The sequence below is a fragment of the Dromaius novaehollandiae genome, chromosome 6, assembly GCF_036370855.1.
Source record: "Dromaius novaehollandiae isolate bDroNov1 chromosome 6, bDroNov1.hap1, whole genome shotgun sequence".
NCBI lineage: Eukaryota > Metazoa > Chordata > Aves > Casuariiformes > Dromaiidae > Dromaius > Dromaius novaehollandiae.
The window spans coordinates 27,680,661-27,968,514 of record NC_088103.1 but is presented as its reverse complement, the minus strand read 5'-3'; the positions used below and the strand labels follow the sequence as shown (position 1 = coordinate 27,968,514).

The 287,854-nt window shown below is 42.4% G+C and overlaps 4 protein-coding genes across 5 annotated transcripts; 3 read left to right on the top strand and 1 right to left on the bottom strand.

Moving 5' to 3' along the window:
- Positions 1 to 30,133: 30,133 nt before the first annotated feature.
- On the top strand, positions 30,134 to 51,975 carry TMEM273 (transmembrane protein 273). Its single transcript, XM_026109969.2, has 6 exons — positions 30,134 to 30,259; positions 34,559 to 34,609; positions 35,466 to 35,576; positions 37,473 to 37,497; positions 48,466 to 48,492; positions 49,695 to 51,975. The coding sequence occupies exons 1-6, from the start codon at positions 30,205 to 30,207 to the stop codon at positions 49,738 to 49,740; spliced, it is 315 nt and encodes a 104-aa protein (XP_025965754.1). The 5' UTR covers positions 30,134 to 30,204; the 3' UTR covers positions 49,741 to 51,975.
- A 19,896-nt stretch (positions 51,976 to 71,871) lies between these two features.
- On the top strand, positions 71,872 to 119,627 carry VSTM4 (V-set and transmembrane domain containing 4). 2 transcript variants are annotated; one of them, XM_064513998.1, is made up of 8 exons: positions 71,872 to 72,224; positions 77,743 to 78,141; positions 85,355 to 85,423; positions 86,839 to 86,946; positions 91,761 to 91,794; positions 97,432 to 97,544; positions 98,406 to 98,467; positions 115,250 to 117,125. In XM_064513998.1, exons 1-8 carry the CDS (start codon positions 72,053 to 72,055, stop codon positions 115,352 to 115,354), a joined length of 1,062 nt encoding a protein of 353 aa, XP_064370068.1. In that variant the 5' UTR covers positions 71,872 to 72,052; the 3' UTR covers positions 115,355 to 117,125. The 2 variants fall into 2 exon arrangements, with proteins under 2 accessions (XP_064370068.1, XP_064370067.1); XM_064513997.1 differs by lacking the exon at positions 115,250 to 117,125 and adding an exon at positions 117,151 to 119,627 and having other exon boundaries at positions 72,014 to 72,224.
- Positions 119,628 to 130,784: 11,157 nt separating this feature from the next.
- Positions 130,785 to 282,889, bottom strand: WDFY4 (WDFY family member 4). Its single transcript, XM_026110249.2, has 63 exons — positions 282,757 to 282,889; positions 279,263 to 279,427; positions 273,914 to 274,186; positions 267,301 to 267,415; positions 266,575 to 266,678; positions 264,978 to 265,124; positions 264,161 to 264,350; positions 262,886 to 263,075; positions 260,567 to 260,727; positions 259,796 to 260,248; positions 258,010 to 258,114; positions 256,953 to 257,143; positions 253,710 to 254,320; positions 249,113 to 249,206; positions 241,149 to 241,363; positions 240,236 to 240,345; positions 239,024 to 239,231; positions 238,630 to 238,706; positions 237,699 to 237,917; positions 236,480 to 236,664; positions 233,253 to 233,484; positions 231,087 to 231,238; positions 230,421 to 230,532; positions 230,115 to 230,305; positions 228,295 to 228,447; positions 227,248 to 227,321; positions 226,449 to 226,610; positions 224,553 to 224,644; positions 223,435 to 223,534; positions 222,447 to 222,652; positions 221,659 to 221,828; positions 220,960 to 221,085; positions 220,311 to 220,472; positions 219,997 to 220,194; positions 218,658 to 218,775; positions 217,957 to 218,114; positions 217,272 to 217,510; positions 214,937 to 215,046; positions 213,775 to 213,966; positions 213,045 to 213,184; positions 194,949 to 195,026; positions 193,842 to 194,045; positions 192,959 to 193,010; positions 191,396 to 191,562; positions 180,683 to 180,831; positions 179,678 to 179,798; positions 177,633 to 177,718; positions 176,701 to 176,763; positions 163,927 to 163,969; positions 162,990 to 163,109; positions 162,289 to 162,406; positions 161,506 to 161,615; positions 156,329 to 156,482; positions 154,736 to 154,827; positions 148,073 to 148,285; positions 147,362 to 147,509; positions 146,307 to 146,464; positions 144,550 to 144,708; positions 140,389 to 140,568; positions 135,424 to 135,606; positions 134,483 to 134,570; positions 132,264 to 132,375; positions 130,785 to 131,197 (listed from the first exon to the last, which is right to left on the bottom strand). The coding sequence occupies exons 3-63, from the start codon at positions 274,172 to 274,174 to the stop codon at positions 131,131 to 131,133; spliced, it is 9,588 nt and encodes a 3,195-aa protein (XP_025966034.2). The 5' UTR covers positions 274,175 to 274,186; positions 279,263 to 279,427; positions 282,757 to 282,889; the 3' UTR covers positions 130,785 to 131,130.
- Positions 173,665 to 174,481, top strand: LRRC18 (leucine rich repeat containing 18). The gene has a single exon (XM_026110253.2). The coding sequence runs from the start codon at positions 173,665 to 173,667 to the stop codon at positions 174,433 to 174,435; it is 771 nt and encodes a 256-aa protein (XP_025966038.2). The 3' UTR covers positions 174,436 to 174,481.
- Positions 282,890 to 287,854: the final 4,965 nt, after the last annotated feature.

The following is a 287,854-nucleotide window of genomic DNA, read 5'->3' as shown; positions in this document are numbered from 1 at the left end:
CAGTGTGGGACAAGGAGTCACAGCACAAACTAGGCACTGCCCCCCCACCTGCCCGGGAGAGCCCAAGCCCCCAGGCTTGTTTCCTAGCAAGGGGGCTTCACCTCCGTGTGTCTAGATGGGGAGATGGAAGTGCCAGTCCCATCCCATTCCTGCAGCACGGCAGCAGCCTGGACCGAAATCCCTTCCACACTCAAGCTGATCTGAACATGCATTACACCTGATGATGGAAATGCTCCCAGTTTCCGGGGAAGGGGTGCTGCACTTACTCCTCCTGTTGCAGTCACTGCATTTCAAACCTTGCCAGAGGAAAGAGAATGCCTGAAAATGAGTTTCTGTCTTAAGTTTGGCGGTCTCCTCTAGGAGGCAGTGGATGAGCGTGAGCCTCTGCATGTTTTCTACTAAGTATGAAAATATCACCACTTCCTCCTGCAGCTGGACTTTGTGCAGAAGTTCTGGTCAGACCTACCCACCCCCCCAACTCCAGGAGACAGCAGAGGCCTGAGGGAGGAAGACGCCTCACTATTGCATTAGGTATTTTCTCACCCAAAGAAGAACAATATCAAAGATGCGCATTCTGCGGAGCACCTTCTGTGAGCCAGCACAGGCCATGCCACACTTGCTCTGGGGGGAGAGACAAGTAGATTGCTGCCTTATTCCTCTCTGCCCGTATCCTCTTTTGCATCCAGCCTTGAATGAGTGATAGAAAGCCATCCACATCCAGGTTCAAACCAACTTACGTCCTGACAGACCAAGCAGAGCAGATGCAGGCGATGATGGAAGGAACCCCACTTCCTTTGGGGCCATTTCTCTGCCTTCCTGGACGGGCTGCTCATCCACATCCTCTCTGCAGACACTGGGCAACTAGACAAGTTCAGGACTAACCCCATGGCCTCACTCCAGGGCTACTGCTCCGGGTCCCCTCCTTGCCAGTAGCTAAGGTTTACTGGTCCCAGGTCTAGGGACTCCCAGAGCTCCGATGAGAGAAATTCTAATTTATGAAGCCCTTGGAGGTTTCTCTGTTTGTCTTTATTCTCACCTGGAATGAAGCCTGGCAAAGCGAACATTCTCCACAGAAGGAAGCTCTGGAAAAAACTGCAGCATGGATTTCATGCAGCTGAATTTTTTTTTTGCATAGCTGTTTCACTACTGAACACTACCAAGAGCAGGAGGCACACGTGGCAGAAAAGAAACTTACTACAGGAAATGTTTATACACCAAGAAGATGGCTAACTTATTTGCAACTAAGGGTTCGATCCTGCAAAGTGCTAAACCTCCTGGGCCAAGTTTTTGAAGGGTTTACACTATATAAAATAGCAGAAAACCACATTAGGTACCTATTTTCCAGTTTACCTTGGAAATCTAGCCCTTCGAAGCCATCTGGAATCATCAGTGAAATCAGCAGGAACTGACAGCACTTTGCATTTCGCAGAAGAGGTTCAGCCTATTCCAGGATTAGGAGCTGAAGCAGCCTTTCAATCAAAGATTAGGAAATGAGCACACTTGTGACAGATCAGATGAGGGGAAAACGCCTGTGAATAGCTTGAGTGATCTAAAAAACAGTCCTCTTTAAAAATGGTATTTAGGAGCCAGTGACATTTACAGATGTTAAAAAAAAGCATTAGGCATTTTATAAACATAACTCTAATCCATCTGAGTTAAGAAAAGAGTCTGGAGGAATGCAGAGTTACTGGCCTAGCGTAAATATTTCCTATTTACAAATCACAAAGCAAAAGAGGAGACCACAGGCTAATTAAAATAGCTGGACAGCAATGATGGGAAACATAAGGCACTATTTTTAGGGAATCATATGAGAGCCTCACCAGCTAGAAGTCTAGTCAACTTGGAGGTGTCACATGGCTGCTCTCAGAGTCCTCTGCGTGGTATCACTCCAACGAGACAAGGTGAAATAGCTAATAGGCTTTTTGTTCCAGTCCTCCATGTCCCCCACCCAGATTTCATGCAGTACTTTGCATTTTACGCAACACGGTGATGAATTTCCACGGAAGTTTCCACAAGACCATTGCCGGGTCCTGTGCCCAGATTCCTGTGCAACTGAGAGGCAGGTTTGGGGCAGTGCTTGTAGAGCCGACTGTCCCCAGCCTCTGGGGAATGCCAATGCTTTATGATAGGAAATTGCATTATGCTGCAGTACAACTGGTACTGCAGAGGTGTTTGCAGTTCAAATGCAAGGCTTACCTCCAGGTGGGGAGGAATAAAGAGGAAAACGATAAAATAGGAGAACTTGTTATAGGCTAATGGGTTTGCCTGAAGCACATGGTTTTCATTTTGTGGTTTGCAGAACACACTTGCTGTGGGCCAGGAACAGGAAATGGTGAAGCGCAGCAGAACTAAAGATTAGAGTTTTGCTCCCCAGCACATACTGCAGCTCCAGAGCATCTCGTCCTTCTCCCCAAAGCTCATAGCATTGCAGGATGCTTGCAGAAAATGCGAGGGTGCAAAATGTCTGTCTGCGTGGATTTGTGCTGGAGCACTGGCAAAGAGTAAGGGAAAGGCCAGTCTGGCTTAGGAGAGATTTCAGTTTGCACTTCCTCCTTTCCAAACCAACTCTTCCTCTACCTCAAAACCCTTCCCAGGAAAGGACTACTGTAAACAGTCAGTTTTTGAAAATTATTTCAGCTTTACATATCTTGGTGACATTTCATTGCATGAAAAATACTCCAAGCTACCTTACTGCAGGATTTCAGTCCACCGAACATGAACACACACCGAAAAAAAAACCCCAATGTCACCAGCACTCACAGCTCTGCTAATACCCAGTGGGCCTGAGAAAAGACTGTGTGTCTTGCCCTCCCTGGAGCCTGCCTCGCTATGCCTGGGACTTCTGCCACATTCACTGCCAGGACGGGATGCTGTAGGGCCAGGAAAATGGGCACTGCTAGTATGCAAGCCACAGCGAAGGGAATTGCCTGTTTCCAATCCACCAGCAGAATGGTACACACCAGGTAAAGAGTGACAACTGGGAAAAGCAACATAGCTTTTTGCCTTTTTCCCATTCCACTAATATGAGGAATTATAATACTGTATTTCTAAAACGATACGACTTTAAATCCTGTTAAAGAAGAGTAAGTAATCTAAATTTGGCATTCAGTAAAACAGGAAACACCAGTGAGACAACTAGAACTTTATGCCCAGCCCTTTAAAAAAGCCGATGTGTAATTGTTCAGGTTTCGCTGAATGTCATGAATGGAAGATTAACAGGCAAACACATGGCGACACAGTGAGATTATCACTGTTAAAGGGAGGAATTCAGGCAAACATAGAAAAGCCAACAACAGCTAAAAACCTGGTCCGAAAGATAGCAAATGTTCTTCTCTGCAGAACAGTGCTAAATAATGACTGAGAAGAAAGGAGCCAAATGAGGAAGAGAGAGAGGCTGCCGCAGAAAACCGAGAAAACAGAAGTGCTTTTCACTGCACAAGGCGGTCACAGCCCCTCCGGCTGCTGCACACCTGGGTTGCTTGACACAGTCCCGGACTTGGCTTAAGGCCCTTGGGACAGTCTGCCTAGGCAATCGGGTGGACTGGAAGACTAGGGAGGGATCATCGCCCTTTCTCTGCAGCTGAATCTGGAGAGCAGAGTCAGTGTGGGTATGCAGGCAGACTCCGCCAGAGAACGTCCTAATTCCCACGCCTAAATATTTTGTCACAGCCCCTTAATGGCGATGGCCCAGAAGGGTCCCAGGCAAGCAGAGACTACTCTTAGCAGTAAAGTGATTCCTGAGACTGAAACTTACTGTACCCAGTGTGCTAAAATGGCTAGAGTTAATAAACTGACAAAGGCAAAGAAAAGAATTTTTCTTTAATGTCATTACATTAGGAAAAGAGCATGCGATTTGAATTATGATGATATAAACCACTCACTTCAAGCACTCAATTGTGGATTTTTGAAGGGCTGTAGTCCGCAAAATTCATTAGAAAATTTGTGTTGTCAAATCTTTGAATAAAAATATTCTAGGAATAAAGAAATAAATGTTGACAGGGTTTTTTTGGGTCACAATTGGTTTCCTTTAAATTTTACAAAGGCTTTTTAAGCCAAAAAGATAAACATAAACACATAATAGAATGATTACTGGTGAAAGCTCCAACTGTGCAAACACGCACGTGATTAATTATCTTCCCACAGAGCTCAATGGCCCTTCTCTTAGAAACAAAACTAGGCATGTTTGCAGGATCAGGGCCATAAGCAAATCCGTAATGTCACTCATACAGATATTGATTTCAGTAGAAGTGTTTACACACTTAATGTAAAGCACAGACTGAAGCATTTAAGCACTGCAAGCTCAAAGTGCATTTTTATTGCAAGCTTTTTTGTTAGTGGCATAAAGCATTCCTGTTTCAAAATACAGCAGTAATTCTCAAATCCAAGGTGCATCTCCACCCCATTAACAAAATATCTGGGTACGCAGACAGGCCAAAAGGAGGGGGTAAAGTTTGATGTTTCCACCGATGACATTTTTAACAATGTCATGTCATTTGGGAGCACAAGTCCCATTGACTACAGTATTCCAGCCCTGCTGAAGGACAGCAGTCCCTCAGACATTTCAGCTTCCTTGATGTGTGGAAGCTGAATATTTTGGGAACTGATGCTGACCGCAAGAACAGCCTGGCAGATATGGCCGAGCCAGCTCCAGTCACCAGAGACCCTTCCAGAGACAAGAGCAGGGGCTAGAACATGCTCTGTTTGCTTATTGCTTTAGAGGTGGAGTCTGTGCTGTTCTCACAGAAAGGATATTAATGAGACCTTGGGCTTGTCTTTTTCCAGCCTAGTTAAGCATGACAAGTACGAAACATCTCAGTAGAAAAAAACAATCTCTGTAAGTCTAAAACTCTACCAACTTTTAAGAAAACAATTCAAGAAACAACTTCTAAGTTATTAATTCGAGACCAGAAAATAGGAAGAAAGCAAGAAACTGGTGGCATAAATAGAAAAGAGTAAAAATAAACCACATTATTTAAACATTAGATGCTTTGCCGTATGGTTAATTCCAGTGTCCAGATTCACGTTTAACTTTGTACCTTCCATGGCTCAACTACTGATGTTGACATCAATGTCAAAAGTGATACTCATGAAATTCTCTTAGTCTCCTTCAAAAATCATCTGCAAATTCACTGCTTCCACAAAATACTTCAGCTATAAACACACAGTCCATACGTTCACTGTTTGAGTTATATTAACTTGCAAAGTCTCTTATCTATCCACTAGATTTTAGTAATAGCCATTATGTATCTCAGGGGTTTCCATAGCGGCAAATACCAGACTGAGGAAGCACCTAAACTAGCACTCAGAATAGATGATCTTTAAATCCAGGCTCCCTGTACACCCTGTCCTTAGCTTAAGGCAAAAAGAAACAATGGTCAGCGTGAATTAAGTCATTCTGCAAAACACAGAGATTTACACAAGGCAGTTCTATCAAAATGATTTACAAATCTCACCTTCAGTTAAACAGATAAAATATTTGTGTGTAGATATGTTGATAAAGTTAGAGCAACTAAACTATATGCTTAAGGTCACACAGAAAATCTATGGAAAAGCCAGGGAAAAAATCCAGCACTCTCCTCTTCCAGCATTATGGACTATTCATCAGATTATGCTGAGTCTTAGATGGGAAAATCTCCAAGGGAGAATTTTCATTAGCACGTTCTGCCTTCTCCAAATTACTGTGGTATGATCGTAATGCTTTTGCGCTTTTGTCTACCTACTGGTAGTATTTAGAAAGTACCTATTGCTCTGAGTTTAGAGCTGCATAAACAATAATAATTAATAACTTTTGCAATTATCTTCTGCCAACTGAAATCTCATCTTTAGTTTCAACTGGATACATTCATCTGTTTTAAGTTGTCTAGGGTTGCTGTGCGCTCTCTAACAGTTGGTATGTTCCATCCCAAAGGTGGCTCTTTGGGAAACTTTGACACTCTATAAATAGAAGATAATATTATTATTATTATTATTGGGAGGGGGCAGGACTGCAACAACTCACCCTCAGGGAGAGAGACACTCCAGAACTCTCGTTTCAGCATTTGAGTACAGGGGTGATTTGAAATCGGTGACGTGAGGGAGAGAAAAGCTCTAACAGAAAAAAAATCTTTGTAAGAGCAAGAGGATGAGATTCAGTGGATGGAATTAATCACACCCGGCACTGGCTGTTTACAAGTTTAAACTGATCATCTGAGGTCCCTTTATCCTCCGTAGAGGGTAGTACTCCTCTGGGAATGAGTCAGTTCTCTGCTTTAAACGCCTCTCCTCAAACAGGAGGAATCGCAGTCTCAGGGTGCCGGGCTTTCTCCGCGGGTGGGAGAAGCAGCCTTCCTGACCAGCCCAGCCGGGCACCGGGACAGCTGCAGACTGGTGGCAGGACTCTGGCCCCGTGAAGGAGGACGAAAACCCAGCGGTGGCTGAGATCCCTGGCAGGAGGAAATAGAAGTGAGGTACGCACAAGAGGACAGAGGGAAATAAGGGGGGGATATCGGGGATCTCCTGCAAAAATAAAGAACAAAGGGAAAACTAAGAGCAACAAAACCCTCCCAAAATTGCCCTTCTGGCTGCTGAGCTTTGTGCGTCTGATCCTATCTCCGTTCATTCCCTGGGAAGTCTCTGGCAGAAAATATGAACTGCTTAAGATTTTATACGATCAGATCAAAGGCACCTAAGTGAATTAAGCATTCTCCTCTACGTTCCTTCATTTCAGACTTCCAAAGTCTGACTCGAGTGACTTCCTACGCAAAACACCCCAAGCTTTCGGTTTACCTGAGCGGCCCTGCGAGCTCTCACCGGCTGCGCTGCCAGCGCGGGACAAGCGTGGCACCACCGGGCTGCTTTGCCTAAGCTCCTGCTTTCATGCGGAAGTGTCATTCTTGACCACTCCAACTAAACAGGATTTTAGAGCAAAGCTACAAAAAAAGCAAGAGAGGATGGGGTGATTGAAACCACTGGTAGGTTTGAACTGGACGGGGTCTGACTGATTAGCAACAAGTTTACATAAACCAAGTGTGTTACATCTCCCTTCCAACACAGGCAGGAAATGCCGTCTCACCCAGAAAGATGAACTGAGGAGATACGCGCCCAGCCCTCCTCACAGAGGAAACCTGCCCACGCTGATGAGGGCTGTGGGAAACGCTGCGCCGCGGCCCGGCGCCCCGCGTCGCGAGGGGTGCCGGGCCGCGCTCGCGAGCGATATCCCTGAGCACTGACACTTAACCCGCCTTCCCTCGCCCCACGGCCTGCCAGCACTTGGCTGTGGGTGTTGGTGCGCAGGAACACAGCTCCCCCTCCTACATAATCAGGTGCCTAAAGAGCCTTTCAGGCAGAGCCCATGCTGCTGACAAGAGTGACAAGCAAACACTGCTTTCTCTTAAAAGACAGGTGCTGTTTTCCAGTTAACTGAGCCTTTAAGTCTGTTTCCTTTCACTGTCCATTTGACAGCCCTGGAAAGAGCACACGTCCTTGGATCTCACTGCTGAGCACAAGGGCTGGGGGACGGAGCAGAGGGTGGCAGTGGCTTCGCCCCACTTTGGTCGCTCCCTATGTCTGGAAGCAGCGAGCGAACGCGGTAGTTCTGGCACAACCCCTCTGGATGCCCTATCTATGGGCAGATCTTTACCACTGAATGACTGCAACAGGCATAAAATATTAACGTCTTCCCAGGGAGCTGGCAATCAACCTCAGCTGAAGGTTGCTGCCTGCACAGCAGCAGTGGCAGGGCAGACCAAGCGCTCTGCCACGCTGCCAGCAGCTCAGGCTACTGGTGATGGTGGGGTTCATGCTGACCTGCTTGGGGAGGGCTCTTCTGCCTTGTTCCCCTGTCTCTGATGCAGAGGCAGTACCTGAAGAAGGCAGACAAACATTTCTCGAGACTGCTCGGGCGAGAGCTTGAGAGCGTAGCTGACCATGTACTTGCATTTCACCACAGCAGCTAGGGCATCTGGACTTTGCCCCCTCCTTCCCCATTTCACTTCCCAAACACGCTTCCGTAAACACATCATGTGGCAACTTCTCAGCATCAGCTGCAGAGCCTTACCATGCCTGAGGTATTCCCCAGTGGCTGATTCTGACCCCCCCAAACCAACATAAGCAATTTGGCTTAACTATACCTTATTCTTCTTCAGGAGAAATCCAGCAAATCCAGCAATGCAACCTGCCTCTGCCCAGCCATCAGCAACAAGAACACCAGCAGCCTCCGCTCCTGCTTGTGCCAAGCGCCGGAGAGCTCAGCTGTCAGAAAAACGCTCACGCGGTCAGCACTAGGGCTAAAAGTCTGACCAGCAAGGCCTGAATAGAGGAAGAAAAATTAATAGCTTTAAGAAGTGTCCATTAGCAATTTGGCTTCTAAGCAATGCTAGTCGTTAGAAAATCTTTGGTTAATACTGCTAAAGACAAGAATCCCATCCCACCTATATTTGGACATCCGCTGCTGAGTGGAAATGGCAGGATGGAAACTACTTACACAGCTTTGACCCCAGAGTCAGATTTTTGGCAGCCCTCTGTAGAGGCTGCACTGTGCACACCATGGGGACAGGCCACCAAATCCAGGTGGATGCTGGTCCACTGGTTCAGCCCCATCTTTCTTATAGCAGTCTGGCATCTGTCAGAATGTGTCTCAGCAAGTTAGCCAAAGATAAAAATGCAAGAAGGTCTGTTGTGCGCTGATACAAGCTGTCTTCGCGTCCGGGGCCCACAGTAAACCCCAAGCCTCTCCCTCGTATAAACCCTATTACTCAGTGTCTCTTAAGAACATCATAAAAATGGACTAGACTGCATCAAATATCCTGTCTCTGACTGTGACCAGAATTATCTTTCCTCTGGTATTCATTGCATGGCTTGCAGTTCCTGGGTTGTGAGAACTAATAAAAAATCATTCCCTATCAGTTGCCTCTCTTCTAGGCTGAAGAGTCCTCTTTATTTAATCTCTCCTCCTGGAAAAAGATATTCTGTACTCCTCTGCACTTCTGTTGCCCTCCCTCTGTACCTTCTCCAGTCTACTATTACGTCCTTTTTGAGATGAAGGTGATCACCACCATATAGCATTCAGCATGGATTTGCACAGGGACACAATAATACTCTTGATGTGTTTCCCAGTCTTCTGTTTGCCTTTTTGACCGCTGAGGGCTAAGCAGACATTTTAGAGGGATGACTCTAGCCCCACCAGCACAGGGAGGCAGACATCAAAGCTAACACAGCAATACGGTTCAGAAAACTGTATTTGAAAACCTGACTCCTCCAAGTTCTCTGCCAAGACAGTCTCTCCAGGGTACTTGGTGAGCGCATTGCATCCACAGCAGAGTCGAGGCCTCAGCAACCTCGATGCCTTGCGTGGAACATATCTCCCAGCTTAGCATGTCCACGATCTCCTTAACTGCACACATTCCCAGAGCCTAATACTAACCCTGGCACTAATCCAAGCACTAATTAAAAACCTTTTTCTTTTTCCCATGTATTTGCCATTCATTGCCAAGGCCCCACAGATAGGGAGGAATTAACTTGTGCCCAGTAAACTGCACTCGGTGGAAACTGCCACGACTGTGGGACCAGTCCTACAAATACTTAAGCACAGGGATAAAGGAATAAGTCAGATGAGGGAAGTTATTTCGGAAGTACCTGCAACCTAGCCTGGCACTACTGATTTAAGGGCTTGATCCTACAAACACTTCAGGGTGCAGCCCTCAGTATACTGAGTCAGCCTGTGATGACTCACCTCATAAGTACAACATGAAACAGAGGCTTAGGTGTTTCTAGGCCCACATCTTAGTCCTGGAACCATTCGCAGAATCAGAATATTTGGTCTAAATTGCACTGAACTGAATCCAATCCTGCTGAATGCTTTTCAGCTACCTGCTGTTGGGTTCTGGATCTCCCAGCTAAGATAGGTAACATCCAGGTCATTTAAGAGCTGAGGTGCCACTTTACCAAGTGACTTCTGCCGATGTACTTTGCACTGGTGGATGTGCTGCAGGGACCTTAGCCTGGTACCTCGCTCCAGGACAGGAAGGCATCCAGGTGCACTGGTAGCAGTGTTGGTCTCTAGAGCGAATCAGCTGTGCCAAGTGTCCGCGTCTTGGGGCCTGAACCAGCTCAGCTGGTGGTGTCCGCAGGTCTGTGCACCATGCACTGCACAGTGGAGACATGCTGCTGAGAGCTGGAGGCCCACAGGCTCACGAGACCCAAGGCCACACATCATGGTAAGACACCTGGGAAAACCTTTGCCTAAAAGTGCTTGCGTAGCTGTCATGCTGCTAATCATTTTAACCAAAGCATGATCTGTTTGCCTTGAACTCTGAAATGCCTTCCATTTGTGGACTTAATTCACAGTCTTAACAACACTAGAAGGCAGGTTTTTGTGGTCAAATATATTGCCACATTAATAACTTCAGAACATTACATGAAGCACAAAAAGAAAAGAAAAGAATAAATTAACAGAAGAAGCCTGCATGGCACACTGGAGAATTAAAGTGCCATTTTATTACACACACCTCAGAGTTTAAGTTTTAATTTTCTTTTAAAAGATAGCAATATATCATTTTCATCCTCCACGTTCAAAAAATACTTAGGGAGGATGATTTGTTCTTTGCTGTAATCTATGGGAAAAACAAAACGGCAGTCAAGTGACATTGACCAAATCCCTACAATTTCACAGTGATAATGGAATTATTATTATTGATCTTATTCATTACTGCTGTAATAAAGGACTTTCCTCCAAGGATCCTGGCGTATTTTAAATACAAATAAATGAGCTGTTACATAGCCCCATTTTACAAAGGGTTTACAAAGGGGAAAAGTGAGGCACAGAGGGGTTACTGGTCTTATTTTCCCAGGAACGGACTTTGAAACAGTTCCTAGTTAGCAGTTTGACTCAGGCCAAAGCTCCAGCCAGAGGCAGCTCCAGGAATAGTTCCCAGCCCCGGCTTGGGGCGTGCGTCCCTGTCTAGATGTATGGCCACATATATCCATACAGTACAAGTACAGTGAAGGCTGTCACTTGTGGGTTTCACTCCCTCCGCTGAGCCGGCACTGGGGAGCTCTTAAAAGAGGAAAGGCATTCAGAGGCATCTTTTTCTTTGACAAGCCACAGACATTTGCCTCCTAGGAAAGAAGGTCACCATCCAGGCAAAGAGATCTTGGTGGCTATCACCCCAGCGCAGCCTCCAAAAGGCTCCTCGGTCCAGCAGCTCTCCCCACTGCCTTATATTGCAGGCCAGCAGGGCTATATTTGGAGACAGGCTGGGGGATACGTTCCCAAGAGCCTCGCGTGGAGTAAGTTCAGAGCGTGTTGTCGTGATGGACACGCACACATGTGCCCTAGCCGAGCAGAGGTCAGCCATCATTCATGAATACGCAGAGGCCACTTACAGTCTCGTTACAGCATATACTAGTGACACGCGCTCCCCACCCACGCTGCTCTCTCCCAGTAAGCTGCTACATTTTTAATGCCTGCATTAGCTCTCGCAAGAATTGACAGCTCCAAGTCTTTCCCTGCAAAGAGCTTCAATGTGGAAATGCCACGCCATGCAGCTTTCAATCAAATGCCAAATGGCTAAAGATTTTGAGGCAATATTTCAATTCCAGAAGAGGAAGCCTGCCCAGTCAACCCTACACCTTTAATATAGTTATTAATTATTTATAGACAACTATAAATGCACCCGGCTCCTGCAGTGCCATTCATCTTTGGAAAATGCACTTGGTGAAACTGCAGGTCTCTGGGTTTTTCTCTTTCAGTACATCTACCTCTAAGGCAAGGTTGCCAGCCAGAATGCTTCTGAGAGTCAAAAAATTCAGTGTTTAATGCAGAAACGCCACCCATGCTAATTTTTACATTTCTTCTAGCACAATAAATGACACTGTTATTTAAGGAGATGACAGTGCAGTTTAGTGGTTTCTACACAAAGCAGTCAGATCCCGCTCCCAAAAAAGCCACATAAGTTGCTGGCATTCACAATTACAGAAGGAAAACCTTGAGCTGGCTGTGTTGCAAAGGTTCAAAACACCAAGAAAAATAGAAAAAAATACGCTTTTCCTAAAATTCCATGTTTTTAAAGAGACACTGCTGATGTGCAGCATTTGGGACTGGCAATGAAGGATGTGCTCTGTTATGAGATAAAATAGTGTTTCTTTAAGTGGCACATGATTTAGTCTGGGAGCAGAAAGTCTCCCAAGGCTCTTAACTGAAACATCACTGACAATTATGGTTTTGTTATCAAAAGTTGACTCAGTTTAGTGAAAATGCCCAGATATGGAGAGACTGGAGGCTGGCTCCTCTCAGGCGGTTCAGCTCTGCAGAGCTAACAGGAATCAGAAGAGGTACAGTCATACCTCTGCCACTGAAGGAAGCCGTGCACACAGTTTGAACACCAATTTAAATCAATTTAGAAAACAATTTTGTTAAATCAGATCCCTCCCTTGGTATATTTACTTTGATTTTAGCTTGACAGCACTATTTTGGCTAAGGGGCTGACTGCAGGAAGAGCAAAGCAGGTCACTCTGAAGCTGCAATTACACATGCTGTGCTGCTCGCTGCCGAGCCAGTCGGGAAGATAGAGCCCAACAGTTTTCTGGTTTAATCTTACTGCCCCGTCTTCCCCCTCTGGATATTACCAGCCCCTTTGGATTCCCCAGTCTGATTCTGCAAAAAACAGTGTAGATTGAGAGACCTCCTCATAAGAATTTAAATTTTATCTTTCCGAGAGAAATAGGTTAGGGAGAGATCACAACTCCCTGGTAAATAAGTAGTGATATGTGGCAACTCATAAGCTATAGCAACTCAGACCACGATCTGAGTCCTAAGTTATTCTGCTTAAACCTTTGTGTGTTGCTCACGTTAGTTCAGTCTCCTGCCACAAGCCTCTGTATGTCACACTAAACCTGCAGTCAGATGTGCTCTCCTGGCAAACTGGGTTACGAGTTTATCACCACCACCATCACCACATATCAGTTAAACCACACCAGCTAACCCGCTCATTCGTAGCTTGCAGCGAACATGAGGTAAAATGTGTTAGCTTAAATTCCAGTGAAATGAGTGACGTTAAACTCATTTAAGTTAAGCCAAGCTGACCTTGAGGATAGACATATTTGCGTTAGTTTAAACCTTGCTGGCATGGTCAACCGCAAGCACGTGTGGGAGCTAGGATGCGACGGGTTCAGCTGCAGCTAGCAGGCACCCCCGTGCACTTGCTGGTTTTGGTGAACTGCTAACGTGAGCTCTCGGGAGGCACCAGTGGGCTCCCAGAGGTGGGGAGAGATGTTTCTGATATGGAAAGGAAGCACAGTAAGAGGTGCGCGGTGAGCTGTGGCTGGCTGGATGTGATTCGAGAGCTTAACAAAAAGAATTTTAGTCTTAAACAACAGTTGCATTTGGAATAAGAAATGCGTCTAAACTGGTCATTTCCACGCTGTGGCTCTGTCAAGCCTAGCAAGACACTACAGGGAATACTCGTTACACAAAGCCTCGGGAGCTCACCTCCCTTCTGCTAATGCGCTCCTTTCCTGACGCGGCCTGGCAGCGAGGCACGTTTCCAGGCTGGGGGACAGGACCTCCACCACGCCGCATACCTGCGGGCGCAGGCTACATGGCTGCACTCCTGCTTGCATGGGCTGCTCAGCCTGGAGCGATGTCACCCAGGGTATTGGGTGTCCAGGCTACAGGCAAGGGAGACAACACATCTACTAAGAGGGACTGGATTTGTCTGGGTAATTTACAAGCTCTGAGGCAAGTTTTATTGTGCTTCGGGACAAAAAAGAGTTGCTTTTTGCTAGCTAATACCATACTGCTGTAAACACCTGTCCTACAGCCCTGCAGGAAGAGTGCATGGGCTCTAAACCTGCCACGCTGGCAGGATACAGCCCTGGTACTGCTTGCAGCTCATCGAAGGCTTTTCTCCACCTTTTTCAAAGGAGCAAAGAGATAGTGCCCTTTCTTTCCCTGTCTCCATCTCTTCCCCTTCCATGCTCACAGAATCGCTGAAGGGGTAACAAGTGCTCTTGTTCTTTTCCACTTGGGAGCAAATAAATTGGTTATCTACAACTGCCCAGCAGGAGCACTTTGAACAAATATATTTCAAGATGTGGGCTGTCTGCTTTGGCGTGTTACCATTTACTGTTATACTCCAGCACAATTGAATGACAAACTGTCAGAAAGGAAATCAGTAAGAAAAACAGCATGAGAGCGTTTCCCAAACCAGTTCACAGATATGAGCCTTGAAGAAACTTCTGCTGTAAGGAAATGTTCTGGCAACAACCCCCCCCCCTCCACCCCAGACTGAAGTCTTTCCCCTGAGAGATCACAAAAGCTAAGAAAACGGATCATGAATCCCATCAGCTGAGATACGGACCCCTTCTCTATTCAGTCAGCTGGGAAGATGGAAAGACCCTATGGCATTTAAATACAGACGGATGGAGGAAGGATGTTTTACCTTTACAATCCCACACAGTCGGAGAGAGCCTCGGGACCACCAGGCAAAGTTCGACCCTCGGTACCCAATCTCTTCCCTGGGTAATTCTCCCAACTCCAAGAGTACCTGGGGGGTTAGACAGTGATCACACAACTCCTTGCCTGCACACACCTAATCATTCTAATTTTCAAGTAAGTCTCTGGTATAACAGTATGGAAGCAGGCAGATGTTTAGCACACAGCTGGCTGGATAACATTATAAGGGAAGATGTGCTGTGAGAACACTCCTCTTCAAGGCGGGGTGAGTTGGGGATAGTGCACAGGGAAGGATTGTCTGTGTCAGTTTGCCAAAGCAGAAGCCCTGAATAAGGCACTTCCAGCTCCTCACTGCCTGGGTCATACAGCTCGCGCTCTGCAATCCAGTCACTCATTGCTCTCTTGAACTTATACCCTGCAGGCAGCGACAACACAAGCAATCAGACCTCAGCCCTTAATCTTAATGCACACACTCCAAAGTCCTATTTTCAAAAATGATGCAAGCACTTAAAGTAAGCCTCAATGAAAATGAACCTTTGAAAGTGGCACTAAATCTTTTTGGCATTTTCAACATTGTACCTTGACCTCTGTTTGTGTAATAGGCCAGGTAGATCCTTTCATGCAGCTGCTGACAGCCTGTGCTGAGCACAGCTCCTTGGGCTCCTAGAAGAGGTTTATTTCTGAGCTAGACAAAACCATAACTGACCTGGTCTAGTGTTGGAGATAGCCTGGCTCCGAGCAGAAGGTTGGGCAAGAGACTTGTGGTGGTTCCTCACTACCGATTTTCCTATGATTTCTATGGCTTAGGAAGAAAGCACTGGCAATGACTCCATCTCAGTCCTTCAGCACAGGAGAGCAGTCTTCTCTAGCATCCTTCAGCATGAAGGTCCACAGACTATCTACAACCTACTTTATTTCAGTCTCCACAAATCATGACTAGTCCAGGAGCTAAAATGCACCAGAAGGTGACAAAAAGACTGTGCTCTCCAAGTCTTCCCTGTCAGGGATTTCAGAAGGAACTGGGGGATGCACCTAAGTCCACTGTGGGAGGACAAGACTTTAAGATGTGTAGTCTCAAGACCTATGCTGGAAAGGGCAGGGCATAGCCTTCTCATGGAGAAAAAAAAAAGGAGAGAGAGGTTTTATCATTAATGACAAACAGCTTAGACATTTCTGTTGTATTACCAAGGAGTTCAAGAGATATTATACATGTGCTCAGAGGAATAAGCAAATCTTTGTAAATGCTGATACACTGTAAATAAATAAATGAAGTATTAATCATCACTGTCATCAAACTCTGAGAGAATCTATCTTTGTATTATTTGGATGAGGCTCTGATTAGTTCAACCCTGCCATTTTTAGAAATTACTACAGTTTTATAGCAGGTCTGAAACTCTATGCCAGTGAGACTGTGATTTTAATGCATATTAATGGGACAAAGGGGGGAGGGGAAAGGAAGTTGGTGCGATTCCCTTATAGAGCAGAATGCTAAATAAGAGGATTCCAGCTGTGCAACAGGAAAGTTACAATGGTTTGTTTGGATCATTAATATTGCAATGAAAACTAATTAAACCTAGAACTACAAGGAGGAGCTCATTAGAGATTTGAACAGACGCAGCACAGCACTCAGCAGCCTCCACTTTTAGCAGTTTCTTTTATCACACCAAGTGGGATAGCAAGAGTTCGTTGAACAGAGGTAGGGATAGTCTGAAGAGTCACTGGGACGTGGATGCCCAGTCCCAAGAATACAGCAGCAAGCAGGTACCCGACTGCTGCAGGCCTCCTTTGGAAAACCCTGCACGAGTTTTGTAGCTCTCTAGACTGAGCTGAGCCCTTTCACTGGGTCTCCGCTCAGGTGAAAACCAGTGTGCTCTCTGCTTTCACCTTCAACTCCAGTCTTGCCTCCTGCAGTGTTACATCTTTGTCCCCTTGTCTGACCTGACACTCAAAACTTGTGACTTTGTCTAAAACTTCCTTAGCCAAAGAGCCCCAAAGGCTGCATCACAAGAAACATCTACTACATCGCATCGACTACTAGCATATCCCTGCTCCTGCTGTGCACCCCTTTGCCAGGGGACTTCACAGTCTGTATTTTCAGTGTTACCCTCAGCTTCATGTTTTCTTTCTTATACCACATCATGCTGCTTTTTGCTATAGGCACAGAGGGTGTTCCCATCTCTGCTCTGTGAACACCAGCATCCTCCTACAGCTATTTAATTCCTCTCACCTCCAATACTGCCTTTCCCTCCCCCCTTGGCCTCCCAACACCCCAGGCCACCCCAAACCCTTCTCACTGCTCCCCACGGAAGCCCAGCGGCACAGGACTATACCAGCTTATTCCTTAGACACTTGCCTTGGGAGTGAACAGTGATTAGATTGGGCCTCCCTAAATCTGCCTTGCACTGTCAAAGGATTACTGCAGCCCCAGCAAGACTGTTGCTTATCCTGGCTAACTATTGGTAACAGTGGTTGTGTTTCAGCCCAATAAAGGCTACGAGGGTGAAAGGATGGCCTCTTAATGCCATTCAGAATGGACTTTGCGGTGAGGTTCCTCACAAATGAAAGATATAATTGTAGTAGTGTTGCCTAAATACTGGGTTGGGCTTTTGCTGGTGCCCTGGAAAAATTTTTAAATACTGAAGTCATAGAGGAAAAAATAAGACACTAAACCAGTGACACAGTAAACTGTACACATGTAACTTAGACTATAATTTTCCTTGGAGAGTTAGGTAACCAAATGCCAATGAAACATGATACAATATGAACCCTCACCTCCCTTAATCTCACTGTCTGACCATTCGAACAAGGGGATAACTGAAAACCCTGCCATTTTCAAGTCAGAACTCTCTCGCCACTATAGGAGGTGCTGACTCAGGGTTTTTATTAATTTTCTCCATCTTTGGGTTTCAGTGGAGTAAATTTTGAACAAAATCTTCTGCTAGAAGTACAGTACAGAAGACAGTACATCCAAAGGGGCTGGCAAGAAAAAAGCTCAGAGAAGGAGAAAATGGGCAATTAATAGTGAAGAGCCCAAGAGATTAAAATGGACCCAAGTAAGTCTGCAAGAGACCAGTTCCAGACCAGCCTGCATTTCCAGGTAGGTGTTCAGCAAGGTATGGACTTCCCTAGATAATCAAGCAGTAGAAAAATACAGAAAAAAATGCTGTAGAAGGGAAAAAAAATCACTGGAGATGCAAAATTTGCTTTCAAATAGGACATCTAGGCATCAGTCTAATCCAGCTCTACCAGTGAAGACCCGCAGAAATGCCTCTGCAGCAGCATTTCACTGTGCGAGGCACACACAGGCTGTCGGACACGGAAGGATATTCCACACCTTGCAGAGTCAAATCCATTACACATTCCCAGTCTGTGCTGGCAGCCATGGGGAAAAGAGACTTCCATGGAGGCACTGAAGAGATGACAGATGTCGCCTGTACGTTTAGCACTGTGTAATGAAACAAGTTGAAATGCTTTGCAGAAAGGCTGCCAGGCAGAGCCCAGAGCTGTATGCTTGGGCGGAAAATAGCCCCAGGGCTGGAGGACTGGCGCCTCCGTGAAGACCTTTACCCCCGGCATCCCAGGAGTGGATGGTGGCATTTTATGATACTCATCACCAAAGGAGGATAATTCTGATTTTCTGTGGCCATTGCTTACATAAGCAGAGGTGATCTCTTCCTCAGCCCTGCAGTCTCTTTGCTTTGCCCAAGCCATTGAGAGGCTTGCTGTCCATAGGCAGGCTCAGGTTACAGCAAGCCCACAGACGGACTAAGAGCCCACATGAGGCAAGAGTATATTTCAGATTGCCCTTGGACACAGGAGCCCCAAACTAAATTTAGATGTCTGGATTTACACTGTACCAGGTTTATACGAACCCTGCAAAATTCACTCCAAGAGACCCAAGATAATGTTATCTCTACTGTTTCCACTTCATCCTTGGGTGAGAAATAGGTTAGTTTGGGATGGTGGCTTCTCTCCCTCTTAATAGATTGGGATCCTGAGGACCTACATTCCACTTTCCATTTTCCCCCCTCTCTGCTGCTCTTCGTCAACCAAAATCCTCAACAGCATAGTTTTGGGATGACAAATATCTGCCCAAGCATGAGTGACTGCAGTAGCCTCACATTCCCTTTTCTGCAGTAGCTTGCATAGTACGAATTCACATAGTTCAAAGTCAGCCCTTGAATGTTTCACATACTGGTTCTGCTCCTTCCTCCCCAGACATCAACACGTTTAAACGACCCCATGTTGCCTTGGAACTGGTGTGTCTGAGGTAGGCTTGACTGAAAGGAACAGTGACAAACAAGGGGAAGGAAACAAGAAATGTGTTATGGCCATGCGCTTGTTTCCTGCAGAGCAATGAAGAACAGAGTACACATTATCTTCACATAAAGGGTCAACTTGTGTCATATGAGACATTTATTGCGCATCACATATGGGCATTTAAGGACAATTTCTTCAAATTAATTTATTTCACAAGGTGCTCTGTATAAGGGGAAGAGGGGGAGTTGGGGACCCTCTGCAGGCTAGATATGGATGGGCAAGGCAGGGAAATGGTATCCACCCGAATTTGTGGGGATTCAAGGATTTCACAGGGAAAAAAAAAAGGCAAATTCTCAGACCCCTCACAAAATTAATTTATGTTGCCACGCAGGCAGAAGTTAGTAATGTAGTCAAAGCTGAATACCTTGGCTGTCATTTGGTCATGCATAGTGATGATTTTACTAGCAAACTGACTATGCACTGAGATGCTGCTTCTGCTAATTGCCCATCATTAACACTGCCTCCTTTGGAAAGACCTCAGGTCCAATCATTCAGAAACAAACAGCACTGGTCAGACTTTGAAATGTAGTTTCTAAACCCTAATACAGGTGCTTAAAATTCATGCTGAAGAAACTAAAATATATGTTTACCTACATAAACCAACATGAGCGCTGAATGAAAGCAGAGAGGTCAGTAGAAGCATGTTTGTGTCTCTCACGTTGGTCACCCAAATTTGGATTTTGGTGCCCTCCTTTCTCATCTGTCCACGAACATTCCCCCGCTCACCCTGCCCGGCACGGCTGGGCGAGGCAGGCATGGCACCATCCGGCAAAGAGGCGCAGATTTGTGAGGAGCCTCTGCCAGGGGCTGAAAGCCTTCAGCATTCCCCAGCACCGTGGCCATGAGCAAAATGTCTGTCTCCGCAGGCAGAGTATTTGGGGAACCTGCATGGAAATGAATGATAAATGATTGTTTTATTTTAACTTGGTGTTTATGAAGATTGCCTAATGACTTCTAGTTCTTTTCAGTGTTTGTTAAATATGAAAGGAGAAAAATCACATAATTCTAATCCCAAAGCAGGGCAATTGGCTTGTTTATGCCTATTAAATGCCATTAAAGATGCAATATCTGCTTCGTCTCAAGAGAAGCCCCAGCTTATTTATGCCTAGTGTTAGGGCAAATATTAGTTAGCATCAAAACAGGATGCAGTTAAGTCTAATGTGATGTCACCAGCATGGCTCAAATTATAAACAAAATAAGTGGCAATTACTTTGAGGCAGAACTGCATTGTTTGTTCAAGTGGCTCTGCTATATGTGCATTCAAAAATTCCCCTTTAACAGGATTTTAAGAGGAAAGTGCAAAGTATTCGTACTTTTCAGGAACAATATAAGCGTGCTGGTTGGTTTGTAGGAACTAGTTTCTCTGCTATCTGATAAGAAGGGCTGCCCTTGACCAGCAGTTTGACATCAAATAATTTCCTTATTCTTTGATACATAACCAAAGCTGGTCAAGATTTTATTATTTTATCATAAAAAAGGGGGAAAAATTCCCAGCTGAACATTTCTACTCAGAAACTTCCCATGCTTCCTTGTGGAAGTTCCATCAGATGTTTCATGTCCCCCTCTCTAAACCACTAGTTAGAAAAACATATCCCAGGATGCATCAAAATTTTGTTGTGCCAGTGCAATGCATCATACTATCCTCTCGTTACAGTGTATCATGAGAATGCAATTCAGCTGGTGAACCAGTCAAGAGATGATAACAGGGACATGAACTACCTGAATTACAACTACTATGAGGCACTGCATCTACATTCCCAAAGAGGAACAGCTGGTGTTTTTCAGGCATTCATTTCTGATAAAACCTCAGCCTTTCCATGTTTTGGACATGTTTTGTAGAAAGGTTTATTATATTGAAAACCCTGTTTTTTGTCAAAGAGCAGTAGAGACAGAAAAGTTTCATTCAGACCAATATCCACATTGCCTGGTGGGTCACTTGGAAGAAGCGAACTGTAGATCTTTGGACATAAAGAGATTGACTTCTGTCCAGACCAAAAGCAACAGTAGACTCAAATATCCATGCATTGCCTAGCCACTAAAGCTACAAAGTGAGTTTGGAAGAGCATCATATACCTATAGTGCTACCTACATGTAGCAGCAGGTACTAGCTATGAGCAGTGTGCTGTGATCTCATTTCCTGAAAGAACATATTACTGAATGCATTTGTCACTTTTATATTTAGTTATGGCCCTGAATTTCCTAGTCCATCACTGGTTATAGGTTGCCAAGTGGTCATGTCAGCCATGATGACTTACACTTATTCTTACCTTAGTGAAGGTCTGGGTTGAAGGTGAGGTAGTCAGACAAACAACAGGCAGCTTTCTTCCTAGTAAGCTAGGGAGGTATATGGGCAGCTTTGCTCTCTTACAGGTACATCAGGATTAAGGGGAACTGCTGTAAGCACAATTCTTATGAGAGAAATCAATAATCTCTCATTGAAAGGCATATTCACTTACAGAACCCTCTGCCTTCAGAGCCAGATACCAGATAAATCTTCTGATGCCATGCCTTTGCCACCATTATGCTTGAAATAGTAATTAACCATTTAATCACCACACCATAAACAGTTGCTTCCCCCACGTTCAACGACCAGCCCAGCAGACGACCTTTCTGCCGCCCACAGAGGCCGGTGAATGCAGATTCCCTCGGACCAAGGTGGGGAGAAGCCAAAGAGGAAATCCCCACGTCCTGCCCTGCCCTCCAAACAACGAGGCCGTTCATCCCAGTGCCTCCCTAGGCAGCAGCTGCTGCAGGGGAAAAAATGGTGTCTCCGGCTGTATCTTGATTAGCAAAAGTGGTTAAACTAAGGCTGGGTTTATCACCACAGAACCTGCACTCAGATTTTGTCCTGATTTAAAAATGCTGTAACAAAGGCAGCTTTCTGTCACTACCATTACACAAGTCACTTCATTATGAAAACAGCTCTATCAGTGTAAAAGTGCTTGATACCCATAAAGCCTCTTTCTTCTGCTTCAAAGGTATAAGATATATGTTTATAAGCACATTTATCCTGTATCAATAGGACAACTGCAGATTTTCCAGGGTAAGAGGGGGATATGAGGGCTACAGCCAGCCCAGGAGCTTCTGTTTCTTGCCTCCCCACACTGTCACTGGCAACGCTTATGTGCCTGTCTTCTCTCCGACTCTTTGATCTGCCAGTCATCAACACTAAAAGGCCTGCCACATGATCAAACACAGCACTCACTGCATACGACGCGACTTCGACCATGAGCTGTGCACACCCTCTCCTGCATCCCACTTCTCCTGCCGTCTCCAAAACTGCACCCTGTCCTACGCAGGACTCAAAGGACCTACTTCGTTTTCACACCAGCATCATTTAAATAGGACAACGCTTCTGTGCAGGCAAGAGCAAAGCATCAAATTGCTTCTGCTATGGCAATCAATAGCAAGAGCAAATCAGTCAACTCTGCCCCCTTCTGCTCCCATTCACCTCCCCGGATTCCTCTCTTCAATGCCCAATTCATATATTAAAAGTAATCATTATTTTAGGCAGGCAATTTATTTTTCTTATCCTCTTATTGTTCACTCTTAAGAAAAAGAATGCCCTAAAGGATCCTCTAAAAACTGTAACTATCCCCAAAACATTAAGAAATTTCACAATTAAAAGTCAACCGCATCAAGAAAAGGCAAAGCTTTTTTCCACAGTTCATAGAAACTCCGTCTACATTGGGTGACCTATCTTACTCACTTCATATCCTACTTTAAATAAGGTAAGTGCTAATGGACTAAAATACAAGTGGTTTAGACAAACAGTAACAGAACAACTCTGTTTTGGTACTGTCCCACAGCACCATTACTTTCATATTACTTGACTTTCTCATTTCTTTCCTGGGCACTCTTAGCTTTACCATTAACACAGCTATTTGTGTTTATATTGTTGCAATTGTTAGCTAAAGATCGTGCTCCATATCTTGAGTTACACAGAATACAGGTGGACAGGAGACACAAGAATACCAGATGGGAACTGGTCATACTTTATGTCCTCCCGCTCTGAATTTTCCTAAGCAGTGCATTTTGCCCCACCACCACACATGCCACCTGCAAAGAGTGAACACCCAGCCATTTTTGGAGGCTGCTTAGGAAGTTACCATCGTATACTTCAAAGGTATTTTAAGACACAGCTGGGTGTATCAGAATGTGCAACAATGACAAAGCCAGGCTGCCTGGGATGTTTTGTTCGTGTCATATGAAAATCTGCATAGGAAAAATTCCAGTAATGCTGCCTCAGTAAAGGAACTTATCAACACAGAGCCCTCCAGAGATGGAAAGACACTTGATAATCAGGGAGCAGACAACACTGCTCAGTGAGTACTGCAGCCTCTGTTTAGGGTCACCCAACCCTAAACTCACTGCTCAGAGCAAACAGCTGAGCTCTCCCCCAATGACAACTTTCATTCAGAGGGACTGTGCAGCTCTGGGTGAGTGTTGCTCCTTCCTGCATCCTCCCAGCTCCTGTAGCTCCATTTCCAAATGCTACAGCATCTCTACTGTGAGTTGCAGTGCTTCAAAGAATATATAGCACACAGAGCAACCTCCTCCACCAGACAGCTCTGAGCAATGAGACAAATGCAGTATAGAGAGGTTTTCCTACAGGATGCTGGATGTATGGAAACCCATGTGGTCCCTGAAGAGGGTCCCTTCTCCCCTGAGTACTGACTCTTAACTCTAGCCTGGAGCTGCCTTGTACGGGGAGGAGCTGTCAGCCAAAGCTCACCAGTGAAAACATACAGACATCCCCCACTTCCATGACCAAACCTAGTTTTCTGATGGAGCTGGACCATGTGAAAGGCGCAACGACGCAGAAGGGCCGCTCCAGTCCTGCTCCCTGCTGTGGGCACAGCCGCAGAGGGTGCTACCTGTGCTCGCTGGTCCTCGTCTGCCAAAGCACCTGCCTATGCAAGGTGAAGCAGGGGTCAGATGATAAATAAGGCACAGGCTCCGTACGGAATGATGGGGATAAAGGAGTATGTTGAAGAACTGCCTCCTTTCTCTGCTCCATTTGTCACACGTATCAGAGGAGGTGAGGATTTGCTGCGGAAGACAGGCAGGAATGGGACAGGGAAGAGGGGATACAGAGGACTGTACACCATGAGACCACCTTACTAAGGTCTGTGCTGTCATGGATATACACACGAGGTTGAACTAAGATATCTTATATCTGAAATTTCACATGATAGCACAAAATACCATTTACAGAAAGCTTATCTTTGCAATACAGAGTTCTTCTAATTTTATTTTTGTTAGAGTTTCCCAGGTTATTTTTGGTTTTGGTTTTTAGTAAAGGCAAAAAAATCTAGATCTCATTCTTTGCCCTTGTAACAGCATTTATTTTGGTATCAACAGCACTGGACTATTCAATTTTCCATACTGTAATTGATATTTTCTACTCAACACAAGAAATCTCTCCAGACAGTAGAGAAGGACAGATAGTGAGGAAAAATCTAGTAAGTTATCAATATGGGAGTAGACATATTCTTCAGAATAACCAAGCCAAAATTACTGCATGATATTTCCAAGAGGCAGTGCGGATGACTGGCAGGGACAGAGGTTCTTTATAGCTTATTTCCCTACAGTGACGAGGCTCAGATGATTGTGGTGTTTCTGTGTATGCATCCATTTCTCAGTCCTTCCCAAAGTACCTGAACTCACTGAACAATTTCAAGTAAATTTGAGAGAGGGATAAGATTTTTTCCAGTTGGTATAGTTTTGTATTAGCCCTCATTACTTTTCCATTTATTTGTGACTGATTTTTTATAAGAAATTTCCCATCCCCTGGCCCTCTGAAAGGTATTAAATATAAGAATAATAATTCTTTCAGCAGGAAAAGCAAGTCAAATCAGATGGTCCCAGGCTGCTGCTAAAACATGACCTGATTCTACTGAAAACGAAACAAGATCAAGCTATAAAAACAGATCAGAAAAGAACAGGCAAGACACTGCAGCCTCAGTCCCATTGACTATTATTCTCAACCTTGCTGTTGGAAAAATGTAAGTCTAATTCCTCATCTTATCTGTTCCTCCAACTTGGTAAATTTGTGCTCTGTATGTTCCCACACTAATCCTTCCCAGTGACTCATGGACCCTACATCTAAGGCAGGATCCTGACCCCTTTCCTTTCTCCTTAGCTAACCAAAATACTTCCCAGTCATCTCAAGCATGAACGCATCCTCCTACTTCTAGGCTTTCGCAGCTAACCAACAAGCCAGCTGGTGGCTTTATGAGAAGCCTGGAAGATGCAATACTCTTAATCTTTTAAGCTAAATAAACTACTTGATACTAGACAATTTGTCTCCAGCTTTTATAAACTTTTTATACAAGAGGCTACAGATAGGACTACTGCTGTCTAGAGATAGGTAAGAGTACAAGTTTCTGTAAAACCATTCCTTTGAGCTGCGGGCTACAAATACTTAGGAGGCTATAATACTTTTGAGACTATATTTAAGGGTCAGCAAAGGAAATCCTAAGAACATGCCTATAGGTTTAAGTGTACTATCCACAGGTTGATACCTTCCCTAGAAAATTATTTAGTTCTTCAGAACTAAATCCTCCGCTCTAAAGCAGAAGCTGGACAGTGGGAGATGGGAAAAGTCACTGCCATCAGTGGTGTTCGCTGTATGCCAGCTGGCATCCCAGCCCTGCAGGAAATGACAACGAGACACCAGGGCGGTGAGGCAAGAAAAATGCCAGGGCCCCTTGCTGCAATGGCTGTTCACCACAAGGTCCAGATGGGAGAGAGGTTTTCAACTGCTTGTAACACAGCTGACCCCAAACAGATCTTTTTCTTCACACAGGAACAAAGGGAAGGAGGAAAAAAAAAAAAAAAAAAAAAAAGCAGCAAGCTACTTCCCTGAGCACCAGATCCTCTCACTGAAAGCCCTGCTACATTATGGGTAGATGCCAACGCTCTTTAGCAAATCTTTCTCATCCAGGTGAGAGGCATCATAGCATGGGAAAGCACAAGGGAGAAGAGGCACCATGAGCACTCCCGTCGTCTGCAGCTCAGGACTGCGTGCAGAACTGCATCTGCAGGCAACAACACCAGCAGGTCCCCAGCATCTCAAAGCATGCCTATGGCACAGCAGCAGGAGTCTGAAACACAGCCTGCAGTGAATTTTCACTTTCAACCAGAAACATTAGCCATGTGGTTTCCCAGAAAAAAGCTCCATTTTTCATATCAAATTTGCATACCTACCTGTGCCTCATACCAGCACATAATGTGCTAGTTGCTATGTGATAACCTCAAAGACATACAGCTTCCTAAACGATGGGCAGACACCTTCCTTCACCATGGAATAAATTGCTTTCTGTTATTATTCCTTTTTTCCTGATGCAACATAACACAGAATCAGTCTGGTTTAGAAATGCAAAAAAGCTCTCTCTTCACTGGGGAACAAGGAATAACGGCACACTGATGTAAACCAGCTGAATGAATAACCCAGATCCACCTGGTATGGAAGAAATTAAGCAAGAGATGTACCAAATCTCAGTAAGTTATAACTTCTGTGAAGGACCCCCACAAAATTTGATAAACCTTGTGAGACCACAGAAAGATCTGGGGCGGGATCTCTGCCAATAGAAAAGACTGCTCAGCTGAGACATGCACTGCTTTGGCATTTTCTTTCCTGATGTTGCATGAAAGGGACTTTAATATCTGTGTCCCAAGGCTTTTTTCTTCGTCTCCTTGCACCTCTCTGGTTTGGTGATAGCAGTGACCTATTGTGTCCCTCAAGTAAAATCAAGAAAATGTTTTTTTTTTTTTTTAAAGGAACAAACATCTCTGTAACATAGCATGTTCCTTCATATTGAAAAGAAAACAGAGATGGAGAAAAAAAATGAGTAAGACTAAGATGTTGAATGGTTTCCCATAGTATTCTCAATGTGAAGGGAAGAAAGCACTAAATAGCTGGGGTGGGCGTGTTTCCCTTTGTCAACACACCCGACATCTGTGGTTCTGTTGCCCTGCTAAAACATAGACTCTCTCCCAGTTGTCCCAGCAGCTCAGAGCCCTGACAGAGGAGGAGACTGAGAAAATAGCAAAGGAAGAGCAGCTGCTGTGAGTTTTCAAACATAGTTGCAATTTGTTCCGGATGCCCATAGCAAAAGAACCTTGATTTTTGGCAGTAACCAGCCTGAACATGTTTTCTTCAATTTGTTCTGTGATGTGACGTGACAGGTTAATGGAAGGCAGCACATCCACACACACCAAATCACCCTGAGATTGCCTAAGATGCATTAACACCCATCAAACTGAGTGCACAAGTATTTCATCTTTTTCTTCCCACAGTGACTCCAAGCCTCACTTGGCCACACTCTGACGGCAGGTTTCCAGCCCGAGGCCCAGATCGGTGAGATGCTGAGCGCTCGCTGACAGCTCCTAATGGACGCAGGAAATGGCCCTTTGCATCGGATCAATGAACCATCTCACCTCATTTTCTGCCTGCAGTGGCCAACGCAAGCCTCTCCAGAGGATGCTGTCAATGGTTACCTGGGGCAGTCAATCACAGGATACTCTGACCAGCCTGGAAGTTTCTTTTTGACTTTTCACTTTGGGACTGACACACATCCCATTGCATGGGACTTTCCTCTGGTGTTCTCTTCGATTGGGTTGGACTTCCATTATTTAAAGAGCATTTTTTTGGCTGGTTTGTCTTACTGAAATTTTGCATTTCACAGCACTTGCTACCTCTCCCCTTTCAGTCTAGACATATTCTCTCTTTTATTCATGTTGTCTATGGCTCTGCTATGGTTCCTTATATTGCCTCCATGCTGAAAGAGAAAATTTGAATTTCCTCTCTTCTAACTCCTCAGTTTACTACTATCCCATGGCCTAAGTCCATGCTAGTAATTTTGCTCTTTAAAGGACCCAGTCTCACAAAATCAAGGAGATATCCTCCAAAGCTTTACCTGTATAGCAGTGCCTGTTTTCTCACTGGGATTAGTTGCTTGAATGAAGGCTATGTTCCTAAAGGCACAATACCTTTTAGAGTTAAGCAGTATAAATCAGGCCATCTCCACAGACATGAACCATGTTACACCAATTAAAACAAAAGGGGAAGAAGCATTTGTACATCCAGTCTTTCAAATCTTTTAAGAAGATCCCACTTCTGAACCCTCTCCAACTACCCCAGAACCTCACACAAATATAAGCTGCTGCACCAGCCTTTACTTTGTCCCAATCTGTGCAGATTGATTCAATTTTTTGCATCTACGGACAAATTCCACAGAGAAACAAAGTTTGCCAGAAGGACAGATTTCTTCTGAACCTCAGATGGACAGGAAGAAGTGGTGCTTTAGTGTGCCTCTAATTACAGCCACCATGACAGTTCATATGTGCAGCGATAAAAACAACCATAAACCTACCTAATCATTACAGTAAGGCAAACAACTCCTCTCTGTATCATCATACACAGGTACTGGAGTTGCTAATAAACCAGGAAGAGCACTGAGGCACCGGAGGAGCATCTTCCCTATCTCCACAGTTTCTTAAACAACTTTAGAGGCATATTTTTATTAAGTATATGCAAGGCAGATGATCTTAAACCTCAAAAAGAGTCTGTATAATAATTGTGTGTTCTTCTAATGCTCTCCAAAGACCTATTCAGAGTCCATTCTGAAAGACAATAATATATCAAGAACTTCTGCAAACTTCCTCCTAATGAACATATGCCAATTTGAGACCAAGAATTCTGGTCTCAGAGGACAAAATAACCACTGCTCTTAGTCTCTGGGTGTTTTGCTACTTTATTTCAGAGTGATTCAAAATCTAATTAAATTTCTAAACTCTAATGAAATTACAGAAGAAAAATCATTTAGGATTATATTATATACAATTACTCACAGCTGAAAATTACAGTTAGCCCCTTTCACCAGGATATGGTCTCCAGAGAAATCCTTGTTATTCATATAACATATAAATCTGACACTACTCCCACTATTTACAGGTCGAAGGTAAAAGCAGAATTAATTAAACATATATATCCTGCCCAGTGGCCAGACGGTGGGGAGTGGGTAATGGAGGGAAGGCTGATAATGATGACTGTGCTTGAAACTACATTTCCCAGTTTGGTCAAGAACCAGAATAAAACCTACTACAAAGTAGGAGTTTATGAAGCCTGGCTTATTCTCACCAGTGCTCTTCCTCATTGATGGTATGCTGTGAATGAAGATAGTGAAGCATCCATAGTCAACAGTGCACAGTCAGCCAGTTGAGCCTCCTCAAGCATTTGGGGAAGAAATAGTAACATAATAAACCAAGCAGCTTTAGAGAGTTCAGCCAAATACTCAGATATTTAAATGCTTAGTTGCTTCTCTGAAGCACAAGAACCCCCTGAGACCACAGAGCTGGGACAGGAAAAACAAGAGTTGACATTTATGTTATTGCTTCCAACAGAGGTTCTCAGGAACCTTGGAGCATGGGTTCATTTGCCTATGAACCACATATGATATGAAAGCACTAGAGTTTCTTACAGGAAGCCTAATATCTTTTCCCCCAGCTGGTCCAGAGCTTTGGGGTTTTTTTTGGTATTTTCAGTTCTGACATTGGAACAGTGAAAGAGCAGCAACAAATTATACATATTATATATATATATTTATATATATATAATGGGTCAAAGCATTAACAAATACTTGGTCACATCTATCATACTCCATCAGTTCTAGCTGTGCTCCATATAGCAAAATGACCCTGGAATTAAGGTCATCTTGGAGGGTTGATGGGTCTTTATTTGTATTTTAGTGCTCCAAGAGCCTTACTTGCAGGATAACACCCTATTTTGCTTATTCAAAAAAAAAAAAAAAAAAAAAAAAGACATAAAAATGTTTTCACTCACAGCTTGTCAGAGCAAAAAATTTGTTTTTTGCTGTGGTCCAGACAATAAGCCTGCCTATTATGAGAAGCATCATTTGCCAGTAAGGTCCTGCTTTTTAAAAAAGCTCCTACTAAATCTGGATATTCCTCTTCCAGGGACGGCTTGCAGTGGTTTTGCAGTCTGTGGCAAATTTCTTCCAATGTCCTCCTGAAAGGACTAGTTGCGATAAGGAAGTGGTCAGCCAAGTACTCCTTGTAATTCAGAAGTGTCACTCACTTCTCTAGATACAGGAGACTTCAGCAGAGACCAATTCACTACAGTAGGACTTTTTCAACTTTGTAAAAATAAACGCTGGCATTTAAAGTTACCTTAAAAAAGCTAAGTAGCTGACTGTTGGTTGTCCATCTCCACAGAACACTTTCAAGCAGGGAGTTTATTTCTACATTGAATTTAACTTAAACCCAAAAAAGGGAACTTCTGTTTGCAAAGCAACTACTCAGGATGTGACTGTTGTTTCCTAATATAGCCATGTGACCTGGCTTTTTTTTTTTTTTTTTTAAAGACACTGCAAAAGAGCTAAATCCAGAGAATTTCGGTGAAACCACTCCATTGCCAAAACCTCAGAATGATCTTACTAACAAGCTGGATATCAGTCCTAACAACATTTCTTCTTTCCTTACGTAAGTGATCTATTTTATTGCTTTTCCATCCATTTAGAGACTTACTTTTTGATCTCCTCAGGTTGGTGAAATTATTTATTTCTCAGTCAGATTGCATGTACGTTGTTTTAAACTTTATTTTGAACACTGTTCCTTGGAGAAGGAACATTTGTTGAGACAGAGGGTATTCTGCTGAGCTTTCTAGCCAGTATTTCTTAGCATTAGTGCTAAAAGATCAGCTCTGTGCAGTCCAAAAGACACCATGAAGTTAAATATCTGCATCTTCACTAGTGAGATGGCAAAGGCTGCTGAGCATCCCCTTTGACACTGTGTAGGAAATATTACTTTGGTGCAGTATAAGGAAAATGTTGGTGCATGCTGTCTGCAAGTCACTTTTGGTCTCCGTGACTCTCACCTAGATGCTCTTGACTCAGGCTGCTTCTAGTGCTTCCTGCCAGCCCAAAGCAGGGCTTTCTCATCTGCACAACTTGCCTCTTACTTCATGGTTACTCACCTCCAGTTCAGGCAGGGAATGAGTGGGGCACACAGACAGCAAGGGCCAGCAGCAGTCATATCAACACGGGGACTGAGGGAGAGAACAGACGTAGCAGCAGATACAAACACACGGGTTTACGTCCATTACTGTGGTCTCTGAGAGGTTAGGTAATGGAGGCAGGCACCCTCTGGTGGCAAGAGCTTAATTTTTACCAAATGGACAACTCCCACACTACCCTACTTCATGCAAAAATTCATAGAAAATCCTTGTCTATTTTGGGGGAATTGCACAAGGGCAGTTTGCCCTACCTGAGACAGGAAGACCAGCTGTTCCAGCTTGCATCTACTGGATATTTGCTCCTGTCTTGGCTTCTGGAAGCTAAGCTCTCTGTAGGTCTACAGCAGTGCTCTATCCTCTTTGTCCTTCTCAAAGACGGCAGGGTAAAAGGACCCTAACAGGTCCTTGTCTTCCCTCTCACAGAGTATACATGGGAATTTATTTGTCCCTCTCTCTCTCCCACCTTCCGTTGGTACGTCAAGACCTCTGCACCTTTCCATAGGCACTTCCAACAGTCCAGAGGACGGGAGACTGCTCCCCACAGAGGACAAGGGCATGGGTAACCAGCTTCAGTTATTACAGATATGAGGAGAAAGTCAGCAACAATTGCACCCTAGGTCCTGATTCTCATCTGCTGTAATGAGAGGGCAGAGAGAAAAATCTGAGAAAATGAAGAAGGGGAAAAAAAATAGTTTTTATACATACATACACATATTTTATATGCATATATGTACCAGATAGAAGTAGAAGGCAGAAGAAGAAAAGGGACTAAGGTAAGTGCTGAGCACTGAGAAACAAGGCACACGTGTCACTGTTTATCTCTGCAGGTCAGGGCTAGACATTGTTCACAATACTTATTAAATAAGATGGAGAAAATGAGCTATTCCTGCTCCCTGCAGAGCTGAGCCTACACCCAAAACATACTCCACACCACATTTCTCCTTGTCTTGACCCAAGGACAGGACCCTGCATTAACACACTTACACAGCACAAGGCACAAGCAGAGCAGGACACTCCTCAGCTCAGAAGCTATTTTCTGCATAACCCTTCTCTGTACACAGAGGGCCTGAGGAAGACCAGGGCTGCTTAGGGATTCACAAAAACTACAGAGCAAGGACTCTCAATCTAGTCACAGCCTAATGTATTTATGTACCTGTTGATCACCCACTCAGCTGCTCCTGCTTTGGGGGAGGTAGCCACACTGGCAGAGGACTGCAGTGGGCCGAGAGGAGCAAACCCTTCCTCAGCTGCACACCTGGATCCAATACACCTGACAAAGCCTGATTCCTCAGGCATGCTGTCATGGAAAAGTTACATTTACTGTTTCCTTGTTCTCTTGCTGGCTCTAATGCGAGACCTGGCAGCTCATCTCTCTGCCAGTGACACACATGCAAAACATTTCCCAGGCCAGGCGGAGGCACACCCTGGCACTGATACCCCTTAACGGCCCTGACTGGCCTCACCTGGGGTCTCCCCACCTGGGGAAGGGACTGACGGCCCCAGGATGGCCTGAGATGGGGCCTGGGGCTGGGAAGGATGGGGCCAGGGCCACGAAGTCCTGTTAGTGCCTTTGGGCGCTGGCAAATTCACAGAAAAACTCGCCCCATGGGTGGAGGGCCCGAAGCCCCGTAACGCTAGCTGGATGTGCCGGGGTGCCATGGCCGCTCTCGGCCCCATATTCACCAGGCAGCTCGATACACCAGATACACGCCAAGGCCCCTTGTTAAGCCGCAGTACACATAGTAAGGACAACACCATCTGTTTGTGCTACTGTGCAAACTGTGTGTTACACACAAGTTGGGCATACGGGAGAGGTGAGAAAGCACCATCAGTTGCCTCAGGACTGTTCAAAAATGATCCACAAGTCACTCAAATACCAATATCGAATTCATCTGCAAAATTCTTTGACCCAAAAGCAAATATTCTCCAAGTTCAGAGAGTTTATTTCGGAGGTAGGATTTAGTCTAAATCCAGTATACAGAGAAAAGAGCCCATCAGAAAGCTGGAACGGGGAGGAGTGCTACAGAACATCTGCCATCATTTCTAATGGCTCTGTTCTGTGATGTTTGTATAGCTCCCCAAGAGATCTGAAATGAAGATGTGGTGTAGATTAAACAGTGACACATGTATCCTGTCTCTGGCCATGTCCATCCAGTTCTTTCCACCCAAGCAGAAACCAAAACAAACAGAAGCTGGCTATTCAACACTCCTCAGAAACAACTGGTATTTAAGCAGCATCCAGTAAATGGTATTAAACCTTAATTAAAACCATATTGAAACTATGAATTGAAAACATTCTCTCTACTCCTGTGGGCTTCCAGAGATTTTCCTCCCTTCCTTTTTAAAAAGAAACTAATAATTAAATCCCAATATATTAAACTGACCTACATAAAATATTCCATGTAAAATATTATTTCTGCCATAAAACACATAATCTGTCACTGGTTTAATTCCATTAGAAAGCATACATTAAGGTCTATGTATTATGATCATTAGGATAATAAAAGTAATACAATATCACTTTTATTATGTTTGAATTTAAAACATTCTTCATACCAGCACAAAGAATAATTAAGGGGATGGAAGAAAGAGTATTTTTTAAAATTTATAATGAAATAAATTCATAGCCGATAGCTAAGAAAACGTTTTTTTAATCTGGAAAATCAGGAGCTATGCTTCCACACCCACTGTGTAGTCTTAGACTTTTTTATTATTTCCTTTCCTTGTAACTTTGATTTTGATCATGTAGAGTAGTCAGCTCTTGGGATCATATCTGTGATTGGATTCCCTTCCCTCATACTCCACATTCCCATCTCTGAGTGTCATGTGATGGAGTATATTCCTGCTTGTATAAAATACGGTTCCAGGCATTTTGATTGTGAAGAAAGTTTAGGGAAAAAAAAAAAAGACTTTTAGCTCAGAATTATAGCTCCCAAAAAACATTTGGTTTAAAACTCTTTTTTTTTAAACTAGTCTCCAGATTTTTGGAGCTTGGCTCATAATCTATGAAAATTTGGGATTAGAAATGTGGCTAAGGCCAGGAAATAAAAAGAAATCTGTTCTGAGCCACTCAACATGTCAAATTTTTCTGACGTAATGGCAGAAGGCTTAGAGCCCACACTCAGTTTAAGAGAGATTTTCAGCAATCTGAAAATCAGACAGATGAAACAGATCAGATGGATCAGACCGATTTCTAAAAGGGTACCCAAAAAAGGCTATTTTGTAGCTTTTAGGATTGAAACAGTTATGCTTTAGATGTAAAAACAATCATGTTTCTAGCATTCATATTAATGGAAAAATAAGCCCCAGAAGCCCTAAGAATTACTTCTCAACAAGAAGTGGAGGAGAGAGAGAAGAAGGGAGCTAAGAGGGACGAAACTTGACTTATGATGTCCGAGAGCTTAGCATTGGGAAAAATGGATGCATTTAAGGCCTTAAAATCCCACCTGAGTTTTAAACAGATAATACTCTTTCATGGTTCCCCACCAGAGACTAAAATTCTTATTTTAGAATGAAAACACTGCTATCACAACATAAAATCATGTTTTCACAATTGTCCAAAAATTGGCATGCAGTGCACTCTTCCACATTCCTAGGATTTCCTCATTAACTGTACTGATAATATTCACTACTCTAGGGAGCCACAGATCTTTTTTAAGCTTTACCAGGATCAGCCATTCACCTTGGAATAGCCTGATACAGCACGCTCAGGTAAAAACAGGGCATTCTGTGTGATATCCTAACTGGCTGCAACATTTCCATTTCAGATTTCTGGAGAGCAAAGGTCTATGCCTCTGGAAATTCAGAGGAGGAAATAGGTGAGTTCCTGGTGAGATATTTGCTTCTAGACAGGAAGAGACACTAGGTGCAAAGAAAATATAACAAAAATGAATGTACTTAGAATGTACTTGTATGTATAGAAGATCATTTGCCCATTGTGTGCTTGTACTTTGCCTAGCACATCAGAGTCCTGCCCTGTAAGTAGGGCCTTTAAATGACTTTTGAGCAAACAGAATGAGCACAGGGGTGGCAGAGGCTGGAACCCCGCAGATCTTGAACAGAGGCACCCTTCAGTCCGACAGCTGAAAGCTGACCCTGGGTTGCACACAGTGATGCAGAAACACAGCATGGTTTATAAGCTACACTTAAAAATTCTCCTGCTCTCTCCTAGCAAAGACTTAAGGGCAGACTAGTCAGGCAGAGCAGGATGCTGAGGACTGGGCTATGAAGATTGTGCATGTGTGGGTCTGGGAAGCAGGAAACACAGCTGGGGAGGATAGAGAGTGAGTGGCAAGGGAGTGGGGCTCATGCAATCCACTTTGGGGAATATGTAGAGCCCTCGCTCTGAAACTCAACTGAGGCCAGTATACACCAAGGGCTAAACCTACTTAATCAACTTCAAACTGCATTGAGCCCCACAGCCACAGGTTCACGTGACAGTTTCACAGTGTGCAGGGGGCTGAGAGACTGGGGTGGTATGTGAGTCTTCTCAGTTACCCAGTCTGGCTCTGCATTAACAGCCCCTTCTGAAGAGTAGGTATGACCTTTCTTTTAAAAAAAGGAGGAGGGATCCATTTGAACTTTGGAATCTTGGTCTTATCACACCTGGAATACAAACAGCTGTACTTACTATTTAATGGTGTATATTCACTAGTTTGTTTTCAATTTTTTCAGATTTCACATATGTTATCATAGGAGTTACTCTGGGAACCTTTCTATCAGTTGCTTTTGTAGCAGTAATAATCTGTATGATCAGAAAAAATATGCTTGACAATGCCTTTGGAGGTAAGAAAAACATTCTCCTGATTTCTGGTCCAGAGATCTAGACATTCTTGTGTTCTGATACAGCAGATCTGAGCTTTGCTGCTAGGAAATTCATATGTATGAGCTGCAGCTCCAGTTTTCATATAGAGAACTGTTTTAAAAGCATCTGAGGTGCTGGAGTCCCTAGAACTGCAGATTCAAATATTAATATAGTCAGCTCAGCTCTTCAGCCTTACAAGAGAAATAGAATTCACTTCAGCTTACTGCCTGGGTATCCTTTCGAATAGTTCTCTTTTAAAACAAAATTCTATTTATTTAACATAAGTTAAAGATCCTATTGTACTTGCAGGATGGGTAAGGGGTTTGCTCACACTTCCTGGCCAAAATTACTATTTCTTTCACTGATTTTGGTCCTTCCCTTCTAATGTGACTGTCTGATATCAGGATGTGGTACTTAATGAATTTTCCATCAGAGTACACAGTGAAACTCCCTGTAACTTGTTAGTTGTGATTAGGTTCTCAGGTTGCCAGAGGAAAGCATGTTTTTTATTTAAAACAGATGAAAGCTCTTTAACCTAACATCATAACTGGTGGGAGTAACACCTCCATTTGCCTCTGGACCACAGGTTTACAACCGACAGTTCTAGATTCAACCCCCAGATTTAGAAGTGAAACTGAAAAACGTCCTTCATTTCAGTACACAGGAGTTAGTGAGAGGCAGAGTTTTTCCCAGGGATCTCCCCAGAGGCAGTGGTATTCAGTGCTCCTACATCCTCTGCACAGAGCTCCTCTTTGCTTTTTGAGAGAGATTTGTACTTTTGGTAACACATGAAAATTTGGATCAGAAGGAAATAATAGAACAAAATGGAGCAGCAAGGCAGTGTAATGAAATATGAGGAGAAATTATCCCCACTGAAAGAAAAGGGACTATAATAGAGGAGAAAGTTAGGGGACCAAAAGCATTACTCTCTGTATGGCATTTCCATGGTGAATTTGAAAAAGCTGCTTTTCACCTCTAGTCACATGCAAAGTGCCAATTCTACGCAATCTGCCTTTAGAAAACAAAGGAATTCTCATTAATGTAGCCAGTTTCTACCACAAAAAATGTGACAGAAATTAAACAAGGAACATGCAGGGAAGGAACCATGCAGACAGGATGTGACAGCATAGGATTAGGAACTGTCTGGCTATCCACTGTATCCGGACACATTTGCTTCTGTGACTAGATCTGCATTAATCCTCCTGTGACAAACGACAGGTGATTTCCCAGCATGCCAGAACCGTCTGACCCTACTAAGTCGGCAAAGCACCGTGACACACGGCTTCAACAGCAGGCACAGACTTCTGCTCAGTAAAAAGGAGAGTAGAGTAGTCTTAACCATTAAGCTTGGTATGAACTAAACTGTCTGAGCTCACCTGGTCCAGTACTGGAATGCAGGTCTTTCGAAGGATAATTCTGCAACCTGAACTCCCCAAGTACTCCATGAGGACACCAATGACAATGAAATGCTGCTTTCTGTAGGACAAGTGGCTGATGCTTTCTTTATTGGCACTGCACTGCAGTGCTAACGGGAGACTGCTTCCTCTTAATTCTCATTAAGCATCTGTCCTCATAGTTTTTCCTCATGACACTCTGGGAACGTACCACACTCAAAATAGCCAAAATATTAACAAAGTTACAGTCTTGAAAAAACTGATATCAGATATTCCAGCTGGAAGAATTAAGAAGGGCTTAGGAAGGTTGCATGGCACCACTAATATCAAAGAGTTTGGCCTCAAAAAGGATGGCTGGATCTTTACCCACTTTACCTACATTAACTAAGTTCTTCTGGTTTCGTACTCACAACTTCTGAACAGGCTTATCACCAGTCTGTTCCTGGTGTCTTAACTAACCATATTTTCCTATTCTCTCTTTAGAATCAGATGGCAAAATGGATAGAAGGTAAGACTCCTTGCTCCTGGTGTTTTCCAAGGTCTAGTGGAACATACAAACTGTAATGTTTAATTACTCTCTCTCTTTATGCATAATGCTTACCCACAACTGTGATTTCCACAATATATAACATATATGCAAGCCTCTGGAGAATCATGACACCTATCATGATATCTACTGGAGCTGCATGGAAAAAGGATGTTCCATATAACAGAGGATTTTGACATTTCAGAATTAGGAAAGAAATCTCAGCAGACCGAGATTCTTTCTAAAAAAAAAATCCCTTGAACACTTTTGATGTTGATGTTTTAGTTTGTGCTACATATTATAATAGCAAGCTCACAAAAAAGAAAGCATTTTTGAGGGCTGCAAGCCAAAGACCTTGTTTCAAAGGTGCTGAAGTTGGACGTTCTTTGGTATTGCTAGAACTTTTCAACATTTTATCTGAAACAAAGTTTGACTATATTGACATATTTGACTATATTGACACTTTAGATTTAAACAAAAATGTGTAATTCAGGTCAAATGGCTTCATCAAAATTTTCCCAAACACTGTGACTAGATCTCGATTCTGGGAACTGCCTTCAACAGACCTTACAGAGCAAGGCCACGCAGTGGTCATTCCTGCTGCAAGGGATGCATTTTTGCCCTTCACCTTCCTCCCTCCTACCAGGCATGGTGAGAGCCTCCTCCACAGGCACAAGAGGCAGTGCTAGACTGCCTAGACAATCGCCGCTCCTCATCTCCTCTGAGGAGTGGGCAGTAGCGTGGAGATGTACACAGGGGTCTGCAAGTTGTCCTTTGGATCATGGTAACCCACATGTATAGATATGTTTTGCTTCCCTGTAAGATTTTATAAATGAGTAAAAAAATGCATGAATTAATCAGCATTCTCATGAACTGAAGGCAGCAGCTGTACTCAATGACCTGAAAAAAAGGCTCTTGGCCTCTCTGGGGGAGGTGGATAGAAGCACTAATGGGCTTGTCCCCATCAGGGTCATTCTTCATAGAGGCTAAACAACATATGTAAACACTCAGCTGAAGATCAAAACAAGAGCTCTCTTTACAGAAAGTACTCCAGTGTTTTGCCTAACGGAGCAGGGCCCCAGTCATGCAGCATCTGTCATTATCCCGGGGAGACTGTTCCACAGCCTAACACAGCTAACTCTCACAAAATGTTTTCTTTTTAGTAACACGTTGTGCTCAGTCTGTTCTCTTACAAAACACTCAAATTTTCTGTATATCAGCCTAAAATAAATTAGGACTTTCATGTGGCCAGGAGAGAGAAAAGATGTGTTTATACAATGCCCAGTAAGCTATTTCTGATGTATTAAGGGGAATATAGACACAGAAAGGAACAACAAAAAAAGACTAAAACAGAAAACTCAGGAGATTAAAGTCTAGAGGGAAAAGGTCATAAAGGGAATAGAGGGACAAAGACAAGAAGAGACATAGAAGAAAGTGGATTTACCATCTGTATTTCTTCCAGGCTTACTGCTATGATCTATGAAACTGGCCCAGATTGCACTTTGCTTTTCTACCCTCCATGCTGTTTATTATGTGTGATATTTTCCTTCAAAGACATTTTGAGCATCTATCATATCATCTTCTTTCTAGAGGAAGTGACTGACTTTGTCATGGTAGCAAAATTTAACATTTTTAATGACGTGCTTACATTGACCTTTTTGATGATTCTGTGTTCTAATCTCCAAGCATTAGGTAGAGATAAGGTAGAGAGAAATCCCTTGTTTCATGTTAAAATTCTGGTCTGAAGGCTGGAAACATGACACAATGCACACAAACTCTCTCACTCAGAACCACCACCACAGACAAAGGAGAGAAACTGCAATCCCACAATGTTTTGCAGCAAAACTATGCATGCTAATTTTTTTTTCTAAGCAGAAGACAATTTGAAATCCAACATCTCTTCTTTAATCAGTTGTACTTTTCAATTCTACTGTGACAGTGAGTAGTTTACTGACAAATCTTTGGTCTTGTTTACCTCAAGACATCTATGTATTATTACCCCTTGGTGAATCATTAAGGGATTCTGTAGTACAGATGCTAATCTGAGGAAAAAATATAGCCTTCTACTGATTTTGAGGAAAACTGACACTGACAGTAGAAATATTACTAGGGCCATAGAAAATGAATTTAAAAAATGCGGCTATATCTTAATCCATAGCACGTTGGTTTGTAGTAAAAAAAAAAAGAAGTGAATGTGTGATTTAATCTTCAGTAACCAAAAAATACACAGCCAATTCTTGTTTATCTGCTACAATGATGGAGTGGTTTAACCCTGATAAAGCAACACCACAGATGACGCATCTAAGAACTTACAAAGCGGGTATAATCGGGAAGGTTAATGATAATACTGATGTGAAGTGCAGATATCCTTGAGATAGCATCAATTTTAGCACAAAAGTACATATGATGTAGTGTTTTATAAACAAAGCAATACCGTTCCACATCTCAGACAGCTGATGCAGAATTAGCTTCATTGTTTTTGCATCATCATTCGTCTGTTCTGCAACCCAAGCAGTCTACTCACAGAAAATGAAGGGGAGATAAAGCATGCAGGACTCCGTGTAGTATTTCATCTTTTCTCCTAGCCTTCCTCAGAGCAGGACCTTTCCGTAAGGTAAAATTTGTGTTGCCATTATACTGGCCTATTCCGGATTGGAATATTTTAAAGGTGGGGAATGGACCTTTATAGTACAGGTAGTAACTGGAGTATGTGATAACTTTCCACGGGACTCTCAACAATGTCGGCATCTCCTCTTTGTAGGACCAAATTTGACACAAAGATATGGTCATATATGCTGTATTTTGGATACCAACAGTCTTAATCTAACTTGTTGAGGATGTTTGTACATCTCTCAAAGGAGAGATAGGAAGTAGCTGTTCTTCTTAAAGTAACAAACAAACAAAAAAATCCCCAAACCAAAACCACTGATTCCCTGAAAACAGCATTGAGGTATTAATTGTATTGAGCTTTACAAGTGCTGCAGTATTACAAGTACTGAAGAGTTTCTTCAAGAACATCCAAGCTGTGTGTTCATTTTTGTCTGATTTATTCTTCCCCATAGGCCAAGGGAATAGTTTCCCATTTATTGAGGTCACTGGAGAGACAAGTGATAATTAGGTCTAAACCAATTTTAAATACTTGCTTCAATTCCATGGAGATTCTAATTCACAGCATTTTTAGGCCGGTGGCTAGTCCTGGAAAACCCTTTGATGAAGCAAAGTCCACCATCTGAAATTACCTGGTCTTAGACTTATGCCAGGCAATCATACAGGCAAATGAATACATGAAGCCTTCACTGATATCTAGTAATCGACATATGACCCCTTTAGGACTGAAGAGGAGAACTGGCATATCATCTGCAGACAATTTTCTGCTCAACAAGTGATAGTTATTAGTGTTTGTTCAGAAGAAAAGTTTCAGATGACTGATAAAGCACTCACTGAACTCACGTTCAGCCAAATTTTCCTTTAAATTCCATCCCGTAATTCCCACAAGTGCCTCAAGCCTCCCAATAACTTCTCTCCCTAGCTGGGACACATGCTGAGTGGGTGTCACCCAGCACAGCGTCATCGTCATCGTCATCGCAGTCAGTGGAGTCGCACAGACTCCTAGCAATGGGAGGCCTCGGGGCAGACAATCTTCCTGTATGGCAGAACTCTGATTAGCTGATATTGAACCTAACCAGGATATGGTAAGATCATGTTTACACTTAAATCAGGAAGCATTGTGATCAGTCTCCACCTTGGTGGGTTCCAAAATATTTAAAAGACAAGTGTTTCTAGCCCCACATGACATTGGCAGCTCATTGTGAAGTAATTAACAGCATTTATCACTTTATTTACTCAGGTCTATAACATTATGATTCAAACAATCAATTCATAATGGGATGCCCTTAAACTCAATGGGGTATTTACTAATACTTGAGAAGAGTAAGAGGTTTGAGGCAGGCTGCTGTCAGCTAACAAAACAGTAATTTAGATGTCAACTGACAATTATTTAATGTCCTTTCTTTTAATTAATAGCTCATGTCAGTCTCAAATGCCATCTTGGTGTAAGCTTGGTAAATTATAATTCCTAAATTTCATGCAAGTTTAATGTATTAATAAAAATGTCTGGGCACATTTAATGTTAGCAATATTTTGAGTTAACTACAGTGCATGGCAGCCAGATTTATTTTGACAGAAGGAGACAAAGAAAGAGGCATAGAGAGACAAGGAGAAGGATGGAGAGACAGGGATATAGAAGTTTACTAAAGGGGAAAAGGTACATATTTTAAACCTGCTGCAATAGCAAAAAGGAACATGTTGCCTGAAAGCATCCTGAGCAACAACAAATACCAAAACTGCCCATGCAGCTCACTGGGTTCCACAGTCACCCCTGTAAATCACTCGGCATGAGCTCAGGTTTTAAATGCAATGCACAAGTCATTTTGATATTTGAGAGAGGAGAGAAGGAGCTTGGGCACTGCACAGCCCAGGTGCCAAGCATATCAATGATTTTCTTTTGCTACCCAGAGTAGCATCTAGATATTCTCTTGTGTTTTCCCACTAGACTTCTTCCAAGGGACTAATTTCTCTTTCTTTTGCTAGACTATGCTGGTGAAATACAGTGTACTCCTGAGAATTACAGCCTCTTTAGACAAACAGAGTTGGGCTTGGGACTAAGCTAAGTGCATCTTTTTTGCTGTTTTCTGCATGGAATCACAACTGCTCAGCTGCATGTCACAGTCCTTGCACTGTTCTCAGCTAACGGAGAACTTCCCTTAGGCTGGGGCAGGCTGTGCCTTTTGACAGGAAAAGCCCTCTTTTTTCTTCTGAGCACAGATTATCTATGCATTCCAGGCATGAGCAATGCACTGATCTTGTAATACCAAATTTCTGTAACCAAGGGTAATGCCAGTGGGTAAGTTCTAGCCTATAACTTACTTCTTAAATTACTGTAATTGAAAGCAGCTTCCATGGAAGGCAAGTCTCCTTTCTCCTTACGCCCCCATGGACCAGACATAAGGGATCATTCACTAGCAACAGATGATATAATGCTGCACACAGTGACACTGTGAATTCCCATGTGCGTGAGGGTTCACCACAGCTCCCAAGAACATGCAGTGAGTTCTGGTGTGCTGCCCACGACCACTTGCATCTCCAGCACAGAGATATTTCCCTGGGAGATCAGGTCCAGAACGGCACCCTTCATTTTAGCCAGCTCAGCTCAGCGGATGGCGCATTTTAGCCTGGCCACTTCAGCGGGTGGTACGTGCAACGATGGGCTTGCCGTTCTCTCCCACTGAGCCTCCCTGTTTAACAAAAGTGAATGACAGTTGCAGAGTGCAACAACCATTCTGTACAAATTGAGTGGGACTCTCAGGCTGCCGGCAAACTGCAAAGGGCCTTCAGCTGAACTAAGTCTGCAAACCCATGTTAAATGATAACCTTTGAGGCTGAGACAGAGTTCAAAGTCATGGCTCATTTCTTCCACTTAACCTCCCCCTCAGAAGCCAAGGAGAAACAGTCATCCCATCCTGAAAGCCTCCAGTCTGCACGTTGTCTAACTCTAAAAATAGCACTATGGATTAAATAGGAGGTGAAATCATCCACTTGGAAAATATAAACATCAGAGATGGATGACACTGCAAAGACTAGGTTTGGACAAACAAGCACACGTTTAGATGTTGAGCTGCACTTTCTTCCAAGTAGCAGAGCTGTCTCAGCCTATGTATGTGAGCCAAGAACCTTTTTCCTAGCATTTGGCCATGCCTGGGTCTATACTCAGCTGCACCAACAAGTAGTGGTAATGAACGTAACAGGATCTGATCTAACAGCCTCAGAGCCTCCAAGCAAGTTTAGAGTGAGACAGAAAGAATATCCTCCTATTTTGGAGAGGAAAACAGTTCTTAGTTTTGTTTTGATCTACATAACCCAAACTGGTCTATAATACTGTGGATCGCAGAAGGCACCAGCTGCCAAACAGGAAGCCAATCAAGTAAACATAAGTCATATCACTGATATTATTAGCTGCAAATGAGAGGTATAGTTTTTCTAATCACTGGAGTTTGAACTCACAAATAAATTTAAGTGAAGACCTAGTTTTGATATTAGGGTACCTGAGAGAGTCACAAGTGGGAGTCCTTTGGAAACCAGGGCCATTCATTGGAATTCATGAATTCAAATCCATAAGTAAATATTCATTTAAATAAAAGAGACCTTGCCCTTAGCTGAATGTATCTCAGGAAGAGCAGTGCACAAGGAAAAAGGATCAGGATTTACAATGCAGTCTGTGAGGGATGCAGGGCTTTGAAATGCATCACATTGACTCAGATACTGCGTAAACTATTCACATTCAACATTATATGTTACTTCTCCACCTAGTAAGGGATACTGTCTTGGCCACTCTGCTCTCCATTGAAATCATATCTGCTTAAGATGCAAACACATACCACCGCTGTACTATAGACAAGTTCACAGGTAAAAGTACTTGAAATACCAGGATGCCAAAAATACATCTGCAAAAGAAATTGCTTTTTATCAATTTCTAATCAGAGTAGCTAAGATTTCTTCTCCAAAGGAGATTTTCTCTGGAAAGAAAAGAGTACAAAAAGAGTAGGAAACGGTGACCTTTATTGGTTGTTCTAACCCATGCTCTTCTGGACTCATGGAGCAAGCCAAACTGAGTTTCAGTGCTGCAGTTCCTCTCGGCGGGAGCTGTGACCAGTCCAAAGTAGCCTTCTCACACCTTCTTAAAGCATCTGATAACAACAGAAGTGAAGCATCAAAAGGAAGAGGATTAGCAGTAACCTACATGCATACCTGTCCTCTCTGAAGCTTTAGCAATCCACACCAATCCAGGCAGGCCTAACTTCCTCAGGGCCACTGAGTGAATCTGTCTTTGCTTTTCTAAAACAAACCTTTCTTTTTCTCCTCTCCCAGGAATACTCTTTTTAAAAAACTATGATGGTCAGCGACTTTTTCTGGGATCTGGAGAAAATCAGTCATTAGATTCACCAGAATCTTTGACATATCTGGAGTCAAAGATTTTAATGTTTTCCCTTAACATCCCTCAGCTATCTCTTGAATGATTTATCATGAGCTTTTCTTTTACTTGCCACTCATTTTTCTCTCAGCAACCTTTCACAAGGTCTTTCATTCTCCAACTCATATGTTACACAAACACCCCAATCAAAGGATCAGCATACACTTTTCCTAACTTATTATGCGTTTACAAGAAAGGGAAAGCAAAGACAGCAAAGACACTTAGCCTCTACACTCTAAATAAGCACCACAGAGAAGGCTTCTGCTTTGCCAAACCAATCAAAAATGGTTTCTCTGTGGCTGGCTTTGACCGCAAAACTCCCTCTCCTTGTCACCATCACCAAACATCAGCAATGAACAGTTACAGGGAGAGTGGAAGTGCAAGATAACTTGGAGAGCTGCAGAACACTTAGGCAGAAGCACCAGAGTTTGCACTTCACTAAGCAGCAGGTACTGCCTGCGTGTGATGACTCCAGCCCTGCTGATGCACTGGAGCAGGCCTGATTCCTCGCTGAACACTGTAGGCATTGGTGGGTGGCTGACAGACCACAGGCTCTATTCACTGCAGCCATGATTTGCTAGTACAGGTTTTCTCAGGATCCATCCTGGGAACTGAGTTCAGTGAAAAATCTTTAAAAGCTACCCAAATGCCATGCTAATGCATGGCATTGCAAGTAAACATACATATGAACAGTCAGCGATGGCCTAAAGGACTCCACATGCATTAGTGTAAATGTAAAGAAACAAGAAAATGCCCTCAGAAATGGCTGTCTCAACTCCTTGCACAGACACATTTGCAAAAACAAAGTGTAAATATCCATTCTATGTTGAGGCAACAACCACCCACGGACAGAGCGGTAAACTGGCTCCTGGTTCTGGAACTGGTTCTGGAACTACCTGGTTCTGTCACCATCCTGTCTAGCAGAACTTGTTCTTCTGACCAACCTTCAACGTGCTACTTTGTCTCAAGTTACCCTTTTTGTCAAATGAAATTAATCTTTATATCACATACTCAGAAACAAAGACACTAGGCTTTGCACCGCTCTAGGAACACAGGGCTTTAAAAAGCAGCACAAAGACAATCTGTGGGCACCTCCGGGCCCTGGTTTCTCTTAACACCATTCCTGCTTGGAGGGAAAACTTCACACACAAACACACACACACACACACACACACACACACACACACACAGAGGCAGTTTTATATACATACATATATATTGGCCAGACTGCCAGAGTGAAAGTAATTCATTATACCCTTTCCAAGATACAGCATACTTCACTCATGCTAGCTACCAGCCTGAAGGGCAGAGCCACACTTCTAGCTATTTTTGCTCCTGCCTGGCCACTCTCCACATGCTCTGGGAAAGCATCTGGCCCAGGATTCCTCTGCTCTCTGGAGAGCTGGGGCTGCCTTTGCGGTTGACCTTTTCACAGCTGCCAAATGGAGAGGAATCCTTATTCCTTCCTACTCCTCTGCACAACTGTTTGAGGCTAGTCTTGAATAGCTCTAAATCATTTGATTGTGAGAGTTGGTCCCAAACTGCTGAGTCAAGAGAATGCATTCGTGGCAATATCCAGACACCTGTTGGAGGCAATTTCTTCCAGAGCCATCCCGGTCTCTGCTGGCCAACATGCTGGTGCCACTGATTCCAGCAATAGCTGAGTAACTCTACCTTTCCCTGGAGCTACTGCAAAACAGAAATGCTTCTGAAAGACTACCTACCTTCTTGAGTCCTGCCAAGAGACACGCAGGGTAACACCGATACTAGATGCCACTGAGCAGGTAGCCTCCCGCCCCCAAGGAGTGCCCGTCTGCCATTCAGACCAAGCAGCTTCATGCTGACTTGGGCTGGTCAGGAGGAAAGAGAGGTGACAACATGGGTTTAGCTAGGAATGAAAGCGCTATCATCTCTAAAAGATAAATAACTTCAGAAATAAAACAAAACAAGGCCTCCCGAAGCAAAAGACTCAGAATGCCACAGGTCTTGACTAGAAGAAAGCGCCATCAAATCAGAGCTCCTGCATAGTCCAGCTCACAGAATTTCCTGCATCCCAGTTGAGTTACTGGGTAAGTTCACACTGAACAAATGAAAAGGAATCTTTAACTTTGCATTCATTATGAAGCTTTTTCCAGTGACTTCTCAGAAAGGATTATTTATAAACCCTCTTTTAAGCTCAGGTATATAGTCTGTCAGATCATTTTCTTTCAATTCTATGGCCTCTTACTTTCCAAGATTTATGCTCTGAAGGACCTGTGCTAGGTATCAGCAAAACTAATTTACTAGAACAAATGGCAAGCTGAAAGAAATGAGCAAGTATCACAGAAAGTGATGCTGACTTTTACCCTGTGGGATGCAAAAGTTTGGGGACCCCTGAACTATTTCTAAGGGTTTATAGAAGTTAATAAGCTTAAAAGCTCTCAATATGGGTGTAAATTGAGTTTAAAGACACTTCATAGAGCCCCACAGTTTAAATGAAAAGGACTTGTAAATAGAAAAAGACTGAAAATCACTGGCTGAAAAGTAGTAAGGGTGTTTGGGGTTTTTTTTTGTCCTTAAAGAAAAACCCTGACACACTGCCAGATCTGATTTACTGCAGTCACAGAAATGCTTGTGCTGGCACAGGAAAGGAGGAGGAGGGGGGTGGGAGCTGGAGACAAGAGGAGGAGTATTACTACCTCTTTAGGTGGCAATGTTGCTTTTAAAGTGTCTGTAAACTAGCACCTTTGGGTGAGCTTCCACCCCTACTTGCAGGAGAGTTGAGTGTGAACGTTCCCAAGGACGGTGCCACCCCCAAAGCCAGTCCTGCTCTGCCCTGACCCACCTGGAGCTTTCCCCTCCCTCCCAGCCCAGCTGCAGGTTCTCATCAGGCAGCCACACAGCTCCATGGCCATGAGAAATGGCCCTGCTGAAAATCTACATGACATAAAGTAAAGATGATTTTTAGAGAAATCAGGCTATTTGAGAGCAGCCAGCACAAGGGAAGTGATGACATTTTACAGCCGAGGTGGCAGAGGAGGCTGAACCATCCTTTTCTGCAGCGACTGCCATTGTAAATGGTGTAACGGCAGCCTGACTATATGAGCAAGAAAGCCATTGTCTTTAAGTGACTTACGTGATTACATTGGGTTGCATGAAAGAGAGCATCAGCCTCCAAACTAGTCTATTTTTATTCTCTTGTATGCACAGAATTAGAATTACTTAAGATGAGGCCAGAGACACACAGGTGCTTGGAAGGGCAGCAACACTGAGAGACAGCAGATCTCTGCCACTTTCTCCTGCCCCAGCACAAGCAGGGGAAGGTGTCAAGTGGGCATCCTTGAACCTGCTTCACTGTGATTCACTCCAGCTAAGCTCAAATCAGCTTGCACTGGCCGCCTTCTTTCTTCCAAACTCATTCAGCAGTGGACTGCATGTCCAGTTTAAACTACAAAGGTGAGAATCAGGTCTTAACTGCATCTTAAGGACATTAATGGTTAGTGCAGTGAATTTCGCATTAACAGAAAATTTCAGAATAAAAAAACACGTGACAAAGTTTCTCTCAGAGAAGGAAATAAGATTGAGGCAAATTACAAGAAACATGTCCCTGCTTGCCAAATCTCCTAAGTCTTCTCTTTTTAGCAAAGTCATCAGAAAACGCTTCAGTAGTATTGAAGGAAAGGGACTACGATGAATACAAATTCCCAGTTGAGTCATGAGATCTAAAGATGTAAACAAGTTGAAGGCTGTGAGGCACAGAAAGGTCTTACTTCCAGGCACTGACACTAGATGGAGTAAAACTGAATAAAAGATTCAAGCGCAGTGAAGAAAGGAAGAAAAGTTCCTGTATTTTGCCAGCTTCTAACCTGATGATGTTCTGAACGTTCATTTGTGATTACTGCTCCTAAAGTCGTAATTAATGTCTCACTCTCTATACTTTGCAGGTCAAATATGGGATCAAGTCAGAACAGGTATGTTCCAGAGAAAGGGTGAGTCTGATGGAGCAGGAAGGGTGGAGTGACAGTGCTAGGGAGACACAGTGTCAGAGAGTATTTGCAAAGCCACATTGACCAGAGTAACGTACAGAGACAAACAGAGGAAATTCAGCCAGCAATAAAGGCTGTGGGGTTATCCGAGGTCCCACAGGCACCCAGAGCACCTTGATCTGCCTGTCTGTACCACAGACACTCCACATGGCCCGAGGCAAGTCATTTAGCGGCCTTGTCCTCCAGCTGTAAACCTGGAATACTGTAACATAAGGCCAAGACATATCGCAAGGCTCTCTGCTTTACGGCACGGCTGTGCTGCAGTGCTGCTACCCCACATTAGCAGCTGCTCCAAGGAGCAACCTCTCGCAGAGACGCAGCCACACGATGGATCCAGGAGCTGCTGAGCTGCTCCCTCCCTGCGTGACAGGGCAATACCAGGGGAGCCGGGGAAATGGCGATGCATCCTGAGCCTGTAACACTGCTGTAGGCTACAAGGACCCCTCTAGAGGTGTTTCTCTCCGCTGATTACTGAGGAGTCCTGGATGAAATCTAGGCACCTACATTTTAGACAGCTGAAGTTCAGTGAGGCAAATCCTTTCATATTTCCAGAGCATTGTACAAATGTTAACTAACCTTCACAATCTTCAGAGGAAAGTAGGTCAGCTAGTAGTCACCTGCCGGCTGCTGGAGAGATGGAAGCCCAGAAGTGAAACCACACAGCAAAGCCACACATCAAGGCAGCTTCAAAGAGGCGGTCAGGCCACATGACTTCCCACTTTCTACCTCCGCAGTACGAGCAGTCCCCCAAGCAGGATGCTGCCGTAACACGCATTGCTCACTGCAGGCGGACTCCTGTGGGATAGCGAGGAGGGCAGCTGGAAGTCACCACCATAGCCAGAATTATACTTCTGTTGTGTTAGCTCACTTAAGAAAAACAAATACTCCAAAGATACAAAGAAACACTTAGGAAAAAAGTTAAGTGGAAGGAACTTCATGAATGTAACTACAGTGGCTCCAATAGCAATTTTGTAGATTTCCTGTGATTTTTATCTCTCTGTGTCCCAATTCTATTTTTACAGTGGTGCTATAGATCATTCCAGGCAAAAAAAAAAAAAAAAAAAAAAAAAAAAAAAGCCAGAAATTACAGAAGTAACTGTTAACTTGCAATGTCTTCTTCTTTTCAGAGAAGATGCCAACATATCAGGGCAAAAAAGTACAAATGATCAATAATCCTTTTGCAATCAACAGTTACCTAGTCTGAGGATCAATGGAAGTCTCTTGGCCACAGGCAGGAATCTCACCAACAGCAATTCCTTTGCTTGTTCTGTAATTGAAAGACTGACTGATTGATTACAGGAAGAGTTTACAGTGTATACTAACTTCAGTCATCTGCGCACAAAAAGCCTGCAATCCCCAATACTACGGATATGAACAAAATGTATGAGGAAAATAGAAAAGATGACATCTGCTCATTAATAGGCCCTGTTTAGCCTGGGATAAGTATATGATTGATTTCTAAAATCAATTAAATCCAGAGTATTCAAAAAGCTAGCAATACATTTCAACAGAATTCATAGCCACACTCATACTTCCAGTAAGGCAAATCATGAATGAAGTGACTCAGAAAATCAGTCATCTGAGGTCAAGCAAAGCAAGATTTCTCAAGTTTTTCAGGAAAAAAGTTTTGCGTTGATCTAAAAATATTTCATTCACGCTAAAGTGATATCTCTTTTTAGCTTTAGGATTGGCTTATTTTGTTTAACTTTAGGCCATGATGCTAATTTCAGTCACTTCAAATGAACTGGGGTCATTTAAAATGAAAAATATCACTTTGAAGTTTTAACATTTTGATTTTAGAACCTTGAAATCAAAACAGTTTTTTATACCCCAGATAAAAAGTTTCTGGACATCTGAAATGAAACATTTCATCTCAACATTCTACAAACGAGCTAAGCGGACATTTCCAAAGTCACCCTATCCTTATTTTTAATATAAAATAATTCACTCAGATAAATAAATTCAATCAGAACTAAATCCAGCCTCCCACCCCTCCATTCTTGTTTTAGCTTCGTATATTCTGTTGAGTCTGTATTCATCAAAACTGCTTTGCCCAGCTCCAATTACAAGCCCTTTACAGGACGAGTGACAAGAAGAAAAATGAGAGCTTTGTCTCAGAACATTTTAAATAGTTTAAATAATTTTAAATTGATTAAACCCACACTATTTTGTAAACACACCCCAACTTTTACAAAAAGGCTATGGTCTTCATCTCAGTTAAGAAAATAACTCTATAGATGCAGATTCTTCCTATTCCGTTGGTTGTAAGCCACTTCTTTCAAAAGTTCAGCAATTCACCTAAATGCTTCATCATAACAGATATTATCATCACAAGGTTCAAGAAAAGCAGCAAGTTTTTTGTGTTTCAAACCAGGATTTACTTTCAGCTCCTAAAGACAGGGCAGCACGTGTCCGCTGCGGGTGCCCTGGGAGCAGAGCTGGCACAACGTGCATGCCGAGCGGCCTCTGCTGTTCTCACCACTCTCAGAAAACCCAGCAGGAGCCAGAGGCTTGAAAGACTCAGGTAGATGGCTTGCACAAAATTAGATAATGTCACAATATTGCACATAGCTGCAATACATTCTGCATTGCAGGATGACTCCAAAGGGGACATGCTATTTTACTGAATCTCTAGCCAGATCTGAAGACCACAAACTGTAAATAAATCTAAGCTTTTAGCTCAAGTTGCTATCTGTGGGCATGTGGATTTTTTAATCTGTCATCTAGCATCCGTTCCTAAGGTTAACTTGTGAGTCAGTTTCTCCTCGCAGTTACACTAATCTCAAATCAAAATAAATTAATTTTTTTCCAGTTCTTTGCCACCATAATATAGCAAAAGTCATTCAATTTAGGAAAAAAGTGATTGTTAAACTGAAGTCCAACCTGGAAGCTGTGTGTCTTATCAAGAAATATGACTTGAAAAAAATGTGGAAACCCGGGCCCCCATCCAATAATCAACTTTCAGACTGTGAACAGCCGCAGTTAGCCCCACAGGCTAGAGGCAGAGCTGATGTGCTGAGCCAGGGGCTTAGGGTCAGCGCACTGCCAGATCATAAGAACAGATATCTCAAGATTTTGTTTCTATGAAGAATAAACTACCAACTTGTTATTGTAACTGAAAAGATTTTTTTTTCTGAGTTTAGCAAACCAGGTAATTTTCCAAATGTGAAAAGGAAGGTATGTTATATTTTCCCCCATATTTTAGATAACAAGATGTAAAGTTTATTTCACAGAAAAGTGATATATTGGAATGATTTGCCTGTATTCCCTAGGTGTCTGTTACCCAATTCAGTAACACTGCAGTTCATTAGCAGCATTTGCTAACAGATAAACTAAAGCTGTAATGTGATACTTGTAAGTAATTGTGTATGCGTACATGTGTAAGTGAATAAACCATCTTGTAAGGTATCTGTTAATTGATTTGCTTCCTTTAGTACCATTTTAATTAAGACTTGGAACAGAGGAGAGCATGTGGTCAGGGAGGGAAGCTATTACCTTCACTTATTTGTGTGAACAAATGTCTTTCACATCATTTCAGTACACTACAGGAAATAAAGATGGAAATAAATAAAAAATGGTAAGTTACAAGCAGTGGAGGGACCAGACCTGGAGAATTAAAGTTAATAATATTGATCAGGCAAATACAGTAGGCTGGGGAAGAGATTATGAGTTCCCAAAACGTTTTTCTGTGTGCCATGGCTCCATGGGTATGGGAAAAGGACGAGCAGACATGAGACACAGAGCTGGGGGCAGGGGGCCTGGAGCATCCGCGCTGCTGCTTTTGCAGCCGCTGAGCGATTTGGGCATGCTTGGCAATTGCCACTGCTGCAAGCGGCTGCCGTGCCAGCAACAGTTAGTGCCCCACAAAGCCTAACCCACAACTGCACAACTGTAGCAGCCAGCCTGGCTCCGCACAGACAAAACTTACCTCAGCCATCCTGCCGCCCCACAGAAGGGCCAGTGTTGCTGCCCCTACAACTGGCTTTATTAGCACCACTTGCAGCATCAGCAGCTCTTGGCTTTGGGTGAAGCCCCACAGCACCATTTGGAAATAATCGGTGAAGGAAAACTAGATAAAAGGGGAGCATTTTGGAGGCATTCAGTCAAAAGACAAAAGACATTGTTGGAGGGCTCCACTAATTCTTTATGGAGAATATAGCCTAGGCACTCCACAGCCAGCGCCACAGTGAGCATCCAGGACAGCTCCGTGCTCTGCTGCCTGCCTGTCCAACGCGGGCTACCTCTGCCCGGCTTCCCTCAGCAAATCATGACTAACTGCTGGAATCACACAGCTTTGTTCAGCGCTCGCTCATATGGGGATAAATTGGCAAAAATCCCACTGACCTCCATGGTAGTGCATGAGTAGAAAAGCAGTGTCTGTGGGGGGAAAAGCATGTCCTGCAAATCAGACCTCACTAACATAAATCTGCTCAGAGAGAGGTGCGAGTGACACAAGAGTCTGGTTTGGCTCCTCCCAAACAAAGAATGGCAAATTTCGTAATAGTGAAAACATTCTCAGCCTGAATCTTTCTTGGCTTCTCTCTTGTCCATAAGTGAAGAATCAGATCAGTTTAATCAAGAGTATTATTCTTCATTTTCTTACAACTACACTTAATCAAATGCAAGAGAAAAAGACCATAAAATGCTTTCACTCATCAATCAAAGATGGGAAAACAGAAGCAAAGGAGAATATGCACCTAACAAACCTGGTAACAAAGGGATATTTATACTCACCTACAAAGAGAAATATAAATGGAGTCTGAAATAAACAATGGACAAATAAGTATAACGCTGTATGATGGTGTAGCACCGGGCTGGAAATACAGAGTGCCAGTAATTGCAAAAGGAACAAACAGGACCTACGGAAGTGCCAGACTTTTGAAAATTGCATTTGTTACACACACACACACACACACAGAGTGGAGACAGAACAGCCAAGCTAGGACAGACTAAACGTCTATCTGCTCCAGGAGCCATTTTGCAACAGCAGTTAATAGCAAATGTCTTGAGGAAACCCAGGAACATTGCAAGCACATGCTGATATGGACCCAGAAGACCCTACTGGCCTCCAGCAGATTTCTGCCTAGCACCACTAACCTTGCTGGCACTGTGAATTTGCATGGTCCCTACTGCGACAGCATGAGAGCAATTCACACACTTCTTCTCTACTGCCACAGTAGGAGAATCAGTCACATACTCCTGAGTGGTAGAAAAGGTTCGTCCACAATTTATAGAGAGGGGAAATGAGATATGGAGCAGCCAAAGGGCTGTGCCAAAGGCCATACAGGAAATCTTCGACAGACCACAGAATACAGACAGTGTTTTCCAATTCCATTGTGGATGTCTTTATTATTATTATTAGACCATCATTCTTCTTTAATGCTACTCCAAAAGAAAAATGCTGCTTTTGAAATGGTTAGGTGTTCCATATTTCACCCTATTGAATATATGTGCTCTTTATTCTAGTATTTCAGCTTTTAAACTCTGAACGAACGCTCACAACTAGATCAAACAGGAGTCCCAGCAAAGTCCTCAGCATTACACTGGGGTTGACCACTCTGTGGAATGATAACACTCCCAAACGCTTCACAGGCAAGTGGGCACTGTGCACAGATTCTGTCCTCTGCATTCAATTAAAAAATACATTCCTTCCTACAAGCCGCACAGCACTCATAGGAGGCTGCTGATGTTTCATTTGTATCCCTCTCGCCACAGCTGCCTGGGGTCTGTCCTAACTCAGGAAATCCACAAGGCCTTTCGCTTTACAGATTAGATTCCGCTCATTGCTATCAGAAATCGTCCTGAGTCAATGGGCAATTAAAATAATTATCTTTAACCATATTCTTCAATTACTCCACAATACTGAGAGAAGACTCACAGGACTGGGACCAGATGCGAACATACTCTGTTGTGATTAAAACTGGATCAGATGTGCCAATGAATATAAAACATTGAGCGTTCACCTCATTTGGAAACAACCCTGGTATTTTTTAAGTTGCTCAGTTTTTAAACTCATTAGAGTATTGCAAGGGAACAAATGAAAACCTGTGCAGAACGTACAAGGGCTCATAGGGAGACACCCTCAAAACAACTGCCTCCTTGAAACAGATATAAAACACAAACTCGCTGCTTCAAGGACAGGCTGCTGCACGCTGGCAGGGCGAGAGGCACCAACAGCAACCAGCCAAACTGGTGGCCCACAACTGGGCAGGCTGCTTGGCCAACCTGGCCCTCCCTCACACCACGCACCTCTGACAGCTCGCCACCGCTGGGACCTTGCTACCTGCCCAAGGCTTGCTTCGGGAGGTAACTGGCATCTACTGCAGGAGAGCCCCAGACCCCAGGTCTCTAAGGCTACAGGTTTCCAGCAGCTTCCCCGGGGACTGTCCCTGCAGGAGGTCACTGCCCCGCTCCTGCCAGCGGGCCCAAAGTGCAGCTGGAGCGACTCTGGGGCCTTACGGGGCCCTGGAACAAGGAGCGGATTTTGCCTGTTTGGTACGGTGCTCGGCGTAGTGGCAGGTATGCAGAGGGCACAAGGCACTTGGCTTGGGGATGCTGGGGGAACTGCATTTTCAAACAAGCAAACTGATGATATAAAGCAGAACTAAATATACAAAAGAACTGACTGATGCTGGGAAGGGGAAAAAGGTGACTGCACGGGAAAAGACTGGATATGTGAGCTTACAGTCTCCTCAGATCAGTGCTTTAGCTGAGCCTGGAAAAATAGAGAAAGCAGAGTGCTGCCAACAATCATTATCTACTCTGAAGTTTTGTACTAATTGATACTTTACTTGAGACACCAGGTCGTCAAATCACGTAGCTGTGGAACCCTCACTGTAATTTAAAATACTGCTTGTCCTTGAGACTATAGAGAATAGCTAGAAGCTCTGTCTCTGCCACATCATAAAGGCTCAGAAACCAGGAAGTCAGTAACAATAACTGAAAAAGAAACACTTTTAAAATGTCAGGATTATGTCAGGCCCGCTTAAGGATTTTGAATGCCAGTATTACAAGCACAAGCTCAGCAAACAATAGGACCATATCTGCTTACTCCTGGAGGGGCAGTGCCTTTGCCATGACTGATGCCAAGCCCAAGCAGCTACCATCTCTCACAGGGCACAGATCTAGCCCTGCATCTCCTCTCAAAATCACTCCAAGATGCAGGTCAAGAAAAACCCACTGCCAGCACTGTTATATATTGCTGGGGATTCATGCACAAATGATCTCCATTAGAGACTGGCAGAGGTGAGTTAGGGGTGTACGGTAAATGAAAAGTATACACTGACTTCTAAATGCAAATGTCAGGTATATATCCAAATATGAGGTGGTGCCAATAGTAATGAGTTTGTCCATCCCCTTTCCCTTATCCCCGCCTATATTCTGAGACCTGTCTTAAACTTACTTGTTGCCTCAGTCCTGCATCCTCTTACATAAATGATTTCTATGTTGGGTTTCCTTGAGTACTATCACTGTCATCCAACTACCAAAACAGCATAAGAATAAACAATTTAGATCAAATTCAAAACATTTTCCAAATACTGTTAATGGGACAATAACTGAAATCGAATTGCTGTTAACACAGAATCCTGTATGATCTATACATATAAGGGAATGCAAATGGAAAAATTTTCTCAAGCCCAAATAATATAACACTGACAAAGCCAATAAATTAGCGTGTTTTAATTCATTTTGACCACTCACCAGGCTTTTGAAGCAAGATGATGAAAGCAGGTAACATTACACACAGAGTTCAAACATTAAGACTACAATTTTCAACCTGGGCCCTATGCTTGTCATGAATCAGACTGAAAGATAGTCAGCTCAGATACAGACTTTTGGGAAAGGCTTTAAATCCAGATCTAAATGAGGAATATAACATTTTGCACTAAAAGGCCCCCCTCCCCCTTATAAGACCTTATAAATAATCAAGTTTCCCAACTGGGATGAGCAGCTCCTTGCTCCTACTGTAAAAACGCCTGCGAAGAACCCATGCCCTCCGTATCTAAACATGCATTTGTCTGCCACAAACTAAGACACAAGGCCTGCAGCCTCTAAGTCCCTTTAGGGACCAGCACCCAAGCAGCAGCTGGTGGAGATGGCCATACATCGAAGGCTGTGTCCACACTGGCCACAGTTCAGAGGAGGCGAGAGGGGTTTGCGCCTATTCCTCAGGCGCACATCGCCCTCCAGCTCAGGGTCCTCCACAAGAGAGGAGCGACAGTCCCCAGCGGCCCCTCAGCTACGCTGCGTTGCAGGGTCAGACACACTTCACACTCAGAGCCAGGCAGGGTTACAACTGATTTTAATTTTTCCATTGAGTTTAATAGAAAACAAGCTCAAGCCATGACTGGGCCTTCTGTGTGAGCCATAAATGCCTCCCCATGACTAAGGAAAAACCAAAAATTAATCTCATGTCCTTGATTACTCAGTAACTGAAAAACAGTCATTGGCCTAGAGGCATGTGGCCTTTTCAGGCATCTTTCCTGGAGAGGTGATGCTCTTGCTCTGAAACAGATGGAGGCTCAGGGAGTACAGGGGAAAGGAGCTAATGGTGGGTTGCTGCTGCTGGATGTCTTAGCCACAACAGGATCAGGGGAACCACACATGGGTTAGGGTGAGTCCAGAAGCAGTACCAGGCCTCAGAGCAAACAGCTGCTAGATCTCTACTCCCTGGCCTTCCTACTGACTTATTTATTATCTCCTCCTGCATAATTTGTCATAATCTCTGACTCGTCAGGCCAATTAATCATGCTTCAGAAAAAATGAGATTTCTCACAAGGAGATTATCTGTCTCTGACAAACAAGGGATAATTCAATTATCCTCCTTTTCTAAACATTTATTAACTGGTTTTGGTAAATTAGTCCATTTTGTAATTTAGCTATAATTTAGGAAGATTTAATATGTCATTAGGCACACCAAATTCTGTGTTAATATAACATTATGGCTGTGATCTTAATTGCCCCACAGTCAGGAACTGTACACATAAATGGCCTGATTCGCACATGGAAGCGGCTGATAGAAGTACATGGGACTCTAGAGAAACTCTCCTTAAAATCCCTTCTTTCTTGAGTTAAGCACATGCTTAAGGACTCTGCAAAGTAGGATACTTTTTCTGACTTGGGTGAGAACTTAAAGAATTCAGTTGGAAATAGAAATATGTACATATTTGTTTCCAGAATTTCTACATCCTACCAAATTGCATTGTATAGATGGGTTTATCTCTTCTCAGAGTTCTCAGCCTTCCTATTTTCCATACTGTAATTCCTGGGGAAAATCCTAGTACCTTACAGTAATACCTGATTGTAACCTATCAGCTGAGACTCCCTTCTCTGCTTCATCCTGGAGGAAAACCTAAAAAAGGATTATGCCTTTTAGTCCTTTAGGACACTGCCAATTGATACTAATGTAATGGCATTAATGAAATCAATGCAACTTTACACTGAGGGTAAAAATTAGCTTCTTTTATGCTGACAAAAATCAAGAGCACATTAAGCCAACTGAGTTGTGTGGATGTTAAAAGGCATAAGAGGAGAAACAGACCCTGTTTTAAAACCATATTAATTACTTTATTATAGCAGAGTAATACAGACTTTGTCTACACTGAAAGTGAACGGTAGACTTGAGCAGAATAATCCCTATGACTTCATGTGCTTTCTATACATGTTGCTGGCTGTAGCCCTACTGTAGCTTGGATTCAGAGCATCTTTGTTGTTCTTTGGAACAGCTCAACTCAGGATATTTCCTGGTACACCAGGCAGTAATCTGCCTATGGCAGATCCTTCCACACTTTCTGAATGAAAGCACAGAGCCACCATAAAGTGTTGGGGCTTTTTGGAATTTCTTCTTACAGGCAATTTTGGAGGTCAGGCCAAGGCAGCCTCCTCCCAGCAACTTTCAAATAGATTGGCCAGTTTCAATTGGGAATTGACAGAAGGGCAGAAGCCTCCAAGACAGTTATGCTCCACTAAGTTTCATGAAGACAGGCAGCTAGAAAAAGACCATATTAGTGCCATCACTGGTTGAAAGAATGTTGTAAGCGTCATCATATTAGACAACAGTGAATCCAAACAGGAGAACCTAAAAAACTTGCAGGAAGCACTTCGGCCAGGTGCTGCCCCCTATTAGACAGCGGGGAGCCCACCTCTCAGCTGGACCACCCTATAGCGTGGATCCTGGTATCTAAGAAAGACATGAAATTCCATTTGAGGCTCTTCCCAAGGCTGGGGCATTCTCCCAGCCTCTCTCATTTATAGATTATCTGATACCTAGCTGTAGCCTTACGTAGCTAAAAAGTCAGTCAAGCACACGACGCAAATCGGTTGGGACCAGCAGTTCTGCTGCTCGTAAGACATTTTTGTTTACACTTAAAACACACATTTCCTGGCGTACGTAGTAGTAAAGCAGCCACAATTTAAGACAAGCCAGTACAGCCCATCAGACTGGCGCAGCCAATACATGCCAGTTCTGTGGTAGACCACATTTAAGAAAATGGAAAGAAAATGGAAAGAAAATGGAAAGATTTTTATCACATGCAGCTGCCTTTCTGAACCCCCAGCTGGAATGACTGGTATCCATTTATGGCTGGGTTGACCAAGAAAAGCCTAGAAGAAGCAAGATCTGATTCTCTGCCTAGGTTGAAAACACTCATCAAGGGAACTCACACCTCTGGTGAAAAGCCAAGTGTTGTAACCACTCTGCCATCACATCCTCATTTAGGGAAAAAAAAGTTTCCTTAATTTTATTTTATGGTTCAGATACTCCAGGAGTCATTAGATGTCATGCTGTTCACTAGTTAAAGCCATAAATTTCTATTTGAAATAAATTGTATAAAATGGAGACTTTTTCATGAGTTATTTCAAGTAGTAACAGAAGGGATGATTCTGCATTCAGCTATACCGGCAAAGACTAGGAGAAACCTGGTGGAATTACTGCAGGAAAACACAGTGCAATACAGCCTATTTATTTTTTAATTTAAAATATTCCTATATTTAACTAGAAACACAAACTCAATAATTATTACCATTAAGGGATCTATTAGGCAAGGATTGCCCTGGAGAAAGCCCAGCTGACCTCAGTGGGATTTCTGCCTGAATAAACTTCCTATTGAAGTAAGCAAAACTACTCATATGCTTGCACTCACGAACATTAGCAGAGCCAAGACCCATCTCTAAAAACTCTTTCTTTAACTCTCCAGGGTATTATTAGATATAGAAGTGAAGCTTTAAAAAGTATTGAGACAGATTCCCTCTGTCCCTTCATGGTCTGTACAGTGTCCATTAACACTCTGCAGGCACCTGGGAGGAATATGTACCCTTGGGCTATGGGACAGAGTAAGCTGTCCATGTTTTTCTCCTCATCAATCCCAATGTGGAGCATAGGAAAGGGGGATGGAAAGGTAAATGTCCTGGCCAAAAAGGAATGCTCACGGCAGGTGTGGAGCTGGGCCTTTAAAAGTCCTGGTACAAGGCATGTAGAACGAAACGTTCAGTTCACCAGAGGCTCCATGCGGAGCAAAGCTGGCGAGTTCGGATGTCGCAAGTAGAGAGACTGTCAGACCCCCAGACTTGGCGTGACCTGAGAACAAAACATAGTATCGGGAGGGAATCAAACCAGAAAATTATTCTGAAAGAATGAAGAATGGAGTGGGTCAACTCCCCACTAGTGAAAAAACTCTCAGAGAGATCTACACAGTGCTTCACTCTACAGCTACAAATAATGCGTCCTATCAGAAGGATATTAGGCAGAAAGTCAATTCATTCCTGATAAAGGTTGGATCTGAAACACTTGAAGTTTTTAATAGTTTTCAATTAACCCAGCCAAGAGCCTAACTATGAAAACGGATTGCAGAAACCCAAGGAGTACTGTGTTCCATGCAAAAAGGGAATGTACAAACAAGATTTTTTAATGCAGAGGGAATAAGAAGATTAAAATACTAAAGAATTTGCAACTGATTTAAGACTTGAAAGTAAGACATTTCTTTTTGGAGGGAGCAGAAAGGGAGTTGGGAAGGATGGGAGTTGACTAACCAAGCCACTGATAAAAGAACAGTTCTCCCCTGGCATCTAAGACACACACACACACACACACACACACACACACACACACATGTGCGTACGCACACACACATGTCAGAGACAGACTAATGGAAAACTCAGAAATAAACTCTGGCAAAACATCTGGAATCTGCCAAGCAAAGGAAGTCATGCAGACTAGGCTGAAGCTTACAGAGTGCAGACTGCTCTGATACTGTGGCCACGATAAGAAATAAAAAATACTGCAAGTGAAGAAATCAGGACACAGCCTGCCTGTGCTGTTCAGAGTCCAAAACGTCAGTACGTGACTCAGCACACAAGCCAAAACCATGCCCAGAGTTTAAAAAGATGTGAGAGCCATAATTCTTCACAAGTTTGCAATCAAGGCCTGGCAAGTTCAATGATGGTAACAGCAACACTACAACTTCTGCGGAAGTCTGGACAGCATGGCTACAAAACATGATTTGGCTGCCAGCTGTGGGATGCTTACTAATTTTGTCTCTGATACACAAGTCAATGTAATGCCAGAAACAGTTATATTAGCACTACACTGAGGATAAAATAGGCCAAAGGCAAGGCCCATTAAAGAACTGTATGAATTAGATGTATGGACAGTTAACAAACTGGAAACAACACAATTTTCTAAGACTTGGGGAAGAAGGAAAAATTTATTGCTGGTCTTAATATGGCAAGTCTGCTGAAGACAGAGCACCCATCAGAGAAGGATTTACCAAAAAACGTGAGGAAGCTTTGAGGGCACCTTTTAGGAAATAAGAAAGCTCTCAACAGTACTCAACAGAGCTGAAAGTACACAATTATTCCAAGATACAGGCCCTCAGGAAAGCCATCCTTGCTCTAAAGGAGAGGCTAGCTTAGGCCAATTTCTATGGAAATAGAGAGCAAGTGGAAGGACCAGTCCAGCTGGTGAATACCCATTCTGGTTGCTGTATGGGGGGAAAAGAGACAAAACTTATGGAAAGTCCCTGACAGTGCACACTGATATATGTGAAATCATAACATGGCTCAGGGTATTATCACTTTTAAGTACCTTCACACATTTTATTAATCCACAGAATGTGCAGCATTTAAAAATGGAAATAGCATAGCTGGAAAGAACTACAGATGTTAGTAATTAGTGGCACATTACTCACATTTTATCATAAAACAGATGTGTGTATTATTTTAATTATAATGACTAATAGAACATATGCCTTAGACATATATAAAAGCATCATGTTTTCTGTGAGTCAGTGCTTTAAGTATGGTTTTGATTTTATTTACTTTCCTAAGTTTAATATTGGAGAAGGAAAGTATAGTTGTTACATGTGGATAGATCAAAAGAAACAGAGAAAGTCTCCATGTATTATCAGAAACATGTGTTTTGACAGTAGGCATTTGCAGCTGGCAAGTGGAATGTTATGATCTCCATCTTTACTCAAATTGCTCCTTCTGAATGATAATATTTCCTTATCCTTGGGCTATACCACATATAATTATGGAATATTTTGGAGCCTGCACTGTGTGCTATTACTTTTAAAAGATAGTATCTTGCTCTCTCTTTTTTCTCTACAAACTTTCTTCTTTAGAGCACTGTTCAGATACACTTCTTGAAAATGACTTGAATATGCCACACCTTGTATTACGGTTATTTAGTAGTGGTCATTTTACAGTATGGTTTGCTTTCCTTTTCAGTCAAATTGTTGACTGCCTTCGCACTGACAGTCAGAGAGGAGTTTGTATAAAAAACCATAAAGCTACAAGAGCTGAATCACTGGCAGACATTGAAAAAGCCACTGAAAAACCTAATGTGACATTTAGGCAGAATTAAGATGCTTTCCTCCACCTAATCTGCTTCATGTTTGAGGTTCCCTAGGCTCATACAGTTTCAGCTACAGACTTTCCTAAAAGATCAGCACAATGTGTGTTGCAAATCTAGAGAAGGAGCTGAGTTCCCCCCCTTTCCATTTGTGCGTCTGCACACGCACAGAGACACACAAGCCTCCGAGCCCCTCCATTAGGTGAAGTCCAAGCCCGAAGCGGGACACCTAGCTCACACCCTGCAGCAACAACCCTCTCGGCTGGAAGGCCTTCGCTCAGCACCTACTCTGGATGCACACATTTTGATATAATCACTACTTCGAGTAACAGAGTTGCGTTTCTAAACACAATCTCACAGACCCATAAAGCACAACAGAGAGGTAAATTGCCTACAGGGTGATTCTTCCCCTCACCAAAGGAGGCTTATTTCAGAGAGCATGAAATGCTTCACCTAAAAGCACTGTAATGAACTGACGATTTCAAGTTTTACCCTCTGACATCCCCCCTTTCCCTTTTCTCCTGCCATATTCCCAAAGTAAAAAGTCGATGAAAGACCTCCATGGACCATCTTCTCAAGGCTGCAGCAAATCACTGCAGTGGTAAATCGGAATGTGACAACTTTCTTTCTCAACTGCTGCCCAACAAATTGCAACGCAGCAGGAGAAACCCCTGTCCTGATGCAACGACCAAGTCAGCAGAGACATGAAGCCAGGGATAACTGGCCCAACGGTATAAGCTGGCTAGTGTCAGCAGTGCTGCTGCTCTCAGCATTGCTGTTGTAAGCTTTGCTCCCAATCTCCCCAAAGTTCTTCAAAAATAACCTTTTTTAGAGTCATGCTCCATTGCCACATCGCCTCTGCCATTGCGCTCAGCCATTGCCTAACCATTCCCCATCATAACCTTTCACTCCTATTATTAATTATCTTTTACAGACTTTAACCACAGGAGTAAAAATTTTCTAAGCATGGGCTCTCCACCAGGAGTTTCTTATTTTTTTAAAGGCTGAGCAAATATTAGTCAGCTATTTGAAAAACAGGGAGTTTTGCCAGTAAAAGACTTAAAATCAAAACAATAAACTTTTAGTGTCTTCATAGGCAGGAGAGATCACTTGCCATGTTTCCAGGAAGTTCAAAGTTGTCTTATGCAGTCTTAGAGAATCATTCATACAGGTTTTCTGTCGTTTAGAAAATACAGAGAAAAAAAAAAAACCACTATTTGTACTTGCAGAGAGGAATTTCAGGGATGCTTATTTGTAATTCTGCCCACATCCTGACTGCCTGCACATACTGTTGTTCCACGTAGTCATGGAGCCAGCAAATTAGACAGGACACAGGCAAAATGGATCATGCTGTTACTTTACATCAAAGTCACTACATTTAATGGGTCAGGATCTCCCCTCTTCCACCAAACTGTGTAAACAATTCTGCACGCTTCCAAGGCCTCCTGTCAAAGCAGTCACGCTCTCCCTGCTCTACGAGATACGCAAGCAACTTTGTCTATTGCCTGGTCATATGAGCAGTGGAATGCAGGAAAGAAAGATCAGACTGGCTAGTTTTTTAAATATGTAGTGTGAATTTCAGAGTTTATACAAGGTTACTTTTGAGACAGAAGAAATACAGCCTAGTTTTGTGATATGGAAACCCTATGTCTCATCTATGTGGCCAAAAAAACACTGCTAAGAAAACTGTCTATATTTGGTTACAGGCTGTATCCAAGCATACGGTATGTACAGTATGCAAAATGTGGCTTCTCATACTCTCTGCAAAGAATCATTTAACAAATAGCACCTGAACTTCTGTACTTTAAAAAAATTAAACAAATAAAATGTTTCTTTTGCTCCTTATTTTTACCTTTAAAGGTATGAAAAAACACACACAACAATCTGTACCCAACAGCTGTCTTAAGGAGATGCCTTTAACTTGCTACAGTATCAGCCTATTTTTCTCTTAAAGGAAGGTACTTATACATCCTCATCTACAACATGCTACAGAATAAACCCTAAAATATTTATGAATTATGAATGACATGAACGTCAAACATTTTGTTTATTCAAAGCTGTGCCAGAAACTCCTCAGAGAGATTATCTTAAAAAAAGATGAGAGGTAACTTTTTAAGGAGGTCAGGGACTGGCATATCTGCTGCTGCTGCTGCTTCTTCCAGGCCCATCCAGACCCCGGGGTCCTGCACTACGGCACCAAGCCTGCCTGGGTTCCCCTGTTCTACAAAATGCAGATTTGAGGGTTTACCATGTAGGTGGTGGGTGGATTTAATCTTAACAGCAGACTCAGATTCACATTTAACTGACAGTATAGCCATATGAAGAAGGACTGAGCAAGAAGGAAGAATAAAGAAGAGAGGGGATTTTCTTAGATTAATAAGAAGATTGTAACCTCAAGTGATAAACTAAATTGAACAAAAATTAGGTTCCCTTCCATTCCCTTCCAAATACCCTTAAATTACTTTTGAAGTTAGGACTTAACCAACACTAGTAACAGTTGAATTGAGCAAAGTCTAAGTACCTTGTTTGAGATCTCCTAGCCAACCAAAGACCCATGACAGCATTACTGTAGAAGCTGTTGTAGAAGAGAGCAGCATCAGTGAGGAATCCAGAAGCATGAGTAGTGCAGACCATTTAAACCATGTGCTAACAATCACAAGGAGCTAATAGCCTCCATGCTTGACAACTCTGCAGTCTTCAGCTGAAAAGGTCAGAACATTGTACTCATCCAAAGTATGACCCACAACAAATGAATGTACACTGTGAAAATTCATATAGCATGCACAACATACATCTGAAATAGAAAATTCCTCAGTACCTGGGCCATTTATTTTTAATTAACCAATAAAAATGGTTTCACTCCACTGCTGCAGACCTCAAAATATTTTCTTAGCACTAACCAATTGGCTTTCACAACAAACCAGCCTAGGAGGTAGGTAAAGGACAAGCAGGGATTTTATCACCTACTGCCAAGCTGCAGCCAGCTGGGTAGAGCAACATGCTATACATTGGCTGCATTACTAAGCAGTCTTTTGTGCACTGTTACCTAAGGACACCTTTGCAAAATAGGTTTCAGAAGCTGTAAAAAGAATATAATTATCTCAGTAGTATGCTGCTAAAGACCTTGGTCTTAAAGAAATGAACATATAAGTTTTTCTGATCATAGTCAAAATTTAAAATCTGATACAAAAACAGGGCACATCTGCTAACACTGTGTATGATATTAGTTCATTACTTCACTCTTCAACAGGAAACATAACCACTTGTCTCATCCATAACTCTTCCTGAAGCTCAGAGGTCCAACTTCTACTCCTTCTGAATGCTATACAGAGTGCAAAATGTGACTGGAGCTTGCTGATTAAGCTATCTCTAGTAAAGATCTTTACTGTAAGAATTTTTTAAGAGCCAGCAGGTTTTTATTTCTGTTTTAGAGTTTAAAGGATCTGTTTTAAAGTTAATGGCTGCCAAAGTGTAGCAGTACCATTCGTTGCCGACAACAGAGCAAAAGGCTCTTCCAGGGACATTCCTGAGGTTAGGGAAGGATTCCCTGCTTTTCTGACAACAAATTCTGTGCCGTGCACTGTGTGGGTACTTGGTTTCCAGTCTGGAATGTTTTAAAAAATGCAAAACACAGAGATGCAGGATTTATTATCCAAACTTAAGAACAGCAGGAACAGCAGAAGGTCTTGGGGGAGATGGTAGAAAATGGAGATAGGGGAGCAAGATATTATCTATGTCTGAATGGGACAAAGTAGGTCAGAGAAAAAATGTTAATCCTTGGGATGTGAAGAGCTTAAATGTCTTTTCTATGATGTGTTCAAGGATTTAGTAATTCTACTAAGGGAGACAGCATAGCGATAGCATAAAATATCACAGAAAATAAGGCTAGAAGCGCTCTCCAGATTTCAGAAGGATGTTGGACTAAATGAGAAGTTGATCAACTATACTTAAATCCATTCCTAACAGATGCTTGTCCTACCCATTCTTAAAAACCTCCCACAATGAGGGCCCCTGACCTCCCTATTCCGGTCCTTAACTACCCTCATGGTTTGAAAACATTTCCTAATATCTAAATCTTGCTTCCTGCAATTTAGATCCACAGCTTCTCATTCTACCATCAATGGACATGGCTAGTTGTTTATTCCCTCTTTTTGCAAGAGTCTTACAATACTCGAAGATTTATTTTGCCTCCCTATCTTGACTGAGAAATCCCAGCTTTCCTCATAGACTATGTTTTCTAGAGCTCTGATCATCCTTGCTGGGCTCTCCTCTGCCTTTCTTCAGCTGGTCCATGTGTTTTTTTCAAGTTTTGAGATGCTCAAAACTCTGCTCTGCTGGCTGTCAATTATAATCCCAACTGTGTGGAGTGGAGCAAAATATCACTTCACTCATCTTACAGAGATGCTGCCAGTTCTATATCCCAGTATGATGTGTGGGTTTTTTTCCAGTATGGCTAGCACATGTGTACCAACTGTGAAGTTAAGCTCTTCCAAAGGTGAATTAGCAATTTCCAAAGCCCAAATAGGAATTTGGGCCCACTTGTTAGGCAACAGAATTAGTATGAGTATTCACAGTCAATTTTCCAGACAGACTTTCTTGAAAAGGCAGAGCCTAAATGTATCATAGCTCTGTAGCTAGGAGGAATGATAACTAATGCATAGGAGGAAGTACATGATACCAGTTAGAAGCAAGACTTGAGCAGTTTTGGATCATATCTTGTCCACCTTTTTACCTTAATCTTCATTCAAAACCTGAATTCCACAACCATTCATTTTCCTGCTCAGACACTAGCTCCATCTTTCTGCGCAATCTGTGTGGCTGAGTAAGGTCAGATTAGAAATACAGGGGGCAGGAAGGAAGACTGAAGATCTGGAGGCAAACTAATGAACTCCAAATTTCAAATATGCTGCCAGCACAGGGCTTGCAGAAAGCACAGGCTGAATGCCACAAGGCAGGAGACTTCACAGCTAAACCATGTCTCTGCAGACTTCAAGAGAGAAGGTTTTCCCTTCCCCAGATTTCGCTGCAACACAGCCACAATGTAGCATCAGGGCAGCTCGCACTGACCATGTGATCCCAGAGGCTTATAGTGGAGCAGCTCAGAGCAAAGTACTGTCAGTAATATTTCAACTGGGAAGTGCGCCTAACGAGAATGCATAGCCAGGACATAATGCACTGAACAGGCTTTGAAATCCATCTTAGTGTGACATTTGCTCACCTACTGCCAGACATGAGGACAGCTAAAAGCCACATTTTAGTATCTTCAGAGAGCAGAACTGGAACTGCAATGGATTTTCTAATGGGCCTCAAATGACATTGCTATGTACCATTACAGGAAACTAAGACTATGTCCTTGTGCATGACAATGCCACATACAGTAAGACTTCATCAGGTTTCAACATCCTGCACACATCAAAGTATGTAGAAAGTACAGAGGATGTATCACATGACTGAGGTTCTAAACACTCTTGCGAAACATCCTAAAATCTCCTTTTTCAGGATTAACAGTGTCCTACAAACTGCAACCACCAAACTTGAAGCAAGAGCTAAGAAAAACAAAATCAATTCCCTGTTCTTTTATGCAGTCCCCGATATAATCATAAAAGTAGTAACAAAAGCAAGTTCCCTGGACTAAAAATGTGCTCTCATTTGAAAAAAGAAAAAATGGAAAAATACATGTTACAGCATCAATTTTAAGGATTTCACCTCTCCAGGGAATACAGCTGTGCCATACAAAACTCCAGATCTTACCTGGATACATCAATATCATTCATAACTCTGAAAGGAAAAGGGGGGGGAGAAAGGAGGAAGGACACTTAACACTGGGAGAAAGGAAAACCTCAGTGACAACATCAGACTGTCTAGCAACTTGCCAATCAGTCAGAAATAAATGATAAGTAAATCAGCATCAAAGCCCCAAACAGTGAAAAGCCTTGTAGAAACCTTCAGAGACCTGAAGAGCATGATGCTGGCACTTTGGAAGCTCTTGTACAGCCTGTTTTGTTGATGCCAGGCTGGATTAACAAAACAGTATTTCCCGCACACCAGTCCAAAAGTGTCCAGGGAAAAAAAAACAGCTAAGTTTTTATTCCAAGCCATATTATTCAGAAGTTCTAGACCGTTATAGTTCAATGTTAATTTGGCCCTTTCAAGGTATAGGAAAATTTGGCTACAGTTCCAAACTCCTTCCATGCTTGGCAACACTGTATCAGCTGGGATTTTAGCCATCTCTAATCACTAAACATTGGTTTATAATTGGGATTCTCTTGGCCATGGGAGCTATCAGCTGCTGGATTCTTAGGAAAAATCTGGCCACACTTGTCTCTATGACAAGGTTCAGGTAGGCAAGTGGCATCTCTGCACTCTGCCCCCAGTGAGGTGTGGGGACAAGTTGTAGCTGCCCTGGTCCGTCCAGGTGAAGAACAGAAGTTCAGAGAAAGACAGCTTATTGCTGCAGATGGTTAGCAGTCTTTCACTCATCACTGTGAACAAGCACACCTCTCCATAGCAATGCACCACACATTAAAAAAAAGAGCAATCAGCTCTCTTACCCCGTCTCATACTCAGTGAGAACTGCAGCCTCACAGAGCCATTTCTCTGAGTGCTACAATGCAGCCAAAACACCCCATGTGAGCTGTAGCAGGAGCTAGTCTGTCCTCACACTGTACTGCAATGTTGTTATAAGGACAATTCTGCTCACGTCAATCCTTCAGAAGTTTTTGGAGACATATTTGGGGGTGTTAGTAAGACCTCCCAGCAGAAGACTGGTTAAGCCAGGGAGGGAGAATGTAACCGCCAAGGGGCTGTGGTTATCTCTCTTCACAGATGTGACTTTGCAAGGAGGCAAAAGGGATCTGCCCATGGGGCCTCCCCTGGAGGGCCTGAGGCATCGCAGTAACAGGGAGTGAGGGGCTCCAAACTCCGTGCAAAAAGGCTGTCTGAGCGGCGTCAGCCGTGCTGGGGAGTGCTGAGCAGGCACTTTCCGTGCCGGAGCAGACCTGTTCTGACAGGAAACGAGGCCACGGAGGTGCTGCCAAAGCTGCGAAAGCCGTATCCTGTGGGTCAGGCACTCAGCTTGTGTGCATCAGCTAAGGGAGCTGCACCGCCTTACGGAGCCATAGCACTGGCCTGTGGGGGAAAGAGGAAAAGAAACTGTACTGCACACCCATTTGGGCCTCTGAGATTTTTGATGCATGGACAAACTGTGACCATCTCAGGTAAGAGGTGCAGACAAAGTGGGATAAACATTTTAAAAGAGCAGAAAAGCCTCCAATGCTACAAATGAAGGAGGGAACAATTGCAACAATGAAATAATGCAAAACATATAATTGCAACCTTTCATCCAGGTTGCTGAAGTATTTCCAGTCCCATCAGCAAAGCCTGCCAATCCAGGCACAAAGGAAGTTTATGGATCACCCAGCTGCAGCACAGAGCTTGGAACCGATTTGCATAAAACCATCCAACAACTCAGCAGCAAATCTGGGAGGTCAGCAGTACGTGTTTCTCCACAGCTCACTAGCCTGATTAGTGCTGTCTGGTCCATGAGTATTTCCCAAAACATTGGCAAAATACAGAATTATTCAGATCCTTTAGGTGCTGTGCTGCACAGTGAATGCAGCTGGCAGTGGAGGTCAGTGGTGAGGGTCATGGGGTCTGCTCCTAGCTGTGCACAGAAAAAAATCTGAAAGGGCAGTGTCACCTGAGCATTTTTATTTAGTGACAAAACTAAAACAATTTCAGCCTAAAGCACTTTTAAAACCACTTCCTGAAATTTAAAAGAAATGTCCCTTTAAAAATTAGGAGCGCTATTTGCATTCTGTTAATGAAGATCTTCTCATCTGGGTAGAAACCAACTAAATAATTTTATAGAAAACGGAGCCCACAACACACAGGAAACTGTCAAAGGTGCAGAGACACAAGCTGCAAAACAGGAAGAATACTTTCGCGGTAAATTGTTAGGCGCACACAACTGGAGGCGTCTGCCTGGGCCACTGACTGTAGTCTTCTATCACAGACAAAAACATCGTATTAAGCCTCCCCATCAGTTGATCAAGGTGTCCCCAAACCCATTGGGATTGCCAATGCAATTAAAGGAATTCTTAATGTCACTGGTAACTACAGTGGCTGCAAAGACACAAATACTAATCCTGTTTCTCACAGTGCACCTTTAAGCTCTACAGGGCCCAGGCACTCATTGATATCTTTACATCAGTATTTTGTGCACACCATTAAAAGATTAGCAGATTCAAGGAATTCATAAGAAAGACATGAGGTGAGGCATGATTGGACCTAACAGAATTATGTAAGAAGGCTAAAAAGTCCATCCAGCCTAATATCTTTTCTCCAGCAGTGGCCTGCAGCAAATGCTTTGGAAAAGAGCATTGCAGCAACAGTCATCCTTGGTTTACCTCTCAGGCAGCACAAGGATTTCCTGACCTAGAGCTTCCACCAGGCACGTCCTATGCACAATACAGGCCCGTAACTCTCTTACGAGGAATGTTTCTTTGCTCTACTTGCACAAAAGTCTGTGCCTGAAGTGAAAGAATAGCACAATGGCCCAAACGAACCGTGCAGCCGTAAGGTCCTGTTCTGAGCACCTCTGTTCCCGTCCATGTCCATCAAGGGCAGTGCTCAGTTTCATAAGGATCAGACTAAGGATGTGCTAAATTTTCTGTGACATATAAAAGCAGACATGTATTATCCTGCCTCAGGGATTACTGGGAGAGGCGTGGAGCAGCTAGATCAGTACTAATTGCCCTATCCAGGGAAGCAGGAATGCCAAAGAGTTTGTATCATCCACACTTCAGGCAAGATGAATACTAAAATCAAGCATAATCCCACATAACTGTTAGTAAAAGCATTAAGACCATGTCTCTGGAGATTGGTGGCTTTCAAATGATAAACTCCAGCCGGAGCAAAGGGGAAGGGCAGCAGTAGGCTCCCAGGTATGATGATTCCCCTTCCCCAAGAGAAATCTTAGCTGAACCCCTCATGCTGTGGAGAGGCAGTGTCCAGAAACCCCACGGGATGATGGTTCTGGATTAGGAGGGTTAGTGAAGTGATGATTATGGTGAGGGTGACTGTTGGTGGCCAGTAGTTGTGAAGCCACAGTACAGAGGGCAAAATCCTCCCAACACCCGAGCACTGCATGTAACATCCCAGCACAGGAGCCTGAACAGGCTGCAGCACCAACCCTACAGCCACCGAGGGGTCCCTCTTGCCTCCTTGTCCCCAGGCTGCCTCCGGAAGAGCCCACGGAAACAGAGGTGGCCACTAACAAGAACTGCATGGAAATGGTGATCCTGCTGCAGGTAAGGAGCGGGACGAGGGGCACAGGCACGAGCACATGAAGAATTTCAAACATCTCCAGGAAAGGGGAGGGAAGCATGACACAGCCTTCCCACCCCACCACCCTGACCAGCCAGCCCTGGCTGCAGCTGGGTTTACCCCCCCCCGCCCGGCGCCACCCCGGGCCCTCTCCGGGGAAGGGGCCACAGGCCGGAGCACGGCAGGGAGAAAAGAAAGGGGAAGAAGGCGAGAAAAAGAGGAGGAGAGTGGAAGAGGGGGCAGGACGGTGGGAAGAGCAGGGAGGGAAGGAAGAAAGCGGAAAAAAAAAAGGAGGAGAAAGGGGAGGAGATGAAAGGCGAGGGGAGAAGGGAGGATGGGGCGGGAGGAGGAGAGAGGCCGGAGGAGGAGAGGACGGTGGCAGCTCGGCAGAGGGACGGGACGGGACGGGACGGGACCCCCCGGGCCATGCGCCTCCTGGCCGCGGCGCTGGCCGCCCTCCTGGCCACGGCCCCGGCCCCAGGTAAGCGGCGCTGCGGGCAGCCCCGTCCCGGCCGCGGGGCGGCCCCCCTTCCCCTTCCCCTTCCCCTTCCCTTTCCCCTTCCCTTTCCCCTTCCCCTTCCTCTTCTCCCGCGCATCGCAGCGCGCCGCCTTGGCTGGCGGCTCCCGGGACCCCCGGTGCGCGGAGCCGGGCTCCCCCCGCTCAGCGCCTGGCCTCGGCGCAGCGTCGGGGCTGCTCGCCCCCTTCGCTCCGCGGCCGCGCAGGGCGGGCGGGGGACGCGCGGCCCGGCTCCGGCTCCGGCTCCGCAGGGCTCCGCGCTGGCGGCGGGCCGGGGCTCCGGGGCTCCGGGGCTCCGGGGCTCCGCCGCCCCGCGCCCGCGCAGCGAGCAGCCGCCCCGGCCCCGCCGGCCCCCGCGCCGCGGCAGCAGCTTCCAGACGCACCTTTCCCTCCAGGGGTCTGTGGAAACGCTTCCTCCACGTCCCTCCTTTACCCGGCGGGGCGACGCTTGGCTGCTCCGGGCAACTGCTGGCAAAGTTGAGGCAAGGGCGGATTGGGCATAATTTCTCCACGGGTGCCCAGGTCCCATAGGCATCCCGCGGAAACCGAGCCCCTAGGTCACCTGCAAAAACCCCCTTCACTAAGACCTTTATGCTTCCACAATATCACAGGTCCATTGGCCGGTGTCTTGTTCTGCAGCTGCAAAACAGACACAAGAGAGTCCATATGTGAACGTCGAGGCGCAGTGAGGGCTGGGGGGTGGTGGTGCCTGTTCATTCAAGGTTAACAGAAGAGTTGGATCTGGCTCTGTTCCTCAAAGGGGCAGGAGGTGGTGGAGGCAGAGGTCTGGTTCAAGCCCTTCTTCAGTGAACGCAGAAGTTTTCCCAGAGAAGGAGCCAATGACTGGTGAAAGTTGCAGACACATCCGTTCAGCTGAAAACAGCTGGCTGCTTTTGGTGATCTTTCTAGCCAGCTCTTAATTATTTTCATTTAAACAAAGCTTTGCTTCTTCCTGGCTCATCTGCTCTTCTAACTTTTCAACTGCTGGAAAGTCATAATACAGCAGGCCTTGACAGTAACATTGTTTCACAGAACAAACTACACACAGATAAAAGCCACCCATATGCTTCTGGTCACGCAAATCCAAGATTAGAAGATAACTATGCTGATGGCATGCCTCTCCCATCCCTTAGCGATCTCAGCAGGGACTGAGAAAAAAAGTCCTCTCTTTCTGCAACCTGAAAGCTGGGCTGAAGACCCTGCCTGGCAGTCTCCACGGAGGAAGGAAGAGGGCCCTATAATCGTAAACCCAGACTGCAAGCAGTAGTGCACAAGAGCAACTCTCCTCATGTGTGTATCCCCACTGAAATAGCTGGGGTTCATGCACATGAACACGACGACCCCGAAACTTCCAGCCAAACCTGAGGACCCAGCAATAACTGTTGGTAACTGCTGCTGTTCCAGCACAGACAGTGGGGACAGCCCTGGTGCAGACAGCTTTCTGGCTGCTGAAAGTATAAGGCTTTAATTCCTGACAGTTGCAGTGAAACTGTTTTGCAATGCAATATGGCAGACAACAAGGTCCAGACCTAGCTAATATATGGAATTGAACCAGTATAAGCAGAAGTAGACTATTTTCACAATAGGATTTTTCAAAATGGGGTTTAGTTTTAGCACTTCCGCTGATATCCTTCCCTAACTCCCAACAACATGGCAGGTACCAAAGAAACAAACAACTACAACCCGGGGATGGAGGTAATTAAATGACTTGGTTGCAACTATGAGAGAGGCGCATGTTTGATGATTAAGCACACTGCAAAGGAATCCTCAAGTCTTTGACTCACTCTCCTCCCCTTTTCTATAAATAGCTTCCCTTTTCAAGCAGAAGCAAGACTAAACTCTTGTGGTGAGCTCCACCTGAAGTGCAACGTCACCCATGCTATCCTGGGAAGGCAGGGGAATAAAAACAGTGATTCCTTGCTTGAGGCAGCAGTCTGCAGTGTAGAAATTCAGTGCTGTGCTGGCACATAAGCCTGTTCTCAAGTTGTGGAGGAGTCTCCTGTCTTGGCAAGAAGCCCATTACATGATTAAACCTCATGTTGGGGCTGAGCCAAAGGCAGCTAAAGACAGGAGAAACATTTCCACTGGTGTCCGGGAACCCTCACTGAGGCTCTTCCTTTCCACATAAGAGGTAGGAGACCTGTTCCTCCACCACTGTTACTGATCCAGTGGCAGTAGTGGGAGGATAGAGTCAAATGGACACCATTTTTGTTTTATATAAAGCATCACTCAACCCTGCTCAACATAAGATGAGATGAGATTGTGGTAAAATCATCAGGAAATATCCAAAGCTGCACTTGTACAGCTGCACCGATGGGAGCCACAAAAGGGAGATAAGCACATGGCATTTCTCCTGATGAGACAGACCTTCAAGCAACTGGCCCTCTGGAATAAATGGGCTTCCCTACATGAAGGATGTAGAATTTGGTATTTCCTTACAAAAAGGCACATCCCTGGAAGAAAAGCAGAAGTCCTGGGTATAAGATACCAATGTTTATATGAGTGTAAACAACCCAAAAGAGATCAGATACTCCACAAACCATGCTCCTCTATCGTCTTGCAGAGGCTTCCATCATCAGTGTGTCTGAACTCTCCTGTACATTCTCTTGGGTACTTTTTGGCACTATGTTCTGCCTAGATTTGAACTAAGAATGGTGCTTTTGCCTTTTATTTTGGGATACTATTGCACTATCAGTCCTCGCCAGCTTTTTCAAACAAGAAGTTTGCATGTCAGGAAAATGACATAATTGTTTTTCTTGAAAGTTTTCATGACATGTTCAGAATTTCAGTAGAAAAAACTTGTTTTGCATTTACCCAAACCACATTTTTATAAAAGATTTATTAAACATTTATAACAAAAAAATCATGAGAATCTCAAAAGTTTTAAAATCCTTAATGAAACTTATTTCTTATTTTCTGACCAGTACAGCTTCAAAATTCAATCTTATTTTGATGGCAGAGACAGCCACCTTATCTTCACATCTGCCTGTAAAGCATCAAGGTCATGTAACTCCAGCAAGTAATAACTGAAGTCTCAGGGCTGGAAAGCTTTTGGTGATATTCAGCCTTAACTTTTAATTTCGACATCCTGTTCTACTTGTGTGCTTTCTACAATCCAAAATAATCTCCTGCTCTGGGATTCACATGAGTTGTACACACAGACACACGCCATGCACAGATAATTACATCAATAATCTAGACCATTCCTACAGGTGTTTTCTTAAAGAAATTTTAAAAAGAAAACCATTCCTCATACAACACATTTCATTTTCTCCTTCATAAAGAAAAAATAGTGTCTACTTGGAAAAAGTACACCAATAAGTAGAGTTTTCTATTGAAGTAACTCAAAATAATTATTACACTATTAATTTTTAGAGGGTTCTTCTCTCAAAAAAATGCAATGTAACTTCTTTAATTTAGTGGACTTACTTTAAGTAAATCGATGCAATTTATCACTCCATTTCTCAGCTTCACTGGAGCCATAAAACGAGCACCTCTGCCTCCAATACTCCTTCAGAAATGCATGAAAATACTTTACTTGCTTATTTTGAAGATAAGTATATGTTTGTGTTTCAGGAGCTGATGTCAGACAAGAGTTTCTGCCAAAAGGCTCATCCCCTTTGTTAACGTGTTCCTAGCTGATGTACTGGAAAAGCGTCCAGAAATGAAAAATCTGTTCTCCCACATTTGTAATTCTCATTAGTATTTGAGCACAGTATATTCATGTAACAGGAAGCTTAATATTCACATTTTAGAGGGCATTTCATGCTTTGCAGAGTGTATTGTGGGGACTGCTTGGTCACTGTTGAAATATGGTTCTCTCTAGCGCATGCCAGCAGGCTGTAGATTACACATTACAAGTAATTTAGGGAACACATTGCCACAATATACCATTGGTCAAAAATAGATCAGTCTTTGATATGACTAATAAGAACACTCTTAATGTACATTAGGTAGGAAATAAAAGAGTGTTGATACTCCTACCTCAGATAATCAGTCAAGCATAAATCAACTATGTCAGGAAAGAAAAATCTTTCTGTAACACACACATACAGACTTCTTTCAACCTTCATCTATACAGGCTATTGTAGCTTCATGGTGCAGAACAGAAAAATAAGTCAGAAATGAATGGAAAAACAGGATAACCGTTTAGCTCTATATAATCTCGTCATATTTTGTCAGGCACATAATATCAGATTAAATTGAATTTGTGGTCAGAAGGACTGATCTGACAGATTTAATCCAGACTTCAGATAATCCTTTGATTATAACAAGAAGAATATTACTTGAAACAGATGATACAGGGACCTGTAAAGTAAGGAGTTCATTTGGGAGAGATAGGGAGGTTGGTAGGGAAAATCATCCTTCAGGGATCCATCTGAGGAACAGCATCATTTAAGGTTTGCACTAATGAAAAGAAATAAATGTGAACATGCACACTGAAGGTAGGTGACTTTATCAGGTCACCCTAAGATTGGAATAGCATGTAGGAAAAACTGAGGACTAAGTAACAAAAGTAGAATGGCACTTAGTAAGGCTAAGTCATGCACTTGAGGGGTTAGCAGGAATTTCTTTGATAAACCAAGAACTGAACCACAAATGACAAAGGAGGAAAAACACTCAAGTATATTATTTAATTATAAACTGACATACAATACCATATGAAAAAATCATGAAAAGGACAACCTAATTCTGGGATATATCAAGCAAGGTATTTCTAGTCAAATCTAGGAAGTATCATGTCCATTGCACAGGACATTGAGAAGCTCATTTCTGTCTGTAATTCCTGCCAGCCACATTAAAATAAATAAATAAACAAAAAAACCTCAAACTGGAACCAATGCAGAAAAGGCCTATGAAGAAGAGTGGGGAAGCAGAGAGCCTAATTTACTACAGGAGACTAACAGAGCTTGGCTTCTTTAACTCTGCAAAATGAAGGCTGAGAGACCGGATGATTTTTTTCTATATGGAGTCAGGAAGCAAGTGCCAAAGAGAAAAACACTATTTAAATTTAAAGGATAAAGTTGGCACAGCAACAAATGGGCATAAACTGGCTATTAAAACAATTTAGACCGGAAATTATTAGAAGGATTCAAGTCACTAGCAGAGTCAGGTCATGGGAGAACCTTCCAAAAACCATTCTGGGCTCTGTTACTCCAAGCTAGCTTTAGATGAAGCTTGTTCAGACTGAGGAAAGACTACATGATGTTGGGCCTATGACAGCAGGGGCATGTCCATTTCAGTCCTATCTTATTAATTAGAGAGAGAAAGCAGAGTAGAGCAGACTCCCTGAAGAAGGGCCTTACCCAATCCTTACCATTCACAGAGGGGCAAAAGGTGTCAGGTTCTGACAGCTCATTAAATTGTCACACAACACCTGACGTGGCCGGTTTATCTGCCGCGGACTTACATGCTGGGACAGGTTACGGTGCTTTTGTGCTGGCATGGAGGAGTCTCATGATCCCCGTTCTTTCCTTTGCAGATATTTGTGAGGCTTTAAATGTGACAGTCTCTCCAGGACCAACAGTGCGATACGCTGAGGGCGATAATGCTACCCTTTACTGTCACATTTCTCAGAAGAGGAAGACAGACAATTTGCTGGCTGTGCGATGGGTCTTCGCTGTATCACCTACCCAGGAGTACCTGATGATCAAAATGACTAAGTTTGGGTCTGTCCAGTATTATGGAAATTACACTCACCATTTTCACAAGCAAAGACTTCGTCTTCTTAAAGAGAAACATGGAACTATGTACAAATTTCTTATTCTAAGCCTTCAGCAAACAGATCAAGGACATTACATATGCAAAGTCCAGGAAATTGGCAGGCACAGGAATAAGTGGACAGCATGGTCAAATGGCACAGCAGCTACCGAAATAAAAGGTGAGAAATCACTGATTTCAATTCCATAATTTTTCTTTTCCCATGATCTCTTTTTTTCCTCTGTGTCAAGTTCATCCATAAGACATTTGAAATTAAGTTATTTTTAATTGTTATCTGTGAATCTGAGAAGAAAATCTAATACTCAGCTTCTTTATACACATTACAATTTAAACATTATTCAGTCCCTATAAGAAGTAAAGAAGTGACAAGACTAGTAGATTTCTTGAAGAAAGCCTATTTCTCTTGCTGTTCACCAGAAAGGCAGTAATTAGTACTCTCTTGCATTCAGCTACAGGTCTCCAGAACTATGCTAGTGGGAATAAACAAATGCTATTATTATTTAAATACAAAGAGAGAGAAGCAGAGAGAAATTCACTTATTTTCCAAAGAATATGCAGTGGGTCATCCAGAAACAGAAGCTTTATATTTTAGATCTCTGTTTTGCCTCTCGGTATGTTTGTTACTTTTACTTCTAGTCTATAAGTAAGCCGTGAGTAACATTCCTAATATCACTTCTGTACTTTTGTTTGTATCACTGTAGTCAGAAAGCAGAGCTGGAAAAGCAGTGACCAGCCCATTTGTTTTGAACTTTAGGTAAACAAATGACCAGAGAGGAATGAGGGTTTCTAAACCATAAATCTCAACTTGGAAATGGGCCTTCTCTATGAGATGGGTCAGCTCAAATCTAATGCTACCACATCCACACTTTCAGAGATAGTTAAAACTGGATTTTAGAGAACAGACTCCTTTGAAGAAATAGCTGTGCTCAGCATCTGTACTATTAGCACTAGCCGGCAAACAAGCCCTCTGCTTGTGATTTTATAAATAGAAGAGTTGATTTCCCACAGGGAAACTACTCTACTAGATAATGCCTACTCTAAAGATAATGCAAGAAAGCAAGTGTGACCACTTGGTCTGTGGGTCTGGAAATTCACTCAAACTGAAATTCAAACATTCAGAGGTTCATCCAGCAATCACAGAAAAACTTGTGAGAGGAAACTGTACTTCACTTCATGAAGTTTCCTCCATTAGTTTTGATGCTAAATTTCTTGCTGAGTTTAGAACACAAAGGTTATTCCAATTGTGGGGAAATCCTAATCTTGCTTATCTAACTTACGTTTCGGGGAAAATCACCCTAGCTCCACTGACTACAGGCCTTTTTGAGATGGATTCAGACACATATTTATGCAGTCTAAAATCAAAGCACATTCCCTCAAGTGCAAACTTCACTGGTGTCATTAGGGTTTTTGTATCCCTTTTGGATTATACACACATCAGGGAGACACAGGTGACTGTAACAGATGATCTTTGCGAATGTTTGATCTGCTCTGGACAGCTCTCAGATGTCACAAGCTTTTGCTTTGATCTATCAGAGATGCAGAAGTATGTGAAAAACACAATATAACAGAAGATAAATAGCAGCTTCGTTGTGACCAGCAATGTTTAAAACTGCCTTGATAAATCATGGCATTAACATAATGTAATTAGCTGTTTATTAGTAGCGATGATGAAAGATACTAATAATAGCTGAAATTCAGTTTGGATTAGTAGTGAAGAGCATGGATCAGCTGTAAACAACAACAAAAAATCCTAGTCTAAACTATTTGATCTTACTGGGTCTGTAAAACTTGTCTGGGAAGCCTCCGAGACATTCAAACAGGATTTCCTTTGCTTCCTGTTTGCAGACAGCCAGAAATTATGCAATAAAGCTCTGTCGCCGCTGAGTGACAGAGCAAGACTGAGGTCTAAAGTGGGATCTCGATTCCCCTGCCTGCCTACCCCAGGAAAGAGGCCACCCCTCTGGCACCCAGACTACAGCTCTGTATCAGCTACACTTTGCACAGAAGACCAGGGAAGTGGGACTTTACTGAAAACTTTATCAAATTTTGTTAGACTCCTAAATACAAATCACCAGAGCAATCGGTACCATGGATCAGAAAGGTAATCCTGTGGGCAGAGTTAAGTGCTTGGTGCACTGAAGCTTGCAGGCCTACTAGCAGGACTAGAAGGCCACCATGCAACCTCAAAGCCTCCTCAAGGGTAGACTACACATTCACCTCCATCCCAGGCTAACTATCACCTCAGAGAGCACCTTGCTCCAAGCACTGACCTCCTCTCTTCTCCCAAGACCCAGTGCTTCTACTTCCCATGTTGAAGCACACGCAACACTTGCTTCTGTCCCCTCCAGAGGATGCAGTCCTAGCTTCTGTCCTCCCTTCACACACTGCTGGCTCTAGGCAACTGCCTGTTTTACCTGAAGCAACAGAATTCCCACTGGAAAGCCAGGCTCATCACTGCAACTACCACACAAAAGAGAAGGCTGGATGCTGCTGTAAGATGTCAGGAGAAAAGACAAAGAGCACCGAGAAGAGAGATTTAAGTACCAGTTTTGGGAAAGAAATTCTGAAGAGAACTTGAGGAAAGGGAGCCAAGAGAGGGCCAGATCTGGTGCTAGGAGACAGAGAGAAGCAGCAGAGAAGGAAAGGACTGCTTCATCTGGGAGCTTACACTGTACTAACATTTCTCTTCAGATCCTCTGCAGCAAACCAGGTAGCCATCTCCAAAAGTAGTACACCAAAAGACAGAGTGGATAACTAGTGCATTTCTTGCATGAAGGATCTACAAAATAGACTGATAGATATACTGAAGGAGTGCAGAACAAGTAGCAGGCTCCAGGGGGAAAAAGTAAAAAAGAGAGCAAATCAGATGCAGGGTCACATTTTATTCTTCATTCAGCCAATTCTGTGTTTTATTTTTTTTCCTGCTCATTTCATAAGCCAGGTCAGCAATTCAAAGAGTTTTTTCATACACTGAAGAACAGAATTTCCTAAAGGCCTGTAGTGAAACATATGGATTTATCTAGAGTGCTTGGAAAAGGAATGACATGTTCCAGGTAAGTGGCAGCAGAATAAAAGGCAATCTAAAATTCTTCTCCTCCTTCCCTCCCTTGCAAAAAGTCACTCATCATTCATAGCTGCACAGGTTGATAGCTATAACGCAGAAATCTCTCATTGCTCTTCCTAGTAAAGTCTGGGGTTCAGATCAATGTAGTTACTGCAAAAAAGAAAAATGGCAACCCTACAGTTCATCCCTTAAATAATTGTTTTCCTGATTTTTAGTGCTATTCATGAATACAGAATCAGGGTGGGGACTTGAGACTCCTAAATTCATCTTTCTGAAAGTGTCTGGACAGCTGCCTTGCTTCCCTCTGTTTCAAACGTAACTCAAAGCAGAGCAGGAAACTTGAGATAAGAGAGGAAGACAGGACCACCTGTAGACTAAACATACTGACACAACACCCTGTGGGGATCCGAGGCAGACCTTTGTAAGAAGGGTTATTTCACCTGGATTTAGAATTAGAAGAAAGATGCTAGAAGGCATCTGAAAAGTTACATATATTTAAAGGCCAAAGCAACATTTTTACTGCTAAAAGGCACTCTATTGGAAACAAAGAACTGCATTCGCTAGCTTTAAGTTAATGCACTGTAAGTATAAAGGACTTACTATACATGGGAGGGAAAGTAAGTCTTTTCACTGTAGTGGTAAAGTCAACAGTTTTCCCAATGGTAACACTTGGGCTTTTCAAGGAAAGTTTCCTCCACATTCTGTATTTTACATTATGATTAGTTGCACTTCTTATTGCAGAGGAATTTAGTTACATTACAGTTAGAGCCAGGATTTAAAAAAAGGTGTAATATGACTTGCCTGAAGCATGTGGATACTTAAATTATATAATTCTGCTTTATCAAATAAGGTAACAGTGTTCAAACACATCACAGATGCTGTCTTATCTAGCATTTTGTTTCAATTAATATGTCTGAAGTTACGTCCAAAACCAAGATGGTATCTTTATGCAAAAGCACAAAATGAATTTCTTACAAGCTTGCACATCAAGTGGATGCAGAAGTAGCATTTAGGTCCCTTTTTTGGTTCACACAGGAGGAGGAGGAGGAGGAGGTCACTGTGTAAGTTAGAAAATTCCAGAGGGAATGGAGAAGGAAGGATCATTCTGCCCCTTCAAAATCTGAGTACTTGCATGGGAAACAGAAAAAAACTGGGGCAGGTCAGTATGTAGCCTTTGCCAACCACAAAGCATAGCACTCTTCCAAGCAAAAGAACTTGCTAAACTATGGCTGGGTTTCTGCTATTACTGCTATTAACTTATATCCAGCTTTTGTTATTTGCTAGCAAGTTTGCTGGTGTGAATTTGTGAGAGCCATAAAGAAGTTGCAAATGCATTTTTTGCAACACGTGTAATTTTTTTCCACAACTCCTATATGTCTATCTATAATCCTGGGTTACAGGATATAGTTCATTCTTATTTAATGATGATAGTTAAAAGATTAGCTACATATCTGACCCCTCTTTTAGGGGCTGAATACACCTCTTCAGAAAAGAAGCCTCACTTAATGGAGTCCTTACAGTCTTCTATTCATAGACTAATGTACTACAGTTCACTAGTAGTGTTTTCAGAAGGCCCAGCTGAATTTGAACTGCTATAGTTTGCCGTTTTAAGAGTAGTGAATACAACACATCGAACAGCATCTATAAGAAGTGTACTATTAAATCTTTATAGTAGAAACAACAGAAATCCATGCCCAGCCTTGCAACATCTGCACTCTAAGCTAAGTTGGACCTCTTCCCCAAACACCATCATCCACTCAAAGACTTTTCCTGGGCTTATTGGGTCAATATTAACCTAAAACCAAGTTAGTGATCTTCGTTATAGTCCAGAACACAATAAAGAAAAGTTAATCTGAGGAAAAAGATATCAGAAAGATAGCTCCTCCACTGCCTTCCCATCAGAAAGCTCAAAACAATGCCTACTCTGCTCAGAACAACTCACAGCACCTCCAAAGCATCACTCACACTTGGGTGATTCCTCAAAGCCCATTATGCCAGGTACTGTGCATGTCTTAGGAAGAGCACTACCTGTTCCAAAGGATTTACAATCCAAGAGAAGAGACTACATGTAGGAGGACAAACAGAAGATTAATCAGCCAAACAAAAATCGTACTAGCATGTACAAAACCAAATAAGTAGAGATGATTGCAGCAATCTGTTTTATTGGGAAGTTTAAGCATCAAAAGTTTTCCCGTAGAACAAATTCTGAATTCCATGAAATATTAGTAGCATGTGACAATATCCAATGGTAAAAACGTTGCAAGATACAAGAATGCAAGTTTTTTTCAAAATGAACAAATGCCTTTTCTTTGAGGGAAGGCATTCCAAAATGCTTGGACAAAAATCTTCATGTGTGATGTTTTTATGTAACAAACAAGTAGATTTGTTAAAATATTCAGGGTGAACTTCCCTTCACTACTAAATAGCTGATTTCACTATTCGTGAAAGTAGTTCCATATCCACTGTGTTAAGCCCATACATCACATCCCTTCAGGACCCTCCTTAATTATTTCCCTTTCCAGTAAGACACTGGTTCTTTGGTGGTTTGCCACGTGAACATCTCTTGGAGGGTCAGACCTCATTGGCAAGCCGGAGAACATCACCAGACTCCTATTCCATTGCAATGATTGCTAGCAAAAAAAGAGAAAAAGTCAGTGGGTAAACATAAGTCTAATCTGTTGTCATCAAACAATGTCAGCATGCATAAACAATCTGACTGAGAAAAGCAGAGAGGGTTCTCAACGGTGATCTGGCAGTCGCAGCATTTGGATCCCAATTCTAGGTTGCACAGCTGTTATGGCATTGACATTCACCATTTGTCTATAGCTCTGTCCTTTGCTCCACTATGTAAAGCAGAGAGGGTGACTCTGTGCAAAAAACTGCAGCTATTTTCTGTCTTTGAATGCAAATGCAGTCATTCAGTCAGCCATTTTTCTCAGCTATAAGGTTGAGCTGGTAGTACTTGAGGTCATGCAGTCTTTCTTCTAATACATCAGGAAAAAAAAGTCACAGCAAGTGGAATTACTCCAGCTGAGAACTGAAGCTATATTGCACACAACAGTCAATGGCCATTGATGCAGGAGTGACAGAGCAGTTGACATTGTCAAGATGTTCAGCCTGGCCTGTTCAGATCCTAGGTCTTAACCAAGGACACTTGAGCTTAAGTAGATGTGTTCTGTTTCCCAGCTTGAATATGCACTTCCTGAAGCATTTTTGACAATCCATGTTTTTCTTGCAGATAGGCAGGTATCCTATCCACACATCTATAAAAGTAGTGACATGAAAGGGCAGAACATATAAGCCAACTTCTGAGGGAAGAAACAATAACAATGAACTCAGGAGCAGTACTCTCACTTCAATGTATTGTATGGATACTACTGTGGGAGCTACAGTGCAGTTCAACCTGCCAAGGGCCATCCGCAAGAGCTTTGGAAGGAAGACAAGCTGGACAAAATCAGGGGCCTACAGAACCAGTCCTGAAGTTGGGGAAACGCTATCATGATTGCAGGGACTACTTCAGTGCCAAGCATAGCTAGAATGACTTCACTTTTTAAAAAAGCTGTGCCTAATGTGGTTGGCTCCAAGTCAATACTCAGGAAGCCTTCAGCTGGGTTACTGCTCTTCCAGTTTTTTTTCTTAACCCCTAGGAGCTTCAGAGAAATAGACGACAGTGCTAAAAAGCCTCTTTAATATATGTAATTGCAGGGGAAAATAAATTCCCATTCTCTTGAGCAAGAGCTGTTCAGCCATTCTCTCAAAAGTAGCCCATTTTGTGATAGAGATATGAATTACGGCCCCAGATATGGAAGTTCTGGGTAACTGAGAACAGAGAGTCAGAATAAAAACAGCAACATACAGCATTAATGGCAGCTTCTTCTCTGTGATGCTCAGACCTTCCCCACGAAGCTGTTATAGACCTTAAAATCACACAGACACCCTACTCTAAAGCCTGTACTCTTCTAAAGTGTGTTTCTATCCTCTTTTTGCATTTCACTGCATTTAAGTTGCCAAGACTGAAGAGCCACACATTGCATCTTCCCTGAATAAGATGCCAACACAGATGCAGTCTTGCGAGCTATATGGCACTCCTTGGGGATGCCAAACCAGATGAGATTTGCTGGCAGACACTTTTATAATTACATTTTATAATCAAAGCGTTTTGCCAAAAGGTAATTACCTATGAGATAAAGTAAGATCTTGGTGCACTGAAGTCCAAAGCAGAGCTACCATTTACTTCAAGAGGTCCCAACATTTTATGCCACATATTTGCAGTTGTCATCATGTCCTCTTTTTTTTTTTTTCCCCCCAGTGATTTCACTAAGAGCTTCAGATGATCCTACTTTCAAGAAAAACCATGAAGCTTGGAAGTTTTTTGAAGGTAAAGATGCATCTAGCATTACTGGTTGCGCACAAGACAAACGTTAGTTCAGTCCAACACTACCGTACAACTAAAGTGCCCCAGTCAGGCCCAGTTTTGCTAGTTCCTGTGCAAACTCAGACCTTGCCTCAGAAAGCATTCGACAAAGTACAAAGAGTGTCAGAGAAAAGAAAATACAAGGCTTCCACTGCAGTTTCTCACACATGCATTATGGTCAGTGGGGAAATAACCCTTGTCCAGCTAATAGCGCAATGCAAACCCTTGTCCACGAAGGTGCTGAGCATGTTTGAAGCACTCCGTGCTCCCAGTAGCCTTAGAAACTGCTCACTGAACACAATCAGCACTGCAAGAGCATCTTTAAGCTTCCTTGAGTTCCAAGGCAAGCAGTATTTTCTGTGTAGATTAGTGAACATCTGTTACAGGAGACTGAAATGCAGAACTTGCCCTCAGATGGGATTCCCTCCTCCTCCCACCCCAATCTGAAGCACCAGCAAAGTGCAAGCGCGGCTGGTTGCAGCCACCCCACTGCCCTGCCTGCCAGGTGGGAGAGTTCACTTGTAGGCTTGTCTTGACTCTGTGGGAAGCCTTGCTGTTTAGACCACAATTCACAAACTATATTGTTTTACTGTTATAAAGAGAGAGAGGTTGTAAACAAAACACAGAACTGTAGGCCAGGGGTCTACTTCCAGCATTACTGTTTTCTACAACACCGCTTGACCTTTGAGGCTTAGTTTCTTCCTCATAAAGCAGGGAAGAAACCAATATACCTCCCTAAGGACATTTCAAGACATTAATGGGTAGAACATCCTTAAACAGAATACTCTGTTTAGAGTTCTAGAAAAGGCAGAAATAAGTCATTAAAGATTTCTTCTTCTGAACAAAATACTCTCTCTTGATCTGCAGTGGTAGAACTGCTGTCAGCTTCAGGGGTAATGTGTTAGGCACCTGACTGAAAGCCATAAAGGGAGGGTAATGAGGCTGTAGGTTGAAAAAGGGAGGAAAAAGAAAGGAAAAGGGAAAAAAAATCAAGAGAGTGCTGCTGCCAAAAGAAGCAGTCACAGCCTTCCTCTCTCCTTCCCCAAGCACTCAGCACTTCCAGATCTCCCCACCCCCACCTCCTTTTTAATTATTTATAAAACGGCACAGCTGTTTGAACTGGGGAAATGATCCAGCCTCCTCTGCCCACCAAGCTCCCCTGGAACTACACCTATTAGCATTTTTGAAGACTTTACCCAAATTTTAAACTGAGCAGGACAGCATAGGAAAGTTTAAAGAAGGTTAAATGACTTCTGAAATGTTACCCTAAATCTTTTGGGCAGAGGTGTATTTAGGTCTTGTACACAAAACTTTTTCCTGTCCTGTAAGCATGAAGCATACAGCCTCAATACTGAGTCTAATCTGTGCTTGGCTTTCAGATCTGTATATGTATGCAGTGTTTGTGTGCTCAATAGGAATCATCAGCGTCCTCCTTTTTACACTTGTCATTCTCTGTCAATCACTCCTAAACAAGAGGAGATCCACAGGTAAGTGAAATGTCATTTTTGCTGACTGTGGGACCCTTGCCAGAGAGGGAGAAGGGGAAAAGGAGAATGCAGCAAATGCAGGAAAGAGAAATATCTCCTTGCCTTGATTTTAAATAAAAGCAACAAAATTATTGGTAGGAAAGATCATTTAATTTCTGCCAGGAAAATGGATTTCTTTCCTCCACAGAATAATTAAACAAAGCACTTTTCTTCTTTTGAATAGCTATTTCACTTTGCAATTGCATTCGACTTTTCAAAACCTTTCAGCTTTTCATAAATGTAAATCCAAGATTGTTGGAACATTTTTCAAAGACCAGGTGATGTATCATTAAATTGCATTCTGACCAGATACAGTTAACATTTTGCATGAGTGTCATATATTCTGCAGACATGTTTAGAGGGGCTTCAAAGAGGTTTGTTTCTATTATGTTTTCTTGCCCCTTCCTGAATAGCTGTCAATATTCTGGGGGAAGTTGTGGGGGAGGGAGGGAGCTATTACCTCTCCTGTTTATAGCATTCTTTGGGCCTAAAGTATCATCTCATGATTCAGATGTGTATTTTCATAATAATATTTCAAGATCAGGAATTACCATTTCAATCTTCTCTTCCTCAGAGGAGGTTTTTCAAAGAGGCTCAAACTGCATGGAAGCAGACCTGTTCTAATCAAAAGCGTTATTTTAAACCCATGAAGTAACCAGCACAAACCCTACTTTCATTTCAGTTTAAGAGTGGTTCATGTGAAGACATCATATGTAATTAAAAGCTGTGAGGATAAGATATCAGCATGCATAGCGGTCAGCATGTTTCGAGATGGTTCTTACAGTGACGGTTCTTACATTTTCTCCTAATAGAAGGTTTGAAAAAGAGTTTGCTTAGTGATCTGTCATATTAATGACAGGAGAGAATCACGGCTTTGTTACCTCTTCTGCACGAACACATGTGCCATGAAGGAATGTGTGACTCAGATACACAAGGGAGAAGACATGTAAGATAAAACAGATTTATACAGAAGTTTGTTCCTGACCACAACCATAATTCAGGCTCCATTTTCCTGGTAGCACACTCAGTAGAGTAGCTCTCCTTCTAATTTAACCAAACAACTCTGCTTGCCAAAAGGAAGAAACAAAATCAGTGTTACTCTTCCTACCCTGTTAAGTGATGACAAAGGTTTTGTGCCAGGCGAGTACCCACATTTAAGTATGTTGGTCATGGTGAGTCACCCTGAAGCCACAAGCACTAGACATGCTGATTTATTCTAGTTGTTCTTTAGCAGACATTGGGCTAGATTTTGCATCTGGTTACGTTCACTGATGTAAGTGAATGAGCAGCTTGGAGAAAAACTCTCTTTAGTCTGAACTAACACAAGTTGAATATAGAAATAATACAGAATACAATATGGAATATGCATATACAATATAGAAAAAGTATTTTCTTCTGAGTTGCTAAATCCTTTCTTCACAGCCCTAATATCTGATTAATCGCAGGCTAAACCACATTTTTATTTAGATTTTGAACATCATCCAGTAAACACTGGCAACACAAAGCTTACAAATTCAATGGAAAAATAACAGAGAAAAGCTTAGCCAAGAATCACTCCACATGCAACTGATTAGATTTTAGGGCAAGACTTTCAGCTAGGACCACCTAATCAAAGTATCTTCCTGAGCCCACATTAATTGGTGCAGCATTCAGTTAAGCACTAGGGAATTAAATATTCCTGGAGCAGTCCAGGAAGCAGCCTCAGTGATCGGTGCAGTCTCCACCAGCCCTCTGCTGCTGGTTGTCCCCACAGCTGCTGGGCCAAGGCAGAAGGCTCAGCCCTGAAGCTCTGCCTTAGGCAGCAGAAGTGCCTGGAAGCTACTGTCCCCACTCAGTGATACAGGCTGAGAGCACAATGTGTCCCCTCACTCCCCAGCATCTCTCTAACCTCCTCCAGAAACACCATCCAAGGATCAGAGTCTTGAGATACCTGGCCTGCCAGCCAACAGCAGCACTCTCTCATTGATATTGTTAGATTAAGGCATTGCTCCCCAAAACAGTACGTTCATGCAAGTGTTATCTTACCTCCTCTCTGTCCTTGGCACTCTGTATCTCTATCCTGGGCTGCAACAGGCAGATCCTAGTACTTCATATGAAAAGAGTCTCCAGTGAAATCACAAAGCCCATCCTTCCTTGAGGAGGGGAGCAAAGGAAAAGCACAGCAAAGCAATCATCCCTCGGCCTCACCTGGGCCTTCAGCCAGACTCCAGGTCCAGTCTTCTTCCACTTTCAGATCAGGCAGTTATCATACCATCTTCCTCAGAGGGCCTCCAAGAGAAGCCTGGCATGGCTGGAGAGCAGGTCAGGGAGCAAGGGCAACCAGAAATATCTCCTTGCTGGACAAATTTCTATCAAAGCTTCTTCCTCAACCTCTCCTGCCACACAATCCCTGTCACAGGAACACATCTACAACAAAGCACAGCTTCCTCTACTCTCTGCCCCCACCACCTCAGCACCCACCAGCTTTAAACAACCCCCTCTCAAGCTTCTTCTTGCCCTCTGCTCAGCCTCATCAGCCCTCAGCTTCCTCCCCCATTCCTCAACCCTACCACCACAAGGAGGATCACCTGCAATAATGCCACCTTACACATAGGGAAGAGAGGCAAGCACCCAAATAAGCACGGGGGAAGAGGGAGGGAGATCTCTGCCCATCCACCTACAAGGGTAGCCCAACCTGGGAGAAAACACAACTCGTACATGAAACTAAAGGTTGGGATTTGCAGCAGATAAGCTGGAGATGATCCCTCTGGATGTATGTGTGTAAAACCTGACCAAACCTGGCTAAGTCACGGCTCTACTGTGAAAAGGGTGAAATGGTCCTCACTGATGAAACTCCCTCTGTTTGAGTGGAACTGCAGTGCAGCTGGAGATGGCCCATAGCATAGGGCGGCTACAGGACACCAGAAAGCAACAACGGCTGCAGCTAGTAAACCCTCTGCAGTTTGAATAGAAGCTCATGCCCATGCTTTTGTTACAGGAGAGGCTGCTCTTCACAATCCCTGGTTCAAAGGCTGGAGGAATCCCCTCTAGGGCAGGGCAACCTGATACATACCTAGAGATAGTCAAAAGTATTCTAACATTGTTCATGAGCAGTTCCTTTGCATGAAAAATGTCAGTCTTTTTGCTGAAAAACTAAAAGCCTGAAAACTGAAGTTCAATGTAAGATTGAAGTCTTTTGGATTAAAATCAAAATGGGAGCCAAAGCACCAGTGCCTTAAGTCTCCATTGTCAGTGGGACAGGATATTGCAGCTGGTTGTATTCCCCCAGAAAGTACCCCGGGCTACTACCAGAAGAAAGCAGTATGTTGTGGAGAGTATATCTAGACAAAAAGCCTGGCTCAAAGAGAAGAAAGAAGGATGGAGCAATGGAATGACTACTCCTAAGTGGTACTGTGGTGCCACTTTGAACAAAGGCAATTATGATTTTGGCTGAAATATTTCAACTCCTAATATTCTGCCATTAAAAGCAATGAGAACTTTCTGCCCAGAGAGCTTTGATTACATGATATAAGATATAAACGACAACTTATGATAATTATTCACTTAGGCTTGAGATTTCTGTAATTTGCAGTTTCCTGGGAATATCTTCTCATCCAGATTTTTTCTTGCCGAACTTGAGGACATTGCCCATTTCTCCAGCATTTTAAGATGTTACCCACTTCAGTTGGAGTAGCCTCCACTTGCCATAAACTCCAAGCCAACAGTCAGTACATGTGTAAAGAAACCACCCAGACAGAGAGATGGAAATCCTGCCTTGGCTATCTTAGATATGGAGGCCTGACCATGGTATATTAGCCTTAGTTCTTAGTGCTTTCTACTCCCTTTTTCATTTAGGACTAAAATCCAGCCTTTGAGGAGCCTTAGAATTTCCTTAGAATGGGAGAACTTATGTAAGACCAGATGAGAACATTTTCCTGTACAGATGGGCACAATTATGCAAGTGCAGTGTTGTCTGTTTTTCGTGGTCTTTTAAGGAACAGAGAAAATTAAGAGAGAGGGTCTATGTTGCACTAGACTTTACATCATAGCCCAGGGATGCAGCCAGTTTTCATTTGGAGAAATAAGTTGGCAGTAGGTTGGTGAGAAGAATCAGAGCCTCTTCTTCCCTGCATTTCTCCACACTCACCAGGCAGCAGGGCTTGGGCTGAACACAGAAGACACTAAGCCACAAAAAGAGTATCATAATAACCCCGGCTCCTAAAAGGCTGCAGGGGGGGAAGCTGCCCTTGCTCAGGGCTATTGATTCAAAGCAGCGCAAAGGATTTATACAGCTCACACACACACTGAGAGACAGGACACTGGCCTGAGTGGACCTCTGATCTGATCCCAGGAGGCAATTCCTATATGCCTGAGGTCACAGCCTAGCCTACATGAGGAACAGCAGTGGCTCCTGTGGATGAATGGTTTATTTCAGGCTTCTGGAGATAAACAGAGGCACTACAAGGGAAACAAAAGTCTTTAAATTACTAGCCTGCTGTGCTTTTCCTTAGCAAGCTGTCTTCTGGCTGGGCTGACCACTGGAATGTGAGTTGCCCAGCACTTCCACAGCAGATTTTTGGTGTTGTTTGGTACATCCACCATTCCCAAGCCTAACTATCTCTCTGAGTCAGACTTTAATTCACAATATAATATACAGTTAGGATTAGAAGCTTTCCTACTGTAACAAGCTGGCATCTCCACAGTCTCAGGAGCACAGGTTTATCTGCACTGTCCATTTGTAATTCATAAACTGTCGATGTAAAGCCACATCTTCTGTTTTTGTTTTTCTTTAACAGTGAAGCATTACCTGGTGAAATGCCCCCAGAACAGGTAGGAGATTACACTTCTCTCTACTTTACCAAGGCATCAGTTCTGTTTTGGTTTTGCTATGTACAATGAAAAAGATGAGTGAAGTTTTCCAAAATGCCTATGTGAAGACAGAGTCCCAGGTTCATTACTCATGCCTGAAAGCCAATACCTTAGCCAACACCTTCTGCGTGTGATAAGGGGGATCCACCCAGACTATCTAGCTGTTGGCCCTGCAGATGCGTCAGTGGCAAACCTTGCCTTGAGGCTCTGAATTGCTTTTTGGAGAAGCCTTCTTTCATCCTATGTGACTTCCTAGGGTTTTCCAACACTTCACCAGATGATAATGAGTGACCTAAACCATCCTCCTACATAGAATAAACCACATTGTTACTGAGTAATTCCTGTACCCAGGAACTGGGAGTGGGGCTAGAAAGCAGATTTTTTCTAAGTCTATTCCCAGCTGCAGACAAGTGATGGGAAAGATACTACTTCTGTTGCAGTCATTAATCATTATCCCTGTTATAACCACTGACTGCCAAAAGGTTTGATCTGTGTGGTGGTATATAACTGGTTTCCAACTTACGAGCTTCTTGAGATACAAACTGTGCTGGAACTGCAATAAAAGAAAGATGACAGAGTATTTTACAAGCAAAAATGACTAAAGAGGGATGCCTCATAATACTGCAAAAGAACAGCTGTTTTCCAGTTTGCAGTAACATAAAACATGTTTCTAGTCTTGTAGTTTAAATCCAGTATCACTAGGTATCACAGATACTATTTCTCATAGTATCTTTTTGGCACAGATTCTAAGCCAAGTATAGCATGTCCTGGATCCTGAACTAGTGTAATTTTTAGTGCATTCTCATGGGAAAATCACTGTATTCATTCTAACCGACACTAAGGAGTAAGTGAAGTCACAATAAAGCAACACAGAGTTCAGGAGAGGCCAGTACAGCCTGAAACTTTGATGTTATTCATTGGAAGATCTTTGTTCTGTGACCCTGATCAGCCATTGCACAACACCACAAATTTACAGAGACAGCTCAGCAATTTTCATTTTCCCCTGAATGTTGTTTTTTTCTCCTTCTTTATTAGCTCCTGGGACAAAGCTGATATTAGAAAACAAAAAAGGAAGGGGCAGGGGGAAGGAAATCAAAGTAGATTGATAGAGAACACAAGAAGAGAAAAATGAAACCAACCGAAAAGATGACTGTCAAAATGGTGAAAAAGTAGAGCACGTCAGTCAGATACAAAGACTCATTATATTACAGAATTTGCCTCTCTGGGAATACATGTTGTGGTAGCAATACTGCTGCAAACACTAAACACAGTAGGCTGAACAGAAGAGGGAAAACAACCCAGCATGGTTTCTTCCCTGTAAAGTGGAATCTCAGGAAGCAAAAGTAATGTATGACCCTACATGGAAAAAAATATTATTTAATGTATTTCAGTGTGGCAAAATGTGCTAATGAAAGCCCTGATCCTACAAATGCATGTCTGAAGTGCATTGGTTTCAGGGCTTTAAAATTAAATACCTCTCAATGTATTAGCAGTATCAAGATTTTTAGTTATGTTTCACATTCAGTACTTTTTATTTTCCATCCTCTGCTCAAAACATGAACCATTAAGTCCTTTGAACTTTTTGGGATTGTTCCCACACTTAAAGTTAAGCACATGCCTAAGTACCTTGCTGATGCCCTGATGCAGTGTAAGCACATTTGATCTTAGACATATATTATGGTCTATATTATGATCCACAGTTGAAGCAAAACATTTTTTTCTATTCATTCCTAGCCAAGGATGTGCTTCAAGGCATCATGAAACCAGACCCTGAATGCCAAGTAAATCATATATTCTGGCTCAACTAGAAGTGTGACTGCTATGGGTAATCCCACTGAAGGGAAGGAGATGCAGTTGTGTGAGGTGCTGCCACTTGTATGGGTGCAGGATATAGCCTGTGTGAATTTGCTCTTCACTGCAGCCATAACACTGCACAGGACCGTGGTGTCAGTCCCAGCTGAATGTCAGCAGTGCCTCAGCAGTGCCACAGTCAGGCAATGACAACATTTAGAAGTTCAGTGACAGTCTGAAGCATCAGAGGATATGAGAGGCATAAGATGCGTTCATCTACCTGCACAGTAAAACATGAAAAGTCCTATCAGTGTCCCCTGATCGACCCAGCATCTCAGAAAGTTTCATCAGATCTCATTTATGCACTTGGCCAAATGGGGGATGCATTTCAAGCTAGCTTCTCTTCACCTGCCTGTTCTTACAAAAATATTTGTTAGTTTGTCATAGACTTTCAGCACATTCAGACGCAAAAGCCAGTGTCTGCAGGTCCATTAGGTCAAACTGACGAACTAGTTTGTAGGACGTTCCTGCAACTCAGAATGACTATGCTGTGCAAAACTCAACCTTGATTAGAGAGGCTCAGCTCCAACTCCCTTAGTGGTATTTCAAACTCAGAGCAGAATCCAGTTTCAAAATTACATTAATAGCCCAGCGTCTAAGAAATGTCTGTGCTCCCACTGCAGTAATACCTAGGCATCTTAAAATATTTCATGCCTTGACACTATAATGGTGTTTTTACTTAATTGGAATCTAAGGCACAAAGTGCTAAATGATTTGCCCCAGGTCTCACAACATGGCCTCAGTAGAAAAGAAAATTAAATCCAGATTTCTTCTTGTAGAACAAAGCAAATGGTTGAGTTTTGATTTGCTACTTGACCAATAACAAATTAAAGGGAAAAATAAGTCAGCCAAAGCTCATTTCTTTCCCACATTTTAAAAATAAATACCTAAATAAAAAATACAGTTATTTCGGGTTTTCCAAACCATTTGATTCTATTTCATGGGTTTTTTTTTTCCTTAAATATCATCCTTGTTATAATCTCCCTTGTTATTAGATCATTTTGTCAGTTTTCAGAACCAAAAATCCCCAGGAGGTGTAGCTTTGAAAATGGGATTTTTTTTCTGTCTTTTATTTATTTGTTTTGGCCTGAACTCTTTGGTCATTCAGCAGCTGCTTTTCTGGAGACAAATAATTTGAGGTGAAAAAAACCATTGCCCTCCGAAAGCTGTCCCTCTTGATGCCTCGTTTCCACCGTAGGGATCTAACAGCATATAAGCAGACTCTGCCAGACCGAGCCAGACGCAAGTGCCCAGCCCTCCCTTGGCCCCTTTACACAGCTCCCCCTTCGGAAGATATCAGTGCAGTTCTCATAACCTGGGTGAATTTTCTGTTATCCCCCTACAGGCTCTTGAGGAAAGGGAATAGCTGACCTAGCCAACCACAGGAAAAGTGCTGCATCCTTGACCCCAGTAAGGATATTAAAGCCCCAAATTACAGTAGTTTGACAGCTCTTGGGACACATTCCAGACACCAGTCGCTACCTCCAGGGAACCTGCTGTTAGCCACCTTCCACAGGTGGTTTTTCCCCCAAACTCCTGCCTTTTTCTTTCTCTCTAAAAATACATTGTATACTTCAAGAAATGCACAATGTGACACTGTTCAAATACAAGCCAGGAGGCTGGAGGAGGAGCTTGAGATAAAAAAGTGACTTTCCTTTTAACCATAGAACAAGACAAGCTCACAAAGACACAGTGTGTCAGAGCCAAGGAGTCTTTTCTGAGCCTCCTTGTTTGGATAGAGGAACTCACTTCTGAGACTGCAAGTACAGTTATTGTATCTCCCAGTGTTGGTTAACCCTATATAGCTCTGGTATTTATAAGAGAAGTGTAAGGCACAAATACATTTCTCTGTAGCTTCTCTTTCTCAGTGACAAAGCAGGAATAATAACTAAAGCAGTGAATTGACACTAAGCCCTTTCATATACTGTACTTAAAGAAGCTATGTCAGAATAATAACATCTTTAAGCCACACATCTGCCTTAATGACTTTGGATTATTAAAACTAAAAATATTAAAAAATCATTCCCATCCCCTTTTTGGTATTTTTTGTTCTTTGCAGTCTGCTGTGTTTGGGCAATGGAACTAGGCAGGACAGTTTCACTTCCTGCTGGTTTTAAACAATTTCACTTTCTGTTTTTTTATAGCAACAAATGGTTGTTGTGGGATAGGTTCACAACAGTTCAGGCAGACTTTGAAATTATTTTTGTGCAACATAACACAGTTTACATAATTAACATTATTTATTTATAAATCATGAAAACATTTTACCTTTTAAACACTTAAAAAAGTTTGGCAGCAAACTTATGTTTTGGACTGAATACATGGAACAGAACTCAGCAAATCAGCAAAGTGCAGTCTTCCCTAATCTACACAAGTGTAAATCCAGAGTGATTTCACCAACGGCAGTGACATTCATTTTGACTTAAAGCTATGTAAAATGCTAATGGCTGTTATTTTGTTATTCTTGTGTGGGCAATAGCTGACACATCTTAACTTTCATTAAGACTTTGGCCCACTTTGAATATTTTCTTCTACTAACGTAAAAAGAGTGTTTCACTATTTCAAAGAACCTGGAGGAAAACATCATCTTGGGACAAATTATCTAAAATTCACAGAATTCAGTTGTCAGTATTATTACGATGGAGACCCTGGTGGGATCCCGTTGTGTGATCTAACTCACCAGCACAGAACAGAAGGGTCTCCAAGCCCATATTGCATCCATCTTTCTTGGGAGGAGCCCACAGTCAGATGCATCTCTTCTCCCACCTCAGCTGTAAGTTAAGATTTCTTTCATTACCAGTTAAGCCAATACAATTTTACCTCACATTAGTTGCAAGCTAAGAGCACCTACACAATCAGTTACCACAGCTCAGCTGACACACAGTAACCAAATCAAATCACTGCAACTTGACTGCATACCCAAGCCCTTAAATACTCAAAGCAGGATATGCTACCTTAGACCTTGGGAGGTGCGAAGGATAAGAAAACTATTATACTTAGAGGACAATTAACTCTAATAATCCAAACACAGAAGCCCTCTTGGATAGGAGTGGGTTTCTAATGTAACTGCTGTACTCTTCTCTCATACCTATTAGTGCTTTTTAGCACAGATGTCCTGGAGAAAGTGAAGTACTACAGTTAAGAGATTGGGACACTTTCTCCATTTTATATGCATTGAACACACTGGCCTCTTTTTAAAAGGTTAGCTTTTTCAACTACAGATTTGCAAGCTATCTGAAGGACTGCATCTCACTCAAGGCATGCTGCACACTCTCCTGTCCTGCTGACCATTTGGTCAGCCTGAGCCCAGAAACTGCGTTGAAGATTTTGCTTTGCCATATGCTTCCTGGGTGAGCTTATGCAAGTCACTTACTTAAACTGTGTGTGCCTCTGGCCCTCATGAAAAGAAGGGTACAACATCATCCTGCATGCAGCAGTAAGATCATACATGTTTCTAAGGAGTAGGTGCTCTGAAATGAGTCTTGTTTAAACCTACACAGACACTTTGCCTTTTCTGTGCCAGGACAGATGAGACTTTTGAGTTTCTCAGCCATGCTGTATGGTTGAAAAAATGCAAGGCCTAGAACATTTCCAAGCCCCTGTAAGAAACTTTTCAGTATATCTCAGGGTCAAAAACCCAGTCACTGGCCAGGGACTCTCACAAGGGGAGGGTGACATGTCTGTGTGAACTCACAGGGACAAACTCTCTTTCCTACCATTGCCTTCACTTTTCGCTCTGCTTTCCAGTTCAGGGGAGACAGTTACCAGCGTGACAAGCATGTCCCCTCTACAGCCCAAGAAAGTAAAGAAAAAGAAAGAGAAAGAAAAAGTGGAGCAGCCACCAGCCATCCCAGCAAAAGGTATGAAAACAAGGGTGCAGAAGTATTTCAAATCCAGAGCACCGCCGTGCAGGGACAGCAAAGCGTGGGTTGTCAGGACTCCTGCACTGTCACTGACTCTGCCCGTGGAGCACCCCGCAGTCACTCTTGTGGGGGAAGAAATGGCCAGTGCCTACTGCTGGGACCAGGCTCTCCCCTCCCATTAACTTCAGGTATATAAAGGCTAGTCACCTCGTCCAAGCAAGAGGTCTCAGCTCCCACTATAATCAGTGGAGAGAGGGGAACCTCTGGGACAATACTGACCCCACCCAAAGAGAAGATTAAAATTAGGCAATATGAAATCTCATGTTGGGGATAGATTGGTGAAGGAGGTCGGCACACTGCATTCTTAAAAAGTGCAGGTGCACTTGCAGGGGTTGTGCAAGCTGAGCAGATAAAGATCAAACTTTCAAGGACCTCATTTTCAAAGAGGATTTGCAATTGCTTTCAGGAGCAGACACACAAACTCTTGAGCATGCTTTCTGAGCGCTACTGCCAGGGCTGCCCAGTGGGAGAGGGGAAGGAAAGGAACTAAAGGTTTACTGCGCATTAGATCACAAGTGATCAGTTCTTGACAGGTGTATTTGCACTGGCTTCTGCACACAAACAGCCACATTTTGCAGATCAGATTCCTTAGTCTTATGACTTCTAATTCATAAGCCCTATAGGTCACTGTAAAAAAAAATGTTATCTGGAATACAGTTAAAACTCTGGCATAAATACATGTATTTATTTGCTCCTAATCTGCTATTAATCTGTAATTTATAAATTGGTAATGCATACACTAAAAGTAAGAGTGAATTATGATAATATGAAATGATCCCTTAATATTTATTTTCATAGCTCCAATAGCCAATAATTTTCCCAAGCCCAAGCTGTTGAAACCTCAGAGAAAATTGATCCTGGTAAGTAGTTTTCTATGACATTATTTTCTCCATATTTTCTCTCAATATAACTGTTGTAATGTTGCCAGAATTCTAGGTTCAGAAACTATAAGTTGGCTTAAAAATCACACAAGTCTTCTTTTTAAGTAATTTCTTTTAAAGTGATGGATTGTCTTGGCCCTTTTCATTTTGAGCATTAGGTTACACTGGATTATGTTTTCCAGCTTTCTTGCAGTCACTGTGTCTATGAATTTAGTCTTTTCTTAAACGAAACCTGCCACTGATTCTCACATGCTCTGGGATCTGGTGCTTTGGGAAAAGTATCAGTTACTGACAGAACCACAAGTGTATTGGTCGTGCATCTTTTGAGATTTTTCAAGCCAGAAATATGGGACCTGATTCTGCCCTACAGTGGTGTAAGTCAGCAGTAACCAAAGCTGCAGGCATAATAAGCATGTGTATAGCTCATATAAGGAAAAGAACTGGTAGGGCAGTTTCTGTTGGATATGAGTTTCTGTTTGAAGAAATCTTGGGATTTTTGCCAGACAAATCAAATAAATGGACAGACCTTTTTATGCCTTAGTAACAAATCAGTACCTGGCCAAGACATCCAGGGGGAACAGAGACAGTTTCATACCAAGTAACTTTAGCTACCTACATAAAGAGGCTGGTCTGCTAAGCTCCCTATATAGTCAATAGGGAGAGAGGTGAGTCAGAGCAGGAGCCAGAGCAGAAGCTCTAAATTGCCTTTTGGGGACCCCTTTTCCCCTCACTGGCACAGAGAGAGCCCAGGCTGACTAACTTCCTAACTTAGGCACCTGAGTGAAGGTGGGCGCCTAAAGTTAGGCTGTGTGAATACCCCACGCGCCTCTGTGATGGCTTCACTGCAGACAAGGATTAGAATTGGGAACCTGCCCACCAATAGTCAGGAAATATTCTCTGCCCTTTTAAGTATGGTCAGGCTATAAACCAGGGTACACAGGCACAATGCCAGGTGACTTGGGAACAGCTCAGTTAAAATCTTATGCAATACAGCTGCATGGGTACAGAGCTCACCTCTCCTCCTCCGGCCATGCAGGGATTGCGCCTTGGCCAGTCTCTCCTCACATAGGTCAGGTCTCACCAGAGAAAGAGGGAAAGTTTTAAAAGTCCATGCAAAGAAACTATATCCACATAGGTAACTGTGTCAGACAACAGCTATGCTGAGATTAGAGCACTCACAGTCAGGAGGTGACAGTCACCCTTTGCTGCGTGTACACAGCATTAAGTGCTGTGCCCAGGCATGCTGCTACACTAGGAATCATTTTGTCTTCAGACCTCTCCTCAGTTAAAGCATTCAGACTCTGCTCATAGGTTAGTAAAGCACATCAACACATGCTGAACTTGAAGCAAATTTGTTTCCAGATGCTTTTTTCTCTCCGGAGTAAATCCAGGGATGTGGGCCACAAATAGCTATATGCTCTTCCCTTCGTGCTATGTAACCCCAGACAGGGTTCAAACTCTTTGGAGGGGAGCAGGAAAAAAGCCTTTTCAAACAATGAAATCTGCTTTGTTTCCCTAATGCAACTGATAATCCCCATGTTGTGTGCAGGCAACAGACTCTGTTTTAATGCCTTGCTGTTGGACTCGAGTTTGGCAGTTGTTTCCCTATCTCACTCTTTTCCCTTCCATATTTCACCTCAGAGTACACCTGAAGAGACATCACAGCCTGAAGAAAACACATTATCTACAGATGCGTGTTAGTTTTTAGTCAGAAAATCACCCATCAAATATGATCCAAAGGATTTTCAAGCTCCAAACTCACCTAGCGGTACTTAAAAAGACAAAGTAAACTGAACCGAAGGCAGTCAGTAAGGCACATTCAGGAGCTGGGCAGGACAATCCCCAGAGCTGTTTGTCATCTGTGTTCCTCTTGCCATTCTCAGAAAAAAACCCCACTTCTCTGCTTTTAAATGACCTTTCAGTGAGAAACCTAAACTAGCTGAAAAGATGTTTCAGTAATGATACAAAATGGTAACAACTACAGAAAAAAAAGACATATCAAATTCATCCAAATGAAACATTCAGTTGATTTTAAGCAAACTTGCCTCCCAATTTTTTAACTGTCAAAAATTTCTCAGGTTTTAAGTTTTCAGTCTGTTTGGGGGAAATATATGTACCATCATCCTGGCAAATTTCTGCAGGATAAAAGGAACTTATTTCTTCCAACTGTAATTATTACACAGCTAGTCTCTTCTCATGGGTGGTGCATAGTTACTAGCTAATAGTCACCGGAGAGACAGACTTGGATTGCTGAGTTTCTGAATGCATTCTGCAACCCAACAGCAACCCAAGGATGGTACCACACCATGGCACAAAGAGAATATTCTAGAAAACCTAAGCAAACAAACTAGAGTTTAAGGGAACATTACAAAATAATTCCAGTGTTTGGGGAAAATTTTTGTAATAACCTAAATACCAGCAAAATTATTTCCAGAGGACATGTGCTTCTGGTTTCTTGAAAGATGTTTATAATAAGCTAGAGAATTTCTTTTGTTGTTAACGTGCTGGAGTGGGTTGCAGTATAATTTTACAAGAATACAATAACCTGGATAAAATATGGACATAATCTCAATGAAAATTAAAAAAAAAAAAGAAAAAGAAAAAGCCTAATATCATGTTCAAATCCACAGATTTGAGTAAAGCCTTTTAAAAACTCTGCTCAAGTCATATTGCTTTTGCTTTAGCCAGAATAACAATTCTATGCTCCCCTTGTTGCAAAACTATTCCCCATCTGTGTCATTCTCTATTAGCATCAAGGAGAAATGTGTACAGATCAAAGGAAATAGAGATGCTGAAATGCAAAAAGGGATGGTTTTTTATGGCATACAAGAAGCACAAGGAGTCATTAGGAAGACAAAAATTCTAGGGGCCCACAAATTCTGCTCTCTAAGGGCTGTTCAGCTATAGCCATAAGTGCTTAGTCTAGTTGGTAGAAACAAAACTTATACTTCCTCAACCAAATTCTCTGGTAAGCCTTTCATTGCCTCCTAGAGATTAGCTGGGGTGGCCCAGGAGTTTCAGCCTTAGAATATCTTCTAAATAAAAAGGTTTCGGTGTGTTTTCAAGGCTTCTCTTGTTACCCATTGCAGAATACTTACTAGCCCTGTGTGATTTCTGAAGCAGCGTGGTTTCAGTGACCATAGCTGGTCTGTTTATGAGGAACATCCCACTCCCTACAGCTCACACAGCATAGACAGCAGTGTTCATCTCTGTGTGGATCACTGGGCCTGGAGCCACATGGTTCCAGAGATTTTCCTTTGATGATGCTAATGATATAAAAGCTGCATGAGAAGGAGGAAGGGCTTATGGCTATCCAAGACTGAGGCAAATTTTTGGAAGCCATTTTGGTAAGTTTGAGTGAGTGCATGATCTTTCAGGCTCATTCTGCCTGCATGCCTCTTTCAGACCCCACTTATATATTCTAGGCTGAGATTTGCAAAGCTGGCTCAGAGATCTGGATTCCTAGTCCTCACAGATGTAACGGAAATGGGAAGAGCCCAAACTTCTTTTGCAGCTTTGAAAATCCCATCCTTAATTATCATTATGGAGTAAGTGCTGACAATGTGCTGAGTGCCAGACAGTGCCTGTCAAAACAGTCCCTGCGCTGAAAGTGCGTATTCTGTAATCAGTAACGTGTCTGAAAGTCTGCAGTTTGCAACCATTCATTCAAAGGACAGCCTACCTGCTCCTGCCATGTTTGCAAGGCAGAAGTGTGTTGCTTTGAGCAAGAATCTAACACAGGTTTGACACCTGTGAAAGTATCTGAGAAGGTCACATTATTTTCTACATGTATTTCAGCAAAATTAAGCTTTAAGCACTACACATTTAGGTCAATGTTCTACATCAGCAGAATAGTCCTGAATTCATACTCCTGAATGACGTAATGAAGGCAGAAGCTCCTAAATCTTCCCAAGAGCTTAGATTTCCCTCACTTCAAAAATTCTTTCAACTTTTAGCTTTCAGGAGTGCATTTCCCATCATTCAGTAAGCCAACCAGATCCACTGCATGACAGAACCAGTGACCTTGGAGTCCTTTTGGGAAGAGAGTTTAGAAGTGTGAGTGAATTATCTGCAGTCTGATTACTGCTTCAGAGAGTTGTGAAATGCAAAGGAGCTGCTGTTGATTTTTGTTTGCTGGGGAATTTGTGCATTCTAAGCTATGGTCTTGCCTGCTGTCCAGTATGTTCAGCCTCACATAAACATGGAAGCAAATTTACCCATTGCGAGATCATACTTCTGAGTTGATTTTTTTCCTGTCCTCTTTTTTTGTCTTATAATTCAGCACTACATCATTCAAGACAGTCTTACATCATACTCATCACTAACCTAGCTAGGAAAGGTAGGCCAGTCAGTTTTATGCATGATTAGTAGAATTTCTGATTATTCTGAACATGGAGGTGACACTAGCCCTTTTCTTAAAAAAGAAAAAGAAAGCAAAATACATCCATCTAGTAATTTGTGGGTCCTGGATCCAGGAACACTCAGGTCTCCCTTCCTCATGGATGATACTAAAATAAAAGTTATACCAGTCTCTGTTAGAAGATCTGTTTTGTCCACAATATGCAACAATCTGTGATTTAATTTCCCAGTTTCTGAAGGCATTATTGTTCTCCACAGACTTCAAGTAACATTGCATGTGTGATACACAAATAAGAACTGAACATTTTTTCTTGGACTCCCTGTGATTTCTGACTATTTCCATACAGACCACATAATTTATCTCTCTGCCCAGACAAATAATCCTTTTTTGCAGTCTCTTCTTCAGATGTGAGATGTCCATAGGAGCACTTCTTTATGAATATCATTTCCACATTCAGGTTTAAACTTAGAACACAACACATTAAAAACTGCTGAATTATGTCTGCTTTCACATTCGGATCATAGATCACAATCTTTACCCCCAAGGAGGAACAGTTTGTGTAAACACAGAAAGTCTCTTGCTGGAATTGTGCTGAGAGTTGTGTATTTACAAAAATCCATAGAAGATGATTTGTGTGTGATGTCACGTTTGGAGTAACAGAAGTGTCACCAGAAAACTAAAAAGCTTTGTTTGCCTCCTTGGGCTTTTTTTGAAGGATAACAAAAAATCAGCCTGATTTCCAGCAATTTTGGTTTAGTTCAGAATCTAGAAATAACTCTTCAACTGTAGGAGGAATAAACCAGTAGAAAAGGTGAGGATATTTTCCCCCAAAAGCTGTTAAAGCAGGCTGGACAAACATCTGCCAGGTATATTTAATTCTGTTAATGAAGAAAGATGTATTAGATCACTCCTTATAGTCACTACCAGCCCTATTATTTCTGGGATTGTTTCCTTCTTTAAAAAAAAATTGATTGAATACAACTCAGTGAATCATCTTTGTCCCTGACTTTGTTGTCATAACTTCCATGGGATTCCATAGCAAAATTTAGCCTGAGAGAGGCTTCATAAATCATTATAGACATTGGTCCCAGTGATGAAGGCTTTCCTATAGAGTAAAAAATAGACATCTTAGTGGAAAGAAACTGCCCTTCTCTTCTTTTTTATTGATAGTGCCACTAACAGTCACACTTCCTACTCCAAGAATTTTCCAGTGTCCTATTTCTCAGCCTTGGCAGACAGAACACAATGGCTCCCTTGATATTTCAGAGCTCTCATTGGCCAGCAGTTGTATTTTGCTCTTCATTTGTAAGGGCTAATTCATCTTGCAGATCTAGCTTCATTTTTTCATGAAGGTCTGCAGAAGTCATTTTTGAAGTCCCTCTCTTCCAGGGGAATCTCTGACTTTCTGCCTCGTTAGCTGTCCTTCCACATCGCAAGTTGTTCTGTGGCTTGCACAGGTGAGGAGGAAATGGTACAGTCTCCTCCAGTCTTCAATCTTACAGACCCCTCCCTGCCCATCATGCTTTTGGGCAACATCTCTGACATGTCACCAGTGACCTCTATTAGCAAAGAAAGCAAATCCTTTGATCCTACTTGGCAAACCTAGAGATCAACAAACAGACTTTCTAGTACTCATGTTAGACTCCCTAGGGCTGATTTAGGCCTATATAATTATCTAAAATGAGTTCCAGAGACAAGGCAGGAACCATGGATGGAGAAAAGTGCTTTTGTTTTGTCATCCAGGTTTCTGCGTTGGGCCCAGGTGTTTGGGAGCCAGGTGGGCACAAAGCAGCACCAGACATTTCTCACTGTCCCAGGCACCATCCAAATGTTCTGTGCTCCCCAATGCTTCCCACCTGCTACACAAAGCTTCAGGGCAGGGCAAAAGTCAGCCAGGCATTTCCCTCCAGGGTGGCTATGCTCAGGACAGGGCTGTTCAAGAGCTGAGATCTCATTAAATAATGCTCCTGCTCCTTCCTAGGAAGGACATCCAGCAGGAGACCAAGAGTGGCTGCACCACTTCCCTCCAGCCATCCCATCCTGAGGAACTCAGTGCAGCTCCTTATTTCCCACTACTGGTACAGGCCTGTCAAGCATCCTTTCCCTATTGCCATCCTTTCAAAGACAGAGGTGCTCCTGAAATTGCAGTGCCACAGGTGAGCAGGAGCTGAGGCACGAGCTAACAGCACTGGCCTCCTGGATACATGTCCTTTCTCCAGGCCTTGCTGGCAGGGAGGTGAATCCATTGCAGCCCATGCACCAAATATACTGAGGCTTCATTTCAATACACTCTTGCCTTCATCTCTGTAGCTAACCCGCCCTGCGTTGCCAAGCTGAAAGCCATACTGTATACCTCTGACTGTCTCCTCCCACAGCTTCCGAAAAATGGTGCTTGTGAAAAGAGATATGCAGAGGAAAAGATGGGATAGCGCCTTTCCCTTGAACTGCACACACCATATAGTTTCATCCCATCTGTCCATTCATGCATGGTGAAACACTGCTCTATCCCTTTGACGAAATCCAATCCAGTTGGCGTAGAGAGTCCTGTATACACAATTTTTACATCTGTGAGTGCTCAGGTGGTGACAAAGGATGGTCATGAGCCATGCCATCTAGACAGTATAAGCACATTTCCAGTGGCTCTGGTTCAGGCCCCGGCTGACATTAGGGTTAGGGCTAGGATTAGGGTTGTGGTTAGAAGAGAGAGAAAGCACAGAGCCCCATGTGGAGTGGGGCTGCAAAGGGCATGCCAAAGGAAATGTTGGGCTGCCCCAAGGCTCCCCCCAGGGCAACATTTTTGTTAATGACACAGACGGGGCTGCTGGGCTCTGCTTGAGGCCCCGGCTGATGTCAGGTCTAGGGTTAGGGTTAAGGCTAGGGTTAGGGTTAGGAGAGGGAGAAAGCATAGAGCACCAGGTGGAGTGGGGCTGCAAAGCGCAGGCTAAAGGAAATGTGGGGCTGCCCCAAGATTGCTGCCAGGGCATCTTTTTTGCTAGGGCCAGCAGTGGGGCTGCTGGGCTCTGGTTCAGGCCCCGGCTCATGTCAGGTTTAAGGTTAGGGTTAGGGTTAAGCTAGGGTTAGGGTTAGGAGAGAGAGAAAGCGTAGAGACCCATGTGGAGTGGGGCTGCAAAGGGCAGGCTAAAGGAAATGTGGGGCTGCCCAAACATTGCTACCAGGGCATCTTTTTTGCTAGGGCCAGCAGTGGGGCTGCTGGGCTCTGGTTCGGGCCCCGGTTGATGTTGGGTCGAGGGTTAGGGTTAGGGTTAGGGTTAGGGTTAGGAGAGAGAGAAAGCGTAGAGCCCCATGTGGAGTGGGGCTGCAAAGAGAACGCCAAAAGAAATGTGGGGCTGCCCCAAGATTGCTGCCAGGGCATCTTTTTTGCTAGGGCCAGCAGTGGGGCTGCTGGGCTCTGGTTCGGGCCCCGGTTGATGTTGGGTCGAGGGTTAGGGTTAGGGTTAGGGTTAGGGTTAGGGTTAGGAGAGAGAGAAAGTGTAGAGCCCCAGGTGGAGTGGGGCTGCAAAGAGAATGCCAAAAGAAATGTGGGGCTGCCCCAAGATTGCTGCCAGGGCATCTTTTTTGTTAGGGCCAGCAGTGGGGCTGTTGGGCTCTGGTTTGCACCCCGGCTGATGTCAGGTTTAGGGTTAGGGTTAGGGTTAGGGTTAGGGTTAGGGTTAGGAGAGAGAGAGAGAAAGCATAGAGCCCCAGGTGGAGTGGGGCTGCAAAGGGCATGCCAGAGGAAATGTGGGGCTGCCCCACGCCTACTGCCAGGACAACTTTCTTTTTAGGGCCAGCAGTGGGGCTGGTGGGCTCTGGTTCGGGCCCTGGCTGACATTAGGATTAGGTCTAGGGTTAGTGTTAGGGTTAGGGTTAGGAGAGAGAGAAAGCATAGAGCCCCAGGTGGAGTGGGGCTGCAAAGAGAATGCCAAAAGAAATGTGGGGCTGCCCCAAGATTGCTGCCAGGGCATCTTTTTTGCTAGGGCCAGCAGTGGGGCTGCTGGGCTCTGGTTCAGGCCCCGGCTGATGTCAGGTTTAGGGTTAGGGTTAGGGTTAGGGTTAGGGTTAGGGTTAGGAGAGAGAGAGAGAAAGCATAGAGCCCCAGGTGGAGTGGGGCTGCAAAGGGCATGCCAGAGGAAATGTGGGGCTGCCCCACGCCTACTGCCAGGACAACTTTCTTTTTAGGGCCAGCAGTGGGGCTGGTGGGCTCTGGTTCGGGCCCTGGCTGACATTAGGATTAGGTCTAGGGTTAGGGTTAGGGTTAGGGTTAGGAGAGAGAGAGAGAAAGCATAGAGCCCCAGGTGGAGTGGGGCTGCAAAGGGCATGCCAGAGGAAATGTGGGGCTGCCCCAAGCCTGCTGCCAGGGCAACTTTCTTTTTAGGGCTAGCAATGGGGCTGTTGGGCTCTGGTTCGGGCCCCGGAAGACACTGGGGTTAGGTTTAAGGCTAGGGTTAGGGTTAGGCGAGAGAGAAAGTGTAGAGCCCCATGTGGAGTGGGGCTGCAAAGGGCATGCCAAAGGAAATGTGGGGCTGCCCCAAGATTGCTGCCAGGGCATCTTTTTTGCTAGGGCCAGCAGTGGGGCTGCTGGGCTCTGGTTCAGGCCCCGGCTCATGTCAGGTTTAGGGTTAGGGTTAGGGTTAGGCTTAGGGTTAGGGTTAGGGTTAGGAGAGAGAGAAAGCATAGAGCCCCATGTGGAGTGGGGCTGCAAAGGGCATGCCAAAGGAAATGTGGGGCTGCCCCAAGATTGCTGCCAGGGCATCTTTTTTTTTAGGGCCAGCAGTGGGGCTGGTGGGCTCTGGTTTGCGCCCCGGCTGATGTAAGGTTTAAGGTTACGGTTAGGGTTAGGGTTAAGGCTAGGGTTAGGGTTAGGGTTAGGAGAGAGAGAAAGCGTAGAGCCCCAGGTGGAGTGGGGCTGCAAAGGCCATGCCAAAGCAAATGTGGAGTTGCCCAAACATTGCTGCCAGGGCATCTTTTTTGCTAGGGCCAGCAGTGGGGCTGCTGGGCTCTGGTTCACGCCCCGGCTCATGTCAGGTTTAAGGTTAGGGTTAGGGTTAAGCTAGGGTTAGGGTTAGGAGAGAGAGAAAGCATAGAGCCCCAGGTGGAGTGGGGCTGCAAAGGGCATGCCAAAGGAAATGTGGGGCTGCCCCAAGCCTGCTGCCAGGGCAACTTTCTTTTCAGGACCAGCAATGGGGCTGGTGGGCTCTGGTTCGGGCCCTGGCCGACATTAGGATTAGCTCTAGGGTTAGTGTTAGGGCTAGGGTTAGGGTTAGGGTTAGGGTTAGGAGAGAGAGAGAGAAAGCATAGAGCCCCAGGTGGAGTGGGAGTGCAAAGGGCATGCGAAAGGAAATGTTGGGCTGCCCCACGCCTACTGCTAGGACAACTTTCTATTTAGGGCCAGCAGTGGGGCTGCTGGGCTCTGGTTTGGGCCCTGGCTGACATTAGGGTTAGGGTTAGGGTTAGGGTTAGGATTAGGGTTAGGGTTAGGAGAGAGAGAAAGCGTAGAGCCCCAGGTGGAGTGGGGCTGCAAAGCGCAGGCTAAAGGAAATGTGGGGCTGCCCAAACATTGCTGCCAGGGCATCTTTTTTGTTAGGGCCAGCAGTGGGGCTGCTGGGCTCTGGTTTGCGCCCCGGCTGATGTCAGGTTTAGGCTTAGGGTTAGGGTTAGGGTTAGGGTTAGGCGAGAGAGAAAGTGTAGAGCCCCATGTGGAGTGGGGCTGGAAAGGGCATGCCAGAGGAAATGTGGGGCTGCCCAAACATTGCTGCCAGGACAACTTTCTTTTTAGGGCCAGCAGTGGGGCTGGTGGGCTCTGGTTCAGGCCCCGGCTCATGTCAGGTTTAAGGTTAGGGTTAGGGTTAGGGTTAGGGTTAGGGTTAGGGTTAGGGTTAGGGTTAGGAGAGAGAGAAAGCGTAGAGCCCCAGGTGGAGTGGGGCTGCAAAGGGCATGCCAAAGGAAATGTGGGGCTGCCCAAACATTGCTGCCAGGACAACTTTCTTTTTAGGGCCAGCAGTGGGGCTGGTGGGCTCTGGTTTGCGCCCCGGCTTATGTCAGGATTAGGGTTAGGGTTAAGGCTAGGGTTAGGGTTAGGAGAGGGAGAAATCGCAGAACCCCATGTGGAGTGGGGCTGCAAAGGGCAGGCCAGAGGAAATGTGGGGCTGCCCAAACATTGCTGCCAGGGCAACTTCCTTTTAGGGCCAGCAGTGGGGCTGGTGGGCTCTGGTTTGCGCCCCGGCTGACATTAGGGTTAGGTTTAAGGCTAGGGTTAGGGTTAGGCGAGAGAGAAAGCGTAGAGCCCCAGGTGGAGTGGGGCTGCAAAGGGCATGCCAGAGGAAATGTGGGGCTGCCCAAACATTGCTGCCAGGGCATCTTTTTTGCTAGGGCCAGCAGTGGGGCTGGTGGGCTCTGGTTCGGGCCCCGGTTGATGTTAGGTCTAGGGTTAGGGTTAGGGTTAGGCTTAGGGTTAGGAGAGAGAGAAAGCGTAGAGCCCCAGGTGGAGTGGGGCTGCAAAGGGCATGCCAAAGGAAATGTGGGGCTGCCCAAACTTTGCTGCCAGGGCAACTTTCTATTTAGGACCAGCAATGGGGCTGGTGGGCTCTGGTTTGGCCCTGGTTCATGTTAGGATTAGGGCTAGGGCTAGGGCTAGGGTTAGGGTTAGGGTTAGGGTTAGGAGAGGGAGAAATCGCAGAACCCCATCTGGAGTGGGGCTGCAAAGGGCAGGCTAAAGGAAATGTGGGGCTGACCCACGCCTGCTGCCAGGACAACTTTCTTTTTAGGGCCAGCAGTGGGGCTGGTGGGCTCTGGTTCGGGTGCCGGCTGACATTCGGATTAGGGTTAGGGGCAGGGTTAGGGTTAGGGTTAGGAGAGAGAGAAAGCGTAGAGCCCCAGGTGGAGTGGGGCTGCAAAGGGCATGCCAGAGGAAATGTGGGGCTGCCCAAACATTGCTGCCAGGGCATCTTTTTTGCTAGGGCCAGCAGTGGGGCTGCTGGGCTCTGGTTTGCGCCCTGGCTTATGTCAGGTTTAAGGTTAGGGTTAAGGCTTAGGCTTAGGGTTAGGAGAGAGAGAAAGCACAGAGCACCAGGTGGAGTGGGGCTGCAAAGGGCATGACAAAGGAAATGTGGGGCTGCCCCAAGGCTGCTGCCAGGGAAACTTTCTCTTTAGGACCAGCAATGGGGCTGGTGGGCTCTGGTTTGGCCCCCGTTCATGTTAGGATTAGGGCTAGGGCTAGGGTTAGGGTTAGGGTTAGGGTTAGGGTTAGGAGAGGGAGAAATCGCAGAACCCCATCTGGAGTGGGGCTGCAAAGGGCAGGCTAAAGGAAATGTGGGGCTGACCCACGCCTGCTGCCAGGACAACTTTCTTTTTAGGGCCAGCAGTGGGGCTGGTGGGCTCTGGTTCGGGTGCCGGCTGACATTTGGATTAGGGTTAGGGGTAGGGTTAGAGTTAGGGTTAGGAGAGAGAGAAAGCGTAGAGCCCCAGGTGGAGTGGGGCTGCAAAGGGCATGCCAAAGGAAATGTGGGGAGTACCAAGACTGCTGCCAGGGCAACTTTCTTTTTAGGGCCAGCAATGGGGCTGGTGGGCTCTGGTTCGGGCCCCGGCTGACATTAGGGTTAGGTTTAAGGCTAGGGTTAGGGTTAGGTGAGAGAGAAAGTGTAGAGCCCCATGTGGAGAGGGGCTGCAAAGGGCATGCCAGAGGAAATGTGGGGCTGCACCAAGATTGCTGCCAGGGCATCTTTTTTGCTAGGGCCAACAGTGGGGCTGCTGGGCTCTGGTTCAGGCCCCGGCTCATGTCAGGCTTAAGGTTAGGGTTAGGGTTAAGCTAGGGTTAGGGTTAGGAGAGAGAGAAAGCGTAGAGACCCAGGTGGAGTGGGGCTGCAAAGGGCATGCCAAAGGAAATGTGGGGCTGCCCCAAGGCTGCTGCCAGGGCAACTTTCTTTTTAGGACCAGCAATGGGGCTGGTGGGCTCTGGTTTGGCCCTGGTTCATGTTAGGATTAGGGCTAAGGCTAGGGTTAGGGTTAGGGTTAGGGTTAGGGTTAGGGTTAGGGTTAGGAGAGGGAGAAAGCGTAGAGCCCCATCTGGAGTGGGGCTGCAAAGGGCATGCCAGAGGAAATGTGGGGCTGCTCCTAGATTGCTGCCAGGGCATCTTTTTTGTTAGGGCCAGCAGTGGGGCTGCTGGGCTCTGGTACAGGCCCCGGCTCATGTCAGGTTTAGGGTTAGGGTTAGGGTTAAGGCTAGGGTTAGGGTTAGGGTTAGGCGAGAGAGAAAGCGTAGAGCCCCAGGTGGAGTGGGGCTGCAAAGCGCAGGCTAAAGGAAATGTGGGGCTGCCCAAACATTGCTGCCAGGGCATCTTTTTTGTTAGGGCCAGCAGTGGGGCTGCTGGGCTCTGGTTCAGGCCCGGCTGATGTCAGGTTTAGGGTTAGGGTTAGGGTTAGGGTTAGGAGAGAGAGAAAGCGTAGAGCCCCATGTGGAGTGGGGCTGCAAAGGGCATGCCAAAGGAAATGTGGGGCTGCCCAAACATTGCTGCCAGGGCAACTTTCTTTTTAGGGCCAGCAGTGGGGCTGGTGGGCTCTGGTTGAGGCCCCGGCTTATGTCAGGTTTAGGGTTAGGGTTAGGGTTATGCTAGGGTTAGGGTTAGGAGAGAGAGAAAGCGTAGAGCACCAGGTGGAGTGGGGCTGCAAAGAGAATGCCAAAAGAAATGTGGGGCTGCCCCAAGATTGCTGCCAGGGCATCTTTTTTGCTAGGGCCAGCAGTGGGGCTGCTGGGCTCTGGTTCAGGCCCCGGCTGACAGTAGGGGTAGGGTTAAGGCTAGGGTTAGGTTTAGGGTTAGCGTTCGGGTTGTGGCAAAGAGAAAGCGTAGAGCCCCATGTGGAGTGGGGCTGCAAAGAGAATGCCAAAGCAAATGTGGGGAGCACCAAGCCAGCTGCCAGGGCAACTTTCTTTTTAGGGCCAGCAATGGGGCTGGTGGGCTCTGGTTCGGGCCCCGGCTGACATCAGGGTTAGGTTTAAGGCTAGGGTTAGGGTTAGGTTTAGGGTTAGGGTTAGGAGAGAAAGAGATAGCGTAGAGCCCCATGTGGAGTGGGGCTGCAAAGGGCATGCCAGAGTAAATGTGGGGCTGCCCAAGATTGCTGCCAGGGCATCTTTTTTGGTAGGGCCAGCAGTGGGGCTGCTGGGCTCTGGTTCGGGCCCCGGTTGATGTTAGGTCTAGGGTTAGGGTTAGGAGAGAGAGTAAGCGTAGAGCCCCATGTGGAGTGGGGCTGCAAAGGGCATGCCAAAGGAAATGTGTGAGTAGAAAACAGCGTGTTTCTCATATATGAAGTGGAAAAGGGTCAAGATCTGTTTCGCCTGTGGAAGAAAAAGGGCGAGAAAAAGTGATTGTTCTGGCAAGTTCCTGCCAAGAGAGAGCTACCTTGTGGCATTGGTTCATGGTTGCGTGCTTTGTGCTGTGGAGTAACCTGTAGAGAAGCGCCATTCCTAGTGGCTGGACCAAACAAATATCACCAGCATCTCTTGTCTCTGTACTTTCCTAATTAGCATTTCCTAGAGCATCCCCCTAGCTCCATAGTTTGCACTCAGCAGCATAGTGTTGTCCTTCTATAGGTGGCAAAACCCTAGGTATTGGCAATCAGGCCAGGAAATACATGGATAATAGGCACAGTTTTATTCTTGCTGACCTAACACCCACAAGCATGTGCCTGCCAGTGAGGTTACAGTTTCAGTTTCTAAGCACTTCTGCAAGAAATCTGAGTTAATAAAAGTATTATAAAGCTCTGACTGGAACTTTCTTGGAATGTGTATCTCTTAAACCCAGAAAATTCAGAGATGACAACGCGATTTTGTCTATAAAAGAATTTCTAGCCTTGGTCCCTTGTTAAATTCATTCTGCATCATATACCAAACAACTTCTCTCACATGTGATCATGTATACACTGAATTCAATGGCAAATGTCTGCAGCAAGAGTTATTAAATCATTAATCTTAAACTGAACTGAGAATTGACCTTCTTTTTCTTGGTAAACTAGAATCGGGGGGAAATACCCTTTTTTTCCCCCAAAAATTAAAAATTCACATTCATTTTGTCATCTTTATGATAACCGATGAGCTCATGAAACAGTGAGTGTGCAACAATCCATACATGAAAGTTGGCATCAGGTGCTTTTCCAGACAAGTTGAAATTCTGAGGCTATTATTTGCCTGCTTAGTTTATTATTATAATCCAAATTATGAATTTGGGTAAAAGTGACCTTTGTTAAAACTTTATGAACTTTCAGTCTGGCAGTGCTCACAGTAAACATCCTTGAGGCCTCCTAGAAATTACCCAGCTAATCCTGGGAAGAGCATAATTGACATTCCTGGTAATTTTGACACAAAGATCAGAATCATTTTCATTAAAATACAACCCTTACAGGTCTTTTCTAGCACCTTATACATGAGACAAAGCCAATTAAAACAAAACTACATATAACACAGTTTCTTTTTAATATTCATATGATAGATTTTGCAGACAGTTTATTGAGAAAATGTTGCTTTAGTGAACTCTTTCGAATAGTTGCCCATGGGAAGCCCTGTCACTGGAACAAAGTAAAATTAAACTGGAGGAGACCTAGAAGATGAATGATGTTTTTAATGGCCAGGAGATACACTGGAAAATGATGATTCTTCCTAATTTATGTTTCTGCAAAGTATATGATCCCAAAATGAGGAAAATAGATGTACAAGATAAAGAGTGCATCTAGAAATGTCACTTTGGAGCAGAACTGTATTTGAAGAAATGATTCAATACCATTTTGGGACAATGATCTAATTTTTCAAAAAGGATGTTGTAGCCCTAGGAATCCCAATGATCTCCTAGGTGGATAGCCAGGATGGGAAGAGAGAGGTGAACAGCCAGTCACTCACTGTCTCTTCCTTTTCTGTCCTAGTATCTGCCCCACCTATAACATTAGTTATTAAAGTCATGCTATTGTTCCAAAAAGGAGGTTGTGGCAGGATTCCAGGTTTACATTGCCAAAATGCTATCCAACCCAAATGAGAGATGAAATCGTGGAATTAGTTATCTTTCCCTGCCTGTTCAAAAAATTGTTTTTGGACAAACAAACTATCAAAATTAAATTAAACATATGGTTGATAAATGAAGTACAGAAGAGCAGCTGGAAAAAAACCCTGGCTACCATAGGTACTTTAAAGTAGTGTTGGCTGCCATGCACTGCTATTACACATCCTTTGCTGAAAACTGTATACCCTTCACAATTTTGAACCTCCTGTGTGTTTCCTCATATTTTCAATCAAATTATTACATACTAGAAATATGCATAAGGGAAATTATTCTACACATTTTATGGTGTGTTGTTGCTTGTAGCAGTAATTGAAGTACCTTTTCCACTTATGAAAGTACTAATTTTATTTGGTTTTATTGCTTTTCTAGATGCAATTATTTATTTAGTGTGTTTTGGCTTTATTAAATTATGTTTACTATAGGAACATCATAAAAATGTATGAAAGCAACACATCAGCCACCACTGCCCAATGACCTGTTTTGGGGAATCTAGTGTTATTTTTCATATCCAAACATAATAGAATAAAGTAAGAATAAAGAGATAATCTACACTGGAAAACAATGCAATTTTGAGATAATATAATAAAACACCTGGACAATATGATTTCATAAATCTTAGTTCTAAAATTTACATGAGCTGGGCGTTGGGGCGGCTATTTTAGGACATGCAGCCTTTTCTAAATGGAAACATAACACAGAATGCAATTAAACAGCAAAGGGGAAAGCATACACAGACTTAGTTTGCCCTGAGCAACTGATTTCTACAAAGCAATGAAAACATTTCCACTTCAAAAGATGTACTGGCCTGGTTTTAGGAAATGTAGAGTTTTACTCTGGTAGTGACCAACAGCTTGTTTGTAAAGTTTCATGAGATCTGTTCTTAGCAGGCTTTTCACATGTAGCATATCATTCTGTTTTTAGGGTCTTAGTTGACTCCCACTGAAGTTACCAGCAAAATTCCCAATAGCTTCAAATAGAGAATAGATTTGCTATTATACATTGTGAATAAAATCCTGAATATTTTCAGGTATTGTGTTCAGCCTCAGCTTAGCTCCTCTATTTAGGCTTTGTACTACCTACTAGATAGATGGGCACAGATAGTTATGAAATCTCAAAAGGAGTCTTTAACAAATCAAAAAAGGCAAAAACAAGTTAAATGCCTAGAAACTGAGGGTAGATGCATTCAGGCTAGGAAGAAGAGGGGAAAGCTTAATTAAGCATCAGAGCAGTTAACCAAGATTTTTTTCTATCTCCTTTCTATCTCCAAAGCTGAGATGGGACAGATGTCTTTCTAAACATTGTATTTTACAGTCTGAACATACAAAGAAAAGAAATACGTGTGATTTTCTTTCTGTGTTACAGATAAGATCAGGTTGTGTGATCCATAGCAAGTCCTTTTACATCATAAGGCCAGAGAATTCCTTGCAAACAGGAAAATTTTTGTCTAGTCAACACTGGAGAATTTGATAGTGAATGAGGACCAGAAGCTGAAATCAAATGGGATTGCCCACGCAAGGGGGGAAGAGCATGTGAATGATCAAAACCAAAGATTACAATCTTGCAGACACCTAGCCCTGAAAATGGCCTTTACTCACATGTTCAGATCAAGTGACTTCACCAATACCACTTGCATCAGCAGCTGCACAAAGCCTTTCAGGATCAGATCTGCAGAGGAGAAATAAGATTAAATTCATGCTTGAAAAGTGTAAACTGATCCACCCAGAGGGAAACAATCTGAAATGCAGACTGTGAGCAACTGTCGAGGCGAAATGAAAGGATTCCAGAACAGTGCAAAAGACAGGAAGCACGGGAGCCCAGGGACTGATTTCAGAGGATATTGGATGTTTATCTTTTTAGCCAGAAGACAATGTAATAATTATTCAAACACATTTCAAGGAAACAGGAATCATTTATGTTAACTCAGAAAGGAATAAATAGTAGTAAATAAAACAAAATTACATAAAGAAAACTCTTGGTATTGGAAAATATTGTCATTTTCTTCATTATAACACTTAAGTACCTTATAGAAATCTTTTTTGTTTGTAAACTTCAAGTCAGTTTTCAATTCATGACTGGCAAAGTCTTTCTTGAGCATTAAGAGCTTGGTCTCAGAGACACAACCTTTTTGTTATGTAAGGTACAGTCTTGTGACTGCAACAAATTATATGTCTGATTTTTTTTTTAAGTGTGTCCTTTCTAGGCTTAAACCTGAGGACGCAAGTTATATTCAGGTAGAACATGGCACCCAAGAAGATAAGAGAACAAATTTCCCAGTTCTTCACCTGCACAGAGCCTTATTACTTCACCCTTCTCCAGGCAGCACAGAGTTTAACCTTCTGCAGATGAACTGAAATCTATTTCAAGTACTAGGGCCCCACATACAATCCCAAAGCAACTCTGTTGCTAGGTTTTCTGAGGTGGGTTTGACACTAACAACTGACTCCAGCTGATAAGCCAGCACACACAGAGGAACATAAGATGGGACTTTCCTCCTCTAAGCCACCAGTCTGAGTCTGGATGAGATTCCAAAAAGCAGTAGCTTGCAACACTTCCTGTTCCCTGACCCACATGAAATTTCTTCAATAAAACCTCCTGGTAATGTCTCTGTTAGTTAGGTATAGTTTTAATTCTAAAATTCAACCAGCATAATATATCAGATGGTGCTGGTGGTACAGCCCTTGTTCTGAACTCAACTCATCTACACCATGGCAAAAGTGATGAAATCCCATTGAGGTGATAGTAACTCAAGTCCTCCCATTTCTGCCTTGTTCTGCAGACCCTTAGCACACTTTTTGATGCTGCTAAGAAACATAAATGGAGGTACTGTGAGTGTGTGTGATTAAAGATGCAACTGTTCCAAGGTTTACACCTGAGAAGCAAATCTGGTATAAATGTCTTAAATTGTAAGATCTCCAATAACTAGAACTAAATTGGGAAAATTAGGATTAAATTAGAGGAACTGAACATTTTGCTAATATACTTCTTTCAAAATTGTCATATGTGAATTGTCAAATTAAAACTTTCAATGCATAATTTTGAAAAACAGAAAAATTGGAAGTGAAGCTAAAAATCCATCCTGTTATTTTCTTTTTTTATTTCATCTTCTATGAAGCAACTCTAATACAGAGTAAACCGATTAACACCAGAGTAGAAATATTAAGTGCGAGAGAAAAAATAAAGCCTATTCTATAGAATACGTAAGGTGTCTTTTACTTTCAGACCTAACAACTTTATAATTGTAATTTGTTGGTTTTGTTTCCTAGCCGAAAATTGCAGAGGAGAACTTAACATATGCTGAACTTGAACTTATGAAGCCGATTCAGGAAGCCAAAGGCATTCCCAGTACGACAGTCTATGCACAGATACTCTTCGAGGAGAACAAGCTGTAATAGTTCATGCCTGTATAAATGTCCTTTGTCTGTGTTCTATTTAATTCTTGCTGTGCCATTTATTTATAAAAATCATACAAATGTCCTTATTTTTTTACTTCCATTCATGCGCTTCTATATTTTTATGAGACTTTTAAACAAAATTCCATTGAAAGTAATCACACAAAAAACAGTTTGTCTACAAGTGAGATCCCAGAGACACCCTCTGCCGTGTTTGGCCTCCTCTTTTTAAGGGACTAACGTTCCACCTGGCCAGAAAAATTGTCAAATTACTGGTGTTTTCCCTATCAGAAAAAAATAATTCAGTAAAGCTGAGACTTTTTCACAGCAAAGGAGAAACTAAAATTACTTTTTTCTGCATTTTTTCAGAAAAAGTTATCAAAGTTTGGTTTTCATATTTTCATTCCAAATTTCCCTTTCTAAATGATATTATGTTTAAAAACTTAAGTTACTTTTAATAAAACTGCTTTTAAGTGCCTGAGATCAAACACTTTAAAATAATCCAAAGGAAACATTCCAAGTTAAACCAAATGGATTGCAGGAAGAATACTGAAAGCTTTGGAATATTTTCCAGCATTTGATTAAAAAAAAAAAAATCTGATTGGGAATAGGAAAAAATTGATAGTGATTAAACAACTTCCACAGAACAAGGACACGGGTTTTGGCCTTGCTCGAGATTGGGGCCCCCAAACCTGCAAAAGCTTCCTTCTCCATAATGTTCTGCTCTCTTGCTTTGGAGTTATTTCTTTGGAAAAAACAGGGCTTGGAAGATAGGGAACTGAGCCTACTGTGAAAGCAGAAAATACTCCTCCTTTCTTCCCCTCTTGATCTTTGAGAAGGGATTCTTCCTTTTCCTGTGACAAGTTTTTGGAAATGGACTTTTCTCTAGTGTCCTGCTCATGTCCTTGGGAAGGACAGCTGGACTGGTGCTTCCAAGCTCCTAAACTCCCAAAGTCCAAGTCCCACTAAGGATCAGGTAGAGCTGAGCACCTGACTCCTTTCAGCCCTTGGAAAGCTTTAGGCCTTGAGTGACTACATCACTGATGGGCACGTAAAACCATGGGCTCTTTAGTTCACCATCAGGCCTTGATGTTTGGCAAGTGCTGAGTCCTCTCCAGGTCAGTTTTTTGGTTTTGGATGGAGCTGCTGGGCAATTCAACCTATTTAAAAGTCAGGCCAGTCACTGGGCAGGAGTTAATGTGGATTTTGGAGTAGCACTTGTAGGCCTGGCGCTTCGAAAGTCGAACCAAGCTGACCCAAGTTGCTTCCTCCTTGGCTGGTTGGGCCGTTTTAGGGATATGGCAAAAGGGCAGCAGGGCTCAGTTCACAGCTGGGAACCGTCACAGGAAAACCTACTGTCCTTATCCCCAGTACCGAATGACAGTGGAGGAGAGAAGAGCAGTGGTGACAGTGCACGGACAGGCCACAAAGGGAGAGAGCACCCCACTGCCTTTTTGAGGGTTTCACTGGAATATGTTAGTTTGAATAAATTCATCTTTTACTTTTTCTTGAATGGGGGTAGAGATTACCTAGCATACATAAATCGTTATCTTGTAACCACGATGTGTAAATGTAAAATGCAGCTGCCTATTTCCATGCTTGTATAAAGTTCCATTGGTGTATAAAAAAAGAACTTAAGAAAAGTTTGTCAGGCTGGCTGTTGTGTACAACACTAATTCCTACTGCTGTCCCTCTTCAAAGTAATTGTTTTCAAACTAAGCCCAGTTTCTATCAACAGGCTTGTTGCTAGAATTTATTTGCATTAATAACGTTTGGATTTGTGAGCTATCAAGAAAGTTCATTTCGCATTCTCATTATCCCAGGAGTTTAATCATCCATCAAAATGTCATGATATCTTTCCTTGTTTTCTGATGGGGTGATGGTCTTTCAACTGCAAGAGCAATCAGTCCTTTGACCACAAAGAAACTGCTGCTGAGAGCTGTCACACATTCAGGTACAGTTTTGGAACAGCCAGAGTTTGAATATTCACAGAGAGGACAACATCCCCTCTCATGCAGACAGGTGTAATAAAGGGCACAGAAAGGTATAAAACATAATAGTTAATCCTTCCAAAATAAAAATACAACCCTAATACATTAAGTAGGTCACTACTACATTGAGCTGGTCACTTAGTTGTAAGAACTTTCTCAAATTTTGTATATAATCATTCCTTTTACCTATAATTGGGCATTATGTTCATTGTTTAGAAAAATCCTCTACTGTATGTTTCTGCCCAGCATTTTAATGAATACCCTTCTTTGTGTATTAATGTATTCTTGTTTATGTTTGATATCTAATCCCCCAAAATAACAGTTAATAGAGCTAAATAAATTACCTTTTTGGTGAGAGAAGTCCTCTCAGTCTGTGTAGGATTTATTCCTTGCTAGAGAATTATATGAGGATATGTGTTAATCTCATACTAAGCACTTGGACAATCCAGCTGGTGGGAATTGAGTTTCCCATTCTGCAGAAAATTCCACGATTTTAAAATGTTTTCCATTTGTGATTGACCTCAGGCAACAGCATAATCCTGAAAGGCAACAGACCAGCTGAGTGAAAGGAGGCCAGAACTACTACTTAGGAGAACGCTACATCTGCCTGAGCAGACATTTCCTGAGCCTTTTCTCATGCAGTGTCCACCCAGATTTAATAATTTCAAATCATATTATTGGAGAAAGAAAAACATCATGCTTTCCTTTTCAATGAACTGTACATCTTTAAATACCAAAGCAACTCACTGGAAAGACTACAGAGAAGAAAATTTCATTGAATATAATGTGCCTTAATAGGAGAAGGCAGAATATTTTGGGTTTAGTGCCTTTTAATAGAAAACACCAAATTCAGCTCTGTCCTAACTCCCTCTGGCTTCAGCAGAACAGCAACAGAGCTGAATGTGGCCCGCTGTTCTCTTATATGACAGAGGCTCCCATGAAGACTCTTAGTATCTTACTAAGTAGCACTTGGAGTCTACAGAGTCATGTTATGTTGGTTACTCCTCCTGTTGTCATTGGTAAATCATGGCCTAGTGCTGAAACTTTAACAAATACAGCCCTATTAGCTTCACACCAATTTAGTGTCAGATTGTTAAATGTAAATATACTACACTTTACAGCTTTAAATAGAGTTAGAGATGTTTACAGCTTTGGTTAGATGCACCTTGTTCCTGCACATTAAATTTTATTGCCAGAATCCTCCATCAGCAAATAGGAGTAAATCACATTAGTGTTGCGAGCTGTACGGGGGTTGATTCTGCAGCCCAAGGAAGGGGTGTTTTATTACTCTTTATTACAACTTTCTAATTGGTAGGTGTGGTTGGAATATCATTATCTCTTTACTTACAAGCAAATTATTTGTTTTAGAATAACTGTAACATAATTGGGGGGTTCTCTTCATTAAGAAGTTCAAACAGCTTGTGTTCTTAGCCAGGGTTTGGCCAAGTTCTGGTATAGTAGGGCTCAGACCAAATGAGGTCTCATTTGATGTACGATTTCCAGGTCAAATTCTGCTTTCTTGAGGACTCCTCTGAAACACTTCCAGTGAGTGAGATCATAACAATTGCTCTCCTGTGTCTCTTGCACTAACCTGAAACATAATCACCTGGTGTGTTTTGTTCCACCACCTGCTACAACTCCATTTCATCAGCTTGGTTCGGAGCTAGAGTGATGACTGCACATTAATAGAAGACTCACAGTTTGTATTATTCCTCTCAGAAAAAGAGAAAATGGAAATGGAAGGGATTCTGAGATGTTAGCTACTCCATCACCCCATCTCAAGGTTGGACTGACTCAGCCTGACTTAACATGACCCAGCCTGGCAGAGATTAGTCTAACCTGTTCTTAGAAACCTGCAGCGATAGGGTTCCATACTCTCCCCATGATCTATTTCCACAGCCCTCATTATTCAAAATGTCAAAGGACATTTCCCTTTCCTCTTAACAGCATTTTCCATATTTGAAAACTGTTAAACCTAGTAAGGGGAAGATTGAAGAGAGACTTAACCTCAATTCTGTCAGTCTTTCCTTAGATCAAATGATTCCTGAAAATACTTCCTTGGGAAAGATTTACAAGTTAATCCAGAGAAAATGCATCCCTACACACTGGACCATGGGAATTCAGAGAATAAGAAGGGTAGTAGATGGTTTCCCAGATCCCATTTGGAGCCCAATCAACAGGGTGAAAAGCCTGCTGAAACACCTGCACAAAACATGCCATGGCTCCAACTTCTGGCTCTCAAACATCTCCTCCCTGTCTGCCCCAGCTCTGTCAGCCACGCTGGCAGCTGTTGTGTATTCCAACATTGCTGCTCAGCAGCTAAATGCTGAAGCAATAGGTTCTTAATGACTGCAAAGCAATAGATCGGCCAAGAAACCTATCTGTCCTGCCATCGTATTATCTTAAGTCCCTCCTGTTCCTCACCAGCATTGCTGAGTTGTTTGAATCCCTAAGAGACTTTCAGTCTTTGACCGCCTCAGTCAGAAATGCTCCAGAAGCCCTTGTCAAGTTTTCAGCTTAGCCTTGCTCAGGCTTTCCTTTTAATATATAACACAACCAGTCACTGCAACCACAGTTCTCCCTGCTGTGCAAAACCTGGGGCTCTCCTGCTCCTAACAATAGCAGGCAGTTGTGCAGACAGAGCATTTAGGCAAGCTCACATGCTTTCTGCTCCTGGCTAAGGAAAAGCTTTGGTGAAGTCACTTCATATTCCTCTGTGCTTTTGTTCCCTGTGCCCTTCTTGAACACAAGCAGTTAAGTGAAACTTGGACCTTCCCTCTTGAATTTCAGTTAAAACAAGTTAAAATTCTAGCTATCTTGTCTACAGAAATATTTTACCATAAGTAAGGGAATGAGAGCCAAGAACCCAACAATGCTTTAGGGATCTGTATGTTGAGAACCCTGCAGGACAGGACCACCTTTGGGGGCTTTTACTTTCCTCTTCTGGGCCAGCATGGTCTTGGGCACAATTCAGAGCAGGTACAGTGACTAGGTACCTACAGTATCACATAACAGCCCTACATCTTCCCTTGAGAAACTGATCCTATTGAGTTATCCTCAGGGAAGAGGAGGCCTCCAGTAACTTCTCTGGCTGCTAACAGGTCTCTCCTGATACCAGTGGGGAGACGCAGCACAGAACAGGGCATTGCATAAGCATACAGGGCAAACAAACATGGGGATTGGCAAGGGGTGTCACATTCAAACAAGGCAATCAGACACATATCCTCCCCATGCCATACAAGCAGACAAGGATGCTGCTGGATGCTGTTCAGTGGTTCTACACCACTTCCCCCAACTCCAATTCTTCCTTCTACAAATAGGAACTAGAAAGGATATTGCACAGCACCATCTGTGAAAGAAGTTTTTACCTAGTCAGCTAAGCAGCTTTACAAACTTATCCACCACACTAGTCCTGGGAGAGAAAGGCAACTAGAGAATCCTGGACTAAGTCCATGGATCAGAGATGATCAGCAGGGCTGACAGTCAACCATGCTGACCCTATATGGCACTTTTATGGCATAAACAGTCTTGCTTTGCAATGGGGCTCTGCTCTCACTGGAACATATGTCCTTCAAATCCCTCACACAGATATAGCTACATTCACCTCTACATCCACTTCTTTCTTTCTTACTCTCTGAGAGCAGTCAGAGAATAGAAGAGCTCTGTTCTGTCAGGGAACTAACTCAAAAGCCAGAATGAGTAAATCACTGTGCACACGATGACGGCAAATGGCAAAGGCCACTTCTATGTATCACTATAAAAAATAACATTAATTGGGATGCTTTGCAATTTCCTGTACAACCCATAATTAGGTTAGATAAGAAACTAGCAGTGTCTAAGTGCTATAAATGTCTAAATTAAGTTATTTTGAAAGTGCCCGGCACTTTGACATTTGAGAGTTCAGAGTAATTGGGGTATTGAAATAAAATTGCTTCTGTTATTTAAAAGGTCATTATCTTCTTCGGGTAGATATATGAGGACTATTTTCCACTCTACTGAGCCGTTCTATTTGGTACAATTAGACCTGCTTGAGTAGATTTCTAGCGGGCCTCCTCCCACTTATCACAGTCCCAGCACTGCCTCAGAGAAGGGCCTGTAAATATACAGCCCAGATATGGAGTATATATTCTGCTCATAAGCGGGCACTGGAGATCTGAGAGCTACCCAGAGATTCAACCAGACACCCACAATAAACACCGCACTGTTATATCTAGCAAGGCTGCAACCGAGTACTTAAACCACTCAGCTCAACAAATACCAGGTTATTGGCACAAGCCAGTACGCTAGGCAGACAAACAGTGCTGACAAAGGCTCTGGAGCAAATCAGGATTTCACCTTCCCCACTAAATTATCCACAGCCTGGGCAGCAACTCCGGTTATTTCAATAGCACTACTGAAATCCCCTGTAGCATGACACAGGCCCAATGTCACAACAAAGACAAGACTGTTGCTTGCTTACAAGATCTGCTGCTCTGTGAGAGTGATACTCAAAGCTGGCAACTTCAAAAACTACATCTTGACTGCATTTTGTTTGTTAGTCCTTCAGTACTAGTAAAATATGGGTGAGTATAAAGACCTAGAAACTGGCTGAGGAGATTTAACTCATTACCATCCCTCCACTGAAGCCATGCCCAGGAGAGCCTGGGGAATGGACCGCGCACATGAGTGACCAAGGAGCACTCTCACTATTCATTCCAGTGGCTTTTTGGGGTGAAGGAAGATGGGAGGCAACTGTAAGCTCCATTACAGGACTATTTTTAGCTACTGCACTTGTTGCTGCTGTTGCAGTCATCTGCACTGCCATTTTTCAGAGTCACTTTTCCACACTAAAATGGTGCCTTGCTACAGCAGTGACAGAGAACACATCCATTTCCCCCTCAGAGTATTTGAGAGATAATACACATCTACAGCCCAGAGGGGACTGTTCTGGTCATTCACTCTTGACTAACAAAAACCAGGAAAATTTTCCTGCACTGATCCCATCACTTCCAGTGAACTAGAGCACCCCTTCCAGAAAGGCCCATATCTGAACTCACAAATGCCAAAGAAAGAGATCCAAGTTGGCTCTATATAAGCCACTGGAATGATTGCTTATCCTCCCTGCCAGAGTTCTGCTTTATTTCCAGATGGAGTTTGTCTAGCTTCAGTTCTCACTAGCTTCTCTTCTGTTTTATATCTGAAAGGCTGAAAGTCCTTTAGTACCAGGGTATTTGCAATAGCCAAGTTATTTGTAGTGGCAGGCACTCCTGACTACCCCCAAAATGCTGGAAAATCCTAGTCCTGCGCCCTGGCAAGGCACGATATATCACTGCTGTCCTCACCGACGTGGCTGCGGTTCAGGGATGGCCTATGCTGACATTGCCAAGTTGGACATAGCTGTGGTCTATTGTTTGCCCAAGGCTCTCGGGACTTTAGTGGGAGCACTTTCCATAGCACTCAGCATAGATGGGGATAGCAGAACCGTGTCTGCAAGGCACGTACATGGTGCTCATACCAGAAGGGTTTGCTGAGCTTTTCCACCATCGGAGCTGAAATGCAGAAGCTTCCCAGCAGTGCAAACTCCTGCCTCCCCAGGATGACGGAGTTGGATCTGTCTTTTCAGCCTTCCTTAGCAAGCCAGCTGAATCCCCTGATAGCTGTTTTGAAAGGGCCTTTGTGGAAGGCCCCAAATTTTCTTCCCTGCTTGTGGGCAAAGAAGATTTGTACACAGGGAGACAGGAGAGGGTAGCTGATCCTACAACTTTCCCTCTCCATGAGATAGTACTGTCTGTGCCCTAAGGAGCAGGGGAGGGCTGAACTGCAGGTATGGGGGAGAGGGAAACCATTTTCTACTGCATCATTTTTCTCCCAGCCATTTCACATAGGGGATACTAGACATGGTGACTGCCAGCAGCTTAATGCACATGCTCCACCACAGGGTCTGAGCATCTCACCAAAACTGAAGTAGCTATGGTAGCATGACTCCTCCTTGTCCCTTCTGTCCAGGAGACAATTGTATGAGGGAGAAGTGCAGTCCTTAGAGCCTCCTGCCCAAACAAAGCAAGGAGACAACTTCTGACCTGGAACAGGGAAAGTTCCTATGCCCCTCTTGCAGTCATCCACACAGAGACCGCTTCTCTTCCACTTTGTACACCAGTAAGAGCTCATGATGTTCTCCTCACAGCAGAGACTCATCCAGCATCCTCAGCTCCAGCCAGCCAGCCAGCATGCAGCTCACGCTCGGCCCCTCAAATGACTGCCTGCACCAACAATCCTCCACATGCAGAGGGCCAGTGTGATGCTTAGGTATAAAACATACCGAGTGACCACTGAACACTGGCCCAGCTTTCCACACTTGCTCAGTGTTCACTGCAGCAAATATTACCCATAGTCCCCAAGATCCTGACATATTGTTGAAGCCTGCCTGGTTCCATAGCATTTAACTCTGGTGTAGGGTATGAGAAGGTTACTTTTTAAAAACTTCGTGCAGCAAATTTCTAGAAGCATCCTGAAGCTTGGTAAGAGCTCTGATGACCTGTCATTTAAGGCAAAGGGAAAGTTGTCAGTCTTCCATGAGCCCTGTCCCCTTCCACATCTCCCAGTCAGCCTGGCTGACTTCAGTGACAGCAACTGTGGCACACACATGCCTGAAGACTGACAGTGATAAGGCAGCAATTAGTCTGAGCCCTGTGTGATATGTGTCTGAGTGTAAGCAAACAAATCACTCCAGTTATCTGGCTCAGCATTGCTTTCAGGCGGACAAGAGAGCTGTGGCAGCCCTGTCTCCCAAGAGCACTGAGCAACAGCTATGGTTGCTACAGGCACCACCCACCATCCAACACTTCTAACCTTCTCAGCAATGGCATTCAGAGCTCCCAGCACCAAGCTCACTGAGCTATGAGTCTCAGGCCAAAAAAACACCTGAGACTGGATATAAGGTTCCAGGCTTTCCTAGCTCATTGTTTTCCAAAAGGAATGAGCTTGTATGAGCAACTGACCCAACAGGCAAAGAGTATCTTGCAGCATCAGGGAGACAGCCGGGACTTTGTAGAACTGTCCAGATCTTTCTGCTGCAAGTCTCCTCTAGCCCTTCCTGCTGCCAGACAGCTTCAAGAGGTTGGGATTAGAATGACACTACCTATTTCTTTAAGGTCCTCAAGATCCCAGTTTCTCAAGTCCCCTCCAAAGAGCCTAAATAGCAGAGTCAGTCTGTGAAGAGTAGACTGGATCAACACTCCTAAAAACCTGGCTCTTCCTGTGACTACCTACCAAGCAAAAGGCAGCAAGAGGGCCAGGATCAGGTCCAGAGCTTTTCTAAGCTTCTTTTCGAACTCTCTTGGGACATCCCTCACCAGAAATGAGAGAGAGGCAAGACAGGCTGCATTTTCATGCAGAATGGAGCGCATCTCTGCTAATAGTTTTCGCTGACAAGGCCTTCAGATACTTCCCTCGTGACAGCAATTTGAAATCCTGAGTGAGATGATCTGGTCACTAATTCCCCCTTGTAACAAGCTTTGAGATCCATGTACAAAAAGGACTTACAAGCAGTCATAGTGACAATCACAGGGAACTTTCCTGTGGGAGTTACAGATCTGCCTGCATGGATTTTTTAAAGAAGACTTGAGCAAATTCTTTTTTAATGAGGATACAAAGGCCCTGCAGTGCACAGGCAGCTCTGCTAATATTGGTTCACTAGCCTTTATTAGCCAATAGAAAACTACAGAAATCAGACAGTATTTAATGCTCACTATAACATTTACAAGAGCCCTACTGCCAAACAAGGAAGCAAGATGGTCTGTGCAATAACCAAGTAAGTATGATTAAGGCATTTTAGGGTTTATGGTCCCTGATTAAACTGATATTTAAAGTCGCATAAAGGTTGTACTGTTCGTATTTCTCTTCTTGGTTCCCCTACAGGGCAGAGTTAAAGATTGTGCCTTAATTCTGCATTTCTTAGCCTAATGGGATTGAATTTCTTCTAAGGGTAATTCTCACCCTGAGCTACTTACCCCTTACAAAAGTGGTTTCTGAGATAATTACAACACACTGATGATATTTTTACTGAGCCACTTACTTTCAGCATAACTCCATCTTGACTGTATTGCTGTGAAATTGCTCTGCTTGCTTAATTTTTGAGCATATTCTAGATCTGCCATCCCTACGTCCCACGTGGCCATTAGAGAATCAGTATCACATCAGGATGCTCACTGAGTAGGCACCACTACTGCTCCTGAGGCCCGGCAGCTAGCTAGCACTGGGCCCTGTCTATGCCTCAGCAAAAGCTGCCTCCACATCCGGAGCTGACAGAATTTCACTGACATTCATCCTTTACCAAATACACAAAAGATCAGCAAAATATAAAACTAGCTGTTTGCAAGAAGGTTGGTCTGCTGCTAATTGTTCAACCATATTTTAGAAACTTCTAGCAATTACTTCATGTCACAGGGACTTGCCTGCATGATGATGATGAGGTGGCATTCTACCACTGTCCCCCAGGATCTCCTCTCTCCCCTGCGCCAGATCACATACACTGGCTACATCTGGCCTACAAAATCTTATGACTGTGACATGCTTACATCTGTGCCTTAACTCTGCCAAGCGAGGCGTGGTACTTTCAGTACTCGCAGTATGTACTTCTTCCCCTAACTTATGACTCAGGGAAAAATCTGGAGCTAAATAGAGAAGAAAAGAAACCAAGAGTTCCTCAATAAACTGGAAGACTCCAACAGTCTTGTGAGATTATGGTCCTGACCTAATGCTCTAGAATTCAGAGTTTTTCAGCAAAGACTAAATCTCTGTAGGGTGGAGTAGCCCAGGTGCTAGATAAATGGCAGTTTCAAAAAGGACTTAGCACTAAAAGTTGGATGTTATTTTTCTTCATACTCTTGAGGCCACAGTTACATTTGCTGGATCCACCGGGGTCAGTCAAAGTAGATGAACTCCAAACACGCCTCTGCCAACTATTACCAGGCTGTACAATCCATGAGCATTGTTTGCACTCTTAATGCTTGCGGAGACGAGCGACTCTTCAGACAGGGGAAGGTTTTGGACAATATCAGAATGGGGGCTGGTGCACACAGATGACCCCAGGATTGCCCCACACAGTAGTTCACATGCTGGGTGGAGAGGGGCTCCTCTGAGTGTGGGAGCAATGCTGTCATGTCAACTGCACCTGCCTAAAGCTACCCATTTCCTCATCCAGCAAAGAGTTTGAGAATACATCAGTGCTGTTAGCAATTCACATCATGATGATAGTATCACTTCTGTGTTACTGGCATTAACATGCCAGTTCTCAGCACTCTTATCTCAGAGTACCCAGCTTCCTCTGGGTAAAGCACTGTTGTACAATCACTTCTAATCAGAGTTTTCCCCAAGAGCAACTTTCAACTCATTTCTATCTTTTTTTTTTTTTATATTCTCCCAAATTACAGTTCCCTGAGTATGAGAAGAATGAAGACTTTAATTCTTAACCTACCAACTTCCATTCACACATGCACACTCTGGATTTGTTCAGTGCTCCAAAACAACAGTTGATGCACCTCCTATTCCTCCTGAAGATGTAAGACTGCTGAGACTAGGTATGATGTGATGAACCTGTCAAATCCATGCATGGCTAGTGTGCAGTTACAAGTGGCCTGTTCTTACGTCAAGCAAAGTCAGGCTGATGTACAGAGCATTGGAGCAGTTAGTTTTGCTGCACAGGCTGTAAAGTGGGTGCTGGCTCTAGGAAAGGGAAGATCTGCTATTGGCAAAGACAGGCTGCATGAAAAGGCTAAAGGAACAGATATACTTAACAAGCTATCAAGAAGCCCACTAGGTAAATGAATACACAGGTATTCAACTTCTCCCATGGCTCTGATTACCTTTATAATGATTTTGCAAAGCTGCATTCACAGTTAATTGTATTCACAGTCCAGGTCCTGCTGTCCATGTAGTAAAATCACAGCTTGTTTTTAAGGAACATGGAGAGAAGGAAGAGGAAGGAAGGAGTGTACTTAATTTTGTTAAATTCTAGGACAACTGACCTTTCTAAAGCCTCAATTCTCAAGAAAAGGAAAGATGGGCATGGTCACTTTCGTACCATAAGGTTACTCTGACAGCAAAAAATTGGTGTGTTTGGCTATTTTCAGTAAATGTTTCCCTGAGCACAGAAAGGATGGTATGTAAGTCATCAGGTGATATACTGAGAGGTTAGGAAGGATAACCCGCCAGGTCATCTGTGTAGACATAATGCAGCCTCCTTGTACGTCTGTATCATAAGATAGCCTCTAATCACTACATTTTCCACAGGCAAACACCTCATTCGCTGTGGCGGTTAGACTGAGTTTGAGGAGGGGCATGTCTCAGCACCCTGTAAAGAAGCAAGCTGTTTGCCATAGGAAGTCTTGCTCATTCAGCAACATAATTCAAAAGAAGAGTCATGAACAAAACAGGGCCCTACAGGAAGAAGAAAGCTGATGGTGCAGTGAGAGGAAGACCAGTAACCCCCCGCCCCCCCCGCCGCCTTCTATTCCTGATCCTTCCTAGTGATGCTGACAAGTCTCTTCCTCTAAGACTTCAGCATGAGCAGTTTCTCATGTTCCTTAATCTCTGGCTGTCCAGGATAGCACACTGAATCACTCTTGCAGTGTTAAGCATGCCCAGTCCAGTGGAAATCAGGGAATTCTTGTGGCTCTGGTTGTCTGGGGGTGGGTTCAGTGTTGTAAGTGTTATGTATTGTGGTCACAAGGTCCTTTGTGACCACAATGATCTGTGTGTTCAGCCAGGCTCTGTCCTGATGTAATCCATGGTGTTCAGGAAGCCACTCCACCTAAGTGGCTTCTCAGACCTTCTATTTGTAAGATAAGATGCTTTATTTCCTTACCAGGTCAAGGGAGGAGTTATCATCAGTATAGTTCCTTCAGATTCTCAGAAAATGTAAAGGAGCTTGATTTTTCACATCAGCTGCATCTCAGTTGGGGACCCAAATGGCACACAGATTTGTTAAACTATGGTCTCAGCTTTCATATACTTCATATTCCTCGCTTTTACCATGCAAGGTAATTGTGAAGGTAAATCCTGAAGCGCATGTGATATGCTGATATTCCAGAGAGCATCAGGGCAAGGCTAGAAAAGAAGGCAGTGTAGGAGGAGAATAAAAGAATACATTTACCAGCTGTGCCAGATCCTCATCCTCACCCCTTCCATGCATCCTGCCGGCCTTGCTCACTGTGAAAAAATAACTCAGAGATTAGGTAACCTAAAACTGTGCTGTAACAGATGTCCACAATGCGGCTGGATGAAGGCACCACCATCAACCAGTCATTATCTCCTACCCTCACTTTGTGATCTAAATAACTTTTTTGAAGGAACACAAATTTTTCATGCAATATCCCAGCTTCAGGGAAGGAGGAGGGGCAAGAGCAAAGATACTAATATACTTGTATGTTAGCAAGAACAAAAATACTGCAACGAATGCACTTTACATCAGTTTGAAGCCTCAGTATTTTCTGATCTCTAAAACTAGAATATGTTCAATTTATTAAGCTATACTGCTCCTTGGCATCATCAAGACAGTTTTATTTGCTAGCTGGAATTGCGATGTGAAATACAAAATATTATGCCACATTCACTATTTAAAATAATCTTTAAAATATAGAAGTTTTCTCAGGACAAATACTGCAAATTCTTATAGTATGTGTGCATTGTCTGTCAGTATCTTTCCCATAACTTTGGAGTCCATTCTCTGATTTTGGCCAGATCTGACTGCAAGGTCAGTCCAACAACTCCTTTGAGATTCATTCCCCTCCATAAGCTTCCAGGTTCCTTTGAATCTTGTATGTTCTGAAGGGCAATTTTCTCTCCATCCAAAAGGCTGAGAACAAGAGTTCCCGATTATTTCTTCCTACCCATCCACAGACCAACAGCAGATTCTTCCCCAGTCATCACCAACTAGGAGCTTGGAGGAATTTCTTGAGAAAGAAAGGAAAAAAGAAAAAGAAGAGAACAATGTTTAAGATGTAAATATGATCAGGGCTTTCTCTTGCCTGTGCAGCAATTAGGACGGTGCAACAATCAAGGGAGCAGTTTATCGTTAGTGTTAAGTCTGAAGACGAATGAGCTCGACTAGACAAGGACTCATACTGCAAAGTCTGAACTTGGAATCAGATTCAAACTTTCCCAGAGTTCAACAGGTCAGCTGTGGACAACCTAGCCAGATCTGGAGCTCTGACCCTTCACTGACACTGAGCATCTACCAGTGTTAATTAAATCTGCTGGCCAGATTCAGAATTCAGATGTGTTGACACAATCTCAGGGTTTCAGACACCTAAATCTCTGCTGCATGCAATGCCATCAACACAGTGAAACTAAAACCCCTCAAACTTTCACACTTTCCGTGCGTATAAGCATCACACTCTAAGTGCTCTAAATTGGAGCATGCAGAACATGGGAATCATTTTAGCAACTATCAAAATGCCAGCACTTCTGAAGAGTAAGACAGCAACTGTTTAACAGCACAGTATTGTGGGGTAGAAGATGAAGACAATTACTACAGCCAGATGAAACTGCTGAAGTGGGATTTAGTAAACTAAAATGTTGCTGGCTGTGTAAACCAAATGCAGTTTAATACCAAAGTCCTCCTTTGGCCAAAAACATCTTGCTTACATTTCATTAAGGAGCTAGCATCTCCAACAACTCCTAGGACAGTGGTTTTACTATGATGCAGAAACAGGGTAGTAGCTACTCATTTCTACAACTATTCCCCCCAAAAGCTGTTATTTCTCCTGCAGTCTCCCCTATCCAACTGCTGACTATGCCCCAACCTTTCACTTAACATAGTTGCCAGCCCAGGTTCCAGAGTGGCTGCATTTGGCTAAGACATAGCAATTCCTGTGAGATTTTAAGAAACAATAGAAATACAAGCTTCAGAAAAAAAATAAAATAATCTCATGATTTAGGACAGACCCATGGAGACACTGAGGCTGATCTGGTGCCCTCTGCTGGACAGAGGCTACAATGCAAAGGAAAGGACAGTACCTGGATACAGCAAGCGCTGTCACTGCTGGGCTGTTCTTACTTGGTTTTCCAGTCAAGGCAAGGCTGGGATTCAGTTCCCGACAGAGAACAAGATGTTTTCCACACTTGTTACCTGTTGTGTGGTTTAAAAATAAATATTTAGAAAGTGTCTGGGGCAGCATGAAAGGGATTGTTATTATTTACGGTCAGCAAGTTGTTAAGTTGAGAACAAATATATTTAATCTCAGCCTGTGCTGTTGCAAAATAGGCCCATCCCAATTTAATTTGTGGCTATGATAGTTACATGTGCTGACGTGCGGCTGTATCAATTGTGTGCTAAATTGGATTTGTGTATTATTGCTTTCTAAATTGCATGCCTAGTTCAGCAAAATTGTTCATCAGTTTTCACTGGCTCTATGCTTAATAAGATGCCCCACAATACCTTGCTGCCAGGATATAATACGGCCCATAATTGCCTAGTAAAAAGAAATTACATAAAGCCCTGGTATTATCAACTTATCTAAATCTGCTCATAACAGAACCAATAATTAAATGCTGGGAACATTTCACATATACACACAAGCGTGCGCACACACTCACAAGCACGCACACACACACACCCCAACAGCATAACTCAATCATAGTTACTTTAGTCTTTTTAATGACTGTTTCGTATTAATTTTATTTTCTTTAATATGTAAAATGAGATGTGGGAATATCTGGCCATTTAAAATAATTCTGAAGTTATCTGAGCAGTTTAGGAGAGCAGGTCACTGCTCTGATTGCACCTCTCTTCTCTTTAAGAAAAAATGATATTGCCCTGTATGCGTCTGTGAGAACGTGCATCCTTATGCTCCCGTGCAAGAGCAGATGCATGTGTTTGTATATATCAATAGATACATGGTCAATACATGTCTTCTTTTATGACCTTCTCTGAAAAAAGCACAAAAAGGAGTTTTATTCAGCCGTGCTCCCATGGTCAGCTTTTAAGTCCTAGTCTGGGAAAATGTTTGGGAAGACTTAATTTTTAAAAATAACTAAAATCTCAATTTGCTCAAAGACATTGCTACACAATTATACCCAAGTAGTTAGGACATGGAAATCTTTGCCACAGGAAGTTGTTACGGACAGAAGTTCAGGAAAACTCTTAAACAAATTTGACATTTGTACCTGTAAAAGGAATCTGCAAAATAACTACAATACTACACGATTTTTGGAAGGAATGCCCAATCTTGGGCTTAGAGCAGCAATCACTGATTAAGAGACCAGAATGAAACTGAGTATGTAGCTACCACTGCTAGATTGTCTCACATCTGGCATCTATGATATTCTTGCACCTTCCCTAGAAGCAGCTGGCTCTATGACAGTGGATAGGATGGGCATCTGGTCTGGCATTTCCAATATGCCTCTGTACATATAAATATTTTCACATAACAATCTAAGCAACATAGATGCCAAGTTCCATGAACAGCACTTCTGAAGATCTCACTGGTAATGCCCAATTACTGTATAACATCTTTTTATGCAGATGTTACATCTATAGCTCTATCTTTATGCAAATTGTGTGCCTAAAATTGAAGCAATAGAAAATGTTTGTTATGAGGATCACAACAAATAAGGGGTGTAAATTATACATACCAACAACATAATTCCTTTCTTCTATAAAATATGCTGTGAATAGAAGCAAGCTGTGCTATTAGGATGTGCCTTTAAAGCTCCCTGGCAGGTTTCAGCTCCTTATTTGTTAGATCAGAGAAGTGAGCTCAAGTTGTTTTATTACCAGTCAGCAATGTAGCCACATCATCTTGTCAGCCTCTGCTCTGCAAGAATTCCAGGGCATAAGCTTCAGCTCTGCACAGCTTCCAGGGAACAACTCCATGTACCAGGGCCCTCCCACCAGTACAGAAGGCCTCCAGTCTCATTCAAGGTGGCAAAGACAACAAACTTCCGTGTCCTGTCCAAGGTAGGATCTGGCACTGCCCACTCTGACATCAGGCCAAGATACTTTATTACAGGCCATCGACAGAGGTGCTAAGACTGGTGGCTCAATCAGCTGCTTGTCTCCAAAGTAGTGTGGTGGCTACCCCATTACTCCAGCTGTTACAGTAACACTGTACCAGTCATGCTGCACCATCTCCCCTTCATATCACTGTGCTTGCAGACCCTCTTCTGTCTCACAAAAGAACAAGGTCTGCACCACATAGCCACACTCCAGTTCACTGCCCACCCCGTGGCCGTACCTGTGCTGCCTGGTGTGTCCATCATGCCTCTCTGTGATTTCAGTCCAGCAGCTTGGCCTGGAGCATTGGCGTATTGAGTCTTCCACAGCTGTGCCAGCAAGGAGGCAAAAAGGGTAAAAAACATGGATTATAACACGGTAGCATGAGCAAGACCTGGCTGTCCGCTACCAAAAAAGGATCAGAAATTGGATGTTGCATTGTCAGAGCAGGACCTGACAGTTTTGCTCTCCCTGCGTCGCTGTGCCTACATACAGATGGAGACCTGTATGCAGGGAGCTGGTGGGGTCTCGGGCTGACAAAGCGGTGATGTGTTAACGAGAAGCTCAGCAAGCTTTCCTGCCAGACTAAGGGCAGAACCAGGAATGAATTCCTGCTCCTGAGAAAGTATGGCTTAATAAACAGTCATGAACTCAGAAACCATGGATTCTGCAGGGTTCTGCTATCAATCTGTACAAAAGTGAATCTGTGTAAGTGGCTTCCTCACCACTACCACCTCACTGTCTCCATTTATAAAACAGAGGTAATGGACACTGAATTTTTTAGGCAATGCACTGAGGTCCACTAACTAGAAGTGCTACAGAACAGCTGGATGCTCCTTTTTCCACAATAAACTGTTACTCACAGGAGCTCAAACATATTTCTGATGGGTAACACAATTTTTGCCTTTAAAATAGAGCAGAATGAAAAGTGTATTTTCAAAAGTATTCCTGAATGGCAGAGACGATTGCTTAAAATTCTTCCATTCAGGAAGATGAAGGTGGGTAGGAAACAAAACCTTTTCCTCTAATTTTCAGCCTTTGCTCTGTGCTGCCTTGTTGAGAAAGGGATGGTGCTACTAAAAGCACTTTCTGCTCCACTCAGTATGCCAAATTCTGCCTCTGGTCTACTGAACTTGGAAAAAGGACTCCCTTCCCTCTCTCCCCTCCATGGAAAACACCTACCCTCACCACTCCATCTGTGCTTCCCGTGATGATGATGCTGCGTGTGTCCCAGTCCATCACTTCAGCAAAACAGCAGCAAACAATCCGGCTTTCTGGGTTGCAAGCAGTGTTAATGCTTACAAGACGCTGGCCATTGACTGTCCACAGGCATAAGGAGGATCCAGCACAAGAGACAATATTACCCTGTAACACAGGAGAAGATAATGTTTTAAGATCCTACACTTGCCTTCCTACACTGATTGTAAATAACAATGTTGCCCAGGCTTAAATTCTTACCTTTGTTTTGTTTCTCAGCAGAAAATTAATGCCAGAGATGGTAAAAAATGACATTTTTTTCTCATGAAGAATTCTGACATTTTGACGTCATTACTGCGTTACTTTGCTAAATCTGAGACAGCTGTTTTGGGTTTCTACAAAGCTTTCTGTGCCATTCGTTAGCAAAAATATTTATTTCAATGTTTCCTTTCCATTTTCTAAAAACTCCAGAGCAGCTTCCAAAGACTTTTTATGACTTTTTTTTTTTTCATTTAACAAACCCCCAGAAAGTTATGGTAAATAGGTTATGTAAAAAGTGGTTGTAAAAAAATTCATTAAAAATAATTGAATTAAAAGTATTTGAAACATCCAAGGAATTTTTGTATGCAGTCTGCTCTTTTATTATATTCTGCTCAAGAGACTTAAGTGAGATGAACACATACAGAAAAACTTTATGCATCAGGGCAAGCCAAATAATAATAATTAAAAAAACAGTATCTGATCATTAACCTAAGGCTGTCAGGTACTGCTTAGGCAATAGATAATGTTTCCATCTTGGAAAGATAATGATCTTGGTTTTGGGTGACAGTTGTTTAGCTTACTGACTTCAAAATTAAATCCTATTTTCAAACCTCATGAAGTATCAACTATTTACAGAAAAGTATGACTATTCAAACATGTACACACACCAGCAACAGACTCTGATATTTAGATCCCACAATCAGTACAAGTTGATTGCCTGAATTTTACTTTTATATATATATTTTTTATTTTATAACTGACTTATCAAAGAGCTAAGCAATGCCTCAGCAGGGCAAAGAAATCCAAGTCTGGCTGAACAAGTTCTGTCCATGTTCATCCAATTCTGTTAGATCAGATTGTGGACTTGTCCACTTTAGTACTGCAGTAGAAGTGTCTACATACCAGGACTAGTCTGTGCTTTTTGCCAGTACTGGGAGGCAGTTTCTGGAGGGAGCCAGAAAGGTGATACCCTGGCTTCTCACATGGAATCTTAAGAAAGATGCTCTTTCTTAAAGGGATCTTCTCAGGATGGATATAGGAAGTACACACTCGGCAAAGTTGCTTTAACTACCAAAGCTTTGTCATGCAGGAGGGTGGACTAAACCAACCAAATTAGATGGTCCCAGCATACTCTTTTGTCTTCAACTCTACGAAAACACCCAACACTGACATGGAAGTGGACAATGGAAGCAAGGGAAGAAAGGAGGGGAGAGATAATGGAGTTTTGTAATGGAGCCAAATCAGCAAGAGAACTTTTGGTCCAACATGTGGAGGATTTCATGCATTTTGTTGAAATTGCTCAGTAAATCTCACCAGCCAGTGACCATTCAAAAAACAAAAGAAGCAGGATGACATTTTAAAAAACACACCTTCTCTTGCTAAATACTTCAGGTCTTACAAACATCTGCAGGACAGTGTGCTTTCATGCCTACCCTCCCCCAGGAGTCTTGCTGGTCTTGCTGGCATCTAATTACTTTTGTAACATATTTTGTTCAAAATATCCCAGCACCCCTTCACTCCACCTGCTTGCAAGCAGGTAAGCCTCATCACCTGCTTTTGGTTTATGTGCTCCAGCCCTGCCAAAACAAGACTGATTCGAACCGGTAGGAACAATGTGGAGACAGGTGAGATGCAGGCAACCTGCAGCTGTGTTGAAAGATGGGTGAAACCAACATCCTGACTCATGCCAACAGCAAATACAGCCTTGACATCCATTTTCTACAGCTGGAGAAGGGGGGACCAAAGGAGGCTCTCAGTCTTGTTCTGCAGCCCTAGGCACACACTACAGCAGGGCAGCCTGTAGAGAGACTAGGATCACAACATACTAGGCTGCATCCTGACATAACAAGCTGTTAGGTTTGGTGAATTTAAGGCAAGCCATCAAAAAACTCCCCTTTCTGCCTGCCAAGCAAGCCAATCCTTAAACATGGCAAAGAATTCAAAGAGGTGGCACAGAGAAAACGCAAACACAAAAATGAGGATAGAAAGTTAACTGCTCTGCTTTGCCCTTAGCTTTCAGTCTGTGCATACCCCAGGAGAACACCTACGGATTTATCAGAAAGAGGAGTGTCAAAACAACCCCTACCCAAGGTACTGTTAAGAACAGGGACTGTGCAGAGTCAACACCTGGGCCAGGTTCTGGGCCAGGCCTAGCACTTGCAAGTATTGCTGACATATGAATAAACATTCTCTTAAATCACAACATGGTGTTCACCTGCTTTGCTGCTAAGCCTTTGGTGAATTCACAATCCTCCTCTGCCCCTCACAGGGAGCTTAATGTCATCGCATTTTTAGATTGTGTTTTGCATTTGTCCAATGACCAGCTCTCCATTCAACAGGAGCTGTGCTCCCGAAGCAGAAAACATCCTTTGCAACTGAATCTTCCCTCTCCCTTCAGTGCAGCTGCACAGTCTTACCAGGGATTGCACATAAGGAGCAGCTACACAGGTAACCCTTAGGGGCACGAAATGCACTGATTTAAGCAGCAAGAGTTGATGCTGCAGTTTTAAATGATCTTATTAAAAATGCACTTTGGGCAAGTTCCTAACTGAAATTCCATTCAAACTTTCCACCCTTGGTGCAAACTAAAAACCAGCCAAATAGAAGAGCATCAGCAAAGTCATCTGCTTCTGACAAAGGCCACTGTGCCCTTAAATTAACTGTGTGCATCTGGTTTAAGTTAACTATCGCTATACTTCACTCCTGCCTGATTTGGGGCCAGCGCTCTTCACATCAAGGGGCAGAATTCCGAGGATAAACAAGGACAGCGCATTTGAAACGCAGCTGCCAATAATTAAAGAGATTAAACTTCAGCTACCTTATCTGCATGAGAGCACACGATGCCCAGGCATTTGGTAAGAGTCTACCGCATTTTTCAGATCTAGATCAGGGATATAAAAGTAACTGAAATCACTAGTTACAGCAAGCTTTTACAATCCCACTTAGCTTGTAAACTCTTTGGGATAGTATTTTTAATCTGTGTCTACGTGATACAAACCCCATGAGGCTGGGATCTATAAATGGAGCTTCTAGATGCTAAAGCAAATATAAAAACCAATAATCACATAGCAAAGAGCTGCATAAGACTCTTATTTCACAGAAAAGTACATGGTTCAGAAATTCATTTCCTTCAAAACTTTGCTTCAAAGTGAAAACAAAGTCCAAACATCCTGAATTTTCCAGGAAAACAAAACATGTTGCCAAAAATGTCATTGTGTGTCAATCAAAATATTTAACTAAGCACAATGGAATCATTTTGTTTTGCTTCTATCTTAATGTTATAATGTATATATTAAACAAAAATACATTTCACAATGAAACTCTGAAACATCCCATTCTGCTAAGGTCAAAAACATTGTTTTCACCCACAACATATGGACCCTTCCTCTTTTCTTCCTTTAAAAGGAAAGTGTCAATCATACTTTCCCACAGATTTTTTTTTAATGAACCTTTCAGTAGAATACTGACAATCACTTCAAGCGTCTGCAATACAGTAAGATGCAAGATTGCTCGCCGATCAATCAACAGCCTGTTCTTGGCACAGACCATCTCATTTTTGGACAGTCCCAGAAGAGCTACCAGCTGAACAGGCTACTGACAAAGGTGGGCTGGTGGGTAAAAAGCAGAGGACCCCATCCTGCCTGGCTCTGGTGCCCACACTCTGTGTCAGCCCTCCCATTCATTTCTGAATGCTTGGCACTGCCTCAGCTGACTTTCTAAAGGACCACTGGGGCAGTCTGCAATGGCCTGCTGAAGTCATTGGCCATTTTACACTAACCAGGACCCCCGTGACTACACGATGAGCTGGCGCTGAACACACCATTAAATTCCCACTCCTAATTCCTAGCGATCAGACTGCATGGTTGGTAAAACTCTTGTATGAGACAGCTATTTTAGCTCACACTAAGTACAGAATGTCTGCCTGGTTTCTTACTGCTATGAACTCAAAATTGCCTCTCTTAGTTCCAGTAGTGGATCCAGCCTCAAACTGTGCAAGAAGCTAGAATCCAGGTCTTGTATGTAAACAAGAGACAGAAGATACAAACATGAGCAACATTCTTGGGAGACAGAAGGTTGGGAAAATTCATAACCAGAGTGTTTATAGTTAAATCCAATACATGGTATTTTCCTATCAATATGAATGCCATTATGGCCAGGACAGACCACAACAGATTTTTCATTTCCACTGTTGGTAAATGAAACCCCAAACACTGCTATTAAGAGCCCCCTCTCAGCTGAGATTAGAAGAGAAAGCAAAACAACAGCATTGCCGCTGCAAGGGTACAAGAAAGTTGCCAGCTGAGGTGGCGGACTGAGGTCTAACAAATCTCAGCTGAGATGGCTCTGCTGCATGAATGTCAGGAGAAGTTGATGGAAGCAATAAGGTTATGGGTAAGCCAAATCCAGGAGCTACTAGAGCAATACTTCATGATTCTTAAATTAAATAAAGAGGTCTAATCCTGCTATCTACCTATCCGAAGATGCTTCTACTTAGCTACTCAGTCTAAGATGTTGCTTTTAGTGCTCCTCTCTCATCATTAAGAACACTATTAGCAATCTCTGTAGAAAGAAAAAAAAAATCAATGCATCAGCCTCTCAGAATGTTTTTATGTTGGGAAGAGCACCCATTAAATTATCATGAAATGTTCATGGATGCATCAGAAGAAAGATGATAAATGAAGATCTTACCGTTGAATCGTTGATGGCAACTGCAGAGAGACTTGCCCCATGGGCAGGAAGCTGGGTTATGTATGTCAGCTGGTTCAGGTCCCAAATGATGCAGGTTTTATCATCAGACCCACTCACGATGATGCTGTAGGTCACAGATGCAGCAAGGCAGGTCACTGCCTGAGTGTGCCCATACAAAGCCTGGCGGGGACAAATCAACCAGTAAACCACAACAGATGGTGGCTGATTTTCTAGTGAACCAGAGTCCTACTGCCATATGCTTAGTAAGAACAAGCAACCTGGTCATTCTTTGGAGAACTGAAAAGATATGAAGTGGAAATCCCCAAGAATCCTGTAGAAGAATCCATGTCCTCAAACCACAGTTGGGAAAAGCTGACTCTTCAAGGGGTTAAATGACTTGTCCCATATTGCACAGTAACTCAGGTGGAACAGTTGGACTCTGGCCCTGGACATACATTTCTGACTACTACTACAATGCTTTGTGCTCTAAACATAGATATATGTTCAGCAGAGCTCAACATGAAATCATCTTTCATTTCAGTCCATGCAATTTTAAAACCAGTAAAATTCATGCTTGGAGACTACTATTTCTCAACATTTAAAAACATATTGAAATAAAAATTATCATGATGAATTTCAGTGACTTTCCCAGACTTCTCCTTCTGTTTTTCTGAACAAATACTAGAATTTTTCCAATTTTAGTTGAAAAGAAAAACAGCATTTGGAGAAAAATTTTACTTTAAAGCCATATATGAATCCCCTTGTCTTTCATCATTATCCAGCACCCTTTTTTCTGTCTTATAGACTGTTGAGATGTTAGAAGTGCCTAGTTTAATTCAGCCTTATTTATGCAGTTTTATTTTAAAAATTTTAGTCGATTTAATATCACTGACAGAAACATATTCAAGACAATTGTTTTATGCAACACTCTGAAGTGACAGCAGTATACATTTCTGCTGCATAGCCCAGTAGTGTCTGCAGGGCAACAGAGAAAAAGTCCTTCATAGCTTTCCTTAAAAGCCTTAAGGGGCTTGATTTTTAGCTGTCTTTTGTGAAAAATTAGACCCACCAGTTTTAATGTTGGTTTTAATAATAAACACATAGTCCCTGCTGGCTTTCTCTACATGGCATAATTAGCATATCTTCAGGGTCTGTCTCAGTTCAGCATGGAGCAAGAGAACCACACATCCCAGACGCTTTCTGTGAACACGTCTCATACCCTTCTCCAGCGCGTGATTGTCAGACTGAACTCTTGCTGGCTAACATGTGCTGCCACTTGCCAAGGTTATTAGGACAACAGCATTCAAATGTTAACCCACTGGCGAAGAAGCTGGATCGCAGCAGGCTATGTACTACTAAAGGTGACTTGCAAGTGTGAGGGATGATTTTCAGCTCAAAGTTTAGTCCTTACAAAAGAACTATCAACTAAAATCCTGGCACAAGACGAACTTTCCAACAGCAGTTTTTAGAAGTCAGAAGCGCTCTCAAATATGTTCAAAAGAGATGCTCAGCACTGGTTTTGGAGTGGCTGTGGAACAACTTTTTTGCACAGCGCTGGCCATAACCAAGTAATGCCTGTGCTCAAGAGCAGCACAAGACCTCTGCAAAAAGGCCTAGGAGAAGGCAGGTTCAAGGGCTCCAAATTTCCTCTTCTTCCTCCAAAGCATGAAACAAAATGTATCCACTGTGGCAGCATCTGTACTGCACAGTCAAGCCAAGCTCTTACACAAGGTTTAACCAAAACCATCTTTCTCTTTCTTTTTCCTAAATTCAGAAAGCCATCCAGCCTGGCAGCAAAGTGCTTTAAGTACAGCCGGAGTGTTGGCAAAGCGGGCTAGACCTGAGCTCAGTTATATTCTCAGTTTCAATCCACCTGTCTCTCAATGCAAATTCAGGCAAAAACACTTGAGTGCTGGTAGCCTTGTAATGCCTTCTCACTATTCCTCTGCAAAGACTGACAGGTTCCTCAGTGGAAAACCTACAGCATATCTGGACGAAGAATCGTGAGGCCTGCCTCCAGGCTAAATTCACGAACTTCAGAACAAAATCAGGACAAAAAAGGGTCCAGCTTTACTGCAGGAATGCTCAGACCAGGAAAACTGAACCCAAGTTCTGACCATCCGACTTAACTGGCTGACATGGGCTCAGACATCCTCCTGACACATCTGCATATCAGGACACAGCATCCCTTGCCTGGGTGCTTCTACCAACTCATTCAGTGTTTCATTTGGTCCCCAAATCCTGGGGTTGGTTGGCGCAAGCCGCTCTGCTCATGAACAGTGAGGGAACTGGCAAATTGCATGGATCAATATTGAGGCTATTATGCTCAATCTCCTGTGTTCACAAAACTGTGGAAGCAGCCTCTGCTAGAGAGGAAAAAGGGACTTTTTCTGCTGAAATATAGTTTTTGTACCTTACTGCATTCCAAACTAGAATGTCTCAGTCCCACGAGACAACTGATAAGTGAATACCATCCACTTTATAGCACATCAGCTTTACTTAAGCAAAGCTCACTCTCTCAGGAAAGATGATACAATAGTTTTGCTCAGCAGAAAAAACAGTCAGTATGAAACAGTGAATTACAAGAAGGCAGCATGTAATTCACTGGAAGGCATTTAGAACCACAGTTCAAATTTACATCTATGCCAGACAGTCATCAAAAAAAAAAAAAAAAAAAAAAAAAAAAAAAAAGCACCTCTGCTAGCAAAGAAAGAAGAAAATAACACAGCATGATCTCACACCACTTTGTGGACTTGGGTAATATCAGATTAATCACAGTGGAATATACCAGCAAAGCGGATGCTATACAGTCAAAGACAAAGGCATGATATTGTAGATAAAAGAGAGGGTCTTCAAACAGCTGCCTGAAATTCAAACTGAGTCCCTGACCTGCATCATTTTGACATTCATGAAGACTGCTGCTTAGACTCTTCCCTAGTGCTATTTCTTCCACTTCTGTGTCCATGTCCTGGTTTGGAATACTAAGAAGCAGAATTGAAAGGTCATCACCAAAGACTTTGTCTTGTATTTCTTGCTGCTTCTGAAGCAGAAAGCTCTATTAAAAAAGCACTATAAACCTCAAAAGAGAGGCTGCTCCAAACAGTTTCCCGCCCAACTTCAACATCCAAGAGATTCAGATAAATAAAGTTCTGGATACTTCTCTGGCCTCCCCACAGATATTGAAGTTTTCACATCATTAATGACAAATAAAATAGATTTTTAGCTCAGGGTAAGGAAAGCACTCAAATATCTCCTGAATATACCTCTGGAGCAAATGAACAGAACAAGCTTCTAACACTTGGAGACCTTCTTTCTGATCAATGAACCCTTTATAATTTTGCCTAAGAGTAGCGTAACGTTTTCTGTCTTTTGGTTTGTTAGGAAGGAGGAGTCACATGCTGCCTTACCTTTCAGACATGGGAGAGGAGTATTTCAGCTTTAATTGTAAAGCTAACTGAGAAGTTACAACAGAACCAGATGAATTTTGCATGCCATTTCACTTTCGCAAACGAAATAACATTTATAAGGCTATACAATGACTACAAATGAGTCTCAAATCAACAGACACTGAAGGACTTTGAACAGTCTGGACATGAGCCATACCATTTCTATTGGGTCCACCTCTACACCTCATGGAGTAATAAACAAACCTTTTAGGTTCTGCATTCAGGTTGGGAGAGAAGTATCAAGAAGCCCAACCACCCAGCTGACCCTTCTCCATCAGCTAAGTACCAGTCTGGGAACCTAAACAGAATGGCATTTTGCAGGGTGTTCTGAAGATCCTGCCCACTACTATAGCAGCATAAAAAAACTTGGAACCATCTCCAGATGATACTGGGTTTTGAAAATAACCCAAAATTTGGCTGCACTGCAAGTGGGAGGAACAGCCTTATCTTCAGTGCTTCTTTGATCATGATAAACTATGGAAATGCTACCAGAGTGAGAAAAAACAAGCAGAACATATAAACTATACGCCATGAGTATAAGGCATACTATCAGCTCCTGACCTAACAACAAGTTGTCACCAGTATGACTCCCATCTCTATCATCTTTTTCTGCCTTTTTGAATCATCTTAACATGTTACCTCTGCCATTCATCTAAGAGAAAGAAATCCTCTGTTTTTCATTAAGTTTCTATAGCAAAAAAGCCATAGTACTCACCTGCCTCAAGTTTAGACGTTTCACTTTGTCCTTGACCAAAGAAAGTTCCCAGACGCACACAACAGAGCTTGTTCCAGATGTGATTATGGTAGTTGCTGAAGGACATACAGCGCAGAGGCACTTTCCCCAGTCTGCCATACACTCAAATGTAGTTGCATTCTGTACAGGAAAGCAACTTTCAGCTCATCAGATGATACCATGCATTTATTTATACCAAATGGCAGATTTAGTTTTCAGAACCACGTCCCCATTTCTTCAAGCCCAGGAAAGAAAAGTTCATCTTATCCAAGCTTTTTATGCTCACAGCACAACCTCATAAGATGCACATATAGGCATTATGGTGGCATGCAGCTGGGCCATCCTCCAGAGGCCAAATAGGGAGAATGGGTTAAAGAGACCTGAGCTCTGACCTTTCTCCTGCTACAGACTTCCTGCCTAACTTCAGGCAAGTTGATGCTGCCATCATACAGTAACAGTACGCAAACGTTCAATGTAGACTAAAAAGAAACAGCTCAGGGACTGACTGTACTTCATGTACATGAAGTCTGCCCCAGGCTCAGGTGCCCTCCTCTCACTTGGATTGAAAAGCCAAACACCACAGCACTAAATTCCATTCTGTGCCAACTGCTGTTAGCAGCATCTAACCTGGCCTAAACCAACCTCGTGCTGATTACATATTGCCGCAGAGCACCAACATCCCTCCATTCACATTCATTACATGCATCAGCTCCCTACCATAAAATGTGGACAACAGTATGGCGTTAGTGACTGTGATGGGCCTGGATGCCACAGTGACAAAAAATAAACAACAGGCAGAACAATCTGCTACCAACTTGCAGTGACTGCAAAAATTTCTTTTAAGTTCAAGTCCAGAGTCCAGAGGCTCCCACTGTTGGCACCAGAGAGGCTCAGGCTAGACTCTCGCTATCATTTATAGTGACTGTATACTTGCAAGAGGCTCAGTGACACCCTGAGCTTTCCATATTATCTTATGGTACAATATCTTATGGTACTTTGATCTTTGGACCAAAAAAAACCATCTCTAGAAGCTCCTCTCCTCTTGGTCATCCAGAAGACAAAAAGCAAGTAACTCATAGCTATGGCAGCATCTACAAATTGCTAGACAATCATTTTAATCTATGATTTTGAAATCAATGAGGAAACTCTAAGTGACTTTATAGGGAGCAGAATTATGCTACATCCCATGGCTTTTTCAAATCCAGGGACCATGGGTATGTCTGTAAAACACAATGATGTGGCATGCAGAGCTACCCAAACCTGTTTCTTCATGAATGATGTGTTCTGCTATTTCTGGTACCCAAGCTAACTCAGGTGTCTTTGCATGTCATAACACTGTGCCAAACACATCCAAAACGAGTATGTTTGTGGTAGAGAAAGAAACTGAACCTGCCAAGCATCCTAACCAGCAGCATAGTGATATAGAATGTTGATTTCCTACAGTAAAGTAAAAAGAGAATTAACTTTCTAGAACAGGATAACATTACTATGTTGAGTGAAGGCACTGGACTAAGCTTGGGAGCTCGAGGGGAACTGACAGATGGCCCTATCTTTATTCCAGCAGAAAGTTCTGCACAATGAAATTTCTGATCAGGAGCCAGAAGACCTTGCACTGTCCTTATATCTTATGAAAGGATGTTTCTCCTTCATTGTGACAGACAACACAGTCACTGGAACCAAAGCCAAAGAACCACAACGTACCAGCCATTTCTGGAATGCTTAGTCTTCTTCTTATTTACCTTCTCAGATCCATAGTTGCCAAAGCAGCAGGTGAAGTCTTCAAATCCCCAACAGAATGTTTTGTTCCAAAGAGGAGGAATCAAAACTTTGTTTTTCTCAACAGCCAGAATGCCTTTCTCAGTATGAACAATGTGCCCAATGGCTCCTCTGGGAGAGTCTGACAAGAAAGAATATATTTCATTCTGTTGTTTCTACAACACTAACAGCAACTTTCCCCCTAATGCATCTTGTGCATGAGGTTGGCAAGACCCACAACTGGGTTCAGGACTGTGGCCAGGCCCACAGACAGAAGCCACCCTGCAAGTGAGACTCCAGATGGAACAGTGGAAACTCCTGTCTCCAATGGACCACACAAATCCATGCACTGGGAGTGACCCAGTCCAGAGAAGGGGATTTAACAGTGGTGTCATTAAGCTCCCCTCCATGGACAGACTGCCTTATGCCCTGAATTGCAAAGCACGCAGGGCACGTCAACAACAGTCTCTCTGCAGTAGGGCTATGGGAGAAAGACATGTGATACAAACACCACCACCAGGGGATCAAAAAGTAGACATACTGCGATTTTCCAGGTTTCCTCACGTTAAGAAAAGTAGCAGACTATGAAAAAGATGGAAAGAGAAAACACTTGGAGATGAGGCAACAGGGGGAAAGAGAGACTATTTATTTTGTTGCTGAATATAAAGAGAGAACAAGAAGGGAAAACAGGGAGCTTTATGTCTTAATTTGACATAGGGAGCTTTATGTCTTAATCTGACATATTTAGAATTTAGAAGATTTCGGCGTCTTGTAAAAAAAATTCTGTTCTGAACTCTGCATGAGAAGTTTCAAGATTTCTCATGCGTATTTTCGTGTTTTCAATGCCATTCTACAATACACGCATACACAAATAACATTTGGCAGAAGGGATCTTGATGGTATCAACCCACATTACAATAAAGGTGTATGACTGTTTTAGTGCTCTTAAAAGTCTGGATTTGGGAATCTGGTCAAAACAGATCTCAGTTAAAAAGTCTGCACTTTTAACTCAGAAAAGGGAGTACAGCCCTTGCAGCACCTTTGATGGCAACCGGCGAGAGCTTCAGGTTCTGCAGGCTGCTGAGGAATGGAGGAAGAATTCCACTTGAGTGGAGAGACAGCATAGCCTCTTTTCCCAACGAACCTTTTCCCTGGGCGTTCCTGGATGGATGTGGTTTAGTGAAGAGCTAGAACAAAGGCATGGCATTGAAAAGTACATCTTGACTTGACAGACTTTGCAGAAGAGACATCTATTTAAACCCTTAATCAGAGACTCGGGACTGTCATACATGAAACTTCATTAAAATAAAATCTTCTTACGCATTTCACTACACCCTCACTAAATGACTTCCCTTCTTTACAGAGATAGGAAGGCAATCCCAGTGATTCAGTGGAAGAGCGAAAAGTATAGGTGAGATTTTAAACTGCCTTTATTTGACTATACTTAGTCCCAGCCTAGCAGTTACTCAGGTGACTGTACTGAAGAAGCAGAACCCAGATCTGATATTGCTGCTGTTATGATATACAGCAAGAGTAGCATGATCAGAGTGTGAAGTCACACACATGGGTATGGGTGTACACTGATGTAGTATACAATCCGGGGGAGTCTATGACCCAACTTTCAGTAGATTCAAATCAGAAAAACAGTCTCTGAAACAGGTTTCTTTTCTTGCTTTCCCATTGAAACACTACCAGATCAGAATAAACTGCGCACTCTGCTTTTCCTCCTAGACTCATGATAAAGTGTTACCTGCTTTGGTATCTGTCCAAAGTTGCTGATAAAACCCAGGATAGTGCTCTTAATCAGAGGATCTTTGATGTTGTTGAGGTCCGTCTTGTCTCCATAGAAGTAAGGGTGGTAGGTGTTAACTGCCTCCACTGCAGCTGAGCCATGTTGCTTGTGGCCAAAAATCAGATCTATCCAGCGATGGAGGTGGGCACTGACAAAGTCACTTTCCAGTGCCTGAAACCAAACAAAATTAATTCAGTAGTGTGTGTTCATTATAGATGCATCATCGCCCTCCATTCCCTGCTGAAGACTTAAATCCTCTGCAGTGCTCTCAGTAAGTGAATCCTCACGCTTTCAATTCCTCCACCATCATCATTCACAGCACATCCTCACAAAATATGACCAAAGAGATTAAGGGTGGATCTCCACAGGAAAAGAAAGGGCAGAGTCTAGCATGCCTGACTTTGCAGATACCAGTAACAATATCCCCAGACACAACACAGGCCTCACCAGGTCCTAGTAAGCAGAATACAAACACTATCCAGATCCTGGCACATCCTCAATTTTCCAATGCACATTGAAACCTGTGCTACCATGTCTTCACCAATACTGCTATTGACACAAGATGGGTTAAACGCACAAAACATTTGCTAGCATTTGATACCACCACTTTGGTCTATAGACAAACCACAAGTGAATTAAGGTATTAGTCTATTTGTAGAAGTCTGACTTAGCCATGAACCACACTAAGTGACAGGGATTTTGTTTGAGAAGACACATATAAGTACACACAGGAAAGGCAGATGACTGGCAGAGAGGCTTTAAATTGGGTCTGAAGGGTATGGTAGGAGAAGGTATGCATCAAGAACGGGCAAAGGATAGTGTACTGCTTGTAGTGAAATGGCTAGGGGTGCTGCAACTCAAGACAAGCAGAGCAGGATGGAGTCCTGCAAAAGCAGTGTTGGGGTACAGCAGACCAACTGTACAACAGAAGCTTCAAGACTACTTGGGTTTGATCAGCAAACACATTTTATAACTCTCAAGGCTCAGGCAGAGAGAGCTGCAGCACCCAAATTCCTCATCCTGAAAAAGCTCAGGGTCCCATCTCAACTTCTCTCTCAGGATGAAAAAGGGCTAACTTTGCTTGAGTGGATCTGCCACCACACTCACAAGCATATGAATTAATGGAATCAGAACAATTATTACTGGAGAAGACCAGAGGGAAATGCTAGAAGGGAATATACCTAGTCCAATGTGGGCTCCCTAGAACACTCAGCATAGTCAGAACAGAAAACTAGACCTGGAAGACAAGTAAATTCACGCGCAGTAGATATAAGTTGAGCTGCACCTTTGCCCACTTCCAGGTTAGTCAACCTTATCCATGAGGCTTCAGAAAGTGCTACTTCTCCTAACATCACCTGCCATAAATCTTTGGGCATTCCCAAAGGGTCTTGCCCAATGATTCAATCAGCAGTGCTAAGCACTATTAAAAATATTTGTCTATCTCCAAATGATTTGATTCTGCAGTGCTCCCTGATGCTCAGCTAAAGGTCTCCCAGACAGAGCATCCCACCCAAAGCACAGCAGAAATAAACAAGCTAATGGGAACCAGAACAATGGCTCATTTCACAGAGTAGACATTTAGCCCAATGCAGCAGGCTTAAATGACCCTGCCCACAGCTATAATGATCACAGGGCAGCTCACAGAACAAGCATGGCACATAATCTGACCCCTGCAAACAACAAGAAAACACTTATGACCAGACTCAGAACTCATCCTCATTAATAAAAGCTGTTAGTGCATGAATTACAAACTGTAAATTTTGCCTGACACCACTTTCAGAGCAAAACAAAGCAACCAAGGGACTGAGGTGCAACTGGGTAGCCACTCAATACTTCACTGAGCACTGTGACATTATGCAGCCCAGCCATGGTGGGGGGAACTTGCAACCAAAGGAGGGAGTAAGAAAATTATGCAGGTAAGATTCCTAATTTATTAAACATGAAACACAGAAGTAATCACAGTTTTATCTCACAAACAATTCTTTCCTCTAAGATTCTTTAAAGCAATAGCCAGGCTTCATGACAGTGATTACCTGGATCTTTTTTAATTGTCCAGACTCTCTGTAAAGCCTCATAAAAAGGACCATGATACCAGTAACAAGTACATGCAATGCTGCAGGTGATCTTAGCAGAAACAGAAATCTTCCCGTTTCAGTGTTTAAGATCCCTAACTCTTCAGGATTAGGATGAAACTTCCCTAGGTAAGCTGATCAATTTTCTTTCCACAACAAGATTTCTTGCACCCTCCTGTGTAACATATAGCACTAGCTACTGTTAGAGAGAGAATACTGGACTGAATGTACTTGCGGTCTGATTGGGTTTGGCTAATCATTAAGAACATGAGTCTATAAACCTGATTTTCCATTTGTTGAACTGCTCTTATTTGAGATTTGAATTAATTCGTACAAGTCTTCTGGCTTTATCAGCTGTGCCTGTTCTATCAAACAGTGCAGCTCAGTGGAAGCAGGTCTGCACAACAGAACAGTGGCACAGAGGACCCAGTATCCACACTTTATGCACCTTGGGGGCTTTACGTCAGACTAGCTCTAGCCTACTTCAACTGGCTGGAGTGCCTCAGGTGCACGCATGGAGTGCAGATTTTGGTTTAGTTTTGTCCGAGAAAGAAACACAGTAGTTGAGTAGAACAGTTCATACAATCTGAGATCACTCTCCAATGGCAGCAAAACCATGCTAAATCAGGGATGATTGGGAGATTCATTTCAAAAGTGCACCATGCTCCAAACTAGAAGGCTAATGCAGATGTGCCCATTGTATCTAAGTGCATAGAGCGCGCAGCACTACAAACACTTTAAGAAGCACAGCTCAGTCCTTTACACTCCAAACAAGCCACAATATACGAGAAAGCATGTCTTCTACACTTTTAACAAACCTCACTGTAAAACTGCAGCAGCTCTCAGCTATCCGCAGATTTCTTTCTGCAGCAACTCAATAAGGGGAGGATGGTGTTATCATCCCCATGTATGGGAAACTAGAAGACAGCTAAGCACCTTGGAAGGTCACAGAGAGAGTCTGACAAAAGCAGAGAATAGAGCCAGAGAGCCCCAAAGCCTGCATGCTTTCTTTGCAAGCACTAGGGAATGCTGGGGAACTGTTACGCATTCAATTGCAGTGGTCGAAACCTACTTCCAGTGAGTAGCACTGAGTTGCTGCCCTGCAAGGGAGGCACTCCCTAGCTCAACTCCTCATTTTAAGAAGGATTGTACTTAGCAGCCAGCCTTCAGTGCACGCAACACTTACAAGGATCTCCTTCATCCTCACAGATGTACTGTTACACGGTGACAGGCACTAATCAAGGCTCAGGTCTCTCTCCCCTTCCACCACCAGTCAGTGCAACTAGAGCTCTCAGCCTTGAACCACTTCCCTGAGAACCTCCAGGGCTGCCTGACTCAGTGATACCTACTGTTGTGCACACACAGGAACTTGGGCAGTCTGAACAATCTCTCTGCATCTCAGCTCTCCATCTGGCAAAAACACTGTCTCCTTTCTTCGCCCCCTTACACTAATAGATTGCCAACAGGCAGGGGACAGTTTTTCTGCTGTTAGCACTGACTGAAAACCAGAAGTTAGGTTCTGGGGGAAATTCAGACATTGAATTGTGTTTTCTTTCCAAACCAGAACAAAAAGCCCAACTCTAAAAATTTTTCATGTATTAACATTCAGAAAAATTAAATTTTAAATTTGGAAAAATTGCATCATTTTTTTGATAATGAAAACTATACACTATACAATATTGACTATAATAGCTGAATCATGAAAATAAAATGTTTTAAATTCAGCCTGTAATCTAATATGAATGTTGTAATGAAAAGGTCACTTGGAAATGCTTTGATAACAAAGACAGAAAGTTGAAGTGACCTACTGAAAGATTTTCTTGATGCTACTGATACACTCCCATTTCAACCAGACTATTTTTCCAGAGAAAAACTGCTTCATATGTTTTTTTCTCCCCAGCCAAATCTACTCACTGTGTGCTTGTCTGCCTAGTAACACAAGGCTGTGATCTAAGTTACATGTCTAACTGAAACTGAAATACAAGTTAAAACAAAGAACAAGAAGATTGATGTAGTTTCTGAAAAGGGACTGATTAGTTACTGAATATGCTGTAAATTAAACGTACTGGCTTAGGCTACGAAACGGTGCGACAGCACAGCACTGAGTCAAGTTACTAGGCATGGAGACACTTAGACACTTGAGACTTACTAATAATAGTAAGCTGCTATTCTCCACACCACATACTTTGGAATATCGTTAATTCACAAGCTTTTGTGTATTGAGGCTACAGACTGGACTCTGGGGAAACTAGTGGTTGGTGACTATTTTCAATCACATTTTTAAAATGACTAAAAGGATTATTTTTAAAAAAGTATATACAAAAGTTATCCATTTCATTTTTAACTTAAGGTAGGTAATAGTAGCAAGGCTAGAAATTTAACCTCTTTTATACAGTATTTAGCACTTACTGTTCTGACACAGCCTTAAAATGTACTCGGGTCATGAGTTCACAACAGAGACTAAAGAGACTCAGTGAAAACAAAAATGAAATACCCTCATTATGTGCTCAACCGTCTTGAAACAAAGCCAAGACTACAGCACAAAGAAAAGCACAGGCTCAGATCATGCCCATGTTTACTCCCAGAAGTAACCTGTGCACATGTGATTGAACCCACCAAGTTCAACAGGCTCACTCTTATAATCAGTGTTATCCGTTAAGCCAAAGCGTTTGGAGAATCAGAAGCAGGTAGAGAGACAGTATAGGAAGCAGGCACTACAAACCATTGAGTTGTCTTTAGAACATGTTTTAACAACAATTCTTTCTTTGCAGGATATGCAGACGACTGACACTACCAGCAGCCTGATCTCTTGAAACAAGCGTGATAGCAGAAAATTATATTCTGACTGGATTCACAGCCCACACACCAGCTTATAAAGAGCTTTTTTGGAAACATGGATAAAAATGGAATTACCAAACATCGGACTAAGGCTAGATTACTGACAGCACCCAGGTGGCTGGAGGGGGAAGGAGATGCAAGAAGACACCAGAACAAATAAATCAAATGTGCACAGAGTCTCAAGAGAGAAAGGAGAGACACACAAATATGAGGAGTCAGCCAGACAGAAATTCAAAATCTAAGATTCTGGGGAAGGAGATTTATACAGAATGCCAGACAATGAAGATGCTGCCTTCACAGTTGTCTCTGTACTGACTTGAAAAGAGGTATCAAGGAGGTCAGAAAAGAATGGCATGTAGACTCAGGAGAATGTCCCAGGAGAGTGTGAAAATAATCTGGTAGTATGGACATAGTATGGACAATGACAGAAAGCCTGGGCTCTGAATGCAGCACAGAAGCCCAAGCAAGGGACATGGAAAATAATGGAAACTCCATGGAAGCATGGTGCTTGCTGTCAAAGTTTAAGAGAACAGTGGAGAAAAAAAAAATACTTACAGGAGAAGAATATGAGTCTGGTTTTGTTTAAAATGGGAAAATAAAAGTTAGGCAGTTGGTAATGAAGCTCAGAGACAGTATTTAGGAACCAGCAGTTGGAGAGATCAACTGAGGAAAGGTTTATTTGCAGACACCAAAACAGAGAAGATAGTTGTAGACACAGGATTGAATGCAATCACTTACAGAAAGATCACAGAGAGTGAGACTTGAACCTCCAAAGGCAGGACCCTACATGGCATAGTAGAGGTGAACAGAAGAACCCACTGATGAAGAAACTGAAGGTACAAGTGACAAACCAGGAGGATGCAATGCCTCCTGGCATGTGCTATTTGCTTAGTCCCACCAATGCTAATATAGATAATCAACCCACAGTCTTGTACACGGTGACAATCTGCATGACATTTACAAATACTGATCAACTCCCTCTGCCATAAGACATCAGATGAGATAGTGTAGTTACTTTCAGTAAGGGCACTGCAGTACAACCAATTTTCTTATGAGCTCTAACAAAAACAGAGATCTGCACCAAGATGCTCAGCTGCAAAGTCTGTGTTTAACCCAACAAACTTCATAGGAAATTGCCTTTGCACCCATTACCAGGTAGTTTCATCTTTGCCAGGTGACTTCTTACAGAAGTAAGACCTTCTTATTGTTAATAGACAGCACTAATTTTGGTAGACCCCTGGACCTTAATGCTATTTGCTTTCAGATTGCCAAGGATGACTTCATGAAAGACAGCAAATCACATGGGATTGTATCACCCAAACAACCAACCTCCTAATTTTACTCCTGGCATGACTCAGAGATGGAGGTAGATAGTTTAAATAAACAGGCAGCTGGCTGGCAGTAACATGGAACCATAAACATGTAAATGCTGTGTGCACACGTGTGTTATGTTCACATGCACTTACAGGCTGAGATAGATCCATGCTGCAGACCTAGATACAAACTTCACCCAATTTGGAAAGTTGGCCTTGATTTGGGATAAATGGTTCTGCAGACAGGTAGATATGCAAAGTTCAGAACTTGACACGAAGTCTGCAAAAGCAGGATGCATTTGGATCTAATGTTTTGGTTTGTGCCCCAGGCCTTAAGGATTTCATTTTCAGTGGGACCCAAGATCATTGCTGTGTCACAAAACTTGATACTCACTGACCTGTCTGTGCAGGTGAATGAATTGATGGGGATCCCCATCTGCCCAAGGGGGGAGCTGCACATCTCCCAGCACTGTTCCATCCTGCATGCAGCCTGCAGGAATTACAAAGGGAAAATTAGAAACAAGAATCACACACATTGTACAGGGGAACAACTTATCCAAAACAGTGAAGTCAAAGGAAATTCAGGTGATTTTCACAAAGGCAATTTTAAGTTCTACATCGAATACAGTGTCATAAAATACTGCAGAAACAATTTCTCCTGGGATTTCTGATCTATTAATAAATCACAGAGAGGATGTTCTAGCAACTGTCATTAATACAGTAAAGAAATACGCATGCCCTCAGCATGAATCATTTTAGCCCCAACTGCAAACTCAGACAAGACAAACCTGTTGGCACAACTTTCCTCTTATACATGATCCCATGGGCTTAACTGCCAGATATTGCTGCTAAAGTGGCCTCTGGAAAGTACAGTGCTCCCAAGTTCTTTGCAATTTGATTCATTTCTGAAGGTGAGCATGTTTCTCAATCAGGGCGCAGCGTAACAAGCCTGGACAAATTCAAATCTAAATTGAGGCTCAGTTCCGGACATCAGGTGTCCTTACAGCGTAGCAGTGAGATTCTGCTCTTGTCTTTGTCTATTACAAAATCTTTCTGTATATTTGCTCTCCACCTGTGACTTTCTGATGCCTCTTATTTCCTTCCACTTGGTTCCATTCAGGTCAGCCTCTGGATCTTGACTTCAGCTAAGCTCTGCTATTTGGCCTCCTCTCGAGATAAAACTCCCCTACATCTTTACTATCTTTTAACAATCTTTTAACAACGTTTTCCTATCCTGCCCTTTCCTTAGGATAGGTCTCAGTTCAGTGAGATCTTAAATACAAATGAATTACACCAAGACCTCAACACCACTGGTTAAGTTGCCTGTGTTGTCACTGATTTAGGATGATTCTTTAGATATTTGTCCTCTATCTTGTTAACCAACCAGTGTCCATTGGAATACAAAACTTTGCATTACAAATGATGTGGGTTGCTTGTAAAGTGAAGTGCTGTCCACAGTCAGGGTTTGGACACTGTGCTGCCTATTTCTGAATACTGTTTTGTCTGGGTTCTCTCTAACTGTCCATCACTAACGCAAAAAGGGTCTAGAGGCAGTGTACATTCAGAAGGGTTTGGGACAGTGCTTGAGGCCAGGGACTACAAATCAAGTGCATGAGGACACACACAGAACTTTTCAAGGTGACAGCGAGGACAGATTTGGCAACTTTAACCACCAGAACAGCCAAATTTAAGAAGACCTTTCACCAATAGGCTTTTGTCTGAAAAAATGTGCATTACCCATACACAGTAAATAATAGGAATTACAAGCCCTTCTAAGCCTGCAAACACACGGTTTATTGCATGCACCATTTGGATACCAGAAGCTTTTATTCTTGAAGCCTTCTGTTAATAGGAATTGATCTCACATCATTAAAGAGCCTCATCAGTCAGCACAGTCCAGGGACCAGTTCCCAACCTGCGATTTTGATCTCTTCTCTTGGCAGTATGCTGGGGAGGGGAAGGGGAGCACTGAAGTCCCTTATAGCACTTACCAAGTTCAAAGTGATTGGCGTTAGTTAGGAACTCTGGCAAGTAGAAGAATTCAGGGATGAGTTCCCTGACATCACTCATGTTGTCTCTTGATGCCGAGTCCCATGTGCTCTTGACACTGTGAAACATCCTGTCTGCAACATCAAAGCTCCCGCCCTGTGACATGGAGACAGACAGTCAAGCAGACTACAGTGTGAATATTCTCTTAAATATCCAGCAGATGCAGTCTTGCTAATTTTGTAACATTAACCTCATCACATGTTTGACTAGATGATTATCTCAAGATCTGACTCAGCTCTATTTACTGTGACCCTATATTAGGTGCTGTCTCAGTGCCGACTTGTACATATGCAAGAACAGAGTGTCATAAAGCCTGGAGACCTTGTCTAGCTTGTAATAACACAGAGGCAAGCAGAAATAATCCAGGGCAGCTTGGGAATATCAGAGTATCCAATATTAATGCTTCTAGAGGTAAGTTGTTCCTTTCATCCCAAAGTGCTTTGTAAGCAGAGGACACAATCTTGGTGTATTTACTTCAGCTGTGACTCAGACAAATAGTTGTGTACAATCTTACGTGCAATCCTCTGGAGAAAAAAAAAAAAAGCCTTTGGGAAAGTGGGACACCACTGCAATAACATTAATTGGATTCAGGCAAGCAGCTTGCGCCCAGTGGGTAGATGCCAGTCAGGACTATTCAATCTTCATGGGGAGGAGGGAAAACACAAAGAAGGAGGGGAAAGGGAAGAATGTCTGAACTCAAAGCTGAATTGGTACAGGAGCAAGGAGAAAAACTGCCTCAAGCACAGTCTTGAGAGCATTTAAACCTGTTTTAATTTAATGAGAGTCAAGCACTAGCTAATAGTGACCTTTCTAGACTAGGTCAGTGTTCTGAAACAAAGCCTTAACTGGGGGGGAAGGAGGGAATCATCAACTTAACGAAGAGTATGCCTCAGATTGGAACCATATTTCCTACAGGATTTTCAGTGGGATCTCAGATATATATGCATTTGTGAAAATCCCACGCTCACATTTATATAGGGATACCTACATCAAGCACCAATACATTTATTTTAGCATTAAATTACTATAATAAAAGAAATAACTAAATAGACTATCAGTTTTTGGAGATCTACTTCAGCATGAACAAGCTGACTCAGAAGAAAACTGCCATAACTGTGCAAAGTGACAGAATCAAACTGTTTCTCAACATCTAGCTCAGATGCTGGCAGCAGTATTGCTGCCCAGTGGCAGCATGCTCCCTCTCAGAATGGGCTGGAAAACAGCCTATACTGGTAGGAAGAGAAGTTGCTAGACAGAAATTAATGTATCATGCCTACTCCCTTGGCTAGTCAGACCACTCCTAAATGAAAAGCTGAGAGTTAGGCTTCATGCATATGACTGATGGATAGATTTTATTTCATAAGAAAGCATCCTCTCCAGTTGGATTTAAGTATGAGAGTTCAAAGACTAAGGAAGACTAGAGGTTACCTGAGCACACAGAAAAAAAAACTAAGCTAAGTCTCAGATGACAAAAATCTTTGAGGACAGAATTTAATAAAGGATTAAATTCCCCAACTTCTACTTTCTTACATGCAGTCTGCTTGCTGTGTGTTAGCACCTACGGGCAATAGCCCAAATAACGACCAATTTGCAGTCAGGTTCTATCTGTGGCTGACCTCCTGGGAAAACTCGATAGCCTTTGGTTACTTTTCTTTCTGCCTTTGGACTGTTGCTCACACCAGGCTAGGAGAACACTGCCCTTCTGTACAATGACAGATGAAACTTTGACTTTCAATCTATTACATACAAAAATAACAGCAAAGCATTCTCACTCTACAAGAAATGGTATCCCACTGCCAGGGATAAGGTAAACTCTGAGCAGTAGCTCCTATACTGGTTTCTGACTGCAAGCACCACTCTCCATATGAAATCCAATACCTGCAGGCTTATGATACAACTCCTTTGGATCTACAACCTCCACTATGCCTGAGAACTGCAAGTCAAGAAATAACTGACCTTTTGCCACATCTGTTGGTAGGGAGAAATTACACTCATTGACAAGGAAGCACAATGCAGAAGTCAATAAACCTTAGGTTCTGAAACCACAGTTCCCCGCCCGTCTTTTGAGATAGACTCCCCCCAAAATCCAGCACATCTTCCAAATGTTAAGACCCCACTGCAGTTTCCCCCAAGGTGAATTCTGACCAGGCTTTTGGTCCAGGGTAGTTTCCTACTATACTTCCTTGTGTTTTCTGTCCTTCTTCCCTATTCCACTGACAATTGTGGAGCCTTTCCACACCCAGTCAAGGGATTATGAGTGAAAAAGTAGCTAAAAATCACATGAGTAAGCCTAGCTGGAGTTAATCTGATGCACAAGGTCATCTTGTTCTTGATCATTATTAGGCAGGGACCCTTGGAGTCAAATTCAAATTGAAATTAAAACAGAGTAGGAGGAGGACTATAAATAAATCAACAGTTAACAAGTATCTCATTGAAGCATATTAAAGGGCTTTGTATATTTAATCTGCACACAGCGTGCTGTGTCTGGTGGTGACTGATGCTTTTTCATCTTTTTTTGTGGCTTTTATGAGAGCTGATGGTAATCTCCTGAGAAACAATATGATTTGTAATAAAAAGATTACCTGTATTAAATAAAAATAATATATACATAGGAAATGCTGTTAGCGTGACAAATCTGGTTAAAGATATTACCACCATGAAAAAATGTGATTTTTTCCCTGGCTGTCTAATTCATTTTAGGGAAAAGTAATATCTTTAAAACTTAAGCCTGTATTATTTATAAAGGAAGCAATAACTGATTTTCCCATTTCCTATATTAATAAATTTATTTGCATATATTTATATCAGAATTAATGAGTTTTCTCTCTCTGTGAATGCAAAAACTGCGCTGAAAGGGAAAAGGAGAATTCAGAATTGCTTTATGCCTTTAGAATGCAAGTCAATATAAACTCTTACAGCTTTCAGTACAGGCCTTACTGTGATCAAGGATACTGGTAAAAATAAGCTTTTTAAAACTACAGTTCAGCAGGGTATATACAAAGCAACTAGTCAAAGTGATCTCTGGAGAGAACTTAGATCTCCTCATGTTTATATATCTAAGCATCACTGAGTCTTGATGGTGCTTTAAACCCAAAGAGCTCAAAGTGTTTCTCAGAGATATTTACGAAGGTGCAAAGACTTACCCCCCAGAGATGCTGAGAATTAATTACCTGCACTTGCAGACAGTGCTTAAATGACTGTTCTGGAGTCAGTGACAAAATAAAGGATAAGAACCCTATTCTTGATAAGTACATCAGAGAGAGAAATACCAGGAAGGAAGAAGAGCCTACTTAGCCGAAATGCAACACTGGCATAAGAACAAGCAGGGATAAAATCTAGGTGTTTATATGCCTGAACTCTCACAAAAATGTATTTCAGGACCAAAACTAAATAACCTTTCTCCCTCAGGCGAAAAACAAACAACAACAAAAAAACAAAAGCAGGTGTCACTAACCTTCCAGGGCGTGAGGTCCTGGAAGGCCTTTCCAGTAGAGATGCTAAGTACAGAAACCCTTGCTGTTTTTAGGTGATGCTGAGAATGACTGCTGAAAGGAATTCTAGGAGGTTACTGTCTAGGGGCAGGTGGGGAAACTCACTGAAGCAGGGGGTACCATCCAATGTCTGTCCAACGAACCAATATTTCATTTCATCCATTCCAGTACAAAATGCAAAGTACACACAGACCTTTCTCCAGAGTCAGATCTCAATGTACTTAAATGAAATGTGAAACAATAACATTCTGTAAATTTCTCATACAGTTCCCTTACCAGAGGCATTGCTTTCTCACTGCCGCTTTCTATGGCCGGGCACAAATAAATTCTTTGACTCAAAGGGAAAAAGGATGGTATGCCAACATCAAGTTTTTACAAGGCATGGACCTAAGTTTTTGCATTTCCTTTTCCTGTGCTTTCAGACTGGCAGTTTGGGGTTATAACTGTGGCTTTTCCTTTTTTTTTTAAGATGCTGCAAATCTTTCACAGCTCCCATCTCAGCATCCTTCCAAAGTCTTAACTTTAGGAATACTCCTTTTCCAACCTGCTCCTGACTGACCATACAGCTCTCAGGTCTGCTGTTTGCCTGACTGCATCTCCCAGAAAGCAACTCCTAAGCCACTGTAGGACCAGACACCTGGAGGACACAACAGCATGAGCTCAGCTGAACATGCAGCAACATAAGAGCAAAGGAATGAGAATGAAAAAAGCAGTCAACAGTTTTAGTCGGTCTACCTCCAGACAAAATTTTCAGTGCTTCAGGTCTCAGCAGTCCTTGAAGGTAACTATCCACCGAGAAATGTCAGCTATCTGCCGAGCACCCATAAACACAGCCACAAAGCAGCCACTCAGACTAAGGACTTGTTACACATAAGAAGTGTGCCAGTGAGATGGAGCAGCCTGTGATGTTTACAACAGCCATAGCTGTTCTACAGTCATTCATGACTGCAGCTAACATACGGCTCACAGAGCGCCATAGTAAGCATTGCCTCAGGTGGTTCACTAACCCATCATCTACTGCTGGTAACAGCCAATATCATAGGGCTTATTACTTAATTAGCACAGTGCTTTATTTGTATTAGTTCATTTAAAAAAAGAAAATAAGAAAGACCAGAATAACAGAAAAGCACTCGGAGAGCTGTAGGAGACATGGCCAGCCCTCACTGGATGTACAGCAGTCTCTGAGCAGTGGAATATCCTAACCTAGCTACCTCTAACATTGCTCCATGAAGACAGGCAGATTCCACCCCAATGACAGAGGCTAATGTTCAGAGAGGTAGGAAAACATTGTCTAGGTGTTTATATGCCTGACCTCTTACAAAATGTAGTTCAGGACCAAAACTAAATAACCCTTCTCCCTCAGGAAAAAAAACAAACAACAACAACAAAAAAAAAACCAAAAACCAACAAAAACCAGAAAAACAGCAGGCATCAATCTTGCTCCCATTAAAATATTTCCACTGAACTCAACAGACACAGGACAGAGCCTTCGATGAGCCCAGAGTCCACACAGGATACACAGAAAATGTCAAGAGAATTAATCCCCCTTTATTAGGCAGCTGCTATCATGTGCTATGTGGCTCATAACAAGGTGTGTAGGAGTGAAGCCAAATGGCTTGCCCCCTTACCTGCAGAGAACAGAAGGTCTGTGTAAATGGCTCCATTCGGACCAGGTAAGATGCCACTATAATTGCTGACGAATAGTGAGTACAGTAATGGCACTGGGCTGACAGGTCTCCTGCAAATTGGACGCAAATCAGGTTTCAGTGCAAAATTTCACCATTTCAAGTCCATAACATCCTGTTATCATAGCGGAATGAAACAGGGAACAGGTCTTTAAAGCAAATGTCTTCAAAGACCTGTGAGCAAAAGCACACCTTGCATACTTGCATTTAATGTGCACAGTTACCACCATCTCTCTATTCTCTGTTTTTGCCTTGCACATCTCACTTTCTAAAGAATAAGGCCTTTATCTTTCCAGACCATCCTCCTCCCTATTAATCCTAAAATATATCTGGATCTCCAGAGGTCAATAGCCTCAATGCTGTTTCCTTTTCTTATGGTAGCTGTTAGCTAAGTTGCATGCAGCCGTCTCCTCTGTTAGCTAAGTCGCATGCAGCCGTCTCCTCTGAGGAACAACGGTTTTTGCTGTAGTATCCCTTGCCCAATGGAAGGGGACAGAATGCAACAGTACAAGGCACGTAAGAAGGCAGTGCTCTATGGGAGTCACTTCTCTCTGAACCCTCAACTGCTCTGTGTCCAGAAACGAGAGGATCTCGTTAGCATGTTGATATGCTAGCCACAGCTTTGGAAAGTCTTTGGATGATCATTTCAAAAGGGATTCACCAGCATCGCCAAGGGCCTGAGGGGGCCCAAACCTCTGACATATGAAAGTCTCCTAAATCACTCACCCTCACTCTTCTCCACCTCGTTGTAGCGCTGGATGAACTTGCGTTTCCTCTCTGCAGTCTGAGCTCCCATGGGCTTTGACAAGTCCCGAAACGTATGAGGATTAGTAAGGTTTAGAGTCTGAAAAGCAAAATACAGCAAAAGTAGGATCTAACAATCCCTGGAGTCTCAAACATCATGACTAACTCAGTGAGGCTGACAGTGGCAAGGCTGCATTGGGAGTTTCCCCTATTCAAGAAGGCCACAGATTCAGTACTAACAACACACCCATCTCTAGAATTGTGAAGGGACTATGGAAACAGAGCGGCAATGAGTATCACTGAAAGCACAGCATGTTCAAGGAGCTTCAAAAAACTGATTAAAGGATCTGGCAAGTTGCAAACTGTTCTCAAGGGCTGTCCCTGGCAAACCGGCATCGTCAGGAGTCACAGACGCCTGCCCCTGACTACCTGCTGAGCGGATGCAGCCTGCCCATTACTAGGAGTGTATTTAATTGATGTTCATCCACCTTACTGAGGCAGAAGGTGTCTCAGCATCCTGACTTGATGACAAGGTTATTCTATAAGGGATCTGTCTGGTTCAAACTATCTCAATTTTGAATCTTTGATCTAGACCCCTCTGCTTCAGTGCCATCACTGAACAAGCCTTTATACGGTTACCATCATAGATAGCAGAGAAACACTGCTAAGCAGCAAGCACCTACCTGGGAGTGATAGTCAGCGAGGACCCACGGAAACACAGGATATTGCATGTAGTCATTGTAGCTGCGGCCAGCCAGTGTGTTCAGGTACATGAGGTAATCAAAGTTACTGATCTCCCTCTTCTGCCGAGGCAAAGAAACAATAATTAAAGTCTCCTAACTTCATCCCTGCAAATCATGCCTCAAAGTCACCCTGAGAGCTCTGTGCTTCCCTTGTTCACCAGGACAACAAGAATTACAAACAGTGTAATCAGTCAGCTATTGCCATTCACATCAGCACAGTATCTCTTGTACAATAATCCTTTCACCAGAATCTCAGTCTTCTTTTTCAGCTCTTCTTCAGACAGGCCGTTTGTATTTGTCTATAATCACCCAGTGCTTTTATATTGTATTTGCATAAAAGAGCATTTTCTCCCAATTTACAAGTGAGCAAAATGCATGCAATCTCTGCATTGGCATATCCTAGAAAAGAGCCTGCAGGGAAAGGCTGCACCTTACATATCAACAAGAGGGAACAGATTTCTTCAATGTGTCTGGGGTGACCAAATCAGGGATACAGGGAAGTAAGTGCAATGCATCTCAGCATGACATCTGGGAAATCAGGAGAGGTACACTGATTTACACAAACAGATGATCTGTGACTAGAGTCATTCAACTAGGTAGTCTTCTTTGGTCTCAGCTTAAAAATGTGCATATGATCACACTTCATCTGCCAAACAGCAGCACCATATGTTTCTCAGTAGGAGGAGCAAAAACCTCTGCAATAACAAGATGCAAATACTCTGCTCCTCTTGCCAATATCCTCACTTCCAGCAGTGAGAGAATACCTTAGGTCTTTTAAGCACACGTATGTGTACACGCACACACCCCCCTGTGTGCAGATGCACAGACAGGTGCTGAATTTTTTCACTTTTCCATACAAAGCCAAGACTTAGTTTACCTGCCACTTCTGGAGCATTGTCTTTTCCCCTCCTGCATGTTTCCTGCACAGAACAAACACTTGATTGAAATAATCTGCTTCAAAACAGTAAGAGAGAGTCAATACACTAGTTTTCTACACAGTGCTCCCCTGTTCCCTCTGCTCTCATCCTTCAGAAACAAGAGATTGCCTACACTAGGAGAATATTAATGTTTCATCATGTATCAAATCATTCCAAAATCAGTGTGTGTCAATGGTTAGGCTAGTGCTGGAAGATACAAATTTCATTACCACATTCAGTAGGAAGCAAGGGTCTATGTGATGAACAGGGATGGTGAATGGGATTATTGCAGTCACCCCATCTATACTACCTGGAGGTCTCAGCTACTTGCCAATCAGCTCCTGAATGAAGCACCACTTAAAGCATGATATTTAATAAAGGGGGAGGGGAAAGTGGGGGTGGCAGCTGGGAGGTTGGATTCTGTTTGCCTTAAGATATTGCGGCAAAATGTGGTAGTGCAGCCACATGGTCAACTGCAACATTTCAGAAGCTGACCAACCAGCAGACAAGAGACCTGTGCAGCAGAGGCAGCTGGGACAGTACTTCTCAGCTGCTCCATGCTGAACCACGCTGCTCAATCAGTGCTCCCGTTCTCATCCCACTATAGACCTGGAGTGCTGGTGACAGGTACCATTAAAGCTATCTGTTTCTATTCTGAAGCCTTATTCTCAAAGGCTTGTACTTTTCTGAAGCTTTATGAAAATACTGACTTAAAAACAGAGGTCTTGGTCTCCATATTATTCCTTCAGCATAAAGTGTTTTCAAACTAATTTGATTCCGAAAAGTGGGTTGTCATTTTTATATAATTTTTTTAAATAATAGGGTAAATACATTTTCCTACTTTCCTTATTCTCAAAACACAGAGCAACTTTTACTGAGATTTTAAATGAAAATCTGCTGAAAGCAGATTTCAAACAGGGAAATCAGCCTGAAAATGTCAAAGGGCCAAAGGTGCTGAGCAAACAAAAGCCACGCTTTGACCAGACCAAACTAGAAGGTGTGCCAGCAGCTGTAAGCTGTGGACTCGCTCTTGTCAATTCCAACAGACTGAACTGAGACAAATGACAACTTCTGGATTAAAGAAACTTTTGATCTGCCAAAATTAACAGCGTTATTGATAATGATAAGCTATAAATGGTTGTAGGGGATGCTTTTCCTTTTAAGTGTACGGCTTTAAATTAATGCTAAGGTACCAGTTCAGAGACAGGGTTTCTAACTTCCTGAAGTGAAAAGAGATCTCTCTTTGGCCATAGATTATAAAACTACTATGGGAATAACTAGCTGCAGTCTTGTGCTCTGTACTGGATCACACTAGAAAACCACAAAGCTAGTCTTAAAGAAGCCTCAAAGACCTAAATGGTCTAGGACCATTAGAGTTTTATTGAATTTGCTGTAATAAATTGTTGTAAACTAACTCTTATGATTACGTATCATTATTGTACTGCCTATTCACTCTTTGATCAGCTAACAGCGTACATTAAGGATAAGCACTAATGGTATATGTAGCACAGTATTTTATTCCTTGCTTAGGCCCCCTCCTCAGAGAAATGTGTGCATCTGAGGGAGGAATTGTGCAGCCTAGGGAATAACTTATTTCATGAGCAAACAGTAAAACCCAGGAACAATTCTATCTCATGGTCTACAGTTCTTAGGCTTTGCTTACTTCTCTCAAGCATGTGAGACGTAACAATTATGCTTACAGCAACCAGGCAACACATAAAGTTGTCATTCATATCTGACAGGGAAGATGGGATCTTGACTCTTTGTCTTAAAAATCAAATGATTAGACGACGTTTTCAGTTGCACAAATGTAAATTAGGAGAAAGTCCATTGACTACAGTGCAATCATAGGTTTTGCACCCCAGTTTTGAGCCACATGTGACTCAAGAATGTAGAAATTCTCAAGTGGAAAATGGACATCATGAGCACTTACCCTTTGCAATACAGCCCTCTCATCCTATATGTTGATTTCATAGAGCTTTGCCCCACTGGCCTTCCTAAAGTCTCGAACAGACATTTGCAATTCATACAGAGTATCTCGAATGGAAGGAGCAGGATTCCTGGCACTGACTGAAGTATGCTTGGATTAGGGTGTTTGTCACAGAGGGATCAGGTTAGGTTCTTCCCTTTCCACGGGGGGGAGAGACACTCACAAAAACTACCCATGTTAATTTTAGGTTTGTGATAGAGTTAGTAGGCAGGGAGTTATGTAATGCATAAACCTGCCCAACCCATTTGCTCCCCGACATTTTAAAGCAGGAGCATTCTAAAGGATAATTAAAATAAAACACAGAGGGCTAAACTGGCCCAGTCTGTGTGTGTGTTACATGAACACACAATATATATTGAATTGGGTGTGCTATTATGCTCTACTGGAACTGTTCCTGTTTGTAGGCCTAAACTGCTAGGGAGGTCTCTCCAAGGGCCTTAACAATCCTCACTCTGCTGACTTTGGAAGCTACTATGTAACTCAAAGGGGTTGATGAGTCCACCACGTCATGATAACAGGCAAGGATGAATGCAGCCATTCCCCTCTAAAAGCCATCCTTCTGTTTCTCAGGAGACCTGCCGGATGTTCCCTCCAAGGCCCCAGAGATCTGGAATTCTGCATTCTCCTTTGTCCCCTCAGAGGAGCTCAGAACATTAATTGCATCACAGGCAGCTCAAGCCTATTTCTCCCTTTTCCCTGGCAATCTTTAATCAATCAACATTTCTCCAGCCAACACCTCTCTAGCCAGCACAGCAAAAGCTCAAAGCATATCAACAACTGCAGCTATACAACAGCAGTAAGTGCATTAAAAAAAAAGGCTCATTGGAAAAAGAAAGGGGAAAAGTACTTTATAAATGTAAACAGCTAAACTTCAAGAGGGGGTGCAGCTGTGCAAACCCAAGAGAAGTACTTACATATCTATCTATTGTAAGGTATTTTTAGGGTGCTAGCCATGACAGAATCTAAACATGATGTGCACTAATGACAACCCACCTTTAGCTACACTATGCTTAAGTGATTTATTAACCTCTTTTCCATTATCATCAGACTATGATCTCACTCTTGTGATAGCCAGTGCTCTCCATTTGCTGGAGATAGGTGGACTTCAACCCATTTGGCGATTCATTGCAGATGAGATGATCTCAGAGGATAAGGTTTTGCCCGCACTAAAATTAATACAAAATTTCAATAAACTTAATTGGGTTCTTAGATTTCACAATGCTGCTTTTTGTCTTCCCTTCTTCAGACATATTAAGTTTGCAAAACAGGGCCGAGGTTCTCCTAAAACAACTTTTCTTAAAGAATCATTGCATTCACAAAAAATATTATGAGGAAAATCCTCTTTATAGTAAGCCACAACCCAAGTTCAAACCTAACCACTAAACAAGGAAAGCAGAGGTCAAGCAGAATGCCAGCTTTCCTTGTGAAGCTCTAAAGTCTGTCTCAAACCTTGGAAAAGTGTCAGGTGAGATTACTTTTGAGCAAAGGCACAGGGTCCTCCTTGTCTGAACACACCAATTTACCTCCCTCAGGTATTCTTATACTATGCTTCAAGAACAGAAATATAATAAAAATATACAAATATGAATAATATTAAAGTAGAACTATACCACGGACAAGGTCCATAACTTGTCCTCTCTTAACTGAGGAACACTACTGCTGCATTTCTGCAGGACCCTGTACAAATCAGTAGTGTACTTCATTTTAATTCCCAACACAAAGGTGGATACCATTGTCATATGCTCTGAGCTTATTCAGATCACCCGGCCACCCCTAAACAGCAGAGGAAGAAAGGAATCCCCCACATTTACAGAACACTGTTTGCACCACATTTATTTACAGGCTGAAGTCAGACAAGGGGATAACTTTTTCATTGCACAGCACCCAGGCACACGTGGTAAGAGAAAAATACCATGTAAATTCAATTCATTGGTTGAGGTGGGCAGAACCTAGTGTCCAGCTCTGGAATCAGGCAAGCACATCAGCATTATCATCTTCTTTAGGCCAATAATATCCTGGACTAATTAATGACAGGAGAGGGATTTTAATGTTGTATCTTCTATGAACAAAGATACCTGCCTCAGAACACACAGCTACTTCCCTTCAGTGTGGTTTTGTTTTTGTTTTGAAATTATTGCAGCCAGTTACTAAAGGCATGAGCTTGGTAGCCCCAGGCATAGAGACAAATTCCAGTAAATTCACATGGTACAACACAAAATGTTCTCCCAGAAAGGCAGAGCAGCAAAAAGCAATAGCACTTTTGGAGGGTCACAAATAGATGAATACAATCTGCAGCTCACACCCTCTGCTGCACTGTTGAATGAACCTTTCCTCCTGTGTCCATATCCATCCAACTTGGCACAGGTTAAGAAGGATGATATCATAAATGTTGTGACATCTAACACATATTGCAAGTATCTTGCACTGCATTACAGCCAAGTAAAATGAAATAACCAAATGATTAAAATGGACAGCTAAGGCAACAAATTAACAAACAGCTTCTAATGAGGTCCAGATGCTTTTTCTCTCTGCATAAATCAAAAGCTAACACTTCCAGAAACTACATGTAGTTCAGTTTGTTTCCCTCTTGCCTGAACTTGCATGCTGGAACTAAACATTATGGTAATGATCTCCAAGGACCCAGGACTCCTGTTACTTAGGAACAAAAGTTTCACAGGCTGTGGAAGGAGAGTTGAATAGAGAGGCATTGTAACCAGGGAAATCCTTTTTAGCCCTCCTTTTTCCCTACATGCACTCACGTTCACAATAGTTTCTTGAAGGGCTGCCATTTTCTTTCAAGGAAGTAAGATTTAAAATTTACAGGTCTGTGAAAAGGAAATTGTCCTATACTCTCCCTGCTCACAGGGGTTTGTTTACAAACGGAAAGATCAACACATTATTCAAAGGAGAGTAGACAGAGGATGACTGCACAGTAACAGACCATGGAGGCTCACCCCACGCTACTGAAAAGACAAGCAGCTTGTGACATCTGTACCTCAGCTTTTAAGTCTTCTTAGCTGCTAGCCGGTAAGATCTTATGCAGGGGTAGAGCCCCACAGAATTGCTTAGATGAAACATTATTTTTGTCTATTCTGGGTGGGCATCAGTTTATAAGTGACTTTGTACTGTGTGAGCATAGTGGCTCTGAAGTCATTGGAAAAATAAGAAAATTAAGGAAGGAAACTTCTCAGTATCTGTTTGCTCATGGCAGAATTTAGTTTAAATCAGCCTGTTAGTGACAGACTGCGTTTAAGAAAGTCAGTGAATTAATCTCTCTTCCATAATAGGTCGTATCCAACAACAAAGAAATCGTAACAGGCTTGAGAGCAGGGAAATAAAATCCTACCGTAGCTGGAAGAGCTTTGCTTCATGCAAAATCATTAGCTGCATCAAAGCCTGTTTTAAGATGTATATCTAAGTTTTTCTATAGAGGCATCCCAGATGTAAATTAGAACATAACCCAGAGAAGTGCAGAGCATATATAGCTCCACCGGACTGGGCAAGCCCGCTCTGCAACACACAGACAGCAAAGGTGTGCCTGTGGCTTCAGGAATACTGCTGCCTGTCATTTCATGTCCACTCCTCAGAGTACATCCTCAGTCTCAGGGCCAACGCTGTCTTAACCAGGCCTCTGCCAAAATCAGTGCAGAAAGAATACAGCAGGGTTCAGAATAAAGGCAAAGCAGAGGGAAAGGTAGCAAGGGAGCAGAAATTAACCCATAGGACTTCCAAGAGGAAAGACAGAGGAAACTTTTTTCACCAGTCAAATTCAAGATTGGATCAGATGGTTCTGTGTAGCTTTTGGTGCAGGGAGAACCGCAGGGGAAGAGATCCTGAGACACTGAAATGGTGCTACAGGCAGCAGGCCTGTTCTCTTCCTACCAGCACTATGCTGAAAGGAACAAGAAAGGTTCAGGTAGAAGAGACTGCATCAAGGTCAAAATCCATGTTTTTCCAGCACCAGATCTCTTACTTACAACAGGCCTAAGCTACTGTGGGTCACGACAAGTCCTCGCACAGCAGTGTAAGTGCGCATTCCTTGCTTCAAAGAGACACTAGTCCTGGTGCTTAAGGATCTGTTCCCTCCCTGCAATGTTCAATGACAAACAGCACTATAGAGAAGGTGATGCCATAGACCCAGATTTTCTCTTCATTTCTGTATCAGGTCAGCCTCAAAGCTGTGTGCTTGTGAAATAATCATAAAGCTCTGGGCTTTTAAAAGCCCAACCCAGACTAAAGATTTTACCAAATACGGATAAAAGAGCTTCTAAAAGACAGGTTTCTAGTCAAGGTCCTCCTTAGCGAGACCTTATCATCTAGTTATGCAGCAACCCCACCTTCAGGCAAAGGCTCACGGGGGTGTAAGAGAAAAGTAGGTAGAGAGAGCTCCCTCTTTGCATCATCATTCCTCAGGCAGTGGGGTACACATGTACCTCTCCCTCTGCTAGCCCAGGAAATGCACTGTGAGCATGAGACCGAACAGGTGTAATTAACATTTACAGCAAGGAGGACTCCTGTGATTCCTGAATTTTTAATATCAGTGGCTACAGAACTGAGCCCTCTTATGCAGAGCTAAAGAAAACACGACGCAGCTAACTAAGCTCCATTATCTCCAGCAACGGCCCTGTGAAACACTGATAATTAGTTTACAAGCATGCACAGACAAGAGACCTATTCATTCCCTTTGGGCTGTTTGGTGTGCTGCAGTGTTTCTGCAGAACTCTAACACTCACCTCCATCTCCAGGCTTGGAAATCACCTTGTTGTAAGTTTGAAACTTGCCTCCCACTTTTAATCCAAAGAAAACAGCACTTGGAAAATGCGAGTATTCCCTAGGGACCCATATTTTCCTGGTCAGTACCTCTTAGAGGTCCAAGGCCAGGATTTTAAAAGTCTAACTAAGAGCGACCTGACCTTACCTTTAGGTGGTTAAATCTCTTTCAAGTCTGGGTATTACAGACCTCCTTGTATGATGCACTGTATGTTATTCTGCTGTCTTCAAGGAAATTAAGTTGATCTGTTTGCTTGGATTTCTTAAACCTCTAAAAACTCCAGATTCAAGCTGTGCAACAGCTCAGTAAAGGCCATTGACAGAGAAGTGCCCAAAAGGTTAAATTATCCTATTATTCCTCAACCAGTGTCCCACATGCTGCATTCAATCTTCTACACCAGGCTCCCTCTAGCGTTCCCGGGTACAGATAGCACAGAGTAACACCAGCACTGGGAACCAGCATCAACAGAGAGCTGATTTTTGGCTACCTAGCACTTTTTTAAAAAAGAAAACAGTGTTTTGGATCAAACTAGAGCAACTTTTTTCCCCTGTAATTTCAATGAAAAGTTAAAGAAAAAAACCACTAGGTGTTGAACAAACTGTTTTCTTGCTGAGAGTCTTAAGGATGTTTTATTTTGAGTTTTAAAAAAATTAATTATTTTTCTTTGAGCCCCCACGCCCCCCCTTTTTTAAGGCATACCTGTTTGAAAAAAAATTCACCAAAACACATCGAATGTCTTGGTGAACTTGCTCAACAAGAAAAACGAGTTCAAACAAGAAAAATGTTGGACCCAGAAGTCACCAGGTTCACTTCAACTGCAAGAAGCAGGAGGTCCAGAAAGCCTCTCTCCATCCTGGCAAAATGTTAGGCAGTTCCCTTTCAGGTCTACTTCTTTTGTAACATATTAGCTACTCAGAACGTCTCAGTAAGGGACTCAGCGCATCCTGTATCAGCAGAAGGGCTCTGGCAGCTCCCATGTGGCTGGCCTTTACTTTCACAGAACTGCCAAGAGGAATTTAGCATCAGCTCCTTAAAATAACAGAGAATTGAGTTAAAAATATATATATATATATATATATAGTTTTGATCTCCAGAACTTCCTGCACAATTCTGGGTAAATTATATATGCCAATATCCACACAGGTAGAGAAGTACTTTATTTTACACCATAGAGTACTTCTCTGTCTCAGTTCCCCAGCTACTTTATGGAAAGAAAAGCACTAGTAATGCTCCTGAGGCACTGTAAGGATAAATACAGTAAAGAGCGAGAAGCCTTCAGATATTTTGGTGATATGGCCCTCTAAGCACTGGTGAAAGAGAGATGGAGAAACGTGGGAGTGGTAGACACAGAAAGATTTCACTGTGTTTAAATATTTTTTATAAAAAGATAACAGAAAGACTGAATTTTTAACCATAAACTCAGGGGCTGGTTTCAGTAAGACTGACCCCACCATGCTGCTTCCAGGACTTTCTGAAGTATCTGCCTCATTATAGAAGCCCCCAGAAGGGCATGGGTAACTGGCACACATCACCCTTGCTGTTGCATTATTTTTGGCTATGGCATGTAATTGAAAAGCTGAAATGCCTTATCTGTACCCTGAGCTTCCTCTTCATGTACTTGCACATGATTAATGAGTAGCTAAAAAGCCTGAAGGGTTCGTAATGAAGCCTTTCTAATAGAGAAGTGTTTGGGACAAAATATGGATTTGTCTACAAAACAATCATTCATCAAAGCTGTGATCTGACTCCACAATTAAATGCCAGAGCACCCGGACCATCCGGAGATCAGCCAACTGTAACCCGTGCTCCTCTCTGCTCTCTGGCTGGGACAGACGTCATCCATTTCCAGGAAATCAGCCTATTTCCTTTGTCACTTGCCATAACTATTAGCTGTATTTGATGACCTTCAGTATTAGAGACAGTTTCCCCAACCCTGAGATTACAGTGAACTAGTACTCAAACAGGCCTCAAATCAGCAAAGTACCTAGCACATACTTAGCACCAGAATGAGTCAAAAGTCTGACCAGAGCATCCACGTGTCTGTTTCGAGGGCAGGGCACCATCCATCCCTCCCAAAGCATGTGTGGAAACACAGCGTAAGAGTATCCAAAGCATGTCCTTGAATGCACGGGAGATGCCAACTGAGTCACGGTTTAACATATCATTAAGCAGCACAACACCGACAGCTGGTTGCAGTCGGCCCTGGGGCCATGTGTGGACTGTAAGCAGAACTGCTAAATATGGAAGCCCACCATGTTTCTGAGGTCCCAGTTCAAGCAAAACTCTTAATCACTTGCTCTAAATATTTAACTGGTTTGGGGTTTTTTTTTCCTGTTTTTTTGTTTTGTTTTGTTTTCCCGATAGTGTCCAGAGACCAAATCTTGAGTCCATTAAACAGGACATTTAACCAACCCATCTGCAGATGCCAGGTCTGTATAGAAAGCAGCCTGCTGGTCTGGTAGAATGAGAACAATTTTGGATAACTTCTCTTAGTGCAGTCCCTAAGGACTGGATTGATACCCACAATACATTTCATTCAGGTCCTCAAACAGCTAATGGATGATAACACATTTCATTTAGTTTCATTACATGCCGGGCTCAAACCAGTATCTAGAGATGAAAGCAAATTCTCCCACTTGTAATACTTATAATAGTGTATTACAGTGCAGTGCAAGTATTACAAGGTAAAATTACTTCACTGCATTATAAACACTTATATTGTAGATTATTGTAATTTCACCAACTCAAAATACTTCCAGGGCAGTTCCAGGGCTGATAAGTCCTGATCCAGAAAAAAATGACTGCTCAAAAGTCCAGTGGTCACTCATTAATTTCTGACTAAGTCACTATTTTGTTTTGATTTAGGGAGTAACAGCCACTGCTTTCAAAGGCTTCATCCACAGAATCTGGCATCTCTCTCTCTCTCTCAGTGGAGAAATGGCCAAGGGTAAAGCAAAAGGCCAAAAAGGGAAAAAGATCACTTTGAAAGCTGCCAAAAATTCCATCAGGATCACTTTTGATGGAAGGCGCCGTCTTGACTTAAGCAAGATGGGTATCACCACCTTCCCCAAGTGCATTCTGAAACTGGCTGATGTGGATGAACTTGATCTGAGCAGAAACATGTTAAAAAAGATCCCAGACAGCATCCAGAAGTTTCAGAAACTGCGCTGGCTGGACCTGCACAGTAACCAGCTCGAGGAGCTGCCTGAGGCAATAGGCATGCTCCAGAACCTCGCATACCTGAACGTAAGCAACAACAAGTTAACCACCAAAAATCTGCCAGTGGACCTGAACCTCCTCAAGAACCTGCGCACTCTCAACCTTGGCTTGAACCGCCTTGACAACATCCCCACCACCCTTGGGGCCTTGAAGGAACTTAAGGAGGTAAGTCTCTTTGACAACTTCTTGACCGCCATTCCAACCAGTGTGACAAAGCTCCCCAAGCTCAAGAAACTAAACGTGAAGAGAAATCCTTTTCCTGATCCAACACAGCAAGAAGAGCATGTTGACTCCATAAAACGCACAGAAACTCTTTATTTAGTGCAAGAGAAAGACCTGTGCTGTTCCTGTCTGAAGATGTGTCAGGATGAAAGGGACAAGCTGAACAAACTAACAAACACGATACCTAGCTCCTCAAAGAAGCCAAATTTCCCCTCCCTCCTTACGCCTAATTCCACTGCAAAGGATAACCAAGAACAATGGAGATAAGATGCAAACATCCCTGATATCTACCAAGGCACTCCACAGAGCTGTCCCATAAGATCCAGCCCAAGCTAATAAACAGCTGTCCTTTTCCTGCTTCCCTTTTCCTGCAGTTCTCTTCATTTATAGACTTGCTCAGTTTTAGGAGCAGCAGATCTGTGTGGTCTCTAAAACTAAATCCAAAACAACTGAAACAGATGTATACTTGAGAAAGGATGCATCACAAAGACTATTTCCTAGCATCCAGGCCTGGTCCTACAACACTTCTTTTGGTTTTTCTTAGTCTCAGGTGTGGGTGTGTGTGCGACTATAAAATGCAATGAATGTGTTCAGTGAAGGCATCTTCAAAAAGCTGTGTTTTTTTAGCAGCTCCACTGCTACCACTGAGCCCCACACATTAGTCTTATTCATTTTCATAGGGTGAGACACAACAAAACTAGTCTCAGTGAATACCTTTTGGAGGAAAAGGAACAGACCCTCAGGACTGGCTCAGAGAATCTCAGATAGGTGCCGTTAGCGTAGGAACCATTATCCAGTTCCAATTCATCAGAGGCAGCAGCCGCAAATGCACTCTTAAGTAGGGCTGCTAGGCACAGGAATAACTAAGCAGTGCAATTGCAATGCAAAGAGCTAAACAGCTGATGCTCCTGGGTTGCTATCAAGGGGCCAGACTCTGCATAAGCAAATCACAGGGGACTCAGGGGCACACATAGCACCGCTGTACTTGGGTGCAGTGTTCTCTGAAGTGCACAGCACAATTGGGACCACTACCTGTCCTAATAGCATATTCCCTGTTTCTGAGTCTCCCTTCAAGGAAGGTGAACAGGGGAGGAGAGGAAGGAGAAAATTGCTCTTTTGAAGGTTCCTGAGCATGTCACTTAGGCAGTGGCTTCCTGTCCCTGATTGCCTTCCTCCAAGACCCAAATGTCAGCTGGTGAATTGATGATATCAAGTCTGGTGTCCCCACAGGATTTTTAGCTATTACTCACATGCATGCATGCACATGCATGCACCTGAGTGCACACATTCACTTGCTCAAATCACACCCCTAGGGCAGAGAGTGCTGACAGCCTGGAGAAAACAATATACAGATGCAAGCAACGAGCATATTATCAAAGCAGTCAAGTGTGACACAAGAAGAGGTGTTGGCTGTGGCCGCAGCAACATATGGTGATGGCAGAGATTTAAGTATATTTAAATGAAAAACAAAATGCCAGGGGAGAAGCACTTGGTTGTCCAGTAACAGCCCATTGTCATTTTTAAATGGCTACGGTAGAGACTGGGAGTCAGAACAGGATTTTATTCCCAGTGGCTAGGAGGAAAAACTGGTATGGGATTTCCAAGAAATGCTACTATTTCAATATCATATGCTACACTGAACAAATCATTTCCTCCTTCCATATCTCAGCTTTGTACTTATCAGTGGCATGTCTGGGCAAAGACCTTAGTCTGGCCTGTCTCCTTGGCTCAGCTAGGGCAAGAAGAGCTGCAGTGTTATGGGAGACAGGCATTGCTCCCTAGACAGGAAAGCAATCCCTTGTGTTGCCCTTGAATTCTCCTGACTCAGAAGTAGTTCCAGCATGCAAACAGGGACAAAGTAAATTCATTAAGTTCTTGGTCCTTCAGTTCCCAGAGTGGAGCTTGGTAAAGGGAAGCACATCACCCAGAACTACTGAACATACCAGTTAGGTACTTAGGACTACATTTCTCAGACCTCCAACTTGAAAAGAGTTACAGTTATATAAGTAACTCATGGTCAGCATAGAACATGCTCTCAGTCATGTCCCACTTTCTGGAAGGAAGCTTGCTTTTCCTGCAGTGGTAAATGTGAGGGACAATGAGTTGGAATCTCCACTGCACAGATGCTATAAACAGTGCCAAAACATCCATATGCACATCTGTCACTGTCTGCCCTAACCACGCACTAAAGAGACCATTACACAGAAGCATTATGGATTAGCTCTGTAACCTCACCTCACTGACGGTCTCTTTCCCACACTAACCATCTATATAGAGTTTACCAATAAAGTCATATTAAGGAGGTAATAATTATTAACCAACTATGCACAGTCAGCTACATAACATATTCCTCATGTCTCCATATTGAGGACATTGTACACTAGAATGCTTTTCAGAGTTTTGGGGATACCTTTGAATCTTTAAAATAGGAGGTACAAATAGGTAGAGTTTCTAGAAGCTTTTTTAAAAGTACAAATTATTCATATAATTACAGTTGTTATCTACAGATATCCAACATTTCCCGTGTTTTACCTTATATTCAGAGACTCTTCTGTTATGCCCTTGGACTTCAAAGTAGGTTGGAAAGAGCAAAATCTGAAGGAGATATAAAAGAAAACATTACAATCATTTAAACAGTTATCCTGTACTATTATACATATGTATATAATCTATTGGATAATCTATGTCATGTCCTGACAGCAACTTCCCTCGTGATTGACACCAAAGGATTTCACAGAGACCTTGACCCAAGGGCAAAGCTGCAAGACACACAGCAAAAGCAGATATTTAATGTTCAGAAAGTGCCCACAGGCTAGATAAAAGCAGTTTCTTTCCTGAATAAGGCCTTGAATTGATACATAGGGCTGTGACTTCTTGATCTGCAGTAGGGAAAAAACCGACGTGTGAATTATTCACTTTATAGCCTTATATAGAAATTCCATCAAACAAGACAAGCACATATGAAACGAATTCTTTCCTACACAAAAAAGTCCTAGTTAAATACACGCTAAAGATACAAAGTCAGGATCAGAGAGCCAAAATCAGCTTATTCCTAAAGCATTTAGTGCCACTTCACGTATTGGAAGAAAGAAGGAAGAAACCTTTTTTCATACAGTACTGTAAAGGTGAGGTGAAGGCAGCTCATTGATTGCTCACTGATGAGAGAAAGGGGGCTACACAGCTGGAGTTGCAGTTCCCTGGGATGCAGGGACATACAACACACCACTGGCTGCTACAACAGTCATAGAGATGCATTAGCTCCCCTGCTAAATCAATGGCTATATAACCCTCCAAAGAATTCACAGCTCAGCAAAAGGGAAGTTCCATTGGTTGGCTTAAGTGTAACCCATTGTAGAAAGAGCCCCTGGGGCAGTACAAGATGACATCTGAAGCCAGCATAAACAGGGGTAGTAGACCAGCAGCATGACCTGGGTGCTTGTTTGGTATTAAGGAGCAGCAATTACCTCTTAAATATCTTATTTCGGTCGCTGTCATGGAAGACAAGAAACTTGGAGTAACCGTTTTTGAAGAATATTTCCAAGGCGATCTCCTGGAAAGGTAAATAATTTACAGTGTGAAGATCTGCAGAGCAAAACCTGGTGCTGCAAGGAGACCATCACTGTCTGCCCAATTCTTCAGGGCTTTAAACACAAAGGCCTTGATTTTGTAGCAACTGTGAAGAGTCTGCTCAGCGTTCTTTGCAGGAAATGGGCCTAATATTCCCATTCTCAAACAGTAGGAACGGTCCTGTTGGGTTGACCAGGAGTTCAAACACTTTTCTAAAGCAAAACCAAACTCCTGACATTGGTCCCATCACCTACCACCTCCTGCCTTTTCTGGTGCATTTTTGTACTGAAATCTCAGTGTAATTTACAAAACACTAGTAGCATTAGATTCTAAGTAGGTGAGAAAGCTAATGACATGAAGAGTGGATGCTAAATGAAGTAGCTTTTACAAAGCAACCATACTACTTTTTTGTAGTGCCTAGGAACACAGACACAGGTTTCAATCCAAGTGTGGCAGATGCAACACAAACCTAGTAAAAAAATAACTGCAACTGCCCCCAAGATTCACAAACACGGTATAAAGCAGAGAGACGATACGAGGATGGCTATGGCAGTAAACAGCTTGCAGAATTTGCTCTGAAGTTCAGCTTTCTAAACCAAGTCTGCTGAAGTGCTGCCATTACAGAATCAGGCTGTGTGATATCACACAGTTCTGCTCTGAGCTGGGCTACGTGCATGAACAGGAGATCAGCAGGCCCTTTCAAAGACAATTTTTACTCGTGTCCATTTTTTCACTTTGGGACACACAAAACATTCCCATTTCACCTTTTTATTAAAAATAATTTTAAAAAAAGGAAAAAGCACACACACGCACGCACACGCAAATGTATGAACAGATGGCAAGATTCCATGGGCAACTTTGACACCATCCACAAAACTGAGCAAGAGGAAGAGGTGACAGTTCTGTTGCTCAGGTTGCTTATTGGTGATGTGAGAAAATAAGCTTCACACATTGACTCAGAGCAGGACTTAAGACTCCTATGTACTTGGAGACTGCCCTAACCACTAGGATATACTATATGCTGAAGCAGGTCTCATCTACTAAAACTGCTCATTCTGCATACATAAATATAAAATAAAATAAGGATGAGTCAAAAATGACTGCCATACTACATGACATAAGACCATTATCAGCATTAACTTCTCCATCTTTTGAATTTTCTGAATGATTTCTTAATTCTTTATTGAATCCCATTCTTCCAAAAATAGATTTCACCTAACAGGTAAAAGTTACGGCTGCTTCAAAACTCCATATTTTTGTCAAACAAAATCTGCAAGTTATTTTTTAGCTTGTACCAAAATGCTCTAGAACAAGTACAGGCTCTGGTGCTGCAAGGAGCTCCACCTATGACTCTTCTATGATTCTCACCATAGGACTGCCTAAACCAGACAAAGCTAAATAGGTCCAGGGCCACTGCTAACAAGTAGCTTTTGGGTATTGCAGCTGAAAGCACAGAGGACTCAAATCCTCTGCTCAAACCTATGATTCACAATTGACTCACATGCCCAACCTGGAAGTTATTTAAAAAAGCGCAGAGTAAAGGGGTTACACATATCTGTAGTCTGCTGACATCTGTATCTACTGAAGTCTATGGGAGCTGAGTATTACTGGAAACCAGACACCTGTTGGGAGCTTTGATCAAAACATAGGAAATTGGCTTGAAGACTTATTTTAAAAAATACTGAGATAAACTGTGAAGAACGTCATCAGCCTAACAACTTATGAGCCAATCACTCCAGAGAGGGTGCTTAAGCACTCTCATGAATTCAGGAAGGAGTTTGTATTACTGAAGACTAATGAAGCAGTGATGGGAGCAAAACTGTTTTGGGATGTGAGCAAAGAAATCTCAGCAGCGTAAGCAGAAATTGTGCAAGTGGTTCTCAGTCATGTCTTGACTGCTGTTGCGGCTTTCACTCAAATGACAGGGCATGTTAGTTCCTACCTGCAGAAGAAAACGCATCAGGTGAATCTCCTTTATGTCATCATATGAATAACAGGAACACCTCTGGTCTCCCACAGCATGATCTTTATGGCATAAGTTGAAAATGAATGGATCACTGATGCTGGAACAGGAAAACATAAAGAAGTTCGAAAAGAAAAAAGATCAGGAGGACCCTCATGAACAGGCAAATCTTTTACATCTTTCTAAAGAACAATAAGAACACTAAGAGATCTGCAAGGTCAAATAATTAACTAATTAACCAATAATTAAGCCATTAATTACTACTTTAGGTGAGTACATGTATTCCAAGTGCTATCTGCAACCTAGCCTACAGTGAGCAAGTTCCTTAGAAAAACAACCAGTCCCAGTCCAATCAATCCTTAAGTCACCTGATCAGATTGACTGATATTGGATTTAGTAAGAATCGGATGCAGAACAGACAGTCAGGGAGTAAAAACACCGAGTTACTCACTGTCCCACTGGGCTTTGCTCATACTGTACATTCATGTGCAAAGAGCCAAGTCTGACAGACCCATTTTCAATATTGATCAGTATCAATAAATCATGAGTGATAAAGACAACAGCAGTGTGCCAAATATTAATTACGATTCTCTGTATCTTGGAGAAACAAACAAGAACTTATCAGCCAATGATCCTAAAGGCTCTTGTAATGACTGTTCCATATGAATAAAAGATGGGAGTCAGTCACAAGGAAACATTAACAACACCTTAAAAGAATTAGGAAAAAAAGCAACATATGTGTTAGAATGAGCCCACCATCTTCATCTGTTGGAGCTGAGAGTCCTTGTTGCCCCTCCAAAGCCCTGGACAGGCACCTACAGTTGATTACGCTAAACAATTCTGCAAACGGATGGAAAGGACTGCAGGCTTCTTGCTGTGCTAATATCCCCCTTGACATCTCTCAAAGTCTGTGTGAGTTCTAAGTTTGCATGTGCCAATACTAAAGTTAACCAAGCAAATCCCTGGGAGGAAAGAATGACCCACCTGGACAAGCAGTGCCGTGTACAGTAGACCTCTTCCAATGGGGATAACACGAAACACTCACAGATGTAAAAGTGCGCTTTGCCAAAGAGCAGCACTCCTTCCAATGCTGTGTGCCCCTGCACAACTGCCACAGAGCATTTGAATGTGATCTAGTATGGAAGCAGAAATATTGTAATCAGGAGTGGGCAACACACATGACAGGGAGCAAGACTCAATGATCCAGAAGGATCGATGTTCTGTAGCAAAACAGCTGCCATCTTAACTGGCAGCTCTACAGGGATGCAGCCACAAAATAACCATGTGACTGGCAGTGCATGCTTCAGTGGTAGTGGGAGGGTCTCATGCCCTTCTTCCCCAGTAAATCTCTCCCTTCCCTATCTATCTACGGCTGTATTAAGGAACACCACTATAGAACCTCAGGAGCTTGCAAGTATTATAGAAGTTAGCACTACAAAACCCTGTAAGTTAGCCAAGTGTGACCCCTACTACATGGGCAAGGAGTTGCAGCACTGAAGAAAGAAGTGCCTTACACAGGATCATACAGAAAATAAGGGGCATTCCATGGAATAAATCTCAGCTCTCAGGGGATGTTAATTGCAAGTATTGGTATCATAACAATAATACCATCCTATCATTAGCAAAAGCACCTCATAATGGCAAGTCTTTATATTTCATGGTGGTGAGAAAAGTGGTACATCTGCACAGCATCTCCCACACCATCCTGTCAGCTTGCATCATCCTTAAGTTAAAGGAAGAATCTCTGCTTTGGAGAAACATTGCAAGCTTGTCTCCACAAAGGACGTGGATGGTAGTGACTTATAAATGGGTAACACCAGTGCATGTACAGACACATGTGCCATGCTCAGACACCCAGTAGGAATGTTGCTGGGACAAACAAAAGGAGGCTTCAAACAGCCATCTAGCAATTAAAGTCTTCGTACAAATCTCTATTTTGTTCAGCAGCCAGTAACTGGACAAGTTTCTTCATATCTCACACGTGGGATCAGCACTTTCAGTGGAACTTCACATAAGTCTGACAAATACCCAGTGGGATCTTCTGCCTCTGACATAACAACTGAGCAGCCACACACTCAGTTCATTTAAATGGAAGCGTCATATGGCAAGCTGTAGTTATACATCCTGCTATAACAAATGCACACACACGCACACACATAAACGTGTGTGTGTGCATGTATATATGTTTAGAATACAGAGAAAAGGCAAATACTTTCATTCAGATTCCAGTGAAATCTGCTTGAAAAAAGTCCTGCAGAGGGATTCTGGTGAGTGATGAGCAAGGAAAGAATCTAATACTCCAGGTATTTATTTCACCATGGCCAGGTGGATCAGCATACAATGGATGGAAATCTCAGCATACAGTGGTTTAAAAGCTCAGAAACACAACACTCTTTGCATTAGCACTTTTCCTGCCTGTATCATACAGGAGGCCAGTCAAAATACATAAATCTGTGATTCCAGTTGTCTTAAAATACAGAGTTAGCTGAACATTTGGAACAGCTAAAAAACTCCTCCTGGTGTCCTGAGACTGAGCCTAAGTCTCATGGGTTTTTTTTCCTCCTGAGCCAATTAACTGGGCCCTTAAACTAGAGGAATTTCTAACAAGTTAGACATGCTGGGCATTTTTCAACAAAATAGTTCTTCAGTGGTATATGCCTGTTCACAGAAAGTTTTCTTGGGAATTGACCAGTTTTGATAAAGAAAAGAAAACCTTTCATCTGGAACAGTTTAGATGGCTGGGAGATGAGGTAGGAGGGAAAAAGGCCAATATGGAGACTAGAAGAGGCCACTGACTTGGACGCTCATCTGGGCTGTGGAAAACTAAAGCACAAGTTCAGATTTTAAAAATCAAACACAAATTCATTGAAAAGAATTGCCTTAACATCTAGAGGCATGAAGGTTCTTGCTTTTCTTGATTATTTATTCAATCCTGTATGTATACTTAGCTCCGAAAGAGCCAACGGTCCAGTGGTTAGTGTAGTCAGTTGGGACAACTGAGGTCAACTTACTGCTGTGGCCAATTTGGACCAGGACTTTAAACCAGCATCTTCCATATGCCCAGGGAGGGAGGCAGGAGCTAATCACCAGCCTACTGGCCCAGCCTGAGACAGAGCACACTCATTCTCTTCGCAAAAATCCCTTCAAACATTCATACTAATACAGGATATTAAAATTTCCAAAAATATTAAAATACCATTTTACATACTAAGAAAATTGCTTGCTGCCAAGCTCCTCCCTGCAAAGCACAACATTCCTAAACTACATAAAATCCAGCTGCGAATGTAAGGTTTTGCAAGCTGAGTCCATTCCAAATTGCAAGGACCAGAGGGGGACCATACAGAGGGACTAGATCTGAGAGATGTTTACATGACAGGAGAAATTTGATTGTTCAGAAACCTTGACTAATGTTCCGGGCAGAACTGAGTGGCAAGTATGCAAAGTATCACAAAGTCTATTATTCTCTTAAGAACACAATGATTTTGACCATCCTCTGCTAAATTTTGTAAGAACAGGAGCCCTGTATTATCTTATGCAAATGCAAGAATGGCCCCAGAGTTAGCTTTGGTTCTGGTAAATTATGTGAAGTTTCCATCTTACTGTGGTGAGGTTACAAAGAGTAGGTCTGGTTCTCCTGAGCTTGCGTGTCTGCTTTGCTTTCTGCCTTTGCTCCTACTTCACTCTATTTCTGGAAGCAAACCCGCAATCTTCCTTGCCTCCACCCCAAAACGCACACAGGCTGACAGAGGTCAGCTGAAACAGACCCGCACTGTTACACAAGCTTTTAGTCTTGGATACCAACATAACTTGGTGAAACTATGACAAGTTTTTTCTTTTTAGATTCAATCCAGAGTGAAAATTGTATGAAATGGGAATTCAGAAGGGCAATTATTATTTTGATCAATATTTAAAATGGACATAAATATTAAATGTATTTATAAATAATTTAAATTAAAATATTGTTTCTACATTTACAAATTTTTACTGAAAAGCAAACCTTTGCACGAACAAAACGGGGCTTTTATTTTAAATTCATGTTGTGGTGGACAGGGCGGGAACAGGATTGTTCCATTGTGAATATAAAAAAAAATCTGGAAGATTTCTGTGGAAAATTTTGAGGAAAATCTCTCCTCTCTCCTCCCCTTTTTGCTCCAAATTACTTCTAGGAGGAAGCTAGCATTTTTCAAGCACCTCTCCTGCAGATCCCATGGGAATGCCTGTCTCTGCGGGGACATGCCAACCACAGGACTCTCTGAACTTGAGTGCCTGCACACCATTATGTGGTTAGAGACATGTATGCTTGCACTGAGAATACTGAGGAATTCTGCTCACATTAGCAAAACCACAGGGCTTCCTGAAGTAATTAAATAGCAGAAAGATTGCTTCTTCCCAAATGGTAGGTAACTGAATGTTGAAACATTAGGCAGCTGTGTAAAATAGCTATAATGGACTCAAAGTTGAGATCCAGACCTCTAAGAAATCTACCTCAGCAAATCCAGCATTCTGTTCTGTGTGAAAAAGCAGTTTACACAATTTAGCGCTTTAATTCTGGATTTTTTTTTTTTATTATTTTGTTCGGTTGCACATATGGATATCAGGGGCCTCTGGGCAGACAGAAGAAGGAAGGGACAGACAAAAGCGGAGTGGATGAGAAGAAAGGAGACTCCTAAGTAGATCTAGTGAGTGTGAGGGAAGGGGAATAGGTAGGGACAGACAGAGCAGAGAACACCACAGAAAGGCAGGTAGAAGAGAACATGGCTCAGTATGGAATATGAAAGGGGAAGAGTAAAGAGCCACCAGGAATGAGCATAAGGGACAGTGCAAACCGCAGACACAGTATTGAAAAGCACATAGGATAAAGCTCAAAAGCAGTCAGGTCAGTCTTAAAGCTGTACAGAAGTGGGACTAACATACCAATGAAGCTAAAAGCTTTAGTATGAATTCAGCTCTCCTGTATAACATTGTCTGCAGCTTATGTCAGTCTGAATAGCAGTGTAAGGCACCAGGCCCAGCAGTTTGACACTCTAACCATATCGTTATAGCAATCAGGTAAAGCATTCCAGTGGAAACTCTTCAGTTGCACGGAGAGTATGAAACTGCACACTGGCGAGCACAGGGCAGGAGATAAAGTTGACAGCTGCTAGAAAACAGCACTCAAGAAGAAAGGCTAGCACAGGCTGGGAGCAGAACAGGCAGGCAAGGAAGATCTGTGCAGAGCCTGATGTCATGAGACAGGTTGAACGCCACTAGAAGAACTGCGGCCGATAGCCTAGATGTCTTGCGGCAGGCAACAGGAGTCGAACCCTGCAATTCCGGGAGCTTTGTCCTCGATAAAGGCGGCTGCACAACCTGCAAGATGGAAGGTATGCAGAGCCGCCTGAGAGAGAAAGTATTTCTAGCATAGCAGGAGCACTGCAATACCACAGTCTCAGAGCTGTACTGGAAACACTACCCAAGTGAGAAATTCAAACTAGACATGCCAGAGATCACATGCATGCGTCTGGGAGGCACATGGATTGTGAAGGGGGCCTGCTGGTGACCACTGGCATGGTCTGGGACAAGTAAGGACTTTGGGATTGCACTTGAGGCCAGACTGGGATACACTAATAGGCCTGCAAAATAGAATGGGGTTGGGGGAACAAGAGAAAGTACGTACCTCTCTTTCTCAAACCTTAAACTCTAAGCCCAAGTATATGCTGCCTCCTGCACTGTCAATCCAGTAACAGTAACCTGTGCCAAATCCATTTCTTCATTTCATGTTATCACCCCCAGCAGAATTAAATGTCTGCACTGTTAGAAATAGCAGAGCCCATGGGCTGAGTCAGTTCTTCCCATTTGAGTACAGGGTTCATTTTATTCCAGGTGACTAATAAAGATCTGACAAAGAGGTGTATTAGAGAACCCCCACCAGGACAGTCCTGTACCCACAGGGTCTTGAGCTGAAACACCAGTCAGCCTGAAATTACCATAGATTAAATAAAAACTTTCCTTTTCTGCTGAAACAGAACAGAATCCAGTTCATCAACTACTAGAATCATTAATCAAAGATGCAAAGGTGACATAAAATAATTGAATAATTACCTTCCAAGGTATTGCCTAAGGCCCTGCTTCTCTTGATTGCTCTGTTCATTCAGATGTATGAAGGAATTAAAGCTACAGGCCTGGGTTTTTTTTCCCCCCTTTTTCTTATTTTTTAAAACAGTTGTTTTTAACTGCATCTAGCTGCATTTAAATGAACAGCCATAAAAGCATACCCACTCTGGAATTCAGGAGCCAGACTTCCAAAGAAATTACATGTCCAAAGATACAAACAGCCCTTACAGGATTTTCAAAAACAACTGAGGAGGGTAGCCATATATTCCTACTGTTTCTAGCAGCATAGTATGGCTCCTCCAGGCAAAAGTACAATGCAAGAAAATTATAATCGCAAAACCATGCCACCAGAACACTCCTCCCCTAGTCATACAACGTCCTGAGCACAGCGTTTTACAGAATGAGAACACAAGAATGGCTGCTCCAGGTCCATTCAGAGGTCCATCTAACAGCTATCCTATATTTCAGTAACAGAAGCTTAAGGAAAGACTATAAGAAACATGCTACGGATGGAGTGATTTTTACTCTTAACATACTCTCTCAGCAACCAGTAGCTTAGGGACTTCCTGAATTCAAGCCCCTTCTTCCTCCTCACTGTCACATCTTGCATTTCTCTATAAACACTCACAGCCCTCTCTAGTCACTTGCTCAGAAAGCAAAAGCTACAAAGACTGCATGGTATTCATAAAAGCAAGACAAAAGATAACGCCATATTGGGAATCACAGAGATGAAACCTGTAGTCTTATACTCTTTCGACCCTTTCTGTTGTGTATCAAGGAATCCCAGACTGCATCAGCTACAAAGGACCTATCAATCAAATTGGGCCAGTGTCATTCAGGGCCACAGAGTTTAAAATGACTCAGAGTACCTGAAAAAAACCATGTTGCTTCCACATGTTGCTAGGGAAACAGATACATGTTATCAGTGTAAGAACCATACCAGTCCATGCCTCAGTGCCACTCACAAGGCCTTTCCTGCAATGTCTGTTAGTTTACTTGTTGTTAAAGACTCATCTTACTCTGAAACTGTGGCACACGCGTCTCATTAATCACTACTTAAGAATACATGACAGGTTGCTTCATCCTCCCCAGCTGCTCAATGACCAAAGGAAATTAAATCTGCTTGACCTAGTCTTTAGTGATAGAGGTTCTAGGGTCAAGTTTGGTCATGCCTGAGCTGTCACAAACATCAGTTCAAATTTCTGTTGCTGGGACTTCAGTGAAACCAATGCAGTCACCACAGAGACAGATTTGCTTTGGAAGATCCAAGATGCATCCTTTCTTTGCAAGCAGCCAGTGAGTCTCCTCCACTCTGTCTCCCTCACAGCACCCACTAGAGCAGAAATCTCATGCAGGAGGTGTTCCTTCAGTGAGCAGATGTCAGGTTTTAACAATTTCCCAAATTCTGCAGGGAAAGGATATCAGATATTTGGGAGGAATGGGGGGGTAGAAGAAGAAGGTTTCTGTCTTGTGCACGGCCACGGGCATTGGGACTGCTCTTTGTCCTTGCTTTCCATGCTGGAAGCTGCCATCTGTCCCGGCCCATCGCCAGCCTGAGAGGCTGGCGTCCCTTAGCTGATGATAGCATCTGGAAGCCAGTTCTAGTAGGATTGTGCTCATACCTCTTGCACACCCAGACGTCTCTGTCTCACTCCAGGCTCCTCTCAAACAGAAAATGCTGCCAAAAACTAATGTGAGCCTTTAAATCTCCATTTAGATCAGTTCACTCAAGTTCATGCCCTTCCCACAGCTCCCATGACTCTCAGGAATAACCACAGCAAAGTTTGCTTGCTCCTTCCTGCACTGCACCACTGTACAGAAAGGGACTGTTAGGGGATCAGCTGTACTAACTAGAGGTGGCAGTCACGGCCCCAGGGGGTAGCAGGAGCTCTGCAGAGATCCAGACAGCAGCTACAACCTTACGAGTCAAAGGCATTCTCCAAGGTGAACACCAAAGAAACAGCAGCAGGGGTGTGTGTGTTGGGGGGTTGTACATGGAGGTATCCAGAGCACTAAGTGTCACGGTGAAAGATCACATCCAGGAGAGCAGATATCCGGCTGAAGGTGCTGTGGGTTTTGTGAGACACTTACAGCATGACCCTGCCCTTTGCACCTAGTTGCTCACTGTGCCATGACGGTGGGGCTGGGGAAGGGGCTCCCAGCAGCCTCTCTGCTCCAGCAGAACACCCGGACAAGGCATGTCATAGTAGACATCATCTGCAATGCCCTGCCTTTCTTTGGGTGCTCTAGTCTGAAAGCACATTGCAAACTCTTATCAATGCTCAGCAATGCTTCTTCCTGCAGTGGGGCAGCTGTCACAATCCCTGCTCCTGTAGCAAGGAGGAAGGAGGGAAAACTGAGGCACAGAGAGGGGAAACGGACTGCCCCAAAGACCTGGCTTCCTAAACCCTGCTTTGATCACAGTAGCTAGTCCCTGTCCCTATTGCATTTCAGCACATGTAAAGTTCTTTACTGCTGCATCCTTGCATTGGAATAAACTGTAACAGCGCTCCAGTGAAAACACTCTGCCTTGGTGTCTTGTGTAGCTGGGAGGTATATCTGCAATGCCCCTAAAAACACTGGCTCGGCCAAGCAGATGCAGAGTTGGACATCTCTGCCCATCCCAGATGCAGAACCTTCCAGCTGCTCCCTCCTTCAGTTGTACCTATTCTTCAAAGGGCAACTTTCCTCCAGCCATGCATCCCGCTCCCTCTTTAACTGATTTATGCTAGTCACTTCTATTATTGTCCTTGGCATCTCCTGTGCTTTCCCCAGCCCCTCCTTTAAGGAAAGGCATTGTGCCCAGATTTCTGCTAGGCCATGCCCCCTTGTTAACTTCAGATTCATTACCCCAGCTGCTTGGATTTCATACTGTCTCGAATGACTTGCTGGCAGACAGAGCTTTACTTTTCTCCGAAATTCAGAATTTCTACAGCAAAATCAATCCCCAAGCCTCCCACACCTTCTCCATCTATAACATGCTAACTGCACAGTAACAACTTGGCAGGAGTACTTTAGGCTGGTAAAGATCAGAGAAGTAATCTCGCAGTTGGGGGTCTCAAGTTGCAGATGCAGAAATCCAATCTCCCTGTCTCTGCTAGTAAGCCAGGGTTATTTAAAGGCCTGGACTTGGCTTTTGGTTGACAAGTTGATAGATTAGGTCAGGACAGGTCCGTATTTGCATTTCTATTGCACAACTCTGCAGGAGCACATGTTGTGTAACATCACCCCTATCACATGTACATAACCTCTCCTTCTGTGCATATGGCTGCTGTTATCACCTACCTCCTTTTCCATGTACCACCATAGAGCCAAAACACAACAATGACCCTCCGTATCTTGCATTTCACCAGCACCGCATATAAGGTTTTTGGCTTTTGGATCTGGCACCAGCAGATCATTTTAAGCTGATTGAGGACTAGGGGAAACTGGTGCAAAGTAGGTAAAGAAACAGGGAAAGAAGAGCACAGAGCCTTGAATAACTGGAAATGACACTACATCTGGAATAGGGTGTCTTCAAAGGAGAGACTAGGACTCTCTGAGGGAAGGAAATAGGATAAGATTGAGAATCCTGAGAACTCACTACATACGTGAGGATAACGGGATGGAGAGCTCAGGCACAATAGGACTGTGCAGGTGCAGGTGAGATGGGCAAGACAGCAGAAATTATTTCACAGGAATGCCTAGAAAGGTTTTGTATTCTATTCTGCAAGCAAGATAAAACATATGACCAGATGATATTAGCAGGACAGTACCCCACCTGCACCCATGTTCTCCCGATTTAACTTGCTGGAAACAGACACTGAGCCAACAGACAATGTCACCAACATTCAATCTGCTAACTTTTACAAAAAGCCATCTCACATATCTGAATATGTACAGAAGTGCCTATTTAATGGTAATGCAAAAAAATAGTACTGGGTGACATTATAAAGCAACAACCACTTTCCAGACGAGGGCTGTCCCTGTGTTCCAGAAATCAATCTAGCAGCTGCCAAAGCATTGCAATGACTTCTCAGTGCAGTGCAGTAGGTAAGACGGTTCCGGTTGCCTGGTTAAAGTGCAAACAGCTCACGAGGCAGCCATTTACAATGCAGGACCGCAGCGCACTAAGTGAGCGCAGGACAGCTAATGTCACTCCCTACTGCTTTTTTTAATACTTCTGTCAGCTTGGCAACACGGTGACTGCTGCTGGAAAAAACATGCCTGGCGATTCTGATGGCTTCCTGTGGAGCTACATAGAGAAGAGACAGACAGCCTGAAGGCTCAAAATGAGATCAGCACACAGAAAACATGCCTCACATAGTCATGCTTGTCTCATTCTGCTGGGGAGAGGTACGGGGGGCCGGGGGGGGGAGGAGGAGGAGGAGGGGCAGGGGAATGAATTATGTTGTGTAGACATACAGAGTACCAACAGCTCTAATAGGATGAGGAAAACATCATGCTGGAGAACAAGAATGTGATCCCTGGACGCTGGCAAAATGACAAGAAAATTTGGCAATGATATCGAGACATAAAAATAAAATGTCTATTTCTATATCTACATGCAGTCATCAAAGCACTGTGATAGCAAAATCCATATGCTTCAAGTCTAAGCCTTGCCTTCCACCATGGGATGCCAATTCCTGGGCCAATAGGGGCAAAGACGCCACTAGAAGGAAAAGGTACACTCCAAAAGATCACAGAACGAGGCCAGGTCTACTCTTCATGACAACCTCTAACAACCGTAGGGAAAACAGCTCCGTGCAGTGTATATCCAACATCAAGGATTTGGGTTTGAGTAGTCACTGCAGGGACTAACTAGGCAGTGGAGGGTAGGTTGCTGCGTTTTGAGAAAAAGGATTAAATTGACAATACCAGACCGAAGTTACTGTCTCCCTAACAGAGCCACCCCTATCTACTCCACAGCCCATATCCTCCTACTTTTCCTGTACCTGTCTCTTCCTCATGCTGGGAAGAATCCTAGGAGAAGGGTATCCATTCCAGTACAAGAGCAAGGAGGTACCAGCACTGTTTTGACTAGAGGAGACACTATGGAAGCATTAGACAAACAGGATACAGGGAAGGCCTCTATGGTTTTAGAGTGAAGAGTCTGTCCACTACTCACAGGGAGCTGGAGAAGAACAAGGCACGAGAAGGGAGGAAGAAAACATTAACTGGCACTCAGTACGACGAGATATTAAATGTCACTGAACTAGCACCTATACAAAACTGTCACACGCTTCCAGAGATGATAAACAAATTGGATCCAGGCGCTGCTCAGACAATGAAACAGGGCAGGAAGCTCAGGTTCTCAGAATTTGCCATGGCTTAAACAAAACCTGAGGATACTGTCTCTCAGGTACCAGAATCCCTTGGACACATGCCCGACATCTTTGTGGTTGCTTCAAAGAGTTAGTGTTATATGGTCTTCATGAAGAAGTCTTCATATGAGTTTGCACAGAGGCTGGAAAACTGGAAGTGCTCTAAGGAAACGAGTATTGATGACGTTTATTGTAGACTGAATCCTCCCGATCCAAAATTTAAACTGGACAGGCCTCCACATCCAACTGGCCCTCTAAAATGCTATCTCCCCAGAGAAAATTCTCCAGCTCATCTTAGTACCTTTTCACTGTCTGCAAACTCCTGCAATATAATCTGCCTCTCCACACACAGCTCCAAGAAGTCGTCTGAATGGAAACTTTCATGCAGGGCAGGGAAGAACGTTAGCTGGTTACAGTTCATTCCCTTCTCATCCATCTCCCTTTCTGCTCCGTTTAACGTCAGCTCTCCTATATCAATATAAAAGAGATCACAGTTTTAGTGACAGCCGGATGACACCAAAAGCATTTGCAATTTAGACTTTCACCCAATCTGTTCTACCTTGGGAAATAGCACTATTTATCTGCAAAATTCAGGCAAGAGAGAAGTAAAATCTGTGACTGCTACAGAAGGATGCTTGGTTTAGGGAACTAAAAACAGGTCCCTGTACTCAGTCATAATTTAAATCAAATTCTTACAATCACTGAAGATTCAAACCTATTGATCAAATGAATTTATTCCCACTTTTGCACTGTATTGGGCCAATTATCTAATAGTCAAGTAATTAAGAAGAGGCTGTTAAAATACTTGGACGAAATTAGGAAGAACTGAAAGCGGTAGTCTTCTGGGGACATACACTGAATAGAACTTCAAAAGAACCCAAGGAGAGAGAATCCACTGATAACTTGCCCAAGCTGTGTTCCAACTTCTGCAAATTAACGCAGTACTATACAGATGCACGTACAGTGCAACCATGATCAGCCTTCTCCTACACTTTTTGATGTAGCCTGCAAGGACTTTGATAGGGAGATTACATAGCTTGGGGGTTTGTTCAGAGCCTAGAACAATGGACTCCATTCTCAGTTAGTTTCTAGGCCATATCACAGTAAAAAGGATACAACAGTACTGCATGTCTCCAACAGTGTACACTAGAAGCTTGACTTGGAGGAGCCATAACAGTGGCTGAAATCCACAGCCTGAGACTTGGCTGACATTTCCTGAACTCTAAAATTTTCCCAATGTTTTTTTTTTCCTGTGAGAAAACTATCAACTTTTCTACCATATTTCACATTTCCATTCTTCTTTCATTCAGCTCATGTAATAGAAAACCTGGTCTTCAAAAATGAGAAATGTTGACATAATGATCATATTTTGAAAAATATGTTTCCACTTTGAACCCTGAAGAACAATATGATATGTTAATTTTCTTTCTTTCCACTCTGCACTGTTTTATCCATATTCTTGAAAGGTCAACATTTGCTATTACAGTTTCCCTGAATCATATATCACCTAGTTTTAAATAGCATTTTAGAGGTAGAACTAAAGTGTCTACAAAAGAAGTGGGGAGTCTGCACTTTTCCTCCTGCAGTTCAGCAGTTTGGGAACTTTCCTGATGCCCAATGTATCATTTCAAGATAGCTTTTTTGCTTTCATATCTTTCCAGTGGCAACATGAGAGCAACAAATTCTGAAGTCAGTTGATGTATCACCTATAACAATTACATCAGTCTTGTCCAAAAACCTTCAAGTGACCTTTTAAATCAGAATGCTGATGATAATTTTTTCTCCCTAGCCTACATTCTGACCCAGAGCTTTGGCTCTTTGTGTCCACCCTCTTCTATCATATAATTTAGCCTTAAATTTTTACCTGGATTTTCTTCAGCAGCAAGGGTTGATTCATTTCTGTTTGCTAGGAGAATCTGAAAAGAGAATAGGTATGACCAAGGTGGAATACATAGACAGGTAAACATAACACAGAACCTTGTTACAGACCACAACACAGATTTACAACTATGTTGCAAAGAAATGCCTTGGGGAGTCAAATAAATACATTTGAAAGGACCCAAAGAATCAATTAAACATAGGAATAAACATCAATAATTAAGCAAAAGGGAAGTGACTACTATCTTTCCCAAAGAGGACCCTGAATGAAGTCAGTTCCAGGATAAAAATCACATTACCCTGTCTACAGAAAACTGGCATAATCCAGGCTTCACAGAAGAGCCAAAAATGTCCTTGAGATTGGAACCTCCTGAGAAAAATACACTAAGTCATTCAGCTTCTGGCTGATAGGATTTGGCATTAAAATACTACAGAGACAAGCAGCAGTAAAAACCCTACATAAACAATTCAATGCCTAGATCAAACCACTCTTAATTCCCCTTCTTTTATCACCACCAGTTCTAGCAGCACTACTACGCTTAACAGGACAGTGCAGCCTTCTAACTGGACTCTGTCGGATACATTGGGAAGTGCTGTACCTGTGAAGTATTACAAGCAGGACAGCACAGCTGCATTATACTCTCACCTATCTAGGGAGATCTTATATCATACAAGAGGTAAAAATCACTCTATGGCTGCTAAATACCTTGCAGACTCTCTTACTCCCTTGAAAGCAGATGGGTTCAGCGGTTCCCCCACACATGGCGCAACATACTGAGGGTCAGATGATGAGAATCAGAGGAAAGAGGGGGTTCTGAAGTCACCGGCAAGAGTTGCAGATTTGTGCACTCCCTGCAAGTGCTTCCTACCTCACTCCTCATTCGTCTCGTCGCTGCTCGGGTGCTTGCATGCTGAATCCTCCTCCTCATTCGTGCAGGCCCTTCATACCAATCAAGAATCCATCGTGGCTCTAAGGACCGTGATGCATCTCCCCATGGGCCCCTTCTGTAGAAAAGCTGTTCCTCAAGTATCATCCAGTCCTTGGCTGCTTTGCTGTAACCACACTGCAGCATCTGTGGGACAGAACCACTTTGTGTCACTCCTGCACACTTCCCTGCTACCATGTCCAGCAGTGGCACCACCCCAGTGATCCAAAGGGATCTACCCAACTTGCCAGATGGGACTGCTCCAGAGGGAGCACTGCTGACCCAGGAAACAGGTCCCACTTACCAGTGAAAGAGTGCTGTGGGAGATGCTATAAATCGGACTAAGATACAGCAGCAAACATGAACATGTAGTAATCTCAAACCTCCCTGAAAATGGCTTTTTTCATTAGATTTCCAACTCAAAAGCAGTGAGCCAGGAGAACAGTGTCATGGATGAATATTCAGATTTACTCACTTCAAGCTTACCTGAACACTGTTTGTGTCAAATAGCAACAAACACGTTCACTGAAAGCACAGTCTACAGGGTAGAGAGGGGAGTCCTTAAAGTATCAATCTAAAGGGAAGAGGAGTGACTATTTCATAGAATGAAAAACTTGTTGGTCCTTGATGGCGAGTCTTGAAACAGAAATGTACCTGTGACATTTTACTGGCTATGAGCTTGAGTCCTCTTGAAAAATTTTACTAGCTTTTAGAAAAAAAAAAGGTCAGAGTCCTCATTCATTTCTGCCACTTTAAAAGCAGAATAACTCATTGGGGGAAAAAAAAAAAGGCTCTTGAAGATAAAGTGAAGGTCTACAATCTGATTTGCAAGTGATGCTCACAAAGCACATCACATTTCAGTGGTGAGGCCAGCAATGAGTACTGACTTACTAGTTTTTTTACCTTTCTTGGGCCAAGAATTCCCCCTATGCCCATTAAGGCATTTTATTCATCTCACTTCTGAAATGTCTGATCTCTCAAGGTAGTCCAAAAGATGTGAAAAGGACACTCTTCCAAACAGACATGTCACATGATATTCCTGTTCTTTACCTGTATGTGGTTCTTGTACAAAGAAGCATACAGCTCCTGCCCACTTCTTCGGTATCTTTCCATACACGACACAAATCCCTAGAAGAAACATCAGAATACATACAAATACCAGGTGCTGCAGGTGTAAGCTCTGTGAGAGGCAGAAGCAAGCATTAGTTGCTCTTATCCTTTGGCAAGAATAATTAGGGAACATGGTCTGTGTCTGTGAGCTGTCAAGCTCCAGGCAGCACAGTGGTAAGGCAATCATGTGGACTGTAAAGAGAACACCTGAGAGCAATCTGCACACTTATGCCAGTGAGATAAATATATCCGCGACCTTAATCAAAAGTCATCAGTGGAATTGCTCAGAAGGAGAAAGAGAACAGTAAATAAGATTGTAAGGCTCCTCCTTTTGGAAGTGAATTAGTTAGTACTGCAGGTAGCACAGAGAACAATTATCTGCTGTAGAGACCCCAAACTGAGGTCAGGATCCCGAGTTTGTAACTATATTCCTGTTTCTTGCTATATTAACAAAAAGTACAGACAAAAGAATGGTCAAAGATCCCATTTTGAAGACAGGAAACCAACTGTTTCCAAAAACATCCTTCAGATTTGGAAGCCTAAGTCCACTGGCAACAAGAGTGTAAATATACTGCTTAATGGGAATGTGATGCAGAGATCTCTGAGCTAGCTTGTGGAAGTTTGTAGAGCTGTGCCAATGCGAGGAGACACGAAGACTGTTTCTGCTCCACTATGCAGCACAGACATGACCTAAACCCCAGTGCTACTGGGATACCTCTGGAAATGCATGTCTCCCAAAGCCGTCTGGCAGGACTTTCCGGCCACCTTTCCTTCCAGAATGCATTAGACTCACAGAACAGTGAGCCCACATAACAGTCATACATTTCATTTGCTATTTTTACTTGAATGAACTTCTCAGGAAAAGGGTCTCTGTGCAAGTCCAAGACGGTGATGAATTGCTGCCAAGAGATTATGAGTTGCACTTCTCATTTACCAACAGCCTGTTATATGATCTTCAGCAAGATGTGCAATTGCTCAGAATTTCTACTTCTCCAACCATAAAACAGAGACTATAATACTAACCTCACAGAGCTACACAGTCTAAGATCATGAACAAATGCCCAGTGTAGTGGGATCCTTAAATTCAGGGGCTAGGGAAATAAAATGGCTTGATTCTCCTCTGAACTACCCCATGAAACCCACATTTTTACAGATTTAGGGTGACAAGTTTCACATAGCCAAGAGCTTTACATAACACAAACCAGAGAATTTCATCCAGCAATTCCTATCTGAGACTCTCTTTTGAAAAGATTTGCAGAAATATCATTAAACTCAATAGAATTACTCAGGTGCCAAACTAGCACTATGCAAGTAAGAACAAAATCACACCTAGAAGATTCGTTATCATACTAATTCCTCGCATCATCTGTTAAACTTAAAGCAAAGACAAGCTTCCAGCTTTGAAAAGGCTGGGTTGGTTCCCTCTTTCTCCTAGCCATCTATGAACTTCTGGGTCCCAAAGGGACTTGAAGCAAAGCATTTGTTCTCATGATATTTTTGGCTTGACTAAAGACATAAAGCATACTGAAAATCTGTGTGTACAGCTGAAGCACTCAGCAACTGTTAAGTAAGCTAATGGCTTGTTTCATCTTACTGCCTAAAGACTGCTGAAGAACCACCTCAGGATTCAGCTTTAATGGGCTGACACTTGCAGGACTGTTCTACAGTGTTGTATCTCACATGTTTCTATGGAAGTATAACCGCTCCATTCATAACCTTCCCTGCTCCATATCTCCTCATGTGACTGCTGACAAAGTAGCTCCTTGAGGGGAGTTCACTACTAAGGCCTTCGTACTGACATAGTCACAGGTAAAAATTCTCCTGCTTGACAGAATCTTTCCTGGAGAAAGGTTCTAGCTATCCTATTACAACTGCCAGATGTCATTTTTCACTCTCTGGACATATTTGCTTTAATATTTTCTAAATTAAAAGCTCTCTGGAAGAGCAACTATTTTTCCTCCTGAACGCAGAGCACACAGGGTCCTGACTCAGGATGATGCTCCTAACAGCTACTGAAATACAGAGAATCCCAATAGTCACACTAGTACCCACATAACAACAAATATCCATTCCACATGCCAACCAAACACGTGCAGGGAGAAGGCAGCCTTATTTGAAGATGATTTTGAAGTCAATAAGAGATTGCTGCCCCCTTCCAGGAACTTGCAAAAGGTACACCAAAGCTGTAAGATGGAAATAAAAGGAGTCATGGTGGCTGATCATCATCTGCATTGCAAAGAGTACTAGAAGTATCTGTTCCTTTGACAAATATCTGAGGATTAGTAGCGGCAAGGAAGGCATAAATTGTTCAGAGGTTATACAGGAGACGTTACAAAGCATCCCCACTGCTACCCAAAGGCTCCTTCTCTCACCAGTTTCCCTGAAGGGGCTCTGACAAAGATCAGTAAATCAGACTGCTGTGAGCCACAGCACTGAGCTGAGCTGGCTATGAAAGTCCCAGCCTCTCACTACCTAAAGCCATGGATCAGATGGGTAACTTTTAAATGCATAGACTTTGCGCCATGCAGGCAGTGATTCCTCACAGCAAACTGTCTAGCTGCTGCTTGTGCTGTGCTATAATTAAGTTAACACACAAGGTCTACGTGGTGCGCCGATTACTGCTGGCTGCCAGCCAGGTCTGTACCCCTGCCGTGAAGTCACATTTATTGGTGCTTCCCTGCAGGAAGCTCCTGTTTTACACTGATGAAAGTCATTATATTTTTGTTTGTTTAAAGCATCATTAAACCTGTAATCACAGTTGTGGCCTCAGAAAACTATTCCATAATTCATATAAAACTCCCATAAAGACTGACCTAGAAAGCAATAGCATCTCTGTGCTGTTGAGCCAGGCTCAGTACAAAAAGAGAGCCGAGAGTCCAGCTTTATGTAGACATAGGGTAAAAACCATTCAGAACAGACGACAGATTCATCCATGTATTAGCAACCATTACAGGTACGCGCACAGGCTGTTCAGGCCAGATCAGTGCTCTTCTGGCAGCTGTTTCAAAGCTGCTTGTAGTTTGTATTTCAGTTGTGGTCGCTGATCAGACCCCTAAGGTCAAAGTCCACATTGAAAGATTATCACCAACTTCCCTGACCTGACTCCAAGACTTTGAAACACATGCAGGGTCCTAAGAGGGAAAAATTCTGCTAGTCACTTCTGGTTAACTGAAGACTGACCATTTAGGCTTCCAAACAAGCTATAGCTAGCCATCTCCAACCAGAAGTACATTTTCAAGATGATCATCTCTACAAAAAACCCATCTGGTTGTAAAATGAAATGAAGAGTTAATAAAATTGGAGATTACTGTAACAGAACAAAACATAATCAGAAAATAGGTATTCAATGGAGACTAAATGTTCAGTGAGAATAACTTCACTGTACAGTAATGTTTAATGAACAACTAGTGCAAAGTTTGCTGTGTCCTCCTTACAAATAAACGGTTTCTATTTTAAAAATAAAAAACCGGAAATCACACATTGTACATGGTTATCCTTTAAAATGGCAACACTTCATGCAATAGGTTAAATGTAACAGTGCCATGCTGTAATATCTATCTTGCACAAGAAGGGATACACTGGCTTTGATAATTGTTAATACTGTATGGCATAATACAAGGTTTGGGCATCATCCACAGAAAAGCAGGTGTCAACACAAGAAACACAACCTGTTTTTTTTAAGGAAGATCAGATTAAGAGGCCATATTGATCCATCTTGGCCTCAAAATCGGAGTATGGCACCACGCTTTAAATCTATTTCACAGCCTAGGCACTTATGTTGTAAGTAGAACCAGGTCATTTTGCTGCCTCGGATTCCCCAGGCAATATTTATAGCTTGAAAATGTGATGGAATTTACAAGCTATTTTCCTATTAAAAAAAAAGATCAAAAACCTTTCCCTTCTTGCTGTGTAGAGACCTTATGCAAATAAAAAAGCAAGTGATTAGAACTGGGGAAAGATAAAACAAGCAAGGAGAAAAATGCTGGCAAACAGATATGCCAAAAAAATCCAGAGACTGGATTTTCTATAATTTCTTCCAAATAAAGCAATTGAAGGGCTGTTTGTAATAAGAGATGATTAAAAAGAAAAAAACAGTTAAGAGGTGTGACTTAAGTTAACAATTCTCTGTTGAACTCTGGAATGTTTTATGCCTTTTTTTTTTTTTTTTTTTTTTTTTTAATATATCACTTAACACTCCCGCAGTCCATAAATATTCAGGCTTGCCATAATAAACTCACACTGCATGACACAGACGCCATATATGCCACAGATCTTTCCTAAAGAAACATTATGCTGTTGAAGTGCCAGGCTTTGAGACTCTCTTTGGGGAATTATAGCCTATATGTTGTATTTCAAAACACTGTCTACCCCCCCCCCCCGCCACACACACACACGTATATGCCAAAGTTCTTAATAAATAAATTGAATATAAAATATTTTTGGAACTGGAAGAGCCAAAAGAAGGACTTCCTAAGTACTCAGATCCCTCAAAGTGCCAGGTGTACCAGCCCAATCCAAGAAAGTGCATAGTCCCACAGGCGAGAGAGAGAATACCCACAGGCATATTTTGAAGCATGCGTTTAAGTCATCTGTTGATGAGGACTAGAAATAGTGATATTAATCTACTACTTTAGTTCTTCTGAGCTAAATAAGTATTATAAATATTTAGACGTATATATACACATATACACGGTAAGAGCATTCACACAGCACTGCAGCTGCAACAAAAATGTCTATTCTTGTACAGTACTTTTGATCAGCATATCTCAGAGGCCCTTTTGAAGGAGATCAGTGTCTTTATCCCTAGCTTACAGACAGGGAAATTAAGACAAGTGAGTTTCTGGAACATCCTGTCACCACAACTAGGTGGAAGGAGGTTAGGGATGGGGCAAAAACAACTTGAACTGATCTGAAACAACTTGGCAAGCGGATGAAGATGTACATGGTGGTGGTATACAGCAGCAGGGGGACAACTTTAAGAACCAGTCTGAGAATCCCTTCTAGTCCGACTGCTCTTACGTTCCTTGTTCCAGACTGCATTCTAACGTAGTTGATTTGACAGACATTAGATCTCATATTGCTGGAAAAGTCCCCTTCCCTTATTCCTCCCAACCTGGCTGTCGCAATTCTGTATGGAAGGTTTCTTGATCTGATTACAGCTATTCACACAATCACTGGGTTTTTAGAAAGGACTCCATGGACATCGCAGAAAAACAGAACAGCAGCTAAGGTTCTTCCGGGGGCACAGAAAAAGTGCATGTAAATAGCGTACATGTTATGGGGGGCAAAGAGGCTGTGCATGGCAGAATCAGAGTTGATGGCCCCAATTCAAGAAATCACATTGTGTTTCAGCACATGTTTAGGCGTATACTTACATTTAAACAATGCAACACTTTCTAGTGATTTCCTATGATATGTTCACGGAAAATAAATACCAAACCTAGTTCCTGTTTATAAAAAAAACACAAAGATGCCGACATCACAGTTATAACTAGGCTTGACTAATGAGACCACTTACAGTCATATTTATGAAAGAACAAGAGACTGGGGGTAAAACTACCCCAACATATTATTTGTGGGTCTGATATCTAAAGTAAAGGAGGTTTACAGGCAAAATGTCTTTTTAGTGGTATTCTCAGACTTTGTTTCTGCAGTGGAGTCTAAGTACTAACGAAACTGCCTTCTCTTCAGTATCAAGTCACTGTTTCTTTTGCAGCCTTTACATACAGAGAATCTATTACTGAGGGGCCAGATCTGCCTTTTATCCCAGCATTTAAGATACAAACACACAAATATACATGTGATACTTAAGCATGTTTAGCTGCCGTCGTTAAAATGTCTAAAACCTCTGTAGGAGATAAGTGCAAAATTTGTTAACAGAAAATTAGAATCATTAGAATGAGAAAAATCCTATGAGATATTAATGTAAGCTTGATATTTACACCATTCTTCCCATCTGGAATCAAACAGAAAGGCTGCACTTTTAATGAAATCATACTCTGAGAAAATGTCATTTTACAAAGGGTGAATTGTTCAGTTTTACCCAGTTATATGTCTCCCAGTAGTTCAACATTAAATGGCATCTGCCTGTGGTGCCACATTGCCCTTCATAGCGGCCCCATATCCCAGCTCTGTCCTCTGAACTGCACTCTCTAGCCAGAGCAAAATCTCCTGTCACCCCCAGAGTACTCAGACAGGCAGGAGACATTTTCTCACAAAAGAGATCGATTTCTACAGTCACCAGCTAAAACCAAAAACATTTTTAATGGAAAAATCCTGAGCTACTATGACTTAAATAGTTACAGAGCTAGACTGGCAGCAGTATGCTTCAAGTCTGAACTCTTTCGAGGTGTGGAAACTATCTTGTCATATCCACTTCAGTTGTCATACTCACCCTTTTTCCAAACATTTAACCAGAATTTTTTGCCCCCCTCCCCAACCCGATATTTCTTGTCCTTTCCTGCTAGATCATGGAGAATAGATCAACCCCTTCTTTTTAATCAGCCTCACAAGCAGAGAATAGGGTTGCAGCTGGCACAGCTGTTTTATAGAGAAGAATCCAAGTGCTACACTAAATTAATAGAGCTGACTGAGGTCTCCCCACTCACCAACCCTGCTGTATTCAGCTACAAGGGACAAAGTGTTTACCACTCCCAGCAACAACCAAGTTTGCCACTGGTATTAAATCTAACAGGGATGGTGAATCAGAGGCCAGGTATGCTGCTGCCCTGTGCAAATAAGCCACCCATTTTGTGACCAAACTGCTTTTCAAGTAATTGACTATGCGCTGGGAAGCCTGTAAGTCCAATTCACAAGGGGAAAAATGGTTTCATTAGTCACCAAAGTAATAAAAATTAAGCTAAGACAGATAATGTTTTTCTTAGCAGATCAAAAAGCACTTTGTCCTAGTCCTTAGCACACACTCTCCACACTGAGGGCTGTTTGCAGGCTCTTATGAATCACAACATTGTCATCGCCGTGTGGATTTTATTGTTACTTTGCCAAAATTCATTTAGCTTTTCAACAGACTGTAGTTCCAGCAGTTAAGTGTTGCATGTAAGCTTCGTGCCTCAACCCGCTAGGAGGCTAATGCACAGTGCCAACTGCTCCTAAGGATCGTGGATGGATTCCTGGCATTGCCAGTTGGCTGGGGAATAGCAAACTTAATGAGAAAAAGCTCCATATTTCAGTGCACCATAAATGTACCCGCACACAGGGGTGGCTTTCAAGAAGATAAACCCAAAGTATGATGTACACATGAGACTTCCACACTTATCAGCTAAACTCAGGCAGCACAGAAGCAGTTCTACTTCTATAGCAACTATATATATGTATGTATATATATACATGCACGCTGCTACAGAAGCTAATATTACTAGAGATGAATTCCTGCGAGAACAAGTCGGTCATCCCCTAACAGCAAAAAAAAAAACCCCAAAACACAAAAACAACAACAACAACAACAACAACAAACCAAAAAAACACACACTGGGAGGTGAGACATCTTTCTTCTTCATTCCTGTCTCTAAGAATGACTTCTTTTGTGACTTGGGGATAAAACACAATCTCTTGAGGCCTCACTTTCCCCCCCTTTAACAGCAGAGGTATTAGCTCTTACCTCTAGTGAAGGCTGAAGGTCAGACTTTGGCATTACTAGGACTAGCGATGGGGTCTCCTGCTTTCCTACACTTGTTCTTACTCATCACTTCCCTATTTCTACTGAAAAAGATGATCGCCTATGAAGTCTTTCTACAGCTATATGTAACTTGGTGCTTTATTATATAGTGTCTCAATGAGTTTATCTTAAAGCCTCACTGGAGTTTTCTGACTATATTTGAATTATGGCTTCTATTTAAGGAGAATGTACAATTCTAATTTGTTTGGCTGAAGAAAGAATTCTGTAAATATTAGCGTATCCTTAGAGCTCAGAGTCCAAAATACAAAGCAATTTCTCTCCCCTTACCCCCCAAAATTATCACTATTTCCCTAAAATGGCACACATTTAAAGGTGATATCATTACTTTTGGAGCTTTTTAATGCCTGTAAAGCAATCTCATGTGTACAGAATAAGAGTATGGCTATTCTGCAACAGACGGTATGAATGGAGCAGATAGCACTACCAAGCTATCTTTAATTTGGCTAGCAAAGATGAGAGCAACAATGAATGAGTAATTGACTCCGGCACAGGTTAGCTACCTATGCTCTCATCTAAGAGAAGTCTTTAGCTTCATCTGGCAGAGATTTTTAGGACCCCTCCTGATTTCCTGTTCTTTAGTTGGACATATTGCTACCCTGTTCACAGTTCTAGCTATTTTCAGGTCCCTGCTCTCTCACAGAATTTCATAGTCAATTTTCCAGCTGGCACCTAGACTCCCATATACATTCTATACTGCTCCTTGCATGAAAAAGAGACACCATATATAAACACATAGCCTATTCGTAAGTAAAGTTGGTCATAACTCTTCTCCTTTAAAAAGCTTCTATTAAAAATATTGTGAATGAAAAAATTTGCATCCTTTTTCTTTCAAAAAAATAGAACCACCTAATTATTAAAAAATAATGAATAATGATTTTCATGTGGGAAACAGAAGATGAAAATGTTTATTCAGCTCAAAGTTTGAAAACAAAATGAAAATTTGATTCAGCTTGAAATGCCTTTTAAGGTTTTTGAATCAATCCATACATAAAGCAGTTTAATTCAAACAATTTTCTTCTTACTGTAAAGGAAACGTTACATCAAAATTCCTGCTGAAATGGACATACCTGAACCAAAAAATAGGAAAATGATTTTTCTTTCTATATATGTAGCAGAAAGAAAAGTAATTCTGTTTCAGTTGCTAGCAATTGCTTCTAGAGTTTCTCCTGATCCAAATAAAACTCTGCTTCCATCCACATAAACACCATTCAGCTCATTTGGCATGATCTCTGCTATGTGAAAATAAAACTCTGCAACCAATGGCTCTTGAAAGATGAGATTTCAATGCCAATAGCTTAAAACATTAAACTCCACTGGCTGAAATCCTATATGTGAGCTTAAAACTGAACCAGACAATCTCTAGCTTAAAAGGCAGAAATACAGAAACCAAAAAAGATACAGGAAACTGATAAAAGAAAACATGTTTTCACACAACGTTGAATTAAATGGAGGGACTTCACTGCCACAGGATGTCACTGAGTCTAAAAATACTGAAAAATCTCTATCTGAATACATTTATCCACAAAAAGTTTTGGAAGGGATAGTACACCTTGTGCTTCAGGTCTTAAGATGATCTGCAACTGATATAATTCAAGAGGGGAACAACTTTTCTAAGATAGATTTTCTTCTCTGCGTCGTGCTGCCAAACACCCCTTTCTACCCCCTACAAAATCCAAAACCAGTTGCTGCAGACTGTGGGCTGGCTGGCCTGTGAATCTGGTTCAGCCAAACAATTTGTATTGATCATTAAACCGCCTTTCTATTTCAACCTCTCTGTAAAACAGTTATCTTCAATCAGTGCACCAATTATTCCCATGCATTTCAGAAAGTTTGATGATTTATACTCTATAAATTAGGTAGGTCAATAGACTAGGTAAGAAATTAAGAACTATATAAAACCATAAAATGCAGAGCTATTGAATTATTTCCTTATGATCTTGTAAACAATCTGATAATGATAAATGAATGTCTCAAACATCTGGTTAAGAGGACATAAAAATTTCTTTGTTCAAAGTTAAAGAAACTTTTTCCAGCTTGCTGCAGCACACTAATTTAGCTTTGAGTCAGTTATTAAACAAGACAATAATATTATAATGGAAATTGTTTAATATACATCATTAATAGCAAAGTGCCTGCTTTCATTCAAGTAAAAAAAAAAAAGAAAAAATGTGTGCTATGAGCAGTTTTGAAATGAATATTTGATTCCAAACTTCCCCTGTGCATTTAATGGCATGCTAATTTACATTTTAATTACTTCCTAAGAAATCAAAGCATTTGTTGACAGTAGAACATAATGTCAACTTCACGGTGCACTGTTGGTAGATGCTTAATGAACTTAATTAGATAATTAGTGATGTTAATTATCCTTCTATTATGAAGATAAAGATGTTACACAAATGATGCACTTCTCAAAGAAATATCATTATATGTTTGCTTGTTTTAACTCAGTTAACTTGAAAAGCTGATAAAAGACAGAGTGATCAGTAAGAAAAATATTTGTTTAAATAATAATGATTATGTTTCAAATATTCTCATCTTTGTCACTTCACCCACAGTTAAATTCTGTGTTTAGCTTGTCCCTTCTGCATCCCAAGTGTTCTGTATAAATAAGCAAATTATTTTTGTTCAACCCCTCTCTCCTTTTCATTATCCCACCACCCCACATAACTCCCCACGTTAAACAAATATTCTCTGCATCTGACACAGTGGGTCTAGTATAGCTAGAAAAAAAACCAGGTTGGTCAGCATAGCCTTCAGAGTCAATTATTGAAAGGTGCTATAATGATGCAGGAAAGAAGTAGCTGGTGGTTGAAAGTACAGGCCCATTACTGAGCACTGTATTCAGCTGCTAGCTTTGCCACTACTCTCTTGGGTGACTATGGGTAAGTCTCTGTAAATTAATGTCAGTCAAGTAGAGATAAAGCTTCTTTCTTACAGAAGTCAAAAAGCCCATAATCCAGCATTTTAGACTAAGTGATTCAGTGTCCTCGGACTGCGTCTTGTGTGCCATGACAGGGGTCTGAAGATACACTATCATTCTTCCAGTTCAACATTACACACTTCTTAAAAACAAAAAAAAACAAAAAAAACCCAACACTTTGTTTAAAACTAAATACCCTCTAAAATACACACTCTTGTGCACAGATATCTGACCCAAGACACTGGGAATACGATCTAGGCACACTAGTTTTGAATGGGTCATTTCTCCCTCTTACCCCAGCCCTAACAGAAACCCAGTAAAAGTGGTTGCAAAACATGTGAAGCAAGATTGACAGGTAGGAGCGACTGAAGCCCCGGTGCTCTCTCTTGATGGGCGTGCAGGAGTTTGAGTCCTTTCGTAGACAGGACTCAAGCTGATTCTGTATCTGTGATGTAGCTACTATATGCACTATGTAAATCCTAGCACTGTACAAAGCACATTAAAAGTCTCCTGTTAATTTTCATGCAGAGATTTACAGTCCCAGCGCAGAAGGAATTTAAGCCTTTACCCATATTTAGGAACTCAACTCCCATTGAATTCAATGGAAATTTTATGCCCAAATACTTCTCAAAATATAACGTATCATCCCCACAGTTGAATTAATAGAGCTGTTAGGTATATGAGCAGTGTGTGTATATAAATATATATACACAAATACACGTGTTTGTGTAAATATATATACATGCATGTGTATATACATACACACACATATACTTTTGTGTGTGTGTGTGTGTGTGTGTGTGTGTGTACAGAAATATATAAATATATAAATATCTTAGCAATGAGGGTTACATGTGAAACAATTTTTAAAAATTTTTCTCTGGCTATGAAAAGTATCTATATTCCTTGATGCAACAAGCACGAGTAATTTTCTGTAGCAACAACCCTTTTAGCTTCTAGTCTAAGAGAAAAACCTGGTGAATAAAACAAATGTAAGATTTTAAAAAGTAAATTCCCTGTAAATCTAAAAATAAGGAAAGTCCTAAAGACTTTGAAATAACATGTCATTTGAAACATGTCTCAGTCTGTCTTGGTCTTCAAAAGAAACATTAATTCCAACAGATTTGAGATGACGTCTTATATTTTCTCCTGGGAATCTAATTATAAAGGCAGAACTCTGATAGATAACTTTCAAGTGGAGCCTGCCCAAGAGACATTTGCTGTTACCCTAATCAAGGATGTCTGTTGTTATACAACTACAGAATTCAAGTGGTCCATGGTCATACCACCATACTCTTCCTCAGCGATAAGGTGAGGACAAAAAACTTGCTCTCCTAATGAGTAAATGAGCTTGCAGTTTCTCTTCAGCAGGTGCATCAGGACTGCTTAGTCATCATTAAAACTAAGAATATAGAAATATCACACTACACAAAATTAAGAAGAATTTTCAGAAGCAGCTGAAGTGGGTTCCATCTCCATTAGTGACTTAAGTCCCAGCCAAGAGGTCTTTTCTGAGAGCTCCTGACTTCGGAGTTATCCATCCAGAGGCAAGGGTGGCTGTTGCTGACACATTAATGCACCTATCCTTTACAGATTTGCTTTGGGTTTAACAATCTGGCTGTTGCTTGCAAAAGAAAGAACAAGAGGGCTGTTACTGAAAAGCCAGCTAAGGAAAATGAATCACTTATCTTCTCAGCCACGCCACAATTCACACCTACTATTTTCCAGTTGCTAGACCTATACCATAAAATGCTTTCTGCCATTAGTTCTGGGGTGATGTGTTAGAGGGATACGCTGAGAGTCAAGACAACCTGCAAAGCAGAAACCAAGCTACCCATTAAACTGCTCAAAAGCCTTACAAGCTCAAAGGCTGCGTTTTCCCATACCACTTGAGCTAGGAGAAATTCTCCTGGAACTGACAGAGTGACAAAACCATCACAGAGGAGGTCAGATGCTGGCACTATACATATAGCTATCTTCACAAGTGTACTTTTGCTGACCAGAACGCTCCTGTGAAGTTTCTGTTTATGCAATTGCAAGTTAGAAAGTTTCTGTTAACCTCATCATTCTGGAGACAAGGATTAAAAGGACCTTTTCTGTCTCATTCTCTCAACATATATGCACCTCTGGCATCGAGGAATGCCAACTAATGAATCAAAACAGGAGGGTATGCTCAGGCCTGCTGTAAAACTCAGGAGGCTCCATATTTCCTGTAAAGGGAACAACCTATAGCCCTGCGTCAATGTGTCTTACAGTAATTAAAAGCCAGCTGCTGGTAACCCTGCTCAGATACCCATCCTCAGGAAGAACCTTAGGACACTCTGAACAGTAGAAGTTGTTGACTGATTTACAATTTACTGAAATATGGTTGTTACAGTAGTCCCTTCTGGATCTTGTAGTTTTTAAAGGAGACAAAAAACAACCAGTCAACTATTGCTAACCTCAGAATTAAATAGATACTGTAGATTCCAAGAGCAAAATGGGAGTGGGAAGGAAGGGGGAAAGGAAGGGGAAAGATCAAAAAGCTCGTTCTGAAACAGGAGAGTCAACAGACCGAAAACCTCTTGGACTGTATTCAAGAGTCTTATAGACACTTCCACTGGCAAACTTACCCAACTCTGTCATCTGTAAGCCCTAAATAAACATCTGAGTTTGTACAGTGCTCCTCTTACTCAGACTTCCAAGAAAGTACAACATAGCAACTACCAGAGCAGGTTACCCCTCTCCTCCTAGAAATGGTATCAGGCTCTCCTTTGAGTGTTCATGTGTTCCAGAGAAGGCCCAGAGCAGACCATTGGACAGCAAAGGGGATTAAGGCAGAGAAGGTGGAAACATAGTTGCATTAGCTCTCCAGTTTCAATATTTGTCACCCAAATAGCAAGGAATGGTGTTTGGCTTCACTGATGTATTGGAGTAGATCATTTGCTAAAGTGAATCATCTGAACTTTGCTTTTTTTCCAGTTTGAGGATCAGATCTCAAAAGCACTCTTGCTACCTTGTAAATGACAACAGGGAAAGAGTTAATAGATGTTAATAGACTTTCTTTCCCCCCAGCAAATGCTACTACTGCTTCAGCTCCTTTTTTCAGTCAATAAAGGAGAGGAACTAATAACCCACTAACCAACCCATTTCCTGTTTCTAGTGGGCAAAGCTTTGAAATCCAGCCTGAATTCCTGCATCATTCTCAACTTCAATAGGAGTTTTGCCTCAATTAGGAACAACAGTGCTTAACTCTGAGTAAAAGCAAAGATTATGATTTGAGCGTAGGATTTAAAGGTTTTCTCTCTATCTAGTTTATATTTCTACTTTTTCCTTTTATCCCAGTGTTTCAGCCAGGTGCCCTTTGCTGTAGGACCTATGTCCATAACTAGCAGCAGTGAAGGCAGAAGCCAGCATCTGAAGATTTTTCCCTAAGGAACGCTTGGGAGACAGCAAATGGTACAAAAAATCACATTACAGCACTTTCTAAACCAGCTATCAGTAAAGACAGGTCAAAAATAAGATCCCTAGATAAAGGTTACAATCATCATTTCCAATCCTAGGCATCTGACAAAGGTACTCTGGTGCAGAGAGCTGATGAGTGCTCATGTTCTCCACTGGAATAAGCAGTGGGTAACAAGTGTTCAGCACCCACTGCAAATCAGGCCACTTTCTTTTTTTTGCTGAAACGCAGCTAACATTTGGCAACAGTTTGGTTTTTTTTTTTATTTTTTTCCGTAAATGTGAAATGTTGCTGCAAGAAACTCCTTATTTAAGTTTGATTTATTAACATCCGGCAGTTCTAATGCTTGCAGTTTGTTCTCAGCATGGAAAATGCTTCATTTCTGTTCTACACACAATACATGGCTTTTAATTTTGACATTCCAGGTGAAAGCATGTTAGCCCAACTAACTTACTTCCAGACTTAGAGATGACGTTGCTCTAATTTTTCAAGTAGTTGAAAAGACTTAGCATTTCTCGAAATTAAGAAATAAATAAAAATGCAAGTATGAATAGGAGAGAGTTCTTATATATCATCCATCTTTCTCCCCCAACAGCTACATTTGAAAGGAAGATAAGAGGCCACAACATGACACTAAATCAAATTCCAACCACCCCTTAACATTATCTATATGCTTTCCATTACAAATATTTTGACACTGTCCTAATCAATAAGCGACTATTTTCATTTACCAACCCTTAGCTGTAACCTTTAGTTAAGCCTTTTCTATACTGGCACAGCAGCCATCACATCAAGAACCAAATCCCGCTCAAGGCAGAGACATTCTTGAAGTCCAAGGAGCTTCAGTGAGAATAAGACTGGAAATGAAATTTGCAGAAGCTTGTAACTGAGTTAGAAGTATGAATCCCACTGACTTTTAACATAACTTGTAACTTCCTTTAATAATGAGAATCCCACCTGGCACCTTGCTTGTGAAGTTTATGAAGAAAGAGGGCTATGGAGGAACAAAGAAATCCATTTCTAGATTTTATCTGTCTGAAAAGTGCAGCAAACTTTCAAAGACAGGCTGGAGAGAAGAAAGGGGGAGAGTAGAGAAGAATGTTTGGAATTGTAGTTTTGCATCTCATTGAGAGGAACAATTTATCAGAGCTGTGGAGCTGTCACTCGTTGACATGATAAGGAATAACACCAAATGAGTAATGTTTCCGCCAAACCCAGCTCCTTTAATTACAAGCCGCTTCCTTGCAGGAGAGAGACAGAAGATGCAGAAACACCAATTTCATGCACTTGTGCCTGAATAATGTCTCCGTGCTGCCTTTTCCAGATGGCAACCTTTTCACTGGAGGAACTAATGATGTGGGCATATTTAGGGAAAAACCAATAACAGAGTCTTTAACCTTCAACAGCAAAAAGCATGTTGTACAAAATGTTCCTTGGGATACATTTACAAATATCAATTACATTGCTCACTGAGGTGTAATCAGCTGTAATAATCAAAATTAATTTTAAAAAATAATTAAACAGACCCCAGGGCAAATAGTCGATGCTCTTGCAGTATGACATCACACTCTACATATGTACCTGGGAAGAACTTGCTCTGTAAGTAGCAAAGCGAAAGAATGAGAAAGATGCTGTGGCATGCTGAGAAAAGAACTGTTGCTCAGTAAGGTGCTATCAGACATGTTACTTGGATATCACAGCCTTCCTGACCAGCACACCTGGAACTGAACCAGTGACCCCTGGGGACAAAGCTGCAACCTGCCACAGCTTGAGCTAGAAAGTTAAGACTCCCTAAACTGAAGTTGTGACAGACTTATATTGTCTCTTAAACAGCAGAAATAAGCCGAGGTTCAGCACTGCATTCACACTGGAATGCTCAGTGCTTAAGCACAGTGCAGAAGCACAGTCAATCCAGTACAGCCCTACCCTAAAGCCACTTGCTCCAGCCCCAACATACTTCAAGAAGCAACTTCTAACTGGTGCTTTTTAGTTGCATTCTGGACAAATGCCCACCAAAAACATGGAACTCTCTCAGCCAAGGAGGAGATCAAACATAGAAAACACAGTCCAGCTTTATAGTCTCTGTCAGGGAATGCCCAAAAACATACATGGTGGCAGCATGAATGCTGCATATACTCCAGACCAGTCGCTTTTATATAAAACACTTGTCTCCCTACCTCTTGAGGCTAGACAAAAATTTGGACTTTTAATCTTCCATAGGTAGTAGAAAAGGAAAGGACAGTACTGTGAGAATACCAGATCCTTTCTCCCGATTCAGCATCTGAAGGACAAGGTTTACCTAGTGGTTTAAGGTGAAAGCAGCAGCAAAGCCAGCAAGTCCTTGCTGTTACCCACGTAGAGCCACATAAGCAGAAACAAGCACAGGGTGCTTAAGTTTTCCCTTTTAAGTCCTATAACCAGGCCTCACGCAAAAAGGCCGCATGAATACACTATGTGTTAAGGCTACCTACCTAAGTTCTTCAGGTCAAGTACCATTTCTTAGTTCTGCATGTGCCTTGTGCCCAGCACAAAGCCATTCCAGTTCATGACAGTGGCTTCTTGTTACTACAGCATTACAAATAACATTATAGCTTTGATTGCTGTAACATCTAAGCATATCACACTAAAACATGCATCCTTAGAGTACCCTCAGAGTTGATCTATCACCCCCTTTTACAGCTAGCAGCATAGGGTTCAATGAGACTCAGAAACCTACTGAACATCAAATAAAAGACTACAGCAAATGAGGGATGTGAATGTGGATCTCTAAACCATTAGGCACCAACACTTCTGTCATCAGAGCCACAGACTGAAAACAAACGTCAGGTTCCTGCCCAGACAAATGGGGCACACCTATCTAGTTTAACAGCCACTCTCGTACTTCACTGCTCACATCGTAAGATGAATGTTGCTACCACAAACAGCTCATGAAGTGGGATTTCAGGGGCTTCCAAACCTTCAGTTTGTTGCTCTCTGGCTGTTGCATTCTCCACTCTGCCCACCATAAAGGTACATCACCCCATTTCTCTTTTTGATTTTTTAAACTTAACTTCTTGATTCTCCCATTTAGAAAGCTGATTAAGTTTATGCCAAACTTTAAGCACATCTGAGTTAGTTAGATTTGAAGTTATGGACGTGATTATGCAGCTTCCCATGCTGGGACTTCAGTTCCTTAGAAGTAACACAATTAACAAACTACATTGACAAGCAGGATTTAAGTCACTAATTTGAGGTGCAAGAAGAATATGAACATCATCTAGATGACCAGACAAAAACTATCAGCAATTCCAGTGGTAACATCACAGGTACAGCTTTTGACCTTACATTTCTGCTTGAAGCTAGATTCCTAAATAGAGGGCCAACATGTTGCCGTACAGTTTTTCCAGCAGAAACACCTACACATGCATGTAGGAAGTCTAAGAGTTTCTAGGAAGCATCAGGCTGTCTTGCTCCTGATGAGCTATGCAATTGCTCTACCTACAGACTATCTGTTTGACTAAAACTATTCTACACCCATGTCAGCTCCAGCAGCAAGGTGCTGAGACAGACCTAAAAAAAAATCTAGCTGACTAATCAGAGCCACGTAGGCATCTCTGCCCAGCACTCCTGAAAGTTCCAAACGCTGGTGGAAGGACACGTGAACTGGCCTCAAAGAGTCCAGCAGAGCTTAACTTTGGCTCTACATCTTCACTATAACATGTTCTCATCTCACTGACTCGAATCACACCTTTAGGCAAACCCAAAGTAAAGTTTTCTGGCCCCTACTATCCAGGAGGTCAGACAAAATCATTCGTAATTGTCTATCCCGGTCTTAAAGTCTAGGAAAGGAGCCTTAACAGCAATGAGTGCCTGTAATTTCCAAGAGAACATGCCAAGAGACATACACTGAGGGCTCCCAAGTCCAGACAAGGTCTCCAGAACCTTTTCAAAAGCTCAGAGCAAGTTACAGAGCCTAAAAAGACAAAAAGCGTATTCTACCTCAGTTTTGCAGCCCATTTCCTTTGTGGTTCGTCCAGGCATCAACTTAATTGCTGAAGAGAGGCTTTCACTCCATGAATTGTGTTTGCTCTGTGACAGGCCTGGCCCTGCTTTATTCTGGAGAGTTTTCTTTTCAGATGCTGTAGTCCAGAAGAAAGAACAGAAAAGGAAAATTAAAAAAAAAAAAAAAAAAAACCCCACACATGTAAGACTTGAAGGTGAACCCATGCAGAAGTGCAGAGTTTGTAAACATATTACACAAGATGCAAAAAATGACAGAGCCACACTTCAGCTAGCCTGTCCTATTTATAAGAGGGTCATAGAATCAACATGTACTTTTCAAGACTTTATGTAAAAGCCTTATTGAGGTCTGCCATAGACCAGTGTCAAGACATCCACAGCAGCCCTGGATCCCTGAAGTGCTACACACATTGTGATGTCCTTCTTCACTCAAATATCCTCTCTCTAGTCAAATTCTCCTATGGGGTATGACTGTCTGAGAAGATTTTCCTGCCTTGCAGTAAAGCACTAGTTTCAGATCATCACCAAAAGACTAAAGAAGGGCTGGGACATGACATAGAAAACATCCCTCTAACCACAATACTGGAATAGAGAATGAGAATCTGTTTTATCTAGGAAGTGATGTGCAGAGTAAGGGCACAACCAAGGAATCAACAGCCTTCCATTATTCTGCAATGCCTTTGTAAGTGCTCCATAAAAGAACAGAGACCTATCAAGTGTTGCCAAGCTTTTGTCATCATTTCTTCCCATAGAGGAGTGATCTCAGTTATCTTCATTTCCCTCTCTTTGTCGCCTGCTTTTACAGAGAGATCCATCTTGTAAGTGTCCTCCAGAGCCTGCCGCCTCTGAGAAATGAGCTGCTTCCAGATGATTTCCACTGTTCTCAGAATCTCTTGATGAACTAGAAAACAAAGGAAACAGCAAATGAAGAATCATTTTTTTTTGTGTAAGAAGTCAAGCAGCAAACAAAGCAAAAACATCTCATTTGGAACAGAAAATCTCATTTGGAACAGCCCTGGTCTAGAATAATTGCTGGAATTGGTGGAGTTACTCCAGTTTGTCTGTTAGCTTCATAGGTTCTAAGCCAGTCTATTTAATCTAATCCAGGAAGCAGTAAGACATTTCTTTTGCTGTATTTCAACTCCCTGATTAAAACGAGTACGAGTGACAGATGATTCTACCTGGTTCTGCCTTGAAAAAACATCTCATTAAAGATCATCAAACTTCCGATATCTTACATAGAGTGCTAAAGCACATAAAGGACGTTATTTATACTGTCAAACGTCATCACAAACAGTGGGAGGAAGGTAGCCAACTCAAACAGTTTGGCATAGCAATGGGTTGTTCTACGAGGAAGTGTTCAGCTGTTTTGCTGACTCTTCCTGTAAATCAGACCAATTTGGTTGTATTAGCGCCTACCCAAGATACAAAAATTGAGCATCCCTATGCAGTATGGTTTAACTGACAGACCACACACTGAATCCGGCCCAAAAATTCTTCACTCCAACCCACTGTCTTCTCCTCAAAACAGTTGAATATTTCTTCCTGTGTACCACACAGACTTCAAGCTACTACTGGGTCTCTTCCGAGACTACTGGGTCTCGGAAAAAAGAAATTGAGCAGCAAGTAGCATGTAGCTAGGCACTGACACCGGCCACCATGGCGGGGAAAGGTCTCCAAACTGAAATCTCTTACTTCTGAGAACATGGGGTCTGAATTTTGGATAAAAATGTGCGGTATGAAGATAAATCATTTTTAGCACAACTTTCCTCGCTCTCTGTTAAGCAGCACTTGCAGAGCTACTCTGATGGATGTTTAGGCCAGGCACTTTCCTGCCCTGTAAGCTGAAGATACCAACTGCCTTAAATTACCATTATCTGGAGTAGGCAGGCTGCCCTTCTCCTCTTCACTGGGAGCAAGGAAAATTTGGTGATATGAAGCGAGTTTGGGTTTTGCATCCACCCCAAAACCTTCTGGATAGCTGTGACAAAGAAAAGGAGGGCATGAGGAACATAGAGCAACATGAGGACAATGGAAAAGCTAAAGATATTTCTACACATCCACTCCCATTTGATTTATTTAGCACGTCAATATGCCCAAGCTCCAATGCTTACAGCAGTCACATGATACTGCAGGATTTACAGAAAGCAGGTAACTAAACCACTGCCAGCCTGTTTTTCAAAATCAAGGAACATTCTTCATGATCCCATGGATCACTCTGGTTGTGTTCCATATGCCTTACCCTTTCACTTCCCCATAGATATGTACCTCCCCTTCACGCTGCCCTCTCTAATTAGCTGGAGCACAGGTCTGTGCTGATGTAGCCAGAATACATCCAGCTGTCTTCTGCCTCTCCTAAGCATCTTTCATGCTGCTTCTTTGCTCTGAATCTCTTCACTAGACGTGTCCCCCATTATATGGGAAATGTTGGAGATGGGGTCACCTGGATTTTTGTTCTGACCCACTATAGCTACTCTTCATACATGATGTTCTTTTAATTGTAAATACGCACCACTATAGGAGAGACTGAAGTCTCCTGGGTAGGCAAAGTTGCCTTTTTTACTTTTGGGTTTTCTTTAAAATAAAATAATTCTGATTTCCTGGATTTGCTGTGTTTAACTTTTAGATAACACCAACACTTGTGTTTTGGGTTTTTTCTTTTTCTTTTTTTATGTTTATACTGTTGCTGCATACTAGCAACTTTTATCCATCTCAATAATTTTTGCCTGGAAATTATCATCTGACTGGAATAAGAACAATCATGGAGCTAAAAAAGACCTCAGGAAGTGTGGCTTATTTCAAATGTGACATTATATCACTGGATTCAATTTAGACAGAGCACACTGGAAGTATTCCTCAAGCTCTAAGCAGCACAGAAGGTTTCCATTGAAACAGCAAGCATCGTTATAGTGAATAACGCAGTGGCCAATATTTTCCTTCTTTTGACAAAACAGAACCATCCAAAATGACTCCCCAGCTTACATTAGCAAGTATTCCTCTGACACATCACCTATAAGAATAGCGAAGATACAGCACAGATGTTCTAGCCCTATCGAAGTCAACAGCAAAACTCCCCAAAACATCAGTAGGACCATGATTTTGTGGCTCATATCCAAATAACAGAAACAGTAAAAGCCAAAAAATCCATGCACGATTTTTTATATGTATACCCACGTAAGAGTGGCTGCTGGAGCAGAACCACCAGCTTGCTAAGTTAGCCCATGGCAGATGTCTCAGAGAATGGCCACCTGTGTGCCTGAGGAGTGATTCTAGCCCACATCCCGTGAAGAAGTGTTTCGGGCCCTCCGTTTAATAATGGACTTGTGCGCCCACTCCCCTGAAGATGGTTCAAGTTTGTTCAACTGCAGTTACTACTCTTAAATAACTAAGCTGCTTATGATCTGAAAATTGGTAGACAAGCAAAATGGATACATACAGATAATTTTGGTTAATAAAGAGCAGCAATTAAACCTACATGCAAATCTAAGGGGTCTGCTCAGAAAAACAAGCAAGCTTGTCTAGGTGCCTCTGACATGAAAGACAGGATTTACTCACCCTTTAAGGAAAAAAAAAAAAAGGAATAAAGTGTTATATTATTACTATCTACCGTTCCTTGCTTATTATGCCCACAAACACAGATACTAACCCACAAGGGAGCAACAGAGGTGTAGGAAGTTTTCTGCTCACTAGTGTTCCAAGCAGGAAACAACCTTCTGACTGAACTGTTCATCATTTCCCCATTCTTACTGAAAACCAACTCCTTGCCTCCAGAATACTGAACACACTAGTAACCTTCCTCCCCTCCAAATTAAATGAGAAAAATGACATCAAAATATTTGTCATTGTTCTTCATTAAAAAAAAGAAAAGTATGAGGAAAACAACCCTCTTTCTTCAAGTGGCTTCATTCAGCCATTTTAACAGTCAGCAGAGCAGGGAGGAAGGTTTGTCCCATGCAGGAAGCTGTAGAATGATGCTTTCCACCCCCAGAGCACCAAGTCCAATAGGCTAAAGGTTTTTTAGGATACAGTACATCTGAAGTCCTTAGTCTGGCTGAATCCAGCTCAATTTCACCTTCTAGCGTTTCCCAAAACTGAGACTGCCTAACTTGTGTGAAAAACCATGTGAAATCTCCCCCTTGGCACCCAATGACATCAACAACAGCACCCAGGGGTAAGCAAATGTAATACTGAAACCGACTTTAGTACCTGCCCAAATTCAGCTGGCAAAGGCAGTACATGAGGCAGACGATGAAATTATTATTTGAGTTGTAAGTTGCAAAGATAATGTCCCACTGCTCCTGCAGGACATTGAGAGTGTTCAGGATGTTAAACTGTTCAGGCAGTGACTGTTGTGGTCTGGACAGGCAATACAGGATTGCTCGGTTTAGACAGCTGTACAGGGTACTGAGGAAAACTTCCTTTTGAGAAAAGCTGCCTTCTAAGACCTGTGAAAAGAGCAGAGTACTTGGCTTGCTCAAAGAACATTCTTCTCAAAGATCCACTCCTCTCACTTCATTTAAGCTGCTGCAAACTTATTTTGGCAAAATTCCCCCAAACTACCTGCTGGGTACAAATTCAATCTTCCTGTAGTTCTATTGAAATCCCTGGTATTATGGAAGAGATTAATTTATCCCCATTTGGCAACATGTACCTCACCAACAGACAGTGGCACATGGAAAAGTACTAATTATCCCTTCTTTAAGCTGCACCATCTAGCTTGTATTGTCAACTTAGGTCATTATGTGCTTATGCAAGAAAACAGGATAATCACGATCATCAAACGGATTGCAGCCCTTTTCTTGAGAATTCTGGTATCACAAACTCAGTGTGAAACAGGACACACTAAAACATGTCGATAACAGCTGGAAAAAAAATCATTCATGTGACTTACTACTACAATCTGTTTGGCAATGAAGAGAAGAATTTGCTTGGGGTCAGCAGCAAACATTCTGCTGTTCAGCTTCTCAATCAGTTTCTGAGCAAAATAAGCAACATTCACTATGGGCGTAGATGCAGTTGATTCTGAAGTGCCGTGAGGATCACTGCTCCCTGGAGAGGATACAAGAGGGGTAACTATCCCACAACAAGCTGAGATGCAAAATAACATGGCCACATGAGATCTGAGGTTTCCAGGGCTGAGAAAGGGACACTTTGAGGTCATACTGTCACAGAGGTGGGAAGTGTCTAAGAATACTATAGGTCTAGCAGATATGTGTTCACCAGCTCCATTGTAAGAACAGAACCAACCCCAGTACTACATACTATCATGAAGGACTGGTCCAACTAGTGACTGAGAAAGGAGAAAGGCAGTAACTAAGTTACCAGGGTTGTTTCCAGAAGCTGTCAAAGGTAAAACTAGGTTTCTTTCCTCTTAATCTTTAGAATCTGTTCCCCATAGGAAAAGGAGTGGGGATAGAAAAAGGAGGTTCTCAGGAAACACGGCAACGTAACAGTAGCTTAGGCAACTACTACTAGTTTAGGCCTATAGCAGAAGTGAATAGACTGTCTGGCCTGCTGAGCTGTGTGTTACTCTATCAATTACAGCTACACGCCAATCATCATCTAATGAACGAACTCATTCTCACCACTCACCTCTTGGTCTTGCTTTCCCCTCACTTTGGCTTGTAACATGGAAGACATCCATAGCAGACAGCAAGACTTTTGTCTGAAAATGTCTCTTCTGCTCACTGGTGGCATCTTCTGGAGAAGCCTGTATAGTCACCACACAGACATTAGCATAGCAGGAAAACAGCCAGAAAATCCAGTTCTGAAAGTCACCTTCAGCCTTTATTCACACAAAGTCCTTTGATTTCACTGGACTTCTGACAATTTTTTTTAGCAGCCAAAGATTCAGAATCAGTTAAAGTCTTGTTCAAGGGAGTAAGGATTCCAGGAGACACCCAATACAGTTTGGGATAGTTCAGAATACCCAACACTTCCCTTAAAAACTTTGGCATTGGTTTAGGAAGTGCAGGGGGAAACCTCAAAACACAGAAAGAGCAAGGACAACTTCACTTCTCTGCCACACTTTACCCCTTAGTGTGGATGTATAGAACAGCTACTGCAAGCTAAGTAGTTGTCTGTGGCAGCTAATCTACAGTCACACGTAAATGGGGGGATTTGGTGTACCCCTCTGCGGAAATGCAGCAAGGCACCTCCCGTAAAGACTTCGGTAAAAGTGCATGTGTGGACAGTTACTGGGCAGCAGATGACAGCAGAACCTCATACCCAAGTTTATCACACAGGAAATCCAGGTATGTCTATACTCTGTAGCTGATAGCCAGCACAGTCCCTTTCTGCACATTGAACACAAGCGAAGTTTCTCACAGGGCTAGAACCTAGGTTTCTAGGTGGTGGTGGAGAGACAGTTGTTCATTTTTTTTATTTAAGGACTGAAAAGAAATTATTGTCTCATAAATCAGTACACAGGAATGCTCTGTGTGAAATCTTTTGTTCTCAACAGAATTCAAGGGCTGCTCTAGTGACACACAGACATTACTAGAGAAAAGGGTATTTTTTTTCATGCCTTACTTCAATGTTAAATGCTGCCTGGAAAATGCCATTGTTGTTGTTTAGGGGGAGCATTTTGTCTTAGTTCACATGAATGCAGAGCAGGGAAAAGGAATCTCTTCCTTGCAGAAAAGGTAGACATTTCATTCCACTAAGTGTGCTGTCCAGAACCGCTATGAAGTAATGTATGCTCTCTAAGAGATGTGATATGGCCTTATCCTTTAGGCCTTCTTCATTCTCATCTAAGCCCCCACAGGTAGACTGAGCATATTTTAGAGAACAAGAACTGCTGAAAATGCTGACTGAAGATACCTCTTAGCCATTGTTAACCCTTCTTTCACTAGGTCACTAGTAGGATGTTTCCTGTCCTTCCACCCCCAGTGCAAAGTAGAGCAGCAAGGCCTGACTACATATAAGAGACCTCAATAAGCAGCTCAAGTGGATGCCCTTGTTTGTTCGCTGGGATGTTGAGCAGACTGTCCATCAGGAGGACTCGCATGAAATCCCACACTTGTTTCTTGGCAGGGTGTTGTAGGAGTGGGAGAGATGAAGGATCAACACAGCCCTTCCCTTCAGCAATGGATGGACCATCAGGAGACAAAAGACCTTCAGAGCTTCCCTGTAGATGTGGACAGACAGCAATGCATTTTAATCTGTACTCTCTTGTAAGTTGATATTTCCTCCTAGCTACACATGACCAAGTTGAAGAGCTTGTGCTGGCTCACATGCACGTACCCTGGGTGCTCCAGAGTGGAAGGCAACCATAGCTAAAGTTTTCAAGAAGTCAGGACAGCGCCACACACGGTCTTGAGTATAACTGTGATAGATCAAGCCCAGAAACTGGATAATGTTCCGTGGATAGGCAATTTCCCAGGAAGCTTCTGCATCTACAATAGGCTGAACACAGACACACATGCATCGAGTCAAGGCAGCATTCCTCTCCCACTCAGATGAGTGTATTTTTTGCTCCTCTCCAGGTATTCCTAAGCAGCTCAGCAAACATGACATGGCCACAGAATAGCCAGGGCAGCTAACTCCTGGCTTGCAGACTTAGGATATGCTGTGCCAGAACTCTACAAGCCCAGTCACAAATGTGACATATCCTCACCACCAAGGATGGGCAAAACTGGTCATACTGTGGGCAAGATCCATCTCTGTGTTCAGAGTTCTTGAACGTGAGCCCATCACATCCCCTGCTATGTACCATAACCAAGCCAATAGCTGTACTGATGCTTTCTCTTCCCTGCCCACCACTCTGCTCACAGCAGAGCCTTCTGAGGGGAAAAGAAGGTTCCACTTACACATAAAGACTGTTGCAGACATCCAACACTCTCAGGCAAAGTTTGCAGTTCACACTGCACTGCCCCTGCTACAAAATGCTTACCTTGTCCACAGTGACCTTAACCATTTCCAGCAGTAAAGTAGCTGCCTCTGCACACAATCCAATTTTGAGGACATTTTCTGTAAGGTGGTGCTGCAAGATCCACTGCAGCATAGAGTCAAGATCTCTCTGCAAGAAGAGATATATTTCAAGAGACTTGAATTATTTATGAAACATCAAGAACAACTCCTACTCTCTCCACATCAGCAAAAAAATATACTTACCTCATCTTTACCCCCATCAACTCTTCCCTCTCCTATTTCTCGCAATTCCCCAGGACAGCACTAATGGATTGTCCTCTTTAGAGAGATATCTTTGGCACTACTGGGGAAAAGAGCTTTATGGCTTCTAAGGACACTGGGGAAAGTACCCAAATTCACTAATTCTGAGATTTTAATGAGCCTTGACTACATAAGAACAGACAGGAAAGCTAATCTGAACTACCTTCTAAAGTGCATTAGTTAAATATCATTTAATCCCTGTGTGAACAAGTTTGTTCAGAATGCAAATTTCCTTAAGACAAAATTAACTTACTTCATCTTTAAAGTGTGGATGACTAATTTTAACTATCAAGAAGAAAAACCAACCCAATTAGGGTTAATTTGCCTGAGAAACCTATCAAAGGAGTAAAGCAATGGAAGTTTCTTGCTTGTCCACCTTTTTTTTTTTTTTTTTTTTTTTTTCTCCCCCCCAAGGCCTTACCTTGGCTGTTTCAGGTGGCTCACACTGTGGAGTTGCCAGAAAGAGCCCAGCCACCAGTAAGTAGATCTCAGGGATGTGGACGTGATCAGTCAGACATGTTTGCAACACAGAAAATCCAAAAATCAAGAAGGAGCTGTTATCAGGCACTGGAGTCTGAGGTTTTAAATTATCTTTAAAGAAAGAGAGGAGAAAAAAAGGAAAAAGGAAAATGTTCTGAAGACGTCTCTATGAATGAGTACCATATCAGAGGATTACTGACCTACTCTGATACCCATTTTTGTGTGTCCCAGGCTCCTGCATATAGTGCTAGGCTGCAATATCAATGGTTCTCATGGTTCCTCTTCAAACTATCAGGTAACAGTTTTTCCCATTATCCCTTACAAGAGATTCTCCCTCGATTCCTCCTCCCTTCTCTTCCCTCTTCCGTACCCACAGCTGTAATTAGCAAAAAGGATGCTGAACAAATCTTAAAGAAACAGAAGGTTCAAGGCAGAAGCTGACATCTGAACACCTTGCAGACTTATCAGCAAGCTTGATTTTCTGCAAGACAAAAAGGCCTTTCTCCCTGTGACTGCCAATCTGATATGCCAACTACAGCACAGGAAAGCTGAAGTACTAGGGCAAACTTGCCCTAGAAAACAAAGCTGATTCTTGGTCTACTGAGATCAGTACAAATTCTCCTATGAGAGATGATAGGAGTTGGATCAAGACTTTTTACGATGTCAGTGTCATTTTCATAACACTTTCCTTGCAAGAGAGGGTTTTGGGAACATTACATCAACACATACCCATTAGAATACCCAACCCTGCAGAGTTGTTTTCCAGCCAGCGTCCAGCCACTATCCCCTCCTTGAATTTTTTCAGCAGAGAACGATTGTGGAGGAAGCACAGAAGTAGCTTGATTCCTAGCACAACTGTGGTAGAGTGCAGGTAGCTCTGTGTGAATAGCAGAAACCAGTCCGGCCCCAGCACCAAGAATGTTTCTTCTTGCACCCTGGGACAAACAGAAGCGAAAGCATATGAAAGGAGACACAACAAAAGACAGGCGATTTTATTCAGAATTACTGCTAAACAAATTGGGAGCTCAGGTCGCTGTGGAAAAATCCCAGTTAAAATTTTACCACAACACAGAATTATGGAGACTGATATATTCATGCACACTGTTCAAGCCAGTCTGTTCCCACTAAGTCCAACCTTATATTACCGCCAGGTCAAATGCTCATTGACATGAATTAAGTTCCTTCTGAGAGCGTGTATCAGTAACTGACAAACTACATTATAGACTAGATCTTTCAACCTAAGAAATTTATAATTTTGGTTTAAATTTAGAAGTCCAGTATAATTTAACAAGTGGAAACACACAGTTAAGGCAGTCAGCAATATGAACTCTGCCTTTCAACTATACAACATAGAACTATACGATAACTATACGTTTATGATTAATATACTGGAACTTAAATAATCCCACATTAGACTGAATTGAGTTCCAAGACAATTGTTATTTCTCCCCTTGCAACGTAGAATTAACAGCAGTATCTCCAATTTCCTCCTTTAAGGACTTTTATGAAAACATTAATCCTTTTTCAAAATGTAGATCACTGCCAGTCTCAGATAAATCACTGAAAGAAAGTCACTCTAAATCGAATCTGCTGTTATATATCACTTTGTTGACATTCAAATATTCTCAGCATGTTTAGTCCTGGTCAAACACTAGTAAAAAGAGAATCTAGAAGACACAGACACTTATGCATGCCTTCCTAAACTGTTTCTACTTACTCAGAGGACAGATGAAGTTTGTCTGAACGCATTACATCTAACAGCATCTTCAGCAACTGGTTTCGAAGACAGATTGTCTTTCCAGGTGTTTGGCTTAAGGCTACAAGTATCAGAAGGTAATGAAGAGTAATGAAGAGACAAAACGCATGTTCCAATGCTTTTATGAACAACCTTGTTTGCACCAGATTAGCCCAACGGAAGTACTTGTATCAGTCTTTTGCAGAGTAAAAAGATGCGGACATCAGATTTTGGACATGGAAATTTCTGCTAAAATCAGAAATGATCAGTGCTTACATTTTTCAAAGTCCTGTCTTCAGAGATATTTAGAACTCATTTGGACTAAATGTTGAAGAACAATCCATAGGAAACACACTCAGGTTAACTAGCAAGAGAAATATAAGCAGGCAATGAGAGATGTGTTTTCTAGCTATGATTTCTATAGCTAAGAACTAAAGTCACCATTGTCTCCTTAATACAGTACTTATTTTAGATTTGCAATCATCTCAACTGAAAGATCACAGACAATGAAAGAGCCAGCTGACTGCAAGATGCCACACACATAGTAGACATAAATGGGTAGTTATTTTAAAAGGTACAGACTTCCACATAATTACTCACTACAACTAGACAACAGCAACATGTTCATATCAAATCCTGTCCCAGGATGCCAAGCAAAAATTTATTCCTCATAACAGCCCAGGACATTGTTTGTGGGGCAATTTCAACTTCATGGCCCTTCATCTCAGTGGAAGTCCATGAAATCCAAAACTGTGTATGCTCTGGACAAAGCAGTCAAAGTAGTAGAGAGAAAGAGGACAACACAGTAACAACCTCCTTAGCAGAAGGAGGATCCTGCTGTAAGCCAGGCCTTCCTGGATATACCTGGATCACTTCACTATCCTTCATGTTAGGGCTTTGTGGCAATACAAGTTTTTCCCCACAATTTCAGGTCACCTCAATGCAGCCTGTCCCTTGCCAAACTAAGTCACTTGAAGCAGGTCTCTTCCTTCCACTGAAGGAAGCAGCATTATGGTGCATGTAGGGCTCACCGCAGCCTGGGGAAGAGGAAAAGCACTTAGCCACCCATCAGGACCCACGTGCCAAAGGTAGCTCCTCACCTTCATCAGACATCTCAGCCACACCATCCAGGCAAATCAGATTTTCATCCACAGAAGAGGGTTTCAAAGTATAAACAAGGAACAATCCAATCCTTCCAGAGAAAGAGGGGACCAATTTTGGCCAGTAGAATAAAAGCTATTCAGTTAGTTACTTTGAGATTACATGCAAATCTCAGCACTCATTAACAATGTCTGCTTGAAACTAATGGCTGCAGAAACAGCCTTGAAATAGGAATACAAAAGTTCATAAAGTAGGAAGCAAATAAAAAGGATATCCATCTACATGCGCAGGTAATATTTGTTCTATGATGGAAAAGTATTTCTCATTTTTATTTTAACTTCTCTGTTTTTTAAAGGTCTGTCTACATATACTGAACCACAGGGCTGGCAATACTGGATTAAGCCCCCTGTTTATATGGTGGGGGGCATTCTGAACTCCTTGCAGCATTCAGACATCACTGCGATCAACACTTGGTTTCTAGGCACACAGGGGACAACAGAGAAACCTCTGTAGCTATGCAGGAAGGAGGACTGGCAATCTCTTTTCACCTTTATTCTTCTTTAACACATTACCTGGTTCTAAGAATTCATGGATTAATGTGACCTACTACACCTGCATGACCTCCTGCTCACAAAAAGGGCATTTCTTACAGGATAGAGTATCATTGTTTTGCAGGAGTGATCCACATACTGCAATTTCCAACAGATGTGCCAAAAGTTTGGGACCAGCAGAAACCGCAGCACCTCTCAGTGCTGCTGAGAGCCTGCTCTCCTGGAGCTGGAAAGATAGGGACTGTCATTATCCACATGCACTGCTTAACACTAAGTGCATGGTTTGCTCTAAATAGGCAAATACCAATGAATAAAATATCCAAAAAGTTTCAACTTCCTCATCTTTGACAACAACTGAACAAATTACCATGGAGTAACAAGTCACCTGGTTTAAAAAACAAACAAAAAGATGCTTAGGCACACTCCTTCCCACATGGCAAATTTGGTATAATAAATCCAGGTTACTTACACCTCTGTTAAAAAAAAAAAAAAAGGAATAGGCTAACTGGTTAACTCGCATGCTTCAGGATAGGAACATGCATGCAGGTAATTCCACACAGGAGCTGGAGAGCAGTAAGTGCTCATGTCAGCTTATCCCACAGTAACTTCCTGATGTGCTCATACCTTCAGTAGAGCAAAGGGATGACTACAGAGACGAAAGCTTCCAGCATGCAACTCTGTTTTTACATTTTCTTTGGACAAACACAGAGCTTTGAAAAGTGAAACTTGTCATCTGCATTTCTCTAGAGTTAGATAGCTACAGACAACATTGTGTGGACCTCACTCAGTCTACAGGCTACAAGCTGATGCAGCTAGGGTGGGATTACAAAACAGAGTAGTGTTTACATTCTGTGGAGAGCAAATAAGGATTTAAACTCTCCACTTTGTGAGATCCCACTTAGCACATGTTCACTCACTGAGATTCAAGAATAAGAAGATACAGTTACTGAGATATAACTGAAGGCAATGGGATTAGGTATGTAGTTCCCTGGAGCCAGGTTGCAATATTTCAGGGGCTACAATACTTTAAGGGCAGGCTTTAGTGATCGTGATTATTAAGTCCAGACTTTGAGTAGACCCAGTCATATCAGTGAGACTATTTGTGCCACCACTGTAATGGTCACCATCTGACCCATGGGGATCCTCATACATAAATACAAGGGTGGATTGAATTTTATGTGGCAGGCATGACAAAGTCTTTTGTCAGTGGGGACCTTGGAGTTGCCAGAGATGTGGCCTCCTATCAAAGATGAGGAAAAGAAAGTTCTGCTTGATCTCCCTCCAGCATGGGCAGGAGAATAACTCATCTGCAAACTGAGAAAATGCTGCAGGCTTGGAGGTTACCTGAGAACATCCCGCGTGTTAAAGTAACCTTGCAACAGATGAGAAAGAATAGTGCAGACCACAGTGATCCTGGAGTTACTGATTTCAGCGTCATTGAAGAGGAAAATGAGCTTCGGCACCATTTGCACGTGGTAGGCAACTTCAGCATTCTGACATCCATCTCTGCATAAAAGCACAGGGCCTATAAAAGCTTTTACTTTTGAACCAAATTTGGAAGGTTTCAGCTAAAAAGATTCTCAGGTTGCACTGGCACTTTGCACCTTTGGCTTCTGATGTTGCCTTGGCAACTGATCAAACACTATCAGACAAATTGAATGTGTGTCAGTGATGGAGATCTGAAGACTTCTTTTTGTGTTCCCCACCCCAATCTGGCATCTGCCCTCTCCCCCAGGAACTGCTGCATTTCAGTGAGTTCAAAGAAAACAAGATTACTGACTTTTTAAGCAGTGAGTTGGTGGTAATAAATGCTATTCTTGTAAAACTCAGCAAGGGACATCAGAGGACTCTGCATAGAGCTTTTTGGTACCAAAGGAAGTTATCTGCTCTACTCAGCCATTGTGCCTGTGTCTCTTCAGATACATTTAACTGTAGTAGAACTGGTTAAGAAAGTATACTGTTCTAAAAAAATCCTGCAATTTTTAAAGTTTCATGCTCAATTGAAAGATTCAGATTTTTTCTTTCCAGCACACATTTTAACTTTCATTGTACATCACTGGTTCCACGTAACCCAGGTCATGACATAGCCTTTCATTCAATAAGCTTGTTCCACATGCTTCTGATTTAGAAGCCAGCTATGTACCTGGAGGACTGCAGGATCTCCACAAGATGTGAAAAAAGAGCAAGGTCAAGATTTTCTGGTGCTGTCATCCAAAGCTGAAAGACAAAGGAAAGAAGGGAATTTACTGTTCTGTTGAGCTGAGGGGACTGTAACATATGACAAAAAAACAGTAACAAGTAGTTTGGGGACAGTAAAATCATGAATTGTCACTGTCATTTGTGCAGAACACTAGGTAACTTTATTGTGTAAATGTGCATGGATTACATTATGCTACAACAGTGCACTGTAAAGAAAACTACAAATAATGTTTTTAGTTTTGCATTAACTGTTTCTCCAGTTCAGACAGGAGGAACACAACAGAACAGCAGATAGATTATTGGAGGCAGGGAAAGAAGGGAAAAGGAAAGGGCAAGTAAGAAGTATATCCACTTCCAGAGTGCATAATTCACATTTGTAGGAAAGATGGAAGTCAGTATAGACTGACATATATAGTCTGTACAGATTAACATATAGCACATATAGAGCTAACCCAGACCACATTTGAAGAAAACTCAAATATCCCCAAGTCAGGAAGACTTTATTTCAGACCCAGACCCAATAACTTCCAACCATCTTGTGTCATATAAATATCACCTGGATGGAGAAACAAGAAAGGGGAGGGGGACAATGCCTGATCTCACTGCTGTGAAAGGCAGGGATATAAAAGTTAAGGAAGAAAAGGAGGAGTTCAGAGCCACAGACTGTATCCCACCAAGGCAAGTTATTCCCAACCAAGCACTGGACAGTCTTCCGCCAGCATGAGGAGCTGCTAATCCTGAACTAGCCCCGAGGAGCAGGCACTTGGGAACTCTGTGGGAACACCCCAGAAACTGCAGCAGGGCACGGCAGGGAACTATGGCACTTCTACTCCTCCAGCCACAGAAGGAGCCACCACCTCTCCAGGAGAGCCATCATCGCACACTGCTCCACCCCAAGCATCTGATCCAGGAGGTGCTACAAACAAACCAAATCTCATACTATAAAATCATCTTTAACAGAGCTGAACCCACAAAGTGGTATCAGTCTTACCTCAAAGTTGCAGAGAACATACTGGAACGCACTATAATTCTTGACAACTGAAGACTCGAAGCCAAGTTCAGCTGTGCCCACTAGGGAGAATACTAGCTGTAAAATCCTGTTGTTTAACAGTTGTGTCTTCCTCTTCAAAAGATATGCCAGCAACTGAAAAAAGACTAAGTAAGTATATGCCAAGAACAAATCTACATGCACTAAAACAGAACACCATCTGTTATTGAATCCAAGGCAGATGCACAGTTTACCTGGCAGCAGTAGTCATATATGTAGCATATATCATACATAAGTATCATGAAGCAAGTGAAGATTTCACTCTGGGCATAAAGTTTTGAGTGATAAGTGAAAGACCAAATTCTTGAAAGGATCTGACAGCTTTGTGGCATCGAAGGGGAGCTAAATACACGTCATACTATGCTGAATGGAATTTACAAAAAACAACATACAAATATAATTGTAAATAAACATGGTAGGTTTTCTACACTGTTCTTTGTGGACATGTATTCTTAGTTGCTTGGAAATGGTGTTGGTTAAAAAAAATTAAATGTTGACCTCTTTAAATGAAAAGGATACATTTTTGTGACAATTCCTAATTCCTCAGCTGAGTCTATTTTTGATAATTCAATCAATTTCTGGTATAGCGAAAAAAACACTTAAAAAACCACTACATTTTAAATAGGTTGGGAAGAACAGACATTCTTTTGAAAATATGTATCAAGAAACATGTTAATGCTAAAATCATTTTTGTTAGTTGTCTAGGTTCAGACATCCGAACAATGAGCAAAATCACTTCATTGCAACATGGTGATCAGTCACACTGAGAGAACACCATTGAGCATGGAGCCAAAAGGAACAGCCTGAAAACAATTTAAAGGCTGACATTCCCCTAAAAAAGTCGCTGGGCAAGCAATACTTAAGTATGATAAATATATTCATAGGAATCGGGATCAATTTATGAACAATTCACAAATTGGGAAAATAGAAAGTTTACAATCAATCATTTACGAAGCCCTTATTTTAACACAATACTGTCATTTCAAACCATCTCTGGTGAAGTGTCTTCTCTGTACCATGAGACACTGCTTAGCCTACGCAGCATAAACAAAGTCAATGAAACTGAACTGAAACTTCACACTTCAGCCTTCATCCATCCAGTATTACCTACAAAACTTGCCCTGGTTCTCTCAAAACCCTGAGACAAATGAACTCTTAATCCATACAGCTTTCAGGTCTGAAAGATGAATTTAGGGCAGATCTAATCAATATACAACTTGAAATGCAGACAGTACTTATTTACCTCAGCACAATTCCTAATACACAACAGTGGAGACTGAGCCATACTAGTTCCTAGTCAGCTCTACACTGGGTGGTCTGCAGGGAGGAATCTTAGGCTGGATAAGCCAAGGGGAAGAAGCAGAACATTTGCCTAAGTAGTAGCTTCTTGTGGGAAGGATGAAGTGCGTTGGTAAAGGGTGGAGGATAGGTCACTCACAAATCTGTTGCACTAGTGTTATCAACTGTAGCCTTAAGATGGGCAGCATGACACCTTCCATTATTGGATCACATCTGCCCAACAGGCACCTGTCCTCACTTTACTCATTTGCACATATACTGTTATAAAGCTTCCTAGAGACTGTAAGCACAGAATTTAGTACGCTATCCCATACACCCATCCCAAAGATCCCATAACTTACACAATTACAATCATAAGGGCTGATAGCCAGGATATGCTTGGATCATTACCATTAACGGGTTTTGGGATAAAACTCTCCAAGAGAAAGACTGTATCCAGATTGAACAAAGAAGAGATTATCTACCTGGTATCCACCCATGTGCCTCATCAATTTTTCACTCATTGGGCTACTGTTCAGGATGGAGTTCAGGACTTTGACAGCTGCATACATGGTGTGGTCATCACGGGCCATAGCAATGAGACCCAGGAGAATGGCAGGGCCTCCAATAAAGTTCAGGCTACTAGCTGCTGGTGAGGACTGGAACACTCTTACTCCTAGGAAATTACAGAGTTACTCAACCAGGAAGTTGCACAGACTAAATCTGTTATTGGACAGAGATAGGCCCAACTCTTAAAAAAAAACAAAAACAGGCAAGTAGAGCTCATTTACCATACTGGCCAACAGCAACTGATCCTATAGTCCGCAAGAAACCTGAGAGATGTCCAGCGATATTCTTAGCCAGGAAAACTGGAGTTGAACTGTCTCGAGAATTAATCCCCATCTAAAACAGATAAAAGACATCCTAGGAAAAGCCGTGGAAGTACTGGGAAGGCAGAAAATAATAAGCAAAGATGGTAATTTTTTGAAGATTATTTAAATACTTTTAAACTTTGACAAAGAATGTGAAAAACATTTTTTTTCCCCCTCAAAGTTGATTGTTGGGACAAACATTCACCCACCTGGAGTATTCCACAATCCCACCTCTTTTGACACATCAAGAGTAGGTCTGGTATTGGCAAGAAGGCTAGAATAGCATGTGAAAGGTCTATTGCATAGGTGTTAAGGGATAACGGACTGAAATGAAGCATCCTTAAGCCTGGAAACTATGGCTTCTGTTGCTGTTTCAAGAAAGGCTCTTAACATTGTGTTCACACCGTCCAATCTATTCCTCATCAGACTACAACAAAACCATATTTATAACGTAGTTAAGAAATTGGAGAGAAGCCAAAAAGTCACTGAAAGTAGGAAGTTAAAACAAAGTCACTAACTTTGCTCATGGAAACCAAAAAGAAACAACAAGAAATGTGTTAAAGACAAATGAGGGGAGCATATGACCTCTTTGGCAATCAGTCGGCCATCCACTTCATTGTAGCAGCTCTTTACATCTTGGACTGTAGTGAAAGACGAGCACGTGGCATTGATCCCAAAAGAAATTCTCTCTTCTCCCACCAGCTGTACAGGATTAAACTCACTGCACTGGTCCTCACCTAAAACAAGAGAGACTATAAATCTCCAAGGAAATTTGCATGTTCAGCACGTGAAATAGGAGAGGGGCAGCTGAAAAATTACTGGAAGAAACAAAAGTTTAAAAGGGAGATTGATTTTGACTTAGAATCAGAAAAAGGCTTCACCCTTTGCAACTCAGTCCATAGCAGCTTGCCAGCATAAGCACCAGTAAGAGATATGCTGGGTTTGTCTCCTCTGGTGACCATTCTGTACAGATCCTACAGCCTCTCCCAGTATTTCATGAAGCTTGGAAGGGCCCAGAATAAACCTTGCTTTGTCCACACAAAATAAACAAACAGTCTGGGCAGATAAAACATTTTAGAGACCTTCCAAGTTACTGAGCATTTTCCTCAGGTGGAGGAAAAAAGAAAAAAAGAGGCCAAAGTTCAAGCTGCCAACTCGCAACATACAGGAAGCTTCCAAGAAGTACCAGGTTCAGCAGTTTGGTGGTTGTATGACATTTTCATATGCTTTTCTTTAAGTAACTTTCTGCTTCTGCTTGCAGTGCAAGGTAAATAAGGAAAAACAATATGTACCTTTTTTAATCTCCTATTTTTGACAATTTCATAGACTGGGAAAACTGTTGATTTATGAAACTGTTTTACTAATGCTGGTGCCATAGCCCTTAAAGGCAAATAGGATTAGCACATTTTCTGCATTTACTAGAATAAATGCCCTGAGACTATGCCACCTATTTTCCTTCCAGCAGGACACTGACTTATGGCTAAGGCTCTACATAGCTGCTGCTGCTGTTGAGCAAGAAGTAATGAGCTACTGGTGAGAAGGGGCAAGACAGAACTGAAACAATCCAAACTGCTCTCCACAACAAGGCCATAATTCCATTTTAAGGAACAAACCATAACATTTCGGGGGTTGTGCTGAAACTTTTTTTTTCCCCCTCTTTTTTTGTTTCTCTGAGTGTTTTGATGGAATAGTGAGATGTTAGGTTAAAAAAAAACTCAAAAACAAAAAGCCAACACACTATATCTAAGACAGAGAGAAAAAGAGGGAAAATGCAGAGTGGACTTTTGCCTGTTTAAATGTATTTTGAATTTGAAGTGTTTTCACAGTGATCAGATCATGTCTTTTATAAAGCCGTGTGATTTCCCTGCATCAGTGCATCACTGGAGTCCAAGAGCCACAATCCATGGTAAGTACTAAAGTCCAGCTAGGGAGAGCTGTGTACAGAGGAGAACAAGTACCCCAGACTTCATGAAGACTCAACACTTCAAAATCAGTATTATTTTCATTTTGGGGCTGTATTTTGATACAATTTCTCTTTCGAAAATACCCTGATGATTGACTTAGAGATTTTCTGTCTAGACAGACAGCATTCTGAAGGAAGCCAGTCCTCTCACTCTGCTTTAGGCTGCAGCAACGCCAAAAATGAGATTATATTCTGCTCTTTTCATATAGGAGATAACTATCTCACTTCAGCCCTGAGCACAGAGGTGAATGCACTACTTGTTGAACAAACAGTAATCAATAACTAAAATGTTTTGTCTGCCTGTTTAATAATTGAAGCTAACAGTATACTTTAGTTAAAAATCCTCTTCATTATATGGAATGTAACTTATTCCCCTACCTCTCTTCTCCTTCTCTGCAGCATTTGCAATTAAAGATGTTGCTTCCTCTTCTGCCATGTTTTTCTATAGAACCATAAATGTAGCATGTATCCATTACAAAGCTTCTTCCTTAACATCTGGCCAACAGAATCGGCCATCTTGCACCTAAAGATGTGTTATCTCGTTTCTTTATCCTCTAGCTCTAAAAATCAGGGTAAAACTGCTGCTTGCTTCCTTTGTCTGCTCGATTTACAGCGTGTTGCAAGATCTTCCGGACCTCTTACTACAAACCTGTACAAAACCCAGTAGAGCAGGGTTCCAGCTTTCTAGGGAGATCTCTAGGTACAGCTGGAATATTAATAACAGATTATAACAACAAAACCCATCATCCTGGCAAAAAACAGTGCTGAAGATCAGAGTTAACACATACCTTGAAGCTGTACTGCTTGGAAATTGCTACAGTACTGTGGGCCAAGTTTATTAATCAACTCCACGGTTTCCACAGAGATGGCTTCTTCAAACAGGTATGTAGGGCCAAGGCGCCAGGTCAAAGAGGACTTCTGTTTCCAAACTCGAGGAGTAGCTATGTACCCATAGACGTCGATAAAGGAAGAGGGTTCCATGGAAATACAGCTACCTGGTAAGGGCTGCAGGTACTGCATCTGCAACAGAGCGAAAATTCACTTAGAGGACTCACTGTATTAGGGGTGTCTTAAGGTCGCATACCTGGAAGGTACTGCCTACCTCCTTCTCTCATTGAAGCCTCGCAATTATCTGTGCTCAGGGCTTCAGACCAAGCTCAAAGCTGAAAAACCCATTCTTTCACAGATCAAAGCTAAGAGGAGACACTGCCCAGCTTTTCTCTCTTTTTTAAGGGAGTTTCCTCAGAACTGGTGCTGACAAGACAGTAATCTGTCAATGTTCAAAAGCTTAACTTTAACCAAGGCAACATCTTGACAAACACTAGTGAAACCTACTAAATTGTGCATTGCCTTATCCTCTGCTTCAATACAAAGACATGAAGTCAGATGCCTTTGCAGGCTCTAGGCATCAACTCCATTATACTTACCAAGATAACAAGATTTTGGAGGTATGTGCTTATTGGTTTATGCCTATGCAGCTCCTAGCATAGTAGATCCCCTAGGTGATCAATAAATTAATATCAGCCATAAGTATATTCTACAATGTAGCTTAAAACTCCACAGTGAGTTTCTTGGGCTGGTTCCCATTTGGTCCCTACCAAAATAACATGATGATGATCAACTGCTGTTTAGAAATTGGGACTTTCAAAAGTATCAAAACTGTAAGCATTCTCAGAAGTTCAAACATACTTTTTTGTTTAAAGAACACAGTCTAAATCATCTTTGTTGGCAAAGAAAAACCCTACCTTGACCCCAGAATTTTTTTCCCCTATTAACAACTTCATAACCCAGACTGTGACTTTCAACACAGGAAACCAAGTTACAGACCACATCTTGTACAGGCACCTAGAGAAGAAATAATTTTTGAATGATATAGCCTGTCCAAGTACATCAGTTGGCTCCAGTGAAAGTTCAATAGTTTAGGAAATAGGACCATTTATTTTTGGTATCAAAGTAAGGACTCAGCCTCCTGACTTGAGTCTACTATTTTATTAAATGTGGAGAGGTCTAATAGAAAGTAGTTAGGATTTTCTTGGAAGAGATAAACTATACTGTACTTCAGGGCTTAGTCCAGCTTCTAACAACTTGCTGTTAGTATGAGAGATTCCTAGCATTTGCCTGCCTCCGACTACTGAGACGTAGAAGGTGAGACTGGTCTGTATTGGGAGGCAGGACTGGAATGAATAAATATAATGCCTGATGCAACATGATAATTCTTCTTCCACTCCCTCTCCACCCCGCCAACAGTAGCTTTTGATATCTGTTAGCAACCTTTGTGTAATTCTAATTTGTTATACAATCTTCCCTTCACTGTACATGTCAAGAGGAGGACTTGTATCATGTCAGAGACCTCAGCAGTGGGACCGTCTTTTATTTACTAAACGCTTGTTTTATTTATTATGAGCTGTTTCACTATATGTTAAATACATTTGCTGTGAATTCTTTAATCAATTGCAATGCTTAGACCTAGTTTTATTGATGACTTTGTCTCATTTGAAGGAAGGCAAATTAAATTAAATTTTCATTCTTGAAATGGATATAGGTCCCAAAAGGCATTTAGAAGACAGATCATTTTTCTCAAGTATGGGAAAGAGAATATTTGGAATTAAACAGGTTGCTTTTACTTGGGAAGTATAAAACACACAAGTGAGCTTTGCATGCGTCAAGACTGATTTGAAATATAGGAGCTGGAAGGAAGAGACCAAAGTTGCAACTAATAAAAGTAGTCTCTTATTAAAAAAAAAAAATACATTTTCAACATTACCAAGCTGAAGCATTCAAAGCCCATAAAACAAGTCTCAGAAATAATATGAGATTAGCTTCAAAACCATGAGCATGATGATGATAGTACTATAAACAAGGGGCTCTTCTCATTTGTCTTCTCATGCATCTGAGCCTTTCATGTGCATTCAGATTGCTTTCTCGCGGTTTCTCAAGCAGCCTGAGAAATCTTTAATTCATGATTTTTCCATGTGAGAGCAGAGACTCTTATGCAACAAGATTGCAGGAAATGGGACACTTGGGGAAACAGGAGCTACTGCAACATTTGCAATGAACTCATGAGCTGGTACGGTTAGAATTTACAAGTGCCTCTTACCCGAAACTTTCCTCTGTATTTCCTATTAATTCAAAAAAAAGAAGTATGATTTTAATGCAAGAGCTATCTCATCCACTGAATAACAATGGGCCCTGAGGACCATCTGTCTCCAAATGGTTAAAGTGCCTGTGGGCAAGACCACTGACTCATCTGAACTGACAGTTCAATAGGTGGCAGCTTGAAACAAGCCCACAGACAGCTAAAATGCTTGAGGAAATCCCATTCACCTTGGGATTCTTGCAAAGGGCTGACCAGTCACAGAAGCTTATTTTCTCTCTGATCTTCCCTCCCTTTCCAGGCCTTACCCCCAGAATGGAGGCACCCTAGATCACTAATCACCTTTGCAGATTTTAGCCTAAAGCCAAACTGCCTTCAGTTGTGTGTTTTCTGCTGGACACACCTTAGTGGAATATGTGTGTGTGTGTATATGTATACATATATATTTTTAATAGCTGAGAACTTCTGAAAATTACCCATTCATGGGTGTAAATAGAGAGATCCTCAAAATTACTAGTCAGTTCAGAAAATTTTGGCCTAAGGGCACAACTGCATTTCATGAACATAATCTTGAGCTTCTGTAAACAAGGTAACCCTGATTCTCAGATTAGTTTACCCACTCAAAATTGCCATGGTCATCTGCTAACAGGAAAAAAAAGGAAAAAAAAGAAAAAAGATTACTAGTTCAAAGCATCAGTATAAGCTGACATCATGCTTCTGAACAGCCACACAAATATTCCCTGATGTGCATGGATTTCTGACTCCACCCAAGTGCAAAGCAGTGTGGTGCATCTTATGTAAGCAAATCACCACTCTGAGGTCTCTCATGTTTACACTGAAAAGACATTGGAAGGCAAGGGGGGTGGGGAATGACAACAAATGATCAGCTGTCAGGCACAGTTTTATGCAGAGAGCCTTTACCTTAGCAGAGCCAAGCATCTGACCATTTATATATGCTGACACAATGCAGTTCTTCTTTCCTTCCTTAGCAACTGTCACTGTGAAATGATGCCACTGGCCAGTGACCAGCAGCTTGCCACAACCAAACTGGACTTGCCCTGGAACTAGGGAGTGATTTTGGACCTCGCCCTCAGGTTCCATGATGTCTGTAAGAGCAAAAATAAGTGGCAGTTACTGGAAAGTTTGAGGTCTTCTGTGTCACTGTGCCTCTGGAATACAACTATCAAATGTGATACACAGAAGGAACGTGATTTGTCTGTGGGGACAGCATTAGTTGATGCTGTTCCATTCAATATTTTTAAAACATTCCCTGGAGGCCTACTATCAGGACCTGAGACTTGGTTAATTCACAAGATCCCTTCATATAAAATGAGTCATACTCCCAAATACGACCTGCTAGCTGCCTGTATGCTGCAAAAATAGACTAAACCAGGATAAAGCTGAGAAGAAAACCCCTCAGGATATTCACTAAATTATGTGATACAGAAAGAAATTCCTAGCGAATTCATGAGAAGATAAAACTCTGTATATTTATTTGTAGTTTTTATGAAAAGAAGAAAGCTAGGATTTTTAACTTCATCTAAGGGAATCAGAGCACTCACATATCGTCAACGATGCATGAAAAATCCCAGCTACAATTCCTACTCCATTCCCAACCTCCTCTGCAATGCTGAATCACAACCACATTTAAAATACCTACTATGCTTGATACAGAGAAAAGGATAAACGTCAAGGGAAAAAAAAGTAATAGGCTGGCCTGAGAAAAAACATTCTAAAAATGAGGCATGAATACCAACTGTTTGATTAGGAAGCTAGAGCACTCCAAGACTCTCCTGATCTGCCCACTGCCACATAGAACAGGCAGGGATGAACTGGTTGCTCAAGTCCAGGCCCACAGCTGTGCACAGGCATACAACTGACATTCAGGAGTATTTCTAGAACACCTTCTACAAGTTTTATCACATATTGCAGGCCACAAAATAATTCTCAATGCCTACAGCAAACTTAAAAACTGATATATGACCAAGAATTGCAACCATAACAGGCTGCCAGAATAAAACTGAAAAGATGCAAAGTCACATTAATGTTCTGGGTACTTTTAAGCAGAGTGAATTTGTTAATGAAACATTCCAGACGATCACAGGACACAGCCCTGCAGCTTGACTGACAAAATCCTTACCAAGTGGCTGGAATTCCACTTCTTCTGTAGAAATAACAAAGGAACGGTCCTGGGGGGAGAAGCTTACTGAAAAGCAGACAAATTCTTGCTCTGTTCTTGACATGTGCCTCACAATAGTGAGGAATCGGAGTGGGTGACTGTTGTGCACCAAACCGAACTTGTTAACCAGAAACCAGGAGGAGAGAGTCAGCCCGCTTGAGGGAGGGAACATTCTGGTGCCTGTAGGGAGGAAACAAAACAGCAACAAGAAAGCTGATTCCCTTGTGCAGATATTAGCAAACTGCTTGCTGTTTTATTTGTAGCTGAGACATGTAAGAACTGACATCAGAATTTAACTACTATTCTATTAGATTTCACTGCCCACTTTCAGTATTACAGAGACTGCATGTGAGAGTACCTGCATGTCAAAGTGACCTAGAATTGATTGGTGAGAAATGAGTACTAGATCTCCATGCTACAGAGGTCATCACTTGGGTAGCATTGAGCCAGAAATGGAAACAAGTCTTCTAAGAGTCCACAAAATTCAGGAAGCAAGAGGTATAGCACAAACAGCCATTTCTCACTTCATCTAAGTGAAGATTTCAAACTACAGGAGAATCCCATCTAATGTTAAGTGATGTAGTTTCCATTGCTTCCCTGGGAGATTACCCTAAACTCTGGTGGCTTTCACTTGTTAAGACTGTTTTTCTCACAGTCTGCTTTAAATTTATGTTGCTAATGCTAATACATCATGCTATTAAGCTGCATCAGATGCTGCACCTTGGTGAGCAGTCTGAGTTGTATAGCTCAGAGCTGGACTAGGTCACCGAGATGGAAGAGTACTGAACCACACAGCTTATTTGCTGCCATTTCTTACAAATGTTGAATGCCTGCAGCAGGGTTCAGGAGTTAGCGCTTCCAGGAAGCTATAGGTGAGCCAGAGAGTGCTTACCCATGCCGATTCCTCCTGAGACAGACTGCTCAGCACTGGGGCCCATGATAGTGGCCAAGGTAGGGAGGTATAAACACCTACAAAAGCAAGCAAGTATCCATTCAGCAGAAATGTAAAATCATTCCTGAAGATCACCACTGACCCAATTCTGTGCGCTTCTCACATGTCAACCACTGAAGAATCAAGGTAGCAAAGCAGAGCCAGGCTATCAGCAACAAGACAACAACAAACTTTCTCTGGGCCAAACAGGTTGGCAATATGGCTGCAAGGAAGGCAGCAATAGGGCACAGGGATTGATTAAGTTGAGAGAGGAGTGACTAGTTCCTGTGTCTAGAGTAAGACCTGGGAGATGCTGCAAAGCAGCGTAAGAGAAAAGCAGCAGCAGGAGCAATACCCATATCCTTCCATGGACATGTCAAACTCCACAAACGATGGAGCCAAAGAAGTGTTGCGGAGCTGGAAGTTTCGTGGTGATGTCATGGAGATGAGACTCATCGCAGTCTGGAGTGCCAGTGCAGATCCTTTTGACACCCAAGGGGAGCTGCTGAGAGGCAGGGCTGTCTGAGGAGCAGTTTTATTGTCCACCATGACGACTTCTGAACCTACAAGATTGATAAGGTCCATAACAAGATCAGTGTCTCCAGTACTTTTTTTAACCACAGACTTTGCCAATATTTAGTTCACCACTGCTAAAAAACAACACTGCATGAGACACTGACTCTTCAGCTAACACATCTGCAGCACCCCTCCCAGCAGTCTGCACAAATCCTCAACAATAAACAAAATGTTGCCCTGAAGGAATCTCAGAATAAGAAGCTGGCAGGAGAGATGGAACTTAGAAAAGAAATGATAGACAGACATATTTTCTGAGTTTTCAGGCAGCTATAATATTCACCTTTACTAAAGGAGATTCCTGATCCCTGGGCTTCACTTTTCTCACACACAGCCCACTCAATTGTGCCATAATGGAAGGCTTACAACCAGCACGTGGGAGTGGATCTGAAAAATGACTGCAGAGAACATCTAAGGCCCAAATCTGCACCATTCTGCATCAGGTTGCTCATAGGTATGAGAACAGTATTGGTGTGAAATAGTATTAATATTGCCTTGCTCCCACAAAATATGTTACAATGGAGAACAGATGGGGATGCAAAATGGCCTACATGAGCAAGGCAGACTTTCAGAAGACCAAAGGAAGTACAATAAGCACTGCTTTTTATGGACACATGCCCTGTTTTCAGCTATAAATCAAAGGGAAAACGTGGCCCGAATGCAGGAGACACTCCCATTGCTTTGTGAAATATGATTAGTGTTTTTATAGATCACTTCCGTGTCCAATCCTGAGAAGTTTGAGTCTATATCAGCATCTGGCTCCAGCAAAAGTCTCATGATTTCATCTATGCTGGTCATTAGATCACCTCTCAGTTTTGATCAAGAAGCAGCTCTACCCTTCCAGCTACCTAGTACCTGGTCTAAAAGTTAGACATAATCCACTTTCACTGTGACTGGCTTAGAACAACTCACTTCAACAGCAAATTCCTTTAATTACACAGACCTTTAAATCCCAACTACAGTACCAGGAACAGGCTGTTCATTGCGTACTTACGTTCATTCCAGGCTGCTTCAGCTGAATCACTCCCTTGACATGAAAGGACCTTGGTCTTTGTGCTGGGCCTCACAGATATTGGTGGAGAACTTCCCAGCCAAAGAAATTGCCTAACATAAAAACAAACAAACAAGCAAACCCCCCCACACACACCCCAAAAACAAATAAATGAGGAAAACAATCAAGCCAGATATTTGGGAGCCATACCAACTGTGCAAATACACCTCAGCCCCCAGGAGACCAACTTTTTTATTGGAAACCCATTTTCTTTGTTTTTTCTACTGAAGAAAATTCCTAGGTTTAAATTTTTCAACAATACTTAAAAAAAAAAAAAGCTAGGGACTTTTAAATATGAAATTTTGTTCCATTTTCAAATAGAATAACCCTTCCAACCTTTCACTGCATATCCAAATCTTATCTGTACTCTGATCTCAGCCAGGTACTCTCATGACTACCATTCATTATCATTAAAGAGGAAAGCACATCCTCAAGGTGGAACAACAGATTGAGATACAAGACTATACTTTCTATTTTTGGGTCTGTCTGACATGGATCAGGACTAAGAGAAAGTCACTCCAACTCTTCATGAATCTGCTTCTCCCTGTGAAGACCAGGGGAGAATAATGCTGAATAATCCTACTTGTTTTGCAATTACTTAATTAGTTACTATTTGAAAATGGCTTTGCAATCTCACAGAGATGATGCAGTAGAAGACTACAGACTTGTACCTGATTCAATAAGTCATTTAAGCATATACCTTATCATTATGCAAGTACAATTAACTGAGACAAATGGCTAACCGCCTTGTTGAATCAGGCCACTACATGAAGTGCCCAGCTATAAAGCAGACTACTGTCCTAGTGCAGTGAGACCTCACTAAACCAAACTAGTTCCATTAAACGCACTCTGATACCTTAACACATCTGGCTCAATAGCCTGTGAGGCAAGTTTCTCGAAAACCCTAGTGAGGGGCAGATGCAGTGGGTGGCTCTCATTGCGGAGGGCATCCTGACAGGAAGTTATGATAGTGCTCAGCAAGCCAGAGCCACACATCACCTGGCGGCTCTTCTCTGACTTCACCAGGGACTGGATATGGTCAGCCACAGCACACTGGATTTCCTGAGAAAGCTGAAACAGAGACAGAGCCAAGGTCAGTGGGTTGGAACCACAACTGTACGTGGTGATAGATTTTTTTTTTTTTAATTGCTGGGTCTCTGGATGTAAAAATCTGCCCCAGAAAGGAGCCTCTAGGACCTGCTTTAATAGTTTCAAGTGCAATTGCATTGCTGTTCCATAAAACTCTGCATCTGAACAGTCCGGATATAGCTACATCTGAGTAACTGCTCAGTGACCCAGAGCTGAGCTCCCCTGTCACAACACTACAGTAGTGAAGGAGGACAGCAATCAGTCCTCACACAGAAGAGGGGAATACCCCTAAAGGCAGGTTATTAGGCATAAGCCCCAAGACCAGCACAGTAACTCAGAATGTGTTTAACACTAAGCACATGGGGAGTCACACTTACCTTATCTACTCTTTGCTTTAATATCTTTAAAACAAACTCTTATCTATAAAAATCCTAAAAACTTCTTGCTTAACTTTAAACACTTCTCTACATGTTTTGCTGAATGGAAGCTTTACTTCACTGTTGTTTTTTGATGGTCTTAACGAAGTTTCTGAATTCTGATAAATTATCTTTAGAGCAATTGGCTCCCACTTAAGAATGGAGCCATCCCAATGACCTAGATAGATTTTACACAAAAGTGACAGTGCACCACAGATTTAATAAGAAATCTTGTTAGGATCAAATGCTCTCCATCTCTTCTTTTAAAGAAAAGAACAATTATGGTGGCAAATATGCAGATTATAACAGAATTTGGAATTTGTATTTATAATATAAATGAAAAGCAATTTCATCAAATTCAGAATAAGTTAGCATATTAAGTGTCAAAAGGGATTCAGCTCTTTCATGATGTAGACCAAACTCTGAAGAGCTCAAAACTCTACAGAACAAACTCAAAACCTACCAGCAATTTGTTTTCAGAGTGCTCAGCATCCAAAAGCCTCACAGGCAACAATTACAACAATATATGTACCCATTTTTGTAAACACAGATACAGTTTTTTATGTCTGAATGAAGAGGTTTTTTTGGATAGCCTTTTCTTTTATCTCCCCAGTGAACATGTCATTACACACAGAGATCCTACCCCAGACTAAATACACATTATTCTCCTTCTAGGAGAGGCACTTATTTCTATGGCATGTCAAAGTCTTGCTTATAAGTTTTTGGATCTTTTGATTGTTATTTTACTCCATTTTCTATTGCATGTAGGAAAGGATCTGGATATATAAAAGCATCAAAAAATACAAAAGGACAGAATCTTGGCTAAGTGAAACTTAGTGAAATAAATCCAATAAAAACATAATGGAATACACAAAATTGATTGTTTTCATTAGCTTAGCAACTCTGTCGATATCAGTACGGCCTTGTTTTGAAAAAACTGTGCTGTTTTCAAGGATCTTAGTTCCAGTAAAATGGGATTTTAGTGGAAATATTAATGGTGGTCAGGAAACCAGGCTGTGTGTTCCTATATACATGCATTGATTTTCCTAACACATATTACTTGCACTACAGATCAGGATATTGGATGTGCAATTACAATGTAGCTGGGCTCACAGCTCTGCCTGATACTAGAGTCTCAGGGCAAAGAGTCTTCTAGCAATTTGCCTAATCTGCTTAAGTAGTTCCCAGATTCTTGCCCCTAAGAACCCATACTTTCAAAACTCAGTAGTTGAATTTATGTCACTGTTATTCCTCTTCTACATGACTGTACTGTGTTTAAGATGGGTAAGTACCCTGAACCACTGTCAGCAGGGGTCCATTTCAGACGGTTGCAATTTTCTTAGGTTAAAGACTGATATAGCACTAATTCTTTGTGCAACTGCAAAAAGCAAACTTACTTTTCAATCTCAGAGCACCTCTCTCTTAAAAAGCTAACAGCCCTTTATAGAAAATTAGTTAAATCTGTGTTATGTTAATTGAATTTTATTAATGCAAAAAGTCAAGGCATAGAGAATAACATTTTCAAAAAGCTCCAGGTGACCCTGGATTTTAAATGCTGCTTTCAAAAGGCAGACAGACATCCAAGAGTTTTAAACCCATTGGCTCTAAAGAGCTTGGGTCACTTCTGAAAACGAGTTACTCGCATAGTTCTTTTTCTTAGAAGTTTTATCAAAAATAAGTCATTCAGCGAGTTACCATAGCTGAAATTCTTGAGTCCAGGAAAACAAAACATGGAAACAGTTCCCAGTTGCAAGCACGTTTTGATTATATCACAATATTTTGCTAATTAACTCTTACCCACTGGCCTTATACCTTATTGACTGTATGTATAATTTGGGTTTTTCAATGCTATAATGTAACTGGTGTCTGTGTGCTTCTTGTAAGTAAAAAGAAAAAAGCACTATGAATTGCGTGAACTGTCTCTACTTTTCCAAGAACTTACGTACATAGATAGGGCCTACTTGACTGTCTCACGTGACATTGTCTCCATCATGCTTTTCATCTGCTTCTCCTTGGTACAACTTCTGTGTAAGATAAGCTATATAGCCTCCATCACATGAATACCAGGGACACTGCTGCCTTCAAGAGAATGTATCAGGTCTTCACCATTTGAAGCTAGGCAACAAAATCTCTTCATAATGCTAAGAATCCTTTTGCTAATTCTGATGGCCTGACAAACATGTCATTCACCAAAATACATTTAGTTTCACTATGTTTCTTTTCACAGTGTTATCTGAATGCAGTGCCTCTTTCTCCTTTTTCTAAGCTACTGTGCAGTGCTACAATATGATGTCTATCAGATAGCTGAAAGGCATCTGTGCATCACCTTGTAAGTGATACAATTGCATGAAAAAAGAGATGAAGTTGAAAATGATCTTCTGTATAACTAGTTTTGGATTCTTGGCAGAGTTCCTATCTCTCCAACCTAAGTTACATTTCTGAGATTTTAGGATACTTCAGAGAAATTGGCTGTTTCTTAAAGAATGAACAGCAAGAGAAACAGCACAAGTAAAAGGGGCAGGTCTAGTGTAGAACACAGAGAAGGAAAATTGCTTGATCTGTATGAACAGTGAAAATATCTGAAGCTGTGGTTTGATCAATGAACAAAAACTTCTACTAAAAGCTCAAAAATAACCTTGAGAAAGAACAGGGAGACAGGCTGTACCTTTGCCTAGAAAGAAAAGAAAAAGTTGGTTTGTAATAAGAAGAGGCACAACAAAGAAAAATCCCCCAGGTGACAAGGCTGGAGGAAAGCCTGTAGCGAAGTGCTCAGGGAAAAGAACCGACCTTCCCCTTCCAGCCCAAGCTGCAGGACGCGCAGCCCAGCTGCTTGCAGTCCGCTCCCTCCCCTCCCACCAGCATTCTGCTCCCTTCTCCCTCCCTCTCTCTCAAAGCCGAAGCAGTGTAACCCAACGTGGAACGAAGCCCTGGCCAAATACCCTGAGGAATTCCCCAGTAGGGGAATGCAGTTCTCAGATAGGGCACTGCAGTAGTCTAGGAATGCAATACAGTATGAACAGCTATATTAGCCGTGATATCAGTAATAAACGTCTAAAGGTAGACACATTTCAAATGACACACAGCCTTCTGTGGGCCTTATCTAACTTTCTAGGTTTAGAAAGAATTCACTTTTTGAGAAGTACGACTATTTGGAAAGTGTTATGCTGTTAGTATCTGCAGTCAGGATTACTTTCGGCTATATTTAAAACAGGGAAAGGTATAAAAGGCCTTTAAAAACAAATTCCCAACCCCTTGTCATTGATGCACAATATTTCAGTTTTACAGTAGTGAATATGACAGCAAATCATCATGAGAGGCCTAGGGGAGGAAAATAGAGAAGACAAGCAAATCCACCTGTAGCAGCAAAATACTATTTAACAACACTGTAAGTAGATAATTTACAGAATGAATGATGTGATGATTTTTCTACCACTGTTCACAAGAAATGCCCAGAAACCAGCAAGGAGGATGATACAGAATTGAAATATGCTTTGATTCTCTTTTTTAGAAGTTCTTACCTTTCCCTTATCCACCCATGTTACATCTAGGAGATTTCATTTGACATCACAAATCAAAAAGCATGACACTTCTAAGAGCTACGCTTCCAAAATGCCAGACAGGGAAAGCAAATGTCAGAGGGCAAACCTTTTTCTTTCAAAAGAAAAAGTAGTAAAAAAACGTAAAAGCAAACAAAAAAACCCAACACCCCCCCCCCCCCCCCCAACAAAAACATCCTTCTGTGAATGTCCTGACTCTCACGGCTGAAGTGAATGGTAACCTGTCTCATTTGCGCTTAGCTTTTGAAACATGCATGCAGTTTGATGGGAACAGGCTTAGTTTGCAGAAGGACCAGACACATGCATGCACATAAGCAATATCCTCTACACACCATTTACCGACTAAAAGACTGCCTCTTGGGGGGGTTCAAGGCTTTTAGCAAATTTTCGTATCGCATTTGACATTCAGATGATTTTTGATCATATCTACGAATGGCAGCAATATATAACCACAAATCTATTCTCCTCAGCTTTTAATTGTCATTCTGGATAGTCAGAAGAAAAGTGCAAGACCATCTGTTTTACTGTCTAATACTGTTCTCAGTTTGCTGACACACTCAGCGTTACTACAGGCCACCACTGCTGGATCTGATAAAGGTCACCAAGAACCAGTAAATTTGGCAGGAAATGGATATTATTTCTGCACACCAGAATCAAAGTACATCAATTTTATTGAGTTCCATTAATGTTTCTGTAAAAGCACGGCTTTCTCAATGCCATTTCTGTGAAAGCAAAGGATTTGCAGATGACCTGGACTGATTCTGGGCAGGGGGGACAACATACCAATGGCATTAGAAGGTAATACAGCTTACGCACAGAAAAACTTGACCTGAAAAGCAGAGAGGATAGGAACACAATGTCTGACATACTCAGATCATTTTAGCTTGGAATGAAAATTTCAACCACACATTCTTAATTTGTTGTAGCTAACAATGGCTAGGAATTAGTCTTTGAGACACAGATTATATTCCTTCCTCCATTACTGACATTACTTTATTCAAGCCACTTTGTTTCTCTGTGCTATTATTCCTCTAACCTTTTTGTAGCTCATTTGATGAAACACTTCAGAACATGGGTTAACTCGTACTTAGAGTCTGACTCAGGACCCAGCCTAACAGCAGTCCCATTTTACCTAGGGCAACTCCATTTACAGCAGCAATACTAAAAAAAAATCATCAGTAATAATTTCTTGTCAACTAAGAAAAAGGGAGAGAGAAAGGAATGACAGTTGGAATTTGTGCTCTAACCCTTCATATTTTTAAGAACACTGCCATCTACTGAGGGTCTGAAATGCTTTTTCCCCTCATATAGCTCAGCTCTAGAGCCAACTTTAATACAATCACTTTCCTGATGATTCTCTCTCTCATCCAATTAACCATTCTACTTGTTTTTCAGAAATTAATTACTGTAATTACCAAAATTTTAATAGCTGCCGGCTTGGTTCTGCTACACAGATTTGGGATATGCCAACAGTTTGTTATACTCCTACCTTCCATAGTTTTGGATGAATAAACTGGTTTTATTTCAATTCTTCTAGTTATACTTCAACTGTATTCAAGTACTTCAGAGCAGACAGAACAAGGGCAATTTACTTGTCCAGAACAGGTGTGTCTAGGGAAGGACTGACACTGCAAGGCAGATCCTAAGCTGCTTTGAAAGCTTATGGAGCATTAGGCCTAAGGGGCCAGGTTTTTCTGGTTGCTAGATCCTTCAGTGATGGTTTAAACAATTTCAAGGGGCTAGTTCTGCTTGTTCTTTGTTGTCATCCATCTGGCTTTAACAGTTTATGTAACAGAAATCAGAACTCAACCCGCCCAAGACTGCAAACAAAACCCAAGCACACAATGCATCGAGGCACAGGGAATAAGTGTTGATTGCTTTGAAGCAAATACTGGCTGCCATGTTGCGGATAAAAAAAACACATAGGAAAGATAAGATAAAGGGAAGTCATCCATGCTTCCCTGGAATTACAAGGAATATGAATGAAGAGGAAATGAGTAAATAATGCTGCTTGCATTGATGGTATATTTGCAGATTTGATTTTCTGCAGGCCAATATGGAGACCAATATGTGTTGTCTCAGAGTTGGGCAACTTTAGCTACAAGTGTAGGCACAGATAATCAGTGTGCTTCCTGCTAAGGCCCTCCAAAACCCATTCACCTCCACTGCCCAAGGATGTTACGCTCACACATGTTTTTGGCAGACTTTGGCAAGCTGAAAAGCAAGGCATAAGCAGAGAACAGGGCTGTTTGAAACAGAGACCAAGATGGTAGTCTGCGTGCAACTAGCTTTAATGCATAGGTACATAGAACAGATAATAGTGCACATATTTATATCTTCAGCTATACTGCCTGCTGTTTTTCTCTTCCCATCACCACTTCCTAGTAGGACCTATAATGCATTTTTTGATCACATACACACTACCCATGAAGCAACAGCAGTGGCAGAACCATTCTCAAGTGCAATTTGGCCAACTGACAGGGTTTTTAAACATTTCCTTAACCAAACATAATTTATTTGAAAGAAGCAGCAGCAACCTCATAGCAGACTTTTCTTCAGAACTAGTGGCCAGATGGACAAGGACAGGACTTCAACCAAACGTCATAATTACTATACTTGTTTTATGATGAAGCTTACAGGTCAGGACCACGCTGTGTTAAATGGTCTCCCCATTCTTAGGCACAGAGTTTAAAGTGACAAATATTCATATTTGGGACCAGATTTTCAAAAAAAATCAGTTTATTGGGCCCAGTCTGACTCTGCCTCCAGCCTTCCCTCCCCCCCATACTGGGGAGCAAGAACCCCAGAACGCTAAAGCCAAGGCAGTTCTCCCTCGCTTTCCTTATCACCTGATCTACAAAGCACTACGAGAGACAGACAGAGAGAGAGAGAGACAGACAGAGAGAGAGAGAGACAGACAGAGAGAGAGAGAGACAGACAGAGAGAGAGAGAGACAGACAGAGAGAGAGAGAGACAGACAGAGAGAGAGAGAGACAGACAGAGAGAGAGAGAGACAGACAGAGAGAGAGAGAGACAGACAGAGAGAGAGAGAGACAGACAGAGAGAGAGAGAGACAGACAGAGAGAGAGAGAGACAGACAGAGAGAGAGACAGAGAGAGGGTGAGGGAGGAGCGCAAGAACATTGTTGACCTCAGCTCCAAAACAAAAGAGGACAAAAACTGGGTATGGATCATTCCCATGAAGGCTCTGGTTTTATTTGGAAGTAAGCCCACATGTGTCCATATGGAAAGAACTGGGTTCACTGCAGCATATCCCTTTTGTGCATGGGAACCACAGGGGACAACAGCTCTCACCTATCATGGTACAACTAAGAAGAAACCACCCTGTCAGGATTATTTTATTTGTTTTCCCCAGTCATCCTGACAAAATAACCCGTTCAGCTTCAGAAAAAAAACCCAGCTATTTCCCATGCTCCCCTCTATTCCTTGTGTCCAAACTCAGTAGTGATAATGGAACCAAAACGTACACCGTACTTGTTCCACTGCAGCAGGTATCCTGGGACAATACCCATGCACTGCATCAGACAAGTACATAAATGCTTAGTAAACTGATGTCCAAGAGCCTTTGGAGGGTTTTTTTTTGGCTGAGTACAATGAAATTTGCATTGTTCCGCCTGCCAGTGTACTATGTGAATTTTAGTATCCACATCTGCAAAGAGTAAGCAATTCTCAAAAGTGAAGCCACAGAAAAGTAGCAGACGCTGTTTAGATGGTACTCTGGTATATGCAGAGACTCACCTGAGAGTGACCCTCTTTGTACAGCTTTGGCAGCAACCTCACAATAACACAGACAGCACCTGGGTGCACAATGGCACAGTCTCCCATTTCTGACCTGCAGGAAAAATATCCATAAGACTTTGATATTATCATTAACAATAGCAAGGAGGGTCAAATCAGTGTTATAGCAGAGTACAACACTACACTTTCCTGGCAGTTACCAGGTTCAGCATTAGAAGCTACGCAAACAATACAGATGGCCTGGAACAGCTATAAGCCTTCTTGGAGTAACAAAGACAGGATGTAACCTGCTCGTGAGCTCATGTCTCAGGGACCTGCAGATTCAAAGACGTGTAATAGCTTCTTTAAATAAACTTTACTTTTGAAGGTACCTGCAGTACAGAAAACAGCCAACAAGAAGTCTCTGATGCATCAGCCCAGAACTAGCACCATACTTTCTATTTCCAAGCAGTTTGTAACTTCGGTCAGGCAAGACCCTTAGTACTTTCTAAACTTAATAGGAATAAGCAGAGATGAGATAGTCCTGATGAAATCAGAATGCCGCCATACCCTTCTAAGACCAGAATCTGCCTAAACCAGTAGAAGAAAGTTGAATATCTGCACTTCCCCACCAATTGTCATTCTTGCCATATGAAACCTCTCCACATTCAGGCACAAGAAGAAACTAAGGCATCAAAATTACCACTGGAAAGATCCACTTATGTCATAACACAGGCTAGATGTCAAGATACAACTCTAAGCGGATGCCACTCCATAGTGGTAATTCTAGTCTAGGCATTGCAAGCTCAGCATGTGCAGAGAAGCATCGGCATTTCTGGGTGCACCTCTGAACTGGAGCTGTGATGTGCACTGTCAGAAACACATCTGGCCCAAATAGATCCCATGAGGGAAGCAAAGGCAACATCTAACAGCCCTAATTAGACAGAAAAAATAAAGCACAGAGTACTTTATGGGCTGTATAAAACAAAGAGAATAAGTAATAGAATGGGCATAAAAAAGCTTTTAGAGGGAACCTAAAGGAGAGTAATGTCTGTAATTAACACCTGTTAGCCATTTCCAAGAAGGCTTGGCTGATACATCAGAGCAGCGAGTAAAGTGTAGCACACTGCCACACAGTGACAGATAATTCTCCTGCACCCTCAAGGAAGATACCAAATAAAACTTTCAAAAAAATTGCTCATTTGCTATATTTTCTGTGTAATGAATCAAAATTAGATCTGGTATAAATGCTTACTACGACAGTGACTTTAGTGAGGTCATATAAATTTGTACTTGACATGAATGTGGGAAAGAGTTTTAAAATGTTAAACAAGAGAAAGGGACACACTATGATAATATCTCCCCCACAACCTTTCAAGAAAAATCTAGGCCCATCAGAATCAACGGGATCAAAATTTCAGCCTGTTTTTCCAGCTATGGCTGTGCTCCCTTAAGCAAGTTCATTTTCAGCCTGGGCCCACTGTAATCAAAGAAGTTTTTATACCAAATCTCCAAAACTTTCAATTTATCAATTTATCAATTTATCTAACACTGAAAATACACTGCCAAGCAGCATGCCCAGCTTTCCCAATAAATAGCATTTTTCCTAAAGATCTTGTCACTGAAGCAATACAATTACCTCAGAACCTCAATTTTTCTTTTATATAGAAAAAAATTTATAATCCATGCGATTGTATAGTAGAAGTAAAATGTGTGAGCTAACTAGATGTGAACATCAGAAGGCAAAAAAGAAAGAAAAGAGACTCTTCAAAAAAAAAAAAAAAAGAAAACCTTGAAATTGGTAAGATGTTGCCATAATTATGTTTTCTTATTTCTGAGCACTGCCCGGCAGCAGGTTTAGCACTGTGGTGTCCAGCACAGAACAAAGAAGGAAGGACCAGAGTCCCTGACCAGCACCAGCACCTCAACTCCTCTGCCAGCACTGGACGCTTGTTCTCCTCTCCAAGAATATCGTCTAAGTCTTATCTCTGTCCTTCTCCACGGTTTTCCAACAAACCCTCATTTTCTGGCTTGCCATATTACAAAAGCTGCAATTCCACGCACCAACTCCTCATTCCTGCAAACATCCCATTTTCTGCACTCCTGCCTCAGGTCATCCACAGCGCCACAACACCACTCCATCTACCCCACCACTATCAACTATGTGGATCCTAAATCCACTCTGCACTGGCTGCTACTTAGAAATAAGACAAATAAGAGGGCTTTGGGGACCAAATGAGATGCCGCAAAGAAGCTGAAGAGCGATTAGCACAGTGAGCCTGTGTAACAGCAGCTGCAGCAGCCATTCTGCTGGGGTGAGTGCAAAGGGGGGCTTCTGTCCCAAAGAGAGATCAGCCTCAGTTAACACAGCTTGCAGCAAACTATCTCTAATCACCAGGAGCTAAAGGAAAAAAAGAGACCCCATCTGTCACAGAAGGTGTTTCAAACATTAACACAGGAACAGAAACACAGAGGGCTGTTTTTCAGATGGAAATGGAAGGGTCCATTCCCTCGTGGCCCAGCAGCTTGCAGCATCATTGACCACAGGACAGTGGAGAGGACTATAATATTATCCAGTTAAAATGCTGTTTTTTCTATGTCTTAGTCCCTGGCCCTTAGGATTATCAGATCACTGCCCTTCCCCTTCTTCAAGGGATGTTAATACATGCACAGGATGGGGCATCACTGGCTGCATTTAAGGTCCTACTTTTGAATTATGTAGCCCAAGACTGAAGCCCTTCTTCAGGAGGAAGCGTGAGCATGGAGCACAGCTAAGAGGAAGCTGCATCAGGGGAACCACAGGCTTGCAGGAACTCTGGGAACTTGATTTCTTATTATTTTCAGAAAATTTAGTGCTGAAAAAGGATACGGGCTCCACAGTCCTGAAGACTGCCAGCTTGCCAGTACAAGTTTCTCTGCTGTTTTTGCATACACTTGATGCTAGACTCTCTCTTCTACAGGCATCTCTAGCTAACTTGGCTTCCTTTTCTGCTTCCACATCCCAAAATCAAAGCAAAACCATCCCAAGCCAGATACTATGAACTGGATCCCAACTCACGCAATTAAATTTTCGCAAATGGTATTCACTCAGTTCCTGTGCAGCTTCACAGCTCACAACCTAGCAGGAAAAACAACACATACACCAAATTGAAGCCTTGCTCTATATTTCAGATCTAATAATCTGGGAAAGGCCTTCTAGTCCAGACACACTCCCTAGAAGCTACCAAAAGGGCAAAATGCCTCCCACTGGGAAACTCTTGCTCTCCACTGGATTTGGGGGCACAGCCTGCTAACTGCCCTGTCATCCAACCACAGCCATGGCCGTACACTGCCTGGCAGCAGAGGACAGAGCAATACCCTTCCTGCCATTGCCACTGACCTGCTCTTTCACCCCTATCTGCCCTGCACCTCCGTCACGCACATAAGTTACAGGCCATTGATTTTCCACGACCACCACCACCCGTACAGTCTGTTCATTGCCCCACACCGTCCCAAACAGGCCTAGGAAGATCTACTTTGCAAAGGGTATTCCCTCTGAGCCAGCAGGTTCTCTCCCCAGCACCGAGTACCTAGAACATAAACTTTAAGTGTAACTCAAGCAGCAGTGACAGAACTTCAGCAAACAGCTCCATGGCTGGTACCAAAATCAGCTAGCTGCCCGAGGAGCAAAGAAATCTAATGCAATTTTTTACAATTGCTTCAAGCAAGTACAAATATGCCCAGAGATGCTTACTGAGCCTGCCTTAGTGCTGAGGGAGCAAAAGTTTTGCTGACTTCGGTGACTGCCAGCTGTGAGTGGGGGACCTAATGGCTTGGTCCTTAAATCTGGAAAATGACCAAGGAATATTCTAAAATAAAGGCTGAAGGAATCTCACATTTATAAATGGCCAACTTCACCATTTTACCCATAACTCCAACCAGAAACATCTTTGAGAAAAGGACTGGGAGATACAACATAAAGCTGCACAAGAAAGGGCAGAAGATCTCACAACGTACGAAATGCAAATAATTCAGAGCTGACAGCTATGTTGACTTCTGGTGCAGTCTTTCCTTCCCGTCATCCTTCACTGTATCAGGCAGGCAGCACAACTATTCCTTTTCCAATTTTCTCTATTTTAGCTGTGTGAGTGAAAGAGCAAGCGAGTGTGTGTGTGGATGCACACACGTATGCATGGGGAAGCATTTAAAATAATTTAAAATAGTTTCCATTTTTATTGTATCAAGTGACTGGAAGCAGTTTTCCACACCATTGAAGAAGGCAAAATTGTTTGGGGCAGGCTCAAGGAGAGACTAAAAGTAAGCTTTAAGTCACAACAATCTTTTCCTTAGAACCCGGTCCTGTTCACCCACTGCATGTGCCAGAACCTTTGGAATAACCCATAAAAGTTTCAGGGTGCTGTGTCCCATTGCTTCACTAAACAGCTTATGTCCTGGTGCTTGCCATTATTTGCCTTTCAAAAACAGGTGACTTCTGCTGTCAGGAGGCCTGGAAGTTGGAACCATGTTACTGATCTGTTCTGCCCAGGCAAGCCATGCCACTCCATGCCCAAGTTCACCACCACATAAAGTGCAGATACCAGTCTTACCATTATATTTTCTGTAGTAAATAAAGACTTACTTCTCTTCAGGGTTTCCCCATGGCCCATATGCAGAGGCAGGTAATTTGTTGCCTGCTCTTCTGAAAGTCACAAGATGTTCTTCTTGAGCTTGAGGTTCCTCCCAATCATCTCTTGATGCCTCTTCTACCTCTGGCTTTATCTGCTTGAAGTAGCTCTCCAGATGGAGGGTCCCTTTGACCATGTGATCAAGAAAATTCAGAATCCATATGCAGTTTTTCAGCCACATTGGAAAAGGTTCTGAAGAGCAAAAAGCTGCATCCAAGAATTCTGCAAATGTCCTTGCCTTCTCAAGGCCCAGAGGAATTTGCCATTCTCCTTGTGTCCCAAAACAGCCAAGTGTCCCAAGATCCTCTGCCATCTTTTCAAAGAGGCCATTCCTCTGGAAGAAGTTGCTATTGACAGGGTCCAGGTGTAGGGCTGCTGTTATCCCCTGAAGTGTGTAGAAAACAAGTTCCAAAATGCAATTGTGACCAACTGCTGCCCACAGCCCAGACGGAGGGTCCTGCAATGCACCTTCCATGTCTGAGAGAAGGGACAGGAGTCCATTGAACCCACTGCAAGTTCTGAAAGCTGAATGGCTCTTTGGACTCTCCAGTATCCTCAGCAATGACTACAAACGTCAGGAAGAAAGAAGACAAAAGAAGCACTTAAACCAATAGCACAAAAAGGACAAACAAGTTTCACAATAGTTCCAAATTCCAAGTTAGTAAATAAATAAATAAATAAAATAATCTTTTATTGAAATACCACTCTTTGAGCAAAAACTGTTGGGCAAAGAAAAAGTTATCACTGCACAATCTTTCTCCTTCTGCCCTCATGTTCCCAACAGGTCAAACATCAGAGATTTAACCATATCATCTGGAGAAATCCACGTAGTCAGCCTGCCAACTAGGGAATGGTGCTGACAGGAACCAGCAAAGACATAAAATTTCCTGCTTTACATATCCTAGTCAGTTTGGCCACAGCTACTGTTTCAGACCTTTGGCTACTCTGATCTATCCTCTCAGGCTCCCTCGACTCTCAAGATTTGCCTTAAACAAATGAAAGCAGAGATTCAACTGTAAGTCCTTCATACAGAAACTGGGAAGAAGACGCAGCTCTCTATGTGCAAGACTTCCTCTGGCCCTGAACACACATAAAGAGGCATGCTAAACTTGTGCTCTACACTAAACTTATGACTGAGTAGACCCACTCCAAGAAAACCAGTGAACCCACATGGCCCAAAGAATACTGCCAGCAGTAGGCCCTCCTCAAAAGAAAAGCAATAGCAATTCCTTCCCTCAATAGGGGTAAGTTTCCACAGCAATTCAAGGAAAAAAGCCACAGAGTCAGATCCAAAACCAATGAATACATTAGTTTTCCTGTAACTGCAATAGGCTTAGAATAAGTTATAGGTTAATGCTACTTGATGATATCACACATGCACAGAAAACCCAGCCTACTCCACTTGCAGAATTTAAATGCTATGGGCCTGATTCTGTCCCCATTCTAAAACAAACCCAGCAAAGCTATTCGTTATAATGATACAAAGCAAAGTCAGTGAGAAGAGAGCTTGTGAGGAAACACAATCCTTCATAGGTTTTCAGGATGTTGCACAATCCATTTAATGAAGAAATAGCTCTTACAGGCACACAAGACCTTCCAAATTTGAGGCTGTGCCTCTTTACATTGGAAAGGCTTAATTTCATGTATAAAGTTTCCCAATAGATATGCAGTGAAAGAGTGAGTTCACTTTGCAGTCTGCTGAAGAGGAAGAGATCTACTATAAATATCTCTCTGTAACAGCATCCAGGACTATGAGAAACTGTTGCCAGAACTGGAGGGGGAGGGGGAACTCTATTACTGTCATTCAATTTTGCATGATAATGTATCAAACCAGGCAGAGACTTCTGAACAGAGAGTAAATTTAATAACTCGGAGTTGAAGTTATCAGGATGGCTTTAACACGTTTCAGAGAAGGTCAGCAGTAACCACATTTCCTCCAGCTCTAACTCAGTTACAATTTAATCGTCTATGAGTTAGTATTCCTCTGTCTTGAATCTATAAAACTGATGTCTGCTGGAAACCCCCTAACTCAGTTAATGCTAACAGAATCCATTTCACATTCCATTATTTGTTATTCCTCATAATTGTCCACGTGCCACACTAGAATACAGCAGGGCTAATTGCATTTGGGCTTGGGCTTTAACAGCTAAATATATATTAGCAAATCAATCTGAATTTGTGTGTAACACAATCACAGTCCCAATGGATATAGATAACAAATTCATTTGCTTACATTATGTTTTAATACAATTATCATTTGTCAGAATTAGACACTGAAGCTGCATTTATTTTCATACTAGTTTGGACACCATACTCAACTTATCCACAGATATCGTTAGTTTGCTGTGTCAGATCAAAGCTATAAACTTTGTCAGATTTTTGTTTTTGTTTTGGGTTTCTTTTTAAGTAACATGGTTCTTTTATGACAGAAGCAGTTACCATATTGTGCTGAAAGATGACTTCAGTTCACACTTAGTGGAGAAGTTAGAGTGAAACTTTAAATCAATGTTTAGAACACTGCTGTTTTCCAATCTGATGTCTATGATCTAAACCGAAATAGAGCACAGGGATTCTTTATCGGGCTTCAGCAGATTATGGATCAGGCCCTTTATAAACACAGTGGAGGTTAAAAAAAAAGTCTAATTTCATCCTCCAAACATCCATAGGAACACTTCTTTCCGTCTTCTTTATTTTTCCTCACCTCTGTTTTATCCCCAAACTGATGTATGCGAGAGATTACAATTTTGGAAAACGTATCAGAATCAAGCTGTTCATCTCCTGCCTACCCCAAACCTCAGTTCAGTGCAATCTTGCACCTTTACCTCTTCCCACGTCCTTCTTACAAATCTCTGCTTTCACTCATATTTGTTCCTCCTTTCTTTCTCTGTCACATTACACATAACGGCACATACAGCTGGCTTACAGCATTTGCAATCCCCATTTCTCTGTTCTGCATTACTACTTAAGTTTTCAAAATATTGCACAGTCTCATGTTGAGTGAAAGTGCTGGCCACATACACATCACTAAAAATGAAAACACCCAATTTACCAGAATCAAAAATTGGCTCATAGCTTCTTTCTTCTGCACTTACCTTCCTGGAAAAACACAGTGCTGGAGGTGAGATTAAGAGCCAGTTGCCACAAGCCAAACGGTTTCAAAGAAAACAACGAGCCAAGCGAGAAGCCATATTAATTACCTTCAGCAGATCTAGTTTCAAATGTAGTTCCCCTTGAGTAGAAGAACAGAGGGCCCCAATAACAATGCTCATATATTCTTCATAGTTGATGACTGATAGCTGCTCCAAGATGCTGAGAGTAGCACTCCTGTAGCATTCGTCGTCCAAAAATATCTTGATGTATGGCACCATCCCATAGTCCTTTAAAACAACTGGGACAAATAAAGTATCATTTGCTACTTTAACTATCCTTACTTGTAGTTTTCAGAAGCAAATTTTCAGTGTTGGTGTGCAGTGCTACATTTCTATAAAAAACAGCAGGAGAGGCAAGGAGAACAGCTAGCTAAGCCAAAGGTCAAAAACTGAAGGGAACAAGAACAACTGGGGATACAAAGACTCTTGATGACCATGTTTTCTAATCAGAGATGACAGCTTCCCAATATAGGAAAAAGACTCCTAATTAGTTTTAAGCTTAAACATTTTTTCAGTTTTTGAAGGGGACTGTATGATATGGTAGTTTGTGGCAATACTACTGTGTGATGCTGCAAATGTGATGATTCTGGGATTCGACAGTGAATTAACTGAGTGGATTACAGTATTCAAAAGGTTCTTTTACTCCCGTATTATTACATTCCGCAGGATTTCTCATACACACACATCTCTCAAGTGTGCCAATACCAAATGCAGGAGCATAAATCAGTGTCTGCTTGATTGTGTCAAGATTTCTAATAGTAGATACCATAGAAGATAACCCAACTAACAGACAATCCATAAAAGTCAAACACACAATTTTTTTTCCACTGCTAACAGCCAAATTTGTTTCCTATGCAAACACTTTAGGGGTATTCACACAGATAAGGTGACCAGGGCAACTACTGCGGAAAGGCTCATTATGAACATGTGAATGTCTTCGTAACATTTCTTCCTGGTATAATATAGTCATCCCTACACTTGAAGGTTTTCTTCTCCACTTCTGAGTGACGCACAAAGTCAGAAAATTTGCTGGTGCTTCTTAAGACGCACCTCAGTTACTTATCAACAAGTATCACAGAGATAAAAGTCATGTATCATTTCTTACCAGTGTTCCTCACAGACCCAACAGTAAGGGCAGCCACCATCTTCAGCATCACTGCATTTAATTCCTTCTCAGTGCCTTCTTCCAGACCAGGCACTTGGGTTCCAGCTGTTCATGTATTAAAAACAACAATACAATTTATACAAGGCACGTGGCTACCTTCAGCTAAAACGCCACAAAATGAAAAAAGGAAAACAATTCTCCAGCAAATTCTAGTTCTCTCTTAAATACTGTTAACAGGCTACTTGAAACCTAAAGTGAGCAAAAAAAATACAGACAGGCCACTTTCTAGTGATTAGGGTCTAGCTTGGGATCGAGAAACACAAGTCTGATTCTATGTTCTGCAACACAGATCTCTTGCATGACTATAGGCAGGATCTGTAATAGCTGTGCCTCCATTTCCATCTGTAAAACTGATATGGAGTTATCAGCTTAGCGATACCTAGTGAAGGTACATACAAATAAAAGAACATTAAAGATTGTGAGGTGCAAAATGGTAAAATATTTTATCAACAGAGTATGTAAATGCCTAAACTAAAAGTGCAGAGCAGAAACCTCACACGTGTTCACAGGCAAACATTTCTAGGATCACACAGTATAAGGTAGGTTATTTTCAGATCTAAGATCTTGAAATTTGCAGAATAAATTCCTGGAAACCAAGAGAGGAGAATAGTGATCCCTTCAACGATTACATTCCCACCCATTCCTCTTCAACTTTGTGTATAAAGTTACAAATCATCTGGTCATTCAATCACTTACTCCGTACAATTTAGGTCATGAAGTGATCTAATGCAGTGAAATTTATACAAAGGCAGAAGACAGCTCTACACACCAGCCAACTGATAACCAGAAGGTAAGTTTTCAATAACCATCATATTTATCTTGACAGTATTTATTTAAGTACTCTAGTACAAAACTCTAAGTACTCTGGTATCAAAAACGCAAACAGAAGTTTCCTCGCAGGTAACGGATGTCATATTTATTCTGCTCCTTGGAATAAACATATATAAATCATACAATTATACCTGTTACATCAAAAGTTATATCTAACACTTTGAGAATGTGTTTGGGTCACTCCGCCTTTACTAACTGACCATTATTCTGAAATTCAGAGGCATTTCCTGCTTGATACAGCACATACACTTCTTTCACAGATTTAGCTTTCTTTAAAATAGCAGTTAAAGAAAAAAAAAAACCCCAAACACTTAAGTATGTGAGCCTGTACCGCAATTCAGCTGTATCCCACAGTTACCACATCAGGACTATTACCTTCCTGTTTTCAGAATAGGAAATAACTACATCAGATAACAATGGGTAGCGGTAACTGTGGGTAACAGTTGGCCAAAATTCCAGAAATTGCCTTCCATTGTCAGCCCCTAGGAATAAGTATTATTTTCAGAGAGAATAAGCTCTGCAGAAAATTGACCACAGAGTATATCTGAAGTAAGAGTTCTGTCTCTTTCTTCCTCTACTTTGAAGTCAGGCACCCAGAGAACCACAAACGGAGGTCAGTTTAGAAATGTGAGCTGAATAGCACCCTCCAGAGTAATTTGTAGTGGTGAAGAACAGCCCATGAACTGTTCAGGAAAGTTAGCAGAATGATAAAGAGTTAAGATTTCAGAGGGGACTCAGTCTGGCATAATAAAAACATCCCACGAATTTAAACCTAGGCCAGGTTGCTTCCAGGTAAATTCTATCTACTCAGTATGTAAAACTTATAAATTGATTGCTCATTCCTTCCTATTAATCTGTCTGCCTTAACGGTCACCATCAATGCCATAAGCTGTACCTGATTTCCTCAGGATTTTGGCTTGCTTTCTCAGAAGCGCCAGCAGTAGGCCTAAGAGACCAGAGTCACGGAATATGTCAGTGAATAGCAGGTCCTTCTTGGTCATGCTGAGAAGGCACCGGAGAGCTGTTAAGGTGCAGAATGGCACTACGTTTTCCTTCACCAAATACTGGATCTTCTTCAAAATTTCATGGGGGATGTAGGACAGGTCTAGCACCACTGACTCCACCAGCTTGAAGAAGTGAACCTGGACCATGTGAGGTTTGAAGTGGATGATGTCAGTAAACTGGTTGATAGGTTGTAGTGTCCACTCCAGGAGAAAGAAGTTCACGGCATCCCAGGCCCATATGGTACCAATTGCTGCTAAGATTCTCCCACAGAGGTGCTCATCATTACTTTTCTGGAAAACAGACTGCAGCACCTGAAAAGCCTGGAGGTTTTTCACTGTCATTCCTGTGAGATAAAGGCACATAAGATTTTTTTTTTTTTTACAGCAATGCTATTTAAGACTCACTGCAGGCGCCATAACTATAAAGTTAAATCGTATCTAAGAGTGTGAATATGGGTCACAGACCCAAGGAATGTGACTGGGAGGCACGTCCTCAACCTGGGATCAGATCCTACAGCTGGCACGGTCAGTTCTCTCTGATGTCGGCAATGTTTAGGCTCCTGCAGTGCTAAGCACATAGACCTTCCTCCATTTTAGATACATAATGCATAGGGATTCATTCTTCTGTGACTAGCCTACATAGCCACATGTATATAATGTACCAGAAGACCGTCGCGGTTCAAAATCAAAGTGCGGTAATTGCGGGTGTGCAATATTGCCAGAAACTTTCAGTTCAGTTTTTCCACAGGTTGTTAGGCAAGTCAGCATGTCCAGAATCTCTTCCAGATAGAGGTCTCCTTCATTTTCCTGCAACCCTTCACATCTAGAAACAAAGGTTGAGACAGTCATAGGATCATGCCTCAGTAATACAAACTTTTTCAATACACTACTATGTACTGAGCACACAAGAGCTACTCATACAACTCCCCATATCCAATTTATCTTGCTGTCTTTTTCTTATTTCTATGACTTGTTTAATCATCCTACAAACAGTAACTCCACACTGTGGTGCCACATTCTAGAATAGAACAAAAATCACAAAACTGAAAAAGAAAACTGAAGCAACAATGTAAGTCTTCTGAAGAAAAGGGGAGTATAGTTTTGAATTCAGTCCAATTACATGTACATTGAAAAAAAAGAATAATTCTCTCAAAAAGAGAGTTTTGGTGGGTAAAAAATTAAATTTTGATGAGAGGTCAGAAAATTAAAACAGACCTTTCGCATGCTTTTTCTGATCCAGGCCAAGATTACACTTCCAAAGAAAAAGTAGATATATATTTGGTAAAGGTAACGGATCTGCCAGATGAGGTAACTAACGGAAAAATCTCAGCCTTTGAGAAGGCAAAAAATACTGTTTAGCCTGAGCTTTGTGAATCAGACATTATGATAGCGTATCAATGTCTCTTCTGGGCAATGAAATCATTTGAGCTGTAACCTAAATTTGTCATAGTTTAGACTGAGAGTCTCAAATGTCAGAGACAGATACTTATCATGCTGTCCTATTCTGTGCTGCTTAGAGGGAGTTAATTCTTAAGAAAAATGGCAGTATCTGGGTTAGTGGCAGAGCAATAGGCTGACACTAGAAGTTAGGGGAATCTCTCAGAAGGGAAAAGAAAAAAAAAAAAAGCCCACATTTTGTTTTTTTCAAGCCAACCAAGAAAAAACAGGGCCAGGGCAAATGTTAGTGTCTGTTTTCAGCAGGGAAGAACCAGACTAGCAGGATTATCTTTACCTGAAGAACAAATTCCAAGCAACAGAGCAGAGGAAACCTACTCATAAAAAAGAATTCAGGAAAGAAGTTCTCTTTCTCTCCCCTTGCCAGCATATGCTGGGAAGGGAGACAAATCTGAAGCCCTGAAAATTGGCATGCTATTTCTCTCCAGCCTAATTATATCATTTAAAAAGGAAGGAGGCATTCATAGCCCTTACTGATACAACTCAGCTGTTTATGCCCTTACATGGATACAACTTCATCAGAAATAATCACCTCTCAGCACAGTTTACTTCTGAGGAAAAGAGACAAATTATGGTGTCTAAAGAAAGGATTGACAGGAAAAAAAAAATCCAAATAAATAAACCAGAGACAAACCCTTTTTCTGGCTGTAGGTCAATAATTTTGTACAGTCCAAAAATCATCACAAATAATACTCACCTATGGACATCTTTGGATTCGTGATCCAAATTACAATTGTCTAAATCCAAATTACTAGGTAACTCCCACAGGCTAAGCTACTAATCAAGAACTAATATTCTAGCAAGAGTTGGAGAGAAAGTACAAGAAAAGGCAAAGCTGTAATGGAAACAACAATGGATCAAGAAGATTTGGAAATGCTCTCCTCATATGATATTAAATAAGTCTGAACAAAGCTGCTGAGTACTTCTGGGGAAATGGTATAAGGCACAGTTCCGACGCAACAAACTCAGAGCCTGATTAGACAATGCAAATGACAGCGGAAATAAAAGATGCTACTCTGTACTTTTGATTTGGATAACTAGTGAGGTTTTGTCCTGTTATGTTCACATTCACTTCAGTTCTGAAGATATAAGATAAAAATAAACAACACCCAAGCTTATTTATTTTCAATTTGTGCAACAGAGATCTGCTTTCTCTCCCTAGCTGACTGCTTTCCTGCATTAAGAGTTCACTTAACTGAAATGAGAGTGAAGTGTCTCTGGCCTTGATCCCTCCTAATGCTAATAATTGATGAAGAGCTGTTGTCCTGCAATCGGTAAGCCCCCACCCTACCTCTAGACTAACTTCTCCTAAAGCTAATTTCACTTGCAGTTTCAGGAGGAGAAGTGATGCACTGCTTCCTCTCCTGAAATAGCAAAGGTGGTTTGTAATTCCAGGGTCGTTATTACTGGCTTTGCATCCACACAGAATTACCTAAAGTGTTCTACATTTTAAAACAGACCATCACACCTTCTGAAAATGAAGTTTTACTATCCTCTAGAAACCCACTAAAAACCTCCATACTTGCCTGAGTAAAATTTTTAGCAGGAGTTGGTAGCCATCATTATTCTCAAACTCTGTTAATAAAGCTGATGATATGGGATAGGAGTCTTTCACAAAACACAAGATGATACTAACAGCTTCACACATGTCATGAGCAGGTAGGGCATCAGCCAGTTTAAACAGATTCTGAATAGCTATTTTAATGCAGTCCACAGCTGTGGAAAAAAAAAAAGTTATAGCAGGTATTTAAGGACTGATAGTCAAAGAAGTGCCAAGTTACTAGTAAAAATGGAACAATTTCCCAATAAAATAGAGACAGTTAACTCTTTTTCTAGAGAGAAAAGGCAGGAGAAGATAGAAAAATCACATTCAGAGGCTACACGAAGAACATTTCTTTTTTTTTAAAGCAGGCATACATTTCTTTGCTTAACCTCCAAAAGCTGATTCAGTCTCAATAAATGTCTCACCCAACCAACAAAACTGATACACAGTGAATCTGGCTGTCTTAGTACAAAGTAAGTGGAGGCCAAAATATTTAATTGTCTTGTACTAAGTCAATCGCACGTTCTATGCAGCGTTCACAGATCAATTCTTTGTTCAATAAGGCATGTGTAATGCGATATATATTTTGCTCTGAGCAATGAAATCTAGTCTCTCCTCTAACCTGGTGGCCAGTCCTTCCAGCAGAACTTCCAAATTCCTAAACAACTTACTGCGCTCAGTCTTTCAATCTCACCCAGGAAACCAAATTAACAAAAAACAAAGAAAAACAACAAAAAATTATAACGATGCTTTTCCCTGTAAGAAACTGAGACTAGTGACCTTTACAACTCTTAGTAACAAGAAAATTGCTTACTCTAATAAAGCCTAGGAAAAAATGAGGGTATCACTCAGAACCAATCATGACATCGTCCCAAAAGATACAAGGCTGAAGGCATCACCAGAGGAACAGTATTTAGTGTTGACGAGCCTTAGACTCACATGCAAGTCACATAATTTAAAAAAAAAAAAAAAAAAAAAAAAGTAATAAATCTTGTGGTTGCCTGCATCAGTGGGACGGGGTGGGACAGGCTCTTGCCTCTGACTTACATTTTTGGGTAGGGAGAGGGGAAAAAAAAAAAAAAATCAGTTTCCAGTTTTCTATCAGCACTAAGTAATGTTCCTATCTAGAAAGCTGAAAGCCCATACTTGGCAGATGACTGACTACCAGATGATATAAGAGTCTCTACCCAGGGAGACTTTGTGAATTCATTCTCAGGGAAAATATGGGGAAATGAAAAGCCAAATTACTAAATCAAACCTTGTAAGTACACAATGCTGTTTTTGGTCTGAGCCTTTGAAATTGTTCGCAGCACATGGCCTGTGGGTTCTTTCCATGAAGGACTACACTGGTCCCAGAGGGAAGCTGTTGCTATAATTAATGACTGAAGTTTATCAGCTGCCAGAAGTTCCTCCACACCTTGTTCCTCTTTGTATATATTACGCATTATCTGAAAAATAAACACACATCAGCTGCAATACACACACCTGCAAGTATCTGAGAGAGGTATAAAAATCCCCAAACTGACCATAGCTGTACACACCCACCAGAAACCAAAGTAGCACAAAACTATAGGCAAGGTCACTACGCAGCTCACAGGGGACTGTAGCACCATAGTATCAAAGCCCTCCCAAACACCTACACATAGGAACAAGTGAATAAAAACTGGATGCTGAAAATCAGGTTTAACTGAAGAACAAAAATCAAATCATAGTTTGTTCCATCCATCATCAGTTTTGGCTAAGTTTAATTGGGGGGGGGATCACAATTTGATACTGACACCTGGGGAAGGATGGAGTGAAACAAACAAGTAAAACTACCATTAGGATATTCTAAATGGATTTTTTTTCCAATTTACAAAGTCATGCTATTTTGTTTAACAACAAAATGAAAGTTATAGCAGTGTCATCTTAGATTGGTTCAAATGTCACCAAAGAAAGGATTAAATTTAGGGACTGAAAAGCATTTAACAAGTATTAAGGAGGATGGCAAAATAAAACAGTCACTAGCTCCAATCCAAAGTCTGAGTGGACATCTGAGCGCTCAGGGCAAAGAAACACCCCAAGGAGCATCTCACCTGAACAAGCATCTCCTGAGTTTGAGTGTCATCCTCACTTGTCTCTCCATCATCACTGCCTTTCTTCAGAGGAAAAGTAAAGAAAAGGTACAGGCATTGCATCAGAGCGGCTGGAAGGCCAGATCCAATGATGTTCCACAGAGTCCTCTAAGTAAGGAAAATCAAAATCAGCCCTTCCAGAAACTGAATGCACTTTCCTTGTGTTTCTACACACTGGGTGCAGTCATACCACATGAACCAGCTACTTAAGCATTTTATTCTTATAACTGCTGTAGAGCACACAAGCATGGCAACCACGTACCAGAACTGTACAAAAGCATTTGGGGGAAGCAAGCACACTGACAGTGTGTCGCCAGCTGTTCCCAGGACTTCCTGCCCCAGCTGAACTTGAGCTTTGACAGAGTTACTTAGTATGTCCTGCAATAGAAGGCCTGCAGGAGATTAAGCATCTGATCTGCAAACTAACTAGCAGCTAACTAGTAGTAAGCCCTAGAGCAGACAGTGCCTTCTTTATCATTAGTTCACTGGGCAGCCATAGTTATAGAGGCTTGCTATGTTAAAAGCACAAGGTCTTTGTTCCATCCTTGACACAGCATAGCGTTAATTAGCTATAATGCCTTTATATTTGTAATCAATTGAGTAACTGAACAAACACTTCTAATCACAGCTTTTATAAATGAAAAAAACATTCTTTCCATAGGCCTTGGCTTTCCTCTTGGGACTTGGTTTCTTTCCATCTTCACCACGGCCCTGTAAAACTTACAGAGAAGAGGAAACCTCACAGTGTGCTTGCTTGGCAGGCAATAATCACAGCAACAACAAAATCAGCAGCAAACTAAACAGAAGAGTGAGGCTTGTGACATAGTTTTGTGTAGGCTGTGCTACAAAAAATGGCAACGTATTTTAGATCTGCGATTATCACAAACCTCACCAAGAACCTCATGCTGTGACTACCAATGCATAATTTTATAGAGCTCTTTCTTGGGACACAGATCATGCCCATTAACAGCTGACGGTAAGATTTTATTTTCATCTATCCTAGTAAGACGGACACAAACTGTTCAGCTCAATGCTGGGGACAACTGCACCCCCTCTACACCACCAGCAGGCTGTATTGCCGATGCCAGTCAGCATTCAGGGCTGCTGTACATGTAGGATTTATTAAATGCCTTGCAGTGCTTCAAAATAAGAGGCTATCAAGATGAAGAATCTAACCACAGTGCTATCAGACAGACAGATATCCTTGCTTAGTCATCTCCTTGATACATAAGCTGAAGTAACAAAGAAAGGCTGGAGCAGGGATATGTTTTGCAGAAAATCAGAGGAATACTAGAAAAAAACAGCTGCCTATGATCAAAACAAAAGTGCATCTGACAGAGCACTACCCCCGTCTTTTTCAAAAGCCTGGACTGTAAACCTAGTGGGATGCCCTCTATCTGACTGCATGCCCTGAGTATGCTGATGTTCAAAGTACTGGGTACAGCACGTACATTATGAGACACAGATGTTCCACTGCTGGGGTGGCTGCTCAGCTTCTCAGAACTAAAAAGGAGAAAATAAAACCAAACCAAAAAGCCTTTGTAGTCACTTCTCTTACCAAGTCAGTCTGTGAGAGGAGATGCACCAATTTCAGGAGCACATGGCCACCTTCCACTTCCCTTTTCTGTTGCAGCAATTGCTCCAAGGCTAACCGAGCTTCCTCTGTTATCACAAAAACATTAAACTTTAATTCCTTAATGAAAGATGAAAATACTTCACTGATCCTTTCTTAACAGATCTGACAAACTGAACAAAACTACAGTAACAGAAGCCCACTGATATGAATGGAAGGACTTAAAAGGATCTTGACCCAGCACCAGGCTCAGGCCAGTTAATATAAACTAAAAATGTTTCACAAACTTAAAAGCTTCACCAGAAACACCAGCTAAATTCATCAATTCTGCCAGCTGACCAACACAAAGAGCATATGACAGCCAACAGGAAAGCTACGTGTGACTAGCAGTACTTTTCCCATTAATAAAGTTTCTCAGAATAGTAAGTGTAACGTGCTATTTTACTGCATTTCTCCAGTATTCTACATTTCCATCTGCAAAGGTTCCAAAACCATGGTCAACGTGGCATGCACACAAGGCCAGATTTTCAGTGCAATTCTCAAATACCAATGCTAGTTCACACCAACTAAAAGATCCCAGTTGCAACATTTGGCATTTTTTGTTTCCCCTTTATTTCCCTCATGCTAAGTGTGTAATGTAACATGGATGACAGCTGAACAACAGCACAGCCCCAGAATAAGCACATAGTGGATGTGGCACGTGATCATTACCTGCAGGCTTGCCATTAAGGCTCCTCTTAATCTCTTTTGTCAGAAGTTTGGAAACTTCGCTGGCTAATAGCTGAATGTTGGGAAATACAATTACTCCAGCTGATTCTTCCCAGGCCTGAAACGCAAGCAGGAGCAACTGTTTAAATGTTTTTGATACAGCATGTCTTTGGTGTATTGAGAAGTACTAATACATGTAAATAAATAAACAGAAAGTTAATATATCCCTCCAAAATTCCCTCCCTGAACCAGTACCGTCTAGCAGTGTTTGTCAGACAGGCAGGAGCCTAACACCACAGACAGAGGAGTCAACTTGGAACTACCTTTTCAATAATATAGTGCACCTGCTAGAGAACATTGACATATTTTCCCCAATGCATACAACCAAAACAGTGTAAAAGCATGTCATAGCCAGTGCACCACAATTATTTGTATGAAAAAAGCATGCTAGTCACTTGCCAAATACAACGTGCACACTCTATACCCCGAAGAGGTTACATCTGCAGTTGTCTAGGAGTTTTCCAATAAAAGTATTTTCTTCTTCAAAAACTGGTCTCCCAAAACTGAAGCTCATCATCAGCAAAAATGGAGTTTTCAGTTAAGTAGAAATAAAATTTAAAAATGTATTTTCCGTGTTCAGCAAGTCATTGCACAGTCTCAGCTACTTAGAGACTGAAACGGGACTGAACTGCAGCACTCCTGAAGCACTGCAACAGATCTGTCACAAAGCAGCCACAATAATACAGGACTACAGCTCCCAGGAAGTACTTCACTGTCAAAGCTCTCTTGAAACGGAACTATTTCTTTCAGGTCAACAAGTTGATTTGACCTGCTGGAATAAAATAAAATAAATAAAATCACAGGACAAAGCCAAAATCCCTTGGATATTTTTTAAAGCATGTCTAAGTTTTCTGTCTTTAAATTCTACTCTTATTTAGGATGAAAGTAAGGGCCAGAAAACCCGGAATTTCTTGCAGGACAGAAATAACCTTTGTTACAAACTAAGGAAATGAAACAAAGCATGGAAGAGGAGCTGAATAACAGCAATACCCTAGCCCTGAAGGCACTAGATATGCTTTCACAGCAATAATATGAGTTGATCAACCCATCTGTCTATGAGATTAAGAACTATGTATGCTGCAATACCAGGAGTGACACTCCTGCCTGGCTAACGACTTACAAACCAGCTTAAATCATAACTATAGTTCAGTTCCATTATAGAAAAAGAAGCACTTCTGAAACGTTTAGAAATCCTGGGCTGGTAAATTTCATACTTTCAACATTTTCTACACTATAATAAGCACCCCTAAACAGGAAGGTATTCTCCTAGATGTATAGCTAATAAAGGAAAATAATATTTGTTTATAAATTACTTGTTCAAGAATGGACAAGCAAGTCAATGCGGAACCAACAACAGGAACAACAAGAAGACTTGATCTGTGGTTCCCTGCTCTGAATCTGACAAAAAGAACCCCTACTAAAGGTTTCTTTGCCCAGACTTCTAAAAACAGTTTAATCTCAAAAGTACTTTAAAAAAAAAAAAATCCAGTAGACTAATGCTATCACATCCAGTTAGCCTCTGCAAGTCAGGTACCATTACTTTTATACAGAACATCCAACATCACAGACACTAGAATACTACTTAGCAACAGTGCTGCAGTCACGTCCAAGGATCAGGATGGGACCCCTTTTTCCCCAGCAACCTTAAGTTTCTTTGCAACGGTTTCCTCCTTCAACAAGCTCAATCCAGAAAAAAAAAAGGTGTAAGAGCCAGATGATGAAAGGAAGGTAACAAAAATAAGGCAATTACTCTCTTAAAATAATCTGGAGCAGACATCCCGTTAATATTGGCTGCTAAGAAATCAGTGCAACTCTGAGAAGCTCTTCTACAAGCATATTTCATTCTGTACCTTTGCTTTCAATTACTTGTTTGTTCTCTGCTCTGAAGGCTGCTCACGGACAAGCTATTTTTTCCCCCCACAAAGTGCCAGTCCTTTTGCCACACCTGCAATCAGGCAAGCAGAGAATAGCTAAAGCAATCAGGACAGCGCCTTCTCTTGGCTTCATTAGATGCAGAGTGCACTGCACTGACTTTTCTGAAAGTGTGTGCAACTACATTTATTTTGCCTACAAAAGAGTGAAATGCAATTGCCCGGTATTCATATCAGTTCATTTTTAATACACAGTATTAAAAAGAAAACAAGATAACTTTTTCAGATTTCAATGAAAAATGATCTTCAGAGAACCTCAGTCACAGCCACAAGGTCCCCTGGTCACTCCATATCTGATGTAGAAAGCAAGAAAAGACCTGTAAGGATTGGCTAGGAAAATACAACAACAAGAAATCCACAGCCACTTAAGGATAGACCATGTCTGTCATTGTGTTACATCCTTTCCGGAAGAAAATGGGAATAGATCTCTGTCACTTTTCCCTGAAAACAGTAGCTCTGAACACTTCAGAGGATACTGGTGACACTCAGATGTCCGCCAACAGAAAGCAATTCAGACTGTAAAAGTTCAGACCACATCCAGCAGAGAGCAGCAATCACAGCTTCACAGCAGTGCTACCTTTGTGCAAAAACCTAGCCAATCGACCTCACTACAGACCAGGCTTCTACTGTTTCAGTTTACAGTCTTATGGTTTAACTTCATGTGGGTCAGACACTAACATCTAGAATATGCACTCCACTAAAGACAGTCCCAAATCTGTTTCATATTCATCTTTGAGCCCACACAAAGTCTGCATCTGGAAGAAGATCAATCTGACTCTATTCCAGGATGTCTGCCTTTAAGGGGAACTCAAAAAATGCCAGCCTGATCTGATTTTTTCCCTCCTCTTAAACTTAGCAGTTTCTAGATGTTTAAGATTCTGCTGCGAGCTCCCTCTCTGCTGCTAACATCTGTCCTTCCTGCTTAGGGGGAACAAGCAGGCAGCAAATCAGGGGAACTCCCAACAGTTTTACACAGAGCACTATGTCAGAAGAGCTAGATGGAATTACAGACCCTGTTGCAGTGTTGAGGGGGATGACGTATTTCCCTCTGAGGCCCTGAGGTCCTTCATGGAGATAGGCTAGCTCAAAAGCCAACCACATGAAATAACATTCAGATGCTTTTGTCATTCTGAGGCACCAAGGGGAAAGCTACAGAGGTCACAATAAAATGACTCCTAGCCTGGGCCTGAATCACAAGCAGATGGCTAATATCTTCCTCCTACACCTTTTCCTCCTGTATCCAGAAACATCAGTGAGTCATGAGCCCCCCACACCCCAACTGTGCCCCTGGTTAGTGCCTTCTCCCTCCAGCCAGAGTAAAAGCCAAAGCACTCTAAGACAAAAAGACAGAGATGCACTGGCACCTGAGTGATCAAACAAGGAAAGGAAAAGCCAGGAATGAAAATCCTCCATGGAGGAAGAGGACTTCTGCAGAGGCCCCAGTTAAACAGGAAGAGAAGGGGTCAGCCCGCATAGCTTTACAGCAGGTACAATTTGAATTGAGATGTGTTTTCCCAGGCCAGATCAGGGACTTAGAACAAAGCAGGAAGCTCTTACATGAGGGAAGGGAGTAAATGTCTTATGGGGAAGGATATGATGACTCAAAGCGAAAGGGCCAGATCCTCCACAATGTACTTCTAAATCTATGAGGCAAGGCCAAAATGCTCTAGCTATACATCTGAATCTAAATGCCTACCCAGCAGTGCAGTTCCTTCCTTTCCGATTCATCTCAGAAAAGGCGAGGGAGAGAATCCGTCTCCAAACGTTCCAAACGTTAAGTCAATGAGAAATTTGCATCTCCATTTTCAGTACATTCTGAAGTCATACTATCTTTTAGGAAGTTAAAATTCCCTATTTGTGAGCATTAGCACAATTCAGGAAATCATTTTCCACAAATCTGAATGTGTGTGAAGTTTAGCTCTACAGAAGAGAAATATATGATGGGTTTGCATATGTAAAAAATAGTCAGTGCCTTTGTGACACTCAGTCTCCTGGGGAATAGCTGCCTTTCTATCTGGATGTACTAAACTTTATTTTTCTTCAAGTGTGATTGAGCATAAATACACGATTTCTTGCTTCACTGTCTCTAAACTCTAAGTTCATAAGACTTCTAGATTTTTGCAGATTTCTTCACCTTTGTTCAGCAGCAACAGCTTCCTCAGTCCTTTGAAGGTTTTGCTTTGACAAAATGACTTTCCCATAGAAGACATTCTCCTTATTCATACGTAGTTAATGATCATCAAATTCAAAGTTATTCTACATAACCTTACTTAGCAAAGACCTACTTACTTCATGTTCATCATAGGGCAGTTAAAGACTAAATTGTGTGAAACAGCTGCAACAGAACTCAAACATTAAGATCTGAGAATTTCATTTCCATTTAAAATTTGAAGCAGGAAAACCCCAAGAGAAGAATTTCACAAGAAACCCACAGTACATTGCTCACAGAAGAGGGGGGCAGTTTGGAGAAACTATCTTCTACAGCAAAGCTATTTTCTTTGGGGTGAATCTATACCCTCAAAGGATTAAGGATGTGTATTCCCTATGCAGCTCAGAGGAAGACTGGGGTTCTGAAAACTTGGTTCTAAGAAAGGAGTAACAGATGTCTCCTGCTCTGAGCAAAAGGGCTACATTTCCTGACAAAGAATAGCAGTGAGAAGAACTGTAGTATTTGCAGCAAGCTATTTAAAAAGTGGATTCATGGAATAAGAAGGTGCCTCTCTACTGAGAACTGTAATGGTATTAGTGATCTGATCTAACTTTGAAGAGCAGTCTTTGAAGACTGAGGAAGAGATGTTGCCCTCTGCAAAGCCAGGATTTTTGTGAGCTGAGAAAGTGGTGGTAAGCTCTGAAAAGCCAAGTCTGTCTCAGAATTTGTAGTGCGATAGGCAAGGAAAGAGAGAGATTTTTTTTTTCCAGTAATACAGGCACCGAGGCAGAAAGCAACACCCCTTCTGTCCAAATATGGGCTTTGGTTCAGGAGGGGCACAATTCTATGCAAACAAATTCAGAAGCAAAGGGGAAGCAGTAAATATAGAAGCTTTTTTTCAGTCATTATATAAAATGTCTTTAGGGCATCTTGGATTAAGTGAGAAGGCCGCTTCTGGTCTGAGACTCCGGGCTATGCATTGCTTTTTCAGACTGTTCTGTTCATTTTGTCTGCACTGCCTTTTGCCAAGGCAAGCCTGTGCTCAAATACTACAAAGCCTTTGCTGCAGGTGGCACCAGGTCCTACCCACTCAATCTGTACTTAATCTGTTTGTATTACACGGACACCAAAGGGAGACTTCTCCCATTGACTGGCCCTGGCATCTACAGCCATTTCATAGCCCTACTCTGCACCAAGACTTGCAGACTTCACAGGTTCATGCTTCATCCACCTGAGTGAAACGTTCTTTACTCTCTAGACATTATTTCTTCTTTACTATCATGAACACCAAAGATTTCATAGCACTGAGGACAGTGATTTCCCCGCACAAACATTTCAAAATGAGCGTCCCAGTGTTCCCACAAAGATGAAACGATCATGTCATTAACAACTTCCCCTTCCCCACCTCCCACTAAACTCTTTTTAGAAAATGGCTCCAATAGGTGACTGAACTCAGACCCATCTGTTCCCCACCTAAGAACAGTGAACACTCACACGTACAGATGGTTGAAATGTGCCATCACTAAAACATGGTCTCACCAAAAAGAAGCTTTTATTTTCTTTCTGAAAGACTCACATAGTGAGAGAGCATAAAAACACAGATCCAAATTCCACAGCCCATATACATCCTGACTAATTCAGGAGAAAAATCATTCTTTTGCACTAGGACATGGCATTTAAATATAAGCCAGGTTTTCTGCTCCTCTCACTGGGCTCTCACACTACTACCCTCTGCCATTGTGCAGAGCTCCCTGCACTTTTCACACACTTGAGCAAGTACTAGCAACACTCAAGGCTCCCACTCGTGGAAAGATTCTCCCAGGACCACCTTTCAATGTGTCCATCTCACAAATCTTTGGCTCATGGGAGGTCTAGGGAATCAAATAGGTGGGGCAGCCTGTTAACTACTAGTCCCAGCTGTGTCCCTGACCCATGGTACGACCTTCCTCTTCTCATGCCACAGTTTTCCCATCTATAACAGAACTTCTCTCAAGCACTAAAATTAGACATCAGCAATGTCATTATCCCCAGAATTCCACCCAGAGACTGGCAGGTGTGCCTGCATTTCCCTTACCTGGCTGCTTGCCACAACCACATTATCCCAGGTTGAAACTGTGCCAAGTAATAAGAGATGACACACACATGGAGTAACCTCTTCACATGGCACTGACATTGAAACCTACCTGTTTCATCAGCATATTCCTTGACTCCCAGAGTAGAATTTAGCCATTCCCATAAATAAAGCAGGGCTCTTGCATATACTTTTGTCATGCTAACATAACAAGTTAGTTAGATCAAAGGAGGACAAGAAACTGCATTTCCCCAGCCTCCCAAAGGAATAAAAGGGCATATCTCCTAGACACAGAGATCACGCACCAATTAACATCGCTGGCCATTAGGGTGGCCACACGATGCCTACCACAGAAATTCAAGCATGTCCTCAGCATCCATACCGAAGGCAATAAGGAGAACAAACCTTTAAAAAGAGGGGAAGAAAGTCCAGCAGCCTTCTCTTTTGCTCTTCTGGGATGAGAAATGGAGCTGCCTGTTCATACTCCACAAACTGTCTTGCTAAAATCTCCCACTGGAGGGTATGGCTCTGGGGCAGCTTGTCCTCGCTTCCAGCAGCCTGTCCTGGCACTTCTGCTTCACCTCCTTCATTAGAGCTTTGCTCTTGCTGTTGTGCTTCGCCAGGCGAATCCTCGAGCTGCCGCGTGAGCTCTGCTGCTTTGTCCATGCTGAAATCAGACTTCAAGTTAAAAAACACTGCATTATTTACTGGTAGCATCACCCCGCACCATCTCATTGTCCCATGAAACAAGGCACTGACAGCCTTGAGCATTGGAGCTGGGGAGTTTAGAAGCATGGAAATGCTGGCAGCTACTATTTCTTCCTCTGCTTCTAATAGCTAAGCACTCCGCTCCTGGACAAGAGCATTGCTACCCTTACAATCACATGAAGGAGCTCTCTCCCGTGAGATGTGCCTGCATATGCTACACAACTCATCTGGGCTTCAGCAGGACAAACTGGTAAAGCAGGTAGGAAATTTGGGTTGCAGCCCCAACTTTACCACTGAGACAGATACTCTCTCTATACTTCGGTCTCCCCCACTGTAAAACAGAAATTATAACTATGACCATCATTAGATTTGCAACAGAACAGCACTACTGAAGAGACAGGTTACACGTTTTGTTGATTATGGATGCTGAACTAAGCTGTGTGTCTCTGGCACAAGGGACCTGGAGCAGGGAGGAAGCGCTGGCTGGAATGAAAGCAGTGAGGACAAACCCAGGATTCCACCTGGGTGAGCTGGCCCAGATAGGTAGCAACACTCAGCTCTTCTGTCCTGCAGATGTACAGCTCTGTTCAAAAGGTAGGTACTTTCTCTACATTACCTGTTTCATTGACTCTGTAAACTGAGCTGGATATGCCTTTGTGAAGGACCAAGGTGCTTTTAGGAGCCTGATTTCTGTCAATATCAAACTCGCTATGGGACCATCTTGTACTATAGATAGAGGAATCCTTCTGGTATCCTCATTTCCACCCCACGTCTTCTCATCTGCTTCTCAGTCCTGAATTCACAGTCTTCTGGAAGGTCACTGACTCAGTTCCATACTCACAGCAACTCTACTCCTCTGCCATAGCCAGCCCTCTGTGACCTCACCCTGCTACTCACAGCCTACGTAATCACAACACTTGTATCAGTAGAAATCGAGCTTCTCCAGTTTCCCGGTCTCCAACAAAATCAGCCACACGGTGATTAGTGTCTAGGACACTGTCTGACTACTCAGAATTCAGGGATATGACATGCAGAAACTATCACAGCATAGACAGACAGCTGGGATAGTGTCACCAAGCTGAACACAGCTCACTGCTTTACTTGACCAATTTATTGTCTTCTAAGAACCTAGAAGAACCTTCAACACATCACTACACTTTGCTCAAAACACAAAAGCAACAGTATACCTCCATTTCTAGGAAACAGATTCTTTCTCTACAGTGACTCTTCGCTTACTGTTTTAGTGTATCAGTAAAAATGCTGAAAAGCAGTGTAATTCAGAAACTATTGAGTCAGTCCTCCTACACCAATACACATATACCTCCCTTCAAAAGCAAACAAAAAAACAAGAGAAAAAAAAAGACCATTATGAGGCAGGTTGGGGAATTACAAGCTAACAATAGTACTACCTTTGGGATTCTCTGCCTTCACCATCCATCAGCTATGCAGCTTGCTTACTGCTAGCACTCTGCCCATTACAAGCCAGATGAACAGTTTCACTTCCACACTCAGGCAGCTGACACCACCTTGTCACTGTGCACCAGAACACTTGTGGTAAACAGATGGTCCCAGCAGACATCTACCCTGGATGTGAATGCTGATACTCCACACACCAGTAGATGGGAACTTACTCTATCATAGCCCATACTCCACTCCTCATTCGGAGATGAAGAACTAGGAGATTTTGATCAGGCTGTAGGAGTGCCAATCTGGAACTCCCTACCTCAAAAACACTTTGGGTTTTGCTGCTGTTGTTTTAACAGATAATTGAGGAAAACGACAAAGCCCCGTGGGCAGAAAAAGTATGATGACCGTGCCTGCATAGAGTAAACAGGAAGACTCTGTTCCTCATGACTGTGTGGGAGGGACACTTGTCATATGTTATATTTAGCCCTGGTACCACTTGAATCATCACCAAGCTGTACGTTGTGCTCAGAAAGCCTGGGTAATATTTTATCGGAGTCATTGAGAGCATAGTTCAGAGTCACTCTTTTTTAAGGAGGCTGTTGTCACAACCCAAATGGCATATTCCTGCTCCCAAGGAAACCCTCTCACCTTGGAAGCTACTCTGTTAAGCCTAAATCAGTGCCATCAGGAAGAGCATAAAATATCAGTATTTTGTCCATGTTATGACCTGACTTGTAAAATACCTGTTTTAACAAGTAACCCACACTCCTACCCAGTCCCTAGATTCAGCTTGATCATTTGTGTAAGATTCTCAAAATCCTTTGCAGAAGCAGACGTTTTACAGATGGGGAAACTGAGGCACAGAGAGATTAACAGAAGTGTTTACAGTTATCTCAGAAAGCCAGCAACTGAGCAATCAATGATACTGCTTGAAGACGGGCAAATGTGTTTATCAATTTTGTCGTCTTCTATGCATAATTTACTTAGTAGGCCTTTCTTGCTGGTTGCACAGCTAAGGTACAGCAAGACTGGTCACTCAACAAATTCTCAGGCTATGAAGCTATGTAATGAGAGATTACAGACAGTATTCTCCTATCTTCCCCTCTCCAAAGAAACTATTAAACCCAGGTATACACATACACACAAAAATTCATTAATGCAGACTTACTTGTAATAGACTATGTAATCTTCATTTTCCTTTCATGTATGTCTGGAGATTTTCATGTGCACTCAAAGTTCTTACAATTTGTTTCATTATTTACTCCAACAGTCTGGACTACACGAGGCATATTAGACTAAATATCAAACCCCAAACTTTAGTCTGTTCTCTGCATTTGCACTATCTGCTTTAAATATTCCTTCGCCAAATGGCCTTTTCTTGGGTCTACAGTTTCACTTGGGCTTCTAACTCCTTTGTACTTTCTATTCCTCGTGGAGGATAACTACTCTCCTGAACCAATCAGCACACCCAGACCCAAGATTTGAGATTTCAGTATTAAGGATAGCTTATATATTTTTAAAATGTTTAATCTGTTGGCTCCCTATCGCACTCCACCACTTGTCCTGATCTGCAGGGTAAATTAAGAGCTTGTTTCAGTTTTGGTAAGTTATAAATATCAGAATGATATAAAGAGTAAAGTCTAAGTAACAAATATTTTAAAAGACATATTAGTGAAAATACATCAAATAAATCGAATGCTATCATTCGGAAAGTGCTATCAGTTAACAAAGAGGAAGCAGAACTCACTCATGTATTTTCCCTTTTGTTCTAAATGAAGTCTGTCTGAAATCACACTGCCATGTGGCTGGGCCTTTTCAGACTGATAAGACAAAAGGGAAGGAAGGCCTGACCAAAGCTGACAGGAGCATAGGCAGAGTGCTGATACTAAAAGCTTACTGGCTGAACAAGCATAGATTTTTTTTTTAATGGCTCATTTTTAATCAAGACTTAATTGTATTTACCTAGGATTAACTCCTCCAGCAGTCCAAAGACTGATCCCATCCATTCCTGCTAAAAAATCCCAATTTGTACCAAGATCAGTAAATTAATTTGTATGTTAAAATTGTTTGTTATTAGGGGGGAGTCTCACAGCAAGATGGTTGACTGAAACACAATGAAGTCTGACAGCAAATTTCACATGTTGGTCCTCTTTCTACAGTAAGTATCTGGAAAAAAATGGTAATCTAAACCCCAACACTCTGATAACTGTCAGAAACACACAGTTCACAGCATGCCAAAATTCATTGGGCGATGCCTCTTTGTACCTCCATCCCCTCCTTGGCAGCCAGACTAAGCCAGTTCTCTAAATAGTCATGCCAATCAATCATTTTAAAGGAGAAAAGCAACCAGGACTCCACTACCTCCCAAGCAAAGCTGTCCAATGCCATAACAGATACAAGCAGTGGAAGCGAGCTCCCTCTGCTTTTCTTACGTTATTTACACCTTCTGGTCCTATGCTTAATGATCAAACTTAAGATAGTATTTCATGAAGCAAACCTAAAAAAACACCAAAAAGATTTACACTTTGACATCATACTATTTATCTTCCCAAATATAAGGACTGCAATGAATTACAAAAAAGCTACAAAATTCAACTCCCTACTTATTCTTGCCAGGTCTATTTGACTGTAAATTCTTTGGGGAAGGGACTGTCTCTTCCCAAGTTCTGGCAGAGCACTCTGTACAACAGTGGCCTAACCTGGTTGGTACCCTGAACCAAGCACTGACAAAGTATGAATAGCAGGGGAGTTTTAAAACACTTGTCAGCTTAGAGAGGGTTGAGTACTGTTTGAAGAACAAATCTCAGTTCAGTAAGACGTAACTTGTTTTTTCAGAAATGTAACTACCCGGTTACAGCTTGTTACAAGGAGGTATGACACCATCACTACCAAAGGAGCTGCATTAATTTACAGTAGGGCTTAATTTGTTCAAGCATATTTTCATTTTGAGTAAATCCCAGTTGGACAAGGCTTCTCTGCAAGAGAAACCTGGCAAATCATTAATTTAGTCTCAAACACTGAACTGCATTTCTCTTTACTTTTGTTTGAAGAGCTTTTCCATGCAATCCAAAAGTGGTGATAAAACTGAATCACCCTCTCTCTCATGTACCAATTTTCATTTTGTCCGTTTCAAAAAGTAGCTTCTAAATATCTAACTGGGAACAGTTTCTGCTTTACTTACACTGCATGTGCCCCTGCTGCAGCTGAGAAACACAGATATCGGACTTGTTTTTGAGGTATGAAACAATGCCCAGCTCAAAAGCAAACATAGAATGCATCTGGCTAGCCGCAGACAATATAATTGTAACAAATAACCTCAAAGGAACAAGACCAATGGCAATTCCGATCATCCCAAAACAAAAGCTTATGAGACAGCGGCATGCAGTTAAACCAAATCAAACAAATCGCCACTAGCAGCAGCAACAGCTATACCCCTCACACCTGCAATTCTATCATCATCTCCAAAATAAAGGATCCAGGCAAACCCCTGCTCCTTTTTCCTCTTTATGCCACAGTTTGGGACGACCTTTCACTGAAATCTTTGTTGTTTGAAAATGATCCTGTCACAAGAAAACAACTGCAGGATAATACTGCAGCTTCCTTGAACAATTCAACAGTTTCTTCCTTTTGCTTTCATACCTGTGTGCCTAGATTCAGCAGCTCCCGTTGCAGGCAATAACCACGTGCAGAGAAATTGGCTTTACTGCTTCTGTCCTACTAGGCATCTTGGTGCACCCAGCAGCTCCCACTCTGCTCTTTAAACTTTCCACTGTGAATCACTTGATGAGCTGCTGTACTTATTTCCTGAGGAAAGCAGAAGTGGAGAAGAGCAAATGAACCATACGTTCAGGACCTGCTAAGCACACAAAGCAACTCAGAGCAATTCAACTGTTGCATGAAGCTGGTGGGCAGGGCATGCCTCTCCCTGGGTCAAGAGTAACTAAGTAGATTCCCCCATATCATATCACAAAGATGCCCTTTTTTTAAAAAAAAAAATTTAAAGTGTACAAAACTACCAAAGGAATTCACCACTGCAAAGCTCATGCTCTCTGTACAGTCAGTCCACACAGAACAGGCAACAGCTGAAGTACCTTCCCCAAATGCAGTGCCCTTGAACTAAACACATGCAAACGCTGAGGTGAATGTTGAGTCCTTGGCCTCCCTACTGAAATAGCTGAGACAACTGCTCAGGGATCAAGAGGCAGACAAGCACGGTATGTCAACTAAGGGGTCAGGGAAAGACTACTTCCCAGTTGTCTGTTCGCTTTTTTGTTCTTTCTAATGACACATGTCCGAAAGGCTTTATGATTGGTTTTGAAGGGGTTTAAACATTTCTAGACAGGAAATTCAGCTGTTTCCTAAACTGCTTCTCCCAGAGAATTTTACGGTGACCTTGAGAATTGGTGGGACTATGGCATTACGGTGACTGAAACCTGAAGGGATTCTATTCTAAATGTTTAAAGCCATCTGTTTTCTGTTAACATTTACTCAACTCCAATGCCTGAAAAAGCATTCAGGAGAAAAAAATAACCATTCCTTCCAGCTAAACTAGAGCAGTATTCAGACTGGCTGCTCCTCATGCTTCCATAGCTAAAAGCAGCAAGTCTCCAAGGGATGGAATTCACTGTTGTACTGAGTTAGGTTAAGAGAAAGACAGGAAAGTGATTACCTATACACCACAGGGACCTTTCTCAATGCAGCACACAACACTCTCAGGGGATTGTTCTTATTTCTGACTGTGAAAATATATTTACCAAAAGGAAAATCAATGATAAAGGCAGCAGTAAAATCACAGGCTCAGTTTATCCTTATACAGATTATACTAGGAATTATGCAGCTCTAACTTTGGAACAAACAGAAATACATCTCTTAGATCCTGAGGAAAATATGCTACTCCAGGCTGTACAGACAGCAGCCTCAGGTTGACCAGGATTTGGAAAGCATTAGCTAAACTAAGTATATCTGCACAGTGCTTTCCAAGCAGACACAAGCTCACCCTCCGAGCCAACCACACATGGAGTAGCTCCAGTAAACGTGCCACTGAGCCCACTCGAAGGAGCCCAGCCGAGAGCCTCGCTTTTGGCTGAGCTCAGTGCTGCACCAGCGTGGCTGCAAGACCTCTGGGCACATGCAGAGGAAGCTCACGTTACCTGCAAAAGGCTGTGCCAACATATCTACTACTTTTCTGCCTTAGGCTGTTCAAATATTAGCTGACACTTTCCCAGGCTCAATCTAGCCAAAACCACAGTGGTGGGATGTATGACAAAAGCACAGAGACACAGAAGAGCATATCAGTACCATTCCAGAGAGAACATCATTGTTTTCCCTTTCCTAGCTCAAAAACAAGCCTGAACGTTACCACTGCTGCTCCATTTCCCCTTTTTAGTGTCAGTTTAAAACCACAAAACAGAAGGTCATTTGCAGCAGCCCCTCCATGCTGTCTGATCAGAGAAGTTTATTTCCCAGGAGCCTTCTATCCAGGTGGAGCCCCCCCGCACCACATGCTGTCGGGACAAGTCACACAGTTGCTAGCAGACTTCTCACTCATGCTGCAGACTAAGCAACACTTTTCTTTTTCATTCTGCATTAACTACTGATGGGTCTGAAAGTCCAAAGCTTTACCCCTCCTTCCACTTCATCTCCGCTTCACTGAAGCAAAACAGCTGCAACCAAATTACCTGTAGTAAAAATAACACAAGGGGTAAAGACAAGCTAATAGCTAATGCAGTAGGAGGCTGTGCTACCACTCCTTTTGTCAGTTTGGGCCATTTATTTAATAGCCCTTTGCACCACATCTCCACCTACAGAAATGGGGAGAACAATCCTGCCTTTCTTTAGTCCTTTTTTTCTCCCCAGTCTCACAGATAAAAGCATGTCTCCTACACCCTTACATGTGCATCTATACACAGGGCACCCAGGTCAAAGGGACCCTGCTCTTGGTTGAGATTTCTAGGAAATATGCTAGTAACCTCCTGGATGCAGGAGCTGGCTCTACCAACACAGACCAGAAACTGCATTCTAAGTAGATCCTGCATGGTCCAGTGAAGACAAGACTTCCTGCCGAAGCTACTGTACCCAAAGCACCCCAGACACTCACAGACGATATCACATCTGACTTCAGGGCCATTCAGCCTTCATCAACAGATGGAGCCCCACGCTTCAACTACAAGGCAGGTACAAGGATTGAAATGAGCAATCTTGACCTTCCGCCCTGCTCTAATCCCTGGTACTCCTGTTACATACTGTTATATTCCTGTTATAACTAGTGCATAACACGTAGTCACTATTGGGCTGAACACAGTGTATGCAGAGAGCTGCCAGCTCTAAGTCAGTGTTAACAGCCACGCCTGGAAAGAGAGGACTAGCACTGAAGCTCTGTAGCCATTTCCATTGCTTCTAGTTTCTCAGAGCAGTTTTGACACTGTCCATCTGATCTGACCCAGAATTAGTACACTTTTGGAGATGGACAGCAAAAGGGGCTTTCCTTTTCAAGAAGTTCTACATATCCCTCCCAGCACTGTCAAGAAAGTCACTCCAGATAACCCCACACACATACAAGCACCAAAGCTTGTATAATCCAGCATGGCCACACTTCACCAAACTAGCTTTGAAGGTTTCCTCAAGCTGTTCACCACACCTGAATGCAGGCCTTTCACAGTTACGTAAAGACAGCAAAGAACTCTAGTAACCAACACAACTAGAAAAAAAAAAAACACTCACAAAAGCAATTTCTCCCTGGCTCATCCTAGCACATCTAGCTCCTTCCTCCCAGGCTCAGACACCTTAGCAATCACGCTAAGCAACACTGGGCTGCCTGAGGCTAGGAGCTGGAGATAACCACAAGGTCCATCTGTCTTACAGGCTCAAATAATGTGCTTTATATCCATTTTAATTAAGCTTCTGTCTCTTGTCACTCCAACTTCTACATACAAGTGGAAAAACTTGTTTCATGCCTTTACAGTAATATCGCCCACACTGTGGCATCTTAGGTATCTTAGTGGTCCAGGACAGGTAGAAGCCATGGCACTTCTCCAGCTTGAGGCTTTCAACCACTGCCGTTTTTTCCTGAAACCCAACAACTTGCAGTACATTTCAGTTTCATTAAATTCATCAAGTGGGATGACTAGCTATACCCAGAGCAAATATGTCCTCTGGCACTTGCTGCACAGCTGCCGTTGCCCAGGAGGCTTATCCTGCAGCTGAACTGCAAACACAGATGGGATTGAAGTTCACGAAGAGGAGGCTGTATTCGTTCCTCCAGCAAGTCTCTTTCCCTGCAGACACAGGAAAGAAAATACAGCTGTCATTGCCCAGACAATACATTTTGCAATGCACATCCATAATCTTTGGTCTAGAAAAGAAAAAAGCCAGGTAAACATGTCCCACTCAGCATTGCAAAGTATCCAAAAGTTGAGCCAGCTGCATTTTTTCCACTCCTGACTTTTCCTGCTACAATCCACCTATTTTTTCTCTCAAAAAGAAGAACTGGACATTGAATGACTTTTCATTTATTTAACAGAACAAAGGGAAGTTGTTTTGTTTCAATTCCCCCCCCCCCTTTCAATGGCAGAAGTGATAGTGAGACTTGATAGGCAACACAAAAATTTAAACCATCTGCTTCGCTATCATTTTCAATCACCATTATTTTTTCAGCAAGCTTTTGAATTTGCACAGAAAGAGAAGTTCCCCTCCTGCAGCAAAGCTCCCCGAAGAAGTGATTCACCCAAAAGAAAAGGGCCACCGAGCAAAGGGCCACCGAGCCGCAGCCTGGCGGCCCAGCCGCTGTCCCCTCACGCCGCAGACACCCTCTCTGCGGGCTCACCGGCCCGCTCGGCAGGGCCGTGCTGTGACCTAGCCAACGCTTCCCCCATCAGTGGCTATACTGCGATTTCTTTACATTTTTAAAGTCCCAGCTCTTGAAGTCAAGCGATTTATGGTTCTCCACCTCCCCTGGTTACATGGAAAAGCTTAATAAACCGAGAAAGAGTCGAAAAGGAGGAGAAACGGCCCTCCCCAGCCGCAGGCCGCTGCCAGGCGGCGCCGGGAGCCCGCGAGGGAACCCGTCCCGCCGCCATTTCGGCCGGGCGCACAGCCCCGGGCGGGAGGCCAAGGCCGGCTCCTGCGGCGCTGCCCCGCCGCCAGCACGGCCCGGGCGGTGCCGGGGTGCGGCCGCGCTGCGCGGCCCGTGAGGCGACTCGCGCATGCGCGCGGCGGCCGTTGCGGGGGAGCCGCCGGGGGGGCGGGGAGCGGCTCCCGGCGGCTCGGTGTTAGCAGCGCTACCTGACGTGCACAATTTCCGTCACATAAAATTTCAGTTATTTAAAAGTGTTTCATTAGAAATTAGAACAAAAACCCTCTATCGCCAACGTTCTGCAAATCAAAAGGGGATTTTCCTTATAACCTATGCTTTAAGCAGGAATGAACAAAAGTAAATCCAAAGGCCTGTGTGTTAAAGATGTCAGGCCAGAGGACTGGTTTTCAGTCTTTTCCCATTTGTGCAGTCATGAAGTAGTTTCCTACAAACCCTTACATAGCTAGGGTAAGGCCACTGCTGCCAAACCTGCTTTTCTGTTGTGTTTTGTGCATCTTTCAGAAGCAGTCAGCAGTAGGAAGGGAGAAAAAAAAGAAAAACACCACAGATACAATCACAGAGATACCCTAAAGAATTTTAATCTATTTTTTAATCCTGTGCATAACTAAATACCACCAAAGTTATTCCTGAATTAGTCAAACAATGCCAAACTATAAAATAAAGAAAAAAAATCACATTTAAAAATTACTTTGTAACAAAGGATAAAACATTCTCTCTTGAAAGTGTCAGAACCAAACATTATGATCTTGGTGCAATACCTCTTTCCTCATTTTTTCTCCAAAAGAAAACCAAAAAAGTACCAAATTAGAACGGTCCCCTGGGAAGTTGCTATTTTCATTGAATGCCACCTACTGACTGGGAAAATGTTGGAAAATTTTTAGGCAGCTTGACTAAACACTGATCTCCAAATTGGAAGGCATGTTAGCCGGATGAGACTGAGCATGGCAAAATGCAAATGCAAGATATAATGGCATACCATTTTCCCCCTCCTATACCTCGTTACCTTTCTACTACTGGACACACAGCAATTAATTGTTTTCATGATTTTGAGTTATGTGCAATGAAAGGATCATGATACAGAAGTCCTGCAGCAAAATGTTTAGAAAATACAGTTAGAAAGGTAGACCTGAACACATAGCAGCCATCAGAAAACAATATTCACAGACGTATCCTCAAACGAAAGCGCAAAATATAATTACATACACAGATATTGCCCAAGAGCTATTTTCTAGGAAAATTTCCCTTCTCACTTTCTAAATAATCATCACCAAAACCTCTCTGTAAAGAACACTGGTTTTTAAAGTCTCAGAAATCAGTCCCTGTCCGTTTTTAACAGCCCTTTTTGCTCTCTACAAGGACATTCTGTAGCTTGCACAGCCTACAGCAAGTATCATTTTCTTGGAGGGAATAGGGAGCCTGAAGTTCAGGTTAAACAAATTAAGCACAATTCTTGCAACACCAGTGTGAGAGCAGTTCTTCTTCCATCTCTGGCTTCTCCTCTACTAATGACTTTTTTTTCTTTTTTCCAGGTTCCACTTCTATTTATAAACTCCTGCTCCTGACCTTGAACTCCTGTAAAGTGCACTCCCAGAGAGACTGTGTGTGTGTGTCCAGGCTGCTTTCCCACAGCGATAACCACTCAGGTACCTTCCAACAGCTAATGAGTGTGCTTAACGAGCTGTCACACCCTGTTCTTGTGTAAGCCTGGCTTTTCTACTATAGTCTTCTAGCTCTCTGAACTAGTCTCATCTGTATTCCCCACTCTTCTTTATCTGCAGAGCTAACACTCCTGCTGCACTTGGTTGCTAGCTTTTGCTATGCCATACCAAATTCTAGGCAGAAGGGATGGAGACAGACTGACATAAGCAGTATGGTTTTGCTGCCTGATATGCTCTTGTTTAAAAATAATTCTTGAAGCTGAGTAGTTTCTTGAGAACTGGGATTTCCTCTTTTCCTGAGAAAGGACTGCTTTTATGATATTCAGATGGCGCTGTTCTGGGCTGGTAAACACAGGAAAATCAAACTCTACTTAATTTATAGTCAGAGTCTGTATTCCTGGTTTCTGCTAGGAACTTGGCCTATAAGTATTCACAAAACTGCTACTGCTCAGCAGAGACATAATATTAGAGCTGGAATTAAACCCTACTTCTAAACACATAGAAATACTTTGTTGGAGAAGCAAAGTCAGGTACCAAGAAACCAGTCTTTAACTGCATGGTCCTTTGGTATATTATTTCAGTGTATACAGCAGACCTTGAATATGCAGCTTTCAGATTTGCAGGACAGGCTGCTACTACATGGAGTAAAAGAGGGACTGATGACAGAATGCAATAGTTACCTTGCAGAGAAGCTCACTACAAGAGGGAAATGGCTCCTCAGCAACTGTTGCAACTGTTGCCAGATGGGAATCCCTTTTGCTGTGATACCTTCCCAGGGCTGTAGCCCAGCAAATTCCTTCTGGAAGGCTGTGCAACAGGATGCCACACACTGGGGCTCTGGGGCCTTCTCTTCCTGAAAGATTTACCTCTCTATGAGTGAAGGAACGTGAGTGGCAGGCCTCACATGGAAGTCTAAGGAGGCTTATGCAGTTGTTAAGCTGCACAAAAACAGGCAAACACCAGTCATGAGGTGTAACTCGATCAGTTGTTTCCTAGCTCAGTACCCCAGTCACTGCACAATACCCTGAGGGATGCACAGTAGTTTCTGACTTGAACGAAGCAGAAGGTACTTTGGGTCCACCTTGTAAAAATCTGGGACGAAGATACATTCAGAGTGTAATCCACAGGGTTTATGTCTCCTTCGTACAAACTATATAGTAACAAATTGATTCCAGAACCTGTGCTGCGAACCTTGGCAGAGCAACTAGCAGTAATGCAAACCTCATCAGCAAAGTCAGTCCCATGGTCTGTGTTTTATTTTACACAATTGGACGAGCAGTTCAGAGATGGGATTCATCTTAAAAGCCATCCTAAATGCACAGACGATTAGTGTGTAATTAAATAAGTAACATGGTCTCCGTGCTGGGTTCTAATGGTATTTTTATTTCTGTTTAAGAGCTTATCCTTTCCCATTTTTATTAATCTTTTTATTTCCATTTTTATTTCTTATTTTCTGCTAAAATGAAAAGAGATAATAAAGACAAACACCAATTCAAAAAGCCCGCATTTCCCCCATACAGGCATTCACGCAAGAGATATTCAGAGTTCTTCCCTTCTCACCCAGCTATTTTGTCTGTACAGACCATAAAGAGCTAACTATATTTTACAGCCTTTTAGCACCCTGCCCTAGCTAGACATGACCTGGAGGTAACATCAGCAAGGTTCATTCTGAGCACCTGTGTGTTGGCATCTTCCTCTCCGGGTGCCACCAGGTGGCAGTACAACAGAGGGGCTTTCAACGTCTCCTGTAACATAAAACAGTAGAAATTGTGCATAGCTTCAGGTAGGCAGTTCATTTTCATATAATTGCAGCTTCCATCACTTTTCCTCGGTCCATCTGAAATAGTGAGACAGGAGAGTATATCATGGTATAAAAATATAACGTTTTTCTTTCCTGTTTGTTTACTTTCTGTGCTTTGAGCTTGTATAGGACTCCATATCCATACTCCAGCCAAAGCCTCTAGCACCGACAGGTTTCAGTTGGGCACCCAGGAGAGAAGCCACCTGGGGAAACATTGTTCTGTTCTAACCAGCCCACTTCATGGGCACAGGACAAAAAGATGTCAACATGCAACAGAGCAGATAAAGTGTAGATGAAAAGTAGAACTTAGTAGGGAAGCAAGTTACTTGTAAATTTTATCAGTTTCGGCAAATAGTTTGAGAAAAATAATCACAGGACTTTTTTAATAGAAGATTTTTTTCAGTATTTTCAAAATGAAACTGGTTGACGTTTTACTTTGAAAAAGCATTTTTCATTTAAACACTAAGCAAAAGTTAAAAGAAAAGGCTGAATATGACGAATAGAATATTTTGAGTCAAATGTCATTTTGGGGGAGTTAACTCATAATGATATTTTTTGGAGGGTTATATAATTGTTTTGACAAAAAAAACTTACTCACAAAACTGAAGAATTCAGTTCTGTCTCTGTAAACCCAGTAATACGGAGTTTTGCAATGTATGTTATTTCTTTCCCAAGCTGTA

Bases quoted from the DNA above. Each gene is read 5' to 3' on its own strand.
- TMEM273 (XM_026109969.2), top strand. From the start codon at position 30,205: ATGATCTTACTAACAAGCTGGATATCAGTCCTAACAACATTTCTTCTT. The intron at 30,260-34,558 runs GTAAGTGATCTA...TTTCCATTTCAG, and splicing joins AACATTTCTTCTTTCCTTAC to ATTTCTGGAGAGCAAAGGTC. The intron at 34,610-35,465 runs GTGAGTTCCTGG...CAATTTTTTCAG, and splicing joins AAATTCAGAGGAGGAAATAG to ATTTCACATATGTTATCATA.
- VSTM4 (XM_064513997.1), top strand. From the start codon at position 72,053: ATGAAAGGCGAGGGGAGAAGGGAGGATGGGGCGGGAGGAGGAGAGAGG. The intron at 72,225-77,742 runs GTAAGCGGCGCT...TTTCCTTTGCAG, and splicing joins GGCCACGGCCCCGGCCCCAG to ATATTTGTGAGGCTTTAAAT. The intron at 98,468-117,150 runs GTAAGTAGTTTT...TTTGTTTCCTAG, and splicing joins CTCAGAGAAAATTGATCCTG to CCGAAAATTGCAGAGGAGAA.
- LRRC18 (XM_026110253.2), top strand. From the start codon at position 173,665: ATGGCCAAGGGTAAAGCAAAAGGCCAAAAAGGGAAAAAGATCACTTTG.
- WDFY4 (XM_026110249.2), bottom strand. From the start codon at position 274,174: ATGGACAAAGCAGCAGAGCTCACGCGGCAGCTCGAGGATTCGCCTGGC. The intron at 221,829-222,446 runs GTATGTGTTGAT...CTTTCTTTAAAG, and splicing joins AGGGTTGGGTATTCTAATGG to ATAATTTAAAACCTCAGACT. The intron at 193,011-193,841 runs GTAGGAAGCACT...TTCTCTTTTCAG, and splicing joins CGAGACGAATGAGGAGTGAG to ATTCTCCTAGCAAACAGAAA.